The following is a 255,986-nucleotide window of genomic DNA, read 5'->3' on the forward strand; positions in this document are numbered from 1 at the left end:
GCACGTCGCAAGTCTGGGGAGACAGCAGACAAAATCACCCCATCCCTAAGGATACCAGAGGGCTCAGAATTTCCAAGGGAGTCAGGCACAAAACTCCTAGAAAGAGCATCCGCCTTCATATTCTTTGAACCTGGCAGGTATGAAACCACAAAATTGAAACGAGAGAAAAACAGTGACCAACGAGCCTGTCTAGGATTCAGACGCCTGGCAGACTCAAGGTAAATCAAATTTTTGTGATCAGTCAAGACCACCACACGATGTCTAGCACCCTCTAGCCAATGACACCACTCCTCAAATGCCCACTTCATGGCCAAAAGTTCCCGATTACCAACATCATAATTCCGCTCAGCCGGCGAAAACTTTCTAGAAAAAAACGCGCATGGCTTCATCACTGAGCCATCGGAGCTTCTCTGTGACAAAACCGCCCCCGCTCCAATCTCGGAAGCATCAACCTCAACCTGAAAAGGGAGCGAAACATCTGGCTGACGCAACACAGGAGCAGACGAAAACCGGCGCTTAAGTTCCTGAAAGGCCTCCACAGCCGCAGGAGACCAATTAGCAACATCAGCACCCTTCTTAGTCAAATCCGTCAAAGGCTTAACAACACTAGAAAAATTAGTTATAAAACGACGATAGAAATTAGCAAAGCCCAAGAACTTCTGTAGACTCTTAAGAGATGTAGGCTGCGTCCAGTCACAAATAGCCTGAATCTTGACGGGATCCATCTCAATAGTAGAAGGGGAAAAAATATACCCCAAGAAAGAAATCTTCTGGACTCCAAAGAGACACTTTGAGCCTTTTACAAACAAGGAATTGGCCCGCAGGACCTGAAACACCTTCCTGACCTGCTGAACATGAGACTCCCAGTCATCAGAAAAAACCAAAATATCATCCAAATACACAATCATAAATTTATCCAGATATTCACGGAAAATATCGTGCATAAAGGACTGGAAGACTGAAGGAGCATTAAAAAGTCCAAAAGGCATTACCAAATACTCAAAATGGCCCTCAGGCGTATTAAATGCGGTTTTCCACTCATCACCTTGCTTTATTCGTATAAGATTATACGCACCCCGAAGATCAATTTTAGTGAACCATTTAGCCCCCTTAATGCGAGCAAACAAATCAGTCAACAATGGCAAAGGATACTGATATTTTACGGTAATCTTATTCAAAAGACGATAATCTATACAAGGCCTCAAGGAACCATCTTTTTTGGCCACGAAAAAAAAACCTGCTCCCAAAGGGGACGAAGATGGACGGATATGTCCCTTTTCCAAGGACTCCTTAACATAATCCCGCATAGCAGTATGCTCTGGCACTGACAGATTGAACAAACGACCTTTAGGAAATTTACTGCCTGGAATTAAATTTATAGCACAATCGCAATCCCTGTGAGGAGGAAGCGAACTGAGCTTAGGCTCCTCAAAAACATCCCGATAATCAGACAAAAATACAGGAACCTCAGAAGGAGTAGATGAAGCGATAGAAATCGGAGGTGTATCATCATGAACCCCCTGACATCCCCAGCTTAACACAGACATTGATTTCCAGTCAAGGACTGGATTATGAGTTTGTAACCATGGCAGACCAAGCACTAGGACATCATGCAAATTATACAGTACCAGGAAGCGAATCACCTCCTGATGAACAGGAGTCATACGCATGGTCACTTGTGTCCAGTACTGAGGTTTATTCATAGCCAAAGGTGTAGAGTCAATTCCCTTCAAAGGAATAGGGACTTCTAGAGGCTCCAGACTAAACCCACAGCGATTGGCAAATGACCAATCCATAAGACTCAGGGCAGCGCCTGAATCCACATAGGCATCGACGGAAATGGATGATAATGAACAAATCAGAGTCACAGACAGAATGAACTTAGACTGTAAAGTACTTATGGCAACAGACTTATCAACCTTTTTTGTGCGTTTAGAGCATGCTGATATAACATGAGCTGAATCACCACAATAAAAGCACAACCTTTTTTTCCGCCTATAATTTTGCCGTTCACTTCTGGACTGAATTCTATCACATTGCATTATCTCAGGTGACGGTTCAGACGACACCGCCAAATGATGCACAGGTTTGCGCTCCCGTAAACGCCGATCAATCTGAATAGCCATAGTCATAGACTCATTCAGACCAGTAGGCGCAGGGAACCCCACCATAACATCTTTAATGGCCTCAGAAAGGCCATCTCTGAACTTTGCAGCCAGGGCGCACTCATTCCACTGAGTAAGCACCGACCACTTCTGAAATTTTTGACAATAAATTTCTGCTTCATCTTGCCCCTGAGAGAGGGCCAACAAAGCTTTTTCAGCCTGAATCTCTTGGTTAGGTTCCTAATAGAGCAAACCCAATGCCAGAAAAAACGCATCCGCATTAAGCAACGCAGGGTCCCCTGGTGCCAATGCAAATGCCCAATCCTGAGGGTCACCCCGCAGGAAAGATATAATAATCTTGACTTGCTGAGCAGGGTCTCCAGAGGAGCGAGATTTCAAAGAAAGAAACAACTTGCAATTGTTCCTAAAATTCAGAAAACGAGATCTATCTCCAGAAAAAAACTCTGGGACAGGAATTCTAGGTTCAGACATAGGAGCATGTACAACAAAATCCTGTATATTTTGAACCTTAGCGGCAAGATTATTCAGGCTGGAAGCCAAACTCTGGACGTCCATGATAAACAGCTGGGATCAGAGCCATTCAAAGATTAAGAGGAGGAGGAAGTAGCCAGGCTGCAATAAGGCTAGGCAGCAAACTCTGAGGGAAAGAGAAAAAAAAAAAAACTTCCTCAGACTACTTATCCTCCTACTTCAGCCAATACAATTAACACTTTGTGGGCCGGTTATACCAATGGCAGGGGATCACTTAAGGACAAGCACAGATACAAACAAGCTCTAGGGCGATGGAACCTGAGCTGACCGCAACCCTGAACCTAACACACAAATAAAAGTAGCCGGGGAACGTGCCTACGATGATCCTAGACGTCTCGCTCCAGCCGAAGATCTAACTTCCCCTATTAGAAGAAACACAGACCTCTCTTGCCTCCAGAGAAATTCCCCACAGAAATAGCAGCCCCCCACATATAATGACGTTGAAATGAGAGGAAAGCACATACGCAGTATGAAAACAGTTTCAGCAAAATGAGGCCCGCTAAAGCTAGATAGCAGAGGATACAAAAGTGAACTGCGAGGTCAGCGAAAAACCCTTCAAAAAACCATCCTGAAATTACTTGAACTCATGTGCCAACTCATGGTACATGAGGAGCAATTTCAGCCCACTAGAGCAACCAGCAGCAAAGAATCACATATCTGCAGGCTGGACTAAAAACCAAATAAAGCAAAACTCCAAAACAGGAAAATCCAAACTTAGCTTGACCAGAAGGTTCTAGGAGCAGGGAGCAGAGGTAACAAGACACACTGGATACATTGATAACCGGCCAGGAAATGCCAGCAAAGCCAGGTTAAATAGGAAACTCCCATATCCTGATGGAACAGGTGGAACCCAGAGACCCAGGAAAGACAAGTCACCCAGTACCATCAGTAACCACCAGAGGGAGCCCAAAAACAGAACTCACAACACTTATGGGTTTCAAGATCATGGAGGAAAGCAATCTCCATGACACATATCTCCACTTATATACAGTGCCAGTGACCCTGTCACACTATTATCTATCATCTATTATCTGTTAATCTATTATCTATCTATTATATGTCTATATATTATTATCTATCAATCTATCATCTATTATCTATCTATTATCTGTCTATATATTATCTATCTATTATATGTCTATATATTATCTATCTATTATCAATCTATCATCTATTAATCTATCATCTATCTATCTATTATCTATCTATCTATTATCTATTATCTATCTATTATCTATCTATCTATTATCTATCTATCATCTATTAATCTATCATCTATCTATCTATTATCTATCTATTATCTATTAATCTATCATCTATCTATTATCTATGATCTATATCTATTATCTGTTAATCTATTATCTATCTATTATCTATTAATCTATCTATCATCTATCTATTAGTCTATCTATCTCTCTATCTTCCATCTTTCGATGCCGTGATGAAATTGTCCATTTGCTGAGTTATATATGTCTGTCCCTACATACAGTGGGGCAAAAAAGTATTTAGTCAGTCAGCAATAGTGCAAGTTCCACCACTTAAAAAGATGAGAGGCGTCTGTAATTTACATCATAGGTAGACCTCAACTATGGGAGACAAACTGAGAAAAAAAAATCCAGAAAATCACATTGTCTGTTTTTTTAACATTTTATTTGCATATTATGGTGGAAAATAAGTATTTGGTCAGAAACAGAATTTCATCTCAATACTTTGTAATATATCCTTTGTTGGCAATGACAGAGGTCAAACGTTTTCTGTAAGTCTTCACAAGGTTGCCACACACTGTTGTTGGTATGTTGGCCCATTCCTCCATGCAGATCTCCTCTAGAGCAGTGATGTTTTTGGCTTTTCGCTTGGCAACACAGACTTTCAACTCCCTCCAAAGGTTTTCTATAGGGTTGAGATCTGGAGACTGGCTAGGCCACTCCAGGACCTTGAAATGCTTCTTATGAAGCCACTCCTTCATTGCCCTGGCGGTGTGCTTTGGATCATTGTCATGTTGAAAGACCCAGCCACGTTTCATCTTCAATGCCCTTGCTGATGGAAGGAGGTTTGCACTCAAAATCTCACGATACATGGCCCCATTCATTCTTTCATGTACCCGGATCAGTTGTCCTGGCCCCTTTGCAGAGAAACAGCCCCAAAGCATGATGTTTCCACCACCATGCTTTACAGTAGGTATGGTGTTTGATGGATGCAACTCAGTATTCTTTTTCCTCCAAACACGACAAGTTGTGTTTCTACCAAACAGTTCCAGTTTGGTTTCATCAGACCATAGGACATTCTCCCAAAACTCCTTTGGATCATCCAAATGCTCTCTAGCAAACTTCAGATGGGCCCGGACATGTACTGGCTTAAGCAGTAGGACACGTCTGGCACTGCAGGATCTGGGTCCATGGTGGCGTAGTGTGTTACTTATGGTAGGCCTTGTAACATTGTTCCCAGCTCTCTGCAGTTCATTCACTAGGTCCCCCCGCGTGGTTCTGGGATTTTTGCTCACCGTTCTTGTGATCATTCTGCCCCCACGGGGTGGGATTTTGCGTGGAGCCCCAGATGGAGGGAGATTATCAGTGGTCTTGTATGTCTTCCATTTTCTAATTATTGCTCCCACTGTTGATTTCTTCCCTCCAAGCTGGTTGGCTATTGCAGATTCAGTCTTCCCAGCCTGGTGCAGGGCTACAATTTTGTTTCTGGTGTCCTTTGACAGCTCTTTGGTCTTCACCATAGTGGAGTTTGGAGTCAGACTGTTTGAGGGTGTGCACAGGTGTCTTTTTATACTGATAACAAGTTTAAACAGGTGCCATTACTACAGGTAATGAGTGGAGGAAAGAGGAGACTCTTAAAGAAGAAGTTACAGGTCTGTGAGAGCCAGAAATCTTGATTGTTTGTTTCTGACCAAATACTTATTTTCCACCATAATATGCAAATAAAATGTTAAAAAAACAGACAATGTGATTTTCTGGAATTTTTTTTCTCAGTTTGTCTCCCATAGTTGAGGTCTACCTATGATGTAAATTACAGACGCCTCTCATCTTTTTAAGTGGTGGAACTTGCACTATTGCTGACTGACTAAATACTTTTTTGCCCCACTGTATGTCAGTCATTTTACACTGATCAGGAGCCGGACGAGCTGGAAATGACCGCGGATCTCGTAAAGCTGAGAACATTTATGCATTTATTGTTTTTCCCCTTTCTCTTTCCTTCCTATTATTTCCTTCTGATTCCCCTTAATGCTACAATTTAGGAAGCTATGAATTTTAAAACTAGAGGATGATTTCAGGAGCCGCAGGAACCTCGTTGTAATGCGCCAGTCTCTTCCCTTGCCAGCTGCACGCGGAATAAAAATTGACAGTGTGTATTTACCGGAAGCGTCTGCGAGGCGCTAATCCCCGCTCCTCTCCACAAACATCGGGGCATCTACATTTTTTGGTGAACGTCAGACTGGAAATCATCTCGAGAAACAAAAAAAAAAAAAATACAGAGTTCTATGGACTGATATAAAGGAGAAAGGAAAGAGGCCGAGACCAACAGCCGTTTATATAGTCAATTTTACAGTAAATTTTTCTGATGTTGACAGCGAAATAGGGTCGTGTACCTTATTACCTGCGGGAAATAAAACAACGGTATACCTCCTCCGACCAAATCTCCACTCCGAGGTTACACAGAACCATTTGTTTCCAAGAATTAGGGCTGAATTCAGATTTAAACAATATATGCAATCCCATCTGTAACCTCTCCGGGGAAGGATCTGTAAAAGTCAATATGCTATTATATGTCAGCCGCGGCTTTTACTGGTTTTCTGGAGCGGAGAAGAAAAAAAATGACTGAAATATTCTTGTTAGCATGAGAATTGAGCATTAAAGCGCTTTTATTTGTATGATAATTTTTGTTTTCTTTTTACTTTCTTTCGATGTGAAGCTGAAATAAAAACAAGAAACTACAAAAGCAGCAAACAGAGATTATAGGCATTTATTGGTGGGTACTACAACTCCTATTGTTGTCTGGAAGGGATGACGGAGATTCCAATTATTACGTTGGTGACATTGTTTGGAGTCATAGCTATCTATTATTTATCTATTATCTATCTATCTATTATTTATCTATCTATCTATTATTTATCTATTATCTTTTGATCTATCTATTATCTATTGATCTATCTATTATCTATCTGTCATTTATCTATTATCTATCTATCTATTATCTTTTGATCTATCTATCTATTATCTATTATATATCTATCTATTATCCATCTATCTATTATCTATTTATTATCTATCTATTATCTATTTATTATCTATCTATTATCTATTTATTATCTATTTATTATCTATCTATTATCCATCTATCTATTATTTATTATCTATCATCTTTCTATTATCAATCTATTATCTATCTATCTATCTATTATCTATCATCTATTTATCACCACAACCAAATCAATGTCAATAATCCCAGGGTTCCTTCATGTTCCCTCCTGGAGCCCTCATCATGGCGTTGCCCACGTGGTCTCCAGACCAATCTTTGCTTATCATTTTATCCGAGACAAATGCGGGACTCATCACTTAATAGGACCGACCTCCACTCCAGCCTCCATTGCCATCTTGCCCTGCATCATGGTGGCATGAGGTCAGTGGAGAAGGAACGTCACACAAATCCAACTCCCAGTATCATAGTATATTGTACAATGGCTGGACCTCTATAGTCTTCATTGAAGGAGCACTAAAGGCTCATTGTTCCATTGATTTTGTGGTGGAACCAGTAGTAAGGACATTTCTTTATGATGGCCTAGGAACCATTTTTCACCATGACAACACTAGACGACATGTTGTTCATGCTACTGTGAGCAGCCTCTGTGCCCTAAACATGATACCAAGGCCAGCGTCTCCAGTCTCCCACCGGTCACGTGATGTTATCGATCGGCAACAGTAAAGGGAGCTGCCAGCAGCAGATCTTGACGATTTCCTGTTCGAATACATTCAACATGGTAGGATATGTAGGATTGTAGAACAGAATTTTGTAAAAAAACTTTCCTGGGACAGCCATATAATGTTCTAGGAGTGTCACAGATGAAAAAAATATTAATATGTGATCTGCTGTGATATCGATGTTGTGGATGTTTCACAAATGAAAAATATATATTGATAAAAAGCAGTTTGAGATATCACTGATACTCCCGGAGTGTCATAATTGAAAAAAAAAAATGAATAGTCACTATATTGTATCACTGATGTTTCACAAATGAAAATATATATTCAAAAACAATATAATTCCGAAGCTCTGGAAGTGTCACAGATAATATATATATATATATATATATATATATATATATATATATAATGTGTACTGTATCACTGTTGGTCTTGAAGTGTCACAGATGGAAATATATGTTGATCGGCTGTATACTGCGTCATTGATTATCTGGAAATGTCACAGATGAAATATAAATATTAGGAAACATTATACTGCAGCATTGATGTACTAGCAATGTCATCAATACAAATAATCAATAAGCTATATATAGTATAATTAATGCTCTAAGATTGTCGCAGTTGAAAATCTATATTATTAATCTGTATCACTAAAGTTTTGTCCATGTCACAGATTAAAAAATATGCATAAATATGCTATATATTGTATCATTGATGTTTTAGGAGTGTCACAAATGAAAATAAATATGTATATTTTAATAAGCAGTATACTGTGACTATGGTTTTCATGAAAATATATGTTGACAAGCTGTATACTATATCATTGATTTTCTGGGAATGTCACAGATGAAAATATATAATATTAAGCTGTATAACTGTATCACTGATGTTTTGGGAATGTCAGAGATGAGAATATATACTAATAGGATGTATACTCTATCAATGATGTTCTGGGAATGTCAGATAAAAATATATATTTATAAGCAGTATACTGCTCAGGAAGTGTCACAGATAAAAAAAAAATATATCTTAATAAGTATTTTTTTAAGATGACTTATGCCCTGTATACTATAATGAATAACATCTGAGGTGGTTGAGCCTTGGTAATATTGATATTGAGAATACAGACGATTTTACTGTGTTGGTTCTATCGCTTTGACCATCTATGAAAATATAAGATGTTTTATTTGATTGGGGGGGGTTGTCACAGACATCAGTCGGTTTCGAGGATCTTCATGCTCCCAGCATTGATCAGTCTGTCTTAGCCTGAACTTGATAGAATAATGAATTTTACACCGCGTGACTCGTTCTGTCTTCATCAATTTTCCTGGATGTGTCTCTTTGTCCCTTTATCTGGGTAATATAAAATGTAAAGTAAACAAGGTCCTTGCCGAGTGAAAAGCACGGCGTCTGGAGAGTGCGGTGCATTAATGTGTGTTGACGAAAGCCGAGGTGTGTTACGTGAGCAAATACGGCGATATTCTTACGAAGCTCCATCAACAGACCAACAGAGAGAACAATACAGAGTGTACGGAGAAGATGGAGTAGAAGGTCTAAAGTGGTTGAAGGAACTTGCGGCACTTCGGCTGTCCTGTGGCTCCTTTTGTACCTTGGATATCCTGGAAAAGGTTGAAACTCAAACACTAAACTAAAGCCTACTCTTAACATTCTTTCTAGGTCCTAAAAAAAGCCAAGTCAGAACAAATTTACTAATTTCATCCAACGTTTAGATCAGATGCAGAAATTTGACGTAGATGAGGGCGTACAACCATAGCGGGAAGTCCATGTATGGTGCCCGTGGAGAGAAGGGGACCAGTCTTGATTTGGTCTTTTTCATTATTTGATGTCAAAAACCTTGGCGCCTCTCCAGGGTCTGCGTAGTCTAGATGTGAGTGGGGATCTGGACTAAGAGTGATGGTGAAAGCAAAGAAAGCAGAACAAACACAATTTCTTTGGGTCTGGATGGCAAAATCAGAAACCATGATATGGGGGACCTTTTTGATCTTTGAGATATTGATTCCTTAAAAATGTCTACCTGGAGGTGTTAGGATCACCTGATGAAGTGGATTCAATAAGTCACCAGTCACACAGGGCAAGGGTGATGGTGCAGCTTCAAGGATCTAGACAATGAGCTATGCTGGACTTGAAGTCAGGAGTGTAGACAGACAAAAGAGAGAAGGGATAAATGGCCTGTCTGGTCCAGGATGTAGATGAAGGATGTAGAAACCACAGCAGTTTTTCAGGGAAAATCCAAGCATAATTTGACCAGTCTCTGGATGCTTACAGCAACACCTGTAGTCATGAGTGTAGGTAAACACTAGACAGAATAGTTAAATGGCCTGTCTGATCTGGGATGTAGATGAAGGTTGTAGAAACCATAGGAGTTTTTCAGAGATAATCGCAACGTTAATTTGACCAGCCTCTAAATAGCAGCACGTAATGCTTACAGCAGATGATGCGTTAAACAGCAGTTCTGAGGAGTTGTAGATGCAGATTGTAGAAACCACAGTACTTCACAGTGATAAGTGCAACGTAATGTAAACAATCTCTAGATGACAGTTTGTAATACTTATAGTAGTTGTTGGGTTAACCAGCAGTTCTGAGAAGCAGTAGAAAAAGATTGCAAAAAATCAAAGGAGTTTGCAGAGATGTTTTCAGCAGAAGATTGGATAATGGCAAACTGCAAAAATACAGCAACAAAAATCTACAATGACGGAATGCTCTGACACACTGATGTGCCTAAGTTGAGCTTAAATGGCCCTGAATGATGATGTCATTAAGGAAGACCATGCAGCACACCAAAGGGCAATGGCCATAGAGTAAAGGAACATGACCCTAGAGTTGAGACAGGTACATAACAAGAGTACCTCGTTTTTTAAAAAAACAACTGTGGCTGGATAAAAAGGTTCAGACTAGTAAAACAGATAAGAGTATTAATATTTGTCCTTATAGATTCTTGTTCCAAAACTTAAAGCGAACTTGGGACCATTTTGTCCTCATTATCATACTGTGCAGTAAAATTTCAATCTGATTTTTACAAGATATGTGGGGTAGCAATGGTGCTATAATGGGGTTCTAGGAAAAAACATGTACGTCAAAGGTAATGGCCCTTCCTTTGATGTGGGGTTGCATGCCTATTTAATCACCCATCAAGCGCCTCTAACAGCGGCAGGTGGAGTGGTGCTCCACCCACAGCTGATAACCAATCACTAACAGCATGATTTAGCACACCCTGGCCGAAAGCGTGTCACTCAGCCCACCCATCGGCATCGTCACATGATTGGGGAGCGCCGATGGATTGTCATGACAGCCGGGGATCTGCAGAAGACCCCTGTGCCTGTCATTAGGATACTCCTGTGAGCGCCGGCTTGTGGCCGACATTCATAGGAGGTCATGATTTCTGCTATACATAGCAGTGCTGAAACTCCGCTATGTACTGTACAACACAGACGATCGGACTATTGCGGCTTCAAATCTCCTAAGGGGACTATTAAATAAAGTCAGAATTAAAAAAAAAAAAGTTTTAAAATCTCAGATATCAAAAAATGAAAATGTTACGGGTCCTGGAACATGTTAACAAAAAATGTTTTGGGTATTTTTCAGATTTTCAATTTTTTTTTCACTACCTAGATAAAAAAAAACCTAGTGAAGAGGTTAATAATGGGGTGGTGTCAAATTATTTAGGGGAAATCCAGATGACAGGTTTCCTTTATGAGAGGGGTAATCCTGGCTCCAGCCTTGCTGTGAATATGAACATCTGTGCGGTGACAGTTCGGTGCTTGCGCCTAAATTGTAAGTCGGTTCCCAAGTACTTTGTGAATTCAATGTCCACCTGGTGTTTTCTCTCATGAGTTTATTTTGTCATGAAATGAGTCTCTCGATGAATTTCGTCTCAAAGTCATAAATAAAAACATAGTTTTCCTTTCCAGTTTTTTTTTTAATCTTTTTCTCGGATATTGCTCGACATACAGAATTAGTTTAGAGGAAATCTATAATGCATGTTCACAGTCTTGACCTCACTTTGAAAACATGTACATAGATATTCGGGATTGCATTCACCCCCAACACAAGCAATGAGGTGATCCTGGTTTTTACTAGAAACCTCAATAGATATCAATAAATATACGTAATACAGATATGTATAATTCCAACGTTAAAAACTATTACCAGTAATGTGAGTGTCTGGAATTAATTTTCTAAGTTCCAAAAATAAGGCATTAAAGGGCACCCACCGGTTTTTTACAAACTTTTGACATGAAAGACGTTTTTATCAATAGGATGCATTGTTTCTGATCATCTATGCTCCATTCTCATAGAAGAAAATCTAGCAATCTGTACACTGCTCTATCTACAGGTGCTTCTCACAAAATTAGAATATCATCGAAAAGTGAATTTATTTAAGTTCTTCAATGCAAAAAGTGAAGCTCATATATTATGTACAGTCATTACACACAGAGTGATCTATTTCATGTGTTTATTTCTGTTAATGTTGATGATTATGGCTTACAGCCAAGGAAAACCCAAAAGTCATTATCTCAGTAAAATAGAATAATTACGGTAACAAAAAACACCTGAAAAGGCTTCCTAAGTGTTTATAAAGGTCCCTTAGTCGGTTTCAGTACCTCCACAATCATGGGGAAGGCTGCTGACCTGACAGATGTCCAGAAGGCAGTCATTGATACACTCCACAAAGAGAGTAAGCTTCAAAAAGTCCCTTAGTCTGTTTCAGTAGGCTCCACAATCATGGGGAAGACTGCTGACTTGTCCAGAAAGCAGCCATTGACACACTCCACAAGGAGGGTTACCCACAAAATGTCATTGCTAAAGTAGCTGACTGGTTAGAGTGCTGTATCCAAGCATATTAAAGGGAACCTGTCACCCCCAAAATCGAAGATGAGCTAAGCCCACCAGCATCAGGGGCTTATCTACAGCATTCTGGTGCCGGGAAAGGTCAGAGAGGCCCAGCGCCTGCGCACTGCAGTACTTTGCACTGCCCTCAACAGGGCAGACAAAGTACACCTGCGTTGGAGAAGAAGAAGAGGATGTCATCGTATGAAGATAGGAGGCCCCGGACCGCCCCTGGGTGAGTATAATCTAATCTCTTTTTCTCATCTTTCGGGTTACATCAGGGGCTTATCTACAGTATTACAGAATGCTGTAGGTAAGCCCCTGATGCTAGTATGCTTAGCTCATCTTTTATTTTGGGGGTGGACAGGTTTCCTTTAATGGAAAGTTGAGTGGAAGGAAAAAGTGTGGTAGAAAAAGGTGCACAAGCAACAGGGACTATCTATCTATCTATCCATCCTTGTATTTTCTGGTGTGGTTATGTACCAGTGACTGTAGACAAGTCTATACAGTGCAGAAGAGATTGATAGAGATTAGTGATGGACTCTGCTCTCCGTGTATCCGCACGGCTTAGAAAGGGATTTTCAATGTGTAGATCAAGTGAGTAATTAATTGGCAACCAGACATCTTAGAAGGGAAGCAGGAGGCAGAACCGCGACCTGCAGGTAGAAGGTCAGATGAATATCACACACAGCTCTCTAATAATAGAGGCATGACATTACTGCCGCTGCAAAAGAAATCACCAACTCATCTGAGAAAGGAGACTAAGATCTTTTTTTTTGTCTCTGACATCAAGTATTGCAGCTCGGCCCCATTCACCCATTTACCCATTCACAATACAATCTGCATACAATAAGAAATAGACAGAAAAACTGACCAGCACATCCCAACTAGTGTGAACAGGTGCCAGCTAACACAATAATTCTATGAAAATACAAAGCTGCACTCAGGATTGTTTAGAATGATAACACAAGAACATTGGAACTGCATTACTGCCATAGAAAATAGGTAAGTGCTACATTATGTACATGTGGAATCCAGGAAAATTGGAAATATAATATTGCTATAGGAAAGTTTACAGTAAAAAGAAGGTACATTAGGAAACAGATCTCTTAGACTTGATGTGTGTGTAAACTTTCACTATCTGTGTCAAAATATGTGTATAACTCTTGCTGAAAGTGTAAACTAAATTTCCCCACGCCGGCCTGAGTGACATCTCAGTGTCCCTCCTGTTGTGAATTCTGTTGTCGAACTCCCTCCTGTGGTCGTGAATGGTACTTCGGCGAGTTCTGTCTATGGGCTCCCTCTGGTGGCTTCATAGCGAAGTGAAGCTGCTGCTTCTGAGGTTCCTTACACAGGTGACGTGGTTTATCCTTTGGTTGGCTGCTCTATTTAACTCCTCTCCGATCGTTACTCCATGCCAGCTGTCAATGTTTTTGCATTGATTCAGTTCGCTCCTGGATCTCTCTGGTGACTTGCCTTCTCCTGCAGAAGCTAAGTTCCTGATAGTCATTATTTGTTCACTGTTTTCTTGTCCAGCTGGATATCATGGTTTTGTCTTGCTAGCTGGAAGCCCTGGGATGCAGAGTGGCCCACCCCCGCACCGTGAGTCGGTGCGGAGGTCTTTTTTGCACACTCTGCGTGGTCTTTTGTAGGTTTTTGTGCTGATCGCAAAGTTACCTTTCCTATCCTCTGTCTATTTAGTAAGTCTGGCCTCCCTTTGCTGAAACCTGTTTCATTTCTGCGTTTGTGATTTTCATCTTTACTCACAGTCAATATATGTGGGGGGCTTCCTTTACCTTTGGGGAATTTCTCTGAGGCAAGGTCGGCTTTCCATCCTCAGACTAATGGCCAAACCGAACGAACTAATCAGACTTTGGAGACATATCTGAGATGCTTTGTTTCTGCTGATCAGGATGATTGGGTGTCCTTCTTGCCTTTGGCTGAGTTCGCCCTTAATAATCGGGCCAGCTCGGCTACTTTAGTTTCTCCTTTTTTCTGTAATTCTGGTTTCCATCCTCGTTTCTCTTCAGGGCAGGTTGAGCCTTCGGACTGTCCTGGTGTGGATGCGGTGGTGGACAGGTTGCAGCAGATTTGGACTCATGTGTTGGACAATTTGACATTGTCCCAGGAGAAGGCTCAACGTTTCGCTAACCGCCGGCGTTGTGTTGGTCCCCGACTTCGTGTTGGGGATTTGGTTTGGTTGTCATCTCGTCACGTTCCTATGAAGGTTTCCTCTCCTAAGTTTAAGCCTCGTTTCATTGGGCCATATAAGATTTCTGAAGTTCTTAATCCTGTGTCATTTCGTTTGGACCTTCCAGCTTCTTTTGCCATCCATAATGTGTTCCATAGGTCGTTGTTGCGGAGATACGTGGTGCCTATGGTTCCCTCCGTTGATCCTCCTGCCCCGGTGTTGGTCGAGGGGGAGTTGGAGTATGTGGTGGAGAAGATTTTGGATTCTCGTGTTTCAAGACGGAAACTCCAGTACCTGGTCAAGTGGAATGGTTATGGTCAGGAAGATAATTCCTGGGTTTTTGCCTCTGATGTTCATGCTGCCGATCTTGTTCGTGCCTTTCATTTGGCTCATCCTGATCGGCCTGGGGGCTCTGGTGAGGGTTCGGTGACCCCTCCTCAAGGGGGGGGTACTGTTGTGAATTCTGTTGTCGAACTCCCTCCTGTGGTCGTGAATGGTACTTCGGCGAGTTCTGTCTATGGGCTCCCTCTGGTGGCTATGAGTGAAGCTGCTGCTTCTGAGGTTCCTTACACAGGTGACGTGGTTTATCCTTTGGTTGGCTGCTCTATTTAACTCCTCTCAGATCGTTACTCCATGCCAGCTGTCAATGTTTTTGCATTGGTTCAGTTCGCTCCTGGATCTCTCTGGTGACCTGCCTTCTCCTGCAGAAGCTCATTATTTGTTCACTGTTTTCTTGTCCAGCTGGATATCATGGTTTTGTCTTGCTAGCTGGAAGCTCTGGGATGCAGAGTGGCCCCCCCCCCCCCCCGCACCGTGAGTCGGTGCGGAGGTCTTTTTTGCACACTCTGCGTGGTCTTTTGTAGGTTTTTGTGCTGATCGCAAAGTTACCTTTCCTATCCTCTGTCTATTTAGTAAGTCTGGCCTCCCTTTGCTGAAACCTGTTTCATTTCTGCATTTGTGACTTTCATCTTTACTCACAGTCAATATATGTGGGGGGCTTCCTTTACCTTTGGGGAATTTCTCTGAGGCAAGATAGGCTTTATTTTCTATCTCTAGGGCTAGATAGTTCTTAGGCTGTGACGAGGCGCCTAGGTCTGGTCAGGAGCGCTCCACGGCTATTTCTATTGTGTGTGATAGGATTAGGGCTTGCGGTCAGCAGAGCTCCCACATCCCAGAGCTCGTCCTGTATGAGGTTTAACTATCAGGTCATTCCGGGTGCTCCTAACCACCAGGTCATAACACCCTCCTCCCTCCTGCTGAATATCCGCCCACCTAGCCTGAGTGACAGTTCCTCAGTGTCCCTCCTCCCTGCTGCTGATTCTCCACCCACCTAGCCTGAGTGACAGCTCCTCAATGTCTCTCCTCCCTCCTGCTGAATCTCCTCCCACCTAGCCTGAGTGACAGCTCCTAAATGTTCCTCCTCCCTCCTGCTGAATCTCCACCCACCTAGCCTGAGTGACAGCTCCTAAATGTTCCTCCTCCCTCCTGCTGAATCTCCGCCTACCTAGCCTGAGTGACAGCTCCTCAGTGTCCCTCCTCCCTCCTGCTGAATCTCCGCCCACCTAGCCTGAGTGACAGCTCCTAAATGTCTCTCCTCCCTCCTGCTGAATCTCCAGCCACCTAGCCTGAGTGACAGCTCCTCATTGTTCCTCCTCCTTCCTGCTGAATCTCCGCCCACCTAGCCTGAGTGACAGCTCCTCAGTGTCCCTCCTCCCTGCTGCTGATTCTTCGCCCACCTAGCCTGAGTGACAGCTCCTAAATGTCTCTCCTCCCTCCTGCTGAATCTCCGCCCACCTAGCCTGAGTGACAGCTCTCAATGTCTCTCCTCCCTCCTGCTGAATCTTCGCCCACCTAGCCTGAGTGACAGCTCCTCAATGTCTCTCCTCCCTCCTGCTGAATCTCCGCCCACCTAGCCTGAGTGACAGCTCCTCATTGTTCCTCCTCCCTCCTGCTGAATCTCCACCCACCTAGCCTGAGTGACAGCTCCTCAGTGTCCCTCCTCCCTGCTGCTGAATCTCCATCCACCTAGCCTGAGTGACAGCTCCTCAGTGTCCCTCCTCCCTCCTGCTGAATCTCCGCCCACCTAGCCTGAGTGACAGCTCTTTAGTGTCCCTCCTCCTTCTTTCTGTCGAAATCTAACTGCTCAGTACAAGCCGCAGCTGTCAGCCAAGCTGTGTGGCAGGAGACAGAATACACTTAGGCTCATGAGTTCTTTCTCTATTTAGCGTGACTTTGATTTTCATGGTAAGTACATCTGCCTCATCAGGCCTGAGCAAAATGTATTACATTCTGCAGTTTTTATTGCTAAATCTGGTGATGAGTTCACTTAATGGCCAATAATATGACATCATTTCAATGGTAATCCAGGAGAGTGGGCACATATGCCTTAAATATAGAGAATGATGGGGATCGTGTCTTTTTTTTAAACAGACGCCATATTGACGTGTAAGTAACTTGTCATATCCATCTTCATTAAACACAATGGGACTCATGTTTGAAATCCATCCCAGTCCTCCCCTCCGATCCGCTGTGAATATTCTGTCTCCGGTCGCTCTTTCCCATTTCGATCCCTAAAATGATCCTTCCCCAGGAAAGTCGTGTAAATACATAATGTGATATTGGGATATTTGCTGAAACCTATTGATTGTATTGGAAAAACTCAGATCCATCTCAAAGACACTACAAAGAGGAGCGGAACTCACTGGGAGCCAAAAGCTAGTATTGTGAAGCCGCGCTCGTCATCGGAGCTCTTACAATAATATTGGATTATTGCTCTAATTGCATCGACTCAGCACCGGCCCAGACTTTGTGACTTCTGGTTTCTCCTGGTTACAATTTAAGTTGAAAGGTTAGAAAATGGTTAAATTTCCTTTCTTATAATGGGTTGATTCTTGCTGGTACAAAGCGAAAAGAGAGGGGTTGACAATGGGTCTGCGACTACTTACCAACATTAAAGTCTCGTGAAGGCAAATTATCCCCCATCCACTTGGTAGGTGATAACTTACTGATTGGTGGGGGATTGACAGCTGGATCCTTCCCCGATCGGCAGAATGTGGCACATTTATCCCTGTGACAATGGGCATGATCGACCACCGTTCCATTTATTCCATATGGCGCTGCTGAGTGAAGCTTTCTTGATTTTTCCGTCAGCCCAATAAAGAACAGATGACACCGTAGTCTAGCATTGAATCTGCCACTCCATACTGTAACAGGGGAAAAATGTATCATCGACGATGAAAATTCCCCATTATGCCGATCTCCCTCTCATAGGGAATGGAGTCACGGGGGTTGGGGTTTTCCAAAACCCCAAATCCCTTTTTTGACTGATGTATTACCAAAGGAAGAAAAAACTGCAGCACTCACCAATCTTCGGAGCAGGTAATCCTTCATTACATATCAATCTTCACGGCACGGGGGTGTATATACAGAGGAGTGTGATAGCTTGAACGACAGCCGTTTCGCGCCGGTCTGGCGCTTCAACCAGACCGGCGCGAAACGGCCGTCGTTCAAGCTATCACACTCCTCTGTATATACACCCCCTTGCTGTGAAGATTGATATGTAATAAAGGATTACCTGCTCCGAAGATTGGTGAGTGCTGCCGTTTTTTCATCCTTTGGTGATTCAAGTCAGCACTTTTTCTGGGTTAAGCACCCGAGATCAGCAGGCCAGCTGATGCCGATTAGCCGGCACATTCACAGTGCGAACATTCGGTGGTGCGGTCAGCTGTTTTCTTCTTAGTTACCATATGACTGATGTATTAGTGTATGCCTTTTCATTGAAATTCCAAATTAGTGTGTACTATCATTTATGCCACTTGTGTGCGATCTGCGATAAATATGATTAGTGAACATATAACTAGATGGTATTAAGTAACGCAGGATTGGTGACACTCATCTTTGTGACTGTAGTCACTACTTACAGACAAGACGCGAGGCTGAGTAGTCAAGAGGTCCGAGGTCAAAAGTCAGGAGGGTACATCATAGACAAAGGGATGAGACAAAGGCATAGTCAGGAAACAGTCCAAGGTCAGAATTACAGTAGCGGGTACACGACAAAAGGGCTAGACAAAAGCATGGTCAAAGGCAAATCCAAGGTCAAGCAACAAAGATCAGAATACCAGACTAGGAGCACAGAGCACACACACACACCTCTTGAGCAAAGCTACAATTGGCTGTAATCTAAGGCAGTGAGATGGCTATGTAGCCAGATAATAATTACTCAATACAAGAGACACATGGATGATGCCCCGGCACACCCTGGCCCTGATTGGATGGCTAAACTGTCACTCCAGACACTGACAGTTCAGCATGCCCCTGTCATAGATTGGACGGCACAATTTTCATTCACTGCGTCCAGACACACTGATAGGAGTATCGTCACAATCTACTTGTTGCTCCACTCTGGAGTTTCAATTTTTTGCTGATCTCTTCCTGTTTAACCACTTGGGTTCCAGCATTTGTAAAGTATAGAATGGTAAGATATCCCTTTCCAAAAATACCGAATTCCTCCTATCTATCTAGTCAATTCTCCAGTTTTGGGACTGGAACTTTTGTACAAAGGGCATCCTAATTTATTTTGTTCTCATTCCTGCTCATGTTTTGTTGCATCTTATTGCATGTCCCTCTCCACGAGCTTTGCTTCCATTTTCATCCAACCTCTGATAAATCTAATACATTACGTTTCAGCCTAACAAACTGTGGCCTGATTGCTAATGAGTGCCTACTCTCAAAGAGTTAAAATGCTATTTCTGTGTTCTTTCTATTATAAACAATGATTTTACAGTGTACTTTATTTTAATTGAAAAAAAGTGGAAGCTGTACAGCACCACAGCTAGATAGTAAGTGGGTGTGAGTAGAACTCACTATTAACTTGTGCTACTCCAGCCACTAAATAACTGCAGCCTTCACAATCCAGTTTTACTTCCGATCAGTGGTTACTGTTACTGTAGTTTATGTCAGGAGACTGAGGGGATGTCCCATGGCTGCAAGCAGAGTAGTGGCAAAGGTTCGGAAAGTTACTATAGATGTTTTCTAATTTATGCAGCGGCCTTGAGGCAACAATAAGAAGTTGTTTAATAGTTGACAACCACATTAACCTGAGCTGAAGTCAATGTAGTTTGCCCAGGTGGGAAAAATCATCTCACCTGCATGAGAGTAATACCATTAGAGAGAGAGGGGGTGAAGAATAAGAGGAAGAGAGGCCAAACACAGAGAGGAACAGAGAAACATTAGCCACCACCAAGGCAAGAACATAGCCATAGAATATCAGTCTGCTAATAAAATAAAAAAAAGTGGCAGAAATGTATATTGATTATTTAAGTTTTTAGCAACAGCATTTTTTTTTTAGCAGAAGCGCTGCAATCAAGGCGATGTTCCCATGCATCAGAAATTTCTGATACTTGCTTGCAGAAATCCATTCAACTGAATCAAACCCACTCAGATGTGTATTCAATCATAGAAATTTCTGCAACAAATATATATATATATTTATTTTTTACTTGAGAACGCACATTAAAACAAAGGAAGAACACACAAACTCCATGGAGCGGATTTGTACCTGGGGCGTGAGAGACCGGTCTTATAATATCAATCAGTGCCGTCTCCTTTAGTAAATAATTGATCATTTCTTACATTGCAGATATTCTCCCGTGTGCCAATGATATGTTCTTCAACCGTTTAATCTGTCCTGATGAAACACAAAAACATTAGTCATTTTTGGCTGATTTCATTATGTCCTTTTTGCGCATGTAACGCTGACACTTTAAAATGTCATTTCCCCAAATTAAGATAAATGAAGGAAAATTAGAAAATTGCTTCTTACCAGTGGAATCTGACATCATGAATGTATAGGGGAAGGGGGGGGAAGGAATATTTTTCAAATTTGAAATTAAAAAATGTATCATCTCTTTTTTTTTTTTTTTTTTTTTTTTAGATAAAACCTATGAGTTAACCCTCTCTGGATACAGCGGCGACATCTGCCGCGAGTTGGATTTTTTTCGCTGAGCTCATTCCGTTTGATGCATTCTGTGTTTACAATGCAAAAGCTGGTGCACGACTAATTAATTTTGATCGGATTGATTTTGGCATCAATCTCTCGGAGCGTGCACAGATGGGCACTTCGGTAAACAATACACACTCAAGTTTAATGTGGCATTACGTCGTGTCATTTCAGATTTGTCATCTGATGACTTAAAGGGCACCGGAGGCTGACCGATAAAACCTATAAAAAGTGTGCCAGAGAAATGACGCAGCAGGTGCGGCGATGGGGCGCAGAACGAGGATGATATCAGGTGAAGGGGTCGGCTGTAAACACTTGGATAAGCAGTGGCCATAAATTTATTTTATAGGGGGGGAGGTAGGCTGGTGGGTGAGTGGATGGGCGTGCGGTTGACCCCAGACTTTAAAAAATAAAAACTTGCTCAGGTGCCGCCCCCCGCATCCTGACGCCCTAGGCACGTGCCCTCAAGTGCCTAGTGGCAAATATGGCCCTGTACCTCAATGAATGGTAGCAGAGAAATTTAAGCATTATGTCTGGAAAAAAAAACGTATCTTTGATCCTTATAAAGATGGAATATGCATACAATGATGGTAGAGACCTCAACTTTAATAAAGATGTCTTAGTAACTAATATTGGGGACCACACTAGGCTTTATAATTTCTCTGTATTCTGAAGCTTGGGTACCCCCACTGTGTGACTACAACATCTGCACTCCCCTTAGTTATGTCACTTCTCAGTCTTCTTAAAGTGAACCTGTCACCTCTCCTCTCTGTTTCAAGCAAATTCTTGTATTCTCCATGAAATAACAATTGTGGAGCATTTGTTTCTTATAACTATACGCTGTGCAATTCCTCTGTTATTCCTCCTAGAAAAATAAGAATAGATTGACAACTGGGTGTGACTCTTCCCCTGTGTCAGAAGGCATCACTGATTGGATAGTGCCAGGACAACAACCAGGTGTCAACTTATTCTTACATTTCCAGGAGGAATAACAGAGGAACGGCACAATGCCGAGATCTAAGAAAAGATACAAATATTTATGCAAATAAAAATACAAATATATTTTGCTATAATGAACATGATTGGAGCTGCCTCTGATTGTTGCACTGCAACCCCCTTAGATGCTGTGGTGAAAAGCGACCGTGGCATCTAAGGGGTTAGACAAATGGAAAGTCAATCCGTTGCCTCCATTGGACTCATATAATTCAATGACTTATCCTAGACATGAAAAATACAGAGCAAGAAATTGTAGCTTCTCCCTATTCACCTTCTTACATTTCTCCGAGACAAGGTCATGTATCTTGGCAACTCTACAATAATGTCGGCGCCACAGATCCATTCTTTGCCTTGACAACAATATCATGTTGGCTTCTACTTCTGATTCTGATAATGGACATTACATCTCTTGAACTGAGGTAGAATGTAAACCAGTGACTGACGGGACATTGAGCAGACGTCAAATATTTCGCATTCTCAATGTTACTTAAAGGGACAATAAACTTATAAATAAAGGAGTTTCTGAGTTGTTTTAGCTCCTTTATCAGGCATTTCCTTCATCAGGCACAACGAATGCGTTGCAAACAAAAATTTCCCTCTTTCTAATCTCCTGGCCACCTTGTTTCCTCTGGACCCGCAAGCACCGCGTTTTCCATTTTTTTCCCTCTTAAGTTCCGTTTCGGACTTGGTCAGGTTCACCAAGTGGAGTAGCAGCCACGTTCTACCATTCCTCAACCCCCTTGCAGTGTTGTGCTTGCAATTTGCACACCCTTACCAAGTGATTGGCTCCTTTGAGCCTCCATTTCCCAGTTTTATCCCACTGATTTCACATATGGAGCGCTCAGCTTCTTAATTTCCCTAAACTTTGACACAGCTGTTCCTCAAAACTTTACAACACAAGTCCCCTGGCTCTAAGTGATGATCACCCCAGTTCTATACTGGTCTAAATAAAGTTAAAAATCTTGATGGATTCCCATCTCTGCTGACACCCCGATGTGTGTACACAAGGCGGCAATGGTGATCCAGAACAAGATTCCTTCAAAGGTCTTCTTCTCCTTGTCTAATGGTAGTATATGGGGTATCAACTCCAAGATGAAGATCCCACCTATTGTAGATCAGCCATAGTTAGAATTCACCAGTCTCCCTGAATTTTCCCCAAAAATTCAATGCTCTGATGAGGTTCCATGCAAGCACACAGAAGGTCATGACATTATGGCATGCACCATGATTTTGCGCACACATGTGTAGAACCGTCCCAAGCTTTATTAGAGACGGAGGTCCCAGCTTAGTGTGCTAGGCCCTGGGATTTTGGCAATGAACAGATGTGATAAAAACCGGAAGGGTGAGCCGATAGGATTTTTTTTTTTAACCTTTTGATGGCCCTCTATAGTTTAGAAAAATTACACACAAAAAAATCTGCATTTTGGCAAAAGCAAATCTTTGCAATGATCGAGTAGAATTCAATTCCACTCGAAATTTATTTGTTCACATCTGCGCCCGATCTCTAGAAGCTGGATGCTCACACTTGCCAAATGTCCACCCGGAAGCCTTGGTCAATCTTTGCGTTTGACACTTTCGACCACCATCAAGTCTCAAAAAGTCTCCACGTAGCACATCTTGCTTTCGTTGAAGAATATTGGCTGGCCGGTCTGGAGACTTTCCTCCCACGTCCTGCGGTTGACAGGAAGGATATTGTGCTGGTAAACAGTTAACCGGTTGATCCTTCATCATTAAGGAGTCATGGACTTGTCCACAAGACTCTCATAATAGTAAAGCTGGAGAAGGTCCAACGTAAACCGCAGTCAGCACTCGTCCCTAAGGAAGACTTGACAGCCTTCGTTTTTTTTTCTTCCTAGCGTTCTATGGATGAGATCTGAAGTTATACCTCCTAATATCAATGTGCACGTATATTCACATATTCACGCCGGTGTCTTGACATGATTAATACCGTATCGTGAAATTAACTACCGTAATGCAACTAAGGATGATTTTTACATAAGCCTCGTAATGACACTGATGTCGGTGGCGCTTTTTTTAAAACATTTTTTTATTAAAGTGTGCTAAAAACAACAAAGTTTATTAAAATACTGGATATTGATTGGGTTTAGATCACGTTTGTGTACAGCAATATTTATAAAGTGCACTCATAAATCAAAACGGAGCGTACGACATCCATGGCGAGCGTAATACTATAATTGCTGATATCGGCATGCATAGATTAATGTTAACTTAACCAAGAGAGTCAATACTAGAAAATGTAGGCCGCGTCATTCTGGAGATCAATACATTATGGTGCTGCACTTAGAAGAAAATCTTGTTTCATACCAACGGAGAGCATGTTTCTGGGACATAGAGTGAATGTTCACCTTTGAACACATTTTTTTTTACGGAAAATTATAAAATTATTAATTAATTCGCTTGTTTTTATGATTCCTCATTCTGTGCATACACAGATTTAATTAATAAAATCTAGAGGTCACCACTAAGAGGAGCTTAGGAGGCAGCTGAATACAATTTCTACATTGAACTCAATGATAACTCATGGCAATACCAAAAACATAAAATGAGCCAGAACATAAGTACATTTTATTGAATACAAACTTATAAAAACATGATAAAATTCCAAAATACAGACACAGAAAACGATGGGTGACCACTGTAAGAACCCTAATTATATAAAATGTAACAGTTATAGGGTGAACCACATAAATATATATATATATATATATATATATATATATATATATATATATATATTTATATATATATTATGATATTAATTGAGTAAAATGTATAAAGTATGAGTAGTCACCTAACAACTATGACCATGTAAAAATGGATATAGAATAATTAAATGTAGTAGAACCTACAGGTATATATAATAAAGTCAGGAATGAATCAAATGTGAAACGCGCCTCGGGGTTTGGTGGGTGAGTATGTCTACAAATCCTTATACTCTGTGTTGATATAGCATTATTATGGGTACCTATAGATTGCACTACATTTAATTATTCTATGTCCATTTGTATATGTTCATAGTTGTTCGGGTGACTACTCATGCATTATACATTGTATTCAATTAATATATATATATATATATTTTTTTTTTTTTTTTTTTTCACCCTATCACTGTGAAATTTTTTATCATTGGGGTTCCTACAGGGGCTCAGCCATCAATTTTTCTGTGCGAGTCTGTATTTTGGATTTTTGTAATATGTTTTTATAAGTTTGTGTTCAATAAAATTTACTTATCGTGTCTTAATTACACTGTCCTGGCACATTTTTTGTTTTTGGTATTGTCATGGCCGTTAGTGCCTTTTGGGACACTTTACTTCTATCTGGGTTCACAATTCTTTGATGTTGTTAATGATAACTCAGTATGTAGTAATATACTTAGCTCACTCTAGTCGTAACTGAAAACTTCTAAAATCATAACGCAAAACTCATTGAATGATGTGTTTTCTTCCAAAGTCACTGCTCCTCCTGATCTTTTCGCACTTTTACAGTGGGAACTACTTTTATAGTTGGACTTTCTCCTCGCAATCCTGACTTACACCATTGTAATCAGTGCCCTCCTGATGGTGGACTCATGAACATTAACATTGTCTAATATGAGAAAAGCCTTTAGTTGCTTAAAGGTTACCTTGGGTTCCTTTGTGCCTTTGAGGATGACTAAACGCCTTGCTCTCGGAGTCATCTTTGCTGGTTGTCCACTCGTGGGGATGATGACAATGGTCTTGAATTTCCTCCATTTGTTCATACTCTGTCTGACTGTGAATTGGTGAGACGCACACTCTTTACAGATGATCTCGTAACTTTTTGCAGTCTGATGAGTGTCTTTTTTTTTCTCAGATCCTCAGAAATCTCCTTAGCTACGAAATACTTCCACAAACGTGTTGTATAGATCAGACTTTGATAGGTCCGTGTTCTTTAAAAAAAACAGGTCGGCCACTCACACCTGATTGTCCTTCCATTGATTGAAAACTCTAATTTCACCTACAAATTATCTGCTATTCCTTAAGGTTCACATACTTTTGCTACTCACAGACATGTGATATTGGAAAATTTTTCTAATTTAAAAAAATATTTTTTGACTTATTTGTTTGATTTGATTCTACTTATCTTCTTTTAGATGCAATTTTAGGTCAACTTTATACAGAAATGTGGAAAATTCTGAAGAGTTGACAAACTTTCAAGCAGCACTGAAATTTATAGAACTGCATAGTCCCTACCCTCTAGTCTCCATTTCTGTCTACATGTGGCTCCTCATAATGGGACATTTGGATTGTGAATTCTTCACCTTTAGCCTTGGCAAGGAGAGGTCGACTTTCCATACCGGATCCCCAGGTGGCTACCCCCAGAGTGGATTCCATATACAACGGCTGGCATATGGATAAGAAGTAGAGACTGGGACGTCGTTCCAAGGTGGCATGCATAAATTACAATCATAGAGTGAATGCATCAATAAAGGTGGAGCTTGGTCATCTACGGTAGACTAGGGAAGGTCAGGGCCAGCCGCAGACAAGTAGATGAGTTCAATAATTCAAATATGGGTTGGGAAAAGTAAAGGGCCAGAGGCATCATGGAGGTTTGAGATTGCCTCGGATGGAATGATGGAGAAAGAGGGCGGTGACGGTAAGGGAGGGTGTATAATAGCACAGCCTGGCATCATTTCATTCCTTTCCAGCCCTTCACGGAAAAGTCCTCTCGACTTCTTCAACTTATTTTATAGGGCTGACGACCTGGTATATAAAGTATAAGGCCATGGTATAGGACCAAGGGCCCAGTATACAAAGTATAAGGTTATGTATAAAGGGTCATGGGCCTGGTATACAGGTATAAGGTCTTGTTATAGGACTTAGTGCCCCGTATGCAAAATATAAAGTTATGTCTATAGGGACAATGACCCGATTTATAAAAGATAAGATCATGTTTTAAGGCCATGGGCCCAATATATATAAGCTTGTATCTAAAGGTTCAAGGCCCTGGTACAGAAAGCATAAGGTCTTCTTATAGGACTGAGTGCCCGGTATACAAAGTATAAAGTTATGTCTATAGGGCTGACAACCTGGTATATAAAGTATAAGGCCATACACTTTTTTTTGTGTATAAGGGTAGACAAAGCATAAGGGTGTTTTTATAGTATAAGATGATAAGTGATAGGAATGAGGGACCAGTATACAAAGTATACGTTTATTCTCATAGTAAAAGACTAGAGGGCCAAGGGTCCTATATGCAGAGTATATAATTTTTTTAGTGTATAAGTGTAGACAAAGTATAAGGGTGTTTTTATAGTATAAGATGATAAGGATGAAAGACCAGTATGGGATGAGGGTCCAGAATAGAAAGCATATGTTTGCTCTCATACTAAAAGTCTAGAGGGCCGAGGGTCCTATATGGAGAGTATAACATTTTTGGTGTATAAGGGTAGACAAAGCATAAGGGTGTTTTTATAGTATAAGATGATAAGCGATAGGGATAAGGATCCAGTATACAAAGTATATGTTTATTCTCATAGTATAAGCCTAGAGGGCCAAGGGTCCTATGTACAGATTATAACTTTTTTTAGTGTATAAGGGTAGACAAACTATAAGGATGTTTTATACTATAAGATGATAAGCGATAGGGATGAGGGTCCAGTATGCAAAGCAAATGTTTATTCTCATAGTACAAGCCTAGAGGGCTGGGGGTCCTATATACAGAGTAGAACTTTTTTTAGTGTATAAGGGTAGACAAAATATAAGGGTGTTTTATAGTATAAGATGATAAGCAATAGGGATGTGGGTCCAGTATACAAAGTATATGCTTATTCTCATGGTACAAGCCTAGAGGGCTGAGGGTCCTATATACAGAGTATAACTTTTTTTAGTGTATAAGGGTAGACAAAATATAAGGGTGTTTTATAGTATAAGATGATAAGCAATAGGGATGTGGGTCCAGTATACAAAGTATATGTTTATTCTCATGGTACAAGCCTAGAGGGCTGAGGGTCCTATATACAGAGTACAACTTTTTTCGGTGTATAAGGGTAGATAAGATATAAGAGTGTTTTTATAGTATAAGATGATAAGCGATAGGGATGTGGGTCCAGTGTACAAAGTATATGTTTATCCTCATAGTATAAGCCTATAGGGCCGATGGTCCGACTATTGTGGATACAGAAGATTTCAATCACAATAGATGTTTTCTGTTTTATCAAAAAACATCTAAGAAAAAAAAAGAGCAAAAAAAAAAAATGTCGACAGCTGAACATTATTCCTTTCAGGTGAATATTTCCCTATTTTCTTCTCTTTTGTATTTGGTAATAAATTCTGTTCAGGCTTCTATACAAATAGATGCTCGCATTCAAAAGCTACTTTGAAAGGAGTTATCCTTTTAAAGACTTGGCGTAAGTATCTCTGCAACCTACGTGATGAATATTTTAATAGTTTCGAGTCTTGGGGAAAAAGCTTCGGGATGATTTAATGTTATAAACAAAATGTTTTGCGGGATTTAATGTGTGAAGATGGACAGTGTTGGCTTGGAAGCCCCTGAGAGGTATATACTTTGCATGATATATCCACTCGATGGCTTTTACATAAAAATACTTTTCCAATAACCGCAAATTCCTCCTGTGATTTGCCTTCTCGCTGGCAGCGGCGCTGAGCCGAGTGTCGTTTTTCGGCTTTGTATCCTGGCTTCTGATTCCTGTTTTTTTTTTTTTTTTTGCACAAATCACAGTTTATCAAGGCAATTAAATTCAATAAATCGTCTTCGGTAATTTACAAGGTGGGGGGAGAGGGGTGATTTTGCAGCAAATTTTTTTCTTTTTTTTTCACGTTTTTTTCACGTTTTTTTTCCTAAACCATATTGCACCGAGGAAGCAGATATTGGAAATGAATTAAAGGGAACCGATCATCATATATAAAGTGACTAAGAAGCCGCCATTTGGGGTAATAGGTTTTTAAAGAAAGTGCCGTTCACAGCATAAAAGAAAAAGTAATTTCATAAAGTAGAACTTGGTACTTGAGCTGCATCACATCCCTGTCTCCGGAGAAGTCATGACGTCTTGGCTTGACTGACTCCATAAGGTGCATGTAGCATAAAATGAAGACACCAGTTAAAGTGACTCTTTTTTTAACTTAAATGTATGTATTTTTGTCTAAAAATGATTTTTGCAATTGGGTCTCATTAAATATTTTGCACCCTTTCCTTTCTACAGCCTCTTGGGTTGCTCTGCTGCAGAACGGGCTAACTTAGAATCCCTCAGTGAGCTCGTCCTGATGTTCCAATGAGTCTCTAACTTTTATCTGTCTCCTCTCCGCTGATTTATGACCGCAGACCACATCGAAGTTGAATGTGCAGAGAAACAAAGAGCCTGTAAAAGTCAAACGGTGGAGAAATTTATAACTCTGAGGACAGATATTCAGCTGAAATGTGTTGCGGCTCAGAGACCCGCTGGGTCCCTGCACCACCATACATGCCACCGATTAATCAGAGCCTTTTTTCTTCTAAATGTGTTAGAGAAGAGCGGCAGAACGGGGAACATTATTACAGAAAGGGCCCAGGAGGAGGGAATTTATTACTGGATGGGGACATTATACCAGAAAGGCGCCCAAGGATGGGGACAATTATTAAAGGAAAGGGGATATATATTAATGGAAGGGGCCCAGGATGGGGGAGTTTACATCACGATGGGGGACATTATTACTAGAAGGGGCCCAAGATGATGGACATATATTACTGGAAGGGGTCAGGATTGGGGATATTATACCAAGAAGGGGTCCAGGAAGGAGGACATTAAACTAGGAAGGTGCCCAGGATGGAAAACTTTATGCCAGGATGTGGGGACATTATTACTGAAAAGGGCTCAGTATGGGGGACATTATACCTGGAAAGGGACACAGGATGGGGGACTTTACAAAGGATGCGGAACATTATTACTGAAAGGCACCCAGCATGCGGGACATTATGCCTGGAATGGGCACAAGATTGGGGACTTTACCCCAGGATAGCGGACATATATTACTGGAAGGAGTCAGGCTTGGGGACATTATATCAAGAAGGGGCCCAAGTTGGAGGATATTATACCAGGAAGGAGCCCAGGATGGTGAACTTTATGTCTGGAAGGGGCACAAGATGGGGGACTTTACACCAGGATGGGGAACATTATTACTGGAAGGGGCCCAGGATTGGATTGGGTACATACAGTGGGGCAAAAAAGTATTTAGTCAGTCAGCAATAGTGCAAGTTCCACCACTTAAAAAGATGAGAGGCGTCTGTAATTTACATCATAGGTAGACCTCAACTATGGGAGACAAACTGAGAAAAAAAAATCCAGAAAATCACATTGTCTGTTTTTTTTAACAATTTATTTGCATATTATGGTGGAAAATAAGTATTTTGCATTCTAGCAGTTCATTTGCTGAGGTAATCTGAGGATATTTCCCCCATGCTTCCAGAAGCCCCTCCCACAAGTTGTTTTGGCTTTATGGGCACTTTTTGCACCATACGGTCAAGCTGCTCCCACAACAGCTCAATAGGGTTGAGATCTGGTGACTGCGCTGGCCGCTCCATTACAGGTAGATTACCAGCTGACGGCTTCTTCCCTAAATAGTTCTTGTATAATTTGGAGCTTTGGGTCATTGTCCTGTTGTAGGATGAAATTGGCTCCAATCAAGCGCTGTCCACAGGGTATGGCATGGCGTTATAAAATGGAGTGATAGCCTTCCTTATTCAAAATCCCTTTTACCTTGTACAAATCTCCCACTTTACCAGCATCAAAGCAACCCCAGACCATCACATTACCTCCACCATGCTTGACAGATGGCGTCACACTCTTCCAGCATCATTTCAGTTTTTCTGCGTCTCACAAATGTTCTTCTGTGTGGTCCAAACACCCCAAACTTGGATTCGTCTGTCCATAACACTTTTTTCCAATCTTCTTCTGTCCAATGTCTGTGTTCTTTTGCCCATATTAATCATGTCCTTTTATTAGCCAGTCTCAGATTTGGCTTTTTCTTTGGCACTCTGCCCTGAAGGCCAGCATCCCGGCGTCGCCTCTTCACTGTAGACGTTGACACTGGCATTTTGCGTGTACTATTTAATGAAGCTGCCAGTTGAGGACCTGTAAGGCGTCGATTTCTCAAACTACAGACTAATGTACTTGTCTTGTTCCTCAGTTGTGCAGCTGGGCCTCCCACTTCTCTTTCTACTCTGGTTAGAGCCTGTTTGTGCTCTCTGAAGGGAGTAGTACACACCGTTGTAGGAAATCTGCAGTTTCTTGGCAATTTCTCGCATGGTATAGCCTTCATTTCTAAGAACAACAATAGACTGTCGAGTTTCACATGAAAGTTCTTTTTTTCTGGCCATTTTGAGAGTTTAATGGAATCAACACATGTAATGCTCCAGATTCTCAACTAGCTCAAAGGAAGGTCAGGTTTATAGGTTCTCTAATCAGCCAAACTGTTTTCAGCTGTGCTAACATACTTGCACAAGGGTTTTCAAGGGTATTCTAACCATCCATTAGCCTTCTTACACAGTTAGCAAACACAAAGTACCATAAGAACACTGGAGTGATGGTTGTTGGAAATGGGCCTCTATACACCTGTGAAGATATTGTTTAAACCAGATATTTGCAGCTAGAATAGTCATTTACCACATTAACAATGTATAGAGTTTATTGCTGAATCATTTAATGTTAGCTTTATTGGAAAAAAACTGTGCTTTTCTTTCAAAAATAAGGAAATTTCTAAGTGACCCTAAACTTTGGAATGGTAGTGTATATTACTGGAACAGGCCAGGAAGGGGATTTTACACCTGGGGGGCATTATACCAGGAAGGCGCCCAGAATGGGGGACATTATACCAGGATGAAGTACATATATCACTGGAAGGGGCGTAGGATGGGTGACATTAGTACATAATGGGGGCAATATTAAATTGAGGGGGGGGACACACATATCTTTAAAGGACTTAGAATGCTACAGGGGCGCATACATTTGACCAACATGCAGGTGGTGGCCCAGGTCCAGATTTTGCACCAGGGCCCGACGGACTCTCGTTACGCCTCTGCACCCACAAATTCACCACAGTGACTGCTTTCCCTTGAATTTTAATGATTTTGCTTGTAGTATTGTATTTTTTTACAGGTTTTATAGGAATGCACGTGATTTAAAGCTGAAGAACCTGAGTCATTAAGAAGCTGTAGATCAGATTTCCAGAGGAATGTATTTTTTGATGCTCCTCATTAGAAGTTTGCTGAGAATACGGTGACCTTCGCAGTTTGGAAAGTTTACCTGCTGTAATATTCTGTAATGAGCCGTTAAAAGGTTCAACAACCCACATGGTAATTACCACATAATTGACACAAAGTCATTACCATAATAATATAATGTTCAGGTTGTATTTTCTGTAATAGATACTTGTATATATATATATATATATCGTTCACGGCCGTCTACTTTCTGGGAAAGGTCACAGTAACCAAAGCTTATTCCGTGTCATCTCATACGATCTCCCCAAACGGTAAAACTCAGCTCTGCTACATCTGATGACATTTCAGCTCTTTCTGTCTCTATAGTTGGTGCCCATGGGAAGTGAATACACTGAAGTCTAATGGTCGCAGTCAGACTCGTCGCCTTATGTGACCGGTCCCCGCACGCGCAGCCATATGTGATCCTCCTCCAGGGATTAGACCTAATTTTATTCTGGTCATGGAAAAAACAAGCTTAGATTAAAAGTGAAGGAGCTGAAACTAGATTTAGATTGAAAGTTTATATTGAATTAACGACGACCCGTCATTCATCATAAAACATGTTTTTTTTTTTAAATCTGGTGTAAACGCCGCTGTTCTCCTGAATCCGGCGATGTTTTTCTTTTCTTCCTGCTCCTCTCCGTTCCTGAGATACGGACTCTTCTTCTCTGTATATAAATCTAGTCTTGTTATAGCCAAGTGGGCGTGAACATGAACTATTCTCTGTGGGCATCTTAAAAACTTCACACCCAGTTGGCTAGAAAGACCAGATTTACATACAGAAAAGAGGAGGCCATATCTCAGGAACGGAGAGGAGCAGGAAGAAAAGAAAAACATCGCCGGATTCAGGAAAACAGCGGAATTTACACTAAGTAAAAAAATTACATATTTATGTAAAGTGACGAATCCCCTTTAAATTCAGTTTTCCATGATTAACATGTTCTGAGACAAGCAGTAACACTCTTTCTTGTCGACAGGGGATGCTATATTGTTAGCATTAGCTTGTACATGGGAATAGTTGATTAAAAAATAGGACTGTGATTATTTATTTTTTTCCCATGGGATCTTGACAAATATAAGTCAAGCCCCCCATTCAGACTATTAGAGATTAGCAAAAAGATTTGTCCAGGAGCCACATCAGAAGTCTATGGTCACCGGACCGGAGCCTCTTAACCCTCCTCTTACTTTCTGACATTCCCGGATTTTGATTAGTCGGTGCGGTGCAGGCATGACGTTGAGCCAGTCATCTAATCAAAAGAGGAGTTGGAGATACCGGCATGCAGGAGGAGGGTCATAAGGTTCTGCTGGTGTTGCTACTGGATCAGGATCCCATTTTTTTTTCTCATTTCTTATATCTATCAATTTTTTAAATTCCAAATCAATGGGAACAAAAACATTTTTTGCCATTCTAATTCTCAAGATATTGCTAGTCACAGGTGTTGCCACTACTAGAGGAAGCCCAGGCCTGAGTGCACCACCATCAAAAAAAAAGAAATGTAAAAATTATGTTTACATGCAGCCACCACTAGGGGGAGCACACTCTTTACACATGTATACAGCTCCCACTGAGATCAATACTAGCTGTGTACATCCATATGCAGTGAGCTCCCCCTAGTGGTAGCTAGAGAAATTACGAATAATTACTTAATAACTATTATTATTATCTCCATATCAGCGGTTGTAAAGTTAAAAGTGTCATTTAAATGTTTCCCATAAGTCCATAGTACACGAGAAAATAAAAAACTTTATAATATATGTAACGGAGTCTCCCAACTGGGGTACCTCTTCCAGTACCACCCCGTGTTTCAGGAGGTCCACTCTGCTTTTGCTGGATTCTGAATGGACGTTGGCTGGAATTCCTTGGTTATGTGAGAGCATATAAAAGCTGACTGCTACCCCACATATTTCCAGTCTCAAAGAACTCACTTTATTTACAGCACACAGAATATATAACACCGATACACAGGGCAGGCCAATAGAAAAAACAGGCCAGACATACATTACAATAGCCGCAGGGGGCCGGAGCCTGCTGATATTTACTGGGGGAATTACAAAGGTGGGGGAGGACAGAAGGGGGATATCTTGTCCTCTCTGCCCAGGGGCGCAGCCTGTGGACTGATGCATTTCACATGGAACCTATTATACATAATATATACTGCATAACATTCTTGGTGCTGGGGGGTTCTGTAACAATATATCTTATCTTTCTCCTCCTGGACTGATCTTTCGTTCTGAAAATTCTCAATTCACAGGTAAAATCTTTGCTCATTAAATACAGACTTTCCCATTACTGAGATAGGAGATGACAGTTGGTGCTCATAAAGTTCTATGGATAAGTTTCAGGAGAACTTTTAACAAAATGTCTTTGCCGGTCTCTATCTCCTCCCCCTCCGTAGAATTTTATAAGCACCAACTGTCGTCTCCTATCTCAGTAATGGGAAAATCTGTCTTCACTTCATACAGATTTTACAGCTCCTGACTTGAGAATGAAAGATCAGTAAAGCGGGAGAAAAAAAAAAAAAGCTGATTTCTTTAATAAAATATTGCTTATTTTCATGTGTTTTATTGGTTTATAAAATAAAAATTAGAGCGACAATTAGTCTTTAAAACCAAACAATAAAACCTTATAAGAAATAAAAAAAAATCGATGCAAGAAAAAGTGAACTGCCCTAAAAAAAATACTAAAAAAAATAAAAAAAAAATAATAAAAAAGCACTGTATACCTAGTTTAAGTAGTTAAAAAAAAAAAATGGATTTCAGTATCCAGTTTTAGTTTTTTTTTTTTTCGTCTTTTTCGTCGGTAATCACTAGAGAGCAAATTGCACTAAAAATATACAGATCTTCTAGGATGATTCCACTTGTGACCCCAGTTATGGAGGGAGATGAAAAGACAGAATTGGGCCTTCTCCCAGAAAAGCTCAAGTATTGTTTCTAAAAAAAAACGTATGAAGTCGTATGAGATCGGAACAACTTCTGCTGCCCAGCAGGGAGCGGACTTAATATTTTTCAGGTAGCATCCATGAATTTAGTGAAAGAAGCCGGGTAATATTTTCTTCTCTATTTTCTTGAAACTCCTCAGTGTACAGATATGTCCATCATTACCTTTCCCAATTTCTCACAATACAAATTTAATAGAAGCTGCAATTCCCGTAACTGCCACCGGGTGGCCACATAGAGACACGTATATGATAGACGTCTCCCGACAGAGTATCACAAAATCGTGTTTTAGGTTTCCAATCTGCTTATCTCACATCACTCATCTTAGGAAATGCCGAGCCAAGAAGTAAAGTATATACTTACAGGTATTGTATGACTATTTGCATTACGTCCCCTCTACGGATAATTTTTGGGCAATTATCCACCGTTTTTTAACGGTGAAACGTTGTTCCGCTGGGGGGTCTACATCATCGCCCATGTCTATCCCTTTGGTTGCGCTTGAACTCCTGCAAAAAAAAAAAAAGGGTTAATTCGTACATCTGGGTACATTTCTGGAAAACGTGCAATATTATCTGCCAGACGTTTGGCAGAAAAGAACAGCGGAATAAAGGAGAACAAGAAGTCGTACAGGCGGGGTGCGCTCGTTAATTACAGTATTCAGCGAAAGGTCACATTGAAAGCATCGTGCAATTATCACATCTACCTTTCCTATGTTTTTTTTCTGACCAGGATCCCCGCTATGAGTTCAGCTCCGAAGAACCGGCCCCGAAATTCCCCTCTCCGTATTCTCCAATTCATCATAAAATAAAGTTTCTGTCAACAAATGACCTTTATGTTTTGTAATGATTCATCATATTTCCCTCTGACTATAATGGATGCCGTGTGCGTTAATTGGTGCAAACGCCTCGTTAGTAGGAGCCTTATGACAAATGGAGCGCCGCTCCTGTGCGAGATTCGTCTGTCGTAGTGAATGCAGAGAACCGCTGCTCCGGGGAGAAGGTGTCTGCGCCAACATTATAATTGGAGCTGATAGAAATCATGCAAATGAGGCAGTTTCGAGAATTTCGACGAGACTAATGATGTCATCGCCATTGAGCAGTGATGTCACACGCTTAGAAAAACGGGTCTGATTTTAATTGGTCCGTAGGTCGTGCAGATCAGGTACATCGACTTTAATGAGAGTATCTATAATATCTGCAAGGGTTGGGGTCGCACCCAGGCTCTGTAGACTAGAGGGGCCACATAGGTCTCTTTTCCCCATAAGACTATTACTATTAAAGACTTGTGATAGTTGGGTGCCCCATTGGAGATTTTGCATTGGGACCCATAGACTCAGGGGTGCTGCTATCATGAAGCAAGTTGAATACTTTGCCTCAGGCAGCAGAGCATCCTTAAAGACAGGGGGCGGCAGAGTGGCAGTCAGAACACGTGGTGCCGACTCCCCCTGTAATCCCTGCTCTGACAGTGAAGTGTCACAACAACCTAATGTGCGGCGTGCCCGGCAGGAGACTGTTATTTACCCGGGCTGAGGTGCAGAGGTGCCCAGTCTCCTGACCTGCTGGGACACACACATTGCTGGGAGTCGGACTTGTATGGATTTTACTACATGGGGGGGCACCGTTTTGCACTTCGCCTCAGGCAGCAGAGAGGCTAGGTTCTCCTCTGATAAAGCTTTAAGTTACGCCACTACCTACGGTACCAGATGTAACCCACGGAGAAGAATGGCGCTGCTTGAAGACAAATGTCAAAGGGAGAAATTAATGTAAATTAATCTATTGAGCTGAGGTTTTAAAAAAAATTATGATTGCCGGTGATGTCACATTCCATATATGTGTATTATTTTTTTAAAACAATCTGGTGTAAAAGCAACTGTTACCTGAATCCAGCATTGTTTGTCTTTTGTTCCAATTCAGGACTATCCATTTAAATAGGATCTGTAAATATAAATCTAGTTTTTTTTATACAACTGGGCGTGGTCATCGAGGGGACTCCCACAGAGAATGACGAAGGACTGCACCTCCTTGGGTGTATATCTCAGAAATGGAGAGGTGCAGAAATAAAAGAAAGACTTTTTTTTAAAATCTGGTGTAAAAGATGCCGTTCTCCTAAATATGACGTTGTTTTTCTTTTGTTCCAATCCTAGATGATCCCTTTAAATAGAATCTGCCATTTGCCATAAATATATAATTTTCTTTACCTGGTGTGAATGCCGCTGTTCTCCTGAATCCGGAGACGTTTTTCTTTTGTTCTTGAGCCTCTCCTTGCCTGAGATATGGCCTGTTCTTTCCTGTATATAAATCTAGTTGAGCTGGGCGTGGTCCTTAAAGATAACACCCATGCGGAAGCGTTGAAGACCACACCCACTTAGATGAAAAAAAACCCTATAGAATTATATACGGGAAGACAAGACTGTATCTCAGGAACGGAGAGGCGCAGGAACAAAAGAAAAACATCGTCGGATTCAGGAGAACAGCGGCATTTACACCAGGTAAAGAAAATTACAGATTTATTGCAAATGACAGATCTTGTTTAAAGGGATAGTCCAGGATTGTAAAAATTGGTTTGCTTGTGATTGGTCCATGTGTTGTTGTATGGTACCCCTCTCTTTTTTGTACATCTTTTTTGGTCCAAACTGTGACTTCAGAAAGGCATGGGATGAATTCTAAAAATTCCATTCACTGATGGAAAGCAGAGATTTTGTAAACCATAAGGAATTGATATATACTGAAGCAATATATCTGTCCACATTGTGAACCCAAAGACTTGTATTACTGAGAAGATGCATTTCACAATTTGGTGGCTAAATGAAATAGTAACTTCTGCAGGGAAATTACGAGGCCGAGCGTCAACGATTCACATTATTATCACTGTATTAAATATAAGTAGAAACAGATTCTGAGATTCTTTTCATTACAGCGATTAGAAACTGCTTTTAATCAGATATAATCACCCGTTTAGGGACTTCCTCTACTCTGTGCTCCAAATGCATCCAACAGATACAAATCTCCTAATCCTTGGTTAACACAGAAAGAAATGAAGAGACAACAGATGGAAGTTGATTAGTCGCTCCTCTGTGGCGGTGCAGAGACCCTGCTGCTGTGGAGAGGCAAGGCGATGGAGGTGATGGGAAAGGGAGGGCGACCATTGCTGACAGCAACACGGCAGGCTAAGGACAGAGGGATGGGAAGTTATTGGTTATAGGTATAAGAAAGAAAGAAAGAAAGAAATAAAGAAAGAAAGAAACAAAAAGAAAGGAAAATAAAGAAATAAATAATCTGTCACATATCTAGATGCAGACATATACAAATTAGATAGATGATGATAGATAATAGATAGATAAATAGATAGACAGATAATAGATTGATAGATAACATAATAGATAGATAGATAATAGATAGACAATAGATAAATAGAAAGATAGATAGATAATAGATAGATAATACACTGCTGAAAAATAAAGGGAACACTTAAACAACAGAATACATCTCCAAGTAAATCAAACTCCTGTGAAATCAAACTGTCCACTTAGGAAGCAACACTGGTTGACAATCAATTTCACATGCTGTTGTGCAAATGGAATAGACAACAGATGGAAATTATCAAAACCTCCTCAATAAAGAAGTGGTTCTGCAGGTGGGGACCACAGACCACATCTCAGTACCAATGCTTTCTGGCTGATGTTTTGGTCACTTTTGAATGTTGGTTGTGCTTTCACACTCGTGGTAGCATGAGACTGACTGTACAACCCACACAAGTGGCTCAGGTAGTGCAGCTCATCCAGGATGGCACATCAATGCGAGCTGTGGCAAGAAGGTTTGCTGTGTCTGTCAGCGTAGTGTCCAGAGGCTGGAGGCGCTACCAGGAGACATGCCAGTACACCAGGAGACGTGGACGGGGCCGTAGGAGGGCAGATACCCAGCTGCAGGATCGCTACCTCCGCCTTTGTGCAAGGAGGAACAGGAGGAGCACTGCCAGAGCCCTGCAAAATGACCTCCAGCATGCAACAAATGTGCATGTGTCTGTACAAACGGTTAGAAACCGACTCCGTAAGGATGGTCTGAGTGCCCGACATCCACAGATGGGGGTTGTGCTCACAGCCCAACAACGTGCAGGACGCTTGGCATTTGCCACAGAACACCAGGATTGGCAAATTCGCCACTGGCGCCCTGTGCTCTTCACAGATGAAAGCAGGTTCACACTGCGCACATGTGACAGACGTGACAGAGTCTGGAGACGCCGTGGAGAGCGATCTGCTGCCTGCAACATCCTTCAGCATGACCGGTTTGGCAGTGGGTCAGTAATGGTGTGGGGTGTCATTTCTTTGGAGGGCCGCACAGCCCTCCATGTGCTCGCCAGAGGTAGCCTGACTGCCATTAGGTACCGAGATGAGATCCTCAGACCCCTTGTGAGACCATATGTTGGTGCAGTTGGCCCTGGGTTCCTCCTAATGCAGGACAATGCCAGACCTCATGTGGCTGGAGTGTCAGCAGTTCCTGCAAGATGAAGGCATTGAAGATGAAGGCATCCCGCCCGTTCCCCAGACCTGAATCTGATTGAACACATCTGGAACATCATGTCTCGCTCCATCCACCAACATTGCACCAGTTGTACCACAGACTGTCCAGAAGTTGGCGGATGCTTTATTCCAGGTCTGGGAGGAGATCCCTGAGGAGACCATTCACCGCCTCATCAGGAGCATGCCCAGGTGTTGTACAGTAGAGAGGTCATACAGGCACGTGGAGGCCACACACAATACTGAGCATCATTTTCTTGTCTTGAGGCATTTCCACTGAAGTTGGATCAGCCTGTAACTTTATTTTCCACTTTGATTTCGAGCATCATTTCAACTCCAGACCTCCACGGGATATTAGTTGCTATTTACATTGATCATTTGTATGTTTTATTGTTCTCAACATATTCCACTATGTAATGAATAAAGATAAACTGGAATATATATATATATATATATATACATTTTTATATATAAATAAATGATAAACTGGAATATTTCATTCAGTGATATCTAGGATGTGGGATTTTAGTGTTCCCTTTATTTTTTTGAGCAGTGTAAATAGATAGATAGATAGATATATAATAGATACATAGATGATAAATAATAGATAGATGATAGATAATAGATAGATGATAGATAGAAAATAGATGATAGATAATAAATAGATGGATAGATAATACATAGATAATAGATAGATGATAGATAAATAGATAATAGGTAGATAATAGATACATAGATGATAGATAGATTCCAAGTGTTAGATTAGACACCTTGTATAACTTAGCCATGGAATAATTATATTTCCTGACTTCCTAATCTTTATTGCAGGCTGTGCTGCCCCTCTTTTTCTTCCTATATTGTGGGGGGCTGTTGCACCCATATATGGGGGGATTATAGCTGCTTTGTTTTTTTTCCTTCTTTTCTAGATAGATAGCAAATGACCTCAAATACCCGGCATTACAGAATCCACAGGAAAATGTTCTCCTTCTAAATAAAACTACCAAAGTCACCTACTCAGTCACTTCACATTTTAGAGAACATATGTATTTAGTTTATTTCGGGATTTCCATTGTGTCACGGGGCCGGAGGTGCAGATTTGTTACCCTGCGGGCGATGGAGTGACAGAAGCAAACATCTCCCTCTCTGTAGTAATTGTAATCATGTAGTCGCCTAATCTTCTCTTCTTACATCCGCTGCATTCGTGTCTAATCTGAGTGACGCAGACGTCTCTTTCTGGGATTCTGAGCCTCAATTCTGTTCTGCACGGATATTACATAGATACATTGAGAAATAAATAGATCTATGGAAGCAAACAATTTCTGCTTATTTCTTTTTTTTTCACTAGGACAAGAGATGAGGAGCATCAGACAGAACCGACTACATCGTCCCAGGAATCTCCCATCACATAGTGAGACTTGATTGTAGAATTTGCCTATACTAAGAGGATAACCATCACTGCGGGGGATGGAGAAAAGCACCATATTGCACCTGATCAGCTTAATGTTTGAAGATTTTATAGCCGTTATTGCACATATATGACATAGATAGATATAGATAGATATAGTATCAAGGTAACAGCACTCCGAAGCTCCCAATCGTCAGGACAATTACACAATCGACTGACGAGTGATGGATGAGATCGCAGTGGCTTCCACTACTAGACTGATTATTGGGACCATATAGTATATACACCTCTGATTCCAATGCATGGAATATATATATAACTACGAGCTGCCACCACCAATCGCTTTACAGGACGATTAGACACCCGTTACATAAAGCATGTGGCTTCAGGGGTGCGGTTTACAGAACAAGAGGAACAATGTTTTTACATTTTATAAATTTAATTAAAAAAGAAGGCAGTGTTTATTAAAAATATACAAAGGTGATACAAAAAGCAAAAAAAAAATGTGTGATATATACAATTACATAAAACGGAATAACAAAAGAAAGTTACTAAAGCTGGGCCAGATTTATGGAGGGAAGGACTCCAGTGAAACATGGATCAATCCTACACAGCAATGTGTCTTCCTGGCACTGAGTCGCTCTCATCGATCCATAAAACCTTTGAGCAATCTGTCTTCAGATATTTCTTGGCCCTGCCTTGACAATTCTACTTTTATGTCTTGCTCAGTGGTGGTTGGGTTCAGCCTTGGTCGTGTCTCTGACCACTGAACCCCTTGTAGTTCTATGTCTTGCTCAGTGGTGGTTTGCAGCAGTTTCCTTCCCCTAGCCGGATCTCTTTTGCAGTTAATCTGTGTTTTTTTTCCCAACATGTTTTTTGCACCATGATGACTATTTGCAATTAAACTTTTGCTGCTTCTACGATCGCCCCAATATCAATGCAATTTCTCTGATAGTTTTTCTTTAAGAAGCCTCCGACTTTGCACTCATTACCTGTATTAATAGCACATGTTTATACTTGTTTCCTGTATAAAAGACACCTGTCCACACACTCAATCACACTCCAACCTCTCCACCATGGCCAAGACCAAACAGCAGAAGGACACTAGGGACACAATTGTAAATCTGCACAAGGCTGGGATGGACCACAGACACAATCAGTTTATCCTTGATTTTATGAGGTTTATTTTAACCCATAACTATTTTGCTTTTTACTGCAAGTACTTACACCAGCATAGGGGGACCGCCATGGGCTCTTCGTATGCACCATCATACGCGAACCTCTTCTTGGGGGATGAACCTCTTGCTAGTGGGAGGAAATAATTTTTCCAGGCAATGCTCAATTGTGATTGAGCAAAATCTCTGCATGGTTGATGTTGTGTTTGTTATCTGGACAGGTTCGCAGGATCAGTTTATTAGTTTCGCTAAGGATCTCAACGTCAATAGTATAGGTTTAAGATTTACATCAGAACATGACCAGTAGAGATCGGCATTTTGGGATGCAGAAATAATTAATAAACTGTCAGGGACAACCAACTCACCACCAGGATATTCAGAACACCGACAGCTACAAATGCCCTTCTTTGGTGGGACAGTTGTCATTCTGTACTTCTGAAGAAGGGCATGCCCAAGGGCCAGTATTAAAGAGTAAGAACAAACTGTTCAGAAGTTGAGACCTTTAGAAGACAAGTTTTTGATTTGAGGGAGAGAGTTAAGCATAGAGGTTACCCAGATGAAATCCTGAATGTGGCTTACAAACAGGCTCTTTGCTAGGACAGACAATCATGGACACTATCACGGACATAGGTACTTATGATAGTCACGCCAACCAAATCTATAGAATCCTTAACAAGCACTGGGGCATCCTTAGAGCATGTGATGATCTGATGGATTTCATTACTAGAAAACCCCAATATAACCTGTAGAAAAAGTCGCTCCTTAAAAGACCATTTGGCAATTAGGTTCTCCTTTTTACCTGAAAGACGTATAGAGATGGGCGTTGACGTCATCGGATCACGGGACGCGGGTCGTAGAGGACGGCGCATGCGCAGTTTATCTGCGTTATATTATGCGACATTGGTCACTAAGGTTGACGCATGCGCTATGGATACTGCCCTCCCCTGGGACTCTAGCGTCCATTACGGAATCAGACATGCCCAGTAGCCGCGCAGACACTGCAGACTTCCACTTACACACTTACCCTCTCCCCTGCCTCCTTATACCAACCAATAGAGGATGAGGGAGGGATATTTAATAGGGTGAGTAAGTATTTGTTGGAGGCCTACAATCAGGCCACAGTACACAACTGATGTCAATATTTTTTCCTGGAGCCTCCTGAAGAAGCCAATGATGGAGGGGAAACGCGCCGAGGCTAATTTATAGCACAAGATGCAGGTAAGTGCATGTTTTCAATATGTCCTGTGGTGTAGCTTATTTTTCTGTAAAATGCAGGCAGGTAATAGCAGTAACTAATTGACGACATACCCTGTAGTTTCTATTGTCTCCCTTTTAATCTCTATTGTTCGGTGTATATTTTTTGGTAAATATCAACTCCCTTTAAATATTTTGAATAGTGATTAATAGGACCCATTAGGGTCAGCCGACGGTGCGCGGGGGCTCCATTTGAGGTGCCAACCTCCGCTTCCAGGTAGCCATTTCAGCCCAGGAATACTATACGGACACTTCTTACAGCCATTGTTCCTTTTGGTTTGGGGGTTCATTTTATCAATTGTTTTGCGGGTAATTAAGTCCCTCTGAATTGAGGCTAATCTTAAAATACATTTTTTTTAAATTAATTAAAGTTAATTTTAAAGGGTGTTTTTTTCTTGTAAAACACCCTATATACTACCCCAATTTTGCGAAGCTATTTTTTACAGGACAATAGACAAGCAGCTTGGTGAGAAGGCAACAACTATTGGCACAATTATTAGAAAATGGAAGAAACACAAGATGACTGTCAATCTTCCTCGGCCTGGTGCTCCAAGCAAGATCTCACCTCGTGGGGTAAGGATGATTCTGAGAGTAGTCAGAAATCAGCCCAGAACTACAGGGGAGGACCTGGTCAATGACCAGAAGAGAGCTGGAACCACAGTCTCAAACATTACCATTAGTAACACACTACGCTGTCATGGATTAACATCCTGCAGTTCACACAAGGTCCTCCTGCTCACCCAGCACATGTCCAGGCCAATGACCATCTGGATGATCCAGAGGAGGCATGGGAGAACATCATGTGGTCAGATGAGAGCAAAATGGAACTTTTTGGCATCAACTCCACTCACAGTTTTTCGAGGAAGAAGAAGGATGAGTACAACCCCAAGAACACCATCCTAACCATGAAGCATGGTGGGGAAACATCATACTTTTGGGGTGGTTTTCTGCAAAGAGGACAAGATGACTGCAACGTGTTGAAGGGAGGATGGATGGGGTCATGTAACGCAAGATTTTGGCCAACAACCTGCTTCCTTCAGTAAGAGCATTGAAGATGGCTCGTGGCTGGGTCTTCCAGCATTACAATGACCCAAAACACACAGACAGATCAACTAAGCAGTGGTGTGGTAAGAAGCATCTCAAGGTCCCAGAGTGGCCTAGCTGGTCTCCAAACTTGAGCCCAAAAGAAAATCTTTGGAAGGAGCTGAAACTCAAGGTTGCCCAGCAAGAGCCCCAAAACCTGAAGAACCGCACATCCAAGCTCTCGCCACCTCCTGCTCAAAAATATTTCCAGAATCCGTCCTTTCCTCAACCCTCACTCTACCAAAATGCTTGTGCATGCCCTCATCATCTCCCGCCTCGACTACTGCAACATCCTCCTCTGTGGCCTACCTTCTAACACTCTCGCACCCTTCCAGTCCGTCCTTAACTCTGCTGCCCGACTAATTAATCTCTGTCCTCGCTACACTCCTGCTTCCCCTCTTTGCAAATCCCTTCACTGGCTCCAAATTTCCCAGCGTATCCAGTTTAAACTACTAACACTGACCTACAAAGCCATCCACAACCTGTCCCCTCCCTATATCTCTGAACTAATCTCCCAATATCTTCCCTCACGTAATCTCCGGTCCCCCCAAGACCACCTTCTCTCCTCCAAACTTATTTGCTCCTCACCCAATCGCCTCCAAGACTTCTCCCGAATATCCCCCATCCTCTGGAATTCTGTGCCCCAACACGTCCGGTTATCCACTACTTTAACACGTCCGGTTATCCACCACATTTGGATCCTTCAAAACAAACCTGAAAACCCATCTCTTCAAAGAAGCTTACAGCCTGTAATGACCACACGGCCACCTCAACACCATCGGAGCTACTGCTACCCTCGACATACTGTCTCCTTCCCATAATCCTGTAGAATGTAAGCCCGCAAGGGCAGGGTCCTCTCCCCTCTGTATCAGTCTGTCATTGTTAGTTTTGTTTACTGTAAGTGATATTTGTATTTTGATGTAACCCCTTCTCACGTACAGCACCATGGAATTAATGGTGCTATATAAATAAATAATAATAATAATAATAATTTGGAGAAGATCTGTATGGAGGAGGGGGCCAAAATCCCTGCTGCAGTGTGTGCAACCTGGTCAAGACCTACAGGAAACGTCTGACCTCTGTGATTGCAAACAAGGGTGTCTGTACCAAATATTAAGTTCTGTTTTTCTATTGTATCAAATACTTATTTCATGCAATAAAATGCAAATTAATTCTGTAAAAATCATGCAATGTGATGTTCTGGATTTTATTTTTAGATTCTGTCTCTCACAGGTGAAGTGTAACTAGGATAAAAATTACAGACCTCTCCATTCTCTGTAGGAGGAAAAACTTGCAAAATTGGCAGTGTATCAAATACTTATTTTCCCCACTTTGGTTAAAAGATCTACTATATAATTGTCTAAGGGTCACTTCCGTCTTTCTGTCTCTCTGTCTGTCTGTCACGGATATTCATTGGTCGCGGCCTCTGTCTGTCATGGAAATCCATGTCGCCGATTGGTCGCAGCAAAACAGCCACGACCAATCAGCGACGGGCACAGTCCGGAAGAAAATGGCCGCTCCTTACTCCCTGCAGTCACTGCCCAGCGCCCGCATACTCCCCTCCGGTCACCGCTCACACAGGGTTAATGCCGGCGGTAACGTATCGCGTTATGCCGCGGGTAACGCACTCCGTTACCGTCGCTATTAACCCTGTGTGTCCCCAACTTTTTACTATTGATGCTGCCTATGCGGCATCAATGGTAAAAAAAATGTAATGTTAAAAATAATAAAAAAACAAAAAACCTGCTATTCTCGCCCTCCGTTGTCTGCTGAGCCTCTCGCGCCTGCCGCCATCTTCCGTTCCCAGCGATGTATTGCGAAAATACCCAGAAGACTTAGCGGTCTCGCGAGATCGCTAAGTCATCTGGGTAATTTCGCAATGCATCCTGGGAACGGAAGATGGCGGCAGCTGTGAGCCTATCGCCGGAGCTTCGGTGGATCCTAGGGGGTGAGTATATAACTATTTTTTATTTTTTATTATTTTTTTTACAGGGATATGGTGCCCACACTGCTGTATACTACGTGGGCTGTGTTATATACCGCTTGGCTCTGTGCTGTATACTAAATAGGCAGTGTGATATTCTATGTGGGCTGTGTTATGTACTGCGTGGGCTGTGCTACATATTACGTGGCCACTGTTATATACTGTGTGGGCAGTGTTATATACTATGTGACTGGGCAATATACTACGTGACTGGACAATATACTACGTGGCTGGGCAATATACTACATAGCTGGGCAATATACGTGACTGGGCAATATACTACGTGACTGGGCAATATACTACGTGGCTGGGCAATATACTACGTGGCTGGGAAATATACTACGTGACTGGGCAATATACTACGTGACTGGGCAATATACTACGTGGCTGGGCAATATACTACGTGGCTGGGCAATATACTATGTAGCTGAGCAATATACTACGTGTCTGTGCTGTATACTACGTGGCTCTGTGCTGTATACTATGTCACTGGGCAATATACTACATCACTGTGCAATATACTACGTGTCTGTGCTATATACTACGTGGCTGGGCAATATACTACGTCACTGGGCAATATACTACGTCACTGGGCAATATACTACGTGACTGGGCAATATACTACATGGCTGGGCAATATACTAGGTAGCTGGGCAATATACTACGTGGCTGGGCCATATACTACGTGGCTGGGCAATATACTACGTGGCTGGGCAATATACTACGTGGCTGGGCAATATACTACGTGGCTGGGCAATATACTACGTGACTGGGCAATATACTACGTGACTGGGCAATATACTACGTGGCTGGGCAATATACTACGTGGCTGGGCAATATACTACGTGGCTGGGCAATATACTACGTGACTGGGCAATATACTACGTGACTGGGCAATATACTACGTGGTTGGGCAATATACTACGTGGCTGGGCAATATACTACGTGGCTGGGCAATATACTACGTGGCTGTGCAATATACTACGTGGCTGGGCAATATACTACGTGACTGGGCAATATACTACGTGACTGGTCAATATACTACGTGGCTGGGCAATATACTACGTGGCTGGGCAATATACTACGTGGCTGGGCAATATACTGCGTGACTGGGCAATATACTACGTGGCTGGGCAATATAGTACGTGGCTGTGCAATATACTACGTGGCTGGGCAATATACTACGTGACTGGGCAATATACTACGTGGCTGGGCAATATACTACGTGGCTGGGCAATATACTACGTGACTGGGCAATATACTACGTGGCTGGGCAATATACTACGTGGCTGGGCAATATACTACGTGACTTGGCAATATACTACGTGGCTGGGCAATATACTACGTGGCTGGGCAATATACTACGTGGACATGCATATTCTCGAATACCCGATGCGTTAGAATCGGGCCACCATCTAGTAGATAGATAATAGATGATATAAAGATAATAAAGAGATATGTTGTGAATTCTGTGGCAGAGCTCCCTCCTGTGGTCACAAGTGGTACTTCGGCTGATTCTCTCTGTGAGCTTCTGTTGGTGCAGGGAAGTGGTACTGCGGCTTCTGAGTTTCCTCCCTCAGGTGATCTGGTGAGGTCGTTAGGTGCTTCTCTACTTAACTCCACCTAATGCTTTGATCCTGGCTTCCTGTCAATGTTCCAGTGTTGGACTTGCTTTTCCCTGGATCATTCCTGTGGCCTGCTGCTCTGCATAGCCAAGTTCTTCTTTGCTATTTGTTTGCTATTTTCTCTGTCCACCTTGTCTAATTTGTTGCTGGAAGCTCTGGGACGCAAAGGGTGTACCTCCGTGCCGTTAGTTCGGTACGGAGGGTCTTTTTGCCCCCTTTGCGTGGTTTTCTTTAGGGTTTTGTGTAGACCGCAAAGTTGCCTTTTCTATCCTCGCTCTGTTAAGAAAGTCGGGCCTCACTTTGCTGAATCTATTTCATCTCTACATTTGTCTTTTCATCTTAACTCACAGTCATTATATGTGGGGGGCTGCCTTTTCCTTTGGGGTATTTCTCTGAGGCAAGGTAGGCTTATTTTCTATCTTCAGGCTAGTTAGTTTCTCAGGCTGTGCCGAGTTGCATAGGCAGAGTTAGGCGCAATCCACGGCTGCCTCTAGTGTTTTTTGGAGAGGATTAGGGATTGCGGTCTGCAGAGTTCCCACGTCTCAGAGCTCGTTCTATGATTTTGTGTTATTGTCAGATCACTGTATGTGCTCTGACCGCTATGTCCATTGTAGTACTGAATTGCCTTTCATAACAGAGATAATAGACAAATAAAAAGATCGGTAGATAGATAGATAGATAATAGATAGATAATAGATAGATAGATAGATAGATAGATATATAGATAGATGGATAGATAATAGATAGATAATAGATGATAGATAGATAGATAGATAGATAGATAGATAGATAGATAGATAGATAGATAGATAGATAGATAGATAGATAGATAGATAGATAATAGATGATATAAAGATCGGTAGATAGATAGATAGATAGATAGATAGATGATAGATAGATAGATAGATAGATAGATAGATAGATAGATAGATAGATAGATAATAGATAGATAATTCTAGCCAGCCATGCACATATTGTATAGTGGCACTTTGGTTCCCAGACCATGTAGTGCTATTTCCCCGCTCTCGCTGTATAATAAGCAGTGTGACCTCTCCCCTCAGTTCTACCTATTTGGAATCGGTTGTAATGGAGTCATAACACCTGACCGGCCATGAAGGAGCCGCCATCACTTTATATTGTAATCTGAATGTAAAACAGTAGAGCGCACTGAGCACAACATGATCCCGCACAGAGGTGAGGTTTGTGTTTGTTAAGTGCTGAAATCCGATTTGCCCTTTGGAATGTGATACACTACGTTCAACATAAAAAATAAATGCATGGCTCTCCTGGAGGCAAAATCTGACTCCTGTTACATTGTGGCTGAATGTAAAACTGGTAACTGAGCATGAATGAAATGGACAGAACCTGATACAATAAAAACAAGTGACCAGAACTCAACGCCTCCAGCCGAAAGACTCAACCACGAAAAGTATCAATAGAACAATAATGAAAAACCCTACCTGAATCCTTGTACATAGGAGCAGCATTATAGCAGTTATATTCTTGTACATAGGGGCAGTATTATAGTAGTTATATTCTTGTACATAGGAGCAGTATTATAGTAGTTATATTCTTGTACATAGGGAGCAGTATTATAGTAGTTATATTCTTGTATATAGGAGCAGTATTATAGTAGTTATATTCTTGTACATTGGAGCAGTATTATAGTAGTTATATTCTTGTACATAGGGGCAGTATTATAGTAGTTATATTCTTGTACATAGGGAGCAGTATTATAGTAGTTATATTCTTGTATATAGGAGCAGTATTATAGTAGTTATATTCTTGTACATTGGAGCAGCATTATAGCAGTTATATTCTTGTACATAGGGGCAGTATTATAGTAGTTATATTCTTGTATATAGGAGCAGTATTATAGTAGTTATATTCTTGTACATTGGAGCAGTATTATAGTAGTTATATTCTTGTACATAGGAGCAGTATTATAGTAGTTATATTCTTGCACATAGGAGCAGTATTATAGTAGTTATATTCTTGTACATAGGAGCAGTATTATAGTAGTTATATTCTTGTACATAGGAGCAGTATTATAATAGTTATATTCTTGTACATAGGAGCAGTATTATAGTAGTTATATTCTTGTACATAGGGGCAGTATTATAGTAGTTATATTCTTGCACATAGGAGCAGTATTATAGTAGTTATATTCTTGTACATAGGGGCAGTATTATAGTAGTTATATTCTTGTACATAGGATCAATATTATAGTAGTTATATACTTGTACATAGGGGCAGTATTATAGTAATTATATACTTGTACATAGGGGCAGTATTATAGTAGTTATATTCTTGTATATAGGAGCAGTATTATAGTAGTTATATTCTTGTACATAGGAGCAGTATTATAGTAGTTATATTCTTGTACATAGGAGCAGTATTATAGTAGTTATATTCTTGTACATAGGAGCAGTATTATAGTAGTTATATTCTTGTACATAGGAGCAGTATTATAATAGTTATATTCTTGTACATAGGAGCAGTATTATAGTAGTTATATTCTTGTACATAGGGGCAGTATTATAGTAGTTATATTCTTGCACATAGGAGCAGTATTATAGTAGTTATATTCTTGTACATAGGAGCAGTATTATAGTAGTTATATTCTTGTACATAGGAGCAGTATTATAGTTGTTATATTCTTGTACATAGGGGCAGTATTATAGCAGTTATATTCTTGTACATAGGGGCAGTATTATAGTAGTTATATTCTTGTACATAGGGGCAGTATTATAGTAGTTATATTCTTGTACATAGGAGCAGTATTATAGTAGTTATATTCTTGTACATAGGAGCAGTATTATAGTAGTTATATTCTTGTACATAGGAGCAGTATTATAGTAGTTATATTCTTGTACATAGGGGCAGTATTATAGCAGTTATATTCTTGTACATAGGGGCAGTATTATAGCAGTTATATTCTTGTACATAGGGGCAGTATTATAGCAGTTATATTCTTGTACATAGGGGCAGTATTATAGTAGTTATATTCTTGTACATAGGGGCAGTATTATAGTAGTTATATTCTTGTACATAGGAGCAATATTATAGTAGTTATATAATTGTACATAGGGGCAGTATTATAGTAGTTATATACTTGTACATAGGGGCAGTATTATAGTAGTTATATTCTTGTACATAGGGGCAGTATTATAGTAGTTATATTCTTGTACATAGGAGCAGTATTATAGCAGTTATATTATTGTATATAGGGGCAGTATTATAGTAGTTATATTCTTGTACATAGGGGCAGTATTATAGTAGTTATATTCTTGTACATAGGGGCAGTATTATAGTAGTTATATTCTTGTACATAGGAGCAATATTATAGTAGTTATATACTTGTACATAGGGGCAGTATTATAGTAGTTATATACTTGTACATAGGGGCAGTATTATAGTAGTTATATTCTTGTATATAGGAGCAGTATTATAGTAGTTATATTCTTGTACATAGGAGCAGTATTATAGTAGTTATATTCTTGTACATAGGGGCAGTATTATAGTAGTTATATTCTTGTACATAGGAGCAGTATTATAGTAGTTATATTCTTGTACATAGGGGCAGTATTATAGCAGTTATATTCTTGTACATAGGAGCAGTATTATAGTAGTTATATTCTTGTACATAGGAGCAGTATTATAGTAGTTATATTCTTGTACATAGGGGCAGTATTATAGCAGTTATATTCTTGTACATAGGGGCAGTATTATAGCAGTTATATTCTTGTACATAGGGGCAGTATTATAGTAGTTATATTCTTGTACATAGGGGCAGTATTATAGTAGTTATATTCTTGTACATAGGAGCAATATTATAGTAGTTATATACTTGTACATAGGGGCAGTATTATAGTAGTTATATACTTGTACATAGGGGCAGTATTATAGTAGTTATATTCTTGTACATAGGGGCAGTATTATAGTAGTTATATTCTTGTACATAGGAGCAGCATTATAGCAGTTATATTCATGTACATAGGTGGCAGTATTATAGTAGTTATATTCTTGTACATAGGAGCAGCATTATAGTAGTTATATTCTTGTACATAGGGGCAGTATTATAGTAGTTATATTCTTGTACATAGGAGCAGCATTATAGTAGTTATATTCATGTACATAGGTGGCAGTATTATAGTAGTTATATTCTTGTACATAGGAGCAGCATTATAGCAGTTATATTCTTGTACATAGATGGCAGTATTATAGTAGTTATATTCTTGTACATAGGAGCAGCATTATAGTAGTTATATTCTTGTACATAGGGGCAGTATTATAGTAGTTATATTCTTGTACATAGGAGCAGCATTATAGCAGTTATATTCATGTACATAGGGGGCAGTATTATAGTAGTTATATTCTTGTACATAGGGGCAGTATTATAGTAGTTATATTCTTGTACATAGGAGCAGTATAATAGTAGTTATATTCTTGTACATAGGGGCAGTATTATAGTAGTTATATTCTTGTACATAGGGGCAGTATTATAGTAGTTATATTCTTGTACATAGGAGCAGTATTATAGTAGTTATATTCTTGTACATAGGAGCAGTATTATATTAGTACTATTCTTGTACATAGGGGGCAGTATAGTAGTACATAGTTATATTTTCGCTCGATGGATAGGATAGTAACGCTGTATCTGTTCTTGCTGAGAGCCCGCTCCTATCGGAGGCTGATACACATAGTGGTCCCTCAGCAGGTGGCAGCAGTGAGCACAGCAGTCAGTGTTGTTATATGCAGCTGCCCTACGGCGGTATAATGAAGCAGTCATGTGATGTACGGTAGGGGAGCGATGAACAGATCGTCATGTGACATGGAAGCGCCAAATACTTCGCACAATGCTCTGAGCAATGCGCATCTCAGGAGTCAACTTATCTTTGCCTGTCGTTAATGAGTTCAAATCCCAGAAAGGTGAATTGATTTTAAAATTCTGAAATTAATTAAAACAGCGGCTGGTTATTAATATTGCATGAATAATTGTATTATCAGGGGCAGTTTATTCCTGCTTTACTTCTAAATGGAGCCATTTGTAAGGTTTAAAGCCGACCTGTTACCGTCAAGGACTGTTCTTCTTATATTTGTCAGATCACATCAAAAACAAATACGTTTTCAGTTGGTGATTACCTAATTCTACTAAAGGATGTCCATTTTGCAGATGCTCCCTGTTATCAGCTGTTTGGTTTTATGCTAATGGGAGGCTGTAATATTCTTCAATGAGAATATTTTTTGATGAATCGTGCTGTTAAAGATGTACGGACAAATTAAATACAGGGAAATAAAACTTCTCCCCCTACCCATTTACTACCAATTTATCTAACATATCACCATTGCTGAAAATATAAGAACTAATGCTACAATTTCCCTGCATCCATTTCTAGGGGTATACAATAAAATTATGGGTGCATGCAGCCACCACAAGGGGGAGCTAACTGCATACATTTATCTAATGGAAGCCATACAAATCTGTATACAGTGAGCTCCCCCTAGTGGCAGCTGCAGGTAAACAGAATATACCGTGTGTCTATGTGTATACAGTTCTGTGCAAATGTTTTAGGCAGGTGTTGAAAAAAATGCTACAAAAGTAAGAATGCTTAAAAATAGAAGCGTAAATATTTTATTTTTGGCAATTAGCAAAATGTGAAGTGAATGAACAAAAGAGAAATCTAAGTAAGGCTACGTTCACATTAGCGTTGCGTCGGGCGCAGCCGCGGTGACGCATGCGTCATGCGCCCCTATATTTAACATGGGGGCGCATGGACATGCGTTGTCTTGCGTTTTGTGACGCATGCGTCATTTTTGGCGCAAGCGTCAGGGCGCAGAGGACGCAGCAAGTTGCAATTTTTTTGCGTCCAAAAGCAAGCCAAAAATGGACGCATGCGTCACAAAACCATGCGTTTTTGCATGCGTTTTGCATGCGTTGTGCGTTGCGTCGCCGACGCAACAGACAACAACGTAAATGTGAACGTAGCCCAACATGAATCTTTGGTGACCGCCCTTTGCCGCCGTCATCACTTCTTCTCTGTCACTTGCACACAGTTTTTGAAGGATCTCGGCAGGAGGTTGTTCCAAACATCTTGGAGGACTGACCCCAGATCTTCTGTGTATGAGGCTTGTGCGGATCTTTTCTGTCTCTTCTTGTGATCACAGACAGACTGGGATGATTCTGAGACCAGGGCACTTTCAGGACGCTTTGTTCTTCTTTACGCTGATGACATTGTCTCGATGTTTGGGGTCATTTTCCTGCTGCAGAATAAATTTGGAGCCAATCCGACATCTCCCTGATGGTCTTACATGGTGGATAAGCACCTGCCTGCATTTCTCAGCATTGAGGACACCAAGAAATGGGTAACTTTGAGGACTGTAGATACAGTGGTCGGCCAAGGAAACTTAGTGCAGCAGATGAAAGACACATCATACTTATTTAACTTTGAAATTGGGAAATGTCCAGCAGTGCCATCAGTTCAGAACTGGCAGTAAGCGATGTGACTCAGTTGATTAGTTCCAAATGTATTCTGCAGCCGGACAACGACCCTAAACGTCCAACCAATGTCAGTAAGAACGATCTTCAGCATAGAGAAGAACAAGGAGTCCAGGAAGTGAAACATCCCACATGGAGCCCAGATCTCATCATCATCCAGTCTGTCTGGGATCACATGAAGAGACAGAAGGATCCGCACAAGCCTCATACACAGAAGATCTGGGGTCAGGACTCCAAGATGTTTGGAACAACCTCCTGACGAGTTCTTTTAAAAACTGTATGTAACTGTATCTAGAAGTGATGAAGAGAAAAAGTGGTAACAAAATATTTCTCTTCTGTTCATTCACTTTGCATTTTGTTAATTGATATAAACAATTAACACTTTTAGTTTTGAAAACATAATTCCTCTGCAGCGGGTTTTTCAACACCTTCCTAAAACGTTTGCACAGTAAATAAATCATCTTTTCATAACCGGCATTATTAGGTGATCACACAAGCTGTAATCTGTATCTCCCCTTGTATAGAAAGTTCGGCATTGTGAACCAGAACATTGGCACAAAGTCTTCTAAATATTGGAGTTCTGCCTTCATTTCTGCATATTTAGAAGAGGTTTTACGTTGAATACCTATTTATTATCTATTCATCTATCTATCTATTATCAATCTATCTATCTATATATCTATCATCTATTATCTATCTATCTATTATCTATCTATCTATTATCTATCTATTATCTATCTATTATGTATCTATCTATTATCTATCTATCTATTATCTATCTATCTATTATCTATCTATCTATTATCTATCTATTATCTATCTATTATGTATCTATCTATTATCTATCTATCTATTATCTATCTATCTATTATCTATCTATCTATTATCTATCTATTATCTATCTATTATGTATCTATCTATTATCTATCTATCTATTATCTATCTATCTATTATCTATCTATCTATTATCTATCTATCTATCTATCTATCTATTATGTATCTATCTATTATCTATCTATCTATTATCTATCTATCTATTATCTATCTAAAAAAAAGAGTTAAGAGCAGCACAAAAAAAACAAAAGCAAAATTAGGGTGCAGAGCCCCCAAGGCATGTACCAAACCTTGTCATAGGAGTCCAAAAATCAGAGGCAGCACACCATTATAGGTTGAAATTTTGTAAAGGTGCTTAAATTTTATAGCCCATTGTGGCAATGTTTCGGCCCATGGCTTGAGAAAGGCTCTCCATGGGCCGAAATGTTGCCACAATGGGCTATTAAATTTAAGCACCTTTACAAAATTCAACCATAATGTGCAAACTGCCTCTTCAGAAAAAAAGAGGACTTAAACTCTATAGCGCCACCTGTTGGCAATAGCGATCCTACAAGTCACAATCAACCCTTTAACGTGCAATATGACTTAGGATAAAAGCCAAATCAATATCTCAATTCGCAGACACGGTGTTTCAGGCTGTTGGCCCTCGTCAGTGCGAAGCATCAGAACTGATTTGGCTAGATGAGAGGCTCTGGACTGGGGTCTAAGGGGTAAGGTTTCTCCTTGTGGAGAGTGACATATCGCTGCTTCCAACAGGTGGCGCTATAGAGTTTAAGTCCTCTTTTTTTCTGAAGAGGCAATTTGCATATTATATTTCCCAGAGGAGCATTGCACGGCGAATAAGCCTCCTTAGGTTGGCACGCCAGAGCCGGTATGTCACGCTCCATAAGGAGAAACGTTGCCCCTTCAACCTATAATGGTGTGCTGCCTCTGATTTTTGGACTCCCATTATCTATCTATTATCTATCATCTATCTATATAGCTATTATCTAGCTATCATCTAGCTATTATCTATATTATCTATCTATCCATTATCTATGTATCTATTATCTATCTATCTATTATCTATCTATCTATCTATCTATTATCTATCTATTTATTATCTATCTATCTATTATCGATCTATCTATTAAAAACATGGATACTAAACAAAAGAAAAAGGAGTACCAAACTACCCATAAATTAAAGTCAAATATTTATTAGTAATAAATATAAAAGGTATCACACCAAAATACAAAATAGTATATAAAAAGTACCGTGGACACACAGATTCAATGGTGAAGGACACAGACAGAAAATCAACCCAATTGCATATACATGTAAACAGGACCAGGGGATAATAGCATTATATATGTTCCAGCATATGTCACCGGTTACAGGGTAGATCTAGGGTAAATCAAAAGCCACATAGATCACCACAATTGTGGCCCAAAATTAGGTATCCAGATCTCTATGCACTATGCCCCCTGAGGAAGCCCACATGAAACGTGCGTTGGGGCTGCGTTTTTCAACCATTTGCACGGACTTATCTGGGTGAGATATTATTGCCTTTATTGATGCATAGTGCATAGAGATCTGGATACCTAATTTTGGGCCACAATTGTGGTGATCTATGTGGCTTTTGATTTACCCTAGATCTACCCTGTAACCGGTGACATATGCTGGAACATATATAATGCTATTATCCCCTGGTCCTGTTTACATGTATATGCAATTGGGTTGATTTTCTGTCTGTGTCCTTCACCATTGAATCTGTTTGTCCACGGTACTTTTTATATACTATTTTGTATTTTGGTGTGATACCTTTTATATTTATTACTAATAAATACTTGACTTTATTTTATGGGTAGTTTGGTACTCCTTTTTCTTTTGTTTAGTATCCCTTTGTGGAGTATGTTTTATGCCTGTTTTTTAACAGTGCTGGTTTCTATTAACCTTTCTGGGTATTTTTATCTTTCCTTTAAAAACATAGAAGTAGCACAAGTCAAATTACAGGTATAGATGCCAGCCCACAGGTAGCAAATCACCCTATTACATAAAAAAAAAAAAACAAGAAAAATGGGCGGCACTCAATAGGAAATTTCATGAAAAGAAAAATGGTGTCTCTGTTGTTGGCCCATGTGAACAGATGGTAACGTTACTGCTCAAGAGGAAGTGAACCTTTGTTAAAGTGCTGCCCACATTTCTTGTTATTTTAATCTAATCATCCATCCATCTTTCAATCTGTCCATCATATATCTATCGTTACCTATTATCTATCTCCTTACCCATCCACCGTTCTCATATCTGCTCCTTTTCTCTCTCTCTACAATAGAAAGCTACACGGAAAGTCAGACAGCTCCGTCCCTTGTAATTCGGGCTTATAGTAATAGCCTCACACTTATAACCCAGGTAAGTTGGGTAACTAAGAGGTAAGGTGCCACCTCCCCACCAGAATGTCAGGCACAGAGGTTATCTCTGCCCAGGCTCTTCTCTGAATTACACCATTTAATATTTAAAGGGAAAGCAGATATGGCTCCCTCCCTCTGTGTGAGGTCCAGGATCATCATTAGTTAGTACACCCCCTCCATTGAGTAGAGTTACACCTGACAGCAGCAGCAGAGCATCATCCTAGGACCGGCGGAGCCTGTGATAGCGAGAAGGCAACATGACCCAGTGATGAAGAGGAGGATGTGAGGAGGAGGAGGAGGAGGAGGAGGAGAAGGAGCTGTGTCTGCTCCAATCATTGTGTGTGCACAGCAGGCTTGTTAGTGTCACTCTGGATTCAAAGCGAAGCATCTGTGTGGGGCTCAGTGTGCAGGAGCCAGGGGGCAGCCGGAGACCCTCCATACTGCCCTCCTCACTGCCAGCCCTGCCCTGACACTTTCCTGCCCCCAGCCTGGATTTAGTGGCATGCACCTGAAGCCTGGAGGCTCTGGCATCTGATCAGCTGAGGATGAGACTATGAAGACTCTTGGATCTGTCTGGATGAGAGGAACTTTCCCCAACACCTGAGGATGGCAGCCTGAGCCCAGAGCCCAGGACCATGGCCCCAGGGCAGCTGCCAGCCCTCACCCTTCTGACCAGTAAGTTCTTGCTCTCTGTGTCATTTACTTATCTTGATTGCTCCCCGTGGACACAAAAAGTAATGCACTTGGGAATCGTTACATTGTTGCCTAATTTTGGCTTTAATTTCATTCATTTATCAATATGGCAAATATGGGGTTAACGGTGTCATCAAGTACAAAGCTGAGCATTGTCCCCTCGGAGTCGTAAATCGTGAGACATTTTTATGAAATGTCGCATTTATCTGCTGACTTCTCCCATTGGGGATCAGTAATTGCCAGGTTGGGGCTGAGCAGATATATTAATGGCTAAAAACCCTCCATAATGGATTTATTCTCATTAACCATAATGATGTAATGGAAGTGAAGCTGATGGAGCAGAGCTGACTTTGTCATGTGGTCCTGGCTTCTGTTACTGGGATGCGGCCCCAACAGGTTAGGTGGCAAAGTCATCTCCACTGCATCACAAGAAAGCTGGATGTGGCTTATACCCCCCATGGCCGAGCTGGGGGGGTGGACAGTGCCTGCAGGACCCCCACATTACCCCCGACAGACCCCTCTGGTCTCAGCCCTGGCCTCGGCGGGAGGAGAGGAGCCGGCGGTGCGGGCTGAGTGTCTGCGGAGCCCCGTGGAGGCGGCTTATAGGGGGTGGAGACGGCTTATAGAGGGGTGGAGGCGGCTTATAGGGGCTTCAGCTTCTTATCTCTCCTCTGTGATGTTTGCCGGAGTCACAGCTGTGCGGAGTTTCCAGGATTCTCTGGCGTCCTTCTACAGACTCTGGTTTCCTTTTACTCTCCAAAAGAAAATTAAATGGTTAATTGCTCTATGTCACCGGCTTCACTGTGCGTCTAATACAGAGAAATGACATTGTGAGTCTGGGACTGGTACATGTGTGCAGAGCTGTGTGCTGGGAAATGACTCTACATCTATCTATTATCTATTATCTATCATCTATTAATATCTATCCATCTATTATCTATCTATCTATTATCTATCATCTATCAATTCAATTAAGCTTTATTAGCAGGACATTAGTTTTGCCAAAGCAGGTGTACAGTAGGGAATAGGGAGTAGGGACTGTGGGGATAATGGATGGGGTACAGGGTGGGGGATAAGGAAGTCCATGGCATATCATGGTTGTCTTTCTCCCAGTCTATGGCATGCGCTCACATACTGCGCTGCTAAATGAAAACATTACAAGGCAATTATATAAATAGATTATCTACTATCTATCTATTTACAAGAAGCTTTATTACACATTATTTTTGCCAAAGCGCATGTACAGTAGGGAATATGGGGTAGGGACTGTAGGAATGATGGATGGGGGCACATCCAGGGTGGGAGCTATGGAAGTCCTCCATGGCATATCATAGTTCTCTTACTCGCAGCCTATGGCCTGTGCTCACATCCTGCGCTGCTCTCCCCTGCGCTCACATCCTGCGCTGCTCTCCCCTGCGCTCACATCCTGCGCTGCTCTCCCCCGCGCTCACATCCTGCGCTGCTCTCCCCTGCGCTCACATCCTGCGCTGCTCTCCCCCGCGCTCACATCCTGCGCTGCTCTCCCCCGTGCTCACATCCTGCGCTGCTCTCCCCCGCGCTCACATCCTGCGCTGCTCTCCCCCGCGCTCACATCCTGCGCTGCTCTCCCCTGCGCTGCTCTCCCCCACGCTCACATCCTGCGCTGCTCTCCCCTGCGCTCACATCCTGCGCTGCTCTCCCCCACGCTCACATCCTGCGCTGCTCTCCCCTGCGCTCACATCCTGCGCTGCTCTCCCCCACGCTCACATCCTGCGCTGCTCTCCCCTGTGCTCACATTCTGCACTGCTCTCCCCTGCGCTGCTCTCCCCTGCGCTCACATCCTGTGCTGCTCTCCCCTGCACTCGCATCCTGCGCTGCTCTCCCCTGCGCTCACATCCTGCGCTGCTCTCCCCTGCGCTGCTCTCCCCTGCGCTGCTCTCCCCTGCGCTGCTCTCCCCTGCGCTCACATCCTGCGCTGCTCTCCCCTGCGCTCACATCCTGCGCTGCTCTCCCCTGCGCTCACATCCTGCGCTGCTCTCCCCTGCGCTGCTCTCCCCTGCGCTCACATCCTGCGCTGCTCTCCCCTGCGCTCACATCCTGCGCTGCTCTCCCCTGCGCTGCTCTCCCCTGCGCTGCTCTCCCCTGCGCTGCTCTCCCCTGCGCTCACATCCTGCGCTGCTCTCCCCTGCGCTCACATCCTGCGCTGCTCTCCCCTGCGCTCACATCCTGCGCTGCTCTCCCCTGCGCTCACATCCTGCGCTGCTCTCCCCTGCGCTGCTCTCCCCTGCGCTCACATCCTGCACTGCCTTCCTCTGCGCTGCTCTCCCCTGCGCTGCTCTGCCCCGCGCTCACATCCTGCGCTGCTCTCCCCTGCGCTGCTCTCCCCTGCGCTGCTCTCCCCTGCGCTCACATCCTGCACTGCCTTCCTCTGCGCTGCTCTCCCCTGCGCTGCTCTGCCCCGCGCTCACATCCTGCGCTGCCCTCCCCTGCGCTGCTCTCCCCCATGCTCACATCCTGCGCTGCTCTCCCCTGCGCTGCTCTCCCCTGTGCTCACATTTTGCGCTGCCCTCCCCTGCGCTGCTCTCCCCTGCGCTCTCTTCTTCCCCAGCAGGATATAGGTTCTCCCTTACTCGTTTATGGAGCTGCAATCCAGGAGAGATCGGAGAGTCTCCTGAAGTGAGTGTCCCTCACTGCAGAGTATTTGGTGCAGTGTAGCAGGAAGTTGGTCTCATCCTCCAGGGCCTCCAGGTCACAGTGTGGGCTCAGTCTATCTATTTATTATCTTTTTATCTATCCATTCAGTATGTCAGCATTCTGTTGTATTGGTCGCTATCCACAAGTCCGTGCTGGAAAAAAAAAAAGAATTTGCCCGTGACACTTTCTGTGCATTTCAAAAACTTTACAAAACCTAAATCCTCTTCCTCTCTTAGACCTGCTGGAATAAACATAAAGGGAAAGTAACAGTTGTTGTAAATATTTATATAATACTTTTGTGAAAAGTCACAATGTTAATGTGCAGAATACACAGATTGAGATAGACTGGTAGACAAAGATATAAAATAGATAGATAAGAGATAATAGATAGATAGATGATAGATAGATACAAAGATAGTTTTAAGAGAGATAGATAGATAAAAAGGAGGTAGACAAGATAGATAGATGGAGAGCTGAGAAAGTTTCACACTATAAACCGCCACGTGGGCCATTAAAATCCTATAATTTACACTGTTTTTGGAGGGTTGATTCCATTTTTTGGTTTCTAGATGGATAAATAGAGATAAATAGGTGATAGATGGAAAGATAGATAAATAGATGGATAATATACATAGATAATAGATAGATAGATAATATAGAGATAGATAGATAATAGATAGATAGATAGATAGATAATATAGAGATAGATAATAGATAGATAGATAATATAGAGATAGATAATAGATAGATAGATAATATACATAGATAATAGATAGATAGATAGATAGATAATAGATAGATGGATAGATAGATAATAGACAGATATATAGATAGATAGATGATAGATAATAGATAGATAGATGATAGATAGATAATAGATAGATAATAAATAATAGATAGATAATAGATAGATAGATGATAGATAGATAATAGATAGATAATAGATAATAGATAGATAATAGATAGCTATATAGATTTAGGATCGATCGATAATCAGATGGACACATTCTTCTTCCATGACTTGAGCCTATAATACACAGTAGAATAATTCTTCCAGCTTCTGCAGCTCCACAGGCAGAGATGTAGCAGAGCTGAGTTTGTTGTTTGCACACTGTGATGTGGACTGATTACTGGACCTGACGACCTTCCTCTGATGATGGACGTGCCATCGCTGACAGGCCCGCGGCCTCCTGTAATACGTCCGTATATATAACCACATGGTATCATAGCAACACGTTGTGATATTTTGCGCCGTGCGCTGAGGACGCGGGTCTGGGCCCGGTGCACACATTGATTTTCCCAGGTACGAGCGCTGATTATGACGGATTATATCAGACGGATGCATCGCAGCTCGCTGGATTTATTAATTAAATCAGATCAGTGTAATGATAGATTAATGGCTGCAATTAGCGGCCTGATTACACATAATTAATATTTTTTAAATGCTCGACTCCAAATAGATGAGTCAATATATGAACATATTGTATTCTCATGCGATGATCTATTTTTCCGTGAGCTATTTACTGTTGTGACTCACATGAAAGGATGTAGCAGAACTGAATTTGTCATTTAGCACCAAGAAGCCCTAAACTACAATCTCAGCACCCGATGTGCCAGGTGACAGGCCACTGCTACATCTGCCAAACTCACCACTGCTACATCTGACAAACTCACCACTGCTACATCTGACAAACTCACCACTGCTACATCTGACAAACTCACCACTGCTACATCTGACAAACTCATCACTGCTACATCTGACAAACTCATCACTGCTACATCTGACAAACTCACCACTGCTACATCTGACAAACTCACCACTGCTACATCTGACAAACTCATCACTGCTACATCTGACAAACTCACCACTGCTACATCTGCCAAACTCATCACTGCTACATCTGCCAAACTCATCACTGCTACATCTACCAAACTCACCACTGCTACATCTGACAAACTCACCACTGCTACATCTGACAAACTCACCACTGCTACATCTGACAAACTCACCACTGCTACATCTGACAAACTCACCACTGCTACATCTGACAAACTCACCACTGCTACATCTGACAAACTCACCACTGCTACATCTGACAAACTCACCACTGCTACATCTGACAAACTCACCACTGCTACATCTGACAAACTCACCACTGCTACATCTGACAAACTCATCACTGCTACATCTGACAAACTCACCACTGCTACATCTGACAAACTCACCACTGCTACATCTGACAAACTCACCACTGCTACATCTGACAAACTCATCACTGCTACATCTGACAAACTCACCACTGCTACATCTGACAAACTCACCACTGCTACATCTGACAAACTCACCACTGCTACATCTGACAAACTCACCACTGCTACATCTGACAAACTCATCACTGCTACAGAAACACATAGGTTTCTCCAGAATCCCATACAGTTACAAGTATCAGTGATTTGTAATGATTTACCAGTGACAAAACATATAATAAAGCGACAACTTATCAATGAAAGATACAAATAAATAGAAAAGGATGTAGCAGAGCTGAAATTGTAACCTAAAATAATAATGATTTTATTTATATAACGCCAACATATTCTACAACAGTTTACAATTCTTACGCCATGAAAACACTTTTTAGATAGATAGAAAGATAGATAGATAGATAATAGATAGATAGATAGATAGATAGATAGATAGATAGATAATAGATAGATAGATAGATAGATAGATAGATAGATAGATAGATAGATAGATGATAGATAATAGATAGATAATAGATAGATAGATATATAGAGATCGATAGATAGATAATAGATAGATAGATGATAGATAGATAGATAATAGATAGATAGATGATAGATAGATAGATAGATAGATAGATAGATGATATATAGATAGATAGATAGATGGATGATATATAGATAGATAGATAGATAGATAGATAGATAGATAGATAGATAATAGATAGAAAATAGATAGATAGATAATAGATAGATAGATAGATAATAGATAGATAGATAGATAGATAGATAGATAGATGATAGATAGATAGATAGATAGATGATATATAGATAGATAGATAGATGGATGATATATAGATAGATAGATAATAGATAGATAATAGATAGATAGATAATAGATAGATAATAGATAGATAGATAATAGATAGATAGATAATAGATAGATAGATAGATAGATAGATAGATAGATAATAGATAGATAGATAGATAGATAGATAGATGGATGATAGATAGATAGATAATAGATAGATAGATAATAGATATATAGATGATAGATAGATAGATAGATAGATAGATAGATAGATAGATAATAGATAGATAGATAATAGATAGATAATAGATAGATAGATAGATAGATAGATAGATAATAGATAGATAGATAGAAGATAGATAATAGATAGATAGAGATAGATAGATAGATAGATAGATAGATAGATAGATAGATAATAGATAGATAGATAGATAGATAGATAGATAGAAGATAGATAATAGATAGATAGAGATAGATAGATAGATAATAGATAGATAGATAGATAGATAATAGATAGATAGATAGATGATAGATAGATAGATAGATAATAGATAGATAATAGATAGATAGATAGATAGATAGATAGATAGATAGATAATAGATAGATAATAGATAGATAGATAATAGATAGATAATAGATAGATAGATAGATAATAGATAGGTGATAGATAGATAGAGATAGATAGATAGATAATAGATAGATAGATAGATAGATAATAGATAGATAGATAGATAGATAGATGATAGATAGATAGATAGATAGATAGATAGATAGATAATAGATGATAGATAAACAGATAATAGATAGATGATAGATAATAGACAGATAATAGATAGATAGATAGATAATAGATAGATAATAGATAGATAGATAGATAGATAATAGATAGATAATAGATAGATAATAGATAGATAGATAGATAATAGATAGATAATAGATAGATAGATAGATAATAGATAGGTGATAGATAGATAGAGATAGATAGATAATAGATAGATAGATAGAAGATAGATAATAGATAGATAGAGATAGATAGATAGATAGATAGATAGATAGATAGATAGATAATAGATAGATAGATAGATAGATAGATAGATAGAAGATAGATAATAGATAGATAGAGATAGATAGATAGATAATAGATAGATAGATAGATAGATAATAGATAGATAGATAGATAGATAGATAGATAGATAGATAGATAGATGATAGATAGATAGATAGATAGATAATAGATAGATAGATAGATAGATAATAGATAGATAGATAGATAGATAGATAGATAGATAGATAGATGATAGATAGATAGATAGATAGATAGATAGATAGATAGATAGATAGATAGATAGATAGATAATAGATGATAGATAAACAGATAATAGATAGATGATAGATAATAGACAGATAATAGATAGATGATAGATAATAGACAGATAATAGATAGATGATAGATAATAGATAGATAATAGATAGATGATGATAGATGATTGATAGATAATAAATAATAGATAGATGATAGCTGGATAATAGAAAGATAATAGACAGATGGATATCTATATAAAAAGACAGATGATATACTGATGTAGCAGAGTTATTTCAGCACATTATTTTCTATTCTATGATTTTGCGTTTCCCGTGTTTCTTTTCTGCCCTCTCCGCTAATTACCACCCTACAGTGAAGGACAGGTTGCGATATCTCATCGACTTCTTCCAAACGACAAACTCAGCCCCGCTGCCTCCGTCCGCCCGTTTCTTGTTGTTGTTCTGTGCGGATTGTGTTCTTACCGCAATTTCTGCAGGTAATGGGACTTAACGTGGGAAAAGCAAACAACCCGGGTCCTTGAGGTGGAGGCGCGGAGGTAGCGGCGCTCCTCACTATTAATATGAAAATGGGTTTTATTCCGGTGGAGCATAATGGGACGCGCGCCATTGGAAAGGTCACTCCATATTCATTTTCCTGCGTGGCGCGGCCAGCCATTCATTTTGCAGATGTGCGGCATTTTATATTTAGATGCCGATCCTCTCGGCGTGTGTTTTGTTTTGCTGTAGGAAGAAAAAAAAAAAAAAGGAAGGTATCGCTTGATTGATGCGGTTCAAGTGTCTGAATGGTCGAGGCGGTGAAGAATAGACTCCGCGTCCTTGAGATTTACCCTCACTGACCCAGGAGAGGGGAATAAAGTCAAATCTGTCCTGTGTTCTATGGGAAATTTTGCGCAAAAAATGGAGCAAATTTGGCCCCTGGAACGGAATGTTGACATTGTAAACATTCCGCCGGATTCTATCCTGTCTGGATGGATCTGGTCCTTCTGTCCTGCGAGTTCTGATCCAAGGGTCATGCTGAGAACTTTTGTTTTTGAGGGTTTTTTGCCCCCTCGCGGTGGTACATATAGGATGGGTGAGTACGCCGGCCCCATATAGAAGGAAATGTGCTCATGTGAGCCAGATCTCATGATGATCCATCTCCTGGAAAAAGGTCCGGGGCACAGCTGGTCGTCTGACTGTATCGTCTATCAGCGAGACAGTGCGCCGTAAGAGCCCCAGTCTGCTGGACATAGATGGAGGATGGATGTAGCAGAGGTGAATGCGTCATTTGACATTTAGGGGGCTGCAATGTTGGCGCACAGTGATGTAAAATCATCATGTGGTATCTGCATGGGTTACGTTGAAATGACAAACTCAGCTCTGCTGCATCTGCGTCCGTGTTTATAATGATAAGTTTCATAGAATGGATTTATGGAAAAATTGTATCAGGAAATTGTCATTGAAGTATTGTCCCAATGTAGTGTGTTGCCCAATGACAAGCTCAGCTCTGCTACATCTGAATGCTACGTAGCCACAGTTCCTAGGGAAAGAGCTGGTTTTCTGACTGGATCAGCTAGAAAGTAAGACCGAGAATGTGACACTTAGCGCTTTAGGACCGAAAATGTGGTTCACATTGATGTAAAAATCATCTTGAAGTGTCTGCATGAGTTATGTTGAATGACAAACTCAGCTCTGCTACATCTGCGTCTTTGCAGCTTTTTCTAGTTATATGTTTAATTGACTGTGCCAGCAAGACAATGCACAATAGGATGTAGTGTTGTGCCAGATGACAAGCTCAGCTCTGCTACATCTGAATGCCACGTAACGCACATTTTCTAATTATGTGTGTCGTGGAATAGATTTAGGGGCACATCTGGTTTTCTGACTGTTATCAGCATGACCTGGATGTAGAAGCATGGATGTAGCAGAGGTGAATGTGTTTTAATCCTTCGGTTGCAATATCGGTGCATTGTGATGACAGTTAAAATAAAGTAATGCATTATAGTACGCTAAATGACCAACACAGCTCTACTATACTGAACAAACAAAGCACTACCATATGGGATAAACCTAGCTGGGCAAACCCTGCAACACTTTGCAAACCTAGTTCTGCTACACTGAACAAACCTAGCCCTGCTACACAGGACAAACAAACCTCTCCTGTACAAGACAAACAAAGCTCTGCTACACTGAACAAAATAAACACTACTACACTGCACAAACCTAGCCCTACTACCCTGTGCAAACTTAGCTCTTCTACTCTCAACAAACAAACCTTTGTTACACAGGACAAACAAAGCCCTGTTTCAGTGTGCAAACCTGGCTCTGCTACACTAGACTAACAAGCCTCTTCTACATTGGACAAACAAAGCTTTGCTGCACTTGAGAACTACAGCTCTGCTACTTTGCATGTTTGTGAATAGCTGAGCAAGTTCACATCTCCGTTCCGTGTAGTTTCCTCCGGCTGCGCTCCTTGTAATTTTCCCCCAGCTGCGCTCCATATAGTTTTCTCCCGGCTGTGCTCCATGTAGTTTCCTCCGGCTGTGCTCTGTGTAGTTTTCTCTGGCTGCGCTCCATATTAGTTTTCTCCCGGCTGTGCTCCATGTAGTTTCCTCCGGCTGTACTCTGTGTAGTTTACTCTGGCTGCGCTCCATGTAGTTTTCCCCCAGCTGCGCTCTGTGTATTTTCCTCCAGCTGTGCTCCGTGTAGTTTTTCCCCGGCTGCGCTCCATGTAGTTTCCCCTGGCTGCCCTCTGTCGTTTCCTCCAACTGTGCTCCATGTAGTTTTCCCTGACTGTGCTGAGTGTAGTTTTTCCCCGGCTGCCCTCTGTCATATCCCCCGGCTGCGCTCCATGTAGTTTTCCCCCCGACTGTGCTCAGTGTGCTCAGTGTAGTTTTTCCCTGGCTGCGCTCCATGTAGTTTCCCCTGGCTGCCCTCTGTTTCCTCCAGCTGCGCTCCATGTAGTTTTCCCTGACTGTGCTCAGTGTAGCTTTTCCCCGGCTGCGCTCTGTGTAGTTTTTCCCCTGGCTGCCATCTGTCGCTTCCCCCAGCTGCGCTCCATGTAGTTTTCCCCCGACTGTGCTCAGTGTAGTTTTTCCCTGGCTGCGACCCGTGTAGTGTCCTCCGCCTGCTGACTGCAATGTTCCCTTTATTTATAGACGAGATTGAAAAAAATATTACATCTACTAAAAAAAATCTCCCCTCATTGTTCGTCGGGCGCATTGTCATACCCCCACACACAAAGCGCTGCACTCTTTTACCAGGAACTAGAATTGAATGTTTTCCTCTTCTCTTGATCCATGAACAAAGCACCAGTGCTGCAGATAAATTAGTGCACCCTGCGCCCTCCCCCAGAAGATATATCCAGGAACAGGTGCAGTTCTCTCCAGGGCCACTGGGCCCTTTACGCTGGGTCTGGCTGGTGGTCGGCCCACAGGGATCAGATCTGAGCAGGGATAAGGCTTCCATTTGTCCTCTCCTGCAGGGGAAAAGCAAGAAATCTGCAGGTTTTTCAGGAGTGGACACAGGAGAAGACCCCTGTGCAAGAATTGTATATGGGCCATTAGTCCGATACATTATCATCATGGAGGTAGATGTGGCCCCTCACCTCTTGGCTCCCTGTGCGGCTGCCCATGTTGCACCAATGTGATGTCCACCCAAGGGTTTTTTATTAGATATTTATTTTGCTTTTCTTATATTTCGCCATCATATTCTGCAGCACTTTCCCAACATCATCATCGCTGTCCCCGATGGAGCTCACAATCTACATTCCCTATCAGTATGTCTGTGGAGTGTGGGAGGAAACCGGAGAAGCCGGAGAGAACCCACGGGAACACGGAGAGAACATACAAACTCTTTGCAGATTTTGTCCTTGGTGGGATTTGAACCCAGGACTCCAGCGCTGCAAGGCTGCTGTGCTAACCACTGAGCCACCATACAGTGCTAACCACTGAGCCGCCATACAGTGCTAACCACTGAGCCGCCGTACAGTGCTAACCACTGAGCCGCCGTACAGTGCTAACCACTGAGCCGCCGTACAGTGCTAACCACTGAGCCGCAATACAGTGCTAACCAATGAGCCGCCATACAGTGCTAACCACTGAGCCGCCATACAGTGCTAACCACTGAGCCGCCATACAGTGCTAACCACTGAGCCCCCATACAGTGCTAACCACTGAGCCGCCATACAGTGCTAACCACTGAGCCACCATACAGTGCTAACCACTGAGCCACCATACAGTGCTAACCACTGAGCCACCATACAGTGCTAACCACTGAGCCACCATACAGTGCTAACCACTGAGCCACCATACAGTGCTAACCACTGAGCCACCATACAGTGCTAACCACTGAGCCACCATACAGTGCTAACCACTGAGCCACCATACAGTGCTAACCACTGAGCCACCATACAGTGCTAACCACTGAGCCACCGTGCTGATCTGCAATGTACATGCACTTATGGAGATGTCAAGTGCGTCATGTGGCAGAGCTCATTGTACTATCAAGAAGATGTGCAATAAATCCTGACCTCCATCTCCTAACAGAATGCAGCAAATGTGAACACGAGCAAATTGGGGTGATGGCAGAATATACACTCCATAGAAGGCTGTCTATCCATCCATCCATCTAACCATCCATCCATCCATCTAACCGTCCATCCATCCATCTAACCGTCCATCCATCCATCTAACCGTCCATCTAACCGTCCATCCATCCATCTAACCATCCATCCATCCATCTAACTGTCCATCCATCCATCCAACCGTCCATTCATCCATCCAACTGTCCATCCATCCATCCATCCATCCATCTAACCGTCCATCCATCCATCCATCCATCCATCCATCCATCTAACCATCCATCCATCCAACTGTCCATCCATCCATCCATCCATCCATCTAACCGTCCATCCATCCATCTAACTGTCCATCTAACTGTCCATCCATCCATCCATCCATCCATCTAACCGTCCATCCATCCATCCATCTAACTGTCCATCCATCCATCCATCCATCTAACTGTCCATCCATCCATCCAACTGTCCATCCATCCATCCATCCATCTAACCGTCCATCCATCCATCCAACCATCCATCCATCCATCTAACTGTCCATCCATCCATCCAACCGTCCAACCAACGTCCATCCATTCATCCATAGATCTATCCATCCATCTAACCGTCCATTCATCCATCTAACCATCCATTCATCCATCTAACCATCCACCCATCCATCTAACTGTCCATACATCTAACCGTCCATCCATTCATATAACTGTCCATCCATCCATCTATCCTTCTATCCATCCAACTATCCATCTCTCCTTCCATCCATCCATCCATCTCTCCTTCCATCCATCCATCTCTTCTCTATCCATCTCATATCTATGTTTCCATCCATCTATCTGTCCATCCATCCATCCATCTTTCCATTCATCTATCCACCATCCACCCATCAATCCATTCATCCTTCTACCCATCCATCCATTCATCCATCTAATTGTCTATCCATCCGTCCGTCTATTCGTCCGCCCATCCGTCCACCCATCAATCCATTCATCCGTCTATCCATCCGTCCATTCATCCATCCATCTAACCATCTATCCATCCATCCATCTATTTGTCCGCCCATCCGTCCACCCATCATTCCATTCATGCTTCTATCCGTCCGTCCATTCATCCATCCATCTATTTGTCCGTCCATCCATCCCTCCCTCCGCAGTATCTCTGTATGAAGCTGACCTTCTGCCTGTTGCCTCTCTGGCCTCCACATTGAGCCTCATCCCCACATACCGGATTCTCTCCTAAAGACGTCTGCGGCTCCTAAGGTCTAAGATTTATGAAGTCCTGAACCAGGACCAGGGGGCATATTCCCACTGAGCCTTTTCTGAGGGTCCCGAGAACAATTAGGACTGGAATCTGAGGAATCCTCGGCTTTTCTCTTGCGCTCGCTCGGATACATTTTCCCCATTATCCCTGGTCCGATAGTGTTTTTGTATTTTTCACAATCTGATCATTTCTGCGTCTGATCTCTCCCGTCCGGCTTTAGATACAAAGACCTCACAGACTCTGCCTCCTGCGTAAACAGTCAGCCGAATCCCCCAGAAAAGAAAAAGCAAACAACAAACAAAAAACCTAAAAGTAACATAAAAATGCACATTTTTGATAAAAGTAAATCATTTCTTCCTTTTCCCCGGCAGCAGCAGAATCTCCAGACCAGATAATCCAATGACTCTGCTGTTATTGAGATCGGATAATCAAAGATCTGTGTACTCGTTAATCGGGGGGCACGGAGGGGGCGTCACAAGTCCAGAGACCCCACATGCTAATTAAATATACAAATCCAATAAGAAATCATCCATATTTACACCACAACTTTATTGTTATATTGACGGAGTTAATGAAGGGAATTCATCCAACGTGAGGCTCATGTTAATTCCCGCAGCCAGCGGATAATGCTGATCGGGCAGATTACGTGACTCCGGTCATTTATTTTATTTTTATGTTTTTTTTGGTCAGCAGAGCTCTAGATTCTTTTTTTTTTCTTGCTTTGAAGTCACTAATTTAATGTGCTACTTAATTACATACTAAGGTATTGATTGCATCTGACTTGAGATGAATGGGTTAAAAACAGTCAGACCTTTTGACGACACATTGTTGCAAGGGGCGCTGCATTGTATCAGTGCAGCAAACAGGCCACTTATTACAGGGTTGGGCTCCACTGCGCCTCTCTGACATCACCATTGTCTCAGGGTCTTAATTACAGCACCTCTGGAACATGGGAACATATTCGTTCTGATACAAAGTCCCAAATTCCCTACATAATCAGAAAGTTAAAGTTCCATATACCAGCAGCCACCACAAGAGGGAGCTTAGGAGCTCACTGCGAACTGATTGTTCATTATTGTAACCAAGCTCCCCCTAGTGGTGGTTTTGGTGTATTTCAGATTCCCATTTGATTACAATTTCAAAGCAATGAGAATTTTACATACAAAAGAATCATTAAACCGAATTTGCCAAGAAGATAAGAGACTTGGCATATTTGCAACAAAATTTATGGTCTTGATACAACCGCAATGTAATACTTTGCTAATCTATGGAGATTGAATGAAAAAGTGTCAGAACCCCTGCGAACTGATAGTGATGGCCTATGTTAAAGGGGTTGGCCAATAAAGTAGCGACAAGTCTGCAGTCACATAGAGGTATGGCAGACTTTTGTGATAAACCAGGACAACCCCTTTAAGGATGGTTAATTAATATCCAAGTCCCGGACAACCCCTTTTATTGATGCGCCAATAAGTACTGGCATAAAATGGAAACTATACACCGGCTCCTGTGTAACAGAAATCTTACATATTATATTTTATATTCTTTTTGTGATATTATTCTTATAATATCCAGTTCATGGGAGGTTAGAAGCAGGATCAGGACATTATTTTATTTCGTGTCGCTCACATTCCGGCGGATTCCTATTTGTCCTATTAAAATACGGTCCCTTGTTCAAACAGACTGACAAGTATGAAATCAGCCCGGGCTCTGGAGAGGCCGCCATAGAACCTGAGAGCCGCACAGCTGTCACTGTTGTAATTTCAGAGACACCCTTTGAAATCACCTTAGGCAATTCTTCCGCCTGTGGCTTTATTGATCCATGCTGGTGAATCACAAGCAAACACATATGGTAAAGGCTGCTATACTCAAACTGTCCACCAGAGGGAGCAAAGAAAAAAAAAACCAACCATATTTCCTATGAAAATTGACATTTTTTAATACATTTTGCACTGGGGGTTATATATACACTATAAGTACATTGAAGGATTATCAATTTCTGATACAGAATCAATTTTTATCTCTAATCTACCAGCTATCTAATATCTATATTGCTCAGATTGGCTTTTATCTTGCTTTATGCTATAGTTTCCCCCAGAGATAAGCGCTTCTGGGGATTCTGGCAGCTTCTCTTCTCTAATCTTTATTGAAATACCATGCACTTACTTAATGGAGGATGCGGGGCTGATGGCTGTGAAATGATTTGTCTGGTTACTCTATGACTCAAATTCTATTATTTATCCCTAGGAGAATATATAGAAATTGTAGGACCTCACAGCAAAATTCAAAGAGGACTCAACCTCAATCACAGCCTCACAAAATTGTATTTTTAAAAAAAATAAAGTTATCAATTTAATGGGGCTTTAAATCCACCACGTAGAGTTCAATGATACTATTTTGGATGCCGGCAGCCACCACTAGGGGGAGCTCACTGCATACAGATTTATACAGATAATATAAAAAATCCAAACACAGAGAGCTCCCCCTAGTGGTGGCTGAAGTAGGGACAGACACCATAGGAGTAATGTGGTTTGCCTCTATACACCACGGATATCATAATTATGACTCTCAGCTGAAAATTCCTAAAAATTAGGTCAGAAAGAATATAATCGGTGTTTGACATGATCAGGACAGCACTTACTCCGACGCCTTCCCCTGCTTGTCTCTGTTGCTTGCACTGTATCTTTAAGAACCCCACTATTTCCTTTGCACTTTCTCACCAGCTTATTGGCGCAGGTCATTATTGGCGAAGGTCATTATTGGCGCAGGTCATTATTGGCGCAGGTCATTATTGGCACAGGTCATTATTGGCACAGGTCATTATTGGGACAGGTCATTGGGCCATGTACTATTCTAAGTGTAGGGAAAGCTATTTCTGCCATGCAGAGAGTGCGCTAATCGAAGACCGTCCCGGAGAGCTCCAGTCCTCACAGATACATTAATTTTAATGGCCCTTTTTAAGTCAAGGAGAATCAGGAAAAAGATTTTACTAACCGGCTCAGGAGTGGGAAGGATGGATACAATCGTCTCATTACAATCAATAGCATCGAATGCCGGAGGGACGGCAAGAAAACGTGGTATTGATATGGTAAAATGAAAGAGCATTATGTTATACTGTTAGCAGGCAAGAAGGACAGAGGAAAAATCCATATATCTATTATCTATCTACAGCGGCTTGCAAAAGTATTCACCCCCTTGGCATTTATTGTGTTTTGCTACTTCACTATGGTTTGGGTCATTGTCTTGTTGGAAGGTGAACCTCGCCCCAGTCTCAAATCACTGACAGACTGAAACAGGTTTTGCTCAAGAATATATCTGTATTTCGCACCATCCATCTTCCAGCTCAACTCGGACCATTTTCACTGTCCCTGCTGCCGAAAAACATCCCCACAGAATGATGTTGCCACCACTGTGTTTCACTGTGGGGATGGTGTCTTTGGAGTCATGAGCTGTGTTCGTTTGGTGCCAGACGTAGCTTTTACCTTGGTCACAAAAAGTTCAATTTTGGTCTCCTCTGACCACAGCACCTTCCTCCATACATTTGGGGAGTCTTCCACATGTCTTGGCAAACTCAAAACGAGCCTTACAATTTTTGTGTGTAAAGGCTTTTTTCTGCCCAGTCTTCCACAAAGGCCACCTCAATGGAGTGTACGGCTTATTGTGGTCGTATGGACAAATCCTCCAGTCTGTGCTTGGAAACTCTGTAGCTCCTCCTGGGTTACCTTTGGTCTGCCTCTCTGATTAATGCCCTCCTGGGGTGAAAGTTTTTGAGTGCAGCCCTCTCTTGGCAGGTTTGTTGTGGTACCATGATAATTCCATTTCATGATCATGGATTTGAGGGTGCTCTGAGGGATCATCAGAGTTTGGGATCGGGATATTGTTTTATAGCCCAACCCTGACTTGTGCTTCTCAACTACTCTGTCCCTGTCTTGTTTGGAGATCTCCTTGGTCTTCATGGTGTTGTGTGGAGATCTCCTCGGTCTTCATGATGTTGTGTGGAGATCTACTTGGTCTTCATGGTGTTGTGTGGAGATCTCCTCGGTCTTCATGATGTTGTGTGGAGATCTACTTGGTCTTCATGGTGTTGTGTGGAGATCTACTTGGTCTTTATGGTGTTGTGTGGAGATCTCCTTCGTCTTCATGGTGTTGTGTGGAGATCTCCTCGATCTTCATGATGTTGTGTGGAGATCTACTTGGTCTTCATGGTGTTGTTTAGAGATCTCCTCGGTATTCATGGTGTGTGGAGATCTCCTTGGTCTTCATGGTGTTTGTCATGATCCCAATGGCAGGGGATCACAAAAGGACAAGCACAAAAACAAAACAAGCTCTAGGGTGATGGAACCTGAGCTGACCGCAATCCTGAACCTAAACACACAACTAGCAGTAGCCGGGGAACGTGCCTACGATGATTCCTAGACGTCTCGCGCCAGCCGAAGGATTAACTTCCCCTATAAGAAGAAACACAGACCTCACTTGCCTCCAGAAAAACACCCCACAGAAATAGCAGCCCCCCACATGTAATAACGGTGAAATGAGAGGAAAGCACAGGAACAGGAAAATCAAAACTTAGCTTGTCCTGAAGATAACAGACGCAGGGAGCAGAGGTAAAAAGACACGCTGATTACATTGATAGCCGGCGAGGAAATGACAAAAAAGCCAGGTTAAATAGGAAACTCCCATAACCTGATGGAACAGGTGGACACCAGAGACCGCAGAGAACACAAGTCACCCAGTACCATCAGTAACCACCAGAGGGAGCCCAAAAACAGAACTCACAACAGGTGTTGTGTGGAGATCTCCTTGGTCTTCATGGTGTTGTTTGGAGATCTCCTTGGTCTTCATGGTGTTGTGTGGAGATCTCCTTGGTCTTCATGATGTTGTGTGGAGATCTACTTGGTCTTCATGGTGTTGTTTAGAGATCTCCTCGGTATTCATGGTGTGTGGAGATCTCCTTGGTCTTCATGGTGTTGTGTGGAGATCTCCTCGGTCTTCATGATGTTGTGTGGAGATCTCCTCGGTCTTCATGGTGTTGTGTGGAGATCTCCTTGGTCTTCATGATGTTGTGTGGAGATCTCCTCGGTCTTCATGGTGTTGTTTGGAGATCTCCTCGGTCTTCATGATGTTGTGTGGAGATCTCCTTGGTCTTTATGGTGTTGTGTGGAGATCTCCTTGGTCTTCATGGTGTTGTGTGGAGATCTCCTTGGTCTTCATGGTGTTGTTTGGAGATCTCCTCGGTCTTCATGGTGTTGTGTGGAGATCTCCTTGGTCTTGATGGTGTTGTTTGGAGATCTCCTTGGTCTTCATGGTGTTGTTTGGAGATCTCCTCGGTCTTCATGGTATTGTTTGGAGATCTCCTCGGTCTTCATGGTGTTGTTTGGAGTTCTCCTTGGTCTTCATGGTGTTTGGTTAGTGATGCCTCTTGTTAATGGTATTGCAGCCTCTGTGTCCTTTCAGAGAAGGTAAAGTGTATATACTGTCAGACATGTGACATTAGATTGCACACAGGGGACGTCCTGTCACTAAGCATGGGACTTATGAAGGTAATTGCTTGCACCAGAAATGTTTAGGGGCTTCTTAGCAAAAGGAGTGAATTCATATGCAGATGCCAATTTTTAGTTATTTGATCCTATAAATGTAATTTATCCCTATATTTTTAGCATTTCACTAACTTTGACTATTTAGTGCTGATGCATCACACACACATTGGATTACAAAAATATTTACACACAGGTTGTAATGTAGGAAAATAGGTAAAAAGCCAAGGGGATGAATACTTTTGCAGGCCACTGTATCTATCATCTATTATCTGTATATTATCTATTATCTTATCTATTATCTATCTATTATCTATTATTTTCTATTATCTATCTATTATCCATCTATCATCCATTATCTATCTATTATTTATTTCATTCCTCACATAGGACTTTCTTCAGGATCATGATATGCACACAGGAATATATATATATATATATAATATATACACCCCATAGTCTCGTTGTACCACTAATACAGACCTACTGTGATACATTACAAAGTAGCAGTGTAAACTCTATAACTCGCATGATGCCGCATGTCGTGTAAAGATGCCATAAGTTATAATGGTGAGATTAATGCTAATGATGAAGGCGGGGGCACAGTGTCAGATTCCAGTGCCCGGGGCGATGCCAGTATTTTGTGCCCTCTCCCCCGTGAACCGCTCGTACCCCCGAGTCCCTTCCTCCAGTCCAGTATTGCACCTCTATAGTAACTGAAGGTAAATACTCGTTATGGCTCGTTTACCGTTTGCCTTTTTAGGATTTCCTACTTTTTTGCTGAAATCAAACATAACATTTTAAAAATAAAAAAATACATTATTTTTTGTCTTTATTACTTTTTTTTTTTTTTTTTTAAATATAATAATGTTATTACTTTTGCTCTACATCCATCCCTTGCCCTAACCCCAATCATGGATAGAAAAAGTGTAAAAATCCAAAAGCAGCTTTGACGCCTGATTCCTTGCTCTGGTTTCATACGGTCTCCATTCATTAGCTGCTCATCTTCTATAATTATACAGCAGTCGAGAGGAGTTTGTCATCTGCATAGTTAGCGCTGAAAACAACTAAGCTCGCTTTATGACACTGAGAGCTCTGCCATTTTGGTTACTGCCTATGCAGAGCGCATGTGACTTAGAGTAGTAAGTATCAGATATCCGGAGAGGTTCCTATTCTTCGTCGTGTTTTCTGCCTGCTGTATCAGATCAGCTCGCCAGCGCCCCTCTGTGGACGCAATAAATTTAGGAGGTCTTAGCACAAAGGAGAACAGTCAGATCTTCCCTGCGTCCTGCGGTCTGCCTGCGACAAGGTCATCCAGCAATGGATTTTTTTTTTCTTAACTGCGAGAAAATGATGTAAAAAATACTTTATCAGAAAGGTTAGAAGTAGTGATGAGCGAACGTGCGGGCATAAGGCGTTATCTGAGCATGCTCGGGTGCTAACAGAGATTCTTCGGCGTGCTCGAAAAATATGTTCGAGTCCCCACAGTTGCATGTGTTGTCGCTGTCCAACAGTCGTGAGACATGCAGCCGCAGGGACTCGAACATAGTATCCGAGCATGCCTAAGACACTCAGTTAGTAGCCGAGCATGCTCAGATAACGCCTTATCCCGGCACGCTCGCTCATCACTAGTTGGAAGTTAAAGCCTACCTGTCATTACAGCTGACAATTGAGAAAAAAAAAAACAGTTCTGTGTGTGTACATGAAGAATAATACTAGTTATGGCCATTATATGACCTATATCCTGTTTTTTTCATCTGCAGGATCTATCTCTACTTTTCAGTTGTCTTTGAGTAAATGGGGGTAGACTAACTGCTAGGATGTCTCCCAAGCACAGGATTCCTGCTTTCCTGTCACTATCGGGAACATATTCAAAAGTAACAACAGCATAGAGGTCATATTCCAAAAGTATTGAGCAGTGTGGCTGTGAATCCTGCACTGGATGAGATATAACATTTCATAGAAGGCAGCAGTACAAGTCTGTCTGTTCATCTCTTTTTTTTATTTGGATTCCTGTTCTACTCCATAAACTTCTATAGGCAGCTGTGCTTTCACCAAACATTGAGCTGGAAGTCATCTTACTTTGACCAGTGCACATCAGTTCAGCATGGTAAGAAGTTGTGGAAGAAAAAGGCTCATCAGTGGAGAAAGTAGCCTATTTTTCTGATATGATACTTTATAGCATTTCTTATTGTTGTTTGCGCTATTGGTTTATGGAAAGTTTGTTAACCATTTAAAGAGATAGTCACGCCACTTATATTTATGGCATGTGCATAGTATATACCATGAAGGTATGACAGATGAGAGTCTCAAAGCTAAAAGTTTGATTTTTTATGCAGTTATGAATTCTGATATTTGTTGTTATATATGAACCATGTAGATTTTATGTTTGGAACATCTATATTCATGAAGGGTATAACACATACAAACACTCTGGAAAACTTTGGAGATTGTTGGAAATCACCTGCCTATGTAATGCTGCTGCTGCTGCTGCTGCTGCGCTACTGCTGCTGCGCTGCTGCTGCTGCGGCTGCTGCTGCTGCGGCTGCTGCTGGAAAACAGAGTCCCAGAAACTTGTAAGTTGGAGTGATTTCTCGTCTAACACTTCTCCGTCTATCGATGGGAATTTAAAGCTCACGATCAGACATTACCGAGGATAGGAGTACAGATTACGGCAGACTTTTTCTGGTGCCCACTGCTCTGTCTGCAGGAAATCCAGCTGAGCCATCATAGCAAATGTACAAAGCCACTTTCCCATCCTTCTCCCAAATACAGTAATTACATCGCTTCAGAACAGAGCTGGGAATATTTATTTCAATGAGATCTTTCTTTTTTTTTGTTTCTTCTTCTCATTTTATTTCCTTTAGCGAAATTCTCAGCTATTTGATCATCTTCAAAAGCAGAAATCCGATATAACCCAAATGTTAACGTTCTAAACCAAACACAACGGAGCTGCAGAAGAGACTCCAAAAACAACCTATCATGGGGTCACACGAGCCCATCTGCTAAATTCCTCATGTTTATCACTAAAGACTGAAAAAAAATGTAAGCAGTCGGCCTCAGTGGTGTTTTTGTCTTCTAGGGTATCGCCGGCACATGGAGGCTTCATCTTGGCTTTGAAGACCTTGATTGCATGGTCATTTGGTAGATGGAGAAGTAGATGCACAACTCCATGGATTAAAACTCTAGTTTTCTACAATATAGTTGTTGACAATTTTTGCAAATCATTTTCTTTACTTCTTATTTCTTTACTATTGTGTTGCTTTTTACCCATTTTGTGCATTGAAGTACTGCCGTAATAATCAGAAACCCAAGAAGAACAAAAGAGTAACCAAAACCACCAAACAAAGGAATATATAAAAACTACCATTTCTTAATTACATTAAAAAAAATAATCATCAAAGATATAACAAATGAAGGTCTAATAAGGGGGATATAAATAGAAGGAAATCACGTCAAAGTCCAATGCAAAACAAGTAGAAAATAGTAGCATATAGATTAATTCCCAATGAGGACATAGAAAGGATAGTGGTTACAGTAAGGATAGACCAAAAATGTTCAGGATCTAAAGTGCCATGCACTTTTCAGTATATCATGTAGTGCTTACTGTGAGGCATTGACCCCTGTTACAACTAGGGGGCGCTGTTTGTTCTCCCCAGAATGCGCACGGAGGCATAGTGAGGCCATGAGGGGGTATTGTAGTCACAGGTGTAGCTGTGATTACAATGGTGAAGCAGTATCTGATTAGAAGCCCTGTAGTATAGGGAGAGGTGTGTCAGTGTTAATCTTGGAAGCAGACAGAGCAGTTGTCTGCAGAGCACTCCCTGTGTGAGGCAACATGGGGGCAAGAGGAGACAAAGGCGGTGACACTCTGCATCTCAGACTGTCTTTTGTTTTCCCGGCTGCGATCGGGAGGATACAGCGTGCTGTGCACTGTGTGAGTTTTTGGACATTAAACACGCTTTGTTTTGAACTTTGTGGGTGACTGCCTCTTCACTTGTGTACGGCGGTACTGCTGCACTACATTACTCATGATAGGAGAGGACTAGGATGAGCCCACCACTACTGCCACGACGCGCGTTTTGCGTTCTGCTTTCTCAAGGGGAGATACATCTACCCAGGTGAGAGACACGTTGAATAATAACAGTGACAACATGATGCCAATACAGTCTGATACAGTTTGATCCTGTGATAGAGCAGGAAGCCACAGGCTCCTTGCCCCATAAATCCCCACACAGCTGATTCCTGTAAGCTGCTCTGTGCAAGATTGAAGGGGGCTAGTTTGCTCGGATTCAGTGAAAATAAACTTTATTTGTAGGGATGACATTATTACTTTAAAAGGGGGCACTCTGTCTAGAGGCATGATTACTTTTTAAAGGGGCATTATTACTGGGCTAAAGGGGCAAATGTCTAATCTTGTCCCAGGCACTGGCAACCCACGCTACACCACTGGTATCATACACAAGGAACCATTCGCAATTGATGGGAGATTCGCCAAAATTTTCCGGAAGACCAAGAGGTCTTCCCTATTTCTCAGATGCTCCAGGAGAATTGGAAAGTATGATTATAAATGGGGCATTATAGGTTTGGGATCTTAGTAGGAGGGTCCTAGAACTTCCGTTACACCCATCCAGCGCTGGTCACCAACCTGTGGCCTTTTCCCCATAGTTTGTAAGCTTGCGAGCAGGGCCCTCACTCCTCTTGGTATCTATTTTGAACTCTATTTCTGTTATGCTGTAATGTCTATTGTCTGTACAAGTCCCCTCTATAATTTGTAAAGCGCTGCGGAATATGTTGGCGCTATATAAATAAAAATTATTATTATTATTATTAGCTGTGCAAAACTACAACTTCCGCTAACTGACTGCCTCCAGTTTTGCGACAGTTGAAGAGCCATGAGATAGTGAGCCACAGTTTGGAGACCAAGAGAAAATAGACTTAGGCACTCAACTTAGCGGAGATAATGATTTAATGTAGTCATCAAAATAAATGTTTCGGCCACAATTGACGGCCTTCTTCAGTAACAATGTGCAGGATTAGAGATATGCGTGAATGACCGCAAGTAAAAGTGTCCCACATCAGCACTGTAGCAGAGTGAATCTGCAGGGATGTGAAATGTCCAAAAACCGTTTAACCGGTAATACATGGGAGCCCAGGTGAACGGCGTGCCGGTGTAAGAGGGTGAACTGTAGTCCCACTGAGAGGGCACTAGGACCCTGTGGTTTTTGCCTGTTGCAGCAAAGGACAGACCGTGCAAAACTCCCAGAGACAATGTGTGCTGGGGGGTGGGGTCTAGTGTCTCCGGTGTAAAGTGAAACTAAGAAGTAAGAGCTGAGAGAGAAAAGGCGGGAAGCAAAAGGAGAAGCTGCTGTGAGATCTTAAAAAGAGACTGTGTGGATTTACTGCAAGTGTTTTTGGAGGAAAAGAAGCTTTTGAGAGACTTTTTGTTGCTAACGTTCCCCTGGAGAAGAGCTAACCTTTTGTTTAACTCTGTGAGAGACTTGTGTTGCTAACGTTTCCTGGAGAGGAGCTAACCCTTTATCTAAGAAAAGACTGAGACTTTACTAAGAACCCAGTACGTATTTGGAAGTCTGTGGATTCCCTGTGCATTGAGTGGAGGAACAAGTCTGGACAGACTGCTGATACAGAGACGGACGGATTGTCGTGGAAGCATTCCTAGGAGCTACAGAAGCAGAGACTACATCGTGAGACCACTAACTAAGTCCCCGGCGTTTGGGCTCGGCATCGGCCGACAAGACAAGAGGAGCTTGCTGTAACTTATTGGCGCTGAAGATAAGGACTGGCTGCAGCCTGTGCGGATTCCTGCCTGAGAGGAAATCCATCTCAGGATACGGTACCATAGTTATAGATACCCGGGTATCTCTGCTCAGAGTGTTAAATTGTTACTTTAGAGGTGTATCTTATATTAGAGTTGTGTAAGTTATACTCAATGTGCCATTCCAGGGGCTCCCTTAATAACACTACATTCAATTTACACTTGTTCCTGTTTTTAGTTGCCTGTTAGGTAAATTTCTTATTAGTCTGTTGTAGTATACAGTTCTCAGGAGACCTTGGAGTTGCACAGTGATTTCAGCTGCTGCTGAGCTAGTGTATCTTTGGGGTGCATCTGCCTTAATATTCTCCATATTACCTTGATTATTTTGCCTTTGAGTAAATACCGTTGGAGATTTCTGCCTTGGTCTTGGTTTGTGACTCACTGGATCTTATTCGGACCTCTGGTCATTACATTTTTGGCGTAGTCGGCAGGATCCAGTGTTTGTCATGGACGAGGGCGAGGGTGGAAATGACCCCGCTGTATCCGCATCCTCCTCGGGGGTTGGGGTTCCCCTGGCAGCCGCTGCGACTCCGGGAGGGTATGTGCCTGTAGGGGCTTTACTTCAGCACATGCCGAAATACGATGGGCGCAATATGGCGTTGCAAGATTGGGCTGAGAGAATCCGGAGTATTCTGCGCATGTGTAATTTGACCCCCGCGTTACGCGCTGAGCTGGCATTAAATGCACTGGAGGGTGATATTAGGCGTATGGTGATGGTGCGCCCAGAATCAGAGAGGGATACATTAGAAAAGATTTTGGAACTGTTAGAGGGGAGTTTGGGGGGCCGAGCGCGTGTGGCCCAGCTTCGGTCCCTATTCTTTAATCGTCCCGAGAGAGAGTGTGAGTCCCTGATGCAGTACTCTAATATTTTGCAAGAGATGTTGAATGAGATGCAGCGACTAGACCCGGGGGCCATGGGGGCGTTCCGGGAGGTAGACCGCTTGCTCCGGGACCAATTCATCACCGGTTTAGCCAATAGACTTCTCCGGGACAAACTGTTGGAAATGGCCCGGGTTGCACCAGAGTTATCTTTCTGGCAGATTTACCGAGCTGCAGTGGAAAGGGAAGAGAAATCAGCCTATGTTCCCGAGGGGTCAGTGAACAGTGCCCAGCTGGAGGAAGGTGGGTCATCAGGGTCGGGGGGAGAGGGGCTGGTAAGCATGGTACAAGCTTTGCGTGCTGAGGTGAAGGAGTTGAAGCTGAAATTGTCTCAACTGACAGTTGATCCCGCATCTACCCCCTCACGGGAACCTCCTGCCCCACCCCCTGGAACGGTGACCCCGCAAATGGCCAGGTCGTCCTATCAGAATGAGTCAAGCCCTCGCCCACGAGGAACAATCACCTGCTGGAAGTGTGGCCGCCAGGGACACATCTCGCGTTACTGCCGGGCGCTTACAGCCCCAGAAACCCCGTCGCCGGCTTTAAACTTCTGTCCGTTGCCATGAGAGGGCAAGCAGCAGCGGCCCCACCCACACAAAGCCCTCGACGGAATGAACAAGATTTGTTTGCATGTAGTCCAGTGATAGAAGCAGAGTTTGAAGGGCGGAAGATGAGGTGCTTGGTTGACACGGGATCCGAATGTACTATAATGCCTCTAGAAGTATATGAGAGATACTTCAGTCGACTAGTGATTCCAGAGGATGGCCGAGTGATACGACTGACCACCGCAAATAATGGTCAATTGTCAGTCAAAGGGATCGTGTGGATGCAACTAAAAATGTTTGGTCAAGAGCTGGGGCAGAAAGGGGTAGTACTGGTGGATCACCCCCCTAGAAGAGGGATGGAAGTGACGCTCGGAATGAACGTGCTGCGAGATTTGAATCACCAGATGTATGCCAGTGAAGGACCCCGATACTGGGCCCGTGCGACAAGACACCGACCCGCACAGAGAATTCTACACCGTCTAGTGCTGAGTTGCGACTTGCTGAAAAGTGCGGTCCCAGGTGGCCGGGTGGGCCGGGTCCGAGTGACTTCGAGGGCCCCGATCCTGCTGGGACCCAGACAAGAGGAACTCTTAATGCTGCCTGTGGGAGCTGCACAGAGATTGAATGGGCTTGAAGTGCTACTTGAGCCCGCCCGAGAGGGTTCCTCATTTGCCAAGGTACATGTGGCCCGGTCTTTGGTGATTGTGAAGAATGGACGAGTGCCGGTCCAATGCATCAATGTTTTAGATGAAGCTGTTGCAATTCCCGCTGGGACCATACTGGCTGAACTGTTCGTGCCGGCAGAGAAGGTGTCGGAAAATGCAGGGTTCGAATTGCGACCAGACCAACAGTCATCCTGGACATTCGCGGTCGAGGTAGGCCGGACTGAACCTCCTACGGAGGAATGGAATATTCATGTGATCATGGAGCAGATGGGAGTGGATCGGGAGAAGCTGATCCCCGTGCAGTTGGAGCAGTTGGAGAGAGTTTTGTGGGAACATCAAGAGACCTTTTCCCGACATGGAGAGGACTTCGGGTGTACCCAGACGATTGAGCATGAGATTCCAACGGGGGATACTCCACCCATTAGAGAAAGATATCGTCAAATTCCTCCGGCGCTCTATCAAGAGGTGAAGAGCATGGTGGCCAGTATGCTGGACAACCAAGTGATCCGAGAGAGCCGGAGTCCCTGGGCGGCCCCTGTAGTCTTGGTCCGCAAGAAGGATGGGACACTCCGATTTTGTGTGGACTATCGGAAATTGAATGCCCACACCGTACGGGACGCATATCCTTTACCGCGTATTGAAGAATCCCTGTCGGCCCTGGGTCGGGCCAAGTATTTCTCAACGTTGGATTTGGCAAGCGGGTACTGGCAGGTCCCAATGGCTGAAAAAGATCGGGCCAAGACGGCGTTTGTCTTGCCAATGGGGCTCTTTGAGTTCAACCGGATGCCCTTTGGCCTCGCTACCGCCCCGGGAACCTTCCAACGCCTGATGGAACATTGCTTGGGCGATCTAAATTTTGAATCAGTCCTGATATATCTAGACGACATTGTGGTGTTCGGAACCTCATCTGAAGATCATCTGGAGAAGCTGCGTCAAGTTTTCCGGCGGCTCAAGAGCTACTGCCTGAAAATAAAGCCAAAAAAAGTCAACTGTTACGAAACCAGATTGAATATTTGGGGCATCTGGTGACCCCGGACGGGGTACTACCTTTAGCCAGTAAGATTAAGGCGGTACAAGAGTGGCCACCTCCTTGTGACCTGCGAGAAGTGCGGGCCTTCCTGGGCCTAGTAGGATACTATCGGCGGTTTGTGCCTAAATTCTCACAAGTGGTGAGTCCCTTGAATGAACTTTTGAGAGGGACAGCGCTGGGTCCTCGAAATCGCCCCATTCCATGGGGGCCCCTACAGAAAAAGGCATTTGATGGAGTGAAAACCGCCCTAACGAGTGCCCCATTGCTGGCCTACGCCCGGTTTGACACCCCTTTTTTGTTGTATACCGGTGGTAGTCTTCATGGGTTGGGGGCAGTACTAGCACAGGTGCAGGACGGCCGAGAACGAGTGATTTCTTATGGCAGCAGATCTTTAAGAGACTTCGAGCGAAATCCGGCTAACTACAGCTCATTCCGGCTGGAATTGCTGGCCCTGGTGTGGGCAATGACAGAACGCTTCGCCGAGTATCTAACAGGAGCTGAGGTGCTAGTCATGACAGATAACAACCCGCTAGCTCACTTAGAGAATGCAAAACTGGGGGCGTTGGAGCAGCGGTGGGTCGCCAGACTGGCCAAGTTCAATTACCGCATTAAATTTCGCTCTGGTCGAGAGAACGGCAATGCAGATGCATTGTCAAGAGTTCCCCTTGAGTCATCCGGGGAAGATGTTGACGAACAACTTGAGGATACTGAAACTCCAGCTTTGGGGCAAATACCTATCTTCCAAAGTGTGGTACACTCAAGTGGGGTGGCCACCGGGATGCCCTGTGTCCTGGGTAAAACACCTTCAGATTGGACAAGAGTCCAGGATGAGTGTCCGGACGTTGCACTTGTGCGCCGTTGGGTACAAAACAAGGCCTGGCCCAGTGCAGAGGACAAGGCTCAGTTGTCCATGGAAGGAATGAAACTCCTTCGACAATGGGATAAATTGTGTGTGGAACAAGGTCTTTTGTATCGTAAGGTGCACCTGCCATCGGAGCTGCAGCATCGGTACCAACTGATAATTCCTGTGGGGATGGGGCCAGTGGTCGCTCGTGAGGCGCATGAGAAGGGGGCCCATTTTGGAAGTGAAAAGACACTTCAGTGGTTGCAGCGAGTCCTCTACTGCCCTGAGTTGGGAGGGATGGTGGCTGACGCGTGTCGGCAGTGCCGAATTTGTGGGCTCAACAAAAGCCCTGAGCAGCGGGCTCCCACACAGTCTATTAAGACTTCAGCTCCACTGGAACTACTCATGATTGACTATGTGTTGATAGGGTACTCTACGTCAGGGTACTCCTATTGCCTGGTGATGACAGATCACTTTACCAAGTATGCTGTAGCGGTGCCGACAAGAGATCAGACGGCCAAGTCGGCGGCTGAGGCAGTGTGCCGACATTTCTACCAAGTGTTCGGGTGTCCGCAGAGAATACATTCAGATCAAGGGGCCTGCTTTCAGGGGATGCTGATGAAAGAGTTGCACCAGCTCTATGGTATCGAGCAGTCGAGAACAACGCCTTACCACCCTCAGCGTAATGGGGCGTGTGAGCGTTTTAATCGGACCCTGTTGCAAATGTTGAGGTCCTTAGAGAGTCAGCAACAGACATGCTGGCCTGAGTATCTCCCGAATTGATGTGGGCTTACAATAACAGGGTGCACAGTACTACTGGTTACTCACCACACATGTTGATGTTTGGTAGACCTGGCCGAGACATTGAGGATTTGAACATGCCAGATCCCTCCTCCGCCCCCCCTTCGGACTGCATCCGAGTGGGTACAAGAGCATCGGCGGCGGTTGAGGGTGGTGCATCAGGTGGTGGGCGGCCGCCTTCGCCAGGTGGTCCATAAGGACACGCGACCTGTACAAACAGAGCTGTTCTCTCCGGGAGACAGAGTGTTGGTGAGGACAAAACGACGGTCAGGAAAGCGGAGTGACCGATGGGAGGCGATACCGTATCTGATAAAAAAACAGGTGAACCCTGAGATTCCAGTGTACGAGGTCGAACCGGTGGGGACAGGGGGGCAAACCCGTAATTTGCATCGTAACATGTTACAACGGTGCTGGTTTGAAGATTCGGCGCCTACTCCCCTAGAGCCAGAGGCCATGTTCCAAGGGGCGGGAACTCTGAATGATCTTGAGTTTGATGGTGTGCTTACTCCTGCGCCTGCTTATTTGCCCCCTGTGACCGATCTGGCCTCGGTTGATGAGAATGTTGGGGATATGGAGGATGTTGTTGAGGAGAGTGCATCAGGTCAACTGCTTGGTCCTGACGCTGTATCACAGGACATCGAGCCGCAGGAGGAGACAACTCCACTTACGCCCACTAACATGACCACGGAAGAGACTAGCTCCCTCTAAGGTCGCACCTGTTGATGTAGGACTCAGGAGAACTACACGATCTACGGCAGGAATACCGCCTCAGCGATATGCTCAAGATGAATTTGAGTGGGAAGGTATGTCGAGGACGCCAACCTCTAGTGGGGTGGCATGTAAGAGGGTGAACTGTAGTCCCACTGAGAGGGCACTAGGACCCTGTGGTTTTTGCCTGTTGCAGCAAAGGACAGACCGTGCAAAACTCCCAGAGACAATGTGTGCTGGGGGGTGGGGTCTAGTGTCTCCGGTGTAAAGTGAAACTAAGAAGTGAGAGCTGAGAGAGAAAAGGCGGGAAGCAAAAGGAGAAGCTGCTGTGAGATCTTAAAAAGAGACTGTGTGGATTTACTGCAAGTGTTTTTGGAGGAAAAGAAGCTTTTGAGAGACTTTTTGTTGCTAACGTTCCCCTGGAGAAGAGCTAACCTTTTGTTTAACTCTGTGAGAGACTTGTGTTGCTAACGTTTCCTGGAGAGGAGCTAACCCTTTATCTAAGAAAAGACTGAGACTTTACTAAGAACCCAGTACGTATTTGGAAGTCTGTGGATTCCCTGTGCATTGAGTGGAGGAACAAGTCTGGACAGACTGCTGATACAGAGACGGACGGATTGTCGTGGAAGCATTCCTAGGAGCTACAGAAGCAGAGACTACATCGTGAGACCACTAACTAAGTCCCCGGCGTTTGGGCTCGGCATCGGCCGACAAGACAAGAGGAGCTTGCTGTAACTTATTGGCGCTGAAGATAAGGACTGGCTGCAGCCTGTGCGGATTCCTACCTGAGAGGAAATCCATCTCAGGATACGGTACCATAGTTATAGATACCCGGGTATCTCTGCTCAGAGTGTTAAATTGTTACTTTAGAGGTGTATCTTATATTAGAGTTGTGTAAGTTATACTCAATGTGCCATTCCAGGGGCTCCCTTAATAACACTACATTCAATTTACACTTGTTCCTGTTTTTAGTTGCCTGTTAGGTAAATTTCTTACTAGTCTGTTGTAGTATACAGTTCTCAGGAGACCTTGGAGTGGCACAGTGATTTCAGCTGCTGCTGAACTAGTGTATCTTTGGGGTGCATCTGCCTTAATATTCTCCATATTACCTTGATTATTTTGCCTTTGAGTAAATACCGTTGGAGATTTCTGCCTTGGTCTTGGTTTGTGACTCACTGGATCTTATACGGACCTCTGGTCATTACACCGGCATGGCAGGCAGAGACGCGGTATCCACCGCTAGTCAGAGCTCCATCCAACATTAAAAATTATTAACTTTTGTCCGATGTAAAGTTTTGTTCTTTTGAGGGACTGTCACCAGAATGGGACCACAAAGAGGAGGAGAAGTCCAAAAATTAGCCAAAAAGGAGCCATACTAGTCCCTTTAGATCAAGGCTTAAAATGAGCCCTGATTTGGACTACGAACCTTGACAGAAATCTGGATGACGTCTAACCAAACAAAAATTGGTCAGACTTAGGCTATGAGCGCACAACTATGACGCCGGCGGCAGACCGGTTGAGTTTGTCAGGCAGAAGTCCTTTCAAGAACACCCCAGTGGTTGTTTTTTTGCGAAAGTGTTTTCTTTGGTGTCCTTCTGGCCATTTTTTGCGGTGGCTTTGCCTCCAACGTCTTTCCTTCATTTTTTTGTATATATAAACTAGTGAGTGGCTGCTAAACAGAAATCGGCCAGAGAATGGTCAGGTCACTTCTTGATGTTTTCCGTAGCATAGGTGATAACTTGTTGATCGGTGGAGGTCTGACCACTTTTTTAGGTTTGTCTTCCCTCCATTTAGTGTCTGAGGGTCTATTTAGCGACCAGGAATAATGGCTGCAGATAAGCAGCGGAAACATCTTCAACTTTGCTGCTCCTGGTAAAAAATTTTTTTGGGAGAAATGAAAGCTGAATTCTAATCGTTTGCTAGGGCAATTAAGGAAGCATTTATATGGTTGCTCATTGGTGGTGCACCTATTCGGGTACCTATCACTTCTCCTCCCCCATGGTAGCACGCTGATGTGCAACCATGGCAGCTGGGGACGTTTTGAAGACCCCGTCGCCACCGTTTTGGTACACACGCCAGGCTTGAAACGATACTGTAATTTTGACTATATATTTCAATACCAAAGTCCCCAAAGGGGACGACAAATATAAGTCAAATTTGTATCAAAATAATTTTGAAAATATAAAAATAAAATTATAAAAACTTAAAATCACCCCAACCCCTTTTTCCCATCCAAAAATAATGACATTTTTTTAAAATAAACATATTTAATATCTCCACGTCCATAATTGTCTGATCTATGAAACTATAAAATTAATTAACCCATAATGTAAACGGTGGAAAGAAAAAAAAGGATTTGAAACCTCAGAATTGCTGTATTTTTTGGTGACGTAACCTTCCCCCAAAACAACCAATAAAAAGCAATTGAAGCATCCTATGACCCACAAAAGGTTACCGAAAAACCCTGACAGCTCACCACACAGAAAATGAGCCATGACACAGCTCCACTGATGGAAAAATAAAAACGGAAAAAAATGGTGACAGAAACCCAATTTTTTTTTTTTAAAGTTCTGAATTTTTTTTAAGCCTTTAAAATATTTGCCAAAAATATAAGTTTGGTATTACTATAATTGTAATTATCTGCAGAATCGTAATTCCAGGTCAATTTTTCTGAGCAAAGAATGCCAGTCCAACAAAACCCCCATGGCGACCACCCTCCATGAGGCCCAGATAGCGCCCTGTCATCATTTTATCAATGGATCCTGAACTCGTATGTGACAATCTCATACAAGATGGAAAACAATGACAATACTAATGATCAATAGCCATCCTTATAATGATCTAACAGCGCCATCCCCAGCTCCGATCCACATATATAGTCATCGTACCGTATGATAATAAAACAATATCAGCCAAGAAAATTGCAATTGGTATTAAAATTGGAATTTACCCAGTATTTAATTGCTCTGCTCCAGGCGATCCAGGATTATGCCACTAATGAGTGTGTGTTTTTTAAATGTCAGGACTCTGTTCCCTTCAGTAAAGTGATACAGAAAACGATATTGTTAATGACAAACAGAACGCATCGTGATTATAGTATTGTAGCGCGCGGTTGGGGTAATGTGAGTCGGGATGCTGCATGACTAGTCCTATCAGTGGTGAAAGGGTTAAGATGAGAACAGACAACAGCCTATTAGCAGAATAGCCCTTACATGCAAATCTGTAAAAAGTAGAGACAAAGACAAGAAATGGCAGGATTCATTCTGTAAGCTTTATACTGTGCAGTCGTGTCATTTTCCATAATATGTTAAAAAAAGAAGAAATACTCAAGGGGCAAGGAGTAAGTTTTATAAAATGTATGTACTTTGAGCTTCCCCTATCGGTGGCTGCAGGTAGTAGAAATTGTATCACTTAAAGGCGATTATTCACTAGATTTTTTTTAGTCAAATCGAGTTCGTCCTCCAAATCGCACCATTCCACAGATTCCGGAACAGTTTTATTTTTTATTCTGCGCCCTTCCGTTCCAAAGTTATGCCCTTCGGACATAAGTGTGCAAGTTTTTGTTTCAATTAATTGGGCGTATCCTGTAGAACTTCTCTGTGGGCGTTGGCTTTTTCTCTCGGCCAATCAAAACATGGCCACGCCCACATAGAGGTTCTGTGGTGTACACCCAGTTAGTTAAAGGAAAATTTGCACGGTTATGACCGAGTGCCAAGTGGCATAACTTTGGAACGGAGGGGCACAGAAGAAAAAGAAAAACTGTTCCAGAATCAGTGGAACAGCGGAAAGTGGAGGAGGAACTTGGTTTAAATAATAATAATAATAATAATAATAATAATAATAAAAGAAAAAAAAATCAGGGAAAGGTCCTCTTTAACCCCTTAGCGACCGCCGATACGCCTTTTAACGGCGGCCGCTAAGGGTACTTAAACCACAGCGCCGTTAATTAACGGCGCTGTGGAAAAAGTGTATAGCGCCCCCCACAGGCCGATTTTCTCCGGGGTCTCGGCTGCCGAGGGTAGCTGAGACCCCAGAGAACATGATTCGGGGGGTTTTTAACCCTCCCCGCATTTGCGATCGCCGGTAATTAACCGTTTACCGGCGATCGCAAAAAAAAAAAAAAAAAAAAAAAAAAAGCGATCTCTTTTTAATTTCTCTGTCCTCCGATGTGATCGCACATCGGAGGACAGAGAAAAGGGGTCCCAGGTGGCCCCCCAATACTCACCTAGCTCCCCCGATGCTCCTCGTGTCTCCCGGTGGGCGCCGCCATCTTCAAAATGGCGGGCGCATGCGCAGTGCGCCCGCCGGCCGGCACCGGGAGAATCTTTGGGGTCTCGGCTGCCTGGGGTAGCCGAGACCCCAAAGAGCATGATCGGGGGTCGGTTTTAGCGACCCCTGTTTTGCGATCGCCGGTAATTAACTGTTTACCGGCGACCGCAAAAAAAAAAAAAAAAAAAAAAAAAGTAAAGTGTAATTCTCTGTCCTCTGATGTGATCGCACATCAGAGGACAGAGAAATAGGGGGATTCGGGGACCCTAGCATACTCACCTAGGTCCCTGGATCCTCTTGCTGCTCCTCCTGGCCGCCGGCAGAAGAACATGGCGGACGCATGCCCAGTGCGCCCGCCATCTGTCTCCATCTGCCGGCCGGCAGGAGAACAGCAGTTAGGGCTAAAATTAGGGTTAGGGTTAGGGTTAGGGGTAGGGTTAGGGTTAGGTTAGGGGTAGGGTTAGGGGTAGGGTTAGGGGTAGGGTTAGGGTTAGGGGTAGGGTTAGGGGTAGGGTTAGGGGTAGGGTTAGGTTAGGGGTAGGGTTAGGGTTAGGTTAGGGGTAGGGTTAGGGGTAGGGTTAGGGGTAGGGTTAGGGTTAGGGTTAGGTTAGGGGTAGGGGTAGGGTTAGGGGTAGGGTTAGGGTAGGGGTAGGGTTAGGGCTAGGGTTAGGTTAGGGGTAGGGTTACGGCTAGGGTTAGGTTAGGGGTAGGGTTAGGTTAGGGTTAGGGGTAGGGTTACGGCTAGGGTTAGGTTAGGGGTAGGGTTAGGGGTAGGGTTGGGGCTAAATTTAGGGTTAGGGTTGGGGCTAAATTTAGGGTTAGGGTTGGGGCTAAATTTAGGGTTAGGCTTCTTTCACACTTACGTCGGTACGGGGCCGTCGCAATGCGTCGGCCCGACATACCGACGCACGTTGTGAAAATTGTGCACAACGTGGGCAGCAGCTGTAGTTTTTCAACGCATCCGCTGCCCAATCTATGTCCTGGGGAGGAGGGGGCGGAGTTACGGCCACGCATGCGCGGTCAGAAATGGCGGATGCGACGTACAAAAAAGCGTTTCATTGAACGTTTTTTTGTGCCGACGCTCCGCCAAAACACAACTGATCCAGTGCACGACGGACGCGACGTGTGGCCATCCGTCACGATCCGTCGGCAATACTATGGGCAAAAAACGCATCCTGCGGGCACATTTGCAGGATCCGTTTCTTGTCCAAAACGACGGATTGCGACGGAATGCCAAACAACGCAAGTGTGAAAGTAGCCTTAGGGTTAGGGTTGGGGCTAAAGTTAGGGCTAGGGTTGGGGCTAAAGTTAGGGTTAGAGCTGGGATTAGGTTTAGGGTTTGGATTAGGGTTGGTATTAGGGTTAGGGTTGGCATTAGGGTTACGCTTGGGATTAGGGTTAGGTTTGGGATTAGGGTTAAGGTTAGGGTTGTGATTAGGGGTGTATTGGGATTAGGGTTAGGGTTGAGATTAGGATTAGGGGTGTGTTGGATTTAGGGTTTTGATTAGGGTTATGGTTAGGGTTGACATTAGGGTTGTTTTGGGGTAAGGGTTGTGATTATGGTTAGGGTTAGTGATTAGGATTATGGATCAGGTTGGGATTAGGGTTAGGGGTTGGAGCTAGAATTGGGGGGTTTCCACTGTTTAGGTACATCAGGGGGTCTCCAAACACGACAGCCAATTTTGCGCTCAAAAAGTCAAATGGTGCTCCCTCCCTTCTGAGCTCTGCCGTGCGCCCAAACAGTGGGTTACCCCCACATATGGGGCATCAGCGTACTCGGGATAAATTGGACAACAACTTCTGGGGTCCAATTTCTCTTGTTACCCTTGTGAAAATAAAAACTTGGGGGCTACAAAATCTTTTTTGTGAAAAAAAAAAATATTTTTTATTTTCACGACTCTGCATTCTAAACTTCTGTGAAGCACTTGGGCATTCAAAGTTCTCACCACACATCTAGATAAGTTCCTTGGGGGGTCTAGTTTCCAAAATGGGGTCACTTGTGGGGGGTTACTACAGTTTAGGTATATCAGGGGCTCTGCAATCGCAACATAATGCCCACAGACCATTCTATCAAAGTCTGCATTCCAAAAAGGCGCTCCTTCCCTTCCGAGCTCTGCCGTGCGCCCAAACAGTGGTTTACCCCCACATATGGCACATCAGCGTACTCGGGATAAATTGGACAACAACTATTGCAGTCCAATTTCTCCTGTTACCCTTGTGAAAATAAAAACTTGGGGGCTACAAAATCTTTTTTGTGAAAAAAAAAATATTTTTTATTTTCACGACTCTGCATTCTAAACTTCTGTGAAGCACTTGGGCATTCAAAGTTCTCACCACACATCTAGATAAGTTCCTTGGGGGGTCTAGTTTCCAAAATGGGGTCACTTGTGGAGGGTTTCTACTGTTTAGGCACATCAGGGGCTCTGCAAATGCAACATAATACCCGCAGACCATTCTATCAAAGTCTGCATTCCAAAACGGCGCTCCTTCCTTCCGAGCTCTGCCGTGCGCCCAAACAGTGGTTTACCCCCACATATGGGGTACCAGCATACTCAAGACAAATTGGACAACAACTTTTGGGTTCCAATTTCTCTTGTTACCCTTGTAAAAATAAAAACTTGGGGGCTACAATATCTTTTTTGTGGAAAAAAAAAATATTTTTTATTTTCACGGCTCTGCATTATAAACTTCTGTGAAGCACTTGGGCATTCAAGGTTCTCACCACACATCTAGATAAGTTCCATGGGGGGTCTAGTTTCCAAAATGGGGTCACTTGTGGGGGATTTCTACTGTTTAGGCACATCAGGGGCTCTCCAAACGCGACATGGCGTCCGATCTCAATTCCAGCCAATTCTACATTGAAAAAGTAAAACGGCACTCCTTCTCTTCCAAGCTCTGCGGTGCGCCCTAACAGTGGTTTACCCCCACATATTGGGTATCAGCGTACTCAGGAGAAATTGCACAACAACTTTTGTGGTCTAATTTCTCCTGTTACCCTTGTGAAAATAAAAATTTGTGGGCAAAAAGATCATTTTTGTAGAAAAAATGCGATTTTTTTTTTTCACGGCTCTACGTTATAAACTTCTGTGAAGCACATGGGGGTTCAAAGTGCTCGCCACACATCTAGATAAGTTCCTTAAGGGGTCTAGTTTCCAAAATGGTGTCACTTGTGGGGGGTTTCCACTGTTTAGGCACATCAGGGGCTCTCCAAACGCGACATGGCGTCCAATCTCAATTCCAGCCAATTCTACATTGAAAAAGTAAAACGGCGCTCCTTCACTTCCAAGCTCTGCGGTGCGCCCAAACAGTGGTTTACCCTCACATATGGGGTATCGACGTATTCAGGAGAAATCGCACAACAACTTTTGTGGTCTAATTTCTCCTGTTACCCTTGTGAAAATAAGAATTTGTGGGCAAAAAGATCATTTTTGTGTAAACAAAAGCGATTTTTTTATTTTCACGGCTCTACGTTATAAACTTCTGTGAAGCACTTGGGGGTTCAAAGTGCTCACCACACATCTAGATAAGTTCCTTAAGGGGTCTAGTTTCCAAAATGGTGTCACTTGTGGGGGGTTTCCACTGTTTAGGCACATCAGGGGCTCTCCAAACGCGACATGGCATCCAATCTCAATTCCAGCCAATTCAACATTGAAAAAGTAAAACGGCGCTCCTTCACTTCTAAGTTCTGCGGTGCGCCCTAACAATGGTTTACCCCCACATATGGGGTATTGGAGTATTCAGGAGAAATTGCATAACAAAATTTATGGTTACATTTCTGTTTTTACACTTGTGAAAATAAAAAAAATGGTTCTGAAATAAGATGTTTGCAAAAAAAAGTTAAATGTTCATTTTTTCCTTCCACATTGTTTCAGTTCCTGTGAAGCACGTAAAGGGTTAATAAACTTCTTGAATGTGGTTTTGAGAACCTTGAGGGGTGTAGTTTTTAGAATGGTGTCACACTTCATTATTTTCTATCATATAGACCCCTCAAAATGACTTCAAATGTGATGTGGTCCCTAATAAAAAATGGTGTTGTAAAAATGAGAAATTGCTGGTCAACTTTTAACCCTTATAACTCCCTAACAAAAAAAAATTTTGTTTCCAAAATTGTGCTGATGTAAAGTAGACATGTGGGAAATGTTATTTATTAACTATTTTTCGTGACATATCTCTCTGATTTAAGGGCATAAAAATACAAAGTTTGAAAATTGCAAAATTTTAAAAATTTTCGCCATATTTCCGTTTTTTCATAAATAATCGCAAGTAATATCGAAGAAATGTTACCACTATCATGAAGTACAATATGTCACGAAAAAACAATCTCAGAATCAGCGGGATCCGTTGAAGCGTTCCAGAGTTATAACCTCATAAAGTGACAGTGGTCAGAATTGCAAAAATTGGCTCGGTCATTAAGTACCAAATTGGCTCTGTCACTAAGGGGTTAAAGAAGCATTCCCGTTTCATTTAGGGGTCCAAACTGTGGTACCCCAACTGACGTACTCGGACTCCTTTAGTCTTTTCCCTGCAGGATGTCGCTCTCAGATACTATAGTCAGTGATATTTATTGTAATGCAGCTAAAGCAAGTGCCTAAGAAAACGTCTGTACAGAGATAAAACTATGAAAGGGTTGCAGGGCTGAAGAAGGGCTCTGGACCCATTATTTTCAGAGGTCAGAACCCAAGAGATTATTAGGTGATTGCGCATCCTAGTGAAGTGTTATCACTCACCGGTATGGGAATACTCTCCTTTAAGCTTAAAGGGATGTGAAGAGAACAGGTTAGAAACCCGAATACAATTCTGTAAGTTTTATACAAGTACACTCTGTGCTGCCGTAACTTCCCATTGTTAAGAGTTTACTACAGTGTAGCAGAGCAGGCTTCACAATTGGTAGATCAGCTGCTCAAAATTCCAATGCGCCAATAGATTTTAAAGAGGTTCTCCAAAATTTGTATGTTATCCCCTATCCATAGAGGAAAACTTGATTTCTGGGGTTCGACCACTGGCTGCCGGTTATTGTGACAACAGGATTCTGGAACCCCCGAGAACAATGTATCATAAAGCCAAGCCACAACCTTCAAGGCACTGTTCTCCAGAGCTCCATTCTTAGGGTTTTTGCCTGAAAATCATTCAGATTTTTCCTCAGATTTGCTTGTGGTAATATCTGCAACAGACTTTTCTTTCCATCCCGTGTTGATGTATCCTTGCACTATGGTTGAGGAACAATTGGGGACAATAGAAATCATAGTGTTCAAATGAGTCACCTTCTGTTGCGGACTTCTGCAATCTGCAGCAAAATCCACTTGCGCTACATTTCGATTATGACAAATCTGACTCTTTCCAGGTCCAATTTGCATAAAAAAATTGACATGCTACGGATATGTTTGCGGCTCGCGGGCCGGAGGTGACGAGTCACTTCCGGTGAGGCAATGTAATGATGCGGCGCGCCGGGTTTCCAGGGCGACTTCAATCCACGTGATCCCAGCATAGACAGCCCATAGGTAGCATAGCGGTATAAAAGACCGGATCTCCCTCTCCCCCTGAAGAAGTGTGAACGAAACGCGCGTCGGGGAGGAGGGACACACACACTGTAAGTATAAGGGAGATCTTTTGGACACCATATTTGTAGCTGAAATCAGAATTGTTATCTGGTACTTAGAGTTGTCATTATACATCTATGTGTAGCATGAGAAATCTGTAGCATTGTCTGATCATGTATCCAACTGTGGATGTTTTAGTATCCCTCTAGAGGAAATACGGGGGCCACCATTAACGGACTTTTGGCTCAGTGGTTGTCTGTAACTTCCAACTATTTTGATTATAAGTTCGGCGGTGTGGATAAAAGAGACTGGTAGCTTGTTGCGTCCCTCACATCTGAGGTTTATTGGTTGTTAGTTTTACATTGTTTTCGTTTTACATCTTAAAATTATTTAAATAAAAGATGATTTTATGATATTATGCAGAAATTGTGCATTTCTGTTCACTTCCTTATGGAATATGGTGTAATGGACGGAATTAGATGATATGAATAGCACTTTATTGGATCACTTTTGCTGATAAAGGATAAAAAAAAATGTAACGAAAATCTTTCGTATTTTTGATGTGGATACCAATCAATAACTCCTGGAAATGTATAGTACTGTGGATTTTCTGTGAGAAAATTCCACTTGTAAAATTTGCGGTTTCTTCTTTAGTCATTGGAATGAAAAAAAGAAAATGACGGGAAAATTACAGTAAAAAAGACTTCACAAAAAAAAAATGTGAAAAATCCTTTAAAAAAACACCGAAAGCTAAAACTGTCAGAAAAATGCTTAAGAAACAACTGAAAAAAGCAACACAAAAGATACTTCAGAAAAAAACAACTCCAGAGTTTCCCAAAGTGTCTTCTGCTTTAAAAAATCATCAGTTTCACCTGATTTTAAAATATACATTGCCTTTGGGGAGGATTTAGAGAGATTTCGCTCAGTTTCTGCTCAAAAGATTTTTTTTAAAAACTCAGTTTGGACATAACATTAGGCAAGATCTATTCTTATGTGGTGAAAAACAGCAGATTCCCTGCTGCATATTTGCTTGCAGAAAATCCACTTGCACAGAGCATGTGCTGCGAAATAAATCCGCAGAATAGTTTGAAGTTAATTTATGCTTTAGATATGGGTGAAAATTTCACTTTTTACAATGTAAAGTGTTAAATGTTTGGCTCCACCTGCTCCACACGTGCAATGATATCTACAGCAGTGAATCCCACTGTAGGAGGTCAGTAGTAAATACGTTCCATGGGAATATAGCCTTGGGGGTATTTCTAATTATTCCGTTTCATACCTGGATTTTGCTGAGGATTTTCCACAAGTTTGTGAAATTTGAAATGAGTCCTGCAGAAACAATTGACATTGAGCAGACTGCACATAAGTCAACAATGTGATGCAGCAGCAAAAAAGGCAAACACATTTCTAGGATGTATTAAGAGAAGCCTAGAGTCTAGATCACGTGAATTCATTATCACCCTCTACTCCTTCTTGGTCGGGACACATCTGGAATACTTTGTCCAGTTCTGGGCTCTACATTTTACAAAAAGACATTGAAAAACTGGAGCAAGTTCAGATAAGATCAACCAGGATGGTGAGCAGACTGCAAAGTATGTCCTACGATGAACGGTGAAAGAATCTGGGAATGTTTAGCTTGCAAAAAAGAAGGCTAAATGGAGACTTAATAGCTGTCTACAAATATCTGAAGGGCTGTCACATTGTAGAGGGATCATTATTCTCATTTACACATGGAAACAGGAGAAGCAATGGAATGAAACTGAAAGGGAGAAGATACAGATTAGATATTAGAAAAATCTTTTTGACAGTGAGGGTGATCAATGAGTGGAACAGGCGGCCACGAGAAGTGGTGAGTTCTCCTTCAATAGAAGTCTCTAAACAGAGGCTGGACAGACATCTATCAGATGGTTTAGTGACTCCTGCATTGAGCAGGGGGTCAGACATGAGGACTCTGGAGGTCCCTTCCAACTCTAATATTCTAGGACTCTAGGATTCTACGATTCTACAATTCTATGATTTGACGATTCTATGATTTTGTAATTCTATGATTCTATGATTTTACAATTCTATGATTCTACGATTCTACAATTCTATGATTTGACAATTCTACGATTCTACAATTCTATGATTCTATGATTCTACGATTCTACAATTCTATGATTCGACTATTCCATAATTCTATAATTCTATGATTCAACGATTCTATGATTGTATAATTCTATGATTCTACGATTCTACAATTCTATGAATTCGACGATTCTATAATTCTATAATTCTATGATTCAACGATTCTATGATTCTATAATTCTATGATTCTATGATTCTACGATTCTACAATTCTATAATTCTATGATTCTACGATTCTACAATTCTATGATTCAATAATTCTATGCTTCTACGATTCTACAATTCTACGATTCTACAATTCTACAATTCTTTGATTCTATGATTCTACGATTCTACAATTCTATGATTCGACGATTCTATAATTCTATAATTCTATGATGTCCTCCAAATTTTCCCAGTAGAGTGTTTCCGCATAGTGTAAAATGAGATTTATTTCAATCTAATCTATGACTGCGGATGTTGCACACTTATAGAAAACACACAAAATGTGGACTCTGACGATATACCGCACATTTTATGATAATTTCTGGATTTTGTGTTTTTTTTTTTTTTTTTTAATAGAATGATACATCAGGAAATAAACGGTAAAGTATGAAGCCCCCTCCTCCCCAGCGTCCGGATTCGGCTATTGATAGTAAATCCACGTCTTCATTCCAAACTGGAATTAACAATTGATCAGCATTGTTAGAGCGGAGCGTGCCGCGCTTATTCATTACGGTGATTACATCTTGCATCGAGTCAGCGATACCTCCTAAAACGCCGCTGACAATCAAGCCCGCTAACTTATTCAAATGTTTAATTTGTGTGTTACACAGATAAAATAATCTCCTCGGTTTAATACGCGCAATCTCTTTATCCATAAATAAATATCAATTCGAGGGAGGGGAGACAATTTACGAGCTCATTTTCCCATTTTTTTTTCCTAATCTTTCAGCCTTTGCAGATTAACGAGGGCGGTTTACATTCTATTGTAATCTAGCTAATTATGTTTGTTCCAGCACTAACGAAACGCAACGTTATCTGCGGCCAGGAATTCGTTTTAAAAATAGAAACCTTTTATGTCGGTGTTTAACCCCTCAGGTATCCAGGGGCATCACATCAGACGCTGAAGGTGGCTGTCCACCGCCCGACTTACGGCACAGGACAAGCGCCGATCGGCTGCTTGTTTGCTGATCGACGGTAATTTAATAGATCGTCCATTGCGTACAGTCTGCATTGATCTCGGCAGCACAGGATGAATTATGATCTTTTAAAGAGAGACTGTTGCTATGTAATCTGAGAGCAGCATAATGTAAAGCGCTATGGAATAAATGGCGCTATAACAATAAATAATAATAATAATAATGTGGGGGCATAGACCATTCCAGGGATGTGTCGATGGCTCAGTTTCAATACAATCAGTGTTTTATCAGCAGAATATTTCTGCAGGACTAGTTGTCACGTGCAGGCCAGTCCAGCTAATCTTGTAACCCTGAGCCATTGGACCATTAGCTCTCTGATTCCCTTCCCCCAGTACTTATCTCCCACAAGTACATGTATTGTATTTTAAGAAAATACTAATGCAATTATATTAACTTTATTTTTTCATCTACGAAGCTGAGTTTGGCAGTGACATACCACCAATTGCGGCAGACCATGCGGCTTCTATAGGGCCCTTGAGCCAGGCGGGCCTGGTGTCAGCGCCCGCATCGGGAACCCCACGCACTTAGCATTGCACGTTCAACTGTACCGGCATCCTGGATGTCAATACAGTTGAAAGTAATGATAAATCATTCTTCCTTGGCATCTGACGCCTCAGCACAGTGAGCCCGATGATGTAACGATATGGTGCCTGCTGCTGAGAGAGGTGCCTGCTGGACTCGCTGCAGAGAGGGGGATAAGGAGGAGAGGTAAGTATTGCTATTTTTGTTTTGTTTTTTTAAAAAGTGAGTACATTGTGATGGCCATAATACTGTATAAAGAACTATGGGGAGTGCATTTTACTGCATGGGGGAGTGCATTATACTGTATGGAGGACTATGAACAATGCATTATACTGTATGAAAGACTATGGGTAGTGCATTATACTGTATGAAAGACTATGGGTAGTGCATTATACTGTATGAAAGACTATAGGGAGGTCATTATACTGTATGGAGGACTATGGGCTGTGCATTATACTATGTGGATGACTATGGGGTGTCCATTATACTATATATACAGTGCATTTTACTATACGGAGGACTATGTGGAGTGCATTATACTGTATGAAAGACTATTGGGAGGTCATTATACTGTATGGAGGACTATGGGCTGTGCATTATACTATGTGGATGACTATGGGGTGTCCATTATACTATATATACAGTGCATTTTACTATACGGAGGACTATGTGGAGTGCATTATACTGTATGAAGGAATATGAGAAGTTCATTATACTGTATGGAGGACTCTGGGGACTGCATTATAGTATATGGAGGAATACTAACACTTAGCTACATAGCCATCCATAATCTTTCTCCTCCTTATATTTCTGAACTAATGTCTCAATATCTTCCCTCACATAAACTCCGGTCCGCCCAAGACCTCCTCCTCTCCTCCACGCTTATTCGCTCCTCACCCAATCGCCTCCAAGATTTCTCCCGAATATCCCCCATCCTCTGGAATTCTGTGCCCCAACATGTCCGGTTATCCACCACATTTGAACCCATCTCTTCAAAGAAGCTTACAACCTGTAATGACCACACGGCCACCTCAACACCATTGGAGCTACTGCAACCCCCGACCTCCTGTCTCCTTACCATGATCCTGTAGAATGTAAGCCCGCAAGGGCAGGGTCGTCGCCCCTCTGTATCAGTCTGTCATTGTTAGTTTTGTTTACTGTAAGTGATATTTGTATTTTGATGTAACCTCTTCTCATGTACAGCACCATGGAATTAATGATGCTATATACATAATAATAATATGGGGTGCAGTATACTATATGGAGTTCTATGGGCTCCATTATACTATATGGAGGGCTATGTGGAGTCCATTATAATATTGGAGGGCTATGTGGGAGCCTTTATACTTATGGAGGACTATGTGGGGGCCATTGTAGTATATGCAATTATACAGTGTGAAGCTTTGTGCTGGATCCATCATACTGTGTGGGGGCCAGTATACTGTTTAGAAGAGTAGTTGGTGGCTTTATACAGTGTGATGAGGTGTGGGGCCATTATACTGTTAGTACGCCCATTATACTGCATGGAGGGTTGTGTGGGGGATCATACTGTGTTGGGGTCAGCATACTTTGTTGGGGGAGTTGAGGTGGGGTACAGTAGGGTTGTCATACTGTGTGTGTGGCCGGTACTGTGTAGGAATTCACTGTGAGGATATCATACAGTGTTTGTGTGGTACTTTTGTTGGCATCATACTTTATGGGGGCAATGAAAGGGGATCTAAGGGCTTCAATAGGAGGAAAATTACTTTGCAAAGGCTGCAAAGTTGTGAGATATGCTCTTATGTAACCTAACCGAATATTACTTTTTTTTGGTGAGGGGGAAGCCCCAATTGGAACTTCTACTATGGGGCTCCATGATTTCTGTGTACGCCCCTGGTCTGAAGATTAGTTTTTTTAAATGGTGAGCTTTCTGTTTTATTGGCACAATTTTGGAATACATTTTACATTTTGATCGCTTTTTTGCTATATTTTCTCAAAGAAGTTCACTGACTAAAATGGCAGTGCTTGCGTCGGGATTTTTTGTTTATTTATGGATGTCCATCGAATGGATTAATTATATTTTGATATATTGTACTTTTACCAGGCAAACCTAGAGATTGACAGCAACATCTAAATGGTTAAACAGCAGCAACTGGTGCTGGCTCCAGTCACTCCTGCTAGAGGGCGGTGCCAAAACCCGCCATGTAATAAACGGGCATAGCTCCTGACCATGCTCCATACACCTGCACTCGACCTGTGATGTAGCTATAAATCACAGGTCATTAAAGGGTTGTTGTTTTCTGCTTGTATCCCCTAAAAGAGGACCTGTCACCTTGGCAAAAGTGGCCATTTTTTGTTCTTTTTTCATTTATTGTGCTCCCATAAGTTTCCATTTTTTTTTTTTAAATCCACCATACGGTTCCAGAGATATGAGCCTTTTTAGTGCTAATTTTATAGTCTTGACAAGGGGGTGTGGCTCACTGGATCCTCTAGGGCGTGTCTTTAGGCGGCTCTGTAATATTACCCTAAAAAGTCCCATATCTCTGGAACAGTATGGCGAATTTAAAAAAAACAAAAACCAGAATACTCAGGGGAACAGTGAGAATAAAGAAAGAGCTAAACTGTCTTTCAGATTGTCCCTGGTGAGCTAGACAATCGTGATCGGTTTGTGCTACCCCAGATGTGCCCTTTCTTTCCAACCTTCACGGGTGAGGATCAATAAAAATAAAAACTGTGTAAGAAGACAAAGGTAAGTTTTACTTCCTTACAAATGAACAAATACTTTACGGACTCTGGCAAAAAATAAATAAAAATAAAAAATGAATGTAAAACTCTGTCCTCAGCACAATCTGACAGCCGTAAAGAAAAATCATGACATTTCCCAGTAAACAGCCGTGGTAATCGGACTTGTCGCTTGGCCGGTCTGCTCATATTTTAATGAGACCTCAGAGACAAGACGCGTCCCTCAGGGCCCTGGTCGGAGCCCACGCCTGGCTATTTGCGTACCTATAGCTCAACGCGTGCGCTTCACACAGAAGCCTATGGGGGTTACACAAGCGTTTAGGACTGATCTCCTGCAAGTGACTGGATCATTGCATATCCCATCAGGAAGGATTAATAAAGGAGATAATGTCAGAAAGTTCTACTGTTCTTGTACTGCAGACTACAGGGTGGATGTAAAGGGTAATGGGTGACATTTTACTAGAAATGTCCAAAGTGGGAATACCCCTTTAATAACATACATGGCGTATCTAACTACTATCCTAATTATATCCTATTACTGCGACCCCCGCTAATTCCAAAAATGTGGGGACAATTTACTGGAGAGTGAACGTTGCAGTCACTTGTCTTCTTTTATGGTTAATGATACATTGATCCATCTATGATATATATTATATGTGCAATAGTATGTGCCCCCTCCTTTACTGACCTCCTATTCTCCATCCATAGATATTAATATGGAGTCAGCCCCTCTGCAGATATAATGCCCCCCCCCCCCCCGCCCTTCTGGGAAGTCTTCTACAAGATTTTGGAGGCATCTTTGGGTATTTTTGCCCCTTCATCCAGAAGAGCATTTGTGAGGTCAGACCCTGATGTTGGGGAGAGGCCGGGGTCACAATCTCCGGTCTAATTAACACTAGTACTACTGGTATAGTCATTTTGACTACTTGCACTTTTTATCTCTCTTCTGTGACTACATTTTTCGGAATTCTGGCTTGAGACTCAGTGACTTTTCCTCAAATAGGATGTGAAAAAAGATTTTGTGAGCTCTGCACCACCGGCCTTTCTGTAACATGTCAGACGGCATGGCGGGGGTCCGGATGGTATACCCTGGGGGGTGGGAGACAGGGTATTATACACTGGGGGCACTGGGACTGGATGTTCTAAATGAAGGGCCGTATGTTATACACCAGGTGCAGTGTGTCTGAATGAGGAACCACAATTCAATGATTAAGTCGTGCGTACCAATATTTGGGCCAAGAAGTCAACCATTGAATCACTTACAGTAGAAAACATCTCTGTGTATCTCCACATGAAGCGTCTTTGATTTTCCATAACATGAGATTTTCCCGCACATCTCACTCCTCCCACTGAAAAATGATTAATTCCACAATCAAAATCTGAAACATCCACAAGCCAAAATAAAATTGGCGAAATACCAAACAAACAAAATCATCGTCTTCTTCGTTGGTTGCGCCCTTCCAAGGTGGAATTTCTAGAATCTGAACTCTTTTAACTCCCGACATTCTCTAACGGATGACACACAGCTCGGAATTATCGGACGCTGTCACATATGTCTGGTATTGGGAAAAAGCAATAATAATCTTGTCATAAGTAACAACATTAGCTGCATCAAAAGATTTCATCAGAAGGTGCCACAACGTGACAGACGATGTCCTCAACAGGACTCGAGAAGGAGGCCTCAGAAGGGAGAAGAACAAAAAAACATCTCTGGACAAACGCTCACAGTTCTGTAACAAAATCAGAAGAATTTAAAGAGCAAATAAAATAAAAAAGAATAAAAAAACTATCATCTATCTATATGTAACACTCCTACACAACTGGCGATGCTATCTTTTACTTTTATTTTTATCTTTTACTTCCTCTTCTAACTCAAGTGTCAGATACCCACTGATATCATCTTGATGACCCAGCCTACCGATAGATACTCAATTATTAAGTCCTAGAAGCCCCTTTAAAAATAAGGTGTGTGATTGATCACATATCTTCAATCTTGGAGTTCACAACAGCTGCAGGCTTATACTGTATTGAGCTGTGTTATTTATTTATTTATTTTTTACAGATTTTTGATATATCTGCAGTTCCTCTCTATATTATACTGTATGACCTCTCATATGGTCGCTTGATGTCTCAAGTAAAATAGTTAATGCTCCCTCAATGTCTCCGTGTAAAGCTGCACATGGAGAAAATAGGGGCAGTTAGGAATGGGCAGTATTATAAAAATAACAAAATAGGAGTTTTTTCCATCCGAAATTCAGATTCTAGAAGCCTTGGCCAGCCAGAGAGGTGATACCGTCCCTGCAGCTCCATTTACCTAAAATATTTCAGATCGGTCAACAATTCCCTATACAATCCATGTTCTCCACATTTTCAGGTCTCCACAGAATTTGGATTTCACAGAATTCCAAAATTGGGATTATTTCACTTCCAAAAGCATAATTACTGTGGACAGTTAGACATAGCCCCTTTCTGTTTATCAGATTACCCATGGATTATTTGTGCTTGGTTTAACGTATCAGGTGACCCCCGAGACAAGATGTTTGCTGCAGAGGTCTCGCTGCTGGGAGTCCTCATGTTCTGGTTTTACCTGTGGGGAATGGTCATGTAAGCACTTGTTTTCCTTTCATTGCAACTGCAGGGAAATAATCTAAAGCCTTACAAAGCCTCCATTTACGGTACATCTGTGGACTTTAAAGCAAGGGTCGCGATGAACCCCTGGCCTCTGATAGAAGAGGGGTAGATATGAGTAGGGGACTTCCTCTATTGGCCAAACATGTCCTGGTAGGTCATAATTGTCTAATTGTCTATATCAGACATCTCCTGTCTGATACCTGTTATTTCAGGCAACTGCTCAGAATAAGCCGTGATGTTTGTGTACATAAGTAATAACACTACTTCCTGGCAGGGATGAGCGAACCCGATCTGTAAAGTTTGGGGTTCGAACCGGACATCTATTGTCTGGTGCTGAACTCCAAACATGGACTTCTCCTGGAAGTTTGTTAGTATTCACAGTTTGGATGCTCAGTAAGACTTGTTGAAAGGCTGCAATTGTTTGGAGATCTGCTTGGTCTTCATGGTGCTGTTTGGACATCTCCTTGGTCTTCATGGTATTGTTTGGAGATCTCCTTGGTCTTCATGGTGTTTTTGGAGATCTCCTTGTTCTTCATGGTGCTGTTTGGACATCTCCTTGGTCTTCATGGTGTTGTTTGGTGATCTCCTTGGTCTTCTTGGTGCTGTTTGGACATCTCCTTGGTTTTCATGGTGTTGTTTGGAGATCTCCTTGTTCTTCATGGTGCTGTTTGGACATCTCCTTGGTCTTCATGGTGTTGTTTGGAGATCTCCTTGGTCTTCATGGTGTTTTTTGTAGAGCTCCTTGGTCTTCATGGTGCTGTTTGGTGATCTCCTTGGTCTTCTTGGTGTTGTTTGGAGATCTCCTTCGTCTTCATGGTATTGTTTGGAGATCTCCTTGGTCTTCATGGTGTTTTTTGTAGAGCTCTTTGGTCTTCATGGTGCTGTTTGGTGATCTCCTTGGTCTTCTTGGTATTGTTTGGAGATCTCCTTGGTCTTCATGGTGTTGTTAGTGTAGCCTCTTGTTAATGGTGTTGCAACCTCTATGGCCTTTCAGAGAAGGTAAAGTGTATAGACTATACATGTAACACTTAGATTGCACACAGGGGGATGTCTTGTCACTAAGCTTGTGACTTATGAAGGAAATTGCTTGTATCAGAAATTTTTAGAGGCTTCATAGCAAAATGGGTGAATACATATGCAGATGACAATTTTAGTTATTTGATCCCAAAAATGTAATTTATTCCTTATTTTTTTCTCACTTCACCAACTTAGACTATTTAGTGCTAATACATCACACACAAACCGGATTACAAAAATATTTATACACAGGTTGTAATGCAACATAATAGGTAAAAAGCCAAGAGAGTGAATACTTTTGCAAGCCACTGTATCTATGGAGCAATCCAGTAAAAGAAAGTAAACAGTACTTGGCTTGAAAACGCTTCCATGTGGGACTGGAACGCTGCATATGTCGGCGATATGGGGGAATAAAGTACTATTTACTTTTTTCCTGAGTGCGGCTATTTTTTTATTTATTGTTGAGAGGAATTGGCTGAAGATCCTGGGACTTGCACCACTTTTTAACTGTAGGCCATCAATGTTAAAGTCCCGGACAACCCCTTTAACAGTTGTAGGCACATGGGCTCCTGGTGTTTAGTGCCGGGGGGTGCAAACGAGCCACATTGCCTTTAAAAAGGTACTTAGATGCAGGACCGGGGAAGCAAACTGAACATTTGCCCTGAGTGAATGAAAACCCATTTATGGCTCTGCTGCTGCACGCAGGGTGCCCTTGTAACTTACCGGGCGCAATGTGAACAAGTCTTGTAAGAATATATAAATAGCAGGAATTATTATAGGATTTTCTAAGTTTTGCAGAGCTGCCGAGTTACTTTCCACTGGACGGAGCTGCATTACACATGGACGCTGACCTAGCATAGTCCACAAAGAATAAAGCTCAATTAGTGAGTATGGAAGGAAACTGCAGGGCCACCTAGTGCTCACAAGTGGTATGACACTTTTTAAATTTCCCCAAATTTCTTCTTCCACCTATCTAAAATGACTTAACGATTCATCCCTGGCTATTTTATTCCCCTATATTGCGGCTGCGACATCTGGACCCTTGCGGTTCTACGGAGATCACCATAGAACCTCCAATGGATATTTGATATCGGGCGGTATATTTGCCCAGTGCGTCCTATATATATATGCCATGAGCCACCTTTGACCTGGCCTGGCTCACATGTTCCAATAAGGCATTGTGTATATTTCATCAACTCGAAATATATCCTTCCGGCGAGTATTTTCCCGAAGTGGAAATGTCTTTTATTGCGCGTTTGAAGTGGAAAGATATAGATGACATTTTTTTTGCATGGCAAAGTGTTAAGGTCACCCTGAGTAAATGAGGAATAATGAAAAATAGGATCCTGCAGAAATCTTGGTTTGCCGAAGGAAATGCAAAGTTTACTCTGCGCGGTGCATCTGTAGAACAAAGGCCCGAGCTCCCCGGTGTAAACTCCCATTCACTTCTGAAGTGCAAATATTTTAGGACTATATCAGATATGACAGTCGCCAAACCAATATCGTATTCAGCTGCATCGTCAATGAGTGACTTGCAGATGTGATTGTCAAGCTTTATGGTGTGCGTTAACCCAACAAGTTCTGAAAGTTGCAGACGACATTATTGCAGATGCTCGTTAGCTGCTTATTGGCATTGGGCTGTTTCAGATTTCAGACAGGATCATTGGATGATCAGTTGGCTTTTATCCTGGCAGATCCATCTGTTCGGCCACGGAAATGTCAATGTTACCTCTGCCGCCCCCGTAGTTGCCATTTCTTGGGTATCAGCAGCTCCAGAGATGTTTTTCTGCCCCTGATCTCCGATACTCATTTATCCGAAGCAATGTCTTTGTTATTTGTTAAATCCGAGCAGGATCATAATGCCACAGCGCTGCCACCGACCATGCGCTAATTATATAATAGGATCACTGCACCCTCCATAATTACATTTCTGGAATCAAGGCTGACCAACGGTACTATTATGTCTTTGCAGAGGTATAATTAAATAGACGTCACTTTGTGGGGCAGGGTTTTCTCCTTGCAATGAGAAGTGACAGTGCGCTCTCTTGCAGTCACTTCTCATCAGAGACGGCGAGGGAGCGCACTGTCACTGTGCATTAAAAGATTCTACTGTTCATACGCCGGAATTGACAACCGTCCTATGCTCAGTAGAGCAGGGACTAGCCGAGCACCTGAAATGGATGTCACTCATGCCCCTTAGTTTCTGATGATGTCTTATTTGAGTATCCCAGCATGCACTGGGGACTCTTTTATGAAGCGCTGTCAAACAGGATGTAAAAAATGATAATAAATCAGTGAGAGACCGATGGGGACTTTTTAATTAGAGTATATTAGAAAAGTAATTAGATTATTGCATTAAATCATTGTTACTTTCGGACCAGCCCTTTATGGGTTCATTTTGGGAGAAGTGGACAAAACACATCTGATTGGGCCCCAAACCAGGTAATGCATGTCTATGATGGAGGCGTAGCTTCATTGTAGTGGACAGATGACCATGATGCTGCTGTACATAAAATCACTATGCAAAGACCAAGACCAATATTACCGCCATACAGTGACTGTAGTAGTAGACACCAGTTCTGCACAGACGAGATGACACTACAGTTACATACGGTGACAGTTCTGATTGCAGTCGCTCACTTTTGCCAAATTTTCCATCTGGCCCAGACCGTCATGACAACTTCTTCTTCCAGCTATTTGTCTGCAGAGTTTGCAACACAGACCGAGTTCAATCCCCCCCATTTCCAGCACTGTCCCCATCTAATCCCAACCTACACACACTCCAGCCTGTTGAAGCCCCCTACTTGGTTTGTCACTGCCCATGCTGTGTTGTACCCTAAATGCCGTAATTCAGAAATAATCAGTGTTGTTGTAATTCCAAAAATGTTCTTCGATATAATTGAATGTGGCGCTGGCCTCCGGTGTCTATCGCATAGTTGCCCATGTGGCGCTGGCCTCCTGTATCTATGGCATAGTTGCTAAAGTGGCGCTGGCCTCCAGTGTCTATGGCATAGTTACCAAAGTGGCGCTGGCCTCCAGTGTCTATGACATAGTTGCCCATGTGGTGCTGGCCTCCAGTGTCTATGGCATAGTTGCCCATGTGGCGCTGGCCTCCTGTATCTATGGCATAGTTGCCCATGTGGCGCTGGCCTACAGTGTCTATGGCATAGTTGCCCATGTGGTGCTGGCCTCCTGTATCTATGGCATAGTTGCCCATGTGGCGCTGGCCTCCAGTGTCTATGGCATAGTTGCCCATGTGGTGCTGGCCTCCTGTATCTATGGCATAGTTGTCCATGTGGCGCTAGCCTCCAGTGTCTATGGCATAGTTGCCCATGTGGTGCTGGCCTTCTGTATCTATGGCATAGTTGCCCATGTGGCGCTGGCCTCCAGTGTCTATGGCACAGTTGCCCATGTGGCGCTGGCCTCCTGTATCTATGGCACAGTTGCCCATGTGGCACTGGCCTCCAGTGTCTATGGCATAGTTGCCCATGTGGCGCTGGCCTCCAGTATCTATGGCATAGTTGCCAAAGTGGCGCTAGCCTCCAGTGTCTATGGCATAGTTGCCAAAGTGGCGCTAGCCTCCAGTGTCTATGGCATAGTTGCCCTTGTGGCGCTGGTCTTCTGTATCTATGGCATAGTTGCCCATGTGGCGCTGGCCTCCGGTGTCTATGGCATAGTTGTCCATGTGACGCTGGCCTCCGGTGTCTATGGCATAGTTGCCCATGTGGCGCTGGCCTCCTGTATCTATGGCATAGTTGCCCATGTGGCGCTAGCCTCCAGTGTCTATGGCATAGTTGCCCTTGTGGCGCTGGCCTTCTGTATCTATGGCATAGTTGCCCATGTGGCGCTGGCCTTCTGCATCTATGGCATAGTTGCCCATGTGGCGCTGGCCTCCGGTGTCTATGGCATAGTTGTCCATGTGGCGCTGGCCGCCAGTGTCTATGGCATAGTTGCCCATGTGGCGCTGGCCTTCTGTATCTATGGCATAGTTGCCCATGTGGCGCTGGCCTCCGGTGTCTATGGCATAGTTGTCCATGTGGCGTTGGCCTCCAGTGTCTATGGCATAGTTGCTCATGTGGCACTGGCCTCCTGTATCTATGGCATAGTTGCCCATGTGGTGCTGGCCTCCTGTATCTATGGCATAGTTGCCCATGTGGCGCTGGCCTCCTGTATCTATGGCATAGTTGCCCATGTGGCTTTGGCCTCCTGTATCTATGGCATAGTTGCCCATGTGGCGCTGGCCTCCTGTATCTATGGCATAGTTGCCCATGTGGCGCTGGCCTCCGGTGTCTATGGCATAGTTGCCCATGTGGCGCTGGCCTCCGGTGTCTATGGCATAGTTGCCCATGTGGCGCTGGCCTCCTGTATCTATGGCATAGTTACCCTTGTTGCGCTGGCCTCCAGTGTCTATGGCATAGTTGCCCATGTGGCGCTGGCCTCCTGTATCAATGACATAGTTGCCCATGTGGCGCTGGCCTCCTGTATCTATGACATAGTTGCCAACTCTTCTTGTACATCCAGGAAACTTCTCAAAAAAAGGGGAGAACTTCTGGATTCCAGGAAGGGTTGGTAAGTCTCCTGTCCACTGCCAGAACCATCAGAAACCTGCTGACGGATTCTTGTGCATGAGGCCTGGATGTTGTCACCATCGTCCTAACCTAATGAGGCTGACAACAGGGAACAAAAGACAGTATTTGCCTACAGAATAAATCTTTTTTGTAATCTTGCACAACCTCTTTTTGTGCCAAATGACAAACTCAGCTTAATACACACACTGAACTTATCTCTGCTACATCGTTGGGCTCCTGGTTATAGATTATAGGTACTTTCGCCCAGAGGAGAAAGATGAACGCTTTGCGCCATTTCGTGGACTTACAAAACCCTGCAACCTGAAAAGCGACCACTAGGTGGCACACTTGGTACATTTACCAGCCGCCAGGTTGGCGGGCAGCGCTTCCAGACTGCTAATTTATCATCTGTCTACAAAATAGCGAACAATGGCCATAAACTCAGACTCACAGAACAGAAACCATATTCTGCAGTTTTGCTCAGAATTTTTTTTACTATTTTTAGATGTTCTGTTCCAAAACGAGAAATGCTGCCGCGTCTGACGCTCGGCTCCGGCCTTCTTTTTGTTTTTAGCTCATCCATGAGGCACTAATTACACGTAAGCGGTGGCGGTGACACCTAGGGCTGGGCCGGGGATGGTCGCTAATCCCAGGGTGCGCTCCTTGTGCTTTTGAACTCATCAGCTGTAACACAAGGAGCCACTGATGTGGATTTAGTTGCTTTGTATAAAAATGTAAAAAAAAGCTAAAAAAAAAAAAAAAAAAAAATCACTAAAAATCGCTGCGTCTGATGTTATTCTAAATGTGGAGTAGCTAAAAAGCTCTAAAGATCAATGTTCTTGACCATAGGGGGCCGAGGGAAGGATATCACTGTATCTACCTAGAAACAAAAAATGGAATAAATAATTATAATAAATACAATAATAAATAACAAATAGCGCATATTATAGGACTTTAATGACGACATTTTGGTTCATATCGTGACCCTTTCTCAAGCTGGTAAATAAGTGCACAAGCCGTGTATATGAAAGGGATAATAATTAGAAACTTAATTAGACATCATTAATAAAAAGCAATCATAATTTTGCACAATCAGTGCAGCATAGATATAAATATAGATAATCGTAATGTATCATTAGATAGTGCAGACGTCTATTATCTATATGTTTTCTATATATTATCTATCATCTATAAATTATCTATCATCTATTATCTATATATTGTCTATTATCTATCATCTATCTATTAGTGATGAGCGAGTATACTCGTTGTTCGGGTGATCTCCGAGTATTTGTTAGTGTTCGGAGATTTCGTTTTCATCGCCTCAGCTGAATGATTTACAGCTACTAGCCAGCTTGATTACATGTGGGGATTCCCTAGCAACTAGGCAACCCCCACATGTATTCAAGCTGGCTAGTAGCTGTAAATCATTCAGCTGAGGCGATGAAAACGAAATCTCCGAACACTAACAAATACTCGGTGGTCACCCGAGCAACGAGTATACTCGCTCATCACTATTATCTATTTATCTATTATATATCTATTATCGATCTATCTATCTAGAGCAAAAAATTGGAACAGCACCCATATAAAAGTACTATGGGTACACGGCCTCTCAGCAAGGAGTCCCCTCTGTGCAAAAGGATATAAATTCAGAAAAAAAGAGACAGCACTCCAGTATTTTAAAAAATATTTTTTATTCTATTTATTATCTATCTATTATCTATTTATTATCTATCTATTATCTATCTATCCTCTGATATGTTCTGTATCCACATCTGTGATCCCCTCTCCTACCTTTTGGGGGGCACGTGTTTATGGACTTGGCAGAGCAGTCCCCGGGTGAGCAGCACAGACAGTGACAGCCGGTGGGGGTCTCTTGGACGGATGATTCTGCCCTGATCTCAGTCCTGGCTCTATAATGTGATTCCTGCCTTTGGGGAGATGACAGACGGCATTTTAGCACTTCCCGAGTTCTCTGCCGTTCGCCGGGGGTCTGTATTGATCGGAGGTCGCTCTGACATGTGTGTGACCTTTTCATCCACGCGGTGCTGACTGGGCTGTAATATCGGGTTGTTATTTAGTTCCTGTCGTTTCTCGCTCTGCACGGATGTCACATGTGATGCGCCGAGTCAATCATATCGTAAGGAACGGGATGAGGACCCCACAGCACATTGCACATCGCTGCGCTTTTATCTTACGGATGTAAACAATGTTCCCACTCACAGTCAGTAAGCGGAAATGTGCAAGAAAAAAATCCCAAAATATGTGGTTAGATCACCCCTGTACCACTGCACCGGTCTACCGGTCTATGTGCTCTTCAGCTGGCGCTCCTTTTTTTTTGTTTTCTCACCGTGCTCTTCAGCTGGCGCTCCTTTTTTTTGTTTTCTCACCGTGCTCTTCAGCTGGCGCTCCTTTTTTTTTTGTTTTCTCACCGTGCTCTTCAGCTGGCGCTCCTTTTTTTTTGTTTTCTCACCGTGCTCTTCAGCTGGCGCTCCTTTTTTTTGTTTTCTCACCGTGCTCTTCAGCTGGCGCTCCTTTTTTTTTTGTTTTCTCACCGTGCTCTTCAGCTGGCGCTCCTTTTTTTTTGTTTTCTCACTGTGCTCTTCAGCTGGCGCTCCTTTTTTTTTTGTTTTCTCACTGTGCTCTTCAGCTGGCGCTCCTTTTTTTGTTTTCTCACTGTGCTCTTCAGCTGGCGCTCCTTTTTTTTTGTTTTCTGACTGTGCTCTTCAGCTGGCGCTCCTTTTTTTTTGTTTTCTCACTGTGCTCTTCAGCTGGCGCTCCTTTTTTTTGTTTTCTCACTGTGCTCTTCAGCTGGCGCTCCTTTTTTTTGTTTTCTCACTGTGCTCTTCAGCTGGCGCTCCTTTTTTTTGTTTTCTCACCGTGCTCTTCAGCTGGCGCTCCTTTTTTTTTTTGTTTTCTCACTGCGCTCTTTAGCTGGCGCTCCTTTTTTTTTGTTTTCTCACCGTGCTCTTCAGCTGGCGCTCCTTTTTTTTTGTTTTCTCACTGCGCTCTTCAGCTGGCGCTCCTTTTTTTTGTTTTCTCACTGTGCTCTTCAGCTGGCGCTCCTTTTTTTTGTTTTCTCACTGTGCTCTTCAGCTGGCGCTCTTTTTTTTGTTTGTTTTTTTAGTGGCAAGAAGTGGAAAGCTCATAGAGACTTATCCAAAGCGACTTGCTGCTGTAATTGGAACAAAAGGAGGCTCCACAAAGTACTGACTTTAGGGGGGTGAATAGTTATGCACGCTGAAGTTTTCTGTTACATTTTCCTATTTGTTGTTTGCGTCACACAAAAAAAGAAAACCAAATGGTAACAGTTGTAGGCATGTTTTTTTTACATGTACAATAGAAAGGATTTGTAGACCCATTACGTATAGGGAGATTAATAATATGTGAGGGTAACTACCCTCTGACAAAGCTATATGCAAAACGCGCGTCGGGGTTTTGGGCAGTGCGGTTCTGTTCTACTTGAAAATATCACATGGTCAGTATTTTTGAGCTTTATCTATATGTATATTTTACTTGTTGCTCATTTTTGTAAGGCGCCGGTTACTGCTAACATGCAGGAAATCAGAGCATAGCCAAGAGGGTGAATACTTTCACAAGCCACTGTAGGCCTGAGATGAGTTGAGCATCCTATTCAAGGGGTTCCGTGGCAGCTGCCTGTCTTGCCTAAATACCAAACATGCATTATACTAAACGTATAGGAAAAAAAACTAAAGATCACCACCCTATGAGTGACAGCCATAATACCGTACACCAGGGTCCTAATTAGGCCATGTGGTATACCCATGAATATATTACCCAGTGTATGGACTTCCCTATAGAAGTAACATTACAGCGCTCACCCTATACATAAACATGGGGGGCAATTACTTTACTTGTACAACAGTAAACAAACATCCTCTTTAATGTCACGGCGCAATGTCATTATCATTGTTTTGACTAGTGTAAAAAAAAAATAAATTTGAAAGCTGGAGTCCAATTAAAATGTGGCCTAATTAACACTAAACGATCCAGTGATGGTAATTGGTCCTTTAGAGATTTCTAGCTAAATAGCCATTAAGTTTTTTTTTTGTTTTTTTAATGGCATAGGTCAGCCTGCAAAGACTGTGCATGGATAATTATGGAGGTTGCCGATACCGGATGGGGTAGACCTGAACTTTATTTTATTTTATTTTTTTATAATTGGTTATTGAAATGTTGGTATAAAGCAGATGTTATAATGACACATACTAGATATGTTCAGCCAACACTAAAAAATAATTAGTTGTATTCATATATTGCCTTACAGTACAAAGTCATATACTTAAAGGGATTGTCTCAATTTTAAAGACATACTCATTTAATTAGATAACTTGGAAGTTCCATAATGGGGACCTGTCACCAGATCAAAAGTGACCAGTTTTTGCTGATCACATTCCCGCTGCTCCCCTGAGTATCCATGTTTTTATATCCACGACAGATACGGACTGTTTTATACAGGAATAATTTTTATGAAGACAATGGTCATAGGGTAATAATGCAGAGAATCCTAAAGACACGCCCCCGAGGATCCGGTGACTAATACTCCATTGTAAAATCAATAAAAATGACCCCTAAATAAAAAAGCCCATATCTCTTGAACTGTATGGCAGATTTTACAAAAGAAAAAAGTCTATTATTCAGGGATAAATTAAGAACATAAACTGGCCACTTTTGACTTGGTGACAGGTCTTTAATTAGCTGGAGAATGTCCAGAAGTAGTGTTTCTGTCTCTGGAGGGCCGATGGTGCATTGCACATACATGAAATTTTAGGCTCCAGAGGGACATTATACTGTGTATACATGCGGGCCACTTCTGTTTGTGTCCGCCCCCGAGGTATGAGCTGTGATCAGGTGGAGATGACAAGGTGGTCCCGCGACCTAGAATAGTGGTGCATGAAGAGGTCCGATACCTGGTAGATGTTGCCTGGGTTATTTCCCACCGCTCAGGGTCATTTGCAGAGTTCATGAGCAGCAGGTTTAGTATTCTGCATCCAGCAGGGGTGGACGTATCAATGGTGCCCAAGAGGTAAGGTGGCCCGCTTCCACCTCCAAAATGTGGAATTTAACATTATGATGAGCTCTTGGGCTGCAAGCGACCCCTATGTTGTACTTGCCCGGGGGCCCTTTTCTGTCTGTGTCTGACAGTGGTATCCAGTGTAATCATGAAACTTGCAGGTGAAGTCTTGTGGTGTATGGAGTCAGGGTTGGCGTTGGGGGGGAAAAACTGGGCAATTGCTCAGGACCCCCACATCCCTGGGGGGGCCCCAGCGTCTACTGCAGGAGCTATGATGATAATATCATTAAAACATTAAAAAAATGCACATATTTGGTGTCTCTGCGTTCGTAAAAGTCTCATCTAACAAAATATAAAGTAAATGAATCCGATCAGTAAATGGTATAACAACAATAAAAAAAAAAGTTCTGGTATCTGGTACTTGAGGTCTAGAGGTACCTAGAAGAGCGAGAGGCTCTAGAAGTCGTAGAAGACATATTCAGACTTTTCTGCTTCTTATTACTAGTAAAGTTGAGCCTTTGAAAAAGACTGCGCCTGGAGAGCGCTTCTGCTCTGCCGTGAGAGGGCGCCTCCATTGCAAGGGCTAAACTGCAGTAGACCCTAAGGATGGGCTACACTTCACCCAGTGCACCCCTTACTGGAGTATCTTCAGCTGTCTAAAAGTCCACACCTGATCATGGCATGGCGCCTACTAATTCCACTCAATTAACTTTTGGAAAAAAAAATATGCTAATTTTGGTGCAAAAATAGATGACTTTTCTTGTTCTGTAAAAGTGCCGTACATCCCTTAACCCATTATCTACCAATGTCCTTTTTTTGGGGATGCCTAATCTTTTGCTTCTAGCAACTATGATTTTATAATTTTTATAATTAGGTCCAATTAGTTTGTGTTGTGTTTGTAAAAGGAATGTTTTCAAAATAGGAAATCATGTCATTGTCATTTTTAATTGAATATTGGGACGCCCTTTTCTGAAAAATCCGTAAAATGAAAATTTCTAATTTGGCAAGTAATGGGTTAATGAAAGCTACAAAGTTTCGGAACACCTCAAATAATATGTTCGAGTGCCTGCTCTTGGAAACCCTTCATGTGTTGCGGCTGTCGAGACATACAGGAGCGGGGACTCAAACTAATTTTTGGAGCGTGTCCACAACACTCGTTTAGCACCCGAGCATGCTCAGATAACACCTTGTCACATGTGGAGGAAAGACATTCATGGCAGCTAAATAGGAAAGGGTTCTTTCCAGTAAGAGCAATCAGACTGGAATGCCGACCACAAGGGCTAGTAATGGCAGTTACTATAACAACATTTAAAAAAAGGTCTAGATACTTTTTTAACAAAACATAACATTGTGAGTTATAAATAATCTAGCAATATAAAATATATAACTTTGAAGATAGGTTGAACTTGATGGTCCTAGGTCTTTTTTCAACCTATGTAATTATGTGAACTGTACATTAGGAAAATGCTTGAAATGTAATTCCTTATAATATTATTTTACAAGTAATCTCCCCTTATTTTTTTCTGTGTAAAGTGCCAGCTGTAAATCCAATCTCCGGATTTAAAAAGTGCAAAACACTCCTGAAACACTTGCACGTTTAATCTGAATTTCTTATGGTGCCTAAGGGAAGCCATAGTGATAGGCGCCTACTTGGTAACCAGTGCAGTTATTTGCCTCTATAATGAAGTGAATTACCAATGATGAAAGGGTTAATACTTGGGTCCGGCATCAGTAATAGCCCCTGCAGTAACCATGACAACTGTTATGAGGTCATAAACAAGTGCGATTAAGAAGATTCCATAATAGAAGGCCGCGCTGCCACGATCGGCGCCATTACTGATGCGCCTGAGGACGTTGAGCTTGACCACCCCACGTAATGTGCCGACCTTGGTGAAATTTGGAGGTTCTAGCAGGGAAAGGGTTTGTCTGCTTTAGACACCCCCAGGGCACGGGAAGGTAACTGAGGGGGGTTCCCAGCACAGGATCCCCTTCTGTTACCCTCTACAAAGAGCTGCTCTCCTTTGGGAGTTCATGGAAGCACCTATGACTTTAATGGGTGATAAATTGAGATGGGAGAAGGGGGGAGGGGGTATTTCTCCTACTAAGGGTTATCCATTATGAACAATCCCTGTAACCGAAAGTCTAAATTTATGAGAGGTGGACCTGGATCTGTAAGGAAGAACTGGGCAATCATATCAACTAAATTGGATCTAACAACCAATGTGACGACCGATATCGCAGCCAGATCTCTCCCACATCCGGTTTATCACATTTATAGTCTATATTTGTTATGTCGTTCTCTGTAAATCTGGTAAAATGTACAAATGTTAAAACTTGTTCCATCTGTTATATATCGGCACTAACTCTCTAAGCCCAAGGGAAGGGCGATCCTTCAGACATGGTTTCCTAGAGGTTTCCACCACAGGGGGTTTTTCCTCTCCTGAGTGCTGGACGGTGTCTCTTCGTGAGTCGGGGGGTTGTGCCATTTTGGTGTCATGTGAATATAAATAAAATTGAGAACATTTGACACCTAATTACATTGCTTCGTGTATTTATTTTGTGTGCGTCTGTGCGATTCATTTTGTTTGGTAGTCGGGGTCCATCACATGTCACTGTGTCATAGGGCCGAACATCTGCCGCCACAGTTTTGCTCCAGGTGTTGCTCCTGCTCTACTGAATATCATGGAGCAGAGAAGACAAACAAGTGTGTCCTCATCATTGGAATAAGTATTTATATTACAGCAGGATTACAAGCAGCTTCCTCGCCTCAATCACACAGTGAGCATTTTGGCCAGTATTTTACATCGGTATTTGTCAGCTAAAAAAACAGACAGGAGCTAACACTGAGAAAAATAATAACTGAATGACTTTCACGTCTTCTGTGTTTTGGATCCGCTCCTGGAGTCTGTTAACAAATACTGATGCAAAATATCGCCATGTAAAAGTGCTGTAAATCCTTACTGACTTCGTCATTACATCGATGACAGCGCTGCAGCCAGTAACTTAGCTCAGTGACTCTGCTTGAGCTGACATCATAAGCTGCTGAGCTCACTAATTGTCTGCAGCGCTTTCGATGTGAAGTCAGCGCTGCAGACAATAACAGATACCATGGGTGACACCAGAGATTCAGCCCTGGCGCAGGGGAGAGTGTGTAAAGTGCAGGGGAACAAAGATTTCACTTACTGAATACCTTTCAGAAAAACCGACGCATTTCGAACCAGGACTAAGAACGTTGTAAAGTTTGAAATGCGTTGGTTCTTATAGAAAGTGTTCACTTCAACCTTTGGCAAAGTTTGTATATTTTTTCACTTTTTTAATGGATTAAATGAAAAAATTATATTCTGGAAGCTGGATCCTTTACCATTCTTGGACTTGTTTACTTTTTTTAATACAATAAAAATTGAGGTGTGTTGAATTTTTGAAATCTTGCAAATTATATGTGTTTTGTTCGTGGGATTTCCCCATACACTTTAATGAGATGCCGAATATATGCATATAAAAAATTCATATGGGTTTTTATTACATTTCAGCAGCAAAAAAATGGATGTAATCCACACGCACACATAAGGCTGGTTTCACACTTGCGTTTCAAAACGCATGCGTTTAAAAAAAGAAACGCATGGTGAAAAAACGCATGTAAACGCGTGCAAACGCTGCGTTTTTGACGCATGCGTTTTTGCATGTGGTGAAAAAAACGCGGCGTTTTGACGCGTTTACATGCGTTTTTTCATGCGTTTGCATTTTTTAAACGCATGCAGATAAATGTGTGACAGCTGCCAATCATCAAAATAAAGTAAAAAACCCACTATAAACAGAAAGAGCTAGGGTTAGGGTTAGGGGTAGGGTTAGGGGTAGGGATCCTAACCCTAACCCTAAAGGGATCCTAACCCTAACCATTACCCTAACCCTGACCCTAAAGGGATCCTAACCCTAACGCTGCCCCTACCCCTAACCCTACCCTTAAAGGGATCCTAACCCTAACCATACCCCTAACCCTACCCCTAACCCTACCCTTAAAGGGATCCTAACCTTAACCCTACCCCTAACCCTAACCCTTCCCCTACCCTTAAAGGGATCCTAACCCTACCCCTAACCCTACCCTTAAAGGGATCCTAACCCTAACCCTGACCCTAAAGGGATCCTAACCCTAACCCTGCCCCTACCCCTAACCCTACCCTTAAAGGGATCCTAACCCTAACCCTACCCCTAACCCTACCCCTACCCCTACCCCTAACCCTACCCTTAAAGGGATCCTAACCCTACCCCTAACCCTAACCCTACCCTTAAAGGGATCCTAACCCTCACCCTACCCCTAACCCTACCCTTAAAGGGATCCTAACCCTAACCCTACCCCTAACCCTACCCTTAAAGGGATTAGGGTTAGGGTTAGGGGTAGGATCCCTTTATCAATTTTATGGTGTGGGGTGGTTTATCAGTGTGTTTTTTTTTTAAACGCATGCGTTTTTAATGCATGCAAACACATGTTTATTAAAAACGCATGCGTTTACATAGACAGCAATGCATTTTTTGCCGCAAAAAAAGCATGCGTTTTTTTGCGGAAAAAAAAACACAGCTAAAAATACTACATGTTGCATTTCTGCAACACAACGCACGCATAAAAAATGCATGGGTTGCAAAATCGTGTCAAAACGCATACAAAAAACGCATGCGTTTTTAATGTTAAACATAGGGAAAAACGCATGCTTTTTTTGCGTTTTTTACCGCAAAAATGCAAAAAAAACCGCAAATGTGAAACCACCCTAACATTATCAGTAAAGAATTATCAAAGCTCACAGCAAACAGGAAGTTTACAAAACAAAGCAATTTTAATTAAAAAATTATATTAAAAAAGAAGCAAGAGGCAAACTGAAAAAAAATGCAATAAAAACATGTTAAAAAAACACTCAAAAGGCAATGAAGATACACAAGTAGCCTAATCTGGCATGCTGAAGAATGAAATCCTGCAGGAAATCTACAGCGTCAAAATCTCACCAAATACTCATCGTAGAAACATCGTTAGAGGGTAATTTCACGGATTGTGAGACAGGAGATGAGAGGCAAGTCTGCTGCCAATGGGAGAGAATTTCTGGTCTAAATTATGATTGTCCAGCTAAGAAAAAAAGTGCACAAAAACCCCAAAGCAAAACATTTTGATATGCCATCTTGAAGAATACTAAGGAATATAGGGGTGTCGTTTGTCTGTGATCCTCGTGGTCAGTGTGGTTACAGAGAACATGTCTTGCTTTTGCCTCTGGACGGCTGTTATACCCTGCAGTAACTGACAATCCACGGATATGAATAAGCACTGTATTGTGAGCGGAAGCTAGGGCCATAGTCATGGTCCACATAGGTGTCTGCTTTAACGTGCCCTGACCACCAGAATTACATATATACAGCCCCACTGTCCCACTTGCCTGGTTCTCAGAGGCCTTCCTTAGACGCAGGGACACTTCTTCACATAAAGAGACAGAGTCCAATTCTAACTTAAAACGTAGAACTTTGCTTGTTTCCAATCGCAGCACGTCCACATCAGTTACAGCATCAACACAGAGTTCTGCGCAGTTCACATCGTTCACTTTCCCTGTGCTCTTCCCTATGTCCTTTAGGTTGTACCCAGTTTGTCCCATCTCAACCGGTACTGCAGCATCCTCCCTGCTCAGTTTTGCAATGTTTAGGTATTCCCTTGTCTGTTTCGCCCCAGACATAAGGACATCTGCCCAAATAGAAAGCTGCCACATTTTGGAGCGACTGCGTTTCTGTTCTGTGGTGACTTCTGCTATCACCTCTGTTCTCACTTCTGCTGTCCTGCTGCTCTCACTTCTGTCCTGGACGACTGGGCTTCACACTTAACGTTACGTGGCCCACTGCTTAGCTGAGGGCCCCCAGGCCCAGCTGACCTGCTGGGGCTCCCTAGCTCGACTGACCCAAACCAAGGAAATCCTTCTGTCTTACCCACAGTTGGCCCCTCCTAAGTGAACTGTTACTGCTAGGCTACTTTCACACTTCCGTCGGTACGGGGCCGTCACCATGCGTCGGCCCGACGTACCAACGGACGTTGTGAAATAAGTGAACAACGGGGGCAGCGAATGCAGTTTTTCAGCGCATCCGCTGCCCCATTGTAATGTCCGGGGAGGAGGGGGCGGAGTTCCGGCCACGCATGCGCGGTCGGAAATGGCAGGACACTTCGCACAAAAAAAGTTACATAGACCGTTTTTTTGTGCCGACGGTCCGCCAAAACACGACGCATCCCTCGCACGACGGATGCGACGTGTGGCCATACGTCGCAATGCGTCGCTAATACAAGTGTATGGAGAAAAAAATGCATCCTGGGGCAACTTTGCCGGATGCGTTTTTTTCTCCAAAACGACGCATTGCGACGGACGTCACATGACGCTAGTGTGAAAGTAGCCTTAATGCGTTCCTATCTCTAATCTCAGTGTGCTATAATGCCGCCCTCTAGTGGCTAACCTAGACTCTAAGAGCGGCTTAAAATGTACAGAAACTGGCCAATACCCCATCACCTTTTTTTTCGACCAAAATTTAGAACATTTAACAAACAGTTTAACAGTTTAATAAAGAGACACAAGTCTCCTTTAGGAGCCTCTAAAAGCCAGCAATGGTCCTTGTCCAGCACCGGACAATGTAAAGTGCTAATGAATATATATGCCCTATCTAACTTACAATTTGTGAACAGACATATATGCTGACAAGGGACAACTGAACGCTGGACTGGACGTGGTTGCTGACTGTTGTGTCTGTGCAACTGCAGGTTGTGGGCAAGAGGCATAAGCGCCTCCTTCCTGGACAGCAAATTGGGAAGGTTGTAACACAGGGGAATTGAATTACTCCATGCATTTAACCCTGCTGTTCTGTTCGGTCTGGGGAGACCTATTTTGAACTTTGGTATTTTTTGGGGTGTTCAAGATGCGGTTCTGAAACTTGTGGTTGATTGACTTAAATGAGGATGGGTCGGTCGGCCACGGGTTTCAGAGCCGCATCTTGAATATTTTAAAGAATATTGAAGTTCAAAATCGGTCATTTTTGACCAACAGAACAGCAGGGTTAAATCAGGCACATAAAGCGCCCATCTGGAGTTACTTCATTGATGCAAGAAATGCAATTTGTAAAACAGTAACAGACCTACATAGTGTCCTGATGGCACCGAAAAATGCTATGTTGACAGCATGGAATCTCATTTATTCCGGAAACGTTTGTGAAAGTATTTTTCCTCTTAATACAGTATATTGCAATCATCATATTGTATATCACTGTGTACTTACAATTGCTCATTTTGCTTTTCTACCCAGCTAATTCTTCTCTTTTCCATTATCTCTATATCACGTGATGTAGAATTGTAGTTCTAATGATGACTCATGCAGGGAAGAGAGGCTTCCTGTTTCTAGATAGAGCTCAGAAGGATTCGGCTAGTCTGTTTTAACTCACGTGATGTCAGACCTAATAGAAAAGAAAATAATTAACTGGGAAGAAGGGAAAAATGAGGAATTATAAGTACACAGTGCCGTATAATATGATGATTTCAATATATTAAGAGGAGTGCATTTTGAAATTTAGTTTCCTTCAGTTGACACATTTTGTCAGATATAGCTTTTCTTCTAGAGTTTATTTAGGTGTCTGGTTCATGTAGGAAACTGGGCTCATAAGATGTGATGTGTTTCTCTTCAAGAACTGCAATGAGAAATCATATCTATCCCCTTATATGGATACATTTTGGTCAATGATTTTTAAACGATTTTTGTCATTTTTTTTGGTCACGATGTACATTTTTACCATAAATGTGGTTTTTGCTTGAAAGGATCAACATTTTCCAACTTCTACCTATCTGACAGTGAAAAGTGGACAGCATTATGATGCCACACGGATAGCGTCAATTTATCTATAAAAAATCTGGACTTGTGAGCATGCCCATAAACTATAATGAGTACTTGTTTATAATGGACAGAACACTAGGAGAATATTGGATGAGTGAAAATGATCTAATATTTATTTATCTTATACTCATCATCGATTACAGGCTGTTAATAGCCAACAGCTGCATTCACAATTTTACAGAATAAATAGCAGTAATCTGCCAGCAGTAATTTCTGACTCGGTGCCTTGAGGTTTAGATTATTGATACTTAGAATAGGCTGGTATTATCAGATCCGTGGGACTCCTCAGACCCCATAAAGATCAGCACAAGTGCTGTTAGAATGAGTCACAGCACTTGTGCAAGCACTACAACCAGTGTCGGACTGGGGTGACAAGGGCCCACCAGTAACATTGACCTTGAGGGGCCCACTTATTACCTGCATGCAAATATTATACTACCTTCGTTCACAAATGTACCTATATCTCTATATAATAATAAACTGGGTAGCGTGGTTAATGAATGATAAGAAGCTGCTTTTTTTCTGTACAGAGTGAATCAAGTGAATTATGCCAAGAACTGCCCATACAGTGGGGTTGGGGGCCCAGATCTACACAGGGGCCCAACGGGGGATTCCCCTGTTACCCTGTGGGCCAGTCCGAGCCTGACCTTATCCCAGCACGTTTGCTAATCACTACTGAGCATGTTCACATATTACACCGACCGACAACCTATTCATTTTAATGGGCATCATGCAATGCTTCTTGTTCCCTGCGGGGGTGCTGTAGGGAAATTGAACTCGTACTACGAGGTTCCCCCACAGATTACAGCGGATTGTGGGGGTCCTAGATAAACATTTCAGACTTATGCATGTGAGACAGGGCTGCTGTGTGTGATGGGAAGAAGTCGATCTACCGATTTTAAACAAATCTAAACAATTATGCAGGAAAAGAACGCTTAGCAAACATCACCGTTTAATCCGCTAATTGCCGTCTGTTCCGTTTCTCCTGCAGGTCTCTTATGGGGGAAGACATTTTATAAAATGCAGAACTTGTTGCTTGTGGCTGCAAATGGGATTTTGGAGAAAGTTTGAAGCAGATACAGAAATAATTGTGTTTGACTGGAATAAAATTCTTGCAAAGCCCCTAAGGTAAGATCACTGTGCCGCTGCGGAGATGTTCAGGGTGGAGGAGGCGACGGTGGAGACCCCTGAGTGACGGGGGGAGTGCCGCCATCCAGTGTGATTTTAAGACATTTGTTTCTACTTACTGTAGAGTAACATTTCATATAACAGCGAAATATATAGATATACAGGTGTAGTCAGAAGTATTCAACCCCCCAACACGGCAAATTACCGTAGGTTTATTAGTAAATTGTACAAACTTTCTGCTGTTTGCAATAAATGAAACAAGAACAATGTCAACAGCTGAACACAACTAATATAACTAGTGGTTTCTCCAAATTCAGCAAAAAATGCCACTGTCAGGACTCAGAATTATTCACCCCTTCATGTTAACTCAGAGTAGAGTCCCTCTGGCTGTTATAACCTGCTGGAAAGGTGATGCATAGCCAGATGCCAGCTCCTGAGGAACCTTAGCCCATTTCTCATGAGCAATGGTCTCCACTGGTTTTAGTCGCCTTTTTCTTTACATCCCAGCTAAACATTATCTGTGAGGTTGAAGTGAGGCAACTCCGACAGCCACTCCAGAATTTTCCTGTCAAATCTCCACCTGCATCTACTCCGGCTTCTGTCACCTCCATGATCATTCTGTGGGCAGCACTGGTGATGGAGGAGACATTGTGACCAGCAACATAGACTATGTCCTGACAGTGTGGACGAGACATGTAGATCGCCTAGTCAGTCAGTATGGGTGTGTGCTGTAGCAAGAGTAATCAACTCCCCACTGTTGCCAATGGAACAGCACCGCACCCTATTTAACCTCCTGCTGACTGCTGGGAGGTGCCAGTTACAGCTCTCGTTCATACATACAACATACATGCTACATACATACTACATATATACAACATACTACATACATACTACATACATACATACATACAACATACATACATACATACTACATATATCCAATATACTACATACATACTACATACATATATACATACTACATACATATATATACAACATACATACAACATACTACATACATACATACATACTACATACATACAACATACATACCAATATCAATCAATATCAATATCAATGAAGCTTTATTGGCAGGACCAAATAAACATTAGTTTTGCCAAAGCACGTGTACAGTAGGGAATAGGGAGTAGGGACTGAGGAGATAATGGGTGGGGACAATGGATGGGGTACAGGGTGGGGGCTAAGGAAGTCCATGGCATATCATGGTTGTCTTTCTCGCAGTCTATGGCACGCACTCACATACTGCGCTGCTATCTCCACTGCACTCTCTTCTTCACCACCACACTACATACATACTACATACATACCACATACATACATACAACGTACTACATACATACTACATACATACTACATACACACTACATACAAACATACAACATACATACTACATACATACTACATACATACTACATACATACTACATATAAACATACAACATAAATACATACAACAAACATACTACATACATACTACACACATACATACAACATACATGCTACATACAACATACATACTACATACATACTTACAACATACTACATACATACCACATACAACATACATACTACATACTTACAACATACTACATACATAATACATACATACTACATACATACAACATATTACATACATACTACATACAACATACATACTATATACATACCACATACATACATACTACATACATACTACATACATACATTACATACATATCGACATACAGTACATACTCACCATCACTTGTCACTTTGCTCCCCAAAGCCAGTGTCATCTGTAAAAAAATATTAAAATAACAAACAAATAATATACTCCCTGATCCGCAGAAATCCACAAGTGTCCCACGACGATTTCCCGTGGAGAACGGCAGCATCAGCTGATGTGACCGCTCTTTAGGAGCTCCAGGAATACAACGACGGGAGGAAGGTATCCTTCCGCACTGTATTCCTCCGCCGCTCTAAAAAAATAGTCCCTAGTCTCACTTTTGGCATTGCTGTGTGAGAAATTTCTCATGCAGCAAATGCCATAAAGTGAGACTCTGAACTATAGTAACCTCTCAGTGATGCACTGCAGGAGCCATTGTCTCCTGTCAGTGTGTCACTGAGGGTCCTATAGAGCAGTGACATCACCCGATGTCACTGTTCTATAGGGGAGATCGTCGTGGGACACTCGTTATTAATTGGACTACGGCGGACAGGATTTATACGGTTTATTATTTTACGTTTTTTGCAGGCGCTGAAGTATGGTAAGTATGGTTAAATGAAGAACATTAAAATACTTTTTTCTGGCTGTGTCTTTATTTTATTTTTTTTAACTCTTTCACTACACTAGGATTAATAATGGATAGGCATCTTATTGACGCCTCTCCATTATTAACCCGGCTTAATGTCACCTTACAATAGCAAGGTGACATTAACCCCTTATTACCCTATATCCCACCGCTACACGTGAGTGGGAAGAGAGGGGCTAGGTGCCGGAATTGGCGCATCTTACAGATGCACCATTTCTAGGGCGGCTGCGGACTGGTATTTGTAGCTGGGGGGGGGGCAATATCCATGGCCCCTCTCTAGGCTATGAATATCAGCCTGGAGCTGTCCACGTAGCCCTTCTGGCTATAAAATATAGGGGGTCCCACGCCATTTTTTGGGGGGTCCCCCTATTTTAATAGCCAGTAAAGGCTACGCGGACAGCTGCGGGCTGATATTCATAGCCTGGGAGGGGCCATGGGTATTACCCCCTTACCAGGCTACAAATATTGGCCCACGGCCGTCAGCTTTCCCTCTCTAGCGCAGAAAATTGCACGGAAGTCTACGCCTTTTTTTCCGTTTTTTTTTTAAAATTAAACGCTCATTAAGGCCTCTTTCACACTTGCGTCGGTACGGGTTCGTCCCTATGCGTCGGGCCGACGTACCGACGCACATTGTGAAATTTGTGCACGACGTGGGCAGCGGATGCAGTTTTTCAACGCATCCGCTGCCCATTCTGAAGTCCAGGGAGGAGGGGGCGGAGTTTCAGCCGAGCATGCGCAGTAGAAAATGGCGGACGCGATGGACAAAAAAAGCTCACTTGAAAGTTTTTTCGTGCCGACGGTCCGCCAAAACACGACGGATCTGTTGCATGACGGACGTGACGTGTGGCCATCAGTCGCGATCCGTCGCTAATACAAGTCTATGGGTAAAAAACGCATCCTGCGAGCACATTTGCAGGATCCGTTTTTTGCCCAAAACGACAGATGACGACAAAACCTGATGTGTGAAAGTAGCCAGATATATGGATAGATACATCTATGTATCTATAGATATATCTATCTATAAATATATCTATAGATAGATATAGCCATAGATATATAATAGAAAGGCCGATGTTTCTAAGGCTACTTTCACACTTCCGTTTTTTGCAATCCATCGTTTTGGGCAAAAAATGGATCTGGCAAAAGTGCTCGCAGGATGCGTTTTTTGCCCATAGACTTGTATTAGCGACGGATGGCCACACGTCTCGTCCGTCGTGTTTTGGCGGACCGTTGTCACAAAAAACGTTCAATGTAACTTTTTTGTCCGTCGTGTCCGCTACTTTCTACCGCACATGCGAGGCCAAAACTCCGCCCCCTCCTCCCCGGACTTCAGAATGGACAGTGGATGCGTTGAAAAACTGCATCCGCTGCCCACGTTGTGAAATTTGTGCACGTCTGACCCGTACCGACGCAAGTGTGAAAAGCCTTAATGAGCGTTTAATTTAAAAAAAAAAAAAAAAACGGCGTGGGCTCCCGCGCAATTTTCTGCGCCAGAGGGGGAGGCAGACGGCCGGGGGTCAATATTTGTAGCCTGGGAAAGGGGTAATACCCATGGCCCCTCCCAGGCCATGAATATCAGCCCGCAGCTGTCTGCGTAGCCTTTACTGGCTATTAAAATAGTGGGACCCCCCCAAAAAATGAAGTGGGGTCCTCCTATATTTTATAGCCAGAAAGGCTATGTGGACAGCTGCGGGCTGATATTCATAGGGTAGAGAGGGGCCTTGGATATTGGCCCCCCCGACTACAAATACCAGTCCGCAGCCGCCCCAGAAATGGTGCATCTGTAAGATGCACCAATTCCGGCACTTAGCCCCTCTCTTCCCACTCCCGTGTAGCGGTGGGATATGGGGTAATAAGGGGTTAATGTTACCTTGCTATTGAAAGGTGACATTAAGCCGGGTTAATAATGGAGAGGCGTCAATAAGACACCTATCCATTATTAATCCTAGGGTAGTGAAAGAGTTAAAAAATAAATAAAGACACAGCCAGAAAAAAGTATTTTAATGTTCTTCATTTAACCATACTTACCATACTTCAGCGCCTGCAAAAAACGTAAAATAATAAACCGTATACTACCTGTCCGCTGTAGTCCAATTAATAACGAGTGTCCCACGACGATCTCCCCTATAGAACAGTGACATCGGGTGATGTCGCAGCTCTATAGGACCCTCAGTGACACACTGACAGGAGACAATGGCTCCTGCAGTGCATCACTGAGAGGTTACAATAGTTCAGAGTCTCACTTTGTGGCATTTGCTGCATGGGAAATTTCTCACACAGCAATGCCAAAAGTGAGACTAGGGACTATTTTTTTCCAGCAGCGGAGGAATACAATGCGGAAGGATACCTTCTTCCCGTCATTGTATTCCTTGAGCCCCTAGAGAGTGGTTGCATCAGCTGATGCTGCCGTTCTCCACGGGAGATCGTCGTGAGACACTCGTGGATTTCTGCGGATCAGGGAGTATATTGTTTGTTATTTTAATATTTTTTACAGGTGACACTGGCTTCGGGGAACAAAGTGACAAGTGATGGTGAGTATGTACTCTGTTATATGTACTGTATGTCTATATGTATATGTTGTATGTAATGTATGAATGTATTGTATGTATTGTATGTAGTATGTATGTATGTAGTATGTATGTAGTATGTTGAATGTATGTAGTACAGTATGTATGTAGTATGTATGTTGTATGTATGTAGAATATATGTATGTAGTATGTTGTATGTATATGTGTAGTATGTATGTAGTATGTTGTATGTGTGTAGCTTGCATGTATTATATAGTATGTTGTATGTATGTAGTATGTATTTTTATTATTTTATTATTATTTATTTATATTTATTATTTATCAATTTTATATAATTTTATAAATTATTTATTTATATTTATTATATATTATTTATACATGTATGTATGTAGTATGTATGTAGTATGTAGTATGTATGTGGTATGTAGTATGTATGTTGTATGTTGTATGTATGTAGTATGTTGTATGTAGTATGTAGTATGTTGTATGTAGTATGTTGTATGTTGTATGTAGTATGTTGTATGCATGTATGTTGTATGTATGTAGTATGAATGTTGTATGTATGTATGTAGTATGTTGTATGTATGTGTGTAGTATGTATGTTGTATGTATATAGTATGTAGTGTGTATGTTTGTGTTTTTGTTTTTTTTTTACATTCAACACATTAGCCGGATGATGGGACTACTACTGTCCCATCATTGGCTAATGTGTCAATCACTGTCATTGTAGCAGGCATAGCCCGATGGGACTTGTAGTCCCATCGGACAATGCCTGCACACAGACACAGAGACCCCCGGCAGGCCTGCACAGACCCCCGGCAGCCCGCACAGACCCCCGGCAGGCCCGCACAGACCCCCGGCAGGCCTGCACAGACCCCCGACAGCCTGTACAGACCCCCCACGGTCCCGCACAGACCCCCCACGGTCCCGCACAGACCCCGCCCGCACACACAGACACGCAGTCTCCGCCCACGCACCGCCCACACTCTTCCCCCACCGGAACTGGATGTGCAAAGGAAAGAAAGGGCTTATTTTCATTCCGATATTTGTGTCCCATTGGCTTGCATTGGTTTCCGGTATCGGCGATACCTGATATTTTTGTGGTATCTGTCTGATCCAATCCGATCCGATATTTCCCGATGTCGGAAGGTATCGCTCAACAATAGTACTGACATGACTGCAAAGCACCAGATTTCGCATGGATCCCATTAATTACTGATTGCACCCTGCTCTGACTCCTAAGTGCCAGTCTTGCTATGTATGTGCCCCCCAGCCCCATGTCCTCACTGACTGTAACCTAATCTTGCATTTTCCTCCCTTTAGGATGAGATTCAATGCCAATCCCATGCTCCTGACTCACTGGCTCATCTTGGCCTATGTCTTAATGGTGTGCTGTAAAATGTTGTCAGCCTCAAGCCTTAACTCCCGAGGGCAAACAGGTACGAAACGCTCGGCTCATCACCCGCCTCCGTGGCCAATTAATAGCTCGTCCGGTCTTTTAGCCATTGTTAATTCATGACCCTGTTGACAGTGATAACCGATCCGTCCTCCTGCTATCAGGCCTCGAGTGGAAGGTTACTTCAATTTCCCGTAAATCCTCGTGTTTTTTTTATTTTTTTTATTCGTTTCGTGTGGGATCGGTGTTACCTTGTTCATCATTTTGTTTTATGTTTTTCATTTCTTTTTTTTTTCTCTAATCTTTCCGTAGAGATTCAGAATCCACGTTGTACTTTCCTTTTCAACCTTTACCTGTTTATTTAGTTTTATTTTGTAGCCGCGACTCCACCGCTGTAGTAAAATGGAGCCCTGAGCTGAATTATTTAGTATAATTTTGTACACTGTAATGATCTCGGCTACATACTGTACTAGTCTGCGCTCCCAGATGGGAAATGACTTAGCCTAATGCATGTGAATGAGTGAAGACGTTGGCGGGATTACACTTGGCCCATCTCCTTCACTCGACTGATGCAATGAAGACGTTCCAGCAAAACGCTGCAGAAAGCAAGCTCCGCTAATAGTACCATTTACCGTAGGGTTTTACTCATGTTTGCCAACTTTTTATAACCATCCTTTGTGAGACTGACACAATCCATTTATTGCTCAAAAACGCCCCTTTTTTTAAAGTTATGTTCTATTTTTCCCTCCCCTTTAAATGCACACATCCAGCTACGGGGGCTCCTGCTTTACATCAAAGAAAACCTTAGGGGACATTACTCTAAATAGACGGATAAGCGGCTGTCATTACTAACACCTGGGCTTTATGGCAGCTGTGGGCTTTTTTGACAAATCACAGCTGACATCAACCCCAACGGCCATTACCTCGATTGCCACAGCACTACGGGGGCTCCTGCTTTACATCAAAGAAAACCTTAGGGGACGTTACTCTAAATAGCCGGATAGGCGGCTGTCATTACTTTACCAGGGCTTTATGGCAGCTGTGAGCTTTTTTGACAAATCACAGCTGGCATCAACCCCAACAGCCATTACCTCGATTGCCACAGCCCTACGGGGGCTCCTGCTTTACATCAAAGAAAACCTTAGGGGACGTTACTCTAAATAGCCGGATAGGCGGATGTCATTACTAACACCAGGGCTTTATGTCAGCTGTGGGCTTTTTTGACAAATCACAGCTGACATCAACCCCAATGGCCATTACCTCGATTGCCACAGCACTACGGGGGCTCCTGCTTTACATCAAAGAAAACCTTAGAGGACATTACTCCAAATAGCCGGATAGGCGGCTGTCATTACTTTACCAGGGCTTTATGGCAGCTGTGAGCTTTTTTGACAAATCACAGCTGGCATCAACCCCAACAGCCATTACCTCGATTGCCACAGCCCTACGGGGGCTCCTGCTTTACATCAAAGAAAACCTTAGGGGACATTACTCTAAATAGACGGATAGGCGGCTGTCATTACTTTACCAGGGCTTTATGGCAGCTGTGAGCTTTTTTGACAAATCACAGCTGGCATCAACCCCAACGGCCATTACCTCGATTGCCACAGCCCTACTGGGGCTCCTGCTTTACATCAAAGAAAACCTTAGGGGACGTTACTCTAAATAGCCGGATAGGCGGATGTCATTACTAACACCAGGGCTTTATGTCAGCTGTGGGCTTTTTTGACAAATCACAGCTGACATCAACCCCAACGGCCATTACCTCGATTGCCACAGCACTACGGGGGCTCCTGCTTTACATCAAAGAAAACCTTAGGGGACGTTACTCTAAATAGCCGGATAGGCGGATGTCATTACTAACACCAGGGCTTTATGGCAGCTGTGGGCTTTTTTGACAAATCACAGCTGACATCAACCCCAACGGCCATTACCTCGATTGCCACAGCACTAGGGCAAATCAGGAGGAGCCGGGCAAAATGCCAGAATTGGCGTATCTAATGGATTCTCCAAATCTGGGGCAGCTGTGGGCTTGTATTTTTAGGCTGTGAAGTAACCAATAACCACAGACCTTCCCAGCCTGATAATACCAGCCCGCAGCTGTCTGCTTTACCTTTGCTGGTTGCAAAATCTGGGAGGACCCCACGTCATTTTTTAAATTTTTTTAATCATAACAAACTTTCCAAAATGCTCCAGAGGGTGCAATTTTATTATATGTCAAGGGTTCTGCAATTATATGTCTGTCTGTCTATGTCTGCATGTCTATAACTATATGTCTGTACATAGCCTAAAAGTAACCACCTACCCAGAAAGATATTTCATAATATTCTGATAAGCAGAGGTCTGGCTGCTGAGAACCTCACTCATCCAAAGAACAAGGCTTTGAGATAACCGTTAGAATAGAGCAGTGGCTGCGCCTGCGTGGCCCTGTGCCTGCGCGGCACTGCTCCATCTATGCGATATGTGATTGCTGGGAGAAAATAGATCACTACTCGGCTACATCCAGCAGTCTCACAGGGGATCACTGGAGCTGTGCCACTCCTGACTGATCATTTCAGAGCTTGGCTTTCCCAATGATCAGACCCCCGCCAATCAGAAAATGGTCAAAGCGTCACACAGCAGCTGTGGCTCAACACCGTGAAAATTTTAAGGGGATTTGTCAGCAGGTTTTGTCTATGTAATCTGTGGACAACAGGGAGTAAGGGGTTAAAAGACAGAATTCAATGACTTGTCACATGTCAGGCTGTGTTCAGTTGTTTACTTAGACTGAAGGTTTTACCACCTTGGTGATTATCTTCACTGTGACTAGTTGTCGCATGGGCTCTAGTCTGACCACACCCCTTCCTCTGATAAGCAGCTCATTGTCTATAGACAATGTACATACAGAGCCCGGCGTGGGCGGGGTTAGCTTCCTCAGCTCTGCTTCATGCTAAATCTAAAAACTCTGATTGTGTCAGAACGGCTGCACCCGGTAAACTAAGTGATACATCATTGGATTCAGGATCTCTTTGCCTATATCATCCTGCTCTCAGATGAATTAGCAAAAAACCTTCTGGCAGATTCTCTTTAAGGGGGATTCTAGTGGGTAGCATTAGTTGATTTGTTTTAATTAAGTACTTTAACTGATTTTATCGTTTAAAGGGAAACTCTCTCTTGTGAGGTATAGTCACACATTACGTATTTATGACAGATTTTTTTTTTACAACTTTCCCATTCAGATGAACGGAAGCAATTTTCCGTTGCCAAAATTCCTGCAGTGAGAAAATTTACCCTTAGACGTATATCTATAACGGTCGCACTGGCCAGGATGCTTCATTTCAACCCTAAACACCAAGTGAAACAGGTGACCTGTGTGTGTTTGTGACCTTTCTAAATACCTCAGGACCCCACACAGGACCCCAGAATAACCAGTGCCGTCTTACAGCTCACTGGAACTTACAAGCAAACTCTTCCTTTGCTCTCAGAATTTCTCGCAGCGTCACGGTCTGACTCACTGCTAACCTTTCCCTATTAGCCTATTCTCCCTTTTACCTTCACATGAAAGGGATAACAATGAACAATAATGTTAATCAGCTTCTGCAGAGTATGAAAGATAAGGCTTCAGTGCCATGTAATAATCAGTGTATGGTGCGGCAACATACAAGGATGACATTTAATCATGACATAAGGGCTTCAGGGAGGTGCCCGTCATCTTCCACTCCTTTACCTACCGGTGACTCTGTAGTCTTGCAATTTTCAGGATGACCACTAGAGGGCTCTGCAAGGCAAAAAATAAGATTTAAATGTCTCGTTTTCTTCCATAGTGAGAATTCCGTATTCTCTTATTAGAATCATGAGTCATTTTGTAATTTTATGAAATACATTGCTGTATGTCTTATCACCGGCTGATTTTACTTTCTCTTACATCCCGGTGTTATACGTCATACAATATTTATGCCATTATATAAAATATAGTGACCGCCAGTTTTAATGAGTGTAAATGCTTTGCGCAAAAAAAAAAAAAAAATAATCTACCCTGAGATTGGCTGCTGGTTTGGTGTAAAATCCTGATATAGTCACTCTGCTAAAATTGTAATTTAACATAAATATTTACTGTAAATTTGGATTGTAGAGGCACAAATAATAGCGCAATAAATCACAATCCCTTCATTTTTCCACCGGTGGCCACAGTGCAGATCTGTCAAGACAACCCTGTGCTGTTCGGAGGCTAAACGGAGCCTTAATTATAAAGTATGAAGAGGAATAATCAGTATTGACGGAACCCAATTGGTGGATGCTGATGTTAAATCTGCTTTGATTTTTTTTTTTTTTGCTTTTATGAGACATGGCCCATATAGTGATATCCCTACTAGAGGTGGCACGGCACTGAACAGCTTCCCATTTGCTGTGGCTCAATCACAGTGGTTTTTTACAGCCACCACTAGGGGGAGCTCTCTGCATATAGATTGATACAGGTTACGTTGACTTCAATATTAAATGTATAAATCCCTAGCTCCCCCTAGTGGCTTTAAAAAGAGAGCACGCATATTAAAATATCATTACAAAATAGTATTATGGGGTAATTTTAGATCTATGTACAAAATGGGGGATGTGAACGGATTACTCAGACATCGAAAGATAGTGGAAAGTTGTTAGGGACACACAGCGTGAGGCATTGCATGGCAGCTATAAACTCCAAGGAAAATGGGTTCCTTCATGTGTGTCAAGCCAAAAACCACAATCCAGCTATTTTCTATTATTTTAATATACGTCGATGATTAATCTTGCTGACCGGCCAATGGATGGGACTAGTCGGCAGACCAAGTGGCAGCGCAAGTTCGGTGGCCAATCCGGGTGCACAGTGCTTTATTTAAATCCCATAAGGATACTATATTATTACCAAATTTTATCCTTTGTGAATGTTGCGCTCCTGAAGGATGATGATGGAACTCGATATTCTGATTCATATTTTCAATGAATCTCTTTAAACTCCCTTAATTTCAATTACAATGACATGACTCTGCTGACTCTATCCCAGTCTACACGGCAAAGCCGAAAAGTGTGTTTTAGTATGTAGAATACCTGTGTTCAGCATTTATATGGAAATTGGAATATTTTAGGTTTTTTGTTTTCACGTTATTGCAGATTGCTTCCTAGCGTTCATGGAACTATGATGATGTATACTTCTCCTTTTATTATATTGTGAATATTGAATCAGGTACTTGGCGAATGCCTCCCACGCATCTATTGTGTGACCTGGCAGATTTCTAAAACATGGTAATAAATGAAGACATCATCCCGGATCCGGCCGTACGCGGTGTCACCTCAACTTGTATAAATAACGACCCCGGCCTTATTAATCTCAACAGCATAATAGTGAAAGCCACCCGTTTCACGACAGCAAGGTGACCCCATGCGAAGACTGGAAGGAAGACGTTGGAGTTAATATCATTTGACTTTTTCTCATTTCAATAGACATCATCATTTGTTACTGAGAAGACATTTGCGGTATGAACACATTTGCTATTTCTCGCTCTCTATTTCTTTTCAATTCCCATTTGGGCTTTTTTTTTTTTTTTAGCCCTTTTACTACCCAGCCATTGTATGCCTGACCTCTGCAATGCTATCGGGGCCCCCGGGGGCTTTGGGCGTAGAGAAGGTCAGCTGCACAGTACAATATCTGAGTAGGAGTAAAGCACAGGCTATTGTGGTGAATAAATATTGCAACCTTGGACCTTCACCATTTGCAGCTGAAATCAGGTATTACAGGTGTTGGTTAGAATAAAAACATCAATTTTGTATTTAATCAACCTTTTTAAACAAAAAAATTAATCAGGGACCCCCAGTGATCAACTGTTATAGGCATAGAAATCAGACAATAAGTGTGTCATATCTCTGCAGCACCTCCGCTGGATGAATGAAGTATTGCATGGGGAGTATTGAAACCAATAGGCTGGCGCTGACTTTCCTAGTCCTCCAGAGAGAGACTTTCTTGGCTGCTTTCCATATTGGCTAGCTGGTGAAGGAAATGAAGGAGGACCACCTTACTATTAACTCCAAACACCCAAATTGAATATTGGGGTTTCTCAAGAATATAAAACCTTATCTCTGTGCCCTTATCAGAACATACAGAGTTTTTACTGTTGGTGTTCCACTTTATGAGCCAAGATGAAGAGCTGCTCTTCAAAAGTGGTTCGTGTTCTGGTGGACTTAAACGTGGCATTTATTACATGGACAGGCTTAGACAGCAAAGGGTTGACTGACATAGGAAGTTCAGAAGTAAAACTGGTCGAGCGGTATTGAAGAGTTAACTAAGAGAAATAGCGGAAGTGAGTCCAAGGCAGAACTGGTACAGTGATAATGCAAGGTTACCCAGTGATAGAGCACAGCTGCGTTTGTCACAGAGTCCAAGGCAGAGCTAGTACTGCAAAAAGTCAAGGTTACCAGGTGATGTAGAAGACCTGGGTTTGTCACAGATCCCAAGGCAGAGCTGGTATAGCAATAAGGCAAGGTTACCCAGTGTTGTAGCAAAGCTGGATTTGTCAAAGAGTTCAAGGCAAAGCTGGTACAGTGATAAGGCAAGGTTATCCAGTGATGTAGCAGAGCCAGGTCCATCACAAAGTCCAAGACAGAGCTGGTATAGCAATAAGGCAAGATTATCCAGTGATGTAGCAAAGCTGGATTTGTCAAAGAGTTCAAGGCAGAGCTGGTACAGTGATAAGGCAAGGTACCAAGTGATGTAGCGTATCACATATGTGACTTGCAAAATCATGTGGACCTTTAGGAATAGCAGATAATTTGAAGGTGAAATTAGAGTCTGGATATTTTTAATCAATGGGAGGACAATCAGGTGTGAGTGGGCAACCTGTTTTATTTAAAGAACAAGGAGCTATCAACATCTGATCTTCAGAACACGTTTGGGGAAAAGTATCATGGCAGGTACTAAGGATACTCCGGAGGACCTCAGAAAAATTGCTGATTTTCATCAGGCTAAAAAAGGTTACACAAGTAACTCTAAAGAGTTTGAACTATACACACATATATACATACACACACAGCTCAAAAAAATAAAGGGAACACTAAGAAATAGTCCCACATCCTAGATATCACTGAATTAAATATTCAAGTTTTAAATCTTTATTTATTACATACTGGAATGTGTTGAGAACAATAAAACCTAAAAATGATCAATGTAAACACAACTAATATCCCATGGAAGTCTGGAGTTGGAATGATGCTCAAAATCAAAGTGGAAAATTAAATTACAGGCTTATCCAACTTCAGTGGAAATGCCTCAAGACACGGAAATGATGTTCAGTAGTGTGTGTGGCCTGCACGTGCCTGTATGATCTCCCTACAACGCCTGGGCATGCTCCTGATGAGGCAGTGGATGGTCTCCTGAGGGATCTCCTCCCAGACCTGGACTAAAGCATCCGCCAACTCCTGGACAGTCTGTGGTACAATGTGACGTTGGTGGATGATGCGAGACATGATGTCCCAGATGTGCTCAATTGGTTTCAGGTCTGGGGAATGGTCGGGCCAGTCCATAGCTTCAATGCCTTCATCTTGCAGGAACTGCTGACACACTCCAGCCACATGAGGTCTGGCATTGTCCTGCATTAGGAGGAACCCAGGGCCATCCGCACCAGCATATGGTCTCACAAGGGGTCTGAGGATGTCATCTCAGTACCTAATGGCAGTCAGTCTACCTCTGGCGAGCACATCGAGGGCTGTGCGGCCCTCCAAATAAATGTCACCCCACACCATTACTGACCCACTGCCAAACTGGTCATGCTGAAGGATGTTGCAGGCAGCAGATCGCTCTCCACGGTGTCTCCAGACTCTGTCATGTCTGTCACATGTGCTCAGTGTGAACCTGCTCATCTGTGAAGAGCAAAGGGCGCCAGTGGTGAATTTGCCAATCCTGGTGTTCTGTGGCAAATGCCAAGCATCCCACAAGGAGTTGGGCTGTGAGCACAACCCCCATTTGTGGACGTCGGGCACTCAGACCAGCCTCATGGAGCCGGTTTCTAACCGTTTGTGTAGACACATGCACATTTGTGGTCTGCTGGAGGTCATTTTGTACATCTCTGGCAGTGCTCTTCCTGTCCCTCCTTGAACAAAGGCTGATGTAGCGGTCCTGCTGATGGGTTATTGCCCTCCTACAGCCCCCTCCACATCTCCTGGTGTACTGGCCTGTCTCCTGGTAGCGCCTCCAGCCTCTGGACACTACGCTGACAGACACAGCAAACCTTCTTGCCACAGCTCGCATTGATGTGCCATCCTGGATGAGCTGCACTACCTGAGCCACTTGTGTGGGTTGTAGAGCCCGTCTCATGCTACCACGCGTGTGAAAGCTCAACCAACATTCAAAAGTGACCAAAACATCAGCCAGAAAGCATTGGTACTGTGATGTGGTCTGTGGTCCCCACCTGCAGAATCGCTCCTTTATTGAGGGGGTCTTGATAATTGCCAATAATTTCCATCTGTTGTCTATTCCATTTGCACAACAGCATGTGAAATTGATTGTCAGTCAGTGTTGCTTCCTAAGTGGACAGTTTGATTTCACAGAAGTTTGATTTACTTGGAGTTATATTCTGTTGTTTAAGTGTTCCCTTTAATTTTTTGAGCATTGTGTATATATTTCACACCTTTTTTTGTTGGTTCTCTTTTTATACTTTTAGAATTGTTGCAAATATCTGGTGTAGTTTTGATTCAAATTGATGCAAAAACATGGAAAATTTGGAAACGGTTCATAAAAGTTCAAGCACCACTGTAACTCCTTATGCCATAACGTTTGACGAAGGCAATATATATTATGATCAGCGCAGGGCATGAGGGGGCGGAGCATGTCACTGTCTCTCTCTCATGCTCCGCCCCTACTCTTGCACCGAACATAGGGCACAATGACTCCAACCTTCGTGGCCCTCTGCAGCACAGTTTCCCCCCCTTATTATAACCCATCGCTGCCTGAAACTTTCACTGCTGAGCCAGCGTTACAGTGTAACACGAAGTGGAAATGAATTGCTTCTGACATTCATCCTTTCCTGGAAGAAAAGACTCGTGTTTAATTCCTCCAGTAATATGATAGCTGCTAATTAATAGCCCCTGTCTAATTGATTACTCCTATGTCAGAGCAAATACAGTATCGATCCGGTATTGAGTGACCGGCAGAGAGATGTAACAGATGACTGAGCGCTGGCAAGTTCCCTATAACGGAATGATGAATCGCCGGACATTATTCTTCTTTGAAGCCTCACATTTACAATGATAAAGTTTGGTCTAAGATGCCCGATGTGCTATAAAGGAGGGAAGCGGCCAAAATAGTGCAAAAATATTCCGTAAGACGGGATGCAGTGATTGGTAGATGGAGGGAAATTTAAAGGGTTATTCGTCTAATCCAGACAACCCCTTTAAATAATGAGGTCACATTACTAAAAACTCTCTAAAATTCATCAAGGTCCAAAAATTTGGCACCGAATGAATTCCTAAATAATAGAATTCTGTAAGTGGTCAGATCACCGCTGTCTACTAAAGAGGGGTTTCAAGAGTCTATAGAGGAGCAAGGAAAATTCAGACAGCTGCTTTCTTGTAGGTGTTTTATCTCACCCAGGGTTGGATTCACAGCTACACTGCTCAGTACTGCTCTATGACATCTTCCATTCTCTGGCTGCTTCTGAACATGTGCTACATAGAGACAGGAGAGCAGGAATCCTTTATGTCTATGTTTGTTATTTATGGGAGACATCATAAGAGCTAGTTTGTGAGTTTTCCCTTTTGGAGACTATAGATAGCTGCATTAATAATAAATAAAAGCATCGGAAGCTACTTAGTGCTGAGATCTCTTCTCCCAAAAATGCTATAGTAGTCACATCATAGGGGATTTGCTCCAAGCAACTAGAAAAAATAACATGTTTTTATTGTAATACTGTTGTAAGAATGCTTAAAATCTGTTCTTTACCTTTTAAAAGGAACATGTCATCAGAAAAATATAAATTTTTGCAATTTTCGCTCTGGCCATTAGGGCTAGCCTAGATTTATACTTCCTGTTTCAGGAAAGGCACAAGTATATTACAGCAATAGACTGACAGACCCTATCTTTTGTATAGATAAGCGTGTGCAGAGGTCATTGAGAAGGGAGGGGGAGGAGGTGAGCTGTGACATTGCCTGTTGTGAATGGTGGATCCTGTGTTATCTACTGTATATAGAGGTGTTATCAGTCATTGTACAGGAGGAGGTGAGCTGTGACATCATTTATTGTGAATGGAGGATCCTGTGTTATCTACTGTATATAGAGGTGTTATCAGTCATTGTACAGGAGGAGGTGAGCTGTGACACCACCTATTGTGAATGGTGGATCCTGTGTTATCTACTGTATATAGAGGTGTTATCAATCATTGTACAGGAGGAGGAGGTGAGCTGTGACATCACCTATTGTGAATGGTTGATCCTGTGCTATCTACTGTATATAGAGGCGTTATCAGTCATTGTACTGGAAGAGGAGGAGGTGAGCTGTGACATCACCTATTGTGAATGATGGATCCTGTGTTCTCTACTGTATATAGAGGGGTTATCAGTCATTGTACAGGAAGAGGAGGTGAGCTGTGACATCACTTATTGTGAATGGTCCTGTGTTATCTACTGTATATAGAGGTGTTATCAGTCATTGTACAGGAGGAGGAGGTGATCTGTGACATCACCTATTGTGAATGGTGGATCCTGTGTTATCTACTGTATACAGAGGTGTTATCAGTCATTGTACAGGAAGGGGGAGGAGGTGAGCTGTGACTTCACTTATTGTGACTGTTGGATCCTATGCATACAGGTGATACCAATCATTGTGTTCCTGCCTCTGATAATAATGCATCTGCTTCAAATACTTCCCAAAAGGACAGGAAGTTAGAGTACAAAATAGCCCTAGTGGCCAGTGTGAGAACTGCAAGGTTACTAATTTGTTTTTTTAAATTCAGCTCATGAAATAAAAAAATACATTGCCAAATTAAAAACAAAACAAAACATGTAACCCAAAAGCAAGATTTAAACAATATGTAATTTGTCAATGACACATTCCCTTTAAGATATATTTATATAATTTTATTCGTCTGCAGAAAATCCAGAATATCTAATAATCCCATTACCCTCTGATATTTTTTATTTCCCTATGCAGCAGTTTTCCTATCTCCGCTCCCTGTTATTTCAGTATATTTTCAGCAGATCTGATTTGATTTAGTTTTCTTGTCATATTGAAATTTGATTCTCTCGTAAATACAGTAAATTTCGCTCGTCAGTAGGATTGAGTTTTCCATGCAATATTCTAAATATGATCAATGAGAAATATAAGACCATAAATAGCTTCTCGTACAAAGTTCTCCAGATATAAAGAAATCCAACTCCAGTTTGGAAAGAATCGCCGGTAAATGCAAATCTTTCCGCTGTCTACAGAGTTCTGGCTAATTCTGTTTCTGGGAAAGACTCTTCTGCCATGTCAGCAAACCACAGGCATCGTTAGGCGGCTTTTTTGTGGCATGAAGGATATACGGCACACATCAACATCATGGTATGATTAGGCAGATGTGTCTTAAAGGGGTATTGTAGTCTGCATAAATAATCACCTATGTGGATCCCCCAGATTGCCAGAATGGTGGACATGTGTCCCCAGTGGTGATGACTCTGAGCGCAAGTGCTCGTTACTCGAGTTTGCTGATGGTGCTCTTCCTTGGCGCAGTCTTACCAGGTTGGACCAAGAGGCACGAGACACCTGGTCCTGTAGTGATAATCTCCTGCTGATAAAACATTGATTGTATTGAAACAGCAAAACACAGAATAGTAAATGACGCATTGCTGAAAACGGGGTCTCAGCCCCTATATCAGTGTGTCCCAAACTCTAGTCCTCACTGCCCACAACAGGACATGTTCTCCAATTTTCGTTAGAATTGCATAGGTGGGGAAAGTATCATCAAGGCATCAGGAATTCTCTCACCAGTGCGATACTATGGAAATCCTGAAAACATGTTCTATATGGGGAGGTGAGGACTGGAATTTAGGAAACACTGCCCTACATCATGCTGCTCTCAGATTAAATAGAAAAAAACCTGCTGATAGATTTCCTTGAAAGAGAACCGGTCACAAGGTTTGGGGCTTCTAAACCAAAAACGAGTCATCATGCAGCCGGGGTTCAGCATTTAGAACATGCCCGTGTTAAAAATCTCTATTGAGTAGTAAAAGGTGTACGATCCAAAGCTGCATCTGTACAATACCCATATGCCCACTGCTGCTGGAGTCACCTACTGAACTCACCTCCTGGATGCATCTCGTGTACACACCTCCTGGATGCACCTCCTGTACTCACCTACTAAATCCATCTCCTGTGCTCACCTCCTGTACTCACCTCCTGGATGCACATACTGTACTCACCTCTTGGATGCACCTCTTGTACTCACCTCCTGGATGCATCTCGTGTACGCACCTCCTGGATGCACATCTTGTACTCACCTCCTGGATGCACATCCTGTACTCACCTACTAAATGCATCTCTTGTGCTCACCTCCTGTATGCACATCCTGTACTCACCTCCTGGATGCATCTCATGTACTCACCTCCTGGATGCACATCCTGTACTCACCTACTAAATGCATCTCTTGTGCTCACCTCCTGTATGCACATCATGTACTCACCTCCTGGATGCATCTCATGTACTCACCTCCTGGATGCACCTCCTGTACTCACCTCCTGGATGCACCTCCTGAATGCATCTCCTGTACTCACCTCCTGGATGCATCTCATGTATTCACATTCTGAATGCACCTCCTGTACTCACCTACTGGATGCATCTCCTGTACTCACGTCCTGGATGCGCCTCCTGGATGCATCTCCTGTACTCACCTACTGGATGCACCTCCTGTACTCACCTCCTGGATGCATCTCCTGTACTCACCTCCTGGATGCACCTGCTGTACTCACCTACTGGATGCATCTCCTGTGCTCACCTCCTGTACTCACTTCCTGGATCCATCTCCTGTACTCACCTACTGGATGCATCTCATGTACTCACCTCCTAAACGCACTTCCTGGACGCATCTTCCATACTCACCTCCTGGATGCACCTCCTGGACGCATCTCCTGTACTCACCTCCTGGACGCATCTCCTGTACTCACCTCCTGGATGCATCTCCTGTACTCACCTCCTGGATGCACCTCCTGGATGCATCTCCTGTACTCACCTCCTGGATGTATCTCCTGTACTCACCTCCTGGATGCATCTCCTGTACTCACCTCCTGGACTCGCCTCCTGGATGCACCTCCTGGACATGTCTCCCGGACTCGCCTCCCGGACTCATCTCGAGACAGTATGAATTCTTTTACAGCTAATTGTGAAACAGACATTTTTGACATATGCACATTTTAAACGCTCAATCGCACTTGCAGAGCCACATGTCGATGGCTTCATTGCACCAAACCTAGTGACTGGTTTCCTTTAGATAGGATCTGTCAGATTTCCTATAGGTGAAAGAGAACCAGACCTCTACTGAGTGCTTTTAGTAAACAATTGTATTTCCCCATCTTCTCTTGGTTCCTTTTATTCTTCACATCCGAGAAAATCATATCAAACTCTGCTCAGTGTCTGATTAGCAAAAATGGCCCATTTTTATCAGATGATGCAGAGTAGCCTTGTTAGAAATAAAAAAAAAAATCAATAAATTAGCTAAAATAAATATGTCAAAGCAGCGTCTAGATTCTTTTTAACGGGACTGTCCGCTTTGGAGTCCCTGGTGATAACCTGATGACAGAGTTTTGCTGCTGAAACCTGCAGGGCTCAATCTGCAAGGGAATCTAGCAAAAAGAAAAAAAAAAGTTTTCAATTCCTCTGCAGCACTACCACAGAGAAAATGAAGCATTGTACGGTGAAATCAATGGAATGTTCATGTAATACAAGAACATGCAAAGTCCTCCAGCACTTTGTGGCTGCTCTCCATGGTCCTGAATGAAGGAACCCACCTCCTTGTCCATAAACTCGGAATTCCACAAAAGGTCATTTTTATAGATTTCCTAATGAAAGAAGTCCAGTCTGTACTCAGAAGGCTTGTGGTGAACATGATTAGGGATGATGTCCCCAATGTCAGTGTCGGACTGGGCCCACCAGTAACCTCCACTCCAGGGCCCCACTTCTCAGCTACCTGCAAAGACTTTATGACTTTAATCTCATTCACAAATATCTAAAGCAATAAATTGAGTGGATTGTTAACTAAATAAGATGTTGCCTTTGTCTGTACATAGTGAATCAAGTGAATTGTGCCGAGGCGGGTGGTTGACATCTGTACAGCGGCCCACTGGAGGATTCTCCGGTTCTCCTGTGGGCCAGTCCGAGCTTGTATCCCATGAACATATAGGAAAAGAATGACCGGTAGTGATGAGCGAGCGTGCTCAAATAAGGTGTTACCCAAGCATGCTCATGCCCTAATCGACCATTTTTGGCGTGCTCGAAAAAAAAAATGCTCAAGTCTCTGCGGCTGCATGTCTCGCGACAATTCGACAGCCCCAACATATGCAGTGATTTCCTAACAAACAGGTAATCCTGGTGTTGTGACTGACGAACAGCGGCGAGCATGCCAAAAATACTTGGTTGGGACACGAGCGTGCTCGGATAACATCTTATCTTATCTCGTGAACTGCATTCATAACTTCATAAAGAGTGAGTGCCGGACATCCTTTTCCTATATTTTCTAATTCGACATCCCCTTTAAATCTGCCATTATAGATGACCCGTAGCTGCAAATCTTGTAGATCTGTTGTCATTACTGATATATCAGTTCCAGTGTCTCCTACATACAGTAAATCTCAAGGATGTGAACAATTAATACACGATCCCTATCGCTTTGCCTGAAATGTCGCTCCCGTCGTCATTTACCGCTTCCATCTAATAGCCTTTAGAAGAAAAAAAAAAAAAGGCGCTGAGGGCTTTGAATTGTAAACGGTGAGATTAAAGACGCCTTGTAAGTTTTCAGCCAGGCAATCTCTTCTCATCAGCCCAGCGATGATATATCAGCGCAGCCATGTAAGCAACACTTCTCAATTTTTCCCATTTATGGCTGCAATCTTTACGGAATCTGACAGGTGGAGGAGAATTATTAGCCGGAAACTTCGGGATATGGACTTTTTTATTGTTAAATATTTGAGATACTGCAGGGGTGTAAAAGATTGCTGACTGTTACGGGGCAGGATGGTTTCCCATTTATTAATTATGGTGCTACAGCGCACAGCAGACTGCTGCCGGTAGAATGGAAAGCAAGGACGTAGTAGAGAATAGAAGGCCAGATGCCATCGAAGGGGGTGGCCACTTTCTTATTCATTTTACATATGTGCTTTACGTGGCATAATGTGCATCTTTACTATTATGGTTAGAGTCGGTTCAACTTTATTTGCAAGTCCCATTCTATTGCCCGCGAAAGTGGCCTGTGGCTGTTGTACGACGCAACGATGACGTCGTGCCTGGCTGGCTACTCAAAGGAAGAGTCTCAGACGCCAACAGATAAAAGGCGACGCTCCCTCGCCCGTGCTGCGATCCTGGTCGATGCAATGGGATGTGCCAATCGATAATATTAATGTTCTTTTCACAAAGGTGGTGCACCCAGTCATGGAAGTTGACACGTAAGTTCTCTCTGAAGATTTGGCCCCAGCAGAGGTCACCGGGTTTTCTTGCTAAGCCGCAAGTCTCTTCTTGACGTAGTCTATCAAAGCCCGTTGAGCCTCCAATGCACCAACCGGTCCCCTCCCAACCTGTAATCCTAGTCCCAGCCGACCCCAGTACTGTAGGTGATAGCTGGAAGCTCACTGTCACGGGGTTACCACGACAGAGAGGTTCCAGAGAACCGCAGCGCTCTGGGCCTCGTTCACACACAGTGAACAGAAGCTCTTCTCCTGTATTCTGACCTGGCTGCTTTGTGCCAGCAGTGCAGGAGTTAACCTTATTGCCGAGTTGCTGAGAGCTGGGTCTCTCTCAGCTGAAGTAGATTTTGTAATCTGATCCTCTATATAGACCCAGTCCTGACTTCAGCTATTGTCAGTGATCAGTTCTACTGCCTGGCTTGGAGGTTGAAAGAGCGTAGTGTTGGTGTTGGAGGTTTATTTACAGAGATTGGTGTCTGCTGTTTTGATTGCATGTTTAACCTGTTTTCCTTCCTAGTTTATTCCTTCTCTTCCCATCTCTGTGTTTCCTCTGTGGTTGTGTGAGCATTTGGTGAGTTTGAGACTTTTAGTTACATTGTCTGTATACCCTGTTAGTTGTTGTATTATTACACTGGTGCAGTCCACCTCCTTTGGGGGGAGTGGGGGCCACTGATAGGGCCTGCACAGGAGACAGGGAAACGCTGGTGGCTCGGGCCTCCTAACCATCATAGGTACCCCCGAGATAAGGGAAAGCCAGGGCCCCATTAAAGTGGTAGGGACAGGTGTGGGTCTCAGTATGCCATCCTGCCCCTTTAACGCCGCTTACGGCGTGACACTCACTTGCACTGTTCCTCCTCAATCACAGGCGTGCCTCTCCTTTAGCATTCTCCGCACGGCCTTTTTTGGCTGGACCGTAGGCGGATTTCTCTCAGGTTCGTTAGAGGACAGGCTCTCACCTCTTGACAGTCGTTGTCTAGCCTCGGAGGCTTGACCAGCACAGGGTGCAGATCCTGGCTCTGACCAGCATAGGCAGTCCTTGGGGATCTCTTCCGGTGAATCCGAGCCTTGCCAGGCGCTGACTGGCACCAGGGTGGCGCAGACTTCCCACTGAGGCCTATCAAAATATGAAGGGTTAAACCGCACCCCGAAAAAATATTTCCAAGTCTATTAAGACAAAGAGGCGCACGTCATAACCAGGGAGTCCATCCCAGAGTGCATTCCATCATAATAAGTCAAATGACAGCGCCTCAAACAATGGTGAAAAGCAAGTCTTACATTTTATTCTGCCTCCTATGGCGACATTTTGGTCCAAAGACCTTTTTCAAGCAGGCCCACTGAGGCCTGTCATGATGGTCTCAGCAGTGTCTCTGGAGTACGTCTGCTCTGCTTTCTTCCTTGGCACCAAATCTCCTCGTGGTTTGGGAAGCAGGGCTTTTATATCAGGGAAGTCCTTCCTGTGGGTCACCTGATCCTGTCCAGCACACGAGGTCGCTCTCCCTGTAAATCTTCTAGCACATTTTGGTTCCGCTTGATTTCGGCTAGCCAGCAGATGGCAATCTCTCCCCATTAATGGCACATCCTGCAAGTGTTCTTCAGAGATATCATGTCTTCTTATTACACAGCAATCTAGTTGGAGCAAAAGTGGCAAATGTGACTGAGCTGGAACTGAAGTAGCTAAATGGCGGAACAACTGGAGCGATGAAGCATAGTTCACCCAGCAATGAAAAAAAATGGTGGTTTGCAACAGAGAGTCAATATAGCAGAACCTTCAAAGGTTACGTAGCAGAGTTGACTCGGAGATGAGGAACCGATGTAGCAGATCTGGATTTACAATGGAGGTTCATTGTAGTAGAGCTGGCACAGGTATGTAGCATAATAGACAGTGATAATGAACCAGTGTAGCAGAGGAGGGTTTTCAACAAAGACTCAGTATAGCAGAACCTTCAAAGGTTAAGTAGCAGAGTTGGTTGACTCAGTGATGAGGAACTGGTGTAGCAGAGCTGGGTTTACACTGGTGGTTCAATGCAGCACAGGTATGTAGCAGAATTGACTCAGTGATAGAGATGGGCGAACACCTGGATGTTCGGGTTCGTCCGAACAGTTACAAAAAGTTTGGGTACCGCCCACAGATCATGTTTTTAATAATTATATTTATATAGCACCAACATATTCCGCAGCAGATTAGAATTAAATATATCATAACTGATTGTTGGGAATCACTCTGATTGACTTTGTTATTAGTGGACCCTTTTATTGAAAAAAAAAGGGATTTTCGAAAGCAGGTAACCCCATCAGACCCTAGTACCATAGGATTAATCAAACGTTTATACGCTCGTAAATAGTGAAGTCATTCCAGCGTCTTGCAGAAGATATCTTCTATAGATGCCCCATGATGTTCATATAAGTATCGATGCTAAATAGCAGATAATTCCATAATATAAATAATGGTTTTGTATGAAATATATGGATTTTTTTTCTCATGTGGGCACTTCATATAGCACATATCGCACAGTTTTTATTTTCCTCTCAGTTTTAGTGGAAAGCCTAGATGGACCGTAGTACACTAGGGCATTGAATGACAAATCAAGAGTGTCACAGCTGCCTTCACACTTTGTGGCCTTTCCAACCCATAACAATAATGCTGTGAAATACTTAATAGAACCATAAAGCCAGTGAGTCCCTGTCCAATCTATTCTCCTCGTAACCCGCGGGAAACGACGATAAAGTTACACGTCCAAAGTCAACTGGAGATCTTGAAATGAGATCTGCAGATTGTAAAGTGGGAACAGTAGGATGGGATTGACAGCGGTCCTCCTTAGGACACTAGAAGAAAATGTCGCTAAATTTTGAGAACACCCTGGTGGTATTTTGCCTATAAAGAGTCTAAAATTGAAAGAAAAATATAATGACGCATCATCAGAGATGAAATCCAAAATTTGAACGGAAGTCATGTTTTTTTTCTTGGCAATTTAGTTGGCTGAATCAAGAAACACTTTGTTTTTCTAAACTATTAAAACTTTGTAAATACAAAAAAAATATTGGATGAAAAAAAAAAAAAAAAAAACTATTTAAATCTACTGTATAACTTTTTTTTAATAAACACATTTTAAATTGTAAAATATTTTACAAAAAGCTTAAAATGAGTTAAAAAAAATGAAAGAAGCAGTTTTCACTTAATCTATTCCTTTCCCCTCAGAACTGGACCGTGGGGGATTGATGAAGTAACTCCCATCCTTCCTACCTTCCCTCCCTTCCCTCATTTCCTACCTTCCCTCCTTTCTTACCTTCCCTCCTTCCTTCCCTACCTTCCATTCATATCCTTCCTTCCCTTCCCTCATTCCCTACCTTCCCTCCTTCATTCTCTTCCCTTCATATCCTTCCTTCCCTACCTTCCCTCCTTCCCTACCTTCCCTTCCCTCCTTCCCTACATATCCTTCCTTCCCTACCTTCCCTCGTTCCTTCCCATCATATCCTTCCTTCCCTACCTTCCCTTCCCTCATTGCTTCCCTACCTTCCCTCCGTCCCTACCCTCCTTCCTTCCCTACCTTCACTCTTCCCTCCCTTCCCTCCTTCCCTACCTTCCCAACCTTCCCTTCCTTCCCTCCTTCCTTCTTTTCCCTTTATATCCTTCCTTCCCTACCTTCCCTTCCCTCCTTCCCTACCTTCCCTTCATATCCTTCCTTCCCTACCTTCTCTCCTTCTCTTCCTTCATTCCTTACTTTCCCTCCTTCCTTCCCTACCTTCCCTTCCCTCATTGCTTCCCTACCTTCCCTACCCTCCTTCCTTCCCTACCTTCACTCATCCCTCCCTTCCCTCCTTCCCAACCTTCCCTTCCTTCCCTCCTTCCTTCTCTTCCCTTTATATCCTTCCTTCCCTACCTTCCCTTCCCTCTTTCCCTACCTTCCCTTCATATCCTTCCTTCCATACCTTCTCTCCTTCTCTTCCTTCATTTCTTACCTTCCCTCCTTCCTTCCCTACCTTCCATTCCCTCATTCCCTACCTTCCCTTCATATCCTTCCTTCCCTACCTTCCCTCCATATCCTTCCTTCCCTACCTTCTCTCCCTTCCCTCCTTCCCCTCCTCTTTCCCGACCTTCCCTTCATATCCTTCCTTCCCTACCTTCCCTCCTTCCCTTCCCTACCATCCCTTCCCTCATTCCCTACCTTCCCTTCATATCCTTCCTTCCCTACCTTCCCTTCCCTCATTCCCTACCTTCCCTTCCCTTCATATCCTTCCTTCCCTCCATCCCTACCCTCCTTCCTTCCCTACCTTCTCTTCACAATGGGTGCACAATGTTTGACGAATTGACTCAAAGTTGTCATTCTTTTGTCTTTTTGTGCCCGTTTAGAGCAAAAAGTTGAACAAACCATTCATTAAGCTTTAAAATGTAGCATGTTAGTCTTCAAGCATACAAAAAAATATCAGTATTTGAAATCCACTAGACTACTGGAATACAATTGCTTACATTTTTTGTGACATTTCGAAAAGTCACAAAATGATAAATTAGGCTAAAACCACAGCCATAATAAAAAAGTAACCCAAAAAAGTGGACAAAACTGAATAACCTTAAAAAAAAGATGCAAATACAATAATGACTAAAGTGCACAAAGTCTCTATTAGAACCCTTTTTACTCCAAAAAGCAAATCCAGTGACGAATCAGTCCCTAAAATGTTACCTACTGGAACAAGTCTGTGAAACATAGTAAGGCAGTACATTGTATAGCAGACAAACGTTCCTCTCATGTCATAAAGCCCATTAAAATGGGCAACTAGCTGCTCAGAGAAAATATCTTCACCCCTGCCTGGTATTTTCTAGGTAGAAAATCCATCAATACTTGCTCATTTATTGTTCAGGCTCAGGAGTAAGACTGCTTAGTGAAGTCGAAACGCGTCGACTGGATCATGTTTCTTTTGCATGCACTGTATTTTCTTTTGAAAAAAAAAAATGGAAAATCCAGTCCTGTTGAGCCGGACTCCAAATTTTTTAATTATCCCTGATATGAAAATACCCCTTTAACTGTTTACAAACCTATGTACGATCTTCATGTGTCTTAGATGGCATCTGAAACCGGTGGACCAAACACTGGAGTTTGGCAAAATTCTTTGCATTGCCCTGGTCTGGCATCAAGTCTAGTCCTCCATGGCATCCAGACTTGGGAAGTCTTCTGTGGCCGACAGCCTTGGCCCGGCTTCCTGGGAATTTCTGGTAATTTACTAGGCCCTTCGAAGTCATGATGTCACATGAGGCCTATTAGAAGAGGCACCTTGGGTGCTGATTGAAGAAATGAAGACCTCCATGGCCTGTTTTCCACCGAAGACCTAACTGGACCCGTAGCGGGGCAGCACAAAATCGTTTTCTTAAACTCTTCCAGATGCCAATGCCAGTAGATCATTATCGACCCGTTGACTGGAGGGAGTAACTACTGGGGTGTAAAGGTCTGGTGACATGTGCCAAGAGATGTGTAAGGATCACCAATGAGGAACTGGCAATGTCAGAAGGTAGACAACCCTGCAGGAGTGGTCAGAAAGGCCCAATTCATTTTTGCATTTGCTTGCACCTTTTTTTATCTAGTTTGTGGTGTGGTTTTTTTGCCTCTTTTTCATTTGCACTTTATTCTCCTTTTAATTTATACCTTTTTTTTAAGTCTAATTTATATGAGGTCTACTGTAGTTTTTTTTTTCCATTTTTTGGCATTGTTGGTGGTTGTGAGGTTTCTAGAGCTGCAAAAATCATTTGCAAGTTTTTAAAAAAAAGCTACAAAATTTCTGTGAAAATGTATTCCTATCACCGCCCCCGGAGCGATTTTATGTAAGTCTGGGGATTTTTGTGCCATTTTAGTTCTAAAAAAAAACTTTAAAAAAAAGATAGACAAAAATTAAGAGCATCTTGGATTTGGCGCAAAATTAATGAACGGCGGACATTTTGAAGAATTTGATGCCAAATACTCCAACAAGAGAAAAAAAGAAAAGTGCTCGAAAAAAAAAAAAGGCAAACGATAGATCGGGGTCTAAGTTTTTCTTAGAACATTTAGCGACGTTTTCTGCCCTTTCATTATTCTTTAAGTACATCACGTTCATGGGGCGGTTTTCACCTTTTGACAGTTTCATAAATCTCCCTCTGTATCTTTATCACAACCTTATTATTAGATAAATTGTTGGTTCAACTTTTTTTTTATATCAAGAAGAAAGAAAACAAAAAATTCCGAGACTGCAAATAATCGGGAAAATGCAATTCTAGATGATTTCCATTAGATTTTGCCGCCCAGGTCCATTAGAACACTTGGTCAAAAGGCCAAAAAATAAAAAAAATAGCATTCTTGAAATATTCTTAGTGTCTGTTCCAGAGGGTACTAAGCACTTTCCATTTACAGACGATTAGACCCCACTAACTGTATTTTATTATAGTGTGTGACAGAAGGCTCTTAGATGAAAGCTCCGCCGGTAATGAATAGCATTAACAAGGTAATTTTCTTTCTAACCAAGGGGAAAGTAGTCTTCTATTGGAAGGAAAAAAAAAAAGACAAAAAATTATAAATCCTAAGAATTTAAAATAATGGTACCAATTTTCAGCCTTATTCTTAAAAAGGTTTTTACGTTTTTATGTAAATGAACCTTAATGATTACTTTACTAAAAGTTCTGCCACTTCCTAACCTTCTAGGCCTCATTTATCCAACCGTGTTGTCGATAGCAACCAATCAGAACTCGGCTTTCGTTTTCTTCAGCAGCTCTGGTAAAATGAAAGCTGCGCTGTCATTGGTTACTGTGGGCCACAATGCAAGTTTGTTTTGTTTTTCTCGAAAACACAAGTTTTCATAAATCTGTCCAATTTCTATGTTCAAATTACGTCTCATAGATTAGAAAACGGACTTTAGTTTAAAAAAAAAAATGATATGGCTAGGAAAGAATCAGATATGAAATGTTACACTAGGAACAATGTAAGGTGTCCTAGTTGTATGTAGTAACCAGAGAACTGGTTGCAATGGGTAAAGAGGTCTGTAATGGAGCCTAGGAAAAAGGATGTTACTGCCTGACTTAAGGAGATATTCCCATCTCCAAATCCTATCCCAAAATGTAGTAGATGTAATAATATTAGCAAATACCTCCAATTAGAAATGTAGTACAGTTCTTCTGATTCGCTATGTCGCTTACCCGATGCGCAGGGCATTGTAGTAGCTAGGTGTCCATGGCTACAATAACTAACTCACTATATGAGTGGTCATAACCATGGATACCTAAGGCTGGTTTCCCATTTGCGGATGGAAGTGATGCGGAGGGCTGCGTACGTCCTCCGTGAAGCTTCGCCCACCGCCGCACCTCCTCCGGTCAGCTCCGCCTATGTCGGCATGCGTACCCCATCTTTACTACTAGGTACGCAGGCCATGCCGATGTATGTGGATGACTCCGCATGCGTCGCTTTGACGGTGCGGCGTCCGCACTAAAATGCAACTCGTTTCGTTCGCCGCAGGTCGCCGCACCATCAAAACGATGCATGCGAAGGCATCCGCATACATCGGCATGGCCTGCGTACCTAATGGTAAAGATAGGGTATGCACCTCACATGCCGACCGGAGGAGGTGTGGCGGTGGGCGGAACTTCAAGGAGGATGTACGCAGTCCTCCGCAGCACCTCCATCCGCAAAGCAACATAGATTGTCAGAAGAACTATCCAACATTTCTAATTGGAGGAATTTGCTAATACAGTTAGGGCCAGAAATATTTGGACAGTGACACAATTTTCGCGAGTTGGGCTCTGCATGCCACCACATTGGATTTGAAATGAAACCTCTACAACAGAATTCAAGTGCAGATTGTAACGTTTAATTTGAAGGGTTGAACAAAAATATCTGATAGAAAATGTAGGAATTGTACACATTTCTTTACAAACACTCCACATTTTAGGAGGTCAAAAGTAATTGGACAAATAAACATAACCCAAACAAAATATTTTTTTATTTTCAATATTTTGTTGCAAATCCTTTGGAGGCAATCACTGCCTTAAGTCTGGAACCCATGGACATCACCAAACGCTGGGTTTCCTCCTTCTTAATGCTTTGCCAGGCCTTTACAGCCGCAGCCTTCAGGTCTTGCTTGTTTGTGGGTCTTTCCGTCTTAAGTCTGGATTTCAGCAAGTGAAATGCATGCTCAATTGGGTTTAGATCTGGAGATTGACTTGGCCATTGCAGAATGTTCCACTTTTTGGCACTCATGAACTCCTGGGTAGCTTTGGCTGTATGCTTGGGGTCATTGTCCATCTGTACTATGAAGCGCCGTCCAATCAACTTTGCAGCATTTGGCTGAATCTGGGCTGAAAGTATATCCCGGTCCACTTCAGAATTCATCCGGCTACTCTTGTCTGCTCTTATGTCATCAATAAACACAAGTGACCCAGTGCCATTGAAAGCCATGCATGCCCATGCCATCACGTTGCCTCCACCATGTTTTACAGAGGATGTGGTGTGCCTTGGATCATGTGCCGTTCCCTTTCTTCTCCAAACTTTTTTCTTCCCATCATTCTGGTACAGGTTGATCTTTGTCTCATCTGTCCATAGAATACTTTTCCAGAACTGAGCTGGCTTCTTGAGGTGTTTTTCTGCAAATTTAACTCTGGCCTGTCTATTTTTGTTATTGATGAATGGTTTGCATCTAGATGTGAACCCTTTGTATTTACTGTCATGGAGTCTTCCCTTTACTGTTGACTTAGAGACAGATACACCTACTTCACTGAGAGTGTTCTGGACTTCAGTTGATGTTGTGAACGGGTTCTTCTTCACCAAATTAAGTATGCGGCGATCATCCACCACTGTTGTCATCCGTGGACGCCCAGGCCTTTTTGAGTTCCCAAGCTCACCAGTCAATTCCTTTTTTCTCAGAATGTACCCAACTGTTGATTTTGCTACTCCAAGCATGGCTGCTATCTCTCTGATGGATTTTTTCTTTTTTTTCAGCCTCAGGATGTTCTGCTTCACCTCAATTGAGAGTTCCTTTGACCGCATGTTGTCTGCTCACAGCAACAGCTTCCAAATGCAAAACCACACACCTGGAATCCACCCCTGACCTTTTAACTACTTCATTGATTACAGGTTAACGAGGGAGACGCCTTCAGAGTTAATTGCAGCCCTTAGAGTCCATTGTCCAATTACTTTTGGTCCCTTGAAAAAGAGGACGCTATGCATTACAGAGCTATGATTCCTAAACCCTTTCTCCGATTTGGATGTGGAAACTATCATATTGCAGCTGGGAGTGTGCACTTTCAGCCCATATTATATATATAATTGTATTTCTGAACATGTTTTTGTAAACAGCTAAAATAACAAAACTTGTGTCACTGTCCAAATATTTCTGGCCCTAACTGTATTATTATTACCATACCTTCTACATATTGGGATAGGATCTTGGAGATAGGAGTACCTCTTTAAGTCTTGTAACTCTTCATTGAATGTGTCAGCTAATACCTCATGGTAAGGTGGTTTGTATATAGCATAGGTGTTATGGCTGGCAATCAGGCAACACAGCGTGCAGTAATCAGCGCACATACAGAGATCTGGCAATAACCAAAAACAATAGGACGAGCTCTGAGACGTGGAATCTCTGTAGACTGCAGTACCTGATCTATCCTCACACAACTATAAGCAGCAGTGGATTGCGCCTAACAACTACCTATGCAACTCGGCACTGCCTGAGGAGCTGACTAGCCTGAAGATAGAAATACAAGCCTGACTTACCTCAGAGAAATACCCCAAAGGAATAGGCAGCCCCCCACATATAATGACTGTTAGCAAGATGAAAAGACAAACGTAGGAATGAAATAGATTCAGCAAAGTGAGGCCCGATATTCTAGACAGAGCGAGGATAGCAAAGAGAACTATGCAGTCTACAAAAAACCCTAAAACGAAAACCACGCAAAGGGGCAAAAAGACCCACCGTGCCGAACTAACAGCACGGCGGTGCACCCCTCTGCTTCTCAGAGCTTCCAGCAAAAGACAATAGCAAGCTGGACAGAAAAAAACAGAAAACAAACTAGAAGCACTTATCTAGCAGAGCAGCAGGCCCAAGGAAAGATGCAGTAGCTCAGATCCAACACTGGAACATTGACAAGGAGCAAGGAAGACAGACTCAGGTGGAGCTAAATAGCAAGGCAGCCAACGAGCTCACCAAAACACCTGAGGGAGGAAGCCCAGAGACTGCAATACCACTTGTGACCACAGAAGTGAACTCAGCCACAGAATTCACAACAGTACCCCCCCCTTGAGGAGGGGTCACCGAACCCTCACCAGAACCCCCAGGCCGACCAGGATGAGCCACATGAAAGGCACGAACAAGATCTGGGGCATGGACATCAGAGGCAAAAACCCAGGAATTATCTTCCTGAGCATAACCCTTCCATTTGACCAGATACTGGAGTTTCCGTCTAGAGACACGAGAATCCAAAATCTTCTCCACAATATACTCCAATTCCCCCTCCACCAAAACAGGGGCAGGAGGCTCCACAGATGGAACCATAGGTGCCACGTATCTCCTCAACAACGACCTATGGAATACATTATGTATGGAAAAGGAGTCTGGGAGGGTCAGACGAAAAGACACCGGATTGAGAATCTCAGAAATCCTATACGGACCAATAAAACGAGGTTTAAATTTAGGAGAGGAAACCTTCATAGGAATATGACGAGAAGATAACCAAACCAAATCCCCAACACGAAGTCGGGGTCCCACACGGCGTCTGCGATTAGCGAAAAGCTGAGCCTTCTCCTGGGACAAGGTCAAATTGTCCACTACCTGAGTCCAGATCTGCTGCAACCTGTCCACCACAGAATCCACACCAGGACAGTCCGAAGACTCAACCTGTCCTGAAGAGAAACGAGGATGGAACCCAGAATTGCAGAAAAATGGAGAGACCAAGGTAGCCGAGCTGGCCCGATTATTAAGGGCGAACTCAGCCAACGGCAAAAATGACACCCAATCATCCTGGTCAGCGGAAACAAAACATCTCAGATATGTTTCCAAGGTCTGATTGGTTCGTTCGGTCTGGCCATTAGTCTGAGGATGGAAGGCCGAGGAGAAAGATAGGTCAATGCCCATCCTACCACAAAAGGCTCGCCAGAACCTCGAGACAAACTGGGAACCTCTGTCAGAAACAATATTCTCAGGAATGCCATGTAAACGAACCACATGCTGGAAGAACAAAGGCACCAAATCAGAGGAGGAAGGCAATTTAACCAAGGGCACCAGATGGACCATTTTAGAAAAGCGATCACAGACCACCCAAATGACCGACATTTTTTGAGAAACGGGAAGGTCAGAAATGAAATCCATCGAAATATGTGTCCAAGGCCTCTTCGGGACTGGCAAGGGCAAAAGCAACCCACTGGCACGTGAACAGCAGGGCTTAGCCCTAGCACAAATTCCACAGGACTGCACAAAAGCACGCACATCCCGTGACAGAGATGGCCACCAGAAGGATCTAGCAACCAACTCCCTGGTACCAAAGATTCCTGGATGACCGGCCAGCACCGAACAATGAAGTTCAGAGATAACTTTACTAGTCCACCTATCAGGGACGAACAGTTTCTCGGCCGGACAACGATCAGGTTTATTAGCCTGAAATTTCTGCAACACTCTCCGCAAATCAGGGGAGATGGCAGACACAATGACTCCTTCCTTGAGGATACTCGCCGGCTCAGATAACCCCGGAGAGTCGGGCACAAAACTCCTAGACAGAGCATCCGCCTTCACATTTTTAGAGCCCGGAAGGTATGAAATCACAAAATCAAAACGAGCAAAAAATAACGACCAACGGGCCTGTCTAGGATTCAAGCGCTTGGCAGACTCGAGATAAGTAAGATTCTTATGATCAGTCAATACCACCACGCGATGCTTAGCACCCTCAAGCCAATGACGCCACTCCTCGAATGCCCACTTCATGGCCAGCAACTCTCGGTTGCCCACATCATAATTACGCTCAGCAGCAGAAAATTTCCTGGAAAAGAAAGCACATGGTTTGAACACTGAGCAACCAGAACCTCTCTGTGACAAAACCGCCCCTGCACCAATCTCAGAAGCATCAACCTCGACCTGGAACGGAAGAGAAACATCAGGTTGACACAACACAGGGGCACAGCAAAAACGACGCTTCAACTCCTGAAAAGCTTCCACGGCAGCAGAAGACCAATTAACCAAATCAGCACCCTTCTTGGTCAAATCGGTCAATGGTCTGGCAATGCTAGAAAAATTACAGATGAAGCGACGATAAAAATTAGCAAAGCCCAGGAATTTCTGCAGACTTTTTAGAGATGTCGGCTGAGTCCAATCCTGGATGGCCTGAACCTTAACCGGATCCATCTCGATAGTAGAAGGGGAAAAGATGAACCCCAAAAATGAAACTTTCTGCACACCGAAGAGACACTTTGATCCCTTCACGAACAAGGAATTAGCACGCAGTACCTGGAAAACCATTCTGACTTGCTTCACATGAGACTCCCAATCATCTGAGAAGATCAAAATGTCATCCAAGTAAACAATCAAGAATTTATCCAGATACTCACGGAAAATGTCATGCATAAAAGACTGAAAAACAGATGGAGCATTGGCAAGTCCGAACGGCATCACCAGATACTCAAAATGACCCTCGGGCGTATTAAATGCCGTTTTCCATTCATCTCCCTGCCTGATTCTCACCAGATTATACGCACCACGAAGATCAATCTTAGTAAACCAACTAGCCCCCTTAATCCGAGCAAACAAGTCAGAAATCAATGGCAAGGGATACTGAAACTTAACAGTGATCTTATTAAGAAGGCGGTAATCAATACACGGTCTTAGCGAACCATCCTTCTTGGCTACAAAAAAGAACCCTGCTCCCAATGGTGACGACGATGGGCGAATATGTCCCTTCTCCAGGGACTCCTTCACATAACTGCGCATAGCGGTGTGTTCAGGTACGGACAAATTAAATAAACGACCCTTAGGGAATTTACTACCAGGAATCAAATCGATAGCACAATCACAATTCCTATGCGGAGGTAGGGCATCAGACTTGGACTCTTCAAATACATCCTGAAAGTCCGACAAGAACTCTGGGATGTCAGAAGGAATGGATGACGAAATAGACAAAAATGGAACATCACCATGTACTCCCTGACAACCCCAGCTGGTTACCGACATAGAGTTCCAATCCAATACTGGATTATGGGTTTGTAGCCATGGCAACCCCAACACGACCACATCATGCAAATTATGCAGTACCAGAAAGCGAATAACTTCCTGATGTGCAGGAGCCATGCACATGGTCAGCTGGGCCCAGTACTGAGGCTTATTCTTGGCCAAAGGTGTAGCATCAATTCCTCTCAACGGAATAGGACACCGCAAAGGCTCCAAGAAAAATCCACAACGTTTAGCATAATCCAAATCCATCAGATTCAGGGCAGCGCCTGAATCCACAAACGCCATGACAGAATACGATGACAAAGAGCACATTAAGGTAATGGACAAAAGGAATTTGGACTGTACAGTACCAATAACGGCAGAGCTATCGAACCGCCTAGTGCGTTTAGGACAATTAGAAATAGCATGAGTAGAATCACCACAATAGAAACACAGTCTGTTCAGACGTCTGTGTTCTTGCCGTTCTACTTTAGTCATAGTCCTGTCGCACTGCATAGGCTCAGGTTTACTCTCAGGCAGTACCGCCAGATGGTGCACAGATTTACGCTCGCGCAAGCGACGACCGATCTGAATGGCCAAGGACATAGACTCATTCAAACCAGCAGGCATAGGAAATCCCACCATTACATCCTTAAGAGCTTCAGAGAGACCCTTTCTGAACAAAGCCGCTAGTGCAGATTCATTCCACAGAGTGAGTACTGACCATTTCCTAAATTTCTGACAATATACTTCTACATCATCCTGACCCTGGCATAAAGCCAGCAGATTTTTCTCAGCCTGATCCACTGAATTAGGCTCATCGTAAAGCAATCCGAGCGCCAGGAAAAATGCATCAACATTACTCAATGCAGAATCTCCTGGTGCAAGAGAAAACGCCCAGTCCTGTGGGTCGCCGCGCAAAAAAGAAATAATAATCAAAACCTGTTGAATAGGATTACCAGAAGAATGAGGTTTCAAGGCCAAAAATAGCTTACAATTATTTCTGAAGCTCAGGAACTTAGTTCTGTCACCAAAAAACAAATCAGGAATCGGAATTCTTGGTTCTAGCATCGATTTCTGATCAATAGTATCTTGAATCTTTTGTACATTTACAACGAGATTATCCATTGAGGAGCACAGAGCCTGAATATCCATGTCCACAGCTGTGTCCTGAAGCACTCTAATGTCTAGGGGAAAAAAAAGACTGAAGACAGAGCTAACAAAAAAAAATGATGTCAGGATTTCTTTTTTCCCTCTATTGGGAATCATTGGTGTGGCTCCTTGTACTGTTATGGCTGGCAATCAGGCAACACAGCGTGCAGTAATCAGCGCACATACAGAGATCTGGCAATAACCAAAAACAATAGGACGAGCTCTGAGACGTGGAATCTCTGTAGACTGCAGTACCTGATCTATCCTCACACAACTATAAGCAGCAGTGGATTGCGCCTAACAACTACCTATGCAACTCGGCACTGCCTGAGGAGCTGACTAGCCTGAAGATAGAAATACAAGCCTGACTTACCTCAGAGAAATACCCCAAAGGAATAGGCAGCCCCCCACATATAATGACTGTTAGCAAGATGAAAAGACAAACGTAGGAATGAAATAGATTCAGCAAAGTGAGGCCCGATATTCTAGACAGAGCGAGGATAGCAAAGAGAACTATGCAGTCTACAAAAAACCCTAAAACGAAAACCACGCAAAGGGGCAAAAAGACCCACCGTGCCGAACTAACAGCACGGCGGTGCACCCCTCTGCTTCTCAGAGCTTCCAGCAAAAGACAATAGCAAGCTGGACAGAAAAAAACAGAAAACAAACTAGAAGCACTTATCTAGCAGAGCAGCAGGCCCAAGGAAAGATGCAGTAGCTCAGATCCAACACTGGAACATTGACAAGGAGCAAGGAAGACAGACTCAGGTGGAGCTAAATAGCAAGGCAGCCAACGAGCTCACCAAAACACCTGAGGGAGGAAGCCCAGAGACTGCAATACCACTTGTGACCACAGAAGTGAACTCAGCCACAGAATTCACAACAATAGGATACCATGACGCACTGGGCCTAACGGTCCATAGACACAAGGAACCAAACTTTACTTCGTTCCAAACTCCACTAAGGAGCCAACATGAACCTCGTGACCTGTCCCGAATTGTGACTGATCCGAACGGTGCAGTTAGACAGGCTGATTTTGTGCGCCGATTGATTTGTCTATACAAGTCGATCGGCGCTCATTTACTGATCTGTATTACACGAGCCGGTGAATACCGAGTCTCAGGGCTCCTTTTCACTTGCGAGAAATACGGCCGTGTCTCGCATGTTAAAACCAAGCTCTGGCGCCGGCACTTGGGAGCGGAGCGTGCAGCTCCATGTATTGCTATGCAGCCGCACGCTCCGCTCTGGAGTGCCGGCGCCAGAGCTTGGTTTTAACCTGCGAGACACGGCCGTATTTCTCGCAAGTGAAAAGGAGCCCTCATAATGATTCTTATGCCGTCACAAACGATCTGATCACCACCGAAGAACATGCCTTTTGATTAATAGTCAGGCGATTGCCAGGATCTTTAGGTAGGAGTGTTCTTATAAAACACTCATTCCCAATCATTAGCCCATCTAAAAACAAATTCAAGAAATTGTCCACTACTTGGTCAACCCCCTTCTTAAATACCGACGTCCCCCACGTAAAATAAAAGAAACCTTATACTCGCCTTCTGCACCGGCGCTGTTCCAACAATGTTGGCGCTGGGTCTTACGATGTTCTCCTGACATTCTTAGGTCATGTGACTGTGGCAGCCTTTGCTATTTTGTCCGTTCTCATGGAATATTGAGGACCAGAAGCCGATCAGCGATGCTTTAAGTTACCCAGATACGCCATAACCTCAAGTGGAGGATGCCCTTCTACACGGCAGAAACATCTATGGCCACCAGAGGTTGAACCCCTAATTTTTCCCATTTGGACAGGACTTGGCAATGTCAAAAATTCCTTGCTCACCCTACTTGGCAACCATGGCGTAAGTGTAAGAAAAGCTCATAGCCCAGGCCATCATTTTAAGGCCACTGTATACAGATTTCTCCTACTTACCGATAGTTACAATATTTGTAGCACTAGGGTCCTGGGTTCAATTCCCTCCAGGGTTGTTTGCACTCAGGAGCCCAGCGCTGAAAGATAACTGAATAATCACTGAGCCACCATTTGTGACAATAAAGTCCCACCCCCAAGGAACTCCACCAAACAAAAACATTTGGGTGTGGTTTTTATGAGCTCTGCCCATTTTTAAGGGCTGTCCCTAATAATTTAAACTGTTGGCAAATTTCTCGTAAACAGTCTAACAGAACCTTGTTTAATCTATAGTAATATATAATTAAAAAAAATCAATTAAAGGAGTTTTATATAAAACAATAAAAATAAAAGGTCTATAGCGCCACTGTAGGCCATGTCTGGTATTGCAGCTCAGCTATACTCACTTGAATTGATCTGAGCTGCAATAACAAATGCAAGCTGCAGACAAGAGTGGTGCTGTTTCAGAAGAAGTAGACCCCCTGAGGTCTAATCCTATGCAACCTTGAGTATGTTCATATTGAATATTACCCCATTCCGAGTACAATGGTAACACGGGTAATAAATAACGCCAGTAAAAAAAAAAATCTCCCGTCCTTTAACATATACTTGATAAATGGACTTTGATTTCCGACTTGTCACTGTTATATATATAAAGAAATAACTTTAGCTCCTTTGTATATATAGATAATATTTATGTATGAATAGCGGCGTGTGATGAATAGTCTCGGCTGATTCAGCCGCGCTTATAAATCAGCCTAATGACAAAACATAACAGGCCGCTCTTACTTTTCACTGTGACGTTCTGAACATTTTAATTGGGCTCGCGTATATGTGCGTTGCACGGAAAGCCAATAAAATTATGAAATGTGATCCCGCTGCCCTCAGCGTGACAATTTTTCATGTGCTCACCTTTGTATAACACGTACTTGAGACACATTTTATACATCTGTTTAATTAAAGATTGTGAACGTATCTGGTGGAGGAAAAAAATATGTCCTGGTGGATATAGATTGAGCCGTATTTTATAGGAAAGCTTATATTTATATTAGATCCAGCAAAATAACATATGCAAAATGATATACAAGGAAAGGCATAGTTAATGGTGCGGGGGTAGCGGTTGCATCCAGCCCTTGTACCTTAATAGACCCCTCTGCCGCAAACCAGTATTAAAAATGATACATGGTAATTTGGGTTCTACCATAAATTTTTATTTTAGTCTGTGTGCTTCAATTAGAAATGAAACGGTCAAACTACATTGTCCGTATGCTGCAGATAACTTTTCAGCTTTGCTGTGTAGACTGGGATGTAGATAGCAGTGTCATCTCATTAGAAATGTTTTAGAATATCAGAACAGTTGTAAAAACTGGAATATTTTAGCGGGTTTTTAAATGTCATTTATACACACATAGTTATATATACAGTACAGACCAAAAGTATGGACACACCTTCTCATTTAAAGATTTTTCTGTATTTTCATGACTATGAAAATTGTACATTCACACTGAAGGCATCAAAACTATGAATTAACACATGTGAAATTCTATACTTAACAAAAAAGTGTGAAGCAACTGAAAATGTCTTATATTCTAGGTTCTTCAAAGTAGCCACCTTTTGCTTTGATGACTGCTTTGCACACTCTTGGCATTCTCTTGATGAGCTTTAAGAGATAGTCTCCGGGAATGGTCTTTTAACAATCTTGAAGGAGTTCCCAGAGATGCTTAGCACTTGTTGGCCCTTTTGCCTTCACAACAACCAAAAAAAAAAAACCAAGGGTCCCTAAAATATAACTTTTAATTATTAAAGTTAAAAACATTTATTCCAAATTTTGAAGACATACCGACAATCAATGACCAGATAGGGAAATGAGGAAAAGAAAATGTGACCTATCTTACCCTGTCAGGACTCTAATACTGGTCCCTACCTGACAACGGAGGTTGGCACCCTAAGTTTCAGCGGTAGGCTCCCCCGCTCCACGATGGCTCACCCCGATAACCCTAAGTAGTCCCTACAGTCTTAAATGTGCATATATAACTATTACCCCAAAAAAAGTAAATAAGCAAAAAAAAAACAAGGAAATATAGAAAATTTTTTTCAAAAAAGTGAAAAAAAAAAAACAACTCAGCAAAAAAACTAAATATTGCCTTTTCACATTTAGACCCTCAATAGGGTATCGATATACATATATACATTAAATCAAAGGTAAAAAATGTCACTGTCTCATCTATCCCCCCAAAAAAATAATGAGGAAACCGCTTCAGGTAGGGACCAGTATTAGGGTCCTGACAGGGTAAGATAGCTCACATTTTCTTTTCCTCATTTCCCTATCTGGTCATTGATTGTCGGTATGTCTTCAAAATTTGGAATAAATGTTTTTAACTTTAATAATTAAAAGTTATATTTTAGGGACCCTTGGTTTTTTTTTTTTGGCTGTTGCGTTGTCTAGGATCCTGTTTGTAACTGGTTTGTTGGTTCCCCTTTTGCCTTCACTCTGCGGTCCAGCTCACCCCAAACCATCTCGATTGGGTTTAGGTCTGGTGACTGTGGAGGCCAGGTCATCTGGCGTAGCCCCCCATCACTCTCCTTCTTGGTCAAATAGCCCTTACACAGCCTGGAGGTGTGTTTGGGGTCATTGTCCAGTTGAAAATAAATGATGGTCCAACTAAACGCAAACCGGACGGAATAGCATGCTGCTGCAAGATGCTGTGGTAGCCATGCAGGTTCAGTACGCCTTCAATTTTGAATAAATCCCCAACAGTGTCGCCAGCAAAACTCCCCCACACCATCACACCTCCTCCTCTGTTGTGAATTCTGTGGCAGAGCTCCCTCCTGTGGTCACAAGTGGTACTTCGGCTGGTTCTCTCTGTGAGCTTCCGTTGGTGGAGGAAAGTGGTACTGCGGCTTCTGAGTTTCCTTCCTCAGGTGATGTGGTGAAGTCGTTAGGTGCTGCTCTATTTAACTCCACCTAGTGCTTTGATCCTTGCCTCCAGTCAATGTTCTAGTATTGGACCTGTTTCCTCCTGGATCGTTCCTGTGGCCTACTGCTCTGCATAGCTAAGTTCCTCTTTGCTATTTGTTTGCTGCTTTTTTCTGTCCAGCTTGTCAATTTGTTTTTTCCTGCTTGCTGGAAGCTCTGGGACGCAGAGGGTGTACCTCCGTGCCGTTAGTTCGGTACGGAGGGTCTTTTTGCCCCCTTTGCGTGGTTTTTGTAGGGTTTTGTGTTGACCGCAAAGTTACCTTTCCTATCCTCGCTCTGTTCAGAAAGTTGGGCCTCACTTTGCTAAATCTATTTCATCTCTACGTTTGTCTTTTCATCTTAACTCACAGTCATTTTATGTGGGGGCTGCCTTTTCCTTTGGGGTATTTCTCTGAGGCAAGGTAGGCTTATTTTCTATCTTCAGGCTAGCTAGTTTCTCAGGCCGTGCCGAGTTGCATAGGGAGCGTTAGGCGCAATCCACGGCTGCCTTTAGTGTGGTTGGAGAGGATTAGGGATTGCGGTCAACAGAGTTCCCACGTCTCAGAGCTCGTTCTTGTTTTTTGGGTTATTGCCAGGTCACTGTATGTGCGCTGACCTCTATGTCCATTGTGGTACTGAATTACCTTTCATAACACTCCTCCATGCTTCACGGTGGGAACCAGGCATGTAGAGTCCATCCGCTCACACCTTTTCTGCTTCGCACAAAGACACAGTGGTTGGAACCAAAGATCTCAAATTTGGACTCATCAGACCAAAGCACAGATTTCCACGGGTCTAATGTCCATTCCTTGTGTTCTTTAGCCCAAATATGTCTCTTCTGCTTGTTGCCTGTCCTTAGCAGTGGTTTCCTAGCAGCTATTTTACCATGAAGGCCTGCTGCACAAAGTCTCCTCTTAACAGTTGTTGTAATGATGTGTCTGCTGCTGGAACTCTGTGTGGCATTGACCTGGTCTCTAATCTGAGCTGCTGTTAACTGGCGATTTCTGAGGCTGGTGACTTGGACAAACTTATCCTCAGAAGCAGAAGTGACTCTTGGTCTTCCTTTCCTGGGGCGGTCCTCATGTGAGCCAGTTTCTTTGTAGCGCTTGATGGTTTTTGCCACTGCACTTGGGGACACTTTCAAAGTTTTCCCAATTTTTCAGAATGACTGACCTTCATTTCCTAAAGTAATGATGGCCACTCGTTTTTCTTTACTTAGAATTTGTATTATGTCAAGAATAAAGCAGCTAACAGTCTATTCATTAGGACTATCAGCTGTGTATCCACCAGACTTCTGCACAACACAACTGATTGGTCCCAACCTCATTTATAAGGCAAGAAATCCCACTTATTAAACTTGACAGGGCACACCTGTGAAGTGAAAAACATTCCAGGTGACTACCTCTTCAAACTCATCAAGAGAATGCTAAGAGTGTGCAAAGCAGTCATCAAAGCAAAAGGTGGCTACTTTGAAGAACCTAGAATATAAGACATAATTTCAGTTCATGAGAAGGTGTGTCCAAACTTTTGGTCTGGACTGTGTATATATATATATATATATATATATATATATATATATATATATATATATATTTTATATTAGATTTTTTTATTTTTATTGCATGTTTAATATTGTTAAGGATGACACAGGAGAGATCACGCAGATCCCACCGCTGCCACCAATTGTAAAAGATCACAGCCAGGAGTTAGGGGGTCATACTGAATCCAAAACATTGTTATCTTTTTGTCACGAACAGCCCTCCTATCATCAGGACAATTTTATGATTGACTGATGATTAGTGAATGAGATTGCAGCTATTACCACTTATAGGCCAGTTATTGGAGAACTAACAGTGAGTAAATGGTATATACAGCCCCGATTCCAACTCATGGAATATACAGTATATACTCCTGTATAGTAACTGCTAATTCCATGATAACCCAAGAACTACTTGCTCGTTTTTTACAGGCCAATAGGACACCTGCTTTCTGGTTGCGTATGGCTTTTAGGAGTGTGGTTTACAGAACAAAAGGAACAGAACTATTAAATGTTATATTTAATCCAGAACAATATGCAGAGTTTATAAAAAAATATACAAAAGATTTTACAAAGGGGACAAAACAATACAGCGTATACAATTACAGAAAATAAAATGGATTAACAGAGAAACTTACTACGCTGGTCACAGCTGAGATGGCTCAGCATATCGGATGGAAGCAATCCTATTGAAAACATCTAACCTACACTGATTTGTATCTTCCTTAACATGAAACACAAATCATAATTCACCTTGTCCTTTCATCAGCACTTAAGTTATCGCCACACACCTCCCCTTCATGACCTATAACAACGCTAGTCATGGAATGTGGCTTCAGTTTCAGAAAATAATGATATTCCCAACATTCACAATATCTTTTCTCCTGACGATCACAGGTGTTCAATATTGCCGTCATATTTTTTTTTAATCAGGATTTTACCTTTCCATAGATAGAAAACATGACATGGCTGTTGTCAGCATTCTGGCCACTATTGATTTGGGGCTGATTGTCATATGTCACAGTTATAGAAAAGTATGAATATTCTTCCTTTATTAGCCCCAAGGTTGAAAATAAATATCCCATCAATATTGGATCTATACAAACCTCAATATTCATAACTCCCCATCGGCACTAAAACCGACTCGTTGCAGATGTAAAGTTTCCTCTGGGGGTAACAATAGTTACTTCTAAAGGTGTTAGATTTTCGCTTCACTTCTTCTCAAATCTTGGACTCTATGACTGTTTCCCCACAATAGATATCCTCTTTCAGTCACATGGTCACTGCAGGGAGTTAACCCTATGCTAAGTAATATAGAACTCTACTTATCAAGATATGTAAAAATGGGTGTCTAAGATTAGAAAATGTTGCTTCTTCCAAAATCAGCTCAACACCTTGTGTCTGGTATTGTTGCTCACTTAAAGGGGTTGTCTGGTCTTCTGAATCCTGACAGCGTGCAGTGCACACACTGTTAGGATTCACCAGTATTGCTGATGAAAGCGGGTAGCCACATGACTGCAGGTATGCAATTTGCATATTCCAAGTCATATTCCAACTAGATGCTCCAGGCTTTTCTCAGTACAAGTGAATTGAGCAAGGTTGCAGATGTTTGGTCGGCATGTGACTGCATGTATGCAATTTGAATACGTGACTGCCCACTTTCACTGGAAATACCTGTGAATCCTGATAGCGTGCACACCGTACACTGTCAGGATTCTGAAGTCTGCAGTCACACAGAGTTACTGTAGACTTTTAGTAGAAGACCAGACAACCCCTTTAAGCAAACAATGTGCAACCTAAGGACAGGTGTGGCATTGTTTCAGGACGAATCCCTGTCATTTCCTCATTCTCAACATAAATTTCTTAAAAGCTTTAAATTAAAGTAATCCAGTTAAACGGGGTGTATTGTCTTTCACGCTGGACCATGTATTGTCTTGTTTGCTCATTGACCATGGCGACCTTGCAGCCTCCAGCTTTCCGCAGCTTCTTTTTCCAAGGTGACTTTGGTTGACATAACAAGAATTTCAAGATTTCCAGCCTCTGTTCTAACTCCGCAAGCACCTATTAATAATTACTGTCAGGAAACCTTGAAGCAAAACTTCATATTTTATTTCTTCTGTGTTTGACTAGTATGTCCCTGTTAAAGAAACCCAGTTAATTTACAGCTGCAATGTGCCTCTGAACCGGCTGTTTTTGTGTCAAGAGACAGAACTGAATGTTTTAAAACCTGAGCAACTGGAAGGGTCAAACTACTTTGAGGAAATATTCTCTTTCATCTACTCTGCCAACTTTACTCTTCTTACTGACTTGGATTCAGCCTGAGGTGATGATGGTGAGCTAAGAGCTCATAGAGGGTTGACCATGTTTTGGTCCATGGGATAAGCAGATGGCATTTGCTACAGTAGAAATCAAATAATTGGGTTTTCGGAGATCCTAGATCAATCAGTGGATCTAGTTGTCCATTCAGTCTGAGTTCCGGTGAATAGGGCTCTCCGAGTGTACTCACGGCAGCATTGGCCTCATGGCCACCTCATTATAGCATGTAAACGTTATGCTCCTTCTTACACAGGGTGTCCGCTACAATACATAGCTTGACAAATGGGCTCATGGTGGTCCTAAAATAAAAAAGATATTCGCCAAGTAAACCCTACCGTTCCTCCCCAAGGTAGACCATGTTGCCCAATAATCTCCTCACTTCCTCTTTCGGCAAGGGACTTAACGTGACCACTGCAGCCAATCAATGGCCTCTGATTGGTTGTGGCGGTGACCTTCTGTCCAAGCTGTAATATATGCGTTTATGTTTTATGCCATCTTTTATTGTGTTTTGGTGTGCCATGCACTGACATGGCATCTCAATACCTTGGGTTTGTTCGGACTGACAGATTGCGCTGCTCGAGGGCTCCATCAAGCCCTGACATGGTAGTTGGAAGCAAGAGTGAGATGCCAGTCATGGAAGAGTCAAAACTAATTTGGGTATCTGCAGCCTTGGCTTAGGTGCCAAGAGATTGAAATCAGGTCATCTACTTGTGTTGCCTGGAAGAGAAGTGATTGACCCCTATGGTTGTTAGGACTGGTATTTCCATCCGTGAGCTGAAGGCCACAATGTCTTGTTTGTTGGTGAGTGCCAGTGAGCTGGAGGCCAGAGCCTCTTTTGCATGGCAATGGAAAGATGGTGTGGGCTTGTGGTCAGAGTCAACGATGAGGATTCTGTGGATATGCTCAATAAGGGATTCACCTGGTATCCTTTTGGAAGATCCATAGGCATGAGGTCCTTGCATGAGCTGCAGGACATCGCAGGTTAGATGGACTGAGAAAATTGTTGCCACTTCAGGGTAGTGGGCTTGAATAGTTTAGGCAAGGAAAGGGTCAGTTGACAGTCTATGAAAAGGTGCCGCGAGAGGTTTCAATCAGGAAGTAAAAAAAAATGTGGTTTGGGTTGGAGAAGGCTCCATTGGGCTTAGTGTTGAGCTGAGTGGGACATCTGCCTTGAACTGATAGGGGACCAATGTGTAGCGGAAGATTAGCCATCCTGAGGCCAGTGAAGTGGCTTGGACAGTTCAGTTCTGTAGTTGTGTGCACAGAACCGCAGCAGTAGGTGTCAGTTAGGCCGGAGTCACACTTGCATGTTTAATGCGAGAAACTCACGCAAGTCTCTAGCATCAATACCCTGCAATGCTGCCGGCACTCGGGACCGGAGAGTGCAGCTGCATGTACTTCTATGCAGCTGAACGCTCCGGTCCGAAATGCCGGAAACAGTGCCGGGTATTAACGCGAGTTTCTTGCATTGCACACGCAAGTGTGACACAGGCCTTAAGGAAAGGCTTTGATGGACACTGGCGGGTATAGGAATGAAAAGTTTTGTTTAAGTTATACTTTTAGTTGCCACTTTAACAGTCTACCCATCTACGAGTAATTAATTAGCAAAGTGACAATAATTTGCGAGGAGCACCAGGGCAGTGTTGCTGGAGCTGCAGTAATGGTTCTTTTTAAATGTTTTGCCATTTCCTCCATTTATCCAATGTTCTTAAAATCAAGCAAAAACCCGTTAAAGGGCAATGTGTCTTTTGTTTCAAGAAGCTAAAATCTCCTGTTTATCCAATACGGTTCTGTAACTGTGTCTTTAAAGGGAAATCCTCAACCACCGTTTTTGCTACAGACCCAAATAAAAAATTCCCAAATTCTCCAGGCTCCCCGTTTGCACACCCAATTCAGGACTTTATTCTACAATTAAAGCACCATAACTAGGATTGTATAGATTTAATACTAAGCGTTTTTAACTTTTTTTTTAAAGAAGTGTTTGCATTTGGCTTTGTAAACGACCCCCACTGTGCTGCCTGTGATGACTCCCCATTCAGTAAAGACTGTGCTTATACTTCTCGTACAACAGAACCTTCAAAGAAAACCTTTTTGTTTGAGGCATCCCGGTTCCGTCTCCTGTGTGCTTTCCCGGAGATTACTAAAAAATGTAAAAATGTCAACAAAAAAAAAATCACTAGGTTTCTTTGGCTTTTGGGAGTTAGATGAATCCGGTCTCTTGCACTGAAGTCAGCTCGTATTTTTCATTCGACTGTCATTTTTTCGCTTGCCTAATTAAAGCTAGGACCAGCAATGTGCACTGACGGGACTTTAAATTACTGATTTAAAGAAAAATTGGACGTTTCATCGGTGCGTTCAGTAAAGATTATTTACAGTCATGAGGCGCAAAAGTTGCATATATCAGTATTGAAATATAATTTAGCAGAAAGGCTGAACGTGGCTAAAAGTATAATTGTACTTTATGTAGAGTAATGGTTTACATCGCTGAAATAAAATAATTTCAGCAAAAAGAAAAAAAAAATTCCCCTCTATCCATCTATAAGAAACTCTAAAAATAGGATCAGCACTCCAAATTCAGACGAATGAAAAACAGATTTTAATCAGCTACTGCAATGTTTTGGCTCAAAATGACAGATCTTTTGCATGGGGTGATTGAAAAACAATTTTTCACGATCTAACTTTGGAGTACTGCCTCCATTTTTTTAAGTTGTGGTCATCATACATCCCAATTTTTAAAGGAAATTCTCCTGTCACAGGGCTACCGCGACAGAGAGGTTCCAGAGATCCGCAGCGCTCTGGGCCTCGTTCACACACGATGAACAGAAGCTCTTCTCCTGAATTCTGACCTGGCTGTCTTCTGCCAGCAGGGCAGTAGTTAAATCTTGTTACTGAAGGTGCTGAGAGCTATGTCTCTCAGCTGATTTGGTTTTGGTAATCTCCGCTCCTATATAGACTCAGCTTTGTCTACAACTGTTGTCAGTGATCAGTTCTGCTGCCTGGCTTGGAGGTTGAAGGAGCGTGGTTTAGGAGCTTGGAGGTTTATTTACAGAGATTGGTGTCTGCTGTTTTGGTTGCATGTTAAACCTATTTTCCTTCCTAGTTTTTTCCTTCTCTTCCCTTCTATGTGTTACCTCTGCGGTTGTGTGAGCATTTGGTGAGTTTGAGACTTTTAGTTACCTTGTCTGTACACCCTTTTTAATTGTCGTATTTATACACTGGTGCAGTCCACCTCCTTTGGGGGGAGAGGGGGCCATTGATAGGGCCTGCACAGGAGGCAGGGATACGCTGGAGGCTCAGGCCTCCTAACCATCATAGGTACCCCTGAGATAAGGGAAAGTCAGGGCCCCATTATAGTGGCAGGGACAAGTGCGGGTCCCAGTACGCCGTCCTGCCCCTTAATCGCCGTTAACGGCGTGACATCTCCAAATGCAAAGAAAAAATTAAAAAAATGAAACTAATTTAGATAAATAGTGCCCATATTGGCCAATTCTCGTGTGCCCATCAGCCATGACAAAACGCGCTTTTATTTGATGGGCCCATAACCTTTTTTTTTTATCAAACACATCTGTCATAGGCAAAGGCCTTTAAATTGAAAGCACTGTTTCTGATAAAAAGGTTAGGCTCCCATCAAACAAAAGGTATACCTTGTCATGGCTGGTGGGCACATGCAAATTGCCCAATTTGTGCTCTAAGTGTCTCAATTGATTGATGGGTCTACAATACATCTATCCTCTATTGCCATCTAATCTATTCTTTTAACTCCACGTAATATTTTACATCTGCCTGTTCACACATCAGTTAAAAATATAGCCTTGCTATGACAGATGGGCACACAAATGGGCCAATTTGTACACAAATGATCTCAATTGATTGGTGTGTCTACATTATATCCATCCTCTATTGCCATCTATCCTCTTAATTCTTGGCAATCTTTTACATCTGTCTATCCGCACATCAGTTAGCGGTACTCCTTGTGGTGACTGGTGGGCACACACAAATTAGCCAATTTGTGCACTAAGTATCTCAGTTGATTGGGGTGTCTGCAATATATCTATCCTCTATTGCTATCTTTTCTATGCTCTTAGCTCCCTTTAATCTTTTACATCGTCTGTTCACACATCAGTTAGAGGTACGCCTTGTCGTGGCTGGTGGGCACACACGAAATTGGCCAATTTGTGTGCTGGTGAGAGTGATTGATGTGTCTGAAATAGATCTATCCTCTATTGCCATCTCATCTATCCTCTTAACTCCCTGCAATCTTTTACATCTGTCTGTTCCAACATCAGTTCAAATGAGTTTTCCAGGTTGAACTGAAACTTTTGCAGTCACTCTATGTGACTGCAGGGTGTCTAGTCCTGCCAGTGTGCAATGTGCACGCTGTCAGGATTCCCCTCTATTTCCATGAATGAGAGAGTAAATATGTGATTTGCATACACGCTGTCATTCATTTTAAACAACTGGAAACCACCTGTTAACTTTAAAAAAAAAGAAAAAGTAAAAAAAAAAACAACTCTGGCCCAATATCTGCATTAATAATACAAGTCCCAGACAATTAGCAGGATGGTATCTGTATTCCAGCTGAAGGGAAGCTCCGATCCTCAGAACACGCACAACCTGTGACCTTGATTTTGTTTACGGCAATAAAGCCGTCTTTCTAAAAAAAAAGCTAGTAAATTAGTTATTTAAGGACACAAAGTGAAAAAATAACATCTCGACTTTTCTCCGCTGTCTTTACGCACTTGCCCCCAGTCACCCAATTATGTCACCTGCAAGGCTTGCGACTTTACACTTAATCACTGCAGCCAAAAGGCCTGTGTGCTTTGTGGAGAATTTCCACTTAAATTGGATTGTATCAGTCTCTTTACTGCGAGATGCTGACGGCACCACTTTACCCAAGGCTCTTCAAAGGGCAAAGACGCGGCACTAAAACTCATTTACAGGTTAACATTTGACTTTGTCCAGTAAATATGTAGGTAAATGCCCATTTATATAATGTGGGGTGCACTGTGTAGTTATGTACATGTCTAATGTGCGGTAACTCTTAAAGGGCAAGTACTCAAACATTATGTGTAGCAACATATGAAATGTTTTCTTTTTTCAAGAGACTTGACACTTTGTAAGTATGATCAGCGTCGGACTGGAGCACCTTGGGCCCACCAGAGAAAATCATTCTTGGGGACCACTATGTAGCTACATAAAAATAAATGCAAGACCACCAATTGTGCGATAAAACATATTAATATCAGGGTATAATATAAGGTAGTACACGTCTTAATTATGTAGCAGGGGTTGGGGTAGCCCCCTCAAACAAAATAAAGTAGCCCCCTCATAGGGTACAATGTATCCCTCTCACAGAATATAATGCAGCCCCCTATAGAATATAATGCAACCAGCCTCAGAGTATAATGCAGCCCCATAGGGTATAATGTAGCCCCCTTAGAGTATAGTGCAACCCCCCTCATAAGGTATAATGCAGCCCCTTCATGGAATATAATGTAGCCCCCTCATAGGGTATCACGCTGCCCCCTCTCATAGGGTATCATGCAGATCACCCTCATAGGGCATCATACAGCTCCCCCGATAGGGCATCATGAAGCTCACTCCCCCTATAGGGCATCATGCAGCTCACTCCCCCCATAGGGCATCATGCAGCTCACCCTTCCCATAGGGTATCATGCAGCTCACTCCCCCATAGGATATCATGCAGCTCACTCCCCCATAGGGCATCATGCAGCTCACTCCCCCCATAGGGCATCATGCAGCTCACTCCCCCGATAGGGCATCATGCAGCTCACTCCCCCATAGGGCATCATGCAGCTCACTCCCCCATAGGGCATCATGCAGCTCACTCCCCCCATAGGGCATCATGCAGCTCACTCCCCCCATAGGGCATCATGCAGCTCACTCCCCTCATAGGGCATCATGCAGCTCACCCCCCTTGCCCCATAGGGCATCATGCAGCTCACACCCCCTCCTTGCCCCATAGGCATCATGCAGCTCACCCCCCCCCCTTGCCCCATAGGGCATCATGCAGCTCACACCCCCCATACAACCAGCCAGGACTCAATAATAAAAAAAAAAACACAAAAAAGCATTTCCATTGTTAATGGGTGACCACCCAAATTGGCAGTATTGGTGCTTCTGAGCTTCAGATATCACCTAAACCAGAATTTCCAATAATTATTAATTATTATGGAGACTTTGGAGACTGGAGTACTAGGTGGCGTTGACCATGGTGGTGCTGGACTTTCCTTAGCCTCATGTGATTTTCTTTCTAGTTATCTTGGATCTGGTATTTCCTTTTTCTCCAAAAGATTTAGGTAAAACTTTCCAGACAAAAGCCACATCACCCTGGTTCCCATCGCCGCTGCCGCAGCCCCTAATAAATTACCCTGTTAGCGGGTCATTTGCAGATCACTACTGAGTTACAGATGTGAGCCGAATTCCTCTGCTAAATGGGGCTGAAAATTGCCCGCTAATGATCGTTTGCAAATATTGATAACCTTGTCAGGCAGGAGGTTTCTCATTTGGGAACTGCATAAAATCTTACAAATTACATATGTGCATATTTCAGTATGAACCGAGCAACTCTTGCTCCAGATTTGCAGCCAGGCAGAGTCTGACTGTCAGTAACCGCTAGCTTGTAAATCTATAGCGCCAGTTACTAATGAATGCATCGGCTTTATTAAAATCCTTATTTTTACTAAACTAGTGTCAGCAAAAAAAGTCTGCCAAGCCAAGAAAGCAAAGAAAAGATTAAAGGGATTAACTAGGATTACAAAAAAAAAAGTCTGATTCTTTCCGAAACTGCGCCACAACTGTCCGCAGGTTGTGTACGGTACTGCAGGTCAACTTCATTTAATTTGACAGAGCTTAGATGCAATACCGGACTGGTTTGGTGCCGTTATGCAAGATTTCAGCAATTCCTTGGACAATCTCTTGGTGGACAACCATTTTCTACATGAGAAACCAGTGAGGACCGAGTGTAAGGCAACAACCTTAGCCACAGTGGAAAGTGACTGCAAAAAGTGCCTATATTGAAGAGCATAATAAAAAAAAGGGGTTCAGAAGTTACAAACTGTAAAAAAAATAATATTTTGAGTCCATATTGAAATATACAGAATGCATTCAGACCATGACAGAGCAGATTTGCTGGTCATACATTTACAGACAAGACAATGCTCATAGTGACTCAATCTTGACAACTGTTTACTTATTGTCTGAAAGCTTTTACCTCACAAACATTCTGTTTCTCTAGGTTTGTTGTTTGTTATTGTGAAACATGGAGGTTTATTTCACCTCTGTCTGTTGTGGACTTATCTAATTCTTGAGAGCTTTTGATTTGTCAGGGTTTATTGCCCATTGTCTGATGTTTGCCTGGTATCTCTGATTCATCTTACCCTGAAAGCTGGAGGGAGAAGGCGAAAACCAGAGTTACACAGTGTAAATCACTATACAAGGCTGGAGAAACATGACTAAGACAGAAGAAGAAAGTTGGGTAACTGTACTTGTATGTGTACAGTGTTGTGATATCTGCATAAGTGGGGATGCCCATGCAGTGTTGTGAATTTTCCAGGGGATCTCCGTCTTGGTGTTGCTTCTCTGATATTCCTGATGGATGATGTTAAAAAGCTCTTTGGTGATGATGTGAGTATATGTACTTAATCTTTATATGTACTTAATCTTTATATGTACTTAACCTTTGTATGTTAAAATAGACAAAAGTGAACAAAATCATACTATTCCTTTAATTTTGTACTTTGAAATAAAATTGCGTTACATCGCAAGTAGAAGCCTTCTTTAAAGCGTATCCGAACATTAGTAATAAAAACTTGGCAATACACGACACAAACCCACCTAGATGTTAAGGGGGATTAATGGCCACATTAGACACCATATTTATAAATGGAATCTAGTAGATGGGGTAGAACAGAGCAGATTTTGCACTGGGGTCTTGTTGTTTTATAGGAGTTTTATGGATATGGATATAGTTATTGGATCTTTCTTCGGCCCATACGCCTCGTTACAATGCCCGTGTCCCGGATTGGCAAGCCTTGTCTTCTTTCATTGAAACTTCAAGGTTTGGTCCACACGTTGCCTCAGTCCCAACTTCTCCTTTGCCTTCTCAGGATCCTCACAAACCCACAGTCGTACTTCCTGGACATATAGTCTTAGTGGGACAATCCCTTTAATATACACCAATGGTTTGGTAAATGCCAACACAAACCAATATTTTTATCAAACTTTTCCATTTTGTATAACCTTTCAGGCAAAAATGTCTGGCTATGTAGTGATGATTGAACAGGAATATTTCATGGCAGGTTTGCTTTCTAGGAGTCTAAGGAGGAAGAATAATGGAAGCCATAATGGCTGCTACATTGTTTGTTCCCTCTTCCTAAAAAATGATTTCTGTATTGCAATAAGAGCATAGAGCCATGTATTCCTATGGTTTCCATCTCTCCTGATTTCCATCATTGGGACTTGGCAGTATAATCTTCAGGCAGGTGCGCTTGTATCTCTTGCATTACAGTCAAGTCCGTAGTTTCATGTTTTATACATCACTTGATGTAAGAAAATAGCTCCATTTTCTGCAATATGTTTCAGCAGAGCTGCGCTCCACAATTCAGCTCTACTGCCATTCCTAATAAAAATGCATTACCCCTATATTTCAATGTCCCAACATTCTCGGCACATTCATCTCAATGTTTGGTTCCAGTTATAGTATTTCTGCGAATTTCTCGTTTATATGGTTTTGCTTTATTACCTGTAAATATGTTCATGTTCTTATTGAATATGTGCATTTGTTACATATTGTACAGTGCACACTGCACGTGTGAAAAGTACTGGAGGAGCCCAGCAGACCAGATGCCCTCTAATTTAGGGTCCTTAGTGTAAACTCTGAAATACCTGTGAATTACCTTTGCATTGACGCTAATAAGAACGCTAATAAGAGCAATCAAAACTTCAAAACAGTTTTATTTTCCAGACTGGGTGTTCTAAGGGATGTTCAATTGTCTGGGGGTCTTACTACTTGGACCCCGTTGTTGATCACTTGAAAAAAGCAATATCTGTGCTAGAAAAGCACAGTGCCACTTCATCGCTTGCTGCACCATTACTGTGTTTTAGGCTCTTGGCTATACTGGCCGTCTATACTGGAAGTTGGGCTAGCAGAAGAAAAAGAAGCACAGTGCTTGGGGAGATCACAGTGCATCAATGCATCTAGCAGTACACCGCCTACGTCAGCAATGAAACAACCCCTTTAGAGTGGGAAACTCGTATTTCTACCCGTAGGATGTAACCCTGCAGAAGGGATTGTTGTGCTTGTGTAAAGTGACAGTAGGCGGTAGTAATGACCTAGCTGCTGCTTCACATCGCACCTGCACTTTACAGAAATATCGAGTACAAGTCCCAGTGTGCTGTCAGGTATGGGGTGCATCACAATCACTTGTAGGCCGCAGGTCTCCGCTTTCTCCAGGCCTCTATCTTCAGGAACCACCACACACAACTCAGGAGACAAGCAGTTCATTTTAGCAAACAGAAGTTTACTGGACAGTTCAAGTTCATCAGATTGTAACATGTACGATAGGGAACAACACTTTTTCTTCCTTATTTCCTTAGCACCATACATCTTCAGCCCTACCACCAGTTCCTCCTGGGCTATCCCTATGCCAACTGGCTCAGTTATCACTGGCGCATCATCTTAAAAAGCTTTATTTCTCAGCACTGGCACATCAGATTAAAAAGCTTGATGTCTTAAGGTACCTTCACACTGAACGATATCGCTAGCGATCCGTGACGTTGCAGCGTCCTGGCTAGCGATATCATTCAGTTTGACAGGCAGCAGCGATCAGGATCCTGCTGTGCCATCGTTGGTCGGAGCAGAAAGTCCAGAACTTTATTTCGTCGCTGGACTCCCTGCAGACATCGCTGAATCGGCGTGTGTGACGCCGATTCAGCGATGTCTTCACTGGTAACCAGGGTAAACATCGGGTTACTAAGCGCAGGGCCGCGCCTAGTAACCCGATGTTTACCCTGGTTACCAGCGTAAACGTAAAAAAAACAAACACTACATACTTACCTTCCGCTGTCTGTCCTTCGGCGCGTTTGCTTGCGTTTTTAAACGCATTCGTTTCAATAGAAAAAAACAAGAATACACACTGATAAGCCAACCCTAACCCATAAAGGTGATAAAGGGATCCAAACCCTAACCCTAGGGATCCTAACCCTAACCCTAACACTAGGGATCCTAACCCTAACCCTAGGGATCCTAACCCTAGGGATCCTAACCCTAGGGACCCTAACCCTAACCCTAACCCTAGGGATCCTAACCCTAACCCTAGGGATCCTAACCCTAACCATATGGATCCTAACCCTAACCCTAGGGATCCTAACCCTAACCCTAGGGATCCTAACCCTAACCCTAGGGATCCTAACTCTAACCCTAGCTATTCCTGTTTATAGTGGCTTTTCTAGTTGATTTTGATGATTGGCAGCTGTCACACACTTCTCATCATGCGTTTCAAAAACGCAAACGCAGGAAAAAAACGCATCAAAACGCCGCGTTTTTTTACCACATGCAAAAACGCATGTGTCTAAAAAATGCAGCGTTTGCACGCGTTTACATGTGTTTTTTTCACCACACCACCAAAAGCTGCGTTTTTAAACGCAAATGTGAAACTAGCCTTAAAAAGGTTGATTTCTCAGCACTGGCACATCAGATTAAAAAGCTTGATTTCTCAACACTGGCACATCAGATTATAAAGCTTGATTTCTCAGCACTGGTACATCAGATGAAAAAGCTTAATTTCTCAGCACTGGCACATCAGTTAACAAGGCTTGATTTCTCAGCACTGGCACATCAGATTACAAAGCTTGATTTCTTAGCACTGGCACATCAGATTACAAAACTTGATTTCTCAGCACTGGCACATCAGATTACAAAACTAGATTTCTCAGCACTGGCACATCAGATTAAAAAGCTTGATTTCTCAGCACTGGCGCATCAGATTACAAAGCTTGATTTCTCAGCACTGGCACAGATTACAAAGCTTGATTTCTCAGCACTGGCACATCAGATTACAAAGCTTGATTTCTTAGCACTGGCACATCAGATTAAAATGCTTGATTTCTCAGCACTGGCGCATCAGATTACAAGGATAGATTTCTCAGCACTGGCGCATCAGTTTAAAAAGCTTGATTTTTCAGCACTGGCATATCAGATTACAAAGCTTGATGATTTCTCAGCACTGTCACATCAGTTTACAAAGCTTGATTTCTCAGCACTGGCACATCAGATTACAAAGCTTGATTTCTCAGCACTGGCACATCAGATTACAAAGCTTGATTTCTTAGCACTGGCACATCAGATTACAAAGATAGATTTCTCAGCACTGGCACATCAGAATACAAAGCTTGATTTCTTAGCACTGGTACATCAGATTACAAAGATAGATTTTTCAGCACTGGCGCATCAGTTTAAAAAGCTTGATTTTTCAGCACTGGCATATCAGATTACAAAGCTTGATGATTTCTCAGCAGTGGCACATCAGATTACAAAGCTTGATTTCTTAGCACTGGCACACCAGATTACAAATGTTGATTTCTCAACACTGGCACATCAGATTACAAAGCTTGATTTCTTAACATTGGCACATCAGATTACAAAGCTTGATTTCTTAACACTGGCACATCAGATTACAAAGCTTGATTTCTTAACACTGGCACATCAGATTACAAAGCTTGATTTCTTAACACTGGCACATCAGATTACAAAGCTTGATTTCTTAACACTGGCACATCAGATTACAAAGCTTGATTTCTTAACACTGGCACATCAGATTACAAAGCTTGATTTCTTAGCACTGGCACACCAGATTACAAATGTTGATTTCTCAGCTCTAGCCCATCAGATTACAAAGCTTGATTGATTTCTCAGCTTTGGCACATCAGATTACAAAACCTGATTGATTTCTCAGCACTGGCACATCAGATTGCTACAAGACCAATATTGTTATTATAATAGTTCTAGAACCTATACAACCTATACAAACACTAGTTTAATTGGAAAAAATGTCCTGAACTATTCCCTTTCATATACTTTTGCACACAGTTTTAGCATAGTGATTTTTTTGCATCTTTTCATATATTTGCTGATTCCATATGTACGTTATTGCCCCAGTCAGGATCCATGAATCTTTATAATGGGCCTTGTGTTGAATATTTTCACCACTCCAGTAACATTTCTCAGCCTAAGCTTGCTTTGTCTTTGCCTCGCATGTTGAATCCTCCTTCCTAGACCTATATTACCGTGTTCGCCAACTGTACCGCGGAACTCACCACGGATCAAATTAAAGGTGACAAGTGCTTTGAAATAGTATTAATTTCACCTCCTCGATTCAGTGTAGTCATTTTCTTTTCATAGATGGGAAAAAAAAAATCTTACATTTTTCAAACCAAGGAAAAAATATCGTGAAGCGCTCGAGCCGGGAAAATGTTAAGGGACAATCAACGTATTTGACATTTTATTATTTCTGTGCTATTTGCCTTTATATTCCTTTTATAACAATGCATCAGATGTGATGCATGGGAATAAGGAGGGGAGAGAAAAAAAAAAGCAATATTTACCACGATGTGAAGTGACTCGGATGTCACATCTATGTAGTGCAGCCTATACAATGATAGGGTAGTCCTTTAAGTCTGGTAGCTATAAGAATAGACTTTCACTGTATAGGAATAGAAAAAAATATATATATTTTTTCCCCAGGAACAGCGCCACTCTTACCTATTGGCGATGTCTAGTATTGCATCTTAGTCCCATTCACATAATAATCTTTATTTTTATATAGCGCTAACATATTCCGCAGCGCTTTACAGACATTATCATCGCCGTCCCCGATGGGGGTCACAATCTAAATTCCCTATCAGTATGTCTTTGGGATGTGAGAGGAAACCGGAGAACCCAGAGGAAACCCATGCAAACATGGGGAGAACATACAAACTCTGCAGATGTTGTCCTTGGTGGGATTTGAACCCAAGGCTGCAGTGCTAACCATTGAGCCACCGTGCTGCCCGAGGTTCACTAAATGCTAAAATTGACCTCCCATTATGATTCTCCAGGTCATTACGAGTTCATAGACACCAAATATGTCTAGGTTCTTTTTTATCTAAGTAGTGCACAAAAATTCAAAAGTTTGCTAAAAAAAATTAAAAAAATTAAAAAAAATTGTGCCATTTTCCGAGACCCGTAGCATCTCCACTTTTCGTGATCTCAGGTTGGGTGAGTGCTTATTTTTTGCAACCGAGCTGACATTTTTAACGATATTTTTGTGGGGATACGATCTTTTGATCGCCTGTTATTGCATTTTAATGCAATGTCGCGGTGACCAAAAAAACCCGTAATTCTGGGGTTTTCATTTTTTTTCTCGTTACAACGTTTAGCGATCAAGTTAATCTTTTTTTTTATTTGATAGATCGGGTGATTCTGAACGCGGCAATACCAAATATGTGTAGGTTTTATTTTTTTTATTGTTTTATTTTGAATGGGGGGAAACGGGGTGATTTGAACTTTTTATGGGTTTTTAAAAAAAAAAAATTTAATATTTTTAATCACTTTAAAAAAAAAAAAAAAACTTTTGGCATGCTTCTATAGCCTCCATGGGAGCACTGAGGTCAGCGGTTGGCTGCAGTGATTACACGAGTACATCGATACAATGCTGCAGAAGCATGCCGACTAGCATTGTGCACTGGAGCAATAATGGCTTCATTAGGGTTGCTTCGCTAAATTGAAATTATGTGTGTATTAAAATTGATACAGAAATAGCCCACTGCTCAAATCGTGATATAGCAATAGTGGAAAAATAAAATATAAACACTTATTACGTCAATATTAAAACAAACACAGAATACAAATGTATCGACCCATTGACAATTAGGTGTGAAGTACCTACAAATATTGATACCAAGGTTGATACAGCAGTACTCCACTTATCTTCTACATAGAGCACTTTCCAACTTTTCCAACTGGCACAATAATACCTCCCACACTTGGAAATGTGGGTCAAAAAAATCTATTTTTTACCAATTGCCTCTATGTGTTATTGTACGTATATTTATTTTAGAGACTAGTATTCCCCCATCTTGCCACTAAAATAGTGAAAAAATGAATAAATGAAAAAATAGTGGAATGAATAAAAGGAAAAAAAGTAATATTCACCTTTACGGATTCTCCACCAATTCTGTACCTGTGCTGATTCTCCACCAATTCTGTGCCTGTGCTGATTCTCCACCAATTCTGTGCCTGTGCTGATTCTCCACCAATTCTGTGCCTGTGCTGATTCTCCACCAATTCGGTGCCTGTGCTTCCTGGCCTCATTTGATAAACAGGAAATGAAGCTCAGCCAATCACTGGCAGAGGTGGGACACTGTTGCTGCGAGTGATTGGGCTGGTGGGCATTTCCTGTAAGTCAAGACCGGCAGGAACCCAGGGAGCGTTGGAAAGCCAGTGACTGAGGGTCGGCAGAAGACAAAAGAATGGGACCAGTGAAGTGCCAGGTATTGGAACTTCGAAAAGATTATAAATGACCATATCGATTTGTATCTAGTCATATTTCTTACAAATTTCCTTAAAAGTTCATATTCACCAGAAATTTTTCAGAATTCGATTAGTTTGAGCTGGTTGCCATTGAGGGTTGAGAATAGATTAAAGCGTAATGAAATACTATACTCACATTTCCTTGTCTGGTCTTCCTTTGGATCGGTCGTTGGATTCGCCTTTACTTTTTGGTCCTGGTCTTCCGGCACCGACTTTACGTGGTTGAACATGGCGCGACGTATGTAATGATCCGCATGCAGACATGTGAAGTGCGCCACAAGTCATGAAAGTCTTTGCCCCCAAACTGACTCCGTGGTTTAACATGAATCCAAATTTGCGCCGGAAGATCCAGATATTGAAGTGGGAGGAGTGCTAGGCGGGACAGGTGAGGGACTGGCCGAGGTCAGATGAATATATTTTTTTTATAGATGCTTGCCGACCCTCTGTTTTTTATGTTTTAGAGTTGTCCTTTTTTTGGGGGGGGATTTAATTCAGGACCAAATGTCATTCAATCAAATTTGCCATCTCATTCAAGCAAAATGAATTTCGAATCTGCCCAAAACAAAATTTCGGGAGATTCACTTATCCCTTAGCCCAGGGGTCCCCAACTCCAGGCCTCGAGGGCCGCCAAAAGTCCAGGTTTTCAGGATTTCTTTAGTATTACATCAGTGGTAATGTGATCATCTGTACAGGTGATGATTCCAACCCCTGTGCAATACTAAGGAAATCCTGAAAACCTGCACTGTTGGCGGCCCTCGAGGCCTGGAGTTGGGGACCACTGCCCTAGCCATTAATATTGAAATCCCAGAAAAATCCCATTATTATTCCAGGATCTCCAAAATGATACTTACTTATTTTTCCTTAATCACATGTCTGTTACGAATGAAAATTGGAGCCAAAAAACAAATTCTAAATTTATTTACGCCTTGGCATTTCATTTTCTCCCAGATCTGGTCTGTATGGACACCCATATGCCAGGTTTCTAGGGTAACACATAATTATGTTGATTGGCCTAATTAGAATCTTAATAACAAAGCTACTTACATGCAAATGACTTGCAGGGCAATGCTGATCACATTCCCTCACCCAGCAATGGGGTGTGACGTGTTTAACTCTTCGAAAGCCTATCGGCTTAATGTCATGTATTGACAAAAGCGAATAAAATGGGCAATGCCAGGTTCACGTCCGATAAAGACTTCCTGGCTCCGCTCCCGCCATAGCCACTTCCAGGTCCTACATATTTATGACCGCCTCAAGCAATCTGTTGATCTGTTTCTGATCTGAGGAAGACGGTGAAAATGAATCTTAAAGAGATTTTTGCTTATCATGCTTCGCCATGTTTGGCCCTTGTCATGTCTCCAAAGAATTGGCAGGGATTAGCTGCACAGCGTCCCACTCCTGCTGCCTTACAGCCGCCACTTTTGAGTACAATTTTAATTGCATTTTAATAGATTAGATCTCTGAAGTATTTAGAAAGTGAATGCCTGGACCGATGAGCCAGGGAAGGCAGTGACCAAAGAGGAAGGATATACTACTGCTATCTAGTGAGAGCGGACGCCGCACTGAATTGCTTCTCTTTCTTCATATAATAATAGAATAGCACTTCCTGCCACCATCACAAGGGGGAGCTCATAGTGCACAGATTTACACAGCTCTCATTGAGTTGAATATAGCTGTATACATTAGCTCCCCCTAGTGGTGACAACAGACAGCAAGAATTAATATATTTTTCAAACTATAAAATGCACCCCAGGTAGGAAAAACATATTTCCTACTTATCAAAACTTCCCCATCCATGTAAATAAGTGGAGAGGCCAATGTCACTAATTTTAAGGCCCTATTATTTAATAGGGAGACAATAGATCTGTTGGTATTATCTTTCTGCTGCACGGGTATTATACACATATGGCATTACAACATGTATATGATGTACATTCTCTGCAGCGCACGCATATACACAGCATTGCTGCAGTACATGCACTCAGGTCTACTGTATATACACTTTTGCTTTACTTTGCTACATACACACATAGCCTGCTACATAAACACACACAACTCAGCTACAAACAAACAGCTGCGCTACATAAATACAGTTCTGCTACATAGACACACGTCTCTACTACTTACAAGTACAGCAATACTTCATACACAGCTCTCCTACATACACACATAACTCTGCTACATAAACATGCACACAACTCAGCTACACACAAACATCTGCGCTACATAAACACAGTTCTGCTACATAGACACAGATCTCGGCTACTTATAATTACAGCCCTGCTACATACACACATGCAGCTTATCTATATACACACATAACTCTGCTACGTAAACACGTACACAACTCAGCCACACACACAGCTGCACTACATACACACATCTCTGCAACATACACACACACACACCTCTGCTATGTATATGTACAGCAAAGGCACATACACATGAATTTCTTCTACATAAACACAACTCCGCTACATGCTCACACAGATCTGTTACATCTGCGGCGCCCCAGGGTCCTGGTTGTTGCAGTGGTATTGCTTTCCTCTCGGGGAGAGAGTGATGCTACGTTTGGAGGCAAAGAAGGATAACTGCATCCAGGTATCACAAACATGCAACACATTTTACACTCCAGGCCACCAGGGGGAGCTCTTGCTCCTATTTATTAGGTCACTTCCCACATTGGTAAAACTGGTGCCCTGTAGGGAAAGTTAGTTAGTTGCTGGCTGAGCTCCGCTCAGTTAGTTGGTCCCTGACAGGGGTGGAATCCTGTCAGAGAACGAAGGATAAGGACACGGAGCTGTGCATGCTCTCAGAGCTGCAGCCCCCAGAAAGAGATATTCAGAAGGCAGAACTGTATTGCAGCGAGTGTGAAGGAAGTAGTAGCAAAGGAGTGGATACCAGAAGGGGCCAGCCCTACACAGGCTGCCTCCTTCTGAGGCGCAGAATCCCGGTAGCCGGAACACCGAGGGAGTAACGACCTTTACGCCTTGCTCCAGCGACTGTCAGGACAGCTAATTTCATGTTACCTGTCCGCCCTACACCCGGGAGGCACGGTGGCAACCTTTGGAGGCTGGGGCATGATAGAGTCCCTATAAACCGCTCAAGCTACTAGTCATACGAGTTTGTCCTATCCTATATGGGGGACAGAGAGAGAGAGCCATTAAATCTGTGAGGACCTTATGTGAAGCCTTAGGCAGTAAGGAACTACAATGCTGCAGCGCAAGGGAAGGCTACTGATTTCCAAATGGACAAGGGGACTCTGGACTTGCCTCCCAACCAACCGGACTCTGCCTGCCCTGTGATCTGGTGCTCTGGACTGTGGATGCTGAAATCTTCACTAATGGTAAAGAGACTGCAACCTTGTGTCCTTGTTCTTCACTGCGCCTCTCACCATTCACCATCTACACACTGGGAAGCCCTGGGGATATTCTTCACCTGTGGGAAGATATACCATCTAGCTACCATAACATCACCTCAGCGGACCCCTCAAAGCAGCTTCGGTCACCCTGACCGAATACCACAGGTGGCATCACGAACACAAACTATCCCTTTAAAGACCTTTCCCTTTTACATGGACGTCCCAGGGCCATGGACCGGGTCAGCCACCGTGACATCCCCCTGTGAACCGAAGGACCCGGTACCGTGTACCCCGTTGCCCTGATGGGGTGATTCACATGCACACAGCTAATCAGGATCTACACATCACTAAAACTGCAGGGATTCTGGTAGCTTTCTCTCCTGCCTTGCGTCAAACAGATTTTTGTTTGCTAAAAAGTGTGTCTATGGCACAAAAAATATGGTGTGTCATTCATTAAGACAGAAAAGTAAACACATAAAGCTGTGATCTGGCATAGAAATAATCTAGGATGGAAGTGGTCTGATATGGAGTCTATTGCCTTGACATATCCAATGAAGAGTGGCATGAAATAATCAACTTTGAAAAGAATTTTTGTTGGGGGGGGATACTCTATCTGGAGATGTTTATGTTATATGTGTCGTTGGCACCCAGTGGTATACATGCTGTACATGTGCGTAGCAGAGATGTGTGTTTGTATATGTTCCAGAACTGTGTGCATGTAGCACAGTTGTGTGTATGTATATGTTCCAGAACTGTGTGCATGTAGCACAGTTGTGTGTGTATATGTTCCAGAACTGTGTGCATGTAGCACAGTTGTGTGTGTGTATATGTTCCAGAACTGTGTGTATGTAGCACAGTTGTGTGTGTATATGTTCCAGAACTGTGTGTATGTAGCACAGTTGTGTGTGTATATGTTCCAGAACTGTGTGTATGTAGCACAGTTGTGTGTGTGTATATGTTCCAGAACTGTGTGTATGTAGCACAGTTGTGTGTGTATATGTTCCAGAACTGTGTGTATGTAGCACAGTTGTGTGTGTGTATATGTTCCAGAACTGTGTGTATGTAGCACAGTTGTGTGTGTGTATATTATACACTGTATAACCTGCTGCCCACTTTAATCAATATGATGTCCCTGTGATGTATAGATAAGTTAGGTTGTCCAAAGCCAAATATATCCCTCTGTCTACTTTAGTAAATAAATGCCCAAGCAGGGTACTTGAAAATGGGTTTTCTAAACCAGACAACTCCGTTAGGGAAATAAAGAATCTACAGACGGTGCTGACTTTGGTGCCATCAGAGTTAACTGCATAGTAACATAAACTCTTCTGTAAATGGATTTGTCCAAACAGTATGAAATCGCTCTGGTGCCGACGAGAACGTAAATGGTGTGTACAGGGCAGGGTGAGCAATAACTCCGGAGATGTGGCGGTGACTAGTGCCGGGAGCAGGACTGATGCACGCCGTGTGTCATAAACCAATCGAATAATGTTTCATGAAATTCAAGTATGTGCTCAGCAATGAATGACACGGTGGTGATGGGTCTTCTAAGTACTGGCGTGAACCATAGCAGGAGAAAATAAATACTCCGCTTCATTTTTCTCGTCAGCTACGCTGCGCAGATTGAATGAACTCGGCTATTTCCCTCTAAAGATTTCATTAGAGATATTAAGGCTCCATTGTAGATGTTATAATAACATTTGGGCATATCTCAGTCGTAAAGCTAATCCGCCGGCGTCATTTTTCTGTATCCAAATGACATGAAAGTGAGTAATTTTCACCTGCAGTTGAGCTGACAGCACGAAGGTTAAATGTGTCCCAGACTGTCTTCTCGCATTCAGAATTAGTCGTCTTAATGTGTAAGTGTCAGGGAAGGCAAAAGACCCTTAAATTGGAATATTCCGTCACTGTAACATAAGGGATGATCAGTGACTTAAAGGGATTGTCCACCTTTGAGGACAGTTGTTTTTTTTTATTTAAATGCGTGTATTTGGATCTAAAACTTATTTTTGCAATTGGGTTTTATTAAAAAATTTGCACCGATTGGCTTTTTCCAGACTGTTTTCCGCACGTTCAACGTTGATGCAGACTGTGGTTGTCAATCATGTGAGAAGAGCTCGGAAAAAGACAGATAACAGAGTTACAAACTCTCTTGTCATTTAGAGGATAATTAATAAAAAAATATATAACACCAGCGTTTCTATTTGAAAGAGGACGGGGCAGAAGGAAAAGCAGCAGATGGTAATGTACACACCTCTAAATCGTGTACTAAAATGGTATCAAAAGTATTCACACACCTAGTGGGAGGAGATACAGAACATGAAAAAAAATGCAAAAAGGCAGCAATAAACCCGATTAATGATATTAATGAACTAAGATTGTAAAAGTTACTTTTAGCCCAAAATACATGCAATCAAGTTAAAAAAATGGACCTCGTAGGTGGACAAACCTTTTAATTTGAAGCTCATGGGCCAAGTGCAAAGTCCTCAACAGGGCTCGCAGCTATCACCGGTTTTTAATAGTATTTGGTCTTTTAAATAGGGCAGGTGGACCTTTTGTGCCCCACTAAGCTCCAGCTTCTGCACCCACCGTAAGTTGACCCCTGAGGATCATGATCTTCTGTGCTTTGTTTTTGGCAATCAGGGATCTGATAGTCCACAAATTCTGATGGGACGTTAAATAAGTTCAATGTTTTAAATGGCAAGGAATAGTATAATATCATAAAATCAGATACATTGACCTGTTCCTGTGGATCCAATGCTGGCCATGGAGGTCTGGGGACAAGAAACAATGGCATCACATTCCTTGGTAGCCTCATCCATACACGCCAACATTTCCAAATTCGAAGAACCTTTTTAATGTTGATAGACGCTCTTGATTTTTTTGGAAACAATCATTGCAAATTTGCAGTGTCCAAAAAAAGGGTTGAGCTTTACACAAAACCTGCCCGCAAATGGGCACTTCCGAAGGGATTAGGTGGGACCGGGGCAGGACTTAGGCATGCCGGAATTGCCAATAACAGAGTTGGTGGCTGTGCTGATCACTGAGAGTTTGATTCACTGCAGTGGTCGGGTGGCTGGATTAGGATATCATCCGAGGTACACCCAATGACAACCCGTTCCAGTCATTTGACAGCTGCAGCCAATCACCGGCCGCAGTGTTCAGGTGACTGAAGAAAGGGATAACATTACTTTCTTTCTCAGTTCAGACCACAACTAGATCCACGAAAGTTAGAGCGGTTGAGTTATACCAGTCAATGATACTTAAATTATTTTTTTTTTACTTAAGAAACCAAAGATGAGCAAATAATAATTGAAAAAAGTAGTCATTAAATTAGTTAACATTTTATGCCTTCTGTCTCCTGACTATATGCAGATCACAAAGTATCCGACCAGCGATCAGCTGTTATCTACAAGAAACCTGGCACCAAGTGCTCAGTTTTCCTGCAGCACAACCGCAGGAGAAATGGAGTATTACACGTTGTCCAGTCTCATGAATTGCTTATCTGTGCAACGTAGGACAGAACGAGTCCTCCAGAGCAAGAGTGGTACAAATTGGCAAGTGTAATCGGAGAGTCACTACTTGGAACAAATTGTTGTTCAAGGAAAACAAAAACAACTGCGTTAGAAACAAAAGTTTTCTCATCAAATTTGCAAAAAACTGAAGTGATTCATTGTGATTTTGATCTTCTGGTGGCTTTTATTCACAGACCAAAAGCCTCAGGAGGCATCTCCAGCTCCGGAGAACAAAGGTCCACCTGACTAAGCTATTGTTCTCCACTGTGGAGGTTGATTGACTTATTCCTTCTGTGCTGGGGAACGTTCCATTCTCTCATCTTCCTTTAATCTTAAGTGTACGCTTTCTTCTTCTCATTTGCAGGAACGCTTTGCTGTCACTGTATTTTGATTTATTGACCATTCACGTTGAATGCTTTATTCCACTACTAAGTCTTCCCGGTCTCGCCTGATCCTGGGTCACCTACAGTACTTATTTCAGGAGAGTCTAATCTCCATATGGATGTGACCCTTGACTCGTAACCAAAGGACATAGTGCATTACATGATTCCCTTCTGCAGAGCCAGCTCTCTTGTTCCACCGAGCATTGAAGGTCATAGATCTGTTTTATTTTGCTCTTTGAAATTCTCATTAATAGGCACAAAGTTCTACTTCCTATCCAGTATGTCACCACGCAAACTATTCTTACTATCGGAAGACATAGCGATAATTCCAGCCTGAAAATTGGTTATTTATCATTTGTAAATTAAAGGGAAACAATATTAATAATAATTGAACAAAATAAAACAAAAATCTTACTTTTCAATAAAGAGGTTGTACAAGATATGCAAAACATGTCTGGTTTCTTTTAAGAACAGCTTCCCTATTGTGCATGGGTTGTCTCTGGTATTGCAGCTGAGCTCCATTGAATGGGGTTTAGCTGCAATAACACAGACATCCAATTTTAGTTTTTTAAGAAAGTCATTTTTCTCTTTGCAAATTGGGGAAGGAGGGAATGGGGTACAGATCTGTTCTCAGGATGAGAGAGGAAGAGTGAGAGGAAGAGCCGAAGTGTTCCCATGAGGCGGGTTGAAGAGCTAATGACTTCCCAGGAGTAGAGCGACTGATAATGTGTTCCCAGAAGAAGGTAGGAGGATCTGAGCTCTTCTGAAGGACAGGGAAGAGGAGCTAAGGTCTTCCCAGGAGGAAGAGAGGAATATTAGCCGAGTTTTCGCTCTAGAGGAGGAACGGTGGTGTTCTTTGGAGGAAAGACAACGTGGTGAGGTGTTCTCAGAAGAAGTGAGGAGTTGGGCTCTTCTGAGAAGGCAAGAGGAGCTAAGGTCTTCTGAGGAGGAAGAGGAATATTAGTTGAGTTATCGCTCTAGAGGAGGAGCGGTGGTGTTCTTGGGTGGAAAGACAATGTGGTGAAGTGTTCTCAGAAGAAGTGAGGAGGACTTGCGCTCTTCTGAGGAGAAGGGAAAATGAGCTAAGGTCTTCCCAGGAGGAAGAGGAATATTAGCTGAGTTTTCTCCCTGGAGAAGGGACGAGGAGCTGCAGTGTTCTTGGGGGAAAGATGAGGTGGTGAGGTGTTCCTAAAAGAAGAGAAGAGGAACTGAGCTGCTTTTAGGAAAAAAGAACGAGCTAAAGTCTTGTAAGGTGGTGGAAGGATTAGCTAAATTATTTTCTATAGGAGGGAATAGGAGCTGCAGTTTTCTCATGGAGAGTGTGGAAGAGCTGAACAACTATCAGGAGGATGGGTGAAGAGCCAAGCTGTCCCTAGGAGGAGTTAAACTGTATTCAGCAGGAGGGAAGAGGAGCTGAGGCGTTTCCATTAAGAGGGTGGAGCTCAGCTGATTCCAGGAGGAGGGATGAGTAGCTAAGGTTTTCCCAGGTGGAGAGAGAAGGTGATGAGGTGTTCCCACTAGAATTGATGAGAAGCTGCAGTTGTCCTAGGTAGGAGGAAAGAGGAGGAACTGAGCTATTCCACAGAAAAACGAGAAGGAGGACGAATACCCAGAATTATAACTCAATAGGAGGAAGTAGGACCTGTAATTTTCTCCAGGGAAATGGGGGAAACCGAGTAGATGCCATTAGGAAGGATGAGGAGCCAAGCAGACTGTTTTCAGCAGGAGAGACGAGAGGCTGAGGTCTTCCCAGAAGGAGGAAACCAACACCATTCCTTAGAGGAGGGAGGAAAATCTGGGGTGTACCCAAGAGGAGGGTCTGAAGAATTTCCATTAGTAGGTAGAAGGAGCTGAGCTGCCACATCACCTATTATCAACAGTATGATCATTTTTTACTGCCTCTACCTTTACTCTAAGTGTGGGATCTTTCATTGAAATCCTGACCTGCTTTTCAGTGTACACAGTACCAGATTAAATGGGACCGTTATGTGTAAGCCAGCTGCGAGTCCTCAGTGGCTAGTTTGGAAATTACAATATTTTAGACCTTTTTTTTAAATATAAACAATAAAACATTTTTTAAAAGTAACACCACTAGATAGATAAAATGTTATTCAAATAAGTCACTTTCTGACAAAAAAAATGTTCTTTAAATTAGAAATACATAAAATATGGGCTCTTGTAATGCCAGATTGGTGGATAAACAAGTGCGCGTGAGCTAAGTTGTGATACGCTTTTTTTTGGCACGTGTGCGCATCCTGAATTTTTGGCACAACATTTGGAACCTTATTTCAGCTCAGTTACTTTGATGCACAGTGCTCCGATTCATCGTCATACCTGAGCGAGAAGTAAAATATTACATGTAGTGTATAATCACATAAGAGGCTGCAGGTTATCGGAATTTTACTTACGGGGATTTTTGTACTTAGCGTCCAGTTCTCTTTTCCGCACAGTGTTAATCTCCTTGCCTCAGAGGTAGTGATAATTCTAACAAACTGTCCGGTAACTCACCCACATCATGCCTGACTGCGTCCTGCTCAGTTCTGAGAAGCACGATGTCGGGAACCCAGGCTACGCTTATAAGTTTGTGCCACAGTAGAAATTCTTGTGCAGCTGGAGGAGAATAGCAATCTGTTAATATGTTATGGGTGGAATTTTTTTTTTAATTTGTTTGCATTGACTCAGCTTCAAATTTGTACATGTTCAATGATAAATATCTATTGGACATGAGCAAATAAATTCACAGAACCTGGTCCAGCTGCGTCAGTCTTCGACGGGAGCACGGTAAAGTGCCTCCTACCCGATGGAATGCCCGGTGCCTCTTTTGAGGGGTAAGTCTGGTGCAGCATCATCATTGTAGCATGATGCATGCGTGATGCTGCGCCACGTCTGCTGATCAGAAGAGGCCACTGGACCAGGGTCTCAAACATCTACAGTGCCTACAAGTAGTATTCAACCCCTTGCAGATTTAGCAGGTTTAATAAGATGCAAATAAGTTAGAGCCTTCAAACTTCAAACAAGAGCAGGATTTATTAACAGATGCATAAATCTTACAAACCAAACAGTTTTGTTGCTCAGTTAACTTTTTATAAATTTTAAACATAAAAGTGTGGGTCAATTATTATTCAACCCCTAGGTTTAATATTTTGTGGAATAACCTTTGTTTGCAATTACAGCTAATAATCGTCTTTTATAAGACCTGATCAGGCCGGCACAGGTCTCTGGAGTTATCTTGGCCCACTCCTCCATGCAGATCTTCTCCAAGTTATCTAGGTTCTTTGGGTGTCTCATGTGGACTTTAATCTTGAGCTCCTTCCACAAGTTTTCAATTGGGTTAAGGTCAGGAGACTGACTAGGCCACTGCAACACCTTGATTTTTTGCCTCTTGAACCAGGCCTTGGTTTTCTTGTCTGTGTGCTTTGGGTCGTTGTCTTGTTGGAAGATGAAATGACGACCCATCTTAAGATCCTTGGTGGAGGAGCGGAGGTTCTTGGCTAAAATCTCCAGGTAGGCCGTGCTATCCATCTTCCCATGGATGCGGACCAGATGGCCAGGCCCCTTGGCTGAGAAACAGCCCCACAGCATGATGCTGCCACCACCATGCTTGACTGTAGGGATGGTATTCTTGGGGTCGAATGCAGTGCCATCCAGTCTCCAAACGTCACGTGTGTGGTTGGCACCAAAGATCTCGATCTTGGTCTCATCAGACCAGAGAACCTTGAACCAGTCAGTCTCAGAGTCCTCCAAGTGATCATGAGCAAACTGTAGACGAGCCTTGACATGACGCTTTGAAAGTAAAGGAACCTTACGGGCTCATCTGGAATGGAGACCATTGCGGTGGAGTACGTTACTTATGGTATTGACTGAAACCAATGTCCCCACTGCCATGAGATCTTCCCGGAGCTCCTTCCTTGTTGTCCTTGGGTTAGCCTTGACTCTTCGGACAAGCCTGGCCTCGGCACGGGAGGAAACTTTCAAAGGCTGTCCAGGCCGTGGAAGGCTAACAGTAGTTCCATAAGCCTTCCACTTCCGGATGATGCTCCCAACAGTGGAGACAGGTAGGCCCAACTCCTTGGAAAGGGTTTTGTACCCCTTGCCAGCCTTGTGACCCTCCACGATCTTGTCTCTGATGGCCTTGGAATGCTTCTTTGTCTTTCCCATGTTGACCATGTATGAGTGCTGTTCACAAGTTTGGGGAGGGTCTTAAATAGTCAGAAAAGGCTGGAAAAAGAGATAATTAATCCAAACATGTGAAGCTCATTGTTCTTTGTGCCTGAACTACTTCTTAATACTTTAGGGGAACCAAACAGAATTCTGGTGGGTTGAGGGGTTGAATAATAAATGACCCTCTGAAAAGACTTTTCACAATTTAAAAACAAAATAAACAAAGAAATAACATTCTTTTTTGCTGCAGTGCATTTCACACTTCCAGGCTGATCTACAGTCCAAATGTCACAATGCCAAGTTAATTCCAAATGTGTAAACCTGCTAAATCTGCAGGGGGTTGAATACTACTTGTAGGCACTGTATATATTTTAAGTTTGATCAATTTAAAAGAATTATGGAGCTAACCTTGCCCCAGACTTGTCCCTTCAAAATAATTGTCTCAACATGACAACTTCTGTCCATATACCGTATTTTTCGGACTAAAAGACGCACTTTTTCCCCCCCAAAAAAGGGGGGAAAATGGGGGGTGCGTCTAATAGTCGCAATGCAGGCTTACCTAGGTGGCAGAGGTGCGGTGGCAGAGGTCCGGTGGCAGAGGTGCGGTTGCGGGGATGTGGCGGCAGAGGAGGCGCAGTAAGCGGGGTCCCTTTCCCCGGTATGGTGATGCAGCAGGCCCGGTATGCAGCAGAGCCGGGTGAATCCTCTTGTTATCGGTGGTGGCGGCCATTTTCCGGAGGCCGCGCGTGCGCAGATGGAGCGCTCTGCTTCCCGGGGCTTCAGGAAAATGGCCGCCGCGATCTCCATCTGCGCACGCGCGGCCTCCCGCGGCCATTTTCCTGAAGCCCCAGGAGCAGAGCGCTTCATCTGCACACGCGCGGCCTCAGGAAGATGGCCGCGCCCACCGATAACAAGAGGATTCACCCGGCTCTGCTGCATACCGGGCCTGCTGCATCACCATACCGGGGAAAGGGACCCCGCTTCCTGCGCCTCCTCTGCTGCCACACCCCCGCCACCGCACCTCTGCCACCGGACCTCTGCCACCGCACCTCTGCCACCTAGGTAAGCCTGCATGGTACGCCAGGGACCCCTCTCACGCCATACCTCTCACTGCACCTCCTGATCCCAGCACCTCCTGATCCCAGCACCTCCTCATCCCAGCACCTCCTCATCCCAGCACCTCCTGATCCCAGCACCTCCTGATCCCAGCACCTCCTCATCCCAGCACCTCCTGATCCCAGCACCTCCTGATCCCAGCACCTCCTGATCCCAGCACCTCCTGATCCCAGCACCTCCTGATCCCAGCACCTTCTCATCCCAGCACCTTCTCATCCCAGCACCTCCTCATCCCAGCATCACCCCACCTTGCCTCCTGTGACCCTGCTCTGCCACTGCCATAAGATACTGTAAATTCGGACAATAAGACGGACCCCCATGTTATAAAAAATCTTTTTTTCTGCAATTTTCACCCCAAATTTGGGGTGCGTCTTATGGTCCGGTGCGTCTTATAGTCCGAAAAATACGGTACCCTATGAAGGCATATCAACATCCTAGAGGAAGGGTTGTGTATCAGGTTGAACACCTAATACACAATAGTTGGTATGTCAGTCATTCCGAAATCAGTGAAATCAGTTATTATTTAGTCGCCTTCAGTTTGAGCCATGGATACTTGATGGATGAACAATCTTTAGGAAGATCGATCTTGTGCGAACCTAGATAGGTCCACCATGGTTTTCTCTAAAATTATCTTGATAGTATGAAGCCATCGGGATGCTGGTCTTCCTCTTTGCCTTGTTCCTTCTATTCTTCCAACCATGATGTTCTTCTCCGGTGATTGCTCTCCTTGTATGATGTATTCAAATAGGCAAGTCGTAGCTTTGTGATCTTTGCTTCCAGTGACCTGTTTGGCTTGATTTGTTCCAAAATTGATTTGTTTGTTCTTCTTACCATCCATAGTATTGATAACATCCAGCAACACATTTCGAAGGCATTTATTCTTCTGTCTTGCTGCTTTATCATCCATACATTACCCCAGAAAAGACCAAACTATGTACAAACCGTGTATTTGTCGCCAGTGAAACATTCCTTGATTTGAAGACTTTGTCCAGTGACATCATTATTGATTTGCCCACAGCTATTCTCCTACTGACTTCCGGTGTTGGTACTGCATGATCATGAGTAATCATCGATCCGAGTCAATTGAAATCCTTTACAACTTCCATTTAGTCGCTGTCCATCTCCAATGAGTCCCGTCGTACCTGGCAATAGTCAATATCTTTGTCTTCATTGTATTGAGCAGTTTCCCATGCTTAAGCTTTCCATCTTGACACTCCGTAGTAAGTCATTCATTCCAACACTTGTTGCTATCAATGTTGTATCTTCTTCGTATTTAAGATTGTTGATGATTCGTCCAGCAATTTTGATTCCATAATTTTTTCCCTCATAATTGAGAGAATCCATAATTTTTACCCTATGCTTGGTTTAAAAAAAAGTAACCATTACTGACTGCCACATTTTTTGTTCTTGATTTCTTTTACTGTAGTGTTTCTTAAAGCCAGAAAGTTGCCATTTGAAATGACTTTAGTTTTGTGCCATGACTGTGATCTTTTTTTAATACAAAATTAAGCAACTGAATTAACATCCTTCAAGGCCAGTGAGTCCAAAATTTTTGCCAGGGGTTGTACATGCTGTATACATTGAGGAGAAATAGTGACAGGACACGGCCTTGTCTGACACCTCGCTCTATTTTGAACCATGCCGTGGAGTCTTGTTCCGTTCAAACTGTTGCTTCTTGGTCGATGTAAAGGTTTGTAATGAGGCTGATCAGATGGTTCAGCATACCCATATCCTTCATGGTATTCCAAAGTTTCTGGTGATCAACATAGTCGAAGCCTTTGCTATAGTAGACCACTTTCCAACCATTTTTGCACCCATTTTAATTTGTTTTTGAACTTTCATGAGATCTATAAAATACAGGGAACAGTAGAATAGTCATTTGATGGCTCCATACATCTACCAATGTTGTCTGAGGATAACGTAATAATTATTTATATTTTTTTCAAATATTAAATTAAGAATAAATTACATAGCTATACAGGGTAAGTCTTCAATTCTTCCTTTTAGGGAGGGATTATCTGTCTCCTGCTTCTAGTAGCTTTTGAATGGCACCTTATAAACCACCTACCACCTGATGCACATGTCCACCCACCAAGCAAAAACAGTTTTTTGGCAATACTGTTAAAAGGTGCCATATTTACTCCACGAAAGAGGCAGTTGCTTCTTGTTCTTCACCCTTCCAAGCCTAGGATGCTAAGGGAAAAATTAGCCAAATATTCATCTTCAAAGGGGAAATACTTACGAGAAGATGACATCCACCTTTTCCAAAGAACTTAGATTTTCACTTTATCAAACCCATAGCCGTGCACTTTCCTTTACAAATATTAGCGAAAGAATGTCTCGTTCTACAGAACTTTGTGAACTTGAGCGTGGTTCTGTAATAGGACAACAGTTCTTGAAATTCCTTCCTGGTGTTATTCAAAAGTGGAAGTCACTAACGCTCTGCTGACTTCATAACCGCAAACCTTCTCTGTCATTAACATAAACGCAAACACTCTGCCCCTGCCGAGAGCATCATGGCCGATCTGCTCCATGCAGCTTTACATCACTAAGCACAGTGGCAAGTGTTGGATGAGTGGTGTAAAGCTGCCACCACTCAACTCTGGACGGTGAAAAGCGTTCTGTGTAATGATGTATCATACTTCTCTATCTGGCTTTTGATGGATGAGTCTGGAATTGGTGAATGCCAGGAGAGCATGAGCCACCTGATTGCATTGTGCCATCTGTAAAGTTTGGTGGAGAAGGATAATCTTATAGATTTTATTTTTCAGGGGTCGGCCCTTGGGCCCTTAGTTCTAGTGTAGGAAAATCTTAAATCTTCAACACAAGACATTTCGGACAACTGAAGCTTCCAACTTTGTGAACTTTCCAACTGTGTTCCCCATGTCTTTGCCCAGTGCACAAGATCCATAAAGCCATGGTTGGGGGAAGTTTGGTGGAAGAACATGACTAGCCACAAGGAACTTGGACCTCAACCCCATCCAACACCTTTGGAATAAACTAGAATGCAGACTGTGAGCCTGGCCTCTCCTCAACATCGGGGGCTGACCTCACAAATTCTGTTTTGGATGAATGGAAAAAAAATTCCAACAGACACCTCCAAAATCTTCTCGAAAGCCTTCCTGGAAGAGCGGATTATAACTTCAAGGGACTAACTCCGTATTAAGGTTTATAGGTGTAGAATGAGAGGTCATAAAAACTCCTGCATATTTAAGGGGCGTCTTGACAGTTTTCCCCATATATTGTATGTAGTCATTAAGAGAAAAATTGAAGGAACTTCAAGAAAACATCGAAACAGTCTTGAACTTCCAAGATCGATGGACAACGTCTCCAAATCCCAATACTTAATTCCATGCTATTATTATCACGTCTGATCCAAACTTACAGTTTCCAAAAAAATAATTAAGAAGAAGCTAATTTCCAAAAGTCTCCTGATAAACAATCTGGGGCTTAAATTACAAACAGGATCCATGTTTCCTTCAGAAGTAGACTCCCCCCTTACGCCGCTTTATTCAAATCCTTTGTGTATCTCTTCCTCCCGGAAAAATAATTCATTTTCTTTGGTGCGCGAACACCGGGTCTGCGCTGATAATAATTCCCGCTGTTATTACAATGAGGAGCACATAGATAAACTTTCCGCTGCACTGCGTAACGTAACATAATTCTGCATTCTCATAACTAGAAGTGATTGCTTCTATATTGAGCCGGGTATTGGATACATTTTGCGAAATGACTTGGAGACGGCGTAAAAGGTGATTTTCTGTGTGTCTTCGTTCTCATTAAACCTTTTTTTTTTTTTTTTATAACTGGAAGAACCAAAATAAAAACAAAATGAAAATGACAGATTTTATTCACGCATGAAGGGGCGAGAGCTGAAAATGACAATCTCTGCTGTAATGAAGCCGGGGTTTATACTGCCGGATCGTCTGGGCCTTATGTTACTGTATTAGGTTTAAACTTTTATTAAAGAAATACTTTATTCTGCAGAATTAAAAGGAGGACAGAATCAATTTTTTTAAAAAATTTAATTCTGTTCCAAAAATAAATGAATAAAATGACGCACAACCTGCAACACTCTCCCCATAAAATGAAGGAAAAAAAATAAATTATATATATATGTAATATATATATATATAATATATATATATATATATATATATATATATATATATATATATATATATATATATATATATATATATATATATATATATATATATATATATATATACATACATATATATATATATACATATATACATACACACACACACACACACTTCAGACAGTTATGCACCCTGCAATATCAATAATGCAATTTTTTTTTCTAGATTTTATGTACATTCTGGGAAAATTAATGTTTTTTAATTTATTTTTCTTTTTTTATTGCTTTTTTATTGGTTCCCTCTGGGGAACTTGAATCTGTGATCGCTTGATTACTTGGAAAACACACTGCAATATTGTAATTTTTCTGTGTATTGCAAGATTACCACTGATTTCCCATGAAGTCGAGGAACCGACATTGATGCCTTCAGTAGGCGTCCATGGCTGCCAACATCGTTCTCTTAGCCTCTTAAATGCCGCGATTGAAAGCGGCATCCAGGAGGTTAAACTGCTGCATTCGGAGTAATTGCAGTAGTCAGTTAGGCATAAGTTGTCTGCATAACACAGCTGGCACCTGAGCGCTCTCAGCTCCTGAGCCCGCACCACACATCCAGTGCACACACCTGCCGTACATGTATGGCAGATGTTGCAAATGGAAACCTGGGCAGAGTGAACCACCGGCGCTGGACCTGGCTGGGATCCACACCAGTCATTACAATGGGGCGGTGAAGGTTGACCAAGCTTGCTGCTCCTCCATTCAAGGTCTATGGGTCTGATGGAAACACTTCACCACTGGGCTGCACCAGCCAAATATATTTTGAGCGCTTTGCGTAAGTTCCTCACCCCATTCTAGTGATCGTTGAGGTTCCAGTGGTTCCCCATCGATCATACAGTACATTGCATATACTCTCTGTGACACTTCCTCCAATCAAAAATTGCAAAAAAAAAGATGCCCCCCATGTAAGACAGTAACCAAAGTCTGTTTCTGCTCATAGATGGAGCTCGTTTCCACTAGTACAGGAGCACCTTTGCGTTACTTTGATGGACGCAAATCCTGACCAGACTTGGGGTCTAATGACCGCATCCTAAGAAACGGGTCTGAACCATGATTTTGCAGTTATAGCGAGCAAGGCGAACATCAAGCTGAGCAAAATAGCTAAAACTAGACCTTGCCATGAAAAATCCAGCAGCTTGTGAAGGAAACCATTCAAGGTAGCTTGTTCATAATGGTTTAACGTTTTCAATTCCAAATGTCTTCTGAGAGTTCAAGAAATAATTTTCTATGCAGTTCTATAATCCCCGCCGAGCTCTCAAGTTAACTTATTATCACATGCTACATAACGTTGGCCAATAGTTGGCATCTCATCGCCAAGAGTTGACCCTCATGATCTGCAGCCTATGAGAAGATCATAATCGGGGCTTTGCCATATAGCATGTTGCCACTGGTAGGATGCAATATTTTTGTGTTTTCTGTATACTTAAGCCTTGTTGTACTCTTGTACTGTGTATTGTTTCTGATCAACAAACCTACAAACCAACATACTGGAAACTGGTGGTGGTCTCAGGGTTTGGAATCCCACTGTTGGGGCTGTATATGCCCAACTTTGGGGAGGTATATGCCCAAGCTCCAAATCCTCCAGTTCCTGGGATTGTCCTGGTAAGGTCTGGATTGCAGGGCCCAGGATCCCTATAGTTATGCTCCTGATGTATATCCTATCCACATGGCGAGGGGGATCCTCGAAGACCTTAATCCAAATCAGCAGTTGTTATCCAGCACAGACAAACAATGCCGGTGCAGCAGTGAGATCCAGATGAATCAACAGGAAGAGCCAATGGAAATAGTAGAACTGACCAGCGGCATAGCGGAAATACTCAGCAATGTAGCGCAGCTGGATTAATCACTAAGACCTAGGTAGGACCGACTAGCAATATAGCAGAGTTATCCAACAATGTAACAAAGCTGGGTTAGTCACAAAGCTCAAGGCTGAACTGAAATATAGCAGAGTTACCATTGTGGTGTAGCAAAGTTGGATTTGTCAAGTATTTTTAAGATTTTAGGATCGATAAAACAGTCCTCAGAAGCGACGTGGAAACAACTACCTAAATACTCAGGCAGTGTGACTTCTGCCACCCGAGCCGGCCTACTGAGACCTGAGAGAGTGATGTGAGCTGTGTGTGGGATTATCATGGAACACAGAGAGCAGTAGGTGAATGCAGTGCTCGACCCTAGATCCAGGGGAGGCGAGTAATACCCTGTTCTCAATGGGTTCTTTCTCCATAAAACCATATAATAGTGTGGTCATTGTTAACCGTGTCAGCACGCAGGTGTGGGTCAAATAACAGGTAGCTGGCATGTATTCTGCGTAGTAATGGTGAAAAATGGGCTCCATGTTGGCACAGTCCTTGTCCTCATGTTGGTTAATCCTCGGAGGAGAGACCAGATTTTTTTTAAAAATTGCATTCTATAGAAAATAAGAAGAAAAATTTAAGGGAGGGGGGTCAGTTGTCCATTAAATTGCTTTCTTTTCGTCCGTTTACGTGCCGGTTTGATAACGAAGAGAGGTTTACCTTCAACTGTAATAGGCTTTCCGCTGTTTGCGATTGTATAAGACACAATTGACGCCAGCAGTTATTGTGCTATGCAGAAGTCGAAAAAAAAGGATACCGCAATACCGTCTATGGATTGAGCCTTTCTCCCCACAGATCATGAAACTAGAAGACACGTTTCATACATTCAAGTAGATTTCAAAAAGTCACGTCGACTTTAAAAGGTGCGAGTCAAATAAATCCCCCTTTAGATGGTTTACAGATGCATTGAATAGACCCTCTTTTTATCCACACCACAGGTGACTACAATAGAGGAGAACCTCAAAGACCGAATAATTGCGAGAGTGTTTGTAGCGTAGGTTATAGAATAGCAGGTTCTTAACTAGGACTTGTTTTGTGCTCAAGGTCACCAAGACTCCGGGCTTAAATCCGCAAGGTCATCCTATGCGCGAATACAAGGTCTTTGGTGTTAGACCTTCATTGTACTGCCATTTTCAGAAAATGCTCTTTTAAAAGGCTGACACGTTTTCACAAATATGGATTCCAGGAATCTTTATCCTACCTAACTTTACTGGAATATCTAATAATATACCCAAAAAATTACAGCAAAATGTTTTTACTAAAAATTCGGTCCTTTAAAAAAAAATAAAAAAAGTAAAAATATAAAAAAATGCAAAGCTCAGACATTATTGATTATAAATAAATATATGAACTGGTAATGTTAATTTAGACCTGGTTCACAGGATGAGTTTCCATTTTATTTTTTTAATAAAAAAATTCTGTAAAATTGCCACATTTTTACAGCGTTTTTTTTGGAAAATTATAAAATAACAGGTTAAAATATTCTTGCCAGCTTTTGGAAATAGACTTCAGGGAGGTAAGGTATCCCAGAAAAATGGTGGATCTCTACCTCATGAGATTCTTGACACTAAATAGTGATCTCCACAAGGAGAAACCATCTTAGAGTTCGGTTTTCTTTAGTAGCCAGATGATTAGCGGATTATAATCAATGGCCAACCTATTGGCCAGCCAGAAAAAATAATTTGGAGTCATCAGCCAACAATGTGGTAAAGTACTTTTCTAGATGGTTGGTGTTGGCCTTGCTCACAATTATGTTGTATCAAAAGGGATATTCCCATCTCAGGCATTTAGTATGTTGGTGCCTGATCATTGCGGTTTGAAACCATAATTTATTCGGATGTCTAGTGACTCTGATTTGCATCAATTGCATTCTCCATACTCTTGAATAGAGTGATGGCCATGCTTGGATGCAGTCATCTTGATTGAAGTCTACAGGATTTACAGAACGAGCAGAGCAAGCAGCACCAAGCCTACAGACCTCAATGAAGATGTTATGAACCTTTCATGACCTCATGGTTGGGCTCTGCTTCCTTCCCCTATGGTACCGGTCCTTTGCTGTGCTCCATGACTGGCTTCTCCAGTTGCTCAGTGATATCCTGTTACATCATTACCCTCGGTATTTGTGTGTCTAACCATTAAATAAGCTTTGTGCTCACTTACCCCATACTTTGGAGTTTGCCTCACCATTCAGTTCTCTCACCTGACACTCATCTCTTCATCAAAATCCTGTTTGTTTCTCTATTATCTGCATTTATGTCCTGGCTCTGATCTACTGATTTACCCTTCATCTGCTGTAAGCATTGCAAACTCTACTTCTGGTGTTCTACACACTACAAACTCTACTCCATCAGTGTGTATCTTCTATATAAGCAATATTCAGTTCCACCTCACTAGATGGGCCCATGAGGGCCACAGACAAACCAGACTCTATTCTCCATAACTGTTACTGCATCTATCAGCATTTATGTCTTGGCTTCGATCTACCGATTTGCCCTTCATCTGCTGTAAGCATTGCAAACGTTACTTTTGGTATTCTACACACTACAAACCCTACTCCATCAGTGTGTATCTTCTCTATGAGCAATATTCAGTTCCACCTCACTAGGTGGACCCATAATAGAAGAAGATCGCCACAGAAACCAGACCCTTTTTTTCTCAAGGACTGTTACCTCATCTATCAGGCATTTGTCATATCCACTGAAAATACGGTAAAAGCCTAACATGGGAATACCAATTTACAAGAAAAAGAACTACTGGCAAGAAATAAAGGGAACCGTGGAAGGGGGCAGATACTTTTATCAGAGCTCTGTTATTGGACCCTGCATCCACCTTGTGGGTAACTTTAGTTCCTTACAGCTTGAGATCTCTCTTGCATTATATCGTGTAGACCTATAAAATTTTCCTTTCTTAAAGGTACAAAGGAACAAAAGTCTTTAAAGTGTTCAGTTGAGTAATAGCGTGAATAGAGAGCGCTACGTCGTCTCATCCCTTTCATCCGCCGATACCAGACACCTGAGCTCGTCGACCCTCTTTTCTCATACCGAGCTGTTATAAAGGGCTCAAGTAAACAGCGAAAGAAAGCCTCGTCAGAATCATTGATAAACCGCGAGAACAGCAGGAAAACTAGCAGTCTTTTAAGTAGCAGATGATCATTTGGCAAAAGAAAGACATTAGCAACAGCGAAACGAGTTGGTGAAAAGCCCGACGATAAGGCGAGTAACGCCGTCTAGATGCCTCTCACTGCAGCGGCACAATACATTACCGCAGGTTCAAGAGACAGCTCAGCTTTTTGATAAGCTTACTGCACTCAGCTGGAGGCTCTGCAGTTGTTAAATACGGTCATTTCAGGCATAAGTTCATCCGCGGAAAAACGCAGTTGCTTTCCGCAGTTCTGTTGCAGTATTAAAAATTGCTCCATTTACAAGCCATGGCGGGAATCTTACAATCGTCAGGAATGATGAAATAATAAATACATTTCTATAGTATGGTGCAGTCCAAAATGAAGGACACGTTTTTGACCTCCGTCATATGAATGGCGGCTTATGGATACATTTGGTGTATTGTATCCATCAGGATCTTCTATCATGTGAACAGAGCCTAACTAAAGTGAGGCAGCGGCCCTGTCCTGTGCACGCCATGGATCCCTCTCCACTAGTGATGACCGGACGCGTGGAAGTTCGGGTTCTGGTAACAAACCCGAACTTTAAGCTAACATTCAGTTTGGGTAGCAAAATTGTACCCAAACTTGAACCAGAAACTAAACCCTGCTGAAAAGAACGGTGGCCAAAACTTCATTCAGAAAAAAAATCTCTCTTTCCCTCTTTGTGCAATGGACTTTCCCCCGAAACTCCGATCATTGCAACGTACATCTGCGGAAAGTCCGTGTTCAGCGTTTAGCAACTGCCCAGTAAGAATGCCAAACTTTTCATTTCGGGTCCTCTCATCCTTACACTCTACTACTGAGATATGACAGCTCTGCAGGAGAAGTATGTGCATTGCCTGTGTAGTGTGTGTATATATATATATATATATATATATATATATATATATATATATATATATATATATATATATATATATATATATATATATATATATAATGAATGTGTCACAGCCTGCCGGGTGTCCCGGAACCAGGGGCTCTTTCCCTTTCCCTAACGCTAGGGGTGCCCTAGCTTGCCCTGTTCACTGGATTACTTCTGATGGTGAAGATGCCAGGGCCACATACCTTGCCTTATGTCCTAAATCTGCCCACATTCTGTACACTTCCCCCACCCAGCGAAGAGGGAAGTAGTAGTGTACCATAATACACCAACCAGACTAACAATGTAATATGAACAGGGTAATGAAAAACACCAAACAATTTTTTGCTATCTTGTGGATTCAATAGGTGGCGCTATTATAGTTCCTGTCCTCTTCCTCTCTGAAGAGACAATTGGCATATTTAAGTTCCCAGAGGAGCATTGCATGGCCTATAAGCTTCCTTACTCTGGCTTGGCACTGTCCATAAGCAGGAACGTCCCCCCTTAGATCCCTTCAGAGGCCTCTCATCCAGCCTAATCAGATCTCTTGCTCTCTCGCTTTGCACTCATGAGGGGCAAACACCCCAAAATCCGTATCTGCAGATGGAGCGTCTGGTTTGGCTTCTTGGTATAGCTGTACCATGAATATGTACAGTATAGTGACACTGTGTACAATGTAGGTATATCAATAATTTGTGTGGTATGGTGGTACTATGTGTGCAGCAGTACTACAGAGGTAGGAAGCATCAAATCAGCAATACATTATTTACGTATCCTTGTATTATAGCGGTAGAGCTATGCTATTAGTATAGAACACAAAGGCCTGAAGCAAACGTTTGGTGTTTGCTACATCTGGATATTTTTTGTGTGTCGTATGGCGGTACGGTACTACAAATGTGTGTGGTTCGTTTTTTTTTATAGCAGCAGAATGTGTGCGGAACTAGAAGAACTATGAATGTGTTTCACAGCAGATCTATGAATGTGTGAGATATAGTATGCTATAAGTGTGTATGGTATAGAAGTACTATATGTGTGGTATAGCAGTACTATAAATATGTGTGTAGTGGTGCATGTGTATGTGCAGTGTAGTAGTACTATAAATGTGTGCATTATATATAAAGGTGTGAAAAATAGCAGGACTATGAATGTGTGTAGTGTAGCGGTGCTATATGTGATGCTAGTCATTGTTCATGAACAATTCGAGAAGCAGGGAAGTCAAGAGGTCCGGGATCAGATACCAAGAGGGCTCATCATAAGCAAAGGTATAGTTAGGTAACAGTCCAAGGTCAGAAGTCTGGGAAGGTTGCAGATCACGACAAAAAGGCTAGGCAAAAGGATAGTCAAAGGCAAGTTCCAAGGTTGGGCAACAGAGATAGATCAATAAACAGAAGCACAAAGAACAGAGCAAGCGCACATCATTTGAGCAAAGCTACAACTGCCACTAATTGGAGGCAGATAGCTGGCTAAATAGCCAAGTAATCACTCGAATAGCAGACACATGGAGGAAGCCCCGACATGTTTTGGCCCTGATTGGATGACTGAACTGATGTATATTTTACCTCATAAAGGCTTTTTTTTTTAAAAGCCGAAACGCGTTGTTTTTACTTGGTACATTTCAGAATAAATTTTTTTTAAATAAGCCAATTCATCACGTTACAATTTTCGGGAGCGCCGGCACTAGACTGGATTTCTGTTTCGTTTTACTGGATGACTGAACTGTCACTCCTGACAATAACAGCTCAGCACCCCCCCCAACCACTGATTGGATGGCTGAACTGTCAATCACTACCAGACACACCTCTAGGTGGAATCATAACACCATGTGTATGTGCAGTACAGCAGTGCTATAAGTGTGTGCATTATATATAAAGGTGTGAAACATAGCAGGACTATGAATGTGTGTATTATAGCAGTACTATGTATATGTGCATTATAGCAGTACTTTAATTATGTGCAGTATAGCTATGCTATGTCTATATGCAATACAGCAATACTAGAAATATAGGTATAATAGGTATCATTTCTCCTCACGTTACCCCTTAGACCTCAGTCCAGAGCCTCTCATCTAGCCAAATCAGTTCTCATACTTTGCACTGATGTGGGGCAATAACCCAAAACACTGTCTACAAATTGAGATTCTCATTTGAAATGTATCCTAAGCCATATTGCAAGACTTGTTAAAGGGTCGGTAGTGACTTGTAGGATCGGTGCTTCCAACAGGTGGCGCTATAGAGTTCAAGTCCTTTTCCTCTCTGAAGAGGCACTGTGCATATAAATATATGCATTATATCAGTGCTATGTCTGTTTGCAGTACTGTAGTACTATGAATGTGTGTAGAATAGCGGTACTATGTCTATATGTATGATACTGCAGTGCTATAAATATATGCAGTATATCGGTGCAATGTCTGTTTCCAGTACTGTAGTAATATGAATGTGTGTAGTATAGCGGTACTATGTCTATATATGATACAACAGCACTATAAATATATGCAGTATATCGGTGCTATGTCTGTTTCTAGTATTGTAGTAATATGAATGTGTGTAGTATAGCAGTATCAGGTTTGTGTAGTGTAACAGTACTGTGAATGTGTGTAGTATAGTGGTAGTATGTCTATACATGATACAGCAGCACTATAAATATATGCAGTATATTGGTGCTATATCTGTTTTCAGTATTGTAGTAATATGAATGTGTGTAGTAAAGCTCACTGTACTATGTCTATTTATATGATACAGCAGACAGTGCTATAAATATATGCAGTATATTGGTGCCACGTCTGTTTGCAGTATAGTATCGCTATAGTATGTATGTGTGTAGTATAGCTGTACTATGTATTTTTGCAGTAAAGCAGTACTATGAATGTGTGTGGATGGTATAGCGGTAATATATATGTATATCATATTTAATAGGAAGGGACCAATTTAGTAAAATTCTAAGTGTATGCACACCGGGCGGAAGCACTGCACTGAATCTATGTCCTAGCCACAGCTCCATATATCACAGTCATTAGTCCAGTGAGGCTACACATGGGGGATACACATTGGCTTCCTATGGAAACACTGCGATTGAAATACCAACTTTGTCCAGTAGATGGCTCCAGGGAGCTTCTACAGGAGTCCCCAGATGCATCATCCTCATGTATCACCTGGATTAGATGCTCTGCACTGAGTTATCGCCACATCCCTGCAGGTGGAGGCACAAAGCAGCCTCCCAGCCTCACCGCATCAGTCCGTCAAGTGTCATGCAAAGTGCAGATGGATGATGGCCTGATATCACTGTGCTGTGCAATTACTGTCAGACCATAGTGAAGGCTGAATCCAGAATGGACATCTACCAGTATGTGCACTAATGGTATGCATAAATAATGTATGACTATATTACGGCTAGAACCAGGGAGGTGAAAGCAAGATAGGACGTCATTAACTACTAGATGGTGGCCTGATTCTAACGCATCGGGTATTCTAGAATATGTATGTAGTTTATTTATGAAGATTTCAGAATAATGCAATTTATACACAGGATTCGGCTGGTCGGGCGCCACCAATTAGCAATGCGTGGTTCAAATCCCACGTCAATTCGCGGCCAGACTGCGTCTGTCGCTGATTGCGACCAATCAGTGAAGCCAGGGCCTGCTCCAGGGTTTTGAGGGCCCTGGGCGAAAGTGTGTCACAGCGCACGCAGTATATAGCACATCCACATAGTATATAGCACAGGCAAGTAGTATATAGCACAGCCACATAGTATATAACACAGCCACGTAGTATATAACAGCCCACGTAGCATATAGCACATCCACGTAGTATATAGAACAGGCACGTAGTATATAGCACAGCCACGTAGTATATAGCACAGCCACGTAGTATATAGCACAGCCCACGTAGTATACAGCACATTCACGTAGTATATAGAACAGGCACGTAGTATATAGCACAGCCACGTAATATATAGCACAGCCATGTAGTATATAGAACAGGCATGTAGTATATAGCACAGCCCACGTAGTATATAACACAGCCCACGCACTATATAACACTGCCCACATAGTATCTAACACAGCCCACACAGTATATAACACAGCCCACGCAGTATATAACACTGCCCACGCAGTATATAACACAGGCCACGTAGTATATTGCACAACCACATAGTATATTGCACAGCCACATAGTATATAACACAGCCCACATAGTATATAGCACAGCCCATGTAGTATATAGCACAGCCCACGTAGTATATAACACAGCCCATGCAGTATATAACACTGCCCACATAGTATCTAACACAGCCCATGCAGTATATAACACAGCCCATGCAGTATATAACAGTCCACGCAGTATATAGCAGCCACGCAGTATATAATACTGGCCACATAGTAGATTGTACAGCCACGTAGTATATAGAACAGGCACATAGTATATAGCATAGCCACGTAGTATATAGCACAGGCACGTAGTATATAACACAGCCTCATAGTATATAGGACATCCACGTAGTATATAGAACAGGCACGTAGTATATAGCACATCCATGTAGTATATAGAACAGGCACATAGTATATAGCACAGGCACGTAGTATATAGCACAGGCACATAGTATATAGCACAGGCACGTAGTATATAGCACAGCCACATAGTATCTAACACAGCCCATGCAGTATATAACAGCCCATGCAGTATATAGCAGCTATGCAGTATATAACACAGGCCACGTAGTATATTGCACAGCCACCTAGTATATAGCACAGACACGTAGTATATAGCACAGCCCACGTAGTATATAACACAGCCCACATATAGCACAGCCCACATAGTATATAGCACAGCCCACATAGTATATTGCACAACCCACGTAGTATATTGCAGAGCCCACGTAGTATATTGCACAGTCCACATAATATATTGCACAGCCCACATAGTATATAGCACAGCCCACGCAGTATATAACACAGCCACGTAGTATATAGCACAGCCACGTAGTATATAGCACAGCGACAGTATATAACACAGCCCACGCAGTATATAACACAACCCACGCAGCATATAGCACAGCCCACGTAGTATATAGCAATGTGGGCACAATATCCCTTTCAAAAAAAGAATTAAAATAGAAAATAGTTATATACTCACCTTTCGGCGGCCCCCGGATCCAGCCCAGGTCTTTAGCGATGCTCCTCGCGACGCTCCGTTCCCAGTAATGTCTTGCGGCAATAACCTGTAATGATGTAGCAGTCTCGCGAGACCGCTACGTCATTTCCGGTCATTGCCGCAATGCATTCTTGGGACCGGAGCATCGCGAGGAGCGGGAAAGGCTGGCGCAGATGTCGGAAGGTGAGAATATAATGTTGTTTTTTTTTATTATTATTTTTAACATTATATGTTTTTACTATTGATGCTGCATAGGCAACATCAATAGTAAAAAGTTGGGCACACTTACAGGGTTAATGGCAGCGTTAACGGACTGTGTTACACCGCATTATGCCGGGGTGTAACGCAGTCCTAAAACGCTATGCGGGCGCTGACTGGAGGGGATTAGGGAGGGGCCAATTCGCGGCCGGACTGTGCCTGTTGCTGATTGGTCACGCCCAGCCGGCCGAGACCAATCAGCGACCCGGGATTTCCGTTGCAGAGAAACAGACGGAAGTTTACCTTAGACGATTATATAGATAGATACACTTATCTATAGACATACATACACCCAATATATGGTCATTTCTGAATTTACAGGTCGAGTGGCGTCAGGGAATGCGGGAAGTTACAAAACATGGCTGATATCTTTCAGAAATAGCGCCAGTCTATGACTCCTGCCAAGCTGCAATGCCAGACCCATCCTACAGACAAGGGTGGCGATATTTCCGGAGGAGAGCAACCACATTTCAGTCTGGTTCTACACGTTGACTTTGTCCACCACCTTCGGTACATTGCAGGGTAATACAAGTGAAAAGGGGTCACATTGCGACCCCGTGACTTGTGAACTGCAACTGTGAAGGTTGCAAAAAATCCGACGTGATCGGTTGCGTGCCACGGTTGCAGTGCCACACCATTCACTTGTATTGTGATGTTACAGCGACACCCAGCAAACTTTGGCCACCTTACAGGTGCCCCACCCAAAGTCGCCGTGTACCCCCAGCCTTCATCGTACATACCCCTATCAGATAAATGACAGCATCGCCAAACGAGACATGACTTGTAACATCTAACTCCTTATTGTCCTTCTTGTGCAGCTCATCATCAAGTGAAGCAGGGGACGTGCGAGGTCGTCGCAGTTCATCGATGCTGCAATAAAAACCGCATTGAGGAGAGGTCACAAACGGTGAAGTGCTCTTGTTTCCCGGGGCAGGTAGCCGGCACCACCAGGTCGCAGCCATCTTGTGTGGAAGGTAGGTACTGTATCCGCACATGGTGATCAGCGCCTATGTATTTATCATACAGGGGCGTAGCTTTTGGGGGTGCCGAGATGTCAGGGGAAAGTTGCCCCACCACATAAGACTTGGTGCGAAACGCGTGGTTCCAATTTATTCTGTATGCTGCTTTGTCCTGTGCTACCCTTTTTTGTCTAAATTTTTTATACATTTCTACATTTCCGTTTTTCTCTACTTATATTCAGTGCATTTTTTATTCTGTGTTTTTTCTCTCATTATTGCCTTTATTTGCATTCTCACAACTTTGCCTGGTTTTGCTATCATATTAATTCTGCGTCTATTTATGCAATATTTGTGCATAAAAGGGATCCATACTTTCAAGTAGCTTTTTCAGAATAAGCTGTTGTGTGTACATGAAGAAAAACACTATTTCTGGCCATTACATGACTTGTATCCTGCATTTTCACTAGTGGTCTCCTCTGCAGGCTCTATTTATTTATTTGCAATCCGCTATGCCCTGGTGGCTCAAGTCTAGTTGCTGTGATCTCTGCTGTGCACAGCAGAGCACACAGAGAGGGGTTCTAGGTCTTCATTTATTCTTTTAGCACACAGAGAAGCAGTATTGATTTTATTATATTGCAGTACTGAGCTGTGTAGATGTGAATCCAGCACTGAAGTGAGATTTAAAAGACTTGTTATGAAGCCAAGTATGATCTTTCTGTGCCTCTCGCTGCCTGTTTGCTCTCCCTGCTCCTCACTCCTCATCATAGTATATGTGTCACATATCTCCGTAGTGAGACTGCGGTCCGTCTTGTCTGATTAAGATGATTTTGAGCTGATTTTTCAGATTGAATAACAAATTCAGAAGTCAGAGGGGAGAGGAAGCAGTGACTAATAACTGGGGAAGGAAGCAAATTTCTTTGATAAGATGTACTATGCAGTTTCTTCTTATATTGTGCCCAATTCCTCTCCCTGCTCCTTCCTCTTGATCTTTCCCTTCTCGATAGAGTATGTGTGACTGGACAGTACAGTGAGCCCGCCGTCTGTCCTGTCTAATTAAGATGATTTTGAGCTGATTTTTCAGATTGAATAACAAATTCAGAAGTCAGAGGGGAGAGGAAGCAGTGACTAATAACTGGGGAAGGAAGAAAAATTTCTTTGACAAGATGTATTATACAGTTTCTTATATTGTGCCTGTTTCCTCTCCCTGCTCCTGCCTCTTGATCTTTCCCTTCTCCATAAAATGTGTCACCTGACACCGCGGTGAGCCTGCAGTCCTTTTTTTCTGTGCAATACGGTTTTGAGCTAATTTTTTCAGGGGGAATGACAAGTTTAGAAGGCAAAGAGGGAGAGAAAGAAGTGGCTCATAAATGAAGATTAAACAGACTTATCTGATAAGATGCATTATACAGTTTCTTATATTTGCCTGTACTTGTGATTTACGCAATTTGTTGAGCGTGCAGTTCCCTTTAAAGCTCTCCTACTAGTTTGCATTTCTCTTTGATCTGCCAAGACAAGCTTATACTTTTATGTATGTCGTCCGATAGGCTTATATTGGGTTTTTTTTTTATAATATGGAAAAACATCAGGGGTCCACAATATTCATCCTTTTTTCCCAGTGTGGATTTACTTTTTAATCAGCCTTTTTTGTTCCTTTGTCTTTAATTTGTTGCAAAATACACATTTATTTTTTATCCTTGTATATTTTTTGATCAGATTCTATAGTTGTAGTAATTACTATCAGTTGGTTGCATGAGACCATTACATTTTTGGACACTATCGGAGCCCCCACCTCCATCTATATATATATATCTACTATATAAAGCTGAATGTGTGTATGTATGTCCGGGATTGGCATCTGCACCGTCGCAGCTACAGCCACAAAAATTTTGCACAGTCACACGTCTGGACCCCGAGAACGTCATAGGCTATGTTGTGAGGCGAAATTTTAACCCCGCGCGTTCCAATTCACCAAACAATTTTGCCCCTATCTACATAATGGGGAAAAAAGTGAAAGGAAAAGTGTTGGAGGCGTCGCAGCTACAGCCACAAAATTTTGCACAGTCACACGTCTGGACCCCGAGAGCGTCATAGGCTATGTTGTGAGGTGAAATTTTAACCCCGCGCTTTCCAATTCACCAAACAATTTTGCCCCTATCTACATAATGGGAAAAAATGAAAGGAAAAGTGTAGGAGGCAAATTGACAGCTGCCAGATGTGAACAAGGGGGACTTAAAGAATGAGAGCGATGGCGCAAAAGAGTACATACCGTACAGTTGCTAAGGTAGGACCCCGACATGGGATACTCACCACACACGGGGATATGGACACACACAAAATGCGCCACACACTACCACGTGCTTGAACACATATTACCCTCAGCACACCTTTCACCACACATACACCAACCTCGCCACATAAAAGTCGAAACACAAAAGTCGCCACTCAAAACTCACCACGCGCAGAACTTGCCACATGCAAAAACCAGGCTCTTGCAAAACTCCCCACAAGTGCAAAACTCACCTCATGGAAAACTCGCTACACGCAAAACTTGCACACGCAGAAAAATTGCAACATGCACAAATGTTGCAACACATGCAAAAGTTGCCTCACACAAAACTTGCACATACTCAAAAGGCACCACACATAAAACTCGCCACGCGCAAAACTCGCCATGCAGAAAACTTGCTGCACACAACTTGCTACACTAACCTGTCACATGCAACTCGACACACAAAAAGTTGCTACACGCATGTTGCCACACAAAACTCATCTCACAAAAGTCGCTACATGCATGTCGCCACACGCAACTCAACACACACAACTTGACAAACGAAACTCGCCCTAAAACACACACAAGTCTGGTATTATCCTTCAAAAATAAAAATCTGATTAATAAGCAGACAAACTACAACAAATGTACCATATAGGAAATACGGCAGCTGTCAGTCACATAACCTGTCTATTATGTGTATGTGTGAGCTAATATATACTGCCAGGGGGAGGGCTTCCTGTTGGCTGGGGATTTATCAGGCTGCCAATTTAGCTTACAAATACTGAGGTAAAAATGCTGAGCAAATAACGTGTGAACAAGGTCTAATACAGGAGGAGATGACACAGGTATATACTATATACAGGAGAGATGACACACAGATATATACTATATACAGGAGAGATTACACACAGGTATATACTATATACAGGAGGAGATGACATACAGGTACATATACATACAGGAGCAGATGACACACAGGTATATACTATATACAGGAGAAATGACACACGTATATACTATATAGAGGAGGAGATGACATACAGGTACATATATATACACAGGAGGAGGAGATGACATACAAGTATATACTATATACAAGAGGAGATGACACAGGTATATACTATATACAGGAGCAGATGACCTACAGGTATATACTATATACAGGAGGAGATGACATACAGGTATATGCTATATATAGAAGATGACATGCAGGTATATACTATATACAGGAGGAGATGACACATAGGTACATACTATATACAGGAGAGATGACACAGATATATACTATATACAGGAGAAATGACAGGTATATACTATATAGAGGAGGAGATGACATACAGGTACATATATATACAGGAGGAGGAGATGACATACAGGTATATACTATATACAGGAGGAGATGACACAGGTATATACTATATACAGGAGCAGATGACCTACAGGTATATACTATATACAGGAGGAGATGACATACAGGTATATGCTATATATAGAAGATGACATGCAGGTATATACTATATACAGGAGGAGATGACATACAGGTATATACTATATATAGAAGGAGATGACATTCAGGTATATACTATATATAGGGGAGATGACACACAGCAGGTATATACTATATACAGGGGAGATGACATACAGGTATATACTATATACAGGAGATGACATACAGATGTATACTATATATAAGGGAGATGACAAACGTATATACTGAGGTGAAAATGAGAGGTGTGAGGTGAAAATGAAAAGGTGTGAGTGCAAAATGAGAGGAGTGAAGGAAAAACAGTGGAGTGATCAGAAAATGACAGATGTGAGGTTGAAATGACAAGTGTTAGGGGGGAATGAGAGGAGTGAGGGAGAAAATTAGAGATGTGAGGGGGAAAATGAAAGATGTGATTGGGAAAATGAGAGAAGTGAGGTGCTATAACTAACCACAGATATTTACTATGCCCAGGCAACGCCGGGCTCTTCAGCTAGTATATATATATAACACATATGTATTTTGATAAAACGTACAATGTTTTTTTTTTTTTTTTTAGTTCCTGAAATGGAGACGGAACTAACCCAGGTTTACTCCTAATAGAAGCAATAGATCATTGTGACTATGTGCAGGCTATTTCTTATGTATTAATATATTCAGCTAGTAAAAAGCCCATACTGTAATGTGTCGGCATTGATCCGACGCTTTTCGCAGCATTTTTCTATATATTGTGTATTGATTACGTTAATGTCGAGCATTTCTATCATCATGGCTTTAACATTAACCTGAACTGAAAAAAAATATAAAAAATGGAGGCTCAAATCTGATTGATTCATTCAATCATTCATTTTTATAGGAGGCTTTATTCTGCCGGAGGAGGTAAATGAAACAGAGCTGACCTTCCCAAAACGGTGATGTGAAAAAGACTCGGATGGGGGTTATTACTATGTTTTGACATGTTAACGCCACCCTCAAATAGTCTAGGTGTGTCTTATAAATTAATGCAGGCCATGCATATTAAAATCATGGACTACCCCTTTAAGAAACCATTTATGGTCGAAGTATCTAAAGTCCCTGTGATTCTACTCTTCTAATTCTCAAAAGACATGGGGCCCGATTAATTATTTTTTAAGTCACTTTTCTTTTTCTTTTTGTCTTGGGGTATTTGTTGACTTTTTTTTTTGTTTTTTTGCAAGAAAATTGTTCAAACATAACATACACGTGGTTCAGGAATTTTGCGCAAAACCATAAAATGTCTTATTTTTGTCTTTAACCTTTTTTTTTGACGACTTTTTAAAATCAGAAAAAGGAACATGTTTTTCACTAAAAAGGTGGCATAAGTTTGAGCAAAAATTTCAGATGGACATAAAATACTCCAGGGGTAAACTGGAGAACACTTGCACAAAAAATTTGATGACGTGTTAAAAAGCCACAATTGATGAATGATCCGAAAACTTACACAAACCCCAAAGCCTGTCCACACTGACAGGCGTGAAAAAAAAAAAAAAATGAGCAAACACATATAAAATATACTTTTAAAAGGGGGAAAATGCCCAAATGATAAAAAGGTAAAACCACCAAAAAAAAAAAAGAGAAAAAAAAGGTGCAAATATCATAATGAATCGGACCCATATTGTTCTCCATAGTGTTAGTCACTGCAGACTTCATAGGTTGGGGGAGGGGAAGGCATACAGGTTCTCACAGAAAAGATCAATTGGGTGTATACAGATTCATTTACATGTAATACTTAATACAAAGTATGTAAATTAGCACTCCCCCAGAATAAAAAAAAAACGGATTGCTACAACATAGGAGTGATGTCAAAAGAGATGGATGAAAAGCATAAAGAGTTACCACACTGAGCTGATGAAAAGCATAACGAGTTACCACACTGAGCTGATGAAAAGCATAACGAGTTACCACACTGAGCTGATGAAAAGCATAACGAGTTACCACACTGAGCTGATGAAAAGCATAAAGAGTTACCACACTGAGCTGATGAAAAGCATAAAGAGTTAACACACTGAGCTGCTGAGACATGGGAAGTGTGGAGTTAGCATTACCATGTCTGCCCACACCTGCTGAAAGTGTTGTACAGAGTTGTACTGTTTTGTTTTAGGCTGCACAATGGAAAGATTTAGCAAAAGAGGTCCAGGTAGAAATAATTAAGAAGCCATGAAAAAAATCTGGCAAATAAGAGGTAAGCCCCCCTTACAAATTAATGTGTTATCCCAGGAACTAGTTAGGGCTGCAGAGGAACTTTTAAGAAGCTCCATCTTGCACTGCAGGGGCTGGACTCTCCCCCATTAGCCCTCCTAAATGTGAGAACCGCCAATACAAAGTGAGGACGAGGATAGCCACCCTAGAGGGGAGCGCGTAGGCTTATTCCTGTGAGTGAAGACCATATCCGCCAACACAGAGAGAATAGACCCAGCAGAGAGAACCATAAAGGCAGAAGATACTCACTGGGAGGTTTGCCACATAGAGTAATGTAAAGAGAATTAACACATCAGTGGCAGCAAATGCATGGGGAGTAGTAAGCGAGTAGGCTGAAAGTCTCCAAGTTGTCAGACTAAAACTGCAGGGATCTACTGCCAAGAGGGGTGACCATAAAATGTGTCTGTGAACAGCTCTACTATGCTGCACTGTGAAAGAAACCAATAGATTGTGTCTGTGAGAAGGAACTGCTGCTGAGGTGCTTGCCAGCAGATTGTTGCAATTGCAAGCAAAGTGATGGAAATGTTAGCTCATTGCAGTAGGTCAGCTGTCTACCTCTGTTCAGGCCTCGTTTTCATCTTCCCTGATTGGGAAAGCCACTCTGTCCAATGAGGGCTAATGTATTAATACAATTTAAAGGGGCACACCACACCACCCTCATATTAGACCTTTTAGCCTCATATTAGACCTTATTATACCAACATGATAGAGAGTCAATAGAAGAAACGCAATAGCACTCACCAATCTAGCAGTTCAAATGTCTTATTGAAACGTACAGCGGTACATCTTCACGGCTCGGGAGGGTGAACAGAACACAGGAGTGCGACAAATGAGACGACGGCCGTTTCGCGCTGCAACCAAGCGCTTCTACGGGTCCATAACATGATAGTAGTATGTTATGGGTACTGCTTCATAGCTTGTCATCACAGTGCCGGCCCATACTCATCTTAAAAAGGACTACCATTGCAGAAGTCCTATTACTGTCAGCCTCATACCAGTCACTGTTGTTCCAGCTGCATGCTCATCCCCAGCACTTACAGCACTGTTATAGTTCTCTTAGTGTCTGCCTCAGTTATACTACAGCCCATAGGATTAGATTCACAGTATTACCACTATTTTGCAATTATAAGGAATTTTCAGTCCCTCATTGTAAATAGTGTTAACGTGTAATCCCAGCAGTGACCAGTAGAGGGAGCTTGATTTTCATTCATTCAGGGGTGCACAGCATTTTGCACTCATGTTATATCTGTAATGTATCCACTGTTTCCTGCAGATCTGAAGATGGTGACAAATATCACTGTGCAGTAATTCTGTCTCATACATAATATTCCCAACCATAAGTCCCGAACCGTAAATTATTATTCTGTAACTGCGTTCATTGCTCTCCGTGTTATGTTTGTATTAATGAAGTTTCCTGTTGCTCTTCAATCTGTTCCATTATAAAACAAGGCAATTTATCTTTTTTTTCCCCCCTCTGCTTTCTTATTGTAAGCCACATTTTGCATAATTTATGAATTTATGTTTTTGGATGAAGCAGCCGATTCCTGTAATATGTTACATTATTTCCAGAGATAACCATGGGGGGATGTCACCGAGCCGTCCCGAAAGTCCTGAATGGGAAATCTGCCTTGTTATACAATATATTGTCTCCATCTATGTATCTATCTTATTATCTATCTTATTATTCATCTGCAGTTGTGTGAAAAAGTCTTTGCCCCTTTCCCGATCTCCTATTCTTTTGCATGTTTGCCCCAATTAAATGTTTCAGATCACCAAACAAATGTAAATGTTAGACAAAGATAAGACAAGTAATCACAAAACGCAGTTTATAAATGAAGGTCTTTATTATTAAGGGAAAAAAAGAAATCCAAACCTACGGAGACCTGCGTGAAAAAGTGATAACCCCCTTCCTTGATCTCCTATTCTTTTGCATGTTTATCACTTAAATGTTTGAGATCACCAAACAAATGTAGATGTTAGACAAAGATAAGACAAGTAACCACAAAACGCAGTTTATAAATTAAGGTCTTTATTATTAAGGGAAAAAGAAATCCAAACCTACAGGGCCCTGTGTGAAAAGGTGTTTGCCCTCTAAACTGGCGTTGAGTCTTTTATAACGCTCTGGAGGAATTTTGGCCCACTCATCTTTGCAGAATTGTTGTAATTCAGCCACATTGGTGGGTTTCCGAGCACGAACCGCCTTTTTAAAGGTCACCGCATCTCAATCAGATTAAGGTCAGGACTTTGACTAGGCCACTCCAAAGTCTTCATTTTGTTTTTCTCAAGCCGTTCAGAGGTAGACTTGTTGCTGTGTTTTGAATCAGTATTGCAGTATTTTTTTTTTAGGGTGTATTGATTTTTGCTGTATTTTTGAGTCCTATATTGCAGTGTTTTCTTTGCGGTATTATGTGGCCTACATATTGTAATATTTTTTAACCATGTTTATGGGCTGAAAAATACATTAAAAATTGCCTAAAAATATCAGAAGCCCTGCTTTGCTAGTTGTCCAGGACCCAGTGTTCGCTAAACCGGGCTCTGATCTAAGGAAATGTTAAAGAATGGTTAAAAATCCACCAGACTCTGAATGTTCTCCCTGCAGAAACACCAAAGATTTGCATAAACTTGTCTACCTTCTGTGCCGGGGATGGATTAGGCCGGGGTTATACATTCTGATAAAGTAATTTATCTTCCTCTTCTTCATCCGCAGAGCTTCTCCTCAGACATGCTCTTTCACATGTCTGTCGTCTTTCATCTATCTTTTCTTTCATAGTTTTGTAATTCTCCTGGATCTTTGCTCGGGTTGGACTCATTCCCATTTCAAGATTGTTTTCGGTAGATATAAAAGTTCAGCACCTGAAATTTATGGTTCGCTTCTTGACTCATTAAACTTCTTCTTAAAGGGGAAAACACTCTTAGAGTGCAGAAAGAATCCAAATAAATAGGCCTTTAAAGGGAATGCGTCAGCAGGTTTTTTCTATGTAATCTGACAGCCACATGGTGTAGGGACAGAGACCCTGATTCCAGCGATGTATCAGTTGCGATAGAATCCCTGGTTTTATCTACTGGAATGCAGAGCCCTGTGTAACCCCGCCCACACCACTGATTTACAGTGTGGTGGATGTGGTTGGACTAGCAGGCATGAGACAGCTAGTCCTGTAGTGATAATCTCCTGGTGGTAAAACATTGATTTTATTGAAACAGCAAAACACAGACTAGTAAGTGATACATTGGTGGAATCAGGGTCTCTGCCCCTACATTATGCTGCCGTCAGATTACATAGTAAATAATGCTGACAGATTTCCTTTAAAAATATACATTCAAAGTAGAATCCATTGTAGATCGGCACCTGAAAAGCCCATTGGGGTCCATCAGAATTCTGCCACGCCGGCAGCTAGGCTAGCGCTACTTACTACTATTCTTCTTGTCAAACTGTTGACAGACTCTCTGTACTCCAGTGGCAGTGGCACCCATTACCCACCAAGGTGGTTGCTCCGTTGGCATTTAGTGCATTATGGCATGTGACATGATTCTTGTTTAAAGTGTCCAGGACTTTTTTTTTTTTTTTAAGTATGCGCCTAAAAAATAAACTGGCAAGTCGTTTAGAAACCTGCCTATTCTATTCGGTGCGCTGGCACAAAGCAGTCATTGACCGCTCCTGCTGGTGATTCACATCGACAGAGCAGCTCTTTCTCTTCTGGGCTGTTTTGCCTACTGGACGTGACTGCTGACGTCATGCTGATTGACTGCCGGTTCCCCGCAGTTAGGCATCATGGAGCCGGCTGTCAATCAGCATGACGTTGGCATTCACGCCCCATCAACAGAGCGGAAAGGAAGCCACTGCTCTGTCAACGTGACGTCAGTTGAAGCCTATGACCACTTTGTGCTGGCAGAGATATAATAAATTATTTTATTAAGACATAATAACAAGAAGGCGTACACATCAATCTATCAACAATTAAGGACAAAGTCAATAACGATTACAACTGGGGGAATCGGGTATTACCGGCATGTACTCCACACATTAATATAGAGGTGGGAGGCGTATACATAACTCGGTTAACCTAAAGTGCTATCACTGTTAATAGATCTTAAGCGTAAATGCCAAATACTGATCAACTGTTATGTAGAAACTGATTGTAGATCCTAACAGTAGCCAGTGCTACAGAATGAGGTCTGAAAATGTTGACTTTTAGGATCGTCGCTTCCAATAGGTGGCGCTAGAGTTCTAGTCCTCTTCCTCTGTGAAGAGACTATTTGTATTTTTAATTTCCCAGAGGAGGATGCATGGCCTGTAAGTCTCCGCACTCTGACATGCCAGGCTCGTTTTCATAACTAAAATGCTACAATTTCTCAGGAAGTCAATTCTTTGTTGACCAGTCATTCCTTTTTTTTCCTGGTTATTTCACGACATTATTACATTTCCACTGTGAATGTGCATTAATGTGGCCAAATAGTGAGCGAGAAGTCAGTAACAGATGACACAAAACAGACCATAAAAAAAACACAAGTGGTCTACATAGAAAAGAGCAGCTCTCCCCGCGCAGCCACAGTGCCGCGTGTTAGGAGATTATTCCCTTTCCAGGCTGCCATCTATGCTGGTGGCGAGCCGTCAGTCTCAAACCTCGACGCGCGTCTGTAAAGTAGTAATTATGTTGTGTAATAACACGATGTGCGGTGTAATTTTCCGCTGATCGTCAGCAATGCCTGACTGCTCACTCTATAGGTACACTCATTGCACCTATTTACATAACTCGGTAATTACAGAGCCGGCTCTTTTTTGTTACTTTTCGATTTGTACAGAGTTTAGTTCTGAAAAATATTTCTTGCAAAACATGAGAATAGTATATTTGTTAGAGAGGGTGAGTGAGACGTACGTGGAAATGCAATCCGGAGCATCGTGGATATCAGAGGACGGGATACAGAGGTGCAACTTATAAGCCCTGCAGAGAAGGGGGACACACACTGACTGTAGAGACCCCGCTAACACGTACACCCGAAACACCACACAATTGTCAATCACATGTTTAACTCAGACTGGACACATGATGCACATTCACCACTAATGTGGGTCATATTCACCACTGACCTGCTGGACACATGGGACATATTCACCATTGACCTGCTGGACACATGGGACATATTCACCACTGACCTGCTGGACACACGGGTCATATTCACCACTCACCTGCTGGACACACGGGTCATATTCACCACTCACCTGCTGGACACACGGGTCATATTCACCACTCACCTGCTGGACACACGGGTCATATTCACCACTCACCTGCTGGACTCACGGGTCATATTCACCACTCACCTGCTGGACACACGGGACATATTCACCATTCACCTGCTGGACTCATGGGTCATATTCACCACTCACCTGCTGGACACATGGGTCATATTCACCACTGACCTGCTGGACACACGGGTCATATTCACCACTCACCTGCTGGACACATGGGTCATATTCACCACTGACCTGCTGGACACACGGGTCATATTCACCACTCACCTGCTGGACACACGGGTCATATTCACCACTCACCTGCTGGACACACGGGTCATATTCACCACTCACCTGCTGGACACACGGGTCATATTCACCACTCACCTGCTGGACACACGGGTCATATTCACCACTCACCTGCTGGACACACGGGACATATTCACCATTCACCTGCTGGACTCATGGGTCATATTCACCACTCACCTGCTGGACACATGGGTCATATTCACCACTGACCTGCTGGACACACGGGTCATATTCACCACTCACCTGCTGGACACATGGGTCATATTCACCACTGACCTGCTGGACACACGGGTCATATTCACCACTGACCTGCTGGACACATGGGTCATATTCACCACTGACCTGCTGGACACATGGGTCATATTCACCACTCACCTGCTGGACACATGGGTCATACTCACCACTCACCTGCTGGACACACGGGTCATATTCACCACTCACCTGCTGGACACATGGGTCATATTCACCACTGACCTGCTGGACACACGGGTCATATTCACCACTGACCTGCTGGACACATGGGTCATATTCACCACTGACCTGCTGGACACACGGGTCATATTCACCACTGACCTGCTGGACACATGGGTCATATTCACCACGCACCTGCTGGACTCATGGGTCATATTCACCACTCACCTGCTGGACACACGGGTCATATTCACCATTCACCTGCTGGACACACGGGTCATATTCACCACGCACCTGCTGGACACATGGGTCATATTCACCATTCACCTGCTGGACACATGGGTCATATTCACCACTCACCTGCTGGACACATGGGTCATATTCACCATTCACCTGCTGGACACATGGCTCATATTCACCACTCACCTGCTGGACACATGGCTCATATTCACCACGCACCTGCTGGACACATGGGTCATATTCACCATTCACCTGCTGGACACATGGCTCATATTCACCACGCACCTGCTGGACACATGGGTCATATTCACCATTCACCTGCTGGACACATGGGTCATATTCACCACTCACCTGCTGGACACATGGGTCATATTCACCACTCACCTGCTGGACACATGGGTCATATTCACCAATCACCTGCTGGACACACGGGTCATATTCACCACTCACCTGCTGGACACATGGGACATATTCACCACTCACCTGCTGGACACATGGGTCATATTCACCACTCACCTGCTGGACACATGGGTCATATTCACCACTCACCTGCTGGACACATGGGTCATATTCACCAATCACCTGCTGGACACATGGGTCATATTCACCACTCACCTGCTGGACACATGGGTCATACTCACCAATCGCCTGCTGGACACATGGGTCATATTCACCATTCACCTGCTGGACACATGGGTCATATTCACCATTCACCTGCTGGACACATGGGTCATATTCACCACTCACCTGCTGGACTCACGCAGTTTTTTGGCGCTCGCACGCTGCTGTGCATGAGACTCTTGCATCACTCACTTTCTGGACAAATGCCACACTTGCATTATTCGCATGCCATGCACACACTGTACACATGCAGCTCACACTACTCGCAGGCAATGGTATTGGAAAGGTAATGGGGTTTCCCTGTATTTATAGTAATTAATCCCCGTGTAATTTTGCACTTACGAGGCGCGGTGCGTCGGAGGTCAGCATGGGGCTCATTCCGCTGTCTGATGGTTTATTGCTTTGTTCCTTAGCATCCATTGTCATCCAGAAGTGGTGGTGTCACATGCAGCCGTGCATGGAATGGGAGGATTGCAAAGTTTTGCCCGATCTCACAGGCTGGTCCTGCAGCAGCGGAAACAAAATCAAAACCACCAAGGTCAGTAACGGAGCGTGCAGGATAAAATCCATATAGAAACCATACGGAAGTGCAAGGACAGCTGTATATAAGAGCAGCCGACATGCGACAATGGCTTCTATGTAGTGAGATCGAAAGGAGCTTTGGAAGAACGGTCACTATGTCAATGGCAGACCATTCAATAACGCAAAACCTTGATCCCAAGCATGGCATATTCTTATTTACTGCACAATTATATCCAGAAGGTTGGCAAAAAAAATCATATTTAATCAATCTGTTAGGAAAAATAGTGGGAACTTTTATCAATGTGGCTACAGTTAGTGTCAATCACTCTGGAGGATCCAACGTATCTATGTATTACTCGCCCACCCCATCGATCATGCAATGTTTTATATCCCCTGTGGGGGCGCTGCAGGGAAATTGATCACTTGTCCATTTAGAGATTACGTCCGATCGTTCATTATTGGCGAACCCTTGTAACAATAAGGGACGGTCTAAAATGCACAACCGCGGTAAACTAACATTGGTCATTTACAACCTTTCAATACGGACAAGAAGAATCTATTTTCTATCAACTTTTGCAAATTTTTCCATATTCTTTTTTTTCCCTTTACGTTGTGCACACTTTTTTTTTAATGTACTTAAACATTTGCCTTGCATGAAGAAAATACATCATATTTGATACGACAAGAAAAATATGGCCACACTCCGCCGTTTCATCCTTATTTTCTACCTGCACGCCTCATGGTTATGAGAAGGGACGCGGCAGCATCTACATAAGCGCGGTAAAACTAGTTTAATGCATAATAAGTGGGTAAAGAGAAATGCAGAGCAGTGCTACCTTTTATACAATGTTTACGATCGGCGCAGATAGCAAAAATATTGGGAGTCTGCCGGGTAAAGCGTATGATCGCGGCTTTCATGGGCTCAGCTGTAAAGTAGGTCTGTATAAAGAAAAAGAAAAAAGTTTTGCCAAAAGGTAAAAAGTTATTTTTCATCGTTAGGTGGTTACTGCAAGAAAATTACTGTATGATGTATAGGAATGAAAATAAACAGGTGTAATGGCTCAAAACGTGCCGGCAGCAGCCAATCAGAGCTCAGGTTTTACTCTCCTATAATAAAGGACATGACTGATTGGTTGGAATGGGCAACAAGGGTCACATTAGCCCTTCTCTTATTATTTAATGCCCCCGCACCCTTTAATAATAGACTACCAGAATGTGTTTGTAACAATTCTAACAAGAGGGTCCCTTTGTAAACAGTGTCCCCCATTAACAGTGCTAGTATAAGAATACCCCAATAAACTGACCCCTAATTAAAGATAAGTCCACAGAGAAAGCCTGGGAATATATAGTGCAATCATTGTTCTCCTCAGCAGTGCCAGCCAAAGAGTGCCCCCATAATCGGTGCCAGAGTCCCTGACTAACAACACCAGCCTCCATAAACAGTGCAAACCTGAGTCTCCAATTAACAGCACTAGCCATAGTGTCCCCATAAAACATTGCCACGGTTCTCCATTATCAACACCAGCCAGAGTTTGTCCCCATAGACATTGCCAAGGTTCTCCATTATCAACACCAGCCATAGTGTCCCCATAAAACATTGCCAGGGTTCTCCATTATCAACACCAGCCAGAGATTGTCCCCATAGACATTGCCAAGGTTCTCCATTATCAACACAAGCCATAGTGTCCCCATAAAACATTGCCAGGGTTCTCCATTATCAAACCCAGACAGAGATTGTCCCCATAGACATTGCCAGGGTTCTCCATTATCAACACCAGCCAGAGATTGTCCCCATAAACATTGCCAAGGTTCTCCATTATCAACACCAGCCAGAGATTGTCCCCATAAACATTGCCAAGGTTCTCCATTATCAACACCAGCCAGAGATTGTCCCCATAGACATTGCCAAGGTTCTCCATTATCAACACCAGCCAGAGATTGTCCCCATAAACATTGCCAGGGTTCTCCATTATCAACACCAGCCAGAGATTGTCCCCATAAACATTGCCACGGTTCTCCATTATCAACACCAGCCATAGTGTCCCCATAAAACATTGCCAGGGTTCTCCATTATCAACACCAGCTAGAGATTGTCCCCATAAACATTGCCAGGGTTCTCCATTATCAACACCAGCCAGAGATTGTCCCCATAAACATTGCCAAGGTTCTCCATTATCAACACCAGCCAGAGATTGTCCCCATAGACATTGCCAAGGTTCTCCATTATCAACACCAGCCAGAGATTGTCCCCATAAACATTGCCAAGGTTCTCCATTATCAACACCAGCCAGAGATTGTCCCCATAAACATTGCCAGGGTTCTCCATTATCAACACCAGCCAGAGATTGTCCCCATAAACAGTGCTAGTGTTCCTATTAACAGCAGCAGCCAGAGAGTACCCTCATAAAAAGAACACCAGTAGCAGAGTCCCCGATTACCCGCATAAATCAAAAAGTTCCCCCTTAAACAGTGTTAAGCAGAGTGCCCAATTAACAACATTAGCAAGACAGTGCCCCCATAAACCGTGTCCCCGACTAACAGCATCAACCAGAAGGTTCCCCCATAAACAGGGTCAAGGAGAGTCCTCAATAGACACCAGGTACCACTCCAGAGCAATCCCCGAGACTACATCAGCTGACTGGAGGGTCAGAAGCACAGGTACGAGGTACCGGTGGGCGAGAAAAGCAAGGTCAGGGCAGGCAACACAGGTTCAATATACGTAGCCAATGTCCGGAGCGGAGAGATTAGGGTAGACGAGTCGGGTCAATAACAGGAGAAAGCGAACATACACAAACAGGAACTAGAGACAATTACTAGGAACCTAAATTCAGGCGATGAATGAGGAGGGTGGAGTCACCTGATATATCACCTACTGGCAGGTGATAGGCCGGGGAAGCAAATTTCTGCAGAACAGGATGGATACAAATTCCTGCAGAGTTCGGCTGCTCCTCCCTATGACTCACAAGGGGAGAGTGGACCCATGGGAATTCGGATTCTGGTATCTGACGTGAACTTTATTCCAAAGCTCGGTTCGGGTACCCGAACATGAACCAGAACCTGAACCTCATTGAAAACAATGGAGACCCGAACTTTTGAGCTGGAAAAATGTTCTCTCCCTCCCTCTCTCTTTAACGGACTTTCCACAGAACTCCGAACATTGCAACAGACTTCCGGGAGAAGTTTCTGTTCAGCGTTTAGCACAAGGTACTAACTGTCCGGTACGAACCCTGAACTTTTAAGTTTAGGTTATCTCATCACTACTCACAACCAGCCAAGGTGGAAGACAGTACAAGGCAGCTCAGGGTGATGGTCAGGTATTGGGTGGAGCCGAGCTAAACACACGGTAGTCAGGTGGCACTTAGAAGGCAATTGGTTGGTGTAACACAGTGTCACGTGTGTAATATATATATACTGTATATATATACACGCACAAAGTATTATTGAAAAGTTTTGGGCAGGCGTGAGAAAAATGCTGCAAACTAAGAATTTGCATTTTATTAATCGATAATAAACTGTTAAAACTTCTATTTTTTTCCACTTTTTCCTAAAACTTTTGCCCAGAAGTGTATATCTGAGCTATATGTGATTCACTCCTTCATTTCCATTTATTATCATTATTTTTTTTATTATTTTTTTTGCAGGTAACACGGTAGCAAACAGAAAACCCGGTGACGGAGCCAAGAATTGTTACACCTCTCCGACAATATGTGCACTCAATCTCCCTTTTGGACTTCCAAGACTTATCTTTTTAGGAACTGTGCTAACGAATAATAACAACATTTTCACCCTATTTTTCTGCTCAAACAATTGTTCGCAGGAGCTTTAATAAAAAAATAATAATAAAAAAAGACCAAAAAACTTGATCAATACAATTTCTGCTGACGGCGGTGACTGAATTTTTAGCGGTTGTAGCGAACCTTGTGGACTCTGGATTTCATTTATCTCTTCAAATATTGAGATATGAGAATTCTTCTTCAGATTTTGGAAGCTTGAAGATAAAAGCTAAAAATGAAACATTTCATGATTTTAACCGTTTCCATCTGCAAAACTATCATTGTAGTAGAAGAATAGACGATGGGGAATCGTTGGGACACTCAGAAGTACATTTGTTGCCTATGGGCTGGTTTTCAGGTCCTTATGGTTGCTGGACCCCTGTCATGCTTTAGCTTATATTTTTGTAGGCTCATGATACTAAGTCCATAAAGTTCTCGAGATCTGCTCACACATCTTCTTTGGATTATTAAAGGAAGAAATCCACCCAAAATGGATCTTCTGCATCATTGAGATTTTAGAAGATCTCTACCGATTTCTTCTGTGGAGACAAGATATCCATCATGAAGAGATTGAGTTGATCTAGTTTCTGAGAGATCCCCTTTGAGATTCTTCTGAGTTTTTCGAAAATTAGTGGTGGTCATGGACTTCTCTAATTTGATCTTCCCCCATGACGTGGTAGAGGACCATTTATGGGTGGGTGTTCCCTTTTAATACTAGAAGAGAGGGGTCATTTAACATTTCTACCTTTGGAACTCGAAATTTTTGGGACTTCTAGTATTAAGGCTGATTATGTAGGACCAGAATCAATACAGCCCAAAATGGGAAGCATAACAGTGACCCTCCCAAACATGCTCAACGCCTTGTAGGGAAACTAACGAGAGGGAGAGACCACATCAGAAAAACATTAGGACACTCCTATTAATAAGTCATCGTAACCGGAAGGGAAACTGGAATACAAGTCCAAGATAGTATAAAAGGGTATATGTTTATTATATGCTACATCATAGACTAAAAAACACATTTTAAATAGAATTACAAAAAATGGTACATGTTCAGCAAGATGGGACCAAAAAGCGGTGTAGCCTCCTAATACTGCTGCAAATATTCGCCATAATAAAGTGCTTAGTGCTAAAGGGTAAATAGGGAAAAGAAAGCGGACCACGGGATAAGTAAATTCAGTATGGACGTATCTAAAGGAGTCCCCAATCACAGAGGTCTCATTATCATAAACGTTTCCCTGACCCATGTTGCAGTGTATAGGGGGTCCACACCGTGCTGCCCCAACGCCCGTTTCGCATCGGCTTCGTCAGGACTTATAATAATGAGTCCTCTGTGATTGGGGACTCCTTTAGATACTTCCATACTGACTTTACTTATCCCCTGGTCCGCTTTCATTTCCCCATTTACCCTTTAGCACTAAGCACTTTATTATGGAATATATTTGCAGCAGTATTAGGAGACTACACCGCTTTTTGGTCCCATCTTGCAATCCTTGCTGAACATGTACCATTTTTTGTAATACTATTTAAAATGTGTTTTTTAGTCTATGATGTAGTGTATAATAAACCTATACCCTTTTATACTATCTTGGACTTGTACTCCAGTTTCCCTTCCGGTTATGATGACTCATGTAGGAGCAGATCTTCGATCTGGATACTTATTTGAGGTCTACCACTGGTTATCACTAGAAAATCACCGAGAGTTTGAATCAGTTAATTATGTTAAAACTCTACTTAAGTATTTTTCATAGCTTGTTTTTTTCAATAAGAAACTTGCAATTTTCAAACTGGTCAAGGGGGGACCTTTTTAGACTAACTTCCTGTTGTTTCAGGAAACAACACATGTCTTTAGACACAACGGCCAGACACCAAGATTACTCTAACCTCCTGTTTCAGGAAACACCATGTCTTTAGACAACGGCCAGACACCAAGATTACTCTAACCTCCTGTTTCCGGAAACAACACGTCTTTAGACACAATGGCCAGACACCAAGATTACTCTAACCTCCTGTTTCAAGAAACACCACATGTCTTTAGACACAATGGTCAGACCTCAAGGCAACTGTAACTTCCTGTTTCAGGAAACAACACATGTCTTTAGACACCCTGGTCAGACCGTGATTCTGTCTTTTGTATTGAAGTGTCTAATGAGTATATGCAAAGGTCATCGTGAAAGAAGGGGAAGGAGGTGAGCTGTGACATCTCCATTGTACATGTTAGATCCTGTGTTATCAGCTGTGCATAGAGGAGTTACCAGTTATTGTAATACTGCCTATGATAAGGAGCCTGAAAACTCTTCCTGAAAATACAGGAAGTTTATGTCTAAAAATAACCCTAGTGGCCATAGCGAAAATTGCAACTTATATTTTTTTATATGAAAATTGTGAAATTAAAAAAAAACTAACAAAAACTGTTTTTTTCCTTTTTTTTTTTTTTTTTTTTTTTTTTTTACAGAATACATGTAACAAAAAAACTTGGTTTAAACAAGTGGATTTTCTGATGATAATTCCCCTTCAAAGTGAATTTTTCACTGAAAGATTATTGTGAACGGGTGATTATAGGGTGTGTTCATTTTACAATAATCTTGCAGTCTAAGCAGGCTGTCGATCATCCGAGCAATGAGCAAAACAGTCATTCCTTGGGTGAAATGATCTTCTGTGCTACAAAAAAATATTGTCTCGGCAGCACATCATCCTGTGTTCTCTTGATTTAAGATGGATAATTGAGAGGTTTGGGTCCCATCATTTTTGCAATATTTTAATCCAATAATGAAGAGGTTTCTAGATTATAAATGTAAAAGATCCTACATGATTGCGCTTGGATCTACATGTTGGAAGCAATCAAGAAAAACAGAAAGACTCTGAAATTCCCTGATTTTACATGACGGTCAGTCTGCAGATGTGTTCGATAATTCCCATGTAGTCATAAGATGGCTGCCCAACAACTAGGTGTTCCAAGAAAACGTCCACAATATTACATGTTAAGGTCATACTGTAATAGAGGCATAGCTGCAACGGGTGAAGAAGAGGCAGCATTGCCACCCAAATGATGGTGTCATTGGTTTTCTTTAAAGAGGTTGTCCGGGACTTTAACATTAATGACCTATCCTTAGGATAGGTCATCAATGTCTGATCGGTGGGGGTGCGACACCCGGCATCCCTGCCGATCAGCAGTTCCTGCTTCTCAGTTGCAGAGCTGCACAGCTCCGACCACTGTATAGTGGCCGTAGCCGATACTGCACATCCACCACGCATTCCAAATCAATAGGGGGAGGATGTGCAGCACCCGACCACTATTCCATCGACGTAACCAGGCTCGGACTGGCCCACCGGAGAACCGGAGGATTCTCCGGTGGGCCCAGGCACTGACACCTGCTGTGTGGGCCCCCACTGCTCCAGGGCCCCCCCGCCTCCCTCCCTCGTTGAAGACGATACTCACCCTGCTCCAGCGATGGCTGGTCTCGGCGTCTGCAGCTCAGCTCCTCCTGCTTGAGCGGTCACGTGGTACCGCTCATTAAGGTCATGAATATGCGCATATTCATGACCTTAATTAGCGGTATCACATGACCGCTCAAGCAGGAAGAAGGTGCTGCGCCAGAAGTCGGGACAGAGCCTGGAGCCATGTCGACGCGGCCGCGCGGTGTATGGGGCTAGGACAGGTGAGTCTGAGTAACTAAGTAGTTTTGTCCGACAGCGGAAACAGCTGATCGCCAGGAGTCGCGTTCCCACCGGCCAGACATCGATGACCTATCCTAAGGAAATGTTAAAGTCCCGAACAACCCCTTTAAATCTATATGCCATGCTCAATCGTCTCATGACTGGCACTGTACCATTTTTTAAAGGAACACTAAACATAAAAAATGCTTAAAATTCTAAAAACATCCCAGCCCCTCCTCCCTTTAATCTTCTACCTTTTACCCTATCCCTTTTTTTATATCAGAATTAAAACTGAGAATTATAAGAAGCAATCCTAAGTATTTTATCAACTCAGCCATATCCTCTTCCCTCCTCCTCCCTCTTCCTCCACCATTCTCTCTATGGCTGTAAGACAACTTGCTGCAGCAGGAGCCTCTCCCCTCTACCTTGTCTGCAATTGGATAAAATTGTTATTCAACTCCTCCCCTCGAATAAGTCCCACCCCTGATTTGGTTACATAAAAAAAAACCTAAAAAAAAAAAAAAAAAGATCATCAATAGATTAATTCCCCCTGCTGGATTTCACCATGGCTGATTTTTTAAGAATGGTTGAGCAAAAAAATAAAAAAAATAGCGACCTCCACTGGATGTAAGTGGCAAGTGCATTTAGTATAGGTCAGTTTTGACTATGATGAGACAGGTATGACGGGAAATCAAATATTTTATATCAGTTTTTTTTCATGGGCTCGTTATGTTTCCTTTGCATTGTTTTAAGATTATGGCTTTTCTTTCTATCCAATTAAAACAGATTATTACATATTTTTTATCAATCGGATTTAATGTTCATCAAGCAGCGGTGCACTGCATGTACTTGATGGTTTGCCCTTAAGAAAAACCATTTAGAAGGAAGATAAAATGTTATTTAGTTAGATGAAAATTTTCACTATTTTCTTGAGTATATGTGGTTAGGAGTTCATAATATTTGGCAATTTTCTTACAGTAAATCCACCGAAATAAACACGGAGATGAGAGAATAGACTTCATTATTATTTAATTATTCTTGTATTTGTATTTTCTGTGCTACAGGGTATAGCGGTTTTATAGATTTCGCACCGAGAAATAAACATTTTGTGGAAAATTCTGATATTCAAGACAATAAAGCCTAAAGACTAAACCTGTTTCCCGAGAAGCCTCGGGAATTGTAGCATGAGTTCATTGCTTATTCCATCGGATTTTATTTGTTTGGAATCTTAAAAAAAAAGTTAAAGTTTTCCGTAAGGATCCATAAAGGTCCAATGAATTTACGGGAACCAGGTGATGATCTGATATCTACAGGGGGCTTCCGGTTTCTTCCCTTACAGATGATTTTGGAGGAGTACGATCCAAATATGGGATCAAACCCGGGCAAGCTACAATTTTTTTCTCGGACAGACTCTATTCGAGGAATAAATCCAACATGTGCGTGACCCCATTTGCCAGATCTTACTCGGACCGAAAATATGGTGGTCTGCACGAGCCCTTGTGGACAATAGATGCAGTCCACCTGCTTGTGGTGAAGGTGTGGTGGTCCGCTCAGGGGGCGCATACAGATATCACAGGAACCTCAATCGTCGCGATGATGTCAAGAGGATGAGGTCTTATTTTGATTTGCTTTGAGGATCCTTTTCTACGGCTTCCGAACCCTCTCGAAATCGGGGCTCTGAAATATGAATACCCTAAAAAATGAAGTGCATGGTCAACCAATATTTCAGTCTAACCGGGCACTGCAGACCCCCTATATTTGTAAAGCGTCGGTCCCAGTGGTTGTACCAGCAAGAGTTGGTGACCACTTACCAGGTGCAGTTGTCACGCCGTAAGCGGCGTTAAAGGGGCAGGAGGGCGTACTGGGACCCGCACCTGTCCCTACCACTTTAATGGGGCCCTGGCTTTCCCTTATCTCGGGGGTACCTATGATGGTTAAGAGGCCCGAGTCACCAGCGTCTCCCTGTCTCCTGTGCAGGCCCTATAAGTGGCCCCCTCTCCCCCCAGGGGAGCAACCAAAACGACAGACACCAATCTCTGTAATAAACCTCCAAATATCACTCTCCTTCAACCTCCAAGCCAGGCAGCAGAACTGATCACTGACACTAGCTGTAGTCAAAGCTGGGTCTATATAGAGGAGGAGATTACAAAAATCCACTTCAGTTGAGAGACCCAGCTCACAGCAACTTAGCAAATAAGGTTAACTCCTGCACTGCTAGCACAAAGCAGTCAGATCAAAATACAGGAGAAGAGCTTTTGTTCACTGTGTGTGAACGAGGCCCAGAGCGCTGCGGTTCTCTGGAACCTCTCTGTCGCGGTAGCCCCGTGACAGCGGTATAATGAGACACAGACATCCTACACTTTCTACGGAAAACAGCGCCACACCTGGGTCGTGTATGATATCGTAGCCACCCCACCATTAAATATCGTTCTCAGGTATTTCTCTCTTCTGTGATTACAACGGACTGAGCCGTGAAATTAGATTTTGCGGCTATTTAAAAACATATTAGCGCCATGCCCATCAATCAATAGATCCAGCAGGAACTCCAGATAATGTCACTGTCATCAATTTTCTACCGCAAGCCGGTCTGGTATTTATTTATTTTTTTGAGGAATATAAAAGCAGGATCTCATGAAGACGTGGTTAATTATGTGAACAGCGCTGCGTGCCGAAGATGCCAACAATACGATGAAATCCACAAAGGCTTTTATTTTTCTTAAAGGCAATAAGCAAGAAAACGTACGAGAAGAGCCAAGAATTCCCGGCTTGAAAAACTGCGCAGAAACTTTCTATGAAGCTTTTCTTCTGGTATCTTGGGTTCGTCAGAAATGTCAAGGCTGTAAGACAAGGGTGTACTTACTAAAGAGATGTATGTGGCTGCTTTGGAGGGCTTAGACAAAGAGGTTCCTCAGCTTCGTCAAATGCCCCGAGACTTTTTTTTTTTTTACGGATGTTTGCACGAGTACTTGAAAACTCTTCAAATCCGTTTGTTGAGTTTCACGTGTGCATTTTCCCCATAGACTTGCATTAGATGCAGAATATTTTATTTTTTACTGCTTATGCGCAGAGGAAACGAATGAAACTTTATAACAATAAAGTTTTATCAAAGCCAAAATATGAGGGAGTATAAAAAACGAAGCTGTATTTATAAAATGACACATCATGAAGTGACGTGTTCACTTTGTGTTTTTTTTTTGTCTCTGGAGGAAAAATTCTCTAAAAACCACAAACAAAAAAAAAAAAAAATATCGCAAGTTTTGATTGAAGAGTTGGGATGTGTACACACTAAGCTCTAGTTTTTGGGAGCAGAAACTGAACTTCCACTCGGTTTTTGCTTCGAAATTTCAGCAAAGAGACACATACAGCGTTGGAGAGCGACTACTCAAAGCACTATATGAACATATGCTTAGGGGATACTGATCACATTGTATTACAGGAAACTACATTTTGATGAATTTGGTGCTAAAAAAGTCACGAATACAAGATGAAAAAGAAAAAGGGACATAAAAAACACACAAATAATGAAATGAGTTTCTTAAAAGGAACTTGTCGTGTTAAACAAAAACTCTTAACCTGCAGATATGGGGTTAATCTACAAATTAATAGCGTTTTGAAGCTGCCCAGTGCTCACACTGAGAGCCACGCTGCTGGGAGAAAAGGAACTTGTTGCCCTGGCAGTCTCTGGCTTTCAGTCAAAGAGGTGGGTCGGCGCGGTTTCAGTCACCACTCAGTGCATAGTGAGTGGCAGCTGTAATCACGTACACATCACTGACTGACAGCCAGGTCAGCATTAGAGCCTGCTGTCAGTCAATGCCGGGTCATAGCTACAGCCGCCGTTCACTCTGCTGAGGCGGCTGTCAGTCAGCACCGGGGCATAGTTACAGCCACCATCCACTATGCCGAGCTGGCTGTCAGACAGCACTGGGGCATAGTTACAGCCACCATCCACTATGCTGAGCTGGCTGTAAGTCAGCTCCAGGGCATAGTTACAACCAACATTCACTATGCCAAGCTGGCTGTCAGTCAATGCCGGGTCATAGCTACAGCCGTCGTTCACTCTGCTGAGCCGGCTGTCAGCCAGCACTGGGGCATAGTTACAGCCACCGTCCACTATGCTGAGCTGGCTGTAAGTCAGCGCCAGGGCGTAGTTACAGCCTCCGGTCACTATGATGAGCTGGCTGTCAGTCAGCACTGGGACATAGTTACAGCCGTCATTCACTCTGCTGAGGCGGCTGTAAGTCAGCACTAAGGCATAGTTACAGCCACCACCCACTATGCTGAGCCGCTGTCAGTCATCGCCAGGGCATAGTTACAGCCACCCATCACTCTGAAGAGCCGGCTGTCAGTCATTGCCAGGGCGTAGTTACAGCCTCCGGACACTATGCACAGAGCAGCAACTCAAGCCTCACCCCTATGACTGAAAGCCAGACACTGCCAGGAGGAATAAAGCTCATTTCCTCCAGGCAGAGGGGCTCTCAGAACAGACGTTGAGCAGCTTCACAACACTTTTAACCCTATATCTGCAGGTTAATAATTTTTAACTTTTTTCTTTTTAACATGACAGGTTCTCTTTAAAGTCTGATACATTTTGTTTTTCCCAAGGCTGGACCTGATAGATCAATGCCTGGCAGGGATTAAATTCTTCCCTGTTCATTTATTTCCCCTGTTTTACCCCACCCCTTACAACCTGAGCATACCACTGTATACCAATTTGGTCAAAGTACCTGTGTCTTTCTCCATCAAAAGTAATTTCTCCATGTTCTCCATTGCCGGCATTCCACAGTAAATCGCACTGCACTCGGATGACATCCGAGTGCAGTCCGATGATTCAAATGCACCCATAGACTCGCACGGTTGAGCGTGAGGTTAGTCTCGGAGCCACTCCATTGTTTTCTCATACATGAGAAAAATAAAAATTGCAGATCTGAGCTGCCCCATAGGATAACACTGATCCGATAAAACATCGCATTGCACTCGGCCGTGTTATACGCTCGTGTGAGCGAGCCCTAAAGCAGAGAAGGCTTCCCTAACCCCATGACTTCGGAGGCTAAAGTGACAGATGCGCGGTCAAAATATCCATCTATCAAGTATATCATGGAAATAGCGGCAGCAGTTATGTAACAGGGCCGTAATGAGAAGCAAACATTCTAACTTACAAAGTAACCTTGTCAACAGGAACTTTTTACAAAAGACTTGCGTTAATAATATATGATTTGTAACCGAATCGCGCAGGGCAGGCTACTTAACATTGATTTTTTTTAGCTGTGAAAGATGATGAGGTAAGTTTCATTGGTCCCATGACACGGAGCACAGTTTTAATGTTTACTAATATCAATATTCATGGGATTACATGTGGTAATTTAGGAATGTGTTTTCTTCTGCTATTTATTCTGCCTTTCTGGGTAAACAAATTAATTTATCCTACTCTTTGCGGATGGAGAACGTTAAAGGGATGAATATAACGAGACACGGTATAAACTTGTCTCCCAAGACCCGGCTTTATGCTTTTCTTGAATCTTTTGACCTTTGATTCAGATGTTATAATATTTTCCTTTTCATTGTCCTTTCATAGAAAATGATTCCTTTCTGTTCAGCAGGAGAGACACGGACATTATGTGATCGGCACTTTTGAAACTTATATTAAAGGGAATTTGTCAGGAGCCTGACAGAGGGCAGTAAGAAATAGAAGTGGAGTGACGGAGTTCAGGGATATATGGGTTTCTAGAATTTGGTTTTCTTCCCCTGCACACTTCTAAAGAGAGCCTGTGAGTCCTGCTTCCCCCATCGACTTCTAGAGAAAGCCTGTGAGTCCTGCTTCTCCCATCGACCTCTAGAGAAAGCCTGTGAGTCCTGCTTCCCCCATCGACTTCTAGAGAAAGCCTGTGAGCCCTGCTTCCCCCATCAACTTCTAGAGAAAGCCTGTGAGCCCTGCTTCCCCCATCGACTTCTAGAGAAAGCCTGTGAGCCCTGCTTCCCCCATCGACTTCTACAGAAAGCCTGTGAGTCCTGCTTACCCCGACCACTTCTAGAGAAAGCCTGTGAGTCCTGCTTACCCCGACCATTTCTAGAGAAAGCCTGTGAGCCCTGCTTCCCCCATCGACTTCTAGAGAAAGCCTGTGAGCCCTGCTTCCCCCATCGACTTCTACAGAAAGCCTGTGAGTCCTGCTTACCCCGACCACTTCTAGAGAAAGCCTGTGAGCCCTGCTTCCCCCATCGACTTCTAGAGAAAGCCTGCGAGTCCTCCTTCCCCCATCGACTTCTAGAGAAAGCCTGTGAGTCCTGCTTACCCCGACCATTTCTAGAGAAAGCATGCGAGTCCTGCGTACCCCGATCATTTCTAGAGAAAGCCTGTGAGCCCTGCTTACCCCGACCATTTCTAGAGAAAGCCTGCGAGTCCTGCGTACCCTGCCCACTTCTAGAGAAAGCCTGTCAATCCTGCTCACCCCGACCACTTCTAGAGAAAACCTGTGAGTCCTGCTTACCCTTCCAAATTCTAGAGAAAGCCTGTGAGTCCTGCTTACCCCACCCACTTCTAGAGAAAGCCTGTTAGTACTGCTTACCCTGCCCATTTCTAGAGAAAGCCTGTGAGTCTTTCTTACCCCGCCCACTTCTAGAGAAAGCCTGTGAGTCCTGCTTACCCCGCCCACTTCTAAAAAAAAAAAGCCAGTGAGTTCTACTTATCACGTCAATTTCTATAGAGAACCTGTGAGTCCTGTTTACTCTACGCACTTCTAGAGAAAGCCTGTGAGCCATGCTCATCCACACACAGTGATTGGCAGATTTACATGTATACACGCTCATACACAGGACTCACAGGCTTTCTTATTCTCACATGGCAAACAAAACTCAAAGCTTTATCTATGTGGGTGTGAAAAGCAGGACTGACATGCTTTCCAAAAATGGGTGGAGGATAAAGACTAGTAGGATTTTATAGTGTGGGCATTGAAATCAGACTCACATGCTTTCTCTATATGGTGAAGAGAGGCAGAATTAATAGAATTTCTATATATGAGCAAACGGGTACGGACTGGGGCTGAAATTCAGCCCTGGCATTTGAAATCACACAGGCCCATGTTTTCCCCGTCCCCATGAACCAGATGGGATATGTTACTAATATTACCCTGGATGGAGGAAAAGAAGATTTACTACAAGACCAATATTTCTAATGATAACCATGACCTGCTGGGGTAAGTGACGGAGTCAGCAACTTTGTGCTCCGTCAAAACTCTTAACAGTATGGGTGTCTAGAGAACAACGATTCTGTTAACAACATAGCAGACAAGGAGGCCCATGACCAGACAGGCCCTTCTGGCATTTCCCAGAATTGCGAGTCCGGCCCTGTGAGCAAATAATAAATAATAATAATCTTTTATTTTTATATAGCGCTAACAGTGCAAAGAATAAGAACTCACAGGCTCTCTCCGTAGTTGGCGGAGGCAGGACTCACAAGCTTTCTCTCCGTAGTTGGCGGAGGCAGGACTCACAAGCTCTCTCTCCATAGTTGGCGGAGGCAGGACTCCCAAGCTCTCTCTCCATAGTTGGCAGGATTCATAGACTTTCACTAATAGATGGAGGGGTTAAGAGTACTTAAAGGAGAACTCCCATTAAAGATTGTTATCCTCTTAATATATTGTAATCATCTTAATATATGCTATAGCACTATATACTTCCAACTGCTCATTTTGCCTTTCTGCCCAGCTAATTCTTCTCTTTTCTTTTGCTCTATGTAGAAAAAGGAAGTCTCTTGCCCCTGCACAAATCATCCCCCTCTGACCCAGCTGCTCTCTCCTCTCCCTGCCATAGACTTTTGCAGTGACTCTTTACTTATGCAAAAAATTGACCTCCTGTTTCTACATAAAGCCCAGAAGGATTCAACTCGTCTGTTATTAATCATGTGATGTCATAGACCTAATGGAAAGAAGAATTATCTGGGTAGAAAGGCAAAATGAGCAATTATAAGTACACAGTGCCATATAATATGATGACTGCAATATATTAACAGGATAAAAATTTTGATGGGAGGAGGAGTGCTTCTTTAAGGTTTCTATACATGTGCATTTGAAGCAGCACTCTATATAAGCAACAAATAAGGACTCAAAGGCTTTTTTATGTGATTAGAGGGAGCAGAAACTCACAGGCTTTCGGTATATGGGCGAAGGAGGCAGGATTCACAAGTTTACGGTATATGGGTGAAGGGCGCAGGACTCACAAGCTTACAGTATATGGGCGAAGGAGGCAGGACTCACAAGCTTACGTTATATGGGCGATGGAGGCAGGACTCACAAGCTTACGGTATATGGGTGAAGGACGCAGGACTCCCAAGCTGCCAGTATGTGGTCGATGGAGGCAGGACTCACAAGCTTCCGGTATATGGGTGAACGACGCAGGACTCCCAAGCTGCCAGTATGTGGTTGATGGAGGCAGGACTCACAAGCTTACAGTATATGGGCGAAGGAGGTAGGACTCACAAGCTTACAGTATATGGGCGAAGGAGGCAGGACTCACAAGCTTACGTTATAATGGGCGATGGAGGCAGGACTCACAAGCTTACGTTATATGGGCGATGGAGGCAGGACTCACAAGCTTACGTTATATGGGCAATCGAGGCAGGACTCACAGGCTTACAGTATATGGGCGAAGGAGGCAGGACTCAGTCACAGGCTTTCTTCAAAAGGCGAAAGAGAGAAGAATCACTAACAGGTTTTTATTATGTATGAGTAGAGAAAACAGGACAGGCAGACTTTCTCCAAGATGTGAAACAAGAGGACGACTTTCATCATTGGGCAGAAAAGTATTCACATCGATTTTTTGGGCCAACACGGTACCACAGTATAATTTGTTATTGTACATCAAGATGTGCCTGTGATTGTCACCTGCATTGTCAATTTTGATCCACGTCTTAAGATCCCTACGTACATTAGACGAAGGTCAGCTGAACCCGCTGATACCAACAGGTTCGTCCGATGGTCTCGTGTGTGTGTGTGGGGGGCCAGCCGACTGAGGGTCGGGTTAGACATTGGTTGGACATGTCCTATTTCGGACTGCCAAGCGTGTCTTTTGGTGGCTTGATCATAGAGAACACAGGAGCGCTCCGCTAAACGAGTGCTCCTCTGTAGGGGCGAGTAGGCCGAGATGGCTGTTGGCCGAACGATCGGCCGTAACATTATTCGGCCAACAGCCATTGGATGTGTATGGGGAGACATTTCTCTCTTTTTTTTTTTCTGGACCACTTGGACATGGATTATAATAGGTACGCGTTCTATACATGTACGTGACAAATTTACGTCTTTATGTGGCCAAAGACGTGGTGGAGGGTTGGAGAAGGACTGAGTCGAACAAGGTGCAAGAGAGCCTCTATGTGTAAGATGGGACATCATTTCTTGCTCGTTGGACGTCAGCATTCTTTTGGTCGCATTGCGGATTATCAGATTTCCTGCGTTGATTGGTACCAAACTAATGGAATTTCTAAGTATTTCCATGTTCTACCTGTTCACTGATGTATTGAAGTCAGTGACAGTGAAGGAGTTAAGCCACATTGTGAATTTTCCGCAGCGAGTCCTGCAGTCGCCATCACGAGAAGCTCAGGAAATATTTAGTTTGCAAATAATTACTTGTCAATCCAAATCATGATCTCAGTATTTATGGGGATAAATTGTCGCTGGAAGCTGCCGCAAGATTGCGAGAAGTAATAAAACCTCAAATACTATTTATTAACATAATAATATCTCTTCCGTATCTCAATTGTATTTATGGCGCCTGTATGAGATACATCTGTTTTACATATCATTAAAATGCCATCAGCGCCTGACAATCTGGAGAGCAGCAGGTTACTTCTGGCATTTTGTCCTTCATTTACAGAATCAAACTAAAAGAACTTGTGTTCTGCCTGTGGCTAAGTAGGATGATTTCCGCTGATAATGAGTGCATTGCTGGTTATCAGACTACAAGTCCCAGCATGCCATTGATATTTTTGTACTTAAATAGATAAATTGCTTTCAATCACCTATAGAATAAAAAAAACATAAAGGCAAAGAAAATTTTAAATTTAAATCTTAATGCAAGTTGGAACTCCAATATTGGAAATATTGCTGTAAATCGATAGGTACTGGTCACCTTGTGGCCGCTCATGGGCAGACGTATTGGGAACACCTTACCTGTGCAGCACCAAGCTAGAGGAGGGACAAAGACTGTTTTGTGCCTCGCCTGCTGACGTGGATCCTCGAAGACCTAGATCCAAATGAGTGGACGGTGGATGTTGGCGCAGCAGTATGTTCCAGTAGGAACAATGGAGGCCAAAGAAGCTTGCTTGCATAGAGGGAGCTTACCGAATACTGGTTTACTAGCAATATGGTAATATCACTAGGCTGCCCCTAGTGGTGACTACAGGCACTGCAAACGTAGCCTGAAACGGGAAACAAGGGATTGGTAGCTGTGAAACAGAAAATGGAGTACTTTTTTCTTTAAAAAAAATACAGTATTAATATAATTAGCATAATTTGGGTATTTTACCCCAATAGTATGGCGTGCTGGTCGAAAACGCATACTCAATATAGACGCTGTTGGCGATACCAAAGCAAATAAATGAATGGAACAGCTCCACTGGCGCTCCTTCCTATGAAAAATAGATGTCCCCTATTTGTGTCACTTTTGCCACATCTAAAATAATAAAATTCGCAAAAAAAATAAAATAAATAAATGCATAAATGAAATGTTAGAGACTTTTTTTTTGTTCGAAGATAGGTCTACATAACGGTTCTTTGTGCCCTGGTTCTAAAGGATTTCAGAGGATGATCTCACCGCATGCTAAGTGCGATTGTGTGACAAGACGTGCGGTAATGTCAGGTTAAACCGTTTTATAGTCTGTTTTCAGTCATTTTTAGTTGTTTGTGCAGCTTCAAGGTGACCTTGCGTGTTAGAAGCCGCAAAAACACATTTATACAAAACAGGAACAATGAGGAAATGTCATCTGTGAGCAAGCCGCGCGGCCAGGAATTCTATGCAACTGAAGTCTGTACACTCAGGCCTTGACTGCCGGAGACGAAAACACAAAAGAAAAAAAAAAAAGAAAATGATTTTGCAGTTGAGACAGAGCTAAATTTAGTTAGCATAAAATAATAAAACCATATAAAAAGGAGTCTGCAAGATTAAATTGTCTTAGGTGTAATTGTTTGTCGGGGGATGGGACCTCCCCGAACAGGCAAATATTGTGCCTCTCGACCCAGTAATAATATCCTCGAGTGCCCCCTTAGAAATGAATAATGCCCCCTCCAAAATTAATAATGCCACCTTTGCACCACCACCATATAAAAAAGTACCCGCCTTATCCGAACAACTGTCCTCTACTTCTCTGCATACATAGTGTGTCGGCAAAGGGGACACAATACAACGACGCCATTCCGGTGCCTGCACTCAGAAGTTGATGTCTTGTAAGAGTCAGGATTACAGCAGCCTACGGTCTGCAGGATGGCGAGTAGGGCGACTGGGGGCGCTCCACCACTGGATGAAGCTGTATCGGCATCAGGTCAACAATAATGCAGTTCAAAATGGCGCCCTCTTGAAGATCTGAGGCACCCGGTCACAAGACATTAACCTGGATATTTGGTGCTAGCCAGACCACTTCTGCTCTCCATACTCTTCTTTTGAAATGTTATGCCCCCGTGAATAATTTGTCTATGGTAACTGCCCCTCTGCCAGCCTTATCCTACGCTACGTGTTACGAAGATCCCAAAGATGGGGACACCTTGCTTGTGCAGGTTAAAGTGAGCGGTCCACTGGTCTCTTCTCTACCGATCAGTCATGTTGGATTATGCAACCAATAGGCCATCACACGCCTTTAAATCAGCTATCGACATGATGGATGAAAACTTGTTGATTGATCATTGACCGACCACTTTGATACGCACAGATTGCTCGACCACCACTCTATTTGCTCCCTTTGCGCAACATTTTTCGGCAGCCCTATAAATAATGACGTGAGCAGTGGTCGGATGTCCAACCTGACACTCCATTTTGCAAAAGGGATAAAAGTGACCCGTTCCACCAACAGGTGCTGGTCCCAGCAGATGGACTGCCACCTACCCATAACCTGTTTTCACTGGACAACCCCTTGAAATCCTTTCTAATGGGATGGCAATGCCAACAGGGAACACAGAGTCTGGTTCTCTGCAGTTGAACGGTGAGAAAACTGTCCTTGTGTAGTTGAAGCGATGGCCGGAGGACCACCACGGTGCAGGAAGACTACTGTACACAAGATGAGGTGCAAACAACAAAGGGTAGATTTATTGGACGGCAAGGAATGAAGGGAATGAGGAAGATGCAAACAGGGGTTTACAACGGCAAAAGACAATTTACAAGAGTAATAAACTATCTTTTCCGTAAAATAGCACGGTGCTCCAACTATTGCAGACTCAAAATATGTCTAACAAGCAAATGTAAACAACAAACGAGTGATGATGCTACTCTACTTATAACCTCCCTGGCCTTTACTAAGCAGGCCACACGGCTCCCTTGTACTGACTATTGAAGCCTACACTAGGCCCTAACAGGTGCACCAAACAGGAACAGACTCACAGTGATGTTGGAGAATCAGGTCCAGTCCCAGGGGGGCCCCCAGCAGTCTAATACGGTGGTGCGCACGGCTTTCTGTCAGCTTCTGGATCCTTGCTTCTGGATCCTAGGGATGCTCCTGGAAACTGTAAATCCCTTTCTCTTTATCTTCGTGGCTCTCTTGCAGCTATATCAGGACACAGTTCTTCTCTCTTTCAGCTATCAGCACAAAAAGTCCTCTCTGCAGCAGCCTCAGCTCACACATGCTGCTCCAGCTCCACACCTGCACTCTGCAGAGTAGTTCATTACAACGATTATTGCAGGGGAGAAGCAGAACATTCCATCACGCCAGACAAGGGGGTGCAGCCTCTTACATAGTTACTCTCCGTTCCAGTAAATAGGAGATTGGCGATCACCCATGAGCAATCATATATCTCCATACAGTAATCAGACATGTAAGGGGTAAACATATACAGTATTACCCTATTTTCGGTAAAGTCTGCAGACTTGCGAATCCTAACATCGCGCGCACTGCTCGAAATGAGGATTCTCTGGTGCCGATGTGTGACCGCAAGTATATAATTTGCACATGCCAACTAGACTATCCAGCCTTACTTCTGCCCACAGTCTTGTCTGAATGTGGCAGGAAGTATGCAAATGTCATTCTTGCAGTCACATGATCCCGGTGCCGGCACTGGAAACTCCTCACAGTTCATGCAATGTGAGGATTCACAGGTCTGCAGTCACATAGAGTGACTGCAGACTTGTAGCTTGACACCGGATAGCCCTTTTAAAGGTAGGTTCTGGCTGTATAGCACAGCAGGCTCCCACATGGTATGGAGCGGCTTCAGCTCCTGAGCCTGCGCCATTCACTTATGCTCGATGTAAACGAGAAGAGATTAATGTCCTAATTATAGGTTATCAATATCTTAGGCCTAGACCACCCTCCATATTTGTGTGTGGGACTGATGGACCGTACTTAGTTACAGCTACATTATGAATAGGGGCTATGGGCATCGAAGACAGTTTTTAGGCCAAGACTTCTGATAAGTGAGGTTTGATTGTTCCCACCAACAAATATGGCCGCCTTCCCTATAAAGACATATTGGACTCTTGGAGTAGGCGGCACGTGTAGGGTGTATGCCACGTGATTCCTATCCCACCACTTTTCTGTAATACATGATCAGAATCATTAGCACTGACTCAGTAATGACTGGACCTTTTTGAAGTTCTTACTCGCTAATTGACTTTGACACCATGAAGGAGATTTGGCTTGGAAGCATTGTTTTATTCCATAATTATAGCTGAATTCCCAAAAAGCAATGCATCATTCAATTAAATGCAAAGTAATTACATGAAATGAGTGGGTATAATTTGATTTTTCTGCAGTATTTTCCTTTTGTAATTAACTTGTTGGCACAAGTACTGTTATTTGATGATGCCCCGGAATGTGGAAATTACTGGTGGAAGACAAATAGCAAAGTTCACGCAAGATGCTTTGATTACAATTAGCTCTTGTGTAACTATGGGCAGTGGTTTTTTTTTTGTTGTTTTTTTTTTTTTTTAAGTAGATTTTTCTTTTTCTAGAATACGATTTCCTTCCCGAGTAAATAACATTCAATGCTGGATCTGTCCAAGGGGGATGATGTGACGAACAAGAAGTTTGGCATCGTGTGACCTTATACTTTACATTCATTTGCTAGAAAAACAAGACATGCAGATAAAATGGGAGTTTAAAGGGAACCAGACACAGTCCAATCTGTGGGCACCATAGTACAGAGAAGAAGAAGTGGAGCAGAATTAGATATAGGTTTGTTGGTAAAGATCCAGTAGAACATGTATTTTACTAATTGAAATCCCTGTTTGTGTGTATGAGTCCAGTGGGCGGTCCTACTCCGTGCATGCAGATTTAGCTGTCAATAACGGTCATACAGGAATAACTGTCAATCACAAGTTGGACCGCCCACTGGACTCCTGTGTTACTAACTGAAATCCCTGGTGTTTGTATGAGTCCAGTGGGCGGTCTTACTCAGTTATTGACAGCTAATTCTTCATGCAATGTCATACTGAGATGACTGTCAATCACTAGTTGGACCACCCACTGGACTCATATTTTACTAACTGAAATTTCTGGTATGTGTACGAATCCAGAGGGCAGTCCTCCTAAATGATTGACAGCTATCTCCGCATGCATTGTCATATAGGAAAGTCTGTCCATTGCAGCCACATGATTAATAATTTTAAGACCTGCAAAATAAATGAACGCAGAGAGTTGCGCATGCGCAGCCACTGTCCATTCCAGACAGTTAGTGGCTAGGTTCTGTTTTACAAGATAGATGCTGGTTATCCAGCTGCTCCGTTCACTGCTTACACCTGATCAACGCTGATTGGTGGGGTCCAGACTGATGGACCCCCACAGATCTCCTATTAATGACTTATCCTTAGGGCCAGTATCGGACTGGGATGCCAAGGTCCCACCAGTAACCATCTACAGGGCCCCACTTTTCAACTACATACAAATGTGACATTATCCTCAATCACAAATGTATATAACAACGGACTGGGTAGATTGATAAATGAATAAGATGCCGCCTTTGTCTTTACATAGTGATTCAACTGTATTGTGCCATGTACCACTCATATAAGAGGGTGGTGGCCCACCGGAGGATTCTCCTGTTCTCCTGTGGGCCAGTCCAAGCCTGCTTAGGGCACGTGTAGACAACCATTTCCTCCACATCTGAGAAACTCAATCTGATTATAGTAATCAGACTCCGATAAGTGTTTGATCAGAGTGTGATCTGATTTTGTTGGAGTTGAAGAAGGAAAAAAAAAAAAGTTTCTCCACCTTCTCCATAAAGGTCCAATTTTTTCCAAGGACCCATAGCGTTAAATGGGAGAGTGCCATCCGATTCTCAGAAGCAAATCATGCATGCTGCAATTTGTTTCCCCCGCGCCACCCCATAGAATAACACGAGTGATATCCGTCAAAACCACCGACGGTGCTCGTCCGAGTTATGCACCAGCCTGTAGGATAGGTCATTAATATCAAAGTAGTAGAAAACGCCTTTAAGTTGTTGAACCCTTTTTTTATTTTCTAAACTGCGCAGAAAACAAGGAACTTGACAAATACAGTATATATATTACCACTATCATTCCATCAATGCTGGAGAAAAACCTTCCCGATTCCTGCATTTCGTTTCCGGCATTTGCATTTCAGACAAATAGGTGAGTTTCCCTTGGAGTCAAGTTTCCAGACACATGTGACAAAGTGTAGACTATTCTTTGTCATTTTAAACTAAATGTTTTACATGATCTGCCTTTTAATCTGCAACTATTCTATGTCTGGAAACAAGGAACATCAAAGTAACAGCACAATGCCGGTGATTTTCTAGGTCACCTCTTTCAATACATCTTTTAATCAAAAGCCCGTTTGATCCACTTCCGTCGTCTCAATTCTTCTAACTCCGTGCTGTCAGAACAGCAGTACCGATTCTTATTCTGCCGTCCTTTTTTTCCTGGGTGAATTTAGCAAGGTTAAAGATCTCCGGGTCTTAAGCTTCGCATTAACATTGTGGCCGTGATTGCTTTTTCTGGAGCCTGTTCAATATGTCACCGCACCTATAATGCTGAGATCAGGATTTTTCCCTTCCTCCAAGTGACCAACAAACATAAACCCGATGATTGAAAAAGTGAACTTAAATAGATGGAGTTCTTAGCCTGTGACTTGAAACATCGCAGGCACTTACAGCCGGTTCCTTAACCTCCTTGCGCCTTATCTACTTAATCCTATACGACAGCCAAGAACCCGATCTCCGCCTTTATTTGTGGCCGTTCGCGCCATACTGATTTATTGTAGGCTCACGTTAGCGCGCAGCTTTATTGTGCAGGATTAAAATATTTCAGCATTTCCTAGAATTAAAAAAAAAAATAATAATCAGCAATGACAGTAGTTAAAAAAAAAAAAAATTAAAAATAATGGCATTATTTCATATTTTTCCTTCGGTTGGAGAAAGGTTTGAAAAAGCGTAAGAGAGGTGTTGCAAAAAAAATGACTCCCGGGAATGGCGTTGAGGTATTCCTGGCTTTGTTTGAGAGGGTGGCGGACCGTGAAAGACTGCCTCCGGAGGTAAGAGGCGGCCTCTAGCGGAGGTTCTGGCCCCATATCTGACTGGGAAACTACAGAATGCATACTTTGATCTGGCCCTGCAGGACACCAAAGAGTACAACAAACATAAGGCTAAAATCTTGGCTCGTCTTGCCTTCATGATGGCAGTCAGAACACAATGAGTGCATATCTGTGACTATTACAGGGACAAACCTCTAAGGTCACAGATGTTTAACGTCCTGCAGAAGAGCAGAAGTGGTTGCAACCAGAGACTTGCCCCCAAGCCCAGATTGTTGTCCTGGGTTGCCTAGGGAATCCCCAAAACAAAGACGACCTGGTGGGCCAAATGGAGAGGTACCGGGTTGTCGAGGTTTCCTTGGGTGGTCAAGCGGTGGTAAGGTCACCATTCTGGGGTTCCCAAAGGCGTGATAGCTTCTGAAGGAACGGGATTAATTCCACACTGGTGAGGCATCCAAAGTCCTAGGTGGCATCTTAGCCAGGTCCAGGCAGCACTTGATGCTCTAAGGAATGCAGGCTTTTCAATAAACCTGAAAAAAAAAAAGCACCATGGGGATGGAGGCAGCCAAGTACTTGAGATATGTCATAGGCAGGGATGAGTCAAACCCCGGCTAAATAAGGTAGACACAAATCAAAGAGTTTGCAACAACCTATCTCAAAGAAGCAGGTCAGAGCATTCCTGGGCATCGTGGGCTACTACTGATGGTTTATCCTTAATTTCACCAGCAGCCCCTCTTAAAGGGTAAGAAGTCGGCTATGGCTAAGTGGTCCCCTGAGTCTGTGGCCCAGATGGAAGTGTCTGATGTCATGCTTGGTACTGTCTTGTCTCTGGAAGTTAATGGGGAAGAGCACCTGGAAATGTACCTAAGTTGGAAGCTGTCTTTCTGCTAGAAGAACTACTGCATAGTGGAGAAGGAATGTTTGGCCATCAAGTGGGCATTGGACACTATGAGGCATTACCTGTTAGGCAGAAAGTTCAGGTTAGTGTTTGACCTTGCCTGCTGAAGTGGAGGGGGGGGGGGACAATGCTTGAGTAATTAAGTGGTTCTTAGCCCTTCAGGATTTTAGTTTTTGGGTGGATTCTACATAGGCCCAGGAAACCACATTGAAATACAGATGCCCTATCAAGTGTTTATTTTACTGTATATTGGCAGTAAGTGCCAAGCCCCCCCGACTTTGGGCAGAGGGGTGGGGGTATGTAAGGTGGCAGCTGGACAGGACCTCAATGAGAGGTATGTGTCACAGAGGTACCAAGCCTTGGTGATATAGGACACGGAAAAGCAGGCTCCAGTGCATATAGTGTTGAAAGTTTTTTTTTCTTTTTGCCCAGATTCATGGGTCCAGGTTTTATGAGCAGCTGAAAGAGCTGAGAGGGATCAGCTACCTCTTTTCCTCCAGTTCCAGGCCTTACAACAGACTATAAGAGGCAGTTTACCCACCTCATTTGGTGTTTGTGAGTGGAAGTATGCAGACCTCCAGCATTGTGTAGGTTTCCTAAAGACTAAACAACTGGACACTAACCTGCATTACTGTATCGACGATTTATTTTATATTTTCACTTTGTGCCGACTGTTCTGTTATCCTGACCAGTTTAATCGGACCTGACCAGTTAATGGGATACTTCTATTTTTGAAAGCATTCTTACTTTGCAGCATTTTTTCCGTACCTGCCTAAAAGTTATTCACATTACTTTATGATTACATTGCCATTACCACAAATGAACGGGTCTCGAGTCCCGACCCATCCTGGTAGTGTCAGCTGCGATTGGATAAAGTGAGACTGCATAGGGCCAGGCACCCCCCATTTAGAAATACAAAGTGAACAGCACAACACAAAGTTATAAAAAAAAAAACATTTTCCAGAATTTATATTTTATCTCTAGATCAACTGACAGTTCTATTTTAACACTGATCCTTGGATCGATGATAAATGTTACAATTTCGTAATTTCTTTTCCGCATTCTGCCAGGAATCCATAGTTTTTTCCTTTTTGTTCTTCTTCGCACTTCTTCCTCTCTTCTTGTGCAAGAAAAATACATGTAATAAAAGAAGACGTCGATGTCTTGGAGGAATTACGATGCCTGTTTCAGGCCAATAATTGGAAAGCGTCCAGTGAAAGATAACAACCATTTAGTGGCCCCTCAGCGGCCCCGTGGGAAATGTGATCACAAGGAGAAAATTGCAGTCACATGATCTTATCCACAAACCCCCCAATTGCAATAACAGCAAGAACAAGACGTATGGACCCAATCCCGGCTCAACAGATAGAAGATCAATAGATATCAATGGATAGGTAAAACTCTACACAAGTCTCACATATGGAGCACACCGGCACAAACAGCAGATTTATTATCCGGCCGCGATAACCGTACTTTCCCGCATTAATCTTGATTTACAAACAGCATAAAGTCATATGCAAAAGAAGGAAACAATGTAGAGCAAGAATTCTCCCCGGCTCATTGCACAAGACATAATTCATTTTTATACAGAGCTAACATCCTCATCTCCTCCTATAACAGGCACATTTACCGATAGGGAGCAGGTGTAGTGTCATTCACATGCAAAGTTTTACTTTTATTTTTCAGAATCAGGACTACGTTAGTAATCCCGAGGATAGACACAGGGGGTGTTGCGTTGACCGCAACGTAAGTGATGCAACCAAAGTTCGCTGTATGTTGCTGCTATTTTGCAGCACAATGCAGGTGCATAGTGTCACATTTTGATCTTGCGAATGTGACATGTGTCGGTAACTGCCCTTCCCGGCTCTGCTTCTGTCACCAGAAGGCACTGCGCTCTTGTTGCAGACGACACGAGGCGACTACTCTAGTTTTGTGTTCTTGGAGATTTGTAGTTCTGCCCGTACTTGGAGATCAGGAGTTCATTTTTCAGCGTTTGGCCTAAGTGGGACTGCAGGTTATTTAAGCTCCTGAAAGCCCGCAGGTTATTTAAGCTCCTGAAACCCTACCGTCCACTGCCAGTTGTAATTTGACTTGCTCCTAGTTAACTTCTCAGTTTCCAGCTTTGACTCTCTGTAGACATTCTTGGTTTTTGACTATGGCTCGTTTTGTGACCACTCTCCTGTTACAGTAAGGTATCGCGACTGCAACAGGGAAGTTGCAAAAAATCCAAAAACGGTTCCAACTTTTTGTGACTTGATTGTCGCTGTCACAGCACCCGACAGGTTGCAACATGACCCTGTTCACATGTACTGTGCTACATTATAGCTGTGGCATACAATGATTTTTGGCCGTGCCTAACCAAAGCAGTAGTTAACCAAGGGGCTGTAGGTTTCAATCTGGCCATAAACCATTGGAAACTGTCTCAATATCCAAAGACCAGTTTGCCCCTGGCCTGGAGTTGAGGAGGTAACTCTTGTTAAAACCATGCCCTGGAGAAGATGACTAAAGCAGCAGGTCGCACATGCATCCTGCTGCACTATAAAAGTCTATGGACTATGGTGACGATGAAGATAGTTCAAGGGAGCGAGCACTTGGGTGTCTTCAGTTATCTTCAGTATTATAGACCTGAATATAGTGGCAGGTACATGGCCGACCTTCTGTTCATGGCTTTTTATCTTGGTTATGGTCTTGCGGCCAAGCAAGAACTGGAGGAGAAGGAA

General features: G+C 42.7%; 1 protein-coding gene across 1 annotated transcript; it reads left to right on the forward strand.

The window, feature by feature from the left end:
- The first annotated feature begins 57,909 nt into the window (after positions 1-57,909).
- TAFA4 (TAFA chemokine like family member 4) lies at positions 57,910-232,093 on the forward strand. The gene is made up of 6 exons (XM_069735919.1): positions 57,910-58,225; positions 126,432-126,568; positions 132,731-132,846; positions 214,827-214,982; positions 228,161-228,285; positions 231,911-232,093. The coding sequence occupies exons 2-6, from the start codon at positions 126,489-126,491 to the stop codon at positions 231,920-231,922; spliced, it is 489 nt and encodes a 162-aa protein (XP_069592020.1). The 5' UTR covers positions 57,910-58,225; positions 126,432-126,488; the 3' UTR covers positions 231,923-232,093.
- The last annotated feature ends 23,893 nt before the right edge of the window (positions 232,094-255,986 follow it).

This window comes from Ranitomeya imitator, chromosome 8 (genome assembly GCF_032444005.1).
Source record: "Ranitomeya imitator isolate aRanImi1 chromosome 8, aRanImi1.pri, whole genome shotgun sequence".
In the NCBI taxonomy this organism is placed as follows: domain Eukaryota; kingdom Metazoa; phylum Chordata; class Amphibia; order Anura; family Dendrobatidae; genus Ranitomeya; species Ranitomeya imitator.

Excerpts from the sequence above, each read along its gene's own strand:
- TAFA4 (XM_069735919.1), top strand. The coding sequence starts at position 126,489 with ATGGGATTTTGGAGAAAGTTTGAAGCAGATACAGAAATAATTGTGTTT. Across the intron at positions 126,569-132,730 it reads ATTCTTGCAAAGCCCCTAAG|GATGAGATTCAATGCCAATC; the intron begins GTAAGATCACTG and ends TCCTCCCTTTAG. Across the intron at positions 214,983-228,160 it reads GCAGCCATCTTGTGTGGAAG|CATCCATTGTCATCCAGAAG; the intron begins GTAGGTACTGTA and ends TTTGTTCCTTAG.